At 46.7% G+C, this 285,763-nt stretch overlaps 6 protein-coding genes, 2 long non-coding RNA genes and 2 pseudogenes across 10 annotated transcripts; 6 read left to right on the top strand and 4 right to left on the bottom strand.

The window, feature by feature from the left end:
* Positions 1-9,542: 9,542 nt before the first annotated feature.
* Positions 9,543-29,019, bottom strand: Src (SRC proto-oncogene, non-receptor tyrosine kinase). Its single transcript, XM_048349159.1, has 13 exons — positions 28,962-29,019; positions 23,470-23,637; positions 21,523-21,916; positions 20,802-20,901; positions 16,880-16,978; positions 16,652-16,755; positions 15,146-15,295; positions 14,028-14,183; positions 12,766-12,945; positions 11,493-11,569; positions 10,804-10,957; positions 10,546-10,677; positions 9,543-10,414 (listed from the first exon to the last, which is right to left on the bottom strand). Exons 3-13 carry the CDS (start codon positions 21,764-21,766, stop codon positions 10,206-10,208), a joined length of 1,605 nt encoding a protein of 534 aa, XP_048205116.1. The 5' UTR covers positions 21,767-21,916; positions 23,470-23,637; positions 28,962-29,019; the 3' UTR covers positions 9,543-10,205.
* Positions 29,020-40,122: 11,103 nt separating this feature from the next.
* Positions 40,123-40,958, top strand: LOC125353460 (annotated as a pseudogene).
* Positions 40,959-60,856: 19,898 nt separating this feature from the next.
* LOC125352366 lies at positions 60,857-73,359 on the top strand. The gene is made up of 3 exons (XR_007211165.1): positions 60,857-60,868; positions 67,645-67,649; positions 73,158-73,359. It is a non-coding gene; the product is annotated as an uncharacterized LOC125352366 (long non-coding RNA).
* Positions 73,360-77,221: 3,862 nt separating this feature from the next.
* Positions 77,222-99,357, bottom strand: Manbal (mannosidase beta like). The gene is made up of 3 exons (XM_048349158.1): positions 99,314-99,357; positions 91,457-91,664; positions 77,222-77,925 (listed from the first exon to the last, which is right to left on the bottom strand). Exons 2-3 carry the CDS (start codon positions 91,604-91,606, stop codon positions 77,818-77,820), a joined length of 258 nt encoding a protein of 85 aa, XP_048205115.1. The 5' UTR covers positions 91,607-91,664; positions 99,314-99,357; the 3' UTR covers positions 77,222-77,817.
* Positions 94,225-94,956, bottom strand: LOC125353456 (annotated as a pseudogene).
* A 29,233-nt stretch (positions 99,358-128,590) lies between the features above and the next one.
* On the top strand, positions 128,591-131,375 carry Ghrh (growth hormone releasing hormone). Its single transcript, XM_048349399.1, has 3 exons — positions 128,591-128,673; positions 128,968-129,072; positions 131,144-131,375. Exons 1-3 carry the CDS (start codon positions 128,591-128,593, stop codon positions 131,373-131,375), a joined length of 420 nt encoding a protein of 139 aa, XP_048205356.1.
* A 6,411-nt stretch (positions 131,376-137,786) lies between these two features.
* Rpn2 (ribophorin II) lies at positions 137,787-190,607 on the bottom strand. 2 transcript variants are annotated; one of them, XM_048349137.1, is made up of 18 exons: positions 190,478-190,607; positions 185,932-186,125; positions 180,200-180,295; positions 179,083-179,258; positions 174,743-174,818; positions 173,414-173,548; positions 169,643-169,819; positions 167,595-167,713; positions 165,265-165,370; positions 153,932-154,023; positions 152,698-152,812; positions 149,628-149,822; positions 148,462-148,548; positions 147,374-147,469; positions 145,569-145,644; positions 142,525-142,654; positions 141,035-141,082; positions 137,787-138,110 (listed from the first exon to the last, which is right to left on the bottom strand). In XM_048349137.1, exons 1-18 carry the CDS (start codon positions 190,488-190,490, stop codon positions 138,098-138,100), a joined length of 1,944 nt encoding a protein of 647 aa, XP_048205094.1. In that variant the 5' UTR covers positions 190,491-190,607; the 3' UTR covers positions 137,787-138,097. The 2 variants fall into 2 exon arrangements, with proteins under 2 accessions (XP_048205094.1, XP_048205095.1); XM_048349138.1 differs by lacking the exon at positions 141,035-141,082.
* On the top strand, positions 159,490-168,419 carry LOC125353453. Its single transcript, XR_007211326.1, has 3 exons — positions 159,490-159,500; positions 161,425-161,428; positions 168,125-168,419. It is a non-coding gene; the product is annotated as an uncharacterized LOC125353453 (long non-coding RNA).
* On the top strand, positions 189,406-229,856 carry Mroh8 (maestro heat like repeat family member 8). The gene is made up of 24 exons (XM_048349125.1): positions 189,406-190,624; positions 194,229-194,350; positions 194,572-194,723; positions 195,885-196,007; positions 196,480-196,559; positions 197,642-197,786; positions 199,581-199,676; positions 201,394-201,498; positions 205,555-205,690; positions 207,298-207,416; positions 208,437-208,589; positions 209,760-209,920; positions 211,173-211,308; positions 213,301-213,491; positions 215,136-215,270; positions 215,532-215,646; positions 216,182-216,322; positions 218,798-218,962; positions 220,360-220,515; positions 222,208-222,330; positions 223,709-223,808; positions 224,820-224,885; positions 226,907-227,075; positions 229,008-229,856. The coding sequence occupies exons 1-23, from the start codon at positions 190,338-190,340 to the stop codon at positions 227,050-227,052; spliced, it is 3,153 nt and encodes a 1,050-aa protein (XP_048205082.1). The 5' UTR covers positions 189,406-190,337; the 3' UTR covers positions 227,053-227,075; positions 229,008-229,856.
* A 3,979-nt stretch (positions 229,857-233,835) lies between these two features.
* Positions 233,836-282,426, top strand: Rbl1 (RB transcriptional corepressor like 1). 2 transcript variants are annotated; one of them, XM_048349123.1, is made up of 22 exons: positions 233,836-234,075; positions 239,755-239,888; positions 243,348-243,548; positions 244,471-244,535; positions 244,654-244,782; positions 244,878-245,038; positions 248,211-248,260; positions 249,574-249,745; positions 250,461-250,627; positions 253,725-253,837; positions 254,750-254,853; positions 256,909-257,046; positions 259,406-259,570; positions 260,364-260,496; positions 261,467-261,730; positions 263,139-263,347; positions 268,258-268,434; positions 270,539-270,610; positions 273,405-273,495; positions 276,547-276,695; positions 278,851-279,015; positions 282,028-282,426. In XM_048349123.1, the coding sequence occupies exons 1-22, from the start codon at positions 233,917-233,919 to the stop codon at positions 282,196-282,198; spliced, it is 3,189 nt and encodes a 1,062-aa protein (XP_048205080.1). In that variant the 5' UTR covers positions 233,836-233,916; the 3' UTR covers positions 282,199-282,426. The 2 variants fall into 2 exon arrangements, with proteins under 2 accessions (XP_048205080.1, XP_048205081.1); XM_048349124.1 differs by having other exon boundaries at positions 233,838-234,075; positions 261,524-261,730.
* The last annotated feature ends 3,337 nt before the right edge of the window (positions 282,427-285,763 follow it).

Raw genomic sequence — 285,763 nt, 5'->3', positions numbered from 1 at the left:
CAGGCCTCACGGCTTGAGCAGCAAGAATAAAACTCCAGAAATCTCCAAGGGAGAAAAACAGTAGAGGAGAGAGGAGAGGCAGGTAGGATCGATGGACACAGGCAGACAGACGGACAGATACACACACATCATCTTCACCGTCGTCATCATCACCACCCCAGCCCCTGCACAGCTCACCCCTCAGATTCCCGCCCACAGGCTCACCACAGCCGCGTGGCTGCGTGTTTAATGGGGCTGTCTAGCTACAAAACACAATGGAACTTTCTGTGCTGAGAGCCAACAATTTGGGGGGGGGAAGAAACAATGCTCTGTTTTTTTGAATGAGCAAAAGAACCCATGAATGAGAGCTACCCACAGAGATGGGGGAGGGCAGATGGTCAGGAGATCGCACAAAGAGCGTGTGTGAGGCAACAGAAGCATGCGTGGGAATACACATGCACGCACACGCACATGCATATATACACACACATGCACAAACACACACACACACACACACCACCACCACCAGCAAAGGGGAAGTGGCAATGAGAAGAGGCTGCAGAACCGGGTCTGGCAGCCACACCTGTAATCCCAACATTTACCAAGCAAGACAAGAGGACTGGGAGTTCGATGCTAGCCTGGGCTACAAAGTGACTTGAAGCCAACCTGGGCTATGGAGTGAGACACCCCCCCCCCACCGCCCACCATCTTGAAAAAACAAACCAACAACAACAAAATAACCCACAAAGACTAGGGATGAAAAGGCCCTGGGTTTAATTCCCAGCACAGCAAAGAAAGAAATAAAATAAAGGAAGGAAGTGAAGCAGGGAGGAACAGGCTGCAGAGACAGGAGGTGGCAGAAAGGCAGACAGACAGACAGACAGACAGACAGACAGGTGGTTGTCAGGGGGGGTCAGACCTGCAGACATGCGCACTATAACAGACACACCCAAGGAGCTGGTGAAGCCAGGTCAGATGGGGCACAGAGGTGAACATGGGGACCGAGGGGCTGGAGACCAGACCAGAGACATGCTGACAGGGACCCAGGGGGGCAGAGTCCCTGGAACAACAGAGATGGGGGGTCCACTTGTGTACAAGCCAGTCAGTGCCCAGGCTTACACTCCCACTAAGCATGCATAGGCACGCTCCCGGCAGGGGACAGAGGATGCTTTTGGAAAATGGGGCTGCAGAATCTTCTCCATGTTTTCTAAACATCCCATCACGAGGATGGATGCATTCCTCTCAGAAACAGGAAAGCTCACAGGCCTGGAAAGAAAAAGCAAGAGAAAGGAAGAAAGCTGGGAAGAGGGTGGATGGAGATGAAGCTGGAGAACAAAGGAGGACAGGTCATCAAGCCCGTGCGCACACACACAAACACACTCGTACACACACACACACACACGCGCGCGCGCGCGGGCATGGCAGGACCAAAGCAGGGTGTTGTCCTGGAGAAGGCCGGGGGGCAGAGGCATGGAGTCCGCCCCAAGATGTAGCCCAGGTTGGCCTCGAGTCACTCAGGAGCAGAGGGCCACTGACTGCTTCGTGATTCGCTGTGTGAAGTTACTGGGGCTCCGGCCTGCTCCCCTCAAACCTGCCTCAACCTTCGTCGTGTGAAGTGGAAGCTGAGCCAGGGCCAGGGGACGCTCCTTCAAGAGCACCCCCAGAGTAAAGAGGGGTCCTGGGGGCTGGCAGGGGTGGGGAAGGCACAGACCATCAGATGAAGACTGTAAGAGCAGAAACTGAGGTGTGAGACAGACAGACAGACAGACAGACAGACACGGAGGCAGGAGTGGGCCAAGTAGACAGAGGCAGGGCCAGGACCACCTCAACAAACATGGCAGCCCAGGGGTGCGCTGACAGCAGCTGGAGGCGCGTAGAGGGGGTGCTGCCCAGGACGGGAGCCCCCAGGGGCCCCAGCAGGCTAGGGCAGGTGGAGGGATGGAAGACTTGCAGATGCAGTAGGCTCATGGGGGTGTGCACACACACACACACACACACACACACACACACACACACACACACCGTCAAGGAAGAAGACAGAGCAGGCCAGCAGGGAGGAGAGAGAGAAAGAAAGAAAGAACGCAATGAGTAGAAAGGAAGAAGAGAGAAGGCTCGAAGCCAGAGTGCTGCTAGAGGGAAGCTGAAACAAAGGAGTCAGAGCCACCGGACTCTTCTTCCTCTCCCTCTCTTTCTCTCTCTCTTTCCGGGGCAGATTTCTATAACACCTTAGAGACACAGAGACCACTGGCTAGAGGAAGGGAAACAGGTACTCCTAAACACATGCACACGCGTACATACACGCGTACATGTGCACACACACGCGTGCGCACTCTTGGCGCTAGCACACAAGAGAGACTCCGGTACGGGTTGAATGAAAGCCTGGCTCTCAGAATGAGCACAAAAGCAAGAGCTCCATGGAGAGGGAGAGGGAGGCATGGGGAGTCTCGCTCTTGTTCTTTCTCTCTCTCTTTCACAGAGTGGGGTGGGAGAGAGAGAACAAATGCAGCAAAGCGTGTGATGCTCAAGAATGCACAAAGCCACCTAAGTTCCGCTCTGGGAAGAAAGCTGTGACAATCAGGCAGACACACACACACACACACACACACACACACACACACACACACACACACAGAGCAAGAAACGGCCAGGACTCACTCAGGGGAAGAAAGGAAGAGGGGCTGGGGTCCAGGCAGGGCCCCCGTCCCCTCCCCACATCTGCTGGAAGGAGAGCCCTCCCTCCTGGACACAGGAGACCCGAGCCGAGTGGCCCTGGCCTGCACTGAAGCAGGGGGGAAGGGGGTGTAGGAGCTGTTGTGAGAACCCCTCCTTTGGGACACCCCAGGGCGATGACACTAACTGCAGGATGGGTGGGGGGAGAAGACCGAGAAAGTCAGGAGCACTTCACCCACCTTCAGGAAGAGACTTGGAAAGGAGACATGGAGGATGGGACAGAGAAAGGCACCTCGAATAGGAAGCAGGTGCAAAGGCCCTGGGGTGGGGGGAGTGAGGATGTGGGGGGGGGTCATTGGGAATGGCAAGTCATCTGGGCACTGGTGGTGGGTCTAGAGACAGGGAAGGAATGAAGCATGAAAGCTGGGCCAGGACTGGAAGGGGGAGAAGAGACTGCAGCAGGGAGGGAGGGCAGAGACTGGCAGGTATGGGGGTTAGGGGGGGGGGATTCAGTGTCTAGAGAGTGTGGCAGAGGAATGGGAGGCCAGCTTGGGTGGGGGGAAGGAGGCAGCAGGAGGAGAGGCTAGCAAAGGGGACTGTGACATGGAGGGTGACACCACAGGTGACTTGGGATGAAAGCTATGAAGCTGTGTAAGGTCGAAGGTCCAGAGCCAGCCAGAGTGAACCAAGATTTTTCCAGAAAGAAGGCCCTGAGGCTGGTGGTGTAGCTCAGCGGCAGAGCTCTGCTCTAGCATGCACAAGGCCCTGGGTCCCGTTTTCTTTAAAGCATTATGGACTAAAGGTGAGGGGAAGGGCGTGGAGGGGAGCCTGGGTGCCGCAAACGGCAGCATTCCCCTTCAGAGGTTAATTGGAGGCAAATGGATTTCACTGCAATTAAGTGAAAAGTTTCCGTTGGGCACAAAGGTGCACACCTGTAATCCTAGAATGCTGGAGACCAAGGCTGAGGCGGAAGGACCGAGAGGTCAACTTCAGGCTGGGCTACGTAGAGAGAAAATGGCTCCAAAAGAACCTTAAGAGTTTAATTAAAGAAAGTAAGAGCCAAGCACTGGTGGCTAATGCCCATAATCCTAGTTACTCCGGAGGTTAAGCTCCCAGGATTATAGTTCGAAGCCAGCCTGGGCAGGAAAGTCTATGAGTCTCCCCTCTCTAATTAACCACCAAGCCAGAAGTGGAACTGGGGCTCAAGTTGGTAGAGTTCTAGCCTTGAGCAAAACAGCACTGGCCCCCAGCTGTGACCCCTGCAGCAGCCGCAGACAGGGGTGTGCAGACCTCCACAAAGCCCCCAGCGAGGGGCTGCGGGGGGGGGGCATGCAGGGGACAGATGGGAGCAGCCCCTGGCTAGCCGTGGAACCCCTGACAGCCCTAGAGTGTCCAAGAGAAGGAGGGACACACGGACGGTCACCCCACAGACCCCTGTGATCTGGGAGCTACACACACACCAGTCACCCATAGCAGACACACAGACACACAGATGTGCAGACACCCCAGGCGGCCTCAAAGCAGGACAGGTCCCAGCAGACCATCTGTCATGGTCAGAGAGAGCCAGCTGTATGTCACACACGGGCATGGAGACACAGACACACAAACCAGACGCTGCACACCCTGTCACACACACACACACACGAGCTTGTGCACACTCTGTCTCTCCCACTCCCTCTCTCTCTCCCCTGCCATGATGCACAGAACAGAGGCAAAGTTCAGTAAGAATGGAGGAAGGAGGGGAGTGGGAGAGAGTGCGGCGGCCACAGCCTCGGAGGAGGCGGTGGTGAACGGCGGTGCATGCAGGAACAAAGAAAGGCTGTGCAGAAGGGAAAGCGACAGCCACTGTCTATGTCCCACGCAGACACTGAGGAAGGCAACAGCTACGGCGGGCCTGGTGGGAAGGGGGATCTGAGGTGTTCCCCTGCAGATTTGCACGTGTTAAGGTGGACAAGTTACACCTCCATCATGGAGCTGACAGGAAGGCTGAGAGGGCAGGAGAGGGCTCGGGAGACAGGCAGGCACACTACAGAAGAGCAGCACTGAGCAGTGTCGGAAAACAGACATACGGGAGTCCTGGTGAAGAGAGAGGGAGTGGGGAGGGGGGGTCACCGCAGGGGGAGAGCCTTGGGGAGCCCTTGGCAATCTGGCGGGCTCACTGGAACGTGACCAGTTGAGGTGGAGCGAGTCAGGAACGAGGGAGGAGCGGGCCGGACGCTGAGTCCAGGGCTGGCCTTGAAGGCCACGGGCCAGGCAAAAGGGGGAGAGGCTCAGGAAGCCCGGCGCTTGCCCTGGGGGGGGCCATGGAGGTGGGGAGGGGCCCAGAGGCCTGACAGGGCCCTGCAGAGGGCGGACAAGTGGGAAGCCTAGGGAAATGCATGTTGGACAGACAGAGGACTCGGGACAGCTCGCCGATGCCCCTGCTTGTCTGCAGAGCATGAGCAACAGGAGAGATCTCGGGGGACACAGGGAGGGACAGGGCAAGTGCATCCCAAGGAGAGGGGCTGGAGCTGAATCAGGGAGCAGACCTTAGTGGGGAGCAGCTCCATCACACACAAACCACACACACCACACCACACACGCGCGTGCACCCCCCCCCCCACACACACACGGCCAGGGCAGATTTCAGGGACGCCTTAGAGACAGAGAAACCATGGGAGGGAAGGCAGGATGCACGGATGCATGCGTGCCGCACGCACACACACACACACACACACACACACACGACTGTGCAGTCAATCTTAATGGGAAAATGAATTAACGCCCAAGCTAGTGACACACAGAAGCAGAAACGGAGCGAAACAAAGACAGTGAGATGCAGAGATAGAGACACAGAGAAGACAGGAACAAAAGACAGGGCGCAGGGGAGACAAAGAGACACAGGGACACAAAGCCAAGGAAAAGAAGGGGACCCCAACTGCCAGACTCTGCAGAAGGTGGCTCACACCTGGGGAAGGACAGCCATGACCAGAGTGGCCTCCGGCCTGGGTCCAGGGCTGTTCAGCCCCCGCTGGCTTCCCCAACCCCAGCAAGGACACTCGCCACACACGGCCCGGGCAGCACACACACCCTGCAGTGCCCAACACACCATGCTGAGTAGACCACACGTGTGGACACATGCTGCAAACACACACCACACACATCCCAGGCCACACGCACGCCCATGCAGCATGCCGAATACGCCACACGCATATGCACACACACATGCTCACACACGCACACACAAACGATATCAGGAATCCCAGAAAAGATAACCCCAGGAAAGAGAAGGGAGGGGGAGAGGGAGGGAGGCACAACTCCGGGCACCTCTGTGCGCTCCAACCTGCCTGTCCCAACCTGCCTGTCTGTCTGTCTGTATGTCTGCCTGCCTCCCTGCCTGTCCGTCCATATGCCTGCCTGTATGTATGTACGTCTGCTTGCCCTCTGTCTCACCCACACACCTCATACCACATGCAGATGAGGAAACAGTGGGGCAGGAGGGGAGAGACTGTGATAGTTGGGTTTGACCCTGACCTGGCGGCGGGGGGTGGGGGGGGGTGGGGGGCTTCTCACCTGCTCTTCTGCCGCCCCTTCCGGCATCTACCCACTCCCACCCAACGTTTGCCCTGCACCCCTCGGCCTCTGGAGCAGCTCAGGGCTGTCTCCTCTCCTGAAGCGTTAGGCTCACTGCATGATCTATCTCTGCTCCCCATCCTCGCGTCACACCGTAGATCGTGGACTCCCCTTAGTTTCCTCCTGAGTCTCTAGCCCCCAGGCCAACAGGCTGGGAATATGGCCTAGTGGTAGAGTGCTTGCCTCATATACATGAAGCCCTGGGTTCGATTCCTCAGCACCACATATATAGAAAACAACCAGAAGTGGCGCTGTGGCTCAAGTGGTAGAGCGCTAGCCTTGAGTAAAAAGAAGCCAGGGACAGTGCTCAGGCCCTGAGTTCAAGGCCCAGGACTGGCAAAAAAAAAAAAAAGTCTAGCCTCCAGGCCAGGGCCAGGCCTATAGTGAGGAGCCCCATAGAAGCCTGCCAGTGAATGGCTGATCTAAAGAGTGAATGAGAGCAGCTATGCCTGTAGACCTACACCATTGGGAAGCTTCATGTGGGATGAAAAAGCAGAGGGTGAGCTGGGTGTGGCAGTACATGCCTGTAATCCCAGCACCCAGGAGGCTGAGACAGGAGGATGGCAAGTTCCAGGGCCAGCCTAGGCTATTAAGCAAGAAATAGTCAAAGAGAGTAAGAGAGAGCAAGAGCGAGGTTGAAAGAGAGAGGGGGGGAGGAAGGGAGGAAAGAAGGAAGGAAAGAAGGCAATAGATGATAGATGGAGATAAGAAAAAGAAAGAGAGAAGGAAGGCAGGAAGGCAAGAAGGGAGGGAGGGAGGGAGGGAGGGAGAGAGGGAGGGAGGGAGGGAGGGAGGGAGGGAGGGAGGGAGGGAGGGAGGGAGGCCAGTGAGCCCGGAGGCTAGGAGGGAGAGACCTGGGGGAGGGGTCCAGAATGAGCACATCTGGAATAATCAAGATGGAGGCCTGGGGGCGGGCGCTGGATGTGGGACCAGAAGCGGAGAGTAAACCGTGACTTGCACGTGTACACACACAGTGTATATAAATACAGCACAGAGCCAGGACATCTGAGAGACAGGGCAGAGGAAGGGACCTCCGTGTCACACACACACACACACACACACACACACACGCACGCATGCACGCATGCTCACTCAGCCACTGTCGCCACAGAGCCTCTCCTGGTCCATCCTGCTGTCTCTGACCTCTGTTGCCTGTCCATCTGTCTGGCTCTTTTTCTCTCTGCAAACCACAGGTTTTCTGAACCCATGAGAGAGAGAGAGAGAGAGAGAGAGAGAGAGAGAGAGAGAGAGAGAGAGAGAGAGAGAGAGAGAGAGAGAGAGAGAAGGAAAAAAAGAAAATGCAGACCAGGGAACGTGGGTATGTGATGTGTGTGTGTATGTGCGCACATGTGCACAGGTGTGTGCACGCGTGTGCTGTGTGCACACATCCAGTGCAGGGACGGGAAGAAGGGAAGAGGGTGCGTGAGAGCAGTAGGCATGCAGGGAGGCTGTAGGCACGCACGCCACACCGGGCACACGCTACACACCCACACCCGCACCACGCCCCTCACCTGCAGCTCTGCCACCCTGGGCACGGGAGGGCCAGGACGAGCCGGGCTCACTCACGCCCCCTGGAGGTGTGACAGCAAATAGACACACTGTGCACCAGGAGCAGTGCACACCCACTCCCGGCCCCACGAGCAGCCTGGCCACAGGCGCTGGGAAGGAGAGGGGCCCCGGGGCGCCCGGCGCTGGCCATGGGGCCTCACACAGGTCTGGTGGCCACCACAGGTGGCCATTTGAATCCTGGGCTTCCCAAGCTTTGGGGGAGGCCCCAGGCATGGTCTGCTGCTTCTCCCCAGAGGTGACCCTCCAACCCAGGGGCAGATGTGCACATGCGCGCGGCCATAGCCCACCACCGCTGTCTCTAATCTGAGCCCGTCGGCCCCCACCCCAACCCTGCCAGCTACCAGGACTGCCCAGCCGGAAGCTCCTGACCACAGACCATTCTCACATCTGACTTCTAAGTCCCCTTGCACGCACACACACACATATACACACACGTGCAACACGCTCAATAAATCACCGGCCAAACTCTTGAGGTCTGTTTGTGTTTAATCAGACAATATGCAAAGTATTTACAACCAATTCTGGACCCCCTTCCCCCCGGACCCCACCCAGAGCCGGTGCAGGAGGACGGGGGGCCTCCCCGGGCCTCTGCATAGTCATCTGAAATCTACAAAACACTGTTTAAAAAAAGAAGACAGTATTAGGACACCTCATACAAAGGGCCTTGGGCAGCTGGGTGGGGGTGGGGGGGTCACGCGGGGTGACGGGGAGAGACAGGAATGGGAGGAAAAGGTGACATTTCATCAGCCAGCCCTGTGGCCTCGTACGCCGCCCTTGGGGCGGGCCGAGACGCCCCGTGGCAGGAATGTTATTGCTATGACAGGACAGTGGGTGAAATGGGCACGGCAGGGGACGGAGGAGGGGTGTTTTGTACATGTTTAAATATAGACACACGTGGAGACACACAGGCGCACACACACATACACACAGGGGCCCTTGGCCAGATGTCACCACGGTCAGCTGCCCATTTTATAGATGGACAGACGGAGGCCCAGAAGAGAGCCACCACACCACACCCCTAAAGCTAGACAGCAAAGCTAAGATCAAAACAGTCTCCAGCGGAGCCCAATGCTGGGCTCCAGACGACTGCCCAGCCACCGAGTCCGCACAGGAACGGAGCTGGTGCGGAGGCCAGGGCCACACACAGGCTGACGTGGCAGCTCCCAGAGGGAGCAGAGCCGCCCAAGGTCACGCGGGAAGGCACTCCCCTCCATAGCATGAGTTAGGAGTGTCAGCCCGGGGAGGCACGTAGGGCCCAGGTGTTGAAATGCTCAGGACAAATCGAAAAGGGGGACCTGGGATTCTCCGCAGAGGCCAGGGAGAGGGCCTCCCGGCTTCCGATCTCTTCTACCTCCGCTTGATTGCCTCCAGAGGCTGGGAGCTCACTCCCTTTGGTGTCCAGCTGGTTTCAAAGATCAAATCCCAGCTGCATTCTGATGGAAGCTGCCTCCTCGAACCACCATCTTCCTTCCTTCCTTTACTCCTGGCTCGGCCTCACACCCACCTCCATTCCCTTCCCCAACAACAGACAGACAGACAGAATGGCAAATAAGACCCTGTACCCTCTCACAGGACCTGCTACTCAATCCATCTCTAGTCCCCTGTCCCCCGGGCTGTCCCCATCTGTCCACAATGCCTCCAAGGACAATTCCTGAGGACGACAGAGGGAGCACCAGCCACCGGCCCCCTGATCCCGACTCTTCTGTGCCATGGGCATGTCACATACCTTCTCTGGACTCAGTTTCCCCATGTCAAAATGGGGGCAAGAAACTGACCATTTCCAAGGATCCCTGGGGTGAAAGGTAGGATTGGGGGGGGGAGTGTTTATCCCATCCCCCATTACCAAGTCCCACTGGGCCGTGGGCTGTCCACCCTGGGAGAAGGTTCTAGACCCAGTGGCTACACTCACGGACATGTCAGCCCTGGAAGGCCGGGGCAGGCTGGCAAGCTCCTCTTTGGAAAGGCTCTTGGCCAGCTCTGAGACAGCCCTGGGGGGGGGGAGGACGTGGGGAAGGAGCCAGGTGGGTGGCGGGGGCCCGTGTGGAAACGCGCATCCTGGCCCAGCCCTTCATCCCAGTTCCTCCTCCCGAGATGGGAGGCCTCGGAGGGAAGGCAGGGAGCCGGTGCGTGGCCAGGGCGGACGCTGAGATGGTCACGGTGTGGTGCTGGCCTCCATCCCGGCCTCTTGGGCTGCCCCAGGCCTGGAGGTTCTTCCCCGTCCCCCACCGCCCAGGCCTGGGCCATGAATCCAGCCCTCACTGGAAGGGCCGACAGTGGGCGGGCGGGCAGAGGGCAGCCAGGCCCCGCCTCTGAGACCCGCTGGGAGCCCAGCCTGGCCCAGCTGCCGAGGCCGAGTGCCGTCGGGCCGCCTTGGCCTATAGGTTCTCCCCGGGCTGGTACTGCGGCTCGGTGGACGTGAAGTAGTCCTCCAGGAAGGCCTGCAGGTACTCGAAGGTGGGCCGCTCCTCCGGCTCCTTCCGCCAGCACTGGCACATGAGCTCGTGCAGGGACTCGGGGCACTCGGGCGGGCAGGGCATGCGGTAGCCCCTCTCCACCTGGTCCAGCACCTCCCGGTTCACCATCCCTGAGGACAGAACGGGGCGTGAGGAGAGGGGGAGGGGGCGGACCGGGACAGGAAGGCGCCCTGCCTGGACCTAGAGCCAGTGGCCCGGAGCAGAGGGGACGCGGAGGCTCCGGGCAGGGGAGCTCACTCACCGGGGTAGGGCACCCGTCCCTTGGTGGTGAGCTCCGTCAGGAGGATCCCGAAGGACCACACGTCCGACTTGATGGTGAAGCGGCCGTAGAGGGCGGCTTCAGGCGCCGTCCACTTGATGGGGAACTTGGCGCCTGCGGGCACGGGGAAGGCCGGGGCTGTCAGCTAGGGGCGGTTCGGCCTGCCCGCCCACCCGCCACCGGGCAGATGACATGATCACCCCGGGCCCGGCCCGGCTCCAACCCCGCTCCGACCCCCACCTTGCCGGGCGGTGTACTCGTTGTCCTCAATGAGACGGGCCAGCCCGAAGTCCGCCACCTTGCAAACCAGGTTCTCCCCGACCAGGATGTTGGCCGCGCGGAGGTCCCGGTGGACGTAGTTCATCCGCTCCACATAGGCCATGCCCGAGGCGATCTGTGGAGAGATGGGGGTGGGGCTGGCTCACTCCCGGCCCTTGCCACACCTCCGCTTACCTCACACCCATGACCACAGTTCAGAGAGGCGAGGCGGGGGGCGGGGGGGGGGGGGCATGAAGACCAGGCCCGAGTGAGCCACGACACACAGGGGCAGCACGCCCTCCCGAGCCCATTTCTCTTCCACCAAATGGGAGTACCAGCCACTCCCGAGCCCCCCTCACTGTGACCAAGATCAAACAGAAAGAACAAAAAAGGACCCTGAGCACTGCGTGGAGCAGCCATAATACACGACTGTTTGTTGAGTGACTAAGTGACCTTTACGGAGGAAAAAAAAAATGAGGCCTGCAGTCTTACAGAGCCAAGTAAAGTCCTCTGCCCGGGACGGTCTCGCAGGGCACCTCTAAGACGTTTGGTAATCCATGCACAGCAGTCCAGGCAGGCCTCCTGGAGGGGGCGCGCCACAGGCTGCCTGAGCCTGGCAGGTCTCAGGTGCTCGGGGACCCAGGATGGGGGAGGTAAGAAGAGAGACTCACCTGAGCGGCCATGTCCACCAGCTGAGGAAGCCGCAGGTACTTGCCCGTTTCCCCCTTGAGGAAATCCAGCAAACTCCCTAGACAAAGAGAGACCCAGGTCCAGCTTCCGCCTGCGCCCCGTCCCCCCGCCCCCCCACCCAGCCCATCTCAGCAGCAGCAAGCCTCGCTCTGCATTTGTCATTCAAAGGCGAGTGGGGGGCAGCCCTGGGGGGGGGGGGTCAGGCAAGAGGGCCAGGCCAGCCTCAGGGCCTGCACCCCCACTGACACCTGGACAGCCATGCAGAAAGAGCGCGCGCTCCGGGAATTCCTCGAGAAACCTGCCATAGGACACACAGAAAAGCCTATGGGACTGGACTAGGCATGGCGACACACCTGGAATCCCAGCTGCTCAGGAGGCAGAGGTGGGAGGTTTACAGTCAGAGGCTGGGCCCCAGCAAAATCAGTTTTTCAGACTTATCTGAAAACTAAAAAAACTAAAAAGCAAAAGGACCTGGGTATGTGGCTCAAGTAATCAAGCACTTTTAGCCTTCAGTTCCAGCTCTGGTAAAGCCACAAAAAGGGGGATAGAGGCATTTTTAATCAAATGTTTGTTATATATATATATGTGTGTGTATATATATATATATATATACATATATATGTATTTATTTTTGTCACTCGTGGGGCTTGAACTCAGGGCCTGGGTACTGTCCCTGAGTTCTTTTGCTCAAGGCGAGGGCTCTACTACTTAGAGCCACAGCACTACTTCTGGTTTTCTGGTGGTTCAATGGAGATAAGTCTCACGGAGTTTCCTGCCTGGGCTGGCTTTGAACCCTGATCCTCAGATCTCAGCCTCCTGGGTAGCTAGGATTACAGGCGTGAGCCACCAGGGCCCGGCTTTTATTTTTATTGTTAAGGTGAGATACAGAGGGGTTACCATTTCATAAGTCAGGGAATGAGTACATTTCTTATTTTGAGAAATCATTCACTTAAAAATTAAGCACTCAGGAGGCTGCGGTGGAAGGAGCTAGAGTTTGGGAATAACTTCGGCTGCAGGAGGTTTAAGGGCAGCCTGGATTATACGAGCAGACCCTGTCTCAAAGAAACAAAAAACAAATTAAGTCAAGGTCAAGTCGGAGACTTGACGTAGATGGGGCTTAGAGGAAAAGCAATGGCGCAAAGGAAAGGGGAAGGCAGTCCCGGGGGACCATCCCCGGGGGACGGCCACGGCCCCACAGGCTGGGTGAAGACCCCCGGCCGCCCCTGCCTGGGTCCCAGAGGCGCCAGGCCTCACCCTTGCTCATGTACTCCGTGACGATATAGATGGGCTCCTCTGACACCACGGCATACAGCTGCACCAGCTTCTCGTGCCTCAGTTTCTTCATGACCTGCGCCTCCTGCAGGAAGGCCTCCGGAGACATGGTGCCCGGCTTGAGGGTTTTGATGGCTACCCTGGTGGTGCCATTCCAGGTCCCTGTGTGGGCGAGGAATGCTGGCTACCTCCGTGGACGTCCCACGGAGCCCAGGACCTGCCCGCCCCCGGCCAAGGCTGGTGCTCCTCCCCCACCTCCACACTCCCATCTGCAAAATGGGCCCAGGGACAGGGCACTGCTCACAGGGCCTTTGTAAGGATGAAGTGACCGTGGGCATTGATTAGGGCGTCCCAGGCTGCTGGGAGACACCGTGCGGGCCCGCTCCGTCCCCCCTCCCGCGTGCTCCTGGCCCCAAGCACCAGTAACCAGCAAGGGAGGCCCAAAAGGATGGCAGGAGCCATGGAGACCAACAGAAGGCATGGTCGCCTGCAGGGCCCCCACGCCCCGCGTGCCCAGGACCGGGGGGGGGGGGGGGAGGCCCTGGATCTGCAGATGAGCTAAGGCCGCCCGTGTGGCCAGCTCGTGCCTCTCCCCTTCCTCACAGCCACTCACAGCCGGGCCTCCCTTTCTCCAGCTCGGCCTTCAGCCTCCAGCCTTTGTCTGCACAGTCCTCCCAGCTCCCCCTCCCCACCTGTTGTGCAGGGGGGAGGGGTGCCCCAGGACCACAGGGGAGGAGGTGGAGAAAGGCACCCAGGGGATACTGAGACCACCCCCAGCCCCACCTCTGCCACTCGGGGCCTCCAGGGTCAAACAGGAAACTGCCCGGGACACCCACCCCGTGCTGGGCACCAGCCAGCAACCCCACACAGCCCCCAGAGGGCTGCTCATCGCCTGCCCACCCACCCGACAAGGCCGCCAGCCCAGGCTGCCGTCGGGGAGCTGAAAGCATGCACGGCAGCTGCCGGGGAGCCTGCGCTCCCGCCCTGAGGAGCTGTTGATGCTCAGGCTACAGGGAGTCAGCGGCTCGGCGGAGCACTTGCTGGGGGGCGGGGGGGCCTGTACCCCCAGTAGAAGAGCAGCCACCCCTGGGAGGGCCAGAGGGGTAGAACGGGACCCAAGTGTGTCCTAAGCCTGTAGGAACATGCCAGGGGGACACCCGCAGCTCTGAACAACCCACATCTGTGACTGAAAGCCAGCAAGGAAGCACAGGGCTGGGGCCAGGGAGGAAGGCCTGGTTCCTTACCCATCCACACCTCCCCAAAGCAGCCCTGGCCCAGCTTGACCTCCAGCCGCAGCGACTCTCGCGGGATCTCCCAGGCGTCCTTGGCCAGGCCCTGGGTCTGCGGCTTGGACGTGGGGCACACAGTGGTGAGTCGGTGGCACAGGCCGTCGGCATGCTCTGGAGACAAGGAGGCAAGGGGCAGGGGGCAGGGGCTCAGGCAGGGGTCCCACCAGGGGTTCCTGTCCCCTGCCCCCAGAGAGTGGGGGGGTCCCTGAGGGCTCCAGGGACCCAAAGGGTGTCCCCAGTGAGCAACAAACAGTATCAACACTACATACACCCTGCCCCCTGCTGGTCAACTGTGCCATGTACATTGATTGGCCCACTTCATTCATTCACTCATTCACTCATTTAGAGTGTGCCAGGGGCCCGGTAGGGAGTGACGTGGGCCCTGAGTGTTCACATCAGACCGTGGGGAGCTGTGTGTGCAAGCCGGGGGGTGGGGGATGGGGGTGGGGGAGGCCTGGAAGGCTTCCCAGAGGGAGTGGTGACTGGGCCTGGGTCTGCAGTAGGGTCACTAGGAAGGTACCCCGGGCTAGAGTACAGGGCCTAAAAGCTACAGATAAGAGGGGCTGCTGTGTGGAGAAGCCTCTGGAAGGTACAGGTGCCGGGAGAGCTGCAGGGGAGGGGAGAGGAGGGGAAGGGGAGTGGGGGGCTGGGGTTGGGGGAGGCTGGGGTCTTCATCTCGATTCAAGACAGCCCTGAAGGTGTGACCTGGGGACGGTCGAGGCAGGCACCTGCACGCCCCAGACACGCAGAGGGTGACCCCGGGACAAGGCCCACCCAGGGCACCCAGAGCTCACACATTCACCCCTCTCTTTCTCCTGTCCTCTCTCCCTCTAGGCTGCAGCCCGCAGCCCCCTCCTCCTCTCCCAGTAACCAGTTCAGACCGGTCTTGGCATGCAGAAACAATGGGAGGGAGCCCATCCCCCTCCCTTCCAGCTCTCGCAGGAAGCCCCCTCCTCACCAGCCAGCTGCAGAGGGGAGGGGGGGAGGGGAAAGGGAGGGAGGCCGGAGGGGGAGGGGGCGGAAGAGGACCCCCACGGGGGGAGGAAGGGGAGCCCCCCCCCACCCCGGCTCACTGGAATAGTAGGCCACCAGCTGCTGCAGGCTGTTGAACTGGGTGCGGGAGGTGATGTAGAAGCCGCCGCTGTCCAGCTTGCGGATCTTGTAATGCTTCACGTTGAGGCCCTTGGCGTTGTCGAAGTCCGACACCGAGAGGCAGTAGGCGCCTGCGGGGTGGGCCGGGCGACGGGGACCGTGTGGTCACTCAGGGCTGCCCACCCATCTGCTAGCCTTCCTCCAGTTAGGTCTGACTGGACAGTCCCACCACAAACTTAATCTTTTTCTTCCTTTTTGTTCGGTGCCGGTACAGGGCTTGAACTCAAGGCCTGAGCACCGTCCCTGAGCTTTTTTTTTGCTCAAGGCTAGTCCTCTACTACTTCAAGCCATAGCGCCACTTCTGGCTTTTTTGGTGGCTACTGAGGCAGCCCGGGAGGCCTGGCCGTGCGTCTCTACCCAGTCGCCGGTGCTGTCTGGGCCCGGCTCTCCCTCTACAGGGTGGAGATTCAACAGCCCAGATGCCCTGAGACCCCAGGCCACAGGACAGCGCACGGCCTCGCTGTCCCCTCCTAGGCCTGCACTGACGACTGTCCCTGCCAGCCCCTTCCGGCCTGGCCAGGAGGCCCCGGCTAGCGGAGGCCATGGAAGTCTGGCAGGAGACCACAAGTCTGCGTGCGGCCTGCAGGTACCAAGCCCTCACCACCTCCCTGAGGCCCGGGAAAGCTTCTAGCCAGAGGCTCCGAGGACACCTTGCACCCCAGGGGTGCTGCAAGCAGGCCAGCCCCCCCCCCCACCACACACACACAGGGCCCCTGGAACTCCTGCGGGCCTCCTGAGCTGGAGATGGTGATGGACAGTGTGCAGATGGGGAAGCCAAGGCCCAGAGAAGGCCGCTGACCAGGGGTCACCCAGCAGGTCAGGCAGCACGGGACAGGGGTGGAACCCACCCCCAAGTGGCTCAGGCAGGCTTGCCCTGGAAAGCCATGTGTGCACAGAGACCACAGGCCAACCCGGACCCCATGCACGCTCACAGACACCCATGCCCAGACCCCCTGGAGGCCAGGGAAGGGGGAGGGGCGGGGAGGGAGAGCCGGAAGGCTCTGCTCTTCCATCTCCCACTGAGCCCCAGGCCCACAGGAAGCAGCCCAGCTCAGTTGCCATAGTGAGGGGGGGATGGTGCGACCAGAAGGCCAGACCATGGCGGAAGGGCCAGATCAGGCCCACCACCTATGCAGCTGCAGGGGCCCCTGGGAAAGGGGCGGGAAGGGGCTCATGGCTGTGGCACAGCTCTGGGATACTCAGACCTGACAGCTGTGCCCACTCCCCATCGGAGCGACTGAGGCCAGGAGGCCAAGCCTGATCCTTCCTCCACCTCTCACCACGGGACTCTCCCTCTCTGCAACCCCCTGACCGATCCTGCTGTTCCCCCCCCCCACCCCACATACCAAACTCCTATTCACGCTACAACACCCAGCGCCCGCAACCCGCCCAAGGCAGCTTCCGCTGGCCCGGAGAAGCGCTGGTACCTTTCGTGGTCTCGCTCTCCCTCACCAGGAAGGTCCCTCTGGGGTTCTCTGCGTTCAGCAGTAGCCGCTCAGACTCCCGTCGGGTGATCTTGCCGAAGTACCACCTAGGGTGGAAGAGACAGGGTGGGATGGGGGCCAGGCTTCTGGGAGGGGGCTGGACCTCCGGCGGGGGACGGGGTGGGGGGGGAGCCCAAGGCAGCGGCTGCAGTGGTCAGAAACAGCACTCACTCTTCAGCTTGGATGGAGTCCGAGGGCGCCACATAGTTGCTGGGGATGTAGCCAGTCTGTCCTGTGCTGAGCGAGTGGGCCAGCCACCAGTCTCCCTCTCTGTGCAGGCCCAGAAAGAAGCCAAAAGTGGGGGGGGGGGTCACCAAGCAAGCCTCAGAGCTCACCGATCTCCCCTGGTGCTGGGCGTAGTCCAGCCCTGGCAGCCACGGTGAGCACACGGGTGGACGGGGCCTGGACGGCTCCCCTCCCTGGCCCAGACGCCCAGCAGTGGGGGTCCTGAGGGCTGCCTGACGCACAGGGTGGGGGGAGGAGGGAAGCACCCCGTCTCTATAGGCAAGCAACAGGATCCCAGACAGAAAATCCCTGCCAAAATGATGTCCAACGAGGCCTTCAAAGCCCCCCCCACAAGCCCCAGACCTGGAAGCCCCTAGCTTGGGGGCCACGAGGGGGGACAAGGAAGGCCCTAGCAGGGTCTGGTGACTGGCCAGGCCCAGCCCTACACCCCAGAGCAAGGCCCTAAAGGTCCTTTCCCTGCAGCCTACCCCAAAAACCCAGGAGAAACTGAGGCCAGAAGGGGCTGGGGCTTGCCCAAAGTCACATAGCAGGTCACATGGAGGATGAAAGAGGCAGAACCCATTAGCGCCCCCTTGAGGAGGGGCAGAGGGGAGGGAGGAGGTAGCGGGGAAGGATCTGGTTCCCTCAGACTGGGAGGGAGGGAGAGAGGGAGGGAGGGAGGGAGGGAGTCGGAAGTACCTTTGCAGCCATCTGAATGTGAACCAGGTCTGGCTGGAGCGGGGGTCCAGCGACACAGAGGAGGGAGGACAAGCGAGAGAGGCCGGGGGAGAGAAGAGGCAGAGAGGGGGGCGGTGAGAGGCAGGTGTGGAAGGAGCCGGGGGGAGGGCAAGAGCCAGGGGCAGCCAGCCGCCTTGCATCCAAAGCAACCATGGGACACAGGGAGGGCACAGGGGAGAGAGGGGAGGGCGGTGGGCCAGGGCCTAGGGTCCAGTCCCTCCTATGCCTCTAGTAGAGGTGGGAAGACTGAGGCCAGAGAAGCCAAGGGCTCTGCTCAAGGTCACACAGCCGTAGATGCACAGGTGCGAGGGAGGCTGAGGAGGGAGGCGGCTCCCTGCACTGGTTTCCTGGGATTGGCTAGGGCGAGGCCAGAAGGGCCAGATCCCCTCAAGATGGAGTGAGATAAAAGGGGGACCACAGGGCGACACGGGCCAGACACACACTGGAGCCTCAGGTGAGGGGAGCAGTCCACCTCCGGAGCCAGGCCCTCCTCCCCCACAAACCTCCATCTGCCTCCCTTTATGGCCCCACTGGGAAAGCCACACTGTTCCACCCCATTGGACCCCAAAGGTCACCCTGCCTAGAGGCAGGCCGGGCCTCAGCCCCCACAGGGGACCGCTGGGAGACGCAGAAGATCCACTGAGGACATCCAGACTAGAACAGACCAGCATTTTCTTCATACAGTTGGGGAAACTGAGGCACGAAGCGAGGCATGGGCCTGCCCAAAACTACAAAGCAGATGAAAGTCACCCCAGAGTGCCTGGGTGAGGACCAGCCGAGGGCTCCCCAAAGAGATGGCTGGAGTCTGGGTGGGAGCTACGCCGAGCCAGTTCCGGGGCCCCGGTCAGCGGCTTGGGACAGCAGGGCCTCCTCAGACCCAGGGTCTCCAGGCTGTGAGACACCAGGCCAGTCCATCCCCAACCCCACACCAAACCCATTCGAGGGGTGTGGCTGGGGCCGGTGGAGGCTGGGCAGCCCCCGTGGGGCACCCGGGAAGAGCATGGAAGAGGTCCTAGCAGGAGGGAGGAGATCCGAAACCATGTTCACTAGACCCGCCTCCAAATCTCTCCTCCTCCCCCAATGCCACCTCAACCACCCACCCTGCTGCTGACCAAGCAGGGGTCAGCACTGAGGCACGAGGGACAGCTGAGCCCGACAGCCCGATCCGGGCCCCTCCCAGCTTCCAGGGGCCCCATAAAAGAGACTCCATCACATCCAGCCCCCTGAACCCCAGAGAGGGAGGGGCACACCCCCACCCAAGACCCACGGGCTGGAGAGCCACTACTCTGCCCAACTCTTCCTCTGCCAGCAGTGTGACCTTGGGTAAGTCATTTCACCTCTCGGGCCTCAGTTTCCTCATCTGTAAAATGGAGCAAATAAAAGCCCTGCTTTTTCTGGGGCTGGAAATATGGCCTAGTGGCAAGAGTGCTTGCCTCATATACATGATACCCTGGGTTCCATTCCTCAGCACCACGTGTATAGGAAATGGCCAGAAGTGGCGCTGTGACTCAGGTGGCAGAGTGCTAGCCTTGAGCAAAAGGAAGCCAGGGACAGTGCTCAGGCCCTGAGTCCAAGGCCCAGGACTGGCAAAAAAAAAAAAAAAAAAAAAAAAAGGAAGAAAAAAAATGTACTCATTACCTGACTTCTGAAATGGTAACCACTCTGTACAATACCATAATAATACCAATAAAATTATTATTTTTTTAAAAAACCCTGCTTCTCACGGCTGTGATGACGCACAGCTGAAATCACGTGACCTGTGACTCACCCAGAGAAACATTGGGGGGTGGGGGAGGAGGGGGGGCAGAAACCAGGCATCCAGAGAGCAGGACCACCAGTTGGGGGGCACACAGATGCAGACAGCTGGTGACAAGAGAACAGAGACACACGCAAGACTGGGGAGAGGAGTGGAGGACACCCCCCCCCGCCCCCGGGGAGCAGGCAGGGAAGGAAGAACCACGCCCACGGTCTGGGCAGCTATGTGACCCTGGACAAGGCCTTCACGACTCTGAGCCTCAGTTTCCTCATTTGTATAAAAGAGACAGTCCCCCCCACCCCACCCCCATCGCTACTGCCCAGTAGCATCACGGAAAAGAGCAACTAGGAGGCACCGGGCACCTGGCACCCCTTTTGCCTGGCCGCGAAGGCAGGCCTACGCTGGATCGTGAGGGATGAATAGGAGTTCAGCAGGCAGAGACGGGAGAAGTCCCACAGCAGGCAGAGGGAACAACGCGCAGGCGGGAAGGGAGGAGGGATGTAACGGAAGGTGCAGTGTGGGGCTGGGCGGGGGTTACAGCTCCTTAGCCAGGCCTTTCTGCCACTCCACCTCCAGACACTTCCCGCCATCCATACCCTGAAGGCACTGGTGCCTCCAGCCCCGCACCCTCACCAGGGGCAGCCCACCTCCACTACCGCCACCCCCTCCCTGGCCTGTGGGCACCACCACAGAGGGGCACACAGCAGGGATCGTTGACCCCAGCCACCCCCTCCACGTATGCTTGGGCACGGAAGTGCTCCTTGCACCCAGCACAGGCCCTGCATGCAGGTGGTGCTCAATGGGTGCTGACAGATCTGAGGGAGGGGCAAACGGAGACCCCGCCATCTCAGGCAGAGACCTGGTCAAACTAGGAATGGGGCGAGGGGTGTAAGCCAGGGAGGTGTGGCGTGGGGACAGCGACAGCAGGGGGAGCCAGAGAGCGCAGGCGGGGACCCAGGTGGAGGCGCATGCAGACAGCAGTCCCCAAGCCCCAGCCAAGCGTCCCCCGCCGGCCCCCCTGAAGCGGGGTACACACCTGACGTCCACCTTTCTCCTGAGGGCCAGCGAGAGAGAAGCAGAGAGAAGGAGAGGCTGAAAGGGCTGCAGAGAGCGAGCCAGGGCTCAGGGTAGCGGGGACCCCAAGGTTGGGGAGGTTCACAGTGCTGCCCGGGCCATGGGAAGTGGTGCGGGCTCTGCACTGCCCTCTGCTGGCAGCTCCGGGAGCAGCAGGCCGGAAACCATTTCCCACCGTGAAGTCCCCCCGCGGGGTGGGGGTGGGGGCCCTGGGGGTGGATAGGGACCGGGGAGGCGCTGGGGATGGGAGGACAGGGCCCCCCGAGTGGTGGCCCTGGGGGCAGGGGGAGCGGGACTCACGTGTTGTTGACAATCTGGAGCCGCTCCCCTTTCTTGAAGGACAGGTCAGTCTCTGTGCGTGACTCGTAGTCATAGAGAGCCACGAAGGTGGTCACTCCGCCTGTGGGGGGGGCGGGGAGGCAGGGACGTCAGCACCCAGCCTGGACACTGGCACAGGCAGCAGGTGTGGGTGCCGGTGGGGTTCACATGCGGTCCCTGCGGGACTCGGGTGAGCTGGCTTCACTCCCAGGGCCCCCCCCCCCAAGGACACATGTCCTGGGGCTGTGACAAGTGCCCAGCACCCCAGCCAGGCCCCCCAAGTCCTCCCAGGGGCTCTAGGCCATAGTCCCGTCTCCCTGGGGCACAGGAGTCCTGGCACGCTCAGAGTCACACACGTCCTCCCTGTCCAAATGTGTGTGCATGCATGTGTGTATTGAGTGTGCATGTGTGTGTATGTGTGTACATGTGGACCCTTCTGCAGGCCTGTGTCACCCAGGTGTGTGTGTCTGTGTCAGCGGGCTCCAGGCCTGGCCGAGGGCATGCGGCTGTCTGTCCGTCTGTGCGCTGTGTGTCCTGTGCACAGCTCAAGGGTCTCAGGGCAGATGTGTCTGCACGCAGGGCACGGGGGGTGTTTGTACACGTGCCCCTATGTGGAGCGGGGTGGGGCAGGGGCTCTGCAGGTGGGGCTCTGGGCATCTGCTGACCTCCGGCACGGGGGGGGGGGGGCACAGGGGACACTGACCGGCCAGCGGCCCCGCCCTCTGCGGGGAGGTGACGGTGTCCGAGGAGTTGAAGCCCCCGAACAGCTTGGGCTCGGCTGCGGCCGCGGCGGCGGGCGCGAAGGCGGAGGCCGGGCCTCGGAGGCCGTCGGCAGAGGCCGGCTTGCTGGGCGTCTGCGAGGCCGGGAAGGCGCCCGGGGCCTCAGCGGGTTCCAGGCTGCGGCGTCGCTGGCCTCCCTCCTTCGGCTTGCTCTTGTTGCTGCCCATGGTGCTGGCCGGGGCCAGGGGGTCCCCACCCAGTCAGAGGATGGGGAAACTGAGGTCCAACCCAGTAGTTGCGCCTCTCAGTGCCTCAGTCTGTCCGTCTGCAAAGGGGGCACTCCGCCAGCATCCATAGAGCTCTTCCTTGGGACAGGGCTAGGCAGAGAAGAAATGCTCTGTTAGCAGAAGTTGGGGGGGGGGGGTGGGCACTACCTGGCTTGTCTGCGTCCCTAGTACCAAGCACATGGCCTTTTGAGTGAGTACACACGGACTGAAATTGTCTGACACTGGGGGTAAAGGTGTGAAAGTGACAGTGGACAGCAGTAAAGCAAAGTGCTTAGAGGAGAGCGAACTGGGAGCTCACTCCAGCCCCAGGGCCTTCGCACACATTGCTCCCAGGGCTGAGAAAATTCATTTCCTAACTTCACCTGGTTAACCCGTGCCTCCTTTTCATCCTCAGCCCCAAAGCCTCAACCTTGAGGAGGGTTCCCAAGTCCTCTCATTGAGTTAAATCCTCGTGACTTTGTGTCCCCCACCCCACCCCACCCCAAACCACCTAACACCGCCTTACCCTACCCAAAAAGGAAGTTTGTCTTGGGCTTTGTCTTTCACACTGCAGTACTGCCAGTGCCCAGCAGAGGGCAGGGCACACAGCGTGTTCCACAGCCAGGAGAATGAAGGGAGGAGGGAGGAGGGAGGAGGGAGGAGGGAGGAGGAGGAAGGAGGGAGAAAGTAGGAGAGGTGATTGGAGTGAAATGACAACCAGGCTCTGTGGCTCATGCCTGTGGTCCTAGCTACTCAGGAGGCTGAGATCTGAGTGTCACGGTTCAAAAGCCCAGGACAGGAAAGTCTGAGACTCCTTTTTTTTTCCTCTTTGCCAGTCCTGGGGCTTGAACTCAGGACCTGAGACTGTCCCTGAGCTTCTTTTTGCTCAAGGCTAGCACTCTACCACTTGAGCCACAGCGCCACTTCTGGCCTTTCCTGTTTATGTGGTGTTGAGGAATCGAACCCAGGGCTTCACGCATGCTAGGCAAGCACTCTACCACTAAGCCACAATCCCAGCCCTGTGAGCCTCTTACATCTAATAAACTACCCCGAAAAAGGGCAGCTACTGGGTATCAGTGGCTCACGTCTATAATCCTAGCTACTCCAGAGACTGAGATCTGAGGATTGCAGTTCAAAGCCAGCCCGGGTAAGGGCAGGAAAATCCATAAGCCTCTTATCTCCAATTAACCCCCAGAAAATCAGAAGTGGCGCTGTGGCTCAAGTAGTAGAGCACTACCCTTGAGCTAAAGAGCTCAGGGTCAGCACCTAGGCCCAGAGTTCAAGCCCATGACTGACAGCAACAACCAAAAGAGCTAAACTGGTAGAGCATTAGCTTTGAACCAAAAAAACTTAAGGACAGCACCCAGACCCTGAGTTCAAGCCCCAGTAATGGCGTGTGCACGCATGCGTGCCTACATACACACACACACACACACACACACACACACACATACACACACATGCTGAGCCAGAAAGAAATATGGGATAGAGAGCTGGGGAAACGGAGTCAGGCAAAAGCTCCTCGTGCGATTCATGGTGCCGCCACCCTGGCCCACCTCCCCCTGCCCAGGCTCCGGGCCCCGGCTGGGCTCTCCTACCCCAGGCAGCCCAGGCTCTCCCCAGCTGTCCCACCTCAGCAGCCAGAGCCAGGGCCCTCTCCTCACCTGGCAGGCGACACTGCTGCCCCAGAGGATCTGGGAGGCAGCCTGGGGACTGGGCCCCAACACCAGGCGTGGGGTCTCAGGGTCCTGGATTGGAAACCCTGCGCCACTTGGTCCAGCTGTGCGCTCCGGGGCAGGTCACGTCCCTTCTCTGGGCCTCCAGGTCCTCATCTGCAAAGGTGGGAAATGCACACTTCTCAGGGGCTGCCTCCAGGCTATGGACCAAGAAATTACCTTACAGGGCTCCCTTCAGCCAGCTGAGTTGCCAGGCATGGTGGCTCACGCCTGTAATCCCAGCTACTCAGGAGGCTAAGATCTGAAGATCAAGGTTCAAAGCCAGCCTGGGCAGGAAAGTCCATGAGATTCTTATTTTCAATGAACCACCAGAAAACTGGAAATGGAGTTGTGTGGCTTAAGTGGTAGAGCACTAGCCTTGAGTAAAAGAGCTCAGAGACAGCACCCAGGCCCTGAGTTCAAGGCCCAGGAGTGGCACCAAAGGGGGAAAAAAAAAAGGCCCATCAGGCTGTGTCAGTGCCAACCAGGTGGGAGCGTAGGGGGCCCAACCCAGAATCTCCTGAGAGAACTGTGGATGAGACAAGGGCTCTGGACTGGCTGGGGCCTGGGGAAGGACACCTGCCCCCATGGGAATATGGGCCAGCCAGGCCCCTTCTGGGCCCCAGGCCGCTCAGTTGCAGGGGACCCATAGGAGGCCCTGGGGAGGCCTTCTGGGCTGCCCAAGGGACCACCAGGGCCTGAGGGACAGGCAAAGGGCCTGGGGCCAGGGAAGGCCAGGGTGGGTGGGAGGCTTGGCCCTCTGGTGTGCGTCGGTGTCCCGAGGGAGCTGCTGACCTGGTCACCAGCGCCCACACCCCCCAGCCTGCGGGAGAACCCGCCGCTCCTGCGCTCCCTGGGTAGCCACTGCGGGCACAGCAGACAGCTGACCAGGTCTGGCCTCATTGGACTCCACGGCAGGGGAACTTTCATACACACAAGAGAAACCTCTTTTGTTTTGTTTTTGTTTGCTAGTCCTGGGGCTTGACCTCTGGCTGTGGGCACTGTTTCTGAGCTTCTTTTTGCTCAAGGCTAGTGCTCTACCACTTGAGCCACAGCACCACTTCCTTCTGGCTTTTTCTGAATCATTTATATTACAGTTATGAGTCTCATGGACTTTCCTTCCCCGAGCTGGCTTCTCTAACCTCGATTCTCAGATCTCCACCTCCTGAGTAGCTAGGATGAAAGTCATGAGCCACCAGCGCCCATCAAGAAAAATGTCTTTTGGAGAGGAAAAAAAAAGTCTATTTAAAAATAATAGCTAGGGGCTAGGGATATGGCCTAGTGGCAAGAGTGCTTGCCTCGTATACATGAGGCCCTGGGTTCGATTCCCTAGCACCACATATACAGAAAACGGCCAGAAGTGGCGCTGTGGCTCAAGTGGCAGAGTGCTAGCCTTGAGCAAAAAGAAGCCAGGGACAGTGCTCAGGCCCTGAGTCCAAGCCCCAGGACTGGCAAAAAAAAAAATAATAATAATAATAATAATAATAATAATAGCTAATGCTAGGCACTGGTGGTTCAGGCCTGTCATCCTAGATACTCAGGAGGTTAAGATCTGAGAATCACAGTTCAAAGCCAGCCTGGGCCGGTAAGTCCATGACATATGTTCAATGAACCACCAGAAAACCGGAAGTAGTAGCACTGTGGGTCAAAGTAGTAGAGTGCTAGCCTTGAGCAAAAGAGCTCAGGGACAGCACCCAGAGCCCTGAGTTCAAGCCCCATGACTAACAACAACAACAAAGAATAAAAATAAAAGCTATTCCCAACATATGAAGAACTATGAACATGAGCTTCCTTTCAAATGGGTGAAAGGATAGTGAGTCTCCTGTCACTGGAGGCAATCAAAGGCAAAACAAGGGGATCTTGGGAGGGAGGTGAGCGCCCGGGCTGCCCCTGGAGGACCCCTAGAGAGGAACAAGGACGCGGGAACAGGGACACGCCAGCCCCCGGCCATGCACCCCTCCAGGTTGGGGGAAGGAAGCAAAGCGAAACCTGTAACCCAGAGACAAGGGGACAGGGCGGTCCCGCTGCTTGTTGGTTTGTGGGTTGGGCTCCGTCTGTAAATGACAGGTGTCTGGGGACGGCAGGTGGGGGTTCAGGAGCCAGAGGACCAGAGCTGAGCAGCAGCGGGGACCTCCCGGCCCCCAGCCCCCCACCTACAGGGAGCCCTGTGTCTGTCCTCCTTCTGTGCTCTGCAGGGGCACCACAGGGTGCTGGAGGAGTCCATGAGAGGGACACAGCCAGTGCACCATGACAGTGGGGACAAGATGGCCTCCACGAAGGACACCAGGATAAATGCAGAACGGCCATCGCCATGGCTCCGCTCCTGGCGTCTCATCCCTGACTCACTGCCCCATGCAAAGCAGGTCAGCCTGGCGACCAGGAGGTGTTCTAGAAACGTCTGCAGCTAGCTGGGCACCGTGACTCATGCAATCATCCTGAGCTACACAGGTGGCTGAGAGGGGAAGGTCTACAGTTCCAGGCCAGCCCTGGGGGGAAACGGCAGGAAACCTCCGCTCATAAGACAAAAGCCAGACACAGAGGTCCAGCTACACAGGAAGTGCCAACAGGAGGTTTGCTCAGGCAAAAAGCAAGACATAACCGGAAAACTAAGACAGCAAAGAGGACCGGAGGAATGGCTCAAGTAGTGGAGAGCCCACCTAGCAAGCGCGAAGCCCTGAGTTCAAACCCCAAGAACTACATGTGTGTATATACATATATAGGTGTGTGTGTGTTTCTGTGTGTCTGTGTGTATCTTCAGGTAAGACTGAGAGCACAGACTATAAATATAAGAAAGTGTATGGATGCAGGAAGAGAACTTAAAGGGAAATTTCTACTTTAAATACTTAAAGAGAGAAAAAGAAGATCTCAAATCAACACCTAAGCTTTTACCTTGGGATGCCAGCAAAAGGACAAGCTAAACCTAAAACAAGCAAAGGAAAGAAATAATAAAGATCAGAGCAGAATCTAATGAAGCTGAAAATCAATAGAGAACCAAATCAAAGCTTGGTTCTTGCAAAGGGTCAACAAATTTGGCAAATCTTTGGCTACAGTAAACAATGGGGGGGGGAAACCCAGGTGACTCAATTATTCCAATGGGAATGGAAGGGAAGCCGTGACCGCAACCCCTAATGAAACAGAGATGGTTATAAGGAACTACTGTGAGCCAGGCGGACAGCAAATCACATACACCCACTGACCGCACAAACTAAAAAGAAATAGAAAATCCAAGTAAACCTAAATTAAGTAAAGAGATTGAATTTGTAGTTTTAAAACTTCACCCAATGGGCTGGGGATATAGCCTAGTGGCAAGAGTGCCTGCCTCGGATACACGAGGCCCTAGGTTCGATTCCCCAGCACCACATATGCAGAAAACGGCCAGAAGCGGCGCTGTGGCTCAAGTGGCAGAGTGCTAGCCTTGAGCGGGAAGAAGCCAGGGACAGTGCTCAGGCCCTGAGTCCAAGGCCCAGGACTGGCCAAAAAAAAAAAAAAAAAAAAAACTTCACCCAAAAGCCTAGGTCGGGATAACTTCACTGGTGAATTCTACCACGCATTCAGGAAGAATTAATGTTGGCTCTTTACTCAAATCCTCACTGCCGGGCTGGGAATATGGCCTAGTGGTAAAGTGCTCGCCTTGTATACATGAAGCCCTGGGTTCAATTCCTTAGCACCACATATATATAGGAAAAAAAAAAAGCCAGAAGTGGCGCTGTGGCTCAAGTGGTAGAGTGCTAGCCTTGAGCAAAAAGAAGCTAGGGACACTGCTCAGGCCCTGACTTCAAGCCCCCAGGACTGGCAACAAAAATAAAAGTCAAATCCTCACTGCCCGCTCAGGCAATCAAGCCCATGTTCCCTTAGTAACAAAACCCACACAAAGATACAAGAGAAGAAAGTTAAAATCAGGAGTGGTGGCATACTCCTGTAATCCCAGCCACTGGGGAGGCAGAAGCAGAGGCGTCTAAGTTGTAGGCCAGCCCAGAAGAAGATAACTATCTCAGAAACAAAACATAAGCAATGTAAAATGTGCTAGGCCCTGGTGGCTCATGCCTGTAATCCTAGCTACTCAGGAGGCTGAGATCTGAGGATCACAGTTCAAAGCCAGCCCAAGCACAAAAATCTGTGAGACTCTTATCTCCAATTAACCACCAGAAAACCAGAAGTGGTACTGTGGTTCAAAGTGGTAGAGCACTAGCCCTGAGCTGAAGAGCTCAGGGACAACACCCAGATCCAGAGTTCAAATCCCATGACTGACAAAAAAAAAAAGCCAGAAGTGGAAGTGTGGCTCAAGTGGTAGAGCAGCAGCCTTGCCTTGAGAGAATTCAAGTCCCAGTAATGGCGCTCTCTCTCTCTCTCTCTCTCTCTCTCTCACACACACACACACACACACACACACACACACACACACACAAAGTGCCTGTTACCCATTCGCATTTACACAGCTGCCCACAGCAGGTGAATCTGCAGAAACGCAAAGCTGGCTCCCCACGGCCAGGTCTGTGGCGGGCCAGGCAGGCAGGGGGCGACTGTGGTCTCTGCACACAGTGTTTGTGAGGCCGTGACAGGGTTGTGGGCTGTGGGGATGGCCGTCGTGCTTGAACTGGACAGTTGAAATGGGTCATCAGGTCTCCATCAAGCAAACTGCCCTGGAAGCCTCTGTTCACCTGTCTGACTGGGAGGACACCTCTGCCTTCACCCCCAAACTCTGCGTCATGGGCGTGAGGGGGGTGGAGCAGAGGGCGTGGCACCTGAGTGCCGGTGCCTCTCCAAAGGACACTCCAGCAAGCCGGAGCCATGCTATCCCACGTCCAGCCAATGCGCTGCTGTCTAGAATCAACCCTACAAGAAGCCTCACACCCAGACACACGTGTGTGAGGATGGGAAGCCAGCAGCAGCCAGAGTCTCCTTCCCTAATGACACATCCAACAGTGGAATTCAACAGACCAGAGTCCTACGATCCCAGCTACTCGGGAGGCTGAGATCTGAGAATCGCGGCTTGAAGCCAGCCTGAGCAGGGAAGTCTGTGACTCTTATCCCTTAATTAACCACCAAAAAGCCAGAAGTGGAGCGGTGGCTCAAGTGGTAGAGCAAAACAAAAAGCTCAGGGACAGTGTCTAGGCCCTAAGTTCAAGCCCCAGGACCAGCACCCCCCCCCAAAGAAAAGTTTCTTCTTCATCATTATTTTTTTGACCATTCATAGTCAAAAACCATGTGTAACAAAGCCATGAATCAGGAAGCCTGCTGTGTTCCCCATTTCTGGGAGGACCCCCCAAAATTCTTGGCCATGGTGTGATGCGGGTGTAAGAGAGACTCACTTTGCCTGGTGTCCTCCTTGCCTGTGTGAATGTGCTGTGTGTGAGTGCGAATGTGTTGTGTATGTGTGTGTGTGTATGTGTGTGTGTGTGTCTGTCTGTCTGCTTTCCCCTCTGGGCAAGGTGCAGGCTCACCTGGGCTCAGCTCCTGGTTCGGCTGCTCATGCCTGCCGTCTCGCCCGTCCCAGGCTCCGATTCTGTCCTGCGAAGGGAGGGAGATGAGCGCATGCGTGTGCTTCTCGAGGGGCTGCAGCGGCCCCAGCCGGGGGCCAGGCAAGGTATGTCCCACGCCCTACGCATGTCCCACGCCCTACGCCTCCCCGTGCGCAGTCCTGGCCGGCTCCCTGGAAGAGGCAGGCGACCGTCCTGGGTGTGCAGAGCCCAGCAACAAGAGGCCCCGGGACCACGCCCTTCCTGTGCTGTCAGGCCTGCTTTAGCAAAGCTTAAATGAGCACCTAACGAGGCAGCCATCGCTGTGGTGGGAAAAAGATAAACACCCAGGGGCTCCAGGGACAGGGATGGCAAGGAGGTGGGGAAGGAAACAGCAGCCCGGAGGACGGGGCTCAGAGAGGGACAGGCACCCCCACACACACAGCGCACAGCACACTCAGAACTTTCTCACGGGCGTGGGGAGGCCCACACGGGGCAGACTCTCCGCGCCGCAGAACCTGGGGCTCCAGGAGGAGGGCGGCGGTGACAGCGTGCTGACGGGGAGAGACTCCTGGGGACGTGCACCCGCAAGACCCACCCCAGCCCAACGTGGCCATCTCCGTTTCGTGGCTGAGGAAATGGAGGCACAGGGAGGTTTAGCTGCTTGCCTAAGGTCGCACAGAATCGAGAAGTTAAGTCTCATCTGTCCAGCTCGGCCACCTTGGTTACCCCAAGACCCCCCTAAGGGAGACACAGGCAGGGCTTCTATCCACACCCACCCGAAGGGCTACAGTGGGAACTGTTCTCAGTGGCCTGGGAATATCATAGGGTGATATGGGGGGGGGGGGGTACGGCAGGCGGATGTGGGGCTGCACACGGAGGGCAAGCGGGGATTGGAGGGGGAGGGGCAGAGGGCAGCTGCCAGAAAGTTCCGCAGTGGCGCCTGCACCATTCTCCTCTTCCTTTCACATTAGCAGAAGCATTGCCTGGGAGCCAATGTGGTAGCACCCTCCTGTAATCCCAGCACCCCAATGGTAAAGGCAGGAGGACTGAGAGCTCAGGTCCCGCTTGAGATACACAGTGACACCCTGTCTAAAAAAAAAAAAAAAAAGGCTGACACCAGTGGCTCACACCTGTAAATCTAGCTACTCAGGAGGCTGAGATCTAAGGATCGCAGTTCAAGGCCAGCTCGGGCAGAAAAGTCTCTTTTCTCCAAGACTCTTATCTCCAATTAACCACTGAAAACTGGAAGTGACGCTGTGGTTGGAGAGGTAGAGCCTTGAGCCAAAGAGCTCAGAGACAGTGCCCAGGCCCTGAGATCAAGGCCCACAACCAACAAAAGAAAGACAGACAGACACCCAGAGGTTCAAGCCTGTAATCCTATCTACATGGAAGGCTGAAATCTAGAGGATTATGGTTCATGGCCAATCCACCAAGATTCTGCCTCCAGGGAGGAAAAGTGGACATCATAGTACATGCCTGTAATCCCTGGGAAGCTGTAAGAAAATGCATCGTGGGGCTGGGAATATGGCCTAGTGGCAGAGTGCTAGCCTTGAGCAAAAAGAAGCCAGGGACAGTGCTCAGGCCCTGAGTCCAAGCCCCAGGACTGACAAGAAAGAAAGAAAGAAAAAGAAAATGCATCATTCCAGGCCCATAAAGAGACTCCAGTTAAAAAAACAACCAGGGCTGGGAATGTGGCCTAGTGGCAAGAGTGCTTGCTTCGTATACATGAAGCCCTGGGTTTGATTACCCAGCACCACATATATATAGAAAATGGCCAGAAGTGGCGCTGTGGCTCAAGTGGCAGAGTGCTAGCCTTGAGCAAAAAGAAGCCAGGGACAGTGCTCAGACCCTGAGTCCAAGCCCCAGGACTGGCAAAAAAAAAAAAAAAAACAGTGAATTGGGCACCAGTGGCTCATGCCTGTAATCCTAGCTACTCAGAAGTCTGAGATCGGAGGTTTATGATTCAAAGACAGCCTAGACAGAAAAGACTGTGAGTCTCTTATCTCCAATTACCCAGCAAAAAGCCAGAAGTCGAAGTGTGGTTCAAGGGGTAGAGCGCTAGCCTTGAGTGGAATAAAACTAAAGGACAATGTTCAGGACCTGAATTCAAGCCCTAGCACTGGGGGGGTGGGGGGAGGAGAGACAAAAAAACTGTGCTGCTGGAGGCATGGCTCAAGTGGTAGAGCACTAGCCAAATAAGCTAGTGCGAGGCCTTGACTTCAAACTCCAATAATAGCACTAAGGGCCGGAGACCTGGTTCCGCAGGTATTGTGCCAGCTTACCAAGTGCGAGGCCTTGCGTCTAAACCCCAGTACCACCAAAAGAAAACAACAAATCCAGCTCACCAGGGTGGGGTCTTGTTTGTTTGTTTTCCTTTTGAAGGTGATCTCACTGTTACTGTTTCCCAGGCTGGTCCAGAGTTCAAATGATCCTGCCTCAGCTTCCCAAGTGGCTGAGACTACAGGTATACACTACCATGCAAGGGCTATGTGCCATTCTTGAGCCCGTTTAACAGAGGCGGAAACTGAAGTGCAGACCAGCCAAGTGGCAGCTGGTGGCGGCTGGTGACAGGTGCCCGCAAGCTCCTCCCCTTGCCACTGGCAAAGGTTCCCAAGGGAGTCCTTTTCTTGTTCAGCACTGGGGTTTGAACTCAGGGTCTTGTGCTCCTGACTGACATTCTACCGCTTGAGCCGTGCCTTCCGTCCTTGGTTAAAGGGACGGAGTCTTCCCACCATGATCGTCAGCTCTCCACCTCCCAAGGAGCTGGGATTACAGACAACAGCTGCTGTGCTTGGCTCAAGAGCCTCCATCCGCCACCCTGGAGAACTGCTCAGCAGTGTCTGGGGCCAAGCTGGCCCTTCCCCACATCAAGTCCAGGGTGAAGGGTGCGGGCGGGGTTGGGACAGAGGGACCTGGAGACTGTCTGCTTTCCCCCTCAAATCCCGGGGCTGGGGCTTCTCACCATCCACCACCCACCATCCCTTCCATGCACCTTCTCTCTCCACGGCCCTGGGGAGGAGGGGAAGGGAACGGGGAGGAGGGGCCCTATGGCTCCCAGTCCATCCTAGGGTCTGCTCCCAGTTCACAATCAGGCAGACTCGGAGCAGGTGGATGAAAGGCTGGGGCTCAGAGAGGGACACGGCCAGCCTCAGGTCACCCAGGAAGGCCAAGGCCTGCCAGTGAGTGAGACCAGAAACCAAGGGGGTTTCCGGTAGGGTGGTGTTCCAGGATTCTGAGGGTGCCAGGCCCCAGAACTGTGCTCTGGGGAGGCGAAGTGTGTCCAGATAGGCCTCAGGGACCCCGGTGTCAGCACCCAGCCTGGCCAGTAAGAGCTGACCACCAAGGTGCCAGGTGCTCCATGGGCCAAGGGTCCCCGGTCTCCAGGACCTAGGGGGTGGCACCAGGTCCCCGCCGCCCCCTCCCATAGCCGGCGCAGAGGGGCTGGGGGCCGTGCCAGCCGGCCCTGCCCACGGCCCCGCTGTTTCCTGCCAGCAGCTCCGGGAACATGGTGCCCCCCTCCCGCCCACACCCCGCGGGGACACTGGTGGGCAGGCGCGCCCAGTGGCCAAGCCCCACCCCGCCACCAGCCCTGCCCCGCACCCCACTCCACTCACAGCCCCTGATCCTCAGCAGAAGGCCCAGCCCTCCCTCCCCCCTGCGGGGCAGTGGGTGTGGAGTGGGGCGGGTCCTGCCCACTGGGGCCCCCTCCCCCCACCCCCACCCCTCATCCCCCGCTTGCTCCCCTCCCCCCACCCTTCTGCTCTTCCCCACTGAGCCTCCAGCTTTTGCACATGCTGGTCCCTCCCCTGAAACTCTACCACCCCTCTGACGAACTCCAGGGCACCTCGCAGGACCGACAGCAGGCAGTACCTCCATTTATCTGCACCCCTCTTTCCTGGCCCCCAGGAGTTCCACTGCACAGGGACCAAGAACTGAACTGCTGGACTCAATCAAAACTGAAGTGGTGGCCCTTTCTCCCTGTGTGACCTCGGGCAAGTGTCCCTCCTTCTCTGGGCCTGCTTCCTCTCCTATACAACAGAAATAGAGCTGAGCAAGGGAGGGCACACCTGCAACTCCAGCACTTGGGAGGCTGAGGCAGGAGAATCTCAATTTCAAGGCCATCCTGGAATAGACAGTGAGTTCCAGGTCACCCCAAGCTACATAGGAAGACCTGGCTTTAAAAAAAAAAGGGGGGGGGCTGGGGATATAGCCTAGTGGCAAGAGTGCCTGCCTCGGATACATGAGGCCCTAGGTTCGATTCCCCAGCACCACATATACAGAAAACGGCCAGAAGCGGCGCTGTGGCTCAAGTGGCAGAGTGCTAGCCTTGAGCGGGAAGAAGCCAGGGACAGTGCTCAGGCCCTGAGTCCAAGGCCCAGGACTGGCCAAAAAAAAAAGGGCATTGGCAGCTCATGCCTACAATCCCAACAACTCCAGAGGCTGAGATGTCAAGAAATTGTGGTTCGGAGCCAGCCCATGTTTGGATAGACACTAGCAAAAAGCCGGACTGGCGAGGCGCTGGTAATCCTTACTGCTCAGGAGACTGAGATCTGAAGATCCTGGTTCAAAGCCAGCCTGGTCAGGAAAATCCGTGAGACTCTTATCTCCAATTTACCACCAGAAAACCCAAAGTGTTGCTGTGGCTCGACACGGTAGAGCATTAGCCTTGAGCTCAGGGACACTGCCTAGGCCCTGAGTTCAAGCCCCACAACTGCAAAAAAAATAAGCTGGACTGGAGACGTGGCTCAAGTGGTAAAGTGCCAGATCTGAAAGGACAAGGCTCTGAATTGAAACCCCAGGACCAGCACAAAACACACAAATGAATAAATAAAATAAAAGAGATACACACAACAAATTACCCCCCCTTCAAACAACAGCTGGAAGGAGTTAGTTCCTACCTGCAAAAGCCCCAGAATAGGGCCCAGAGCCCAGCCCCGGCCCTGGGTGTTCTGAACACAGCCATCCAGCATGAGGACTTACTGAGCACCTGCTTGGTGCAGGTACTGCATGCGCTCCTTCCCCCCCCCCAAGCTCCCACCACTAATACTACATGGTGTGTAAATCCCAGTGGTCCTCCTTTTATTTATTTTATTTTGTTGCCAGTCCCAGGGCTTGAACTCAGGGCCTGGGCACTATCCCTGAGCTTCTTTGTGCTCAAGGCTCAAGTGCTCTACCGTTTGAGCTACAGTGCCACTGCTGGCTCTTTCTGAGTAGTTTGTGGAAGATAAGCGTCTCACGGACTTTCCTGCCTGGGCTGACTTTGAACCTCCATCCTCAGATCCTCCTCAGCTAGGATGAGCCACCAGCGCCGGGCTGGGTCCTTCTTTTAAAGGTGAACACTGTCTCATGTGAGTCAGGGCTTCCTGGGGTTTGCTGTAAAGTGGAGGTCTGGCGGAAGGGGCGTGGAGCCAGGCCGGGGGTGGGGGCAGGGGAACTGCGATGGGTTCGTGGGGTCATGATATTAATATATCTCAAAGAAAAAGGAAGTTAGATTACATAATGCAACAACCGATGCCTGCCTCCTGCCAGCGGCTACTCATTCCCACGAGCCCCCATTCCTCACGGTCCACGGGGTGCCCCTCCCTGCACGGCTGCTCTGCACCCCACAGCCACAGGCAGCCCCCTCCCACGCCCCGCTGAAAGCCGAGGCCTGCAGGGTGACCCCAGTCCTCCCTGATCTGCCTCCATCCTGCCACCTGGCCTCCCCCACTCCCTCCCGGGGCCTCTCGCCGCCCCTCTGACACACACCTCGTCCTTGCACTGACCTGGTCCTCTCCAAATGATCTCATACAGGAATTAGTGTGGCTCCTTCCTTCTCTTCCTCAACGTGAGCTCCTTCCCTGGCTCCCCATCCTGAGCCCCCGCTGGCATTTCAACCTCCTTCCCCGTTCATGCAGAAGCCATGGCATTTGTCACCCTCTGAATGAATGGATGGGTGGGTGGGATGGTGGCTCGGTGAATGGATGGGTGGGTGGGATGGTGGCTCAGTGAATGGATGGGTAGGTGGGTGGACAGTATCAATATGGGTGGATGTATAGGTGAAGATATGGATAGGTAGGTAGAATGAGGGATGGATGGTGGAATGGTAGCTCAACAGATGTGGTCAGAAGGGGTATGTGAATAAGTGGGTAGGTGAGTAGGTAGTAGTGGATGGATGGGTGATGGATGATGGATAGATGGGTGGATGGATAGAGGGATGATGGATGAAAGAATGGGTGGATGGGTAATGGATAGATTGGTGGATGATGCGTGGATGGATGGATGGATGGATGGATGGATGAAGAGGTAGCGGGCCAGGCCCCAGACCTTGTCAGTCCCCGAGCCCACGTCCAAGCCTTGCACTTCTGTGCTAGCTTCTGGCACACCCCACAGCAGAGCCTCTGCCCACCTGTGAGTGATGGCAGTGTGGATAAGACTGAGGCAACTGCAAGGCCCGGGCCCTCCCAGCACAGGCGGCGCCTGGAATGTGGATCTCAGGGTGTTTGGTGAGTGGATGGGGCGGGAGAGGGGGAGTGAGGGGCCACTGGAGGGCCAGGGCAGCAGGAGCGAGCGTGCCTGGTCCTGCCTGGCGGCATGAACACGCTCAGAGCCTGAAACCGGCTCTGCCGGCGCAGCTGGGTGGGGCGGGCTGTTAGCACCGGCGGGGTAGGGGAGCAAGAGGATGGGGCCCCCATTGTCCGCACAGGGCAGGGGGAACTGGGCCCCAGGGTTGTGTGACCTGCTATAAAGACCCTGATCTGTCCTACGTGGCTGGGTAGCCAATCACAGACCTCTCCCCCTTGTCCTTTCTGGACTCAGTTTCCCCATGTGGAAAGGTGTTGGCTATAGGGTATGGATTCTGGAACCTTCAACCCCCAAGTACTACTTGATTAGCCCTGTAAGATCCCACCTGGGTAAAGGACTTTGAGCCTCAGTTTCCCTACCTGTGAAGTGGGTCGGTCAGATCCCGTCAGCTGCGTGTGACGATGAGGACTCAGGAGCTGAGGGCTTCGGTCCAGTGGTGGGGTCACGGGGGCCCGCAGGGAAGCGGCGTGCCCGTTTCCAGGTGCACTGCAGCGGTATGAGGAGGCTGCGGTAGAGGAACCTGTCATCACCAGCCCTCAGTAAGGGGACTCCCCGTCTGCCTGAAACCCATCCCCTATCCCCGTCAGTCCCATCTCCAAATGGCCTGAATCCTGCCCCTCCCCCGCCTTGGCCAGCCCGCTTCTTCCTTCTGGGCTGTCCAAGTGAGGCCAGAAAGCCCCTCTGGAATGCCTCCCCTAGCCTCTCCTGGCCCTGAACCCCTAAGACAAGGGACAAAGGCCTTACAGGGGCCCCAAGGCCCCGCAAATGGCCCTGACAGACCCTCCCCTTATCTCACTGGACTCCACTCACTGGCCAAGTCCCTTCCTTTTCCCTGGGAACTCAGCACCCTCTGCCTCAGGACCTTTGCACACACAGTTCCCTCTACGAAGAGCGTACATCCATCCCCATACCTTCGTCCTCCTCACTCCCTCCCTTCCCTCCTTCCTCAGGTCTCTGGGCCTCTAATGGGCCCTTGCTAACCACACATTCCAACATCAGCATACCCAGCCAGCCAACCCTGCCCTTCCTCCCAACCTCCACTCAAAAGCCCCCTTCTCACAGGGCCTCCAGATCCCTCCCCCCTGGGGCAGCCCTCTGGGTGGGGCAGCCCTCCCCTCCTCAGAGGAACAGCCTGGCACAGCGCTGGGTTGAAGATGGGGGACAGCTTTGGTAGATTCAGGTCGGCACAGACAGTGGCCCAAAGCCCAGGGCTGGCCTGGGAGGGGTACCAGGAGCTCGAGGCTGGAGGAGCGCACGCACGGGTACGCGCCCGGGTACACGCATGGTACACGCATGCACGCATTTACGCATGGGCAGAGCACCCACAGTGGGCCTGACCCCCAAGGAGAAGTATCCCAGCCAGCACTGCTGGACGAGGCAGGACTTCCTCCTGAGCTCCAGGAGGAGGGGAACCCGCCCCCCTCCAGCTGCGTTTCCCACCCTCAGGGCCACAGGAACCCCGGACAGAGGAGGGGCACACAGCCCCATCCCACACTCAGTGGGGCTCTCAGCCTCCATCTGCGCCACCACAAAGAGGCTTTGTCCTCAGTGCTGGGAGCCCCAGGGGACCGGAAGCCACCCCTCAGCCACCCAGCAACCCCCACACAGGCACCGCTGGGGCTGCCAACTTACCAAGTTTCCTTCTAACTGCCCTGTGCCACCTCCCTATGCCCCTTTCCCAGAGCTCCTCCCTACCCCAAGCCATCCCCTACCTCAGGGCCTTTGTGCATGCTGCACCTCTGCCCAGAACACCCTCACCCTTCTGCTGTTCTCCTGAGCTGCTGGCCGGGCTGGGGGTCACCTCCTCTGGGAAGCCCTCCCGGCTTTGTGCTAAGCTGCCACCTGCTCTACAGCAGGGCAATAACTAGAATCTACATCTAGCTCTCCCAAAGGACAAGGTATGCACCCAAAAAGCGTTCCTGAGGGGCCCGGGCACCCAGCACAGGCCCAGACATCACTAGTAGACAGTGGAAGGCAGCTGCCACAAGGGCAGGGACCCCCACCCCACCCCACCCCCGCCCAGGCCTGAGCAAGCCCTGAAGGCAGCCAGGTCCTGTCTCCCGCACAGGTCACCCACAGAGTTTGGGTTTAGGTGGAGTGGGTGGAAGGGGGGAGGGGAGGTTTCTGCAAATGGCCAACTGGTAACCAAACCCACATTGCTTCTAAAACTAGGGCACAGGATTGAAACGGGAACAGCAGAATTGTCCCCAAATAGAACAGTGGCTCATCTGGTTCCCAGAGCACCTGGCGAGGGGGGGGGGGGGGAGCGGAGCACAGGGCTGTGCTGGGCTGAGCTGATTTGGAGGCAGGGGCCCCCGACCTGTGGCCATCCATGAAAAACACCCACCATGCTCCCTCCCGCTGTACCCCGCGACCAGCTCCCTCCCGCTGTACCCCGCAACCAGCTCCCTCCTCCCCGACCCTAGCCGGGGCCTCTGATCTTCCTACCTGTGAGAACACGGCCTATCTGTTCTGTTGGGTGCTGCCTCTAGACCAGGCCTTGAGCTGTTCTATCCTTGGCGTAAGTAGATGATTCCACCCATCTTCTACCACAACCCCCAAGACAGACATGTTTACAAATCCATTTCCCAGACGGGGAAGCTGAGTCCAAAGTCCCAGAGCAAGCAAGGCTGCTTCTATCTAGTCTGAAGTGGCTGAGTCCCTTCCCTGGTCCCGTGACTTAGTTTCCCCACCTGGAAAGTGGAAGGTTCCCTCGTGACATTCCACTGGAGCCCCAGAATTGGACTAGAGACGTCTACTGTCCCCACTGCCCAAGAAGGAGCTGAGAGGACAGGAGGAATGGTCAAAGTCAGGCAAGAGGCAGAGAAGGGCTCAGACCAGATGAGAAGAGTAGTCCAGTGGTGCCCAGGAGCCCTGAGTTCAAATCCACACACAGGATGACCTTGGGCAAGTCCTTGCTCCTCTGGGGCGGGGGGGGGGGGGGGAGAACCATCACCTCACGGGATGCAGTGCGGGTGAGACCCAGTAGGCAGCACTTTGCCTGACACCAAGCGAGGACTCGAGCATGCGTGCTGGCACCAACAGCCACTGCAGGGAGCCCAGCAGAGACCCTGCTCTCTCCGCATCTGCAGGGGGTTCGTGTGTCTGTCTGAGCTCCACGCATTAGGGCTGTGCAACACAGATAAGTCACATCATATCTCTGAGCCTCTATAGCCTTCTTTTTTTGTTGTTCTTGTTTTTTTCCCAGTCCTGGGGCTTGAACTCAGGGCCTGAGCACTGTCCCTGGATTCCTATTGCTCAAGGCTAGCACTCTATCACTTGAGCCACAGCACCACTTCTGGCTTTTTCTGTTTATAGGGTGCTGAGGAATCGAACCCAGGGCTTCATGTATGCAAGGCAAGCACTCTACCACTAGGCCATATTCTCAGCCCCTCTGTAGCTTTTTTTTTTTTTTTTTTTTGGCCAGTCCTGGGCCTTGGACTCAGGGCCTGAGCACTGTCCCTGGCTTCTTCCCGCTCAAGGCTAGCACTCTGCCACTTGAGCCACAGCGCCGCTTCTGGCCGTTTTCTGTATATGTGGTGCTGGGGAATCGAACCTAGGGCCTCGTGTATCCGAGGCAGGCACTCTTGCCACTAGGCTATATCCCCAGCCCCTCTCTGTAGCCTTTTGACAGTCAATCAAGGCCTTCACGGGGCCATAGCAGAGTTTCTTCATCTGCCAAACAAGGTGCTCACTGTAGCTGCCTCCTCCCAGGGCTAACAGGGCTGGTCAGCGAGTGCTCTGTAAATGCTAAGGCACTCTTGCTGGTGCGTGACAATAAGCACATATTCCCTTACAGGAAAAAGAATCCCAGTGCTGGTCCTGAGAACAGAGGAGGGCGGCGAGCAGGCATGCAGTTCTGGACTGCAGCACTTGGTGCCAGAGGGGCCTGAGCATGGAGGACGTGGGGCAGGAGGACCAGTCACAGGTCAGGCGTGGGGACCAGACCACCTGGGCAATTGCTGATGGGGCTACAGCATCACCTCCACAACCAGGACACAAGGGAGACACTAAGGGTGGGGCAGGGAATGGATCTCTTCCCAGGCCAGTGGCATCTCCAGGAGCCAAGGCTCCCCCGTCCCTTCCTTCCAGGGCCTCAGCTGCCTCTGGAGAAATGAAGGCCTGAGAGCCTCCTGCCTCCTCCTGGCCTCCCAGGCCACAGAGGCAAAGACTGGAGGAAGCCAGTGCTCAAAGTGTGGCCGTTCAGAAAGGCGGTGTCAGGGGCTGGGAAGGTGGTTTAGTGGTAGAGTGCTTGCCTTGCATGCATGAAGCCCTGGGTTCAATTCCTCAGCACCACATAAACAGAAAAAGCCAGAAGTGGTGCTGTGGTTCAAGTGGTAGAGGGCTAGCCTTGAGCTGAAGGGCACAGGGACAGTGCCCAGGCCCTGAGTTCAAGCCCTACTACTGACAAAGAAAGGCAGAAAGAAGGCAGGCAGGCAGTCAGGAAGGAAGGAAGGAAGGAAGGAAGGAAGGAAGGAAGGAAGGAAGGAAGGAAGGAAGGAAATGCCATGAGGAGTCAGGTCACAAGCAGGGAGGGGCTGAGGTCAGAGCTCCCATCAAAAAGTCTGGAGGGGGCAGAGGGGCAGGTTTGTAGTCTCGTCGAGCTGGACATCGAGGGGTTGGGCAGGGTCCGGGCGGGAGCCAAGTTGGGGCTTCTCCCTCCCGTCCACGAATACGATGGAGCTTAAGAACGACAGATAATCGAGAGATGAAGCTGTTTTGGCATAAGGGAGATCGAGTATAGGCATAGAAAAAAACCACAGCTGTCTTTATGTTTCTGGAAATGCAAAGATGCGGCTTTTTGTTCCTTTCCGAGGTCCTGGTGCTGGATGGCCAAGGCCATCTCTTGAGCTGCTTGGCAGCCATTGTGGACAAACAGGAACTGCTTGGCCGCAAGGTGGTGGTTGTGCGATGTGAGGGCAGCAATATTTCTGGAAATTTCTACAGAAATAAGTTGAAGTACCTGGCCTTCCTCCGCAAGCAGATGAATACCAACCCTTCCCGTGGCCCCTAGCACCTCCAGGCCCCAGGCCCCATCTTTTGGAGGACTGTGCGAGGCATGCTACCCCACAAGACTAAGCGAGGCCAGGCTGCCTTGGAACACCTGAAAGTGTTTGATGGGATCCCACCACCCTATGACAAGAAAAAGCACATGGTGGTCCTGCTGCCCTCAAGGTCTTACGCCTGAAGCCTACAAGGAAGTTTGCCTACCTGGGCGCCTGGCTCATGAGGTCGGCTGGAAGTACCAGGCCGAGACAGCCACCCTGGAGGAGAAGAGGAAGGAGAAGGCCAAGATCCACTACCAGAAGAAGCAGCAGCTGCCTAGAAGAACTTGGAGAAGAAAATCAACAAGTCCACAGATGTCCTTAAGACCCACAGACTCTTGGTGTGAGCCCAATAAAGACTGTTTATGCCTCAAAAAAAAAAAAAAAAAGAAAGAAACAGAAAGTCTGGAGGGAGGCCAGGTACCAGTGGCTCATGCCTGTCATCCTAGCTACACAGGAGGCTGAGATCTGAGGACCGTGGTTCAAAGCCAGCCTGGCAGGAAAGTCTATGAGACTCATCTCCCACCAAATACCAGAAAACTGGAAGTAGAGCTGTGACTTCACGTGGCAGAGCACTAGCCTGGAGCGAAAGAGCTCAGGGACAGTGCCCAGGCCCTGAATTCAAGTCCCACAACTCACCAAAAAAAAAAAAAGTCTGTATAGACCTGGTGGCTCCCTATCAATGCAGCCACCCAGCCAGCCACACAGCGAGGTAGCCAGGCCCAGCCCCGGGGCTTCCCAGATCCCTGCCCTCAGAGGCCCGGTGATTGCCTGGCTGGGAAATTACCTTCCTTCACAGCAGATACACACGGGGCCCCAAGCACAGAGCATGCTTTGGCTCCTGTGACCTTCCTCCACCTTGTCAAAGCTGGTCCCAGCTCTGCCAACCTCAACACAATGGGGAAGTGGAGGCTCAGCGCAGACGCTTGCCCACAATCAGACATGGCACACAGGTGGCCGGGATTCAAACCCACAGCCAAGTAGCTTTAAAGGCCTCCCTGTTTCTACTGTACTTTATACCACAACCATTCAGATCCGAGGCCAAAAGGCAAAGCACCAGGCAGAGCCAGGGCCCCGGGAGTCAGGGTCACCTACCCCTCACCCTCCCTGGGCAGAGGAATCGGACACCCACAAATCACCCAGACCCCAGAAATTGGGACTCACTTGCTGAGTGACTGTGATGCCCACATTTAGCCTCTATGCCTAGACTCCGAACTCCCACCCCCCAGGGTGAGGCCAAGAGGGACGGCCCTCCTCGCTGGGGTCCACGTTGGGAAGGCCTTCAGTGAGGACATCAACATGCAAGTCAAGACCACAATGTGCACACAGCAGTCTGGGAGAAGCCCATCACACCTGGACAGGGAGGCTAGACTTCCTGACGCCGCCCCAGCCCCATGTCCATCCCCAGCTCGGATGCTGCTCCTGCAGGCCAACAGCCTCCAAAGATCCATTCCTCCAGTCCCAGCAGGTCAGCTGCAAGCACCCTTCACCCATCCCAGATGGCCCCAGCCCCACGCAGCACCAGCGAGCACAGCCAGGCCTGCCTGTGCCCAAGTCTCCCAGCCCAAGTCCCAGCCCGCGGCCCAAGAAGGGAAGAACCTGAGCTGCAGAGATGGGGAAATGGATGACCAGACAGGAAGGGATGGAACCAAGATCCCCTCAACCTCTCCTCCCTTCTGGCTTCTCCTTTCATTCTAGATCTTCTCCAGGTAGTTTCGGTAGGGAGGGAGAGGGGGGAGGATAGAAGGGACCAAAGTGAGAAGGAAGTCCCTTGCCCAAGGTCTCGGGGCAAGGGTAGAGAGGTGGAAATCCTGGTCTTCAGCTCTGTGATCCTCTCCAGCTCACCCTCAGTGAGACACATGACTCCACCGTCACAGTGGCCAGTGAGGACAGGTCAGCTGGTGGGGGGGGGGGTGAATGCTAGATCAAAGGATGAGAGATCTATCTACATCTCCCTTCCAGCCTTGATGATTTGCCCTGGGTTTCTCTGGCCTCGTTTGCTCCATAGTAAAAAGAGAAGGGTTTGCACAGATCAGGAAATGAAAACCCACAGCCTGCAGATGGTACTCTCAGCCCTTGCCCATGGCAGACATTACTAATCCATCACTGAACAGTTTCCTATACAGCCAATCCTGGAGTGAACCTCTGAATGCTTCTCAACAATGGCACTTCAGAGATTTGAGTCCTGGCCCAAGTAGAACTAGATAATCTAAGTCCAGGGAGTGGGTGGCGGCGGGGGTACTGGGGCTGATTACTCTGACCCCAAGGGACCTGCAGCTCTGGCTTTGGACCTGAAGTCCTAGGTCCTGTAGATTCTGTTCAGCCAGCTTCCCCCTCGCAGAGAGCTGTGCGAAGGCTGTGACCTGACAGCTGGGGTGAGGCCTTGAACATGGCAGTGGTCCTTACTGGCTCTCCCTCCCCAGAACAGGCAGCCATGGTCATCTTCCTCTTAGCCCTGCCAGGTGGAAGACCCCTGCCCAGTTTACAGCTGGCAAAACTCTTCCTGGAAAGAAAGGGGAGGGGTGCTCTTCCCCAATCCATCCTCTTGGGACACCCTGGGAACCATGATTCACTGGGCTATCTCATGTATGGGGAAACTGAGGCCCCTGCAGACAAAGCCCTTCCGGGAGCTCTAGTAGAAGCCAGGGGTGGGAAGGGGGTGGGAGCAGCAAGGAGAAGGACTGTGACAAGCTGGCATGTGTGGCTCACACCTGTAATCCTAGCTACTCAGGAGGCTGAGATCTAAGTAGTTCAGGCTAAGATCTGAGCAGTTCAAAGCCAGCCCGGGCAGAAAAGTCCATGAGATGCTCATCTCCAATTAACCACCAAAAAACCCAAAGTGGTGCTGTGGCTCAAATGGTAGAGCGCTAGCCTTGAGCTGAAGAGCTGAGGGACAGCACCCAGACCCTGAGTTCAAGACCCATGACCACAAAAAAAAAAAAAAAAAGACAGAGAGAAGAAGAAGAGGAGGAGGAAGAGGAGGAGAGGGAGGAGGAAGGGGAAGAGGAGGAGGAGCTGGCCAGGCCCCCAGAGCTGTCTCCAGCCTTCCCACACACAGAGAGAGCACAGGGAGAGGGGGGGGCGGGGGGGAGGGTGTCACAGCACATTGCTGTCCAGCTTGGGTCCTGATGAGTCCATGGCACTGTCCACCCTAGGCCCTGACCACCCAGCAGGGCGAGGACATGATAAAGATGCCAACTGACCTTCCTGTCACCCCAGGCTAAGCCGCTTCCCCTTGGGGTGCATAAACAGGAGAGCACAGACCCCTCTCCTAACGCCAACCTGAAGGAGAGTGGTATTCAGTCCCCATGTTCAAGCTGAAGACACGAAGACTCGGGGAGATACAGAGGCTGGCCCAAAGACACACAGCAAGTGCGAGAGTCAGAGCTGAACCCAGGCCCGTGGGACTCACAAGCACTTGCCGGTCCATCTTTCTAGCTGATTCTCTAGTCTCCTCATCTCATTCTCAGCTTCTAACCCCTCTGCATCCAGCATCCCTCATCCCTTACGTTCAGCTCTTCTGGTCTTCTTCCCTTTGAACTCCTACTGACCCTTCAAAACCCAGTCTCTTCTGCTGCTTCCTCTTGATGCCTGCCTAGGCCCTCATGGAATACCGTAGTCCCAATATTCGTGCTGGGGACACCAATCAGCCCCCTACATAAAAAGGGAAGCCAAAATCCTCCCCCAGGTCTCCGGGTTAGCCCAACAGATAACAGGCCTTGCTTTACTTGCCCTATTCTCTCCATTTTCTGTGTTCCAACCTCACATGCTCTTCCCTGGCTACACAACAGCACACACCCCCACCTCAGGGCCTTCGCGTATGCACTTTCCTAAGTCCTTCCTCTGGCTTCAGAGTCTAGCCACCCTCTACATCCTTTCTTCAAGGTTTCTCAGTCCCCAAGGCCTCCCGGTCTGAGCCTTTATCACAGGAGTGAGGATAGATGAATTCATCTGGCAATTTATTTGCTCCTTGGCTCACTCTGCAGTTTTGAATTTCTAAGAAGCCAGAACCCATCAGACAAACCACTGCCCACAACCCCAGGGGTCCTGAGAAGGATCTGAGCAAGAAAAAGGGAGGGGGTTCATCCAGTCCCCTCCTTTGCTGACTGGACAGCATTCCCCCTCTGCTCAAGCACCCCTACCTGGAAACCTCCCACCCAGGCTTCCCACCTCAGCACTGCTCAGCCAAGTTCTAAGCTCCTACAGCAGGTACTCAATGCATGGCCACAGAGAGGATAGAGTAGGTGCTCAATGCACAGTCCCAGATGCTTGTGTCTCAGCAGGTCTGGAGAAAATGGGGTCAGCTATGGATCCAGGGATGAGTGGGGAGGTCTATCTACAAGATTCCTCCCTGGTTCCTGGGACTTGGGGGGCCCAGACATACCCCTGTTCTACCTCCAGATGACATTCAGGAAGGAACCAAAGCAAGTGCTAGGCCACAGGCTAGGGGTTACCTTTGCTTTGGGGAGAAGCCAGAAGTCAGGAGGGGTGGGGTGGGCTCCAGTGAGGCCCGGGAGAGCAAGGGCAAGGACACGTGCACGACTGGCAGATGCAGGATCAGGCCCAGGCAGGCAGTCAGCTGAGAGTGACACACTGGAAGTCACTTCCCCGGTGGAAAGGCCGCATCATCGAGGCTCACCACATCCCACAGCCCGGCAGGGCCTCGTGGCTCCCGCCAGCCCTTCCACCCAGCCCTGTGCCTGATCCCTGTTCCAAAGACAGGCAAGCGGCTCCCTGAGGCCTCCTTCCCACTTCCAACCCTCGTGCCCGTGGGTCCAGTCACTTGCACCCTCTGAGCCTCAGTTTCCTCACCAGAAAAAGGAAATTAGGATACACAAGAGCTTTGGTCTCCCAGGAGGTGTCAGTGGATATGAGCAACTTCTGTTATTACTGTTTTGTGATGGATGGAGGCCCAGGCCTGCGCCTGCTAAACTCCAAGAGGGTGGAGCCCGTGTGCGAGGTCCATGGAGCTCAGAGCTGAGAGAGATCAGAATTCTTCAGTGATAGGCCTCAGGGCCTTTGCATGGGAGATGGAACCCAGGGCCTGTGCCCGCTAAACGCCAATGCCAGGACCTGGCATGCCCTTACTCTTGGGCAGCCAGCCCTAGCACTGAGCCTCTTCAGCAGCTCTACCATCCATCGCAGGTGACAACACAGAGGCCAGAGGGCTCCGTGGTTGCTTGAAAACACAACACAGCTTTGGGTGGGTGGCCTTTTCTTCCTCACGGGGTTGTGGGGTGCCTCTGGAAGCACCAGCACACCCTCTCCCAAAGGTGGGCTCCACAGTGGCCAGCACCTCCCCTCTCACCACCTCCGGCAATCCCCCAGGGCCAATTCTGGGACACTTGAGTGCATGGCCTTCCCACGGGGGGTCCAGTCCCTTGGCATGGGTGGCAACTCGACTCCCCAGCCAGGGGCTGAGAACAGGGTCACCGGCCTGGCCTTCCCTGGAAACCAAGTCTGACCTCAGCTGCACTCAGCCCCAAGTGACCGCTGTCCCAAGTGGTCAAAATCTGAGGCTCCAGGCGGCCTTAGCCAGGGCCCCATGGGCACTGGGCACTGGCCGGACTGCCTGAGGTTTGGGGGGGGGGGGAGGAACTGAACTGCTACCTCCACATTGCATCAGCCCCAAGACCTCAGCCCGGCCCACCCACCACCACTGAGGATCTAGGCTCAGAGGGCACAGTCCACTGCCCAAGGGCTCACAGCCTGGCGAGAAGGGGCTCTGAGGGGGACTCAAACTCACCCCAGCCTCTGTGTGACACTCCCAAACTTCTGCCAACTTCTGAGCCGGCCAGAGGCTGGGCCTGCTCAGGGGCGGAGCTGGGGGACCAAGCAGAGGCTGGCCCAGTCCCTTTCAGGTCAGCAGGTGCCCCAGGCCCCTGTACTGGACCCCGCCTCAGTGCCCTATGCCTGCCCTGTACCCCACCCCCACCTCAGTGTCCCAGGCCCACTCTATACCCGACCCCCTCAGTGCCCTTAGGCTGCCTGTACACCCTTCTACCCCCCCCCCTCAGTGCCCCAGGCCGACTGTACCCCACCCCACCTGGTGCCCCCCCCCGCCCATCCTGTACCCCACCTCACCCACTCCATCTCAGTGCCCCAGGCCCCCTGTGCCCACCCCACCTCGGTACCCCAGATCCCTTGTACCCCACCCCACCTGCTGCCCTCGATCTCCTGTACCCCACCTGGTGCCCCAGGCCCTTGTACCCCACCCCACCTGGTACCCCAGGCCGCCTATACCCCACCCCACCTCGGTGCTCCCTGGCCCACCCTGTACCCCACCCCACCTTGGTACCCTAGGCCGCCTTTACCCCACCCTACCTGGTGCCCCAGGCCGCCTGTACCCACCCCGCCTCCCACTCAGGGCTGGGGCGCTGGGCTGGGCGCTGGGCCGGAGGTGGCACGGAGCGGCTCTGATTTCGGATTTGGCCTAGACCTGGCCGGGGCCGCGCTGGCTCCGCGCCTCCGCGGGCCGGGGAGCCGGGGAGCCGGGGAGCCGGGCAGCCGGAGGCGGGTGGCAGGCCCACGGGGTCCCCGGGGGTCCCCGAGCCGCCCGGCCCCCGCCCGACCCCCTCCCCCGCGACATCACAACAAAAGGCCGCGCCGGGCAGGTCCCGATCGGCCCCCGCGCGCCGCCCCGCTCCCCGGACGCGCGGCCGGGCGGAGTGGGTAGCGGCCCGGCTGCGGGGATGGATCGGCGCGGGCTGGGCGCGGGGTGGGCGCGGGCGCGGCCCCGGGACCGGCCGGGCCCTGCGGAGGGGCGGGCGCGCTCACCTGGGCGGCGGGCGGGCGGCGGGCGGACGGACAGATGGACGCGCCGAAGGCGGACCCAGGTGGCTTGCGGTGGGCCACGGCGGCCTGGCCGCTCCGGCTCCGGGGCCGGAATGGATTCCGGGCCGCGAGAAACAGACGGGAGAGAAAGGGAGGAGGAGGAGGCGGCGGCGGGGAGGAGAGGGGAGGGGCGGGGAAGGGAGGGAGAGGAGTGGGGAGGGGAGAGGGATGGGAGGGGAGGGCAGAGGGGAGGGCGGGGCAGGCAGTGGGAGGAGGAGGAGGAGAAGGAGGAGGAGGAGGAGGAGGAAGGAAGGAAGGAGGAGAAGGAGGAAGCGCAGGGACCACGGGTGACCCGGACCGACCGGCCAGGCCCCAGCCTCGGATCCAGAGGGGCGGGGCCCAGCACCGAGGCCCCGCCCCACGCGGCCCCCAAGGCCGCCCCAGACCCCCATCCATCCCCAAGCCAAAGTGCCTCCCTAGGCCCCAGCCCACTCCCCACACCCCCAAACCCAGCCATGATGTCGCCCAAATCATGCATCCCCCACCCCCCCATCCCCCCACCCCTGCACCCCGGCCCAAGGGTGACTTGAGCACTTAATCTCAACAACCTGGGGGCTCCTGTTCGCAGAGGCGGGAACACTGAGGCGCTGGCCAGACGCGCCCTTGACTTCGGCCTTGACCAGAGCTTCTCGAGTGGGGACTGGGGCAAGAAAGCCTGTGTGCGGAGGCTTAAGAGGAGGCATTTACTTCATTTGAGGCTGTACTGGGGGGTTGAACTCCTGGCCTCTGGTTTGCTGGGCAGGCATTGTACTGCAGAGCCCAAGTGGCATTTAATAGATGCCGGTTCCTCTTACCTGCATAAGGCTCCCGCCTTTCTGTGGGAGAGGGCAAAAGCAGGGATTTGGTAGCAAGCCACTGCCAAGTAAAGGCAGCCCCTGAGGAGATCCCCTTGCCAGTGGGGCAGGAAAAGGGGAAACTGAGGACATGCTGCTCTAGGCCACAAAAACTACACATACATACACACACACACACACACACACACACACACACACACACACACACCAGCCCACGGCCCATGCCAGGCTGGCCTGGTGAAGTACCCCAGCTGGCCTCACCCTCTCCTTCCCTCTTCCCCTTCATTTCACAGAAGGGAAACGCAAGCCCAACTAGGTCCATGTGGCACCTGGCCTGGGAGGGAAGTCGCAGGTGAGGCGGCCATGCAGAGGAACATGGGAGGCCACAGCCTCAGGTGCAATATACCTTCTGGAAGCTGGGGAATCGAGCAAGGCCTGGAGCCTGCGCTTCTGGGTTCACATCCACACCAGGCTCCGCCAGTACACAGACCACCCGTGCTCCACACAGCCTTCCCTTCAGAAAAGAACAGTTATGGGCACAGCCACGGAAGATGGCTGAAGTGACCAGTGCTAGGGTGGCCAGGGTGGTGGTGATTGGCTGAGCTAGCCAGGGAGGAAATGCGGCTACGCCAGCAGGAAAGCCAGTCAAAGCCAGTGGGGCTGGTAGAATGGCCACACTTGGTGTGCAGGGCTTAATTAACCATTAACTGCCACTGCCACTTCCCAGGACTGGGGGGCTGAGAGGCAAGGCCAGAGGAGCCAGTTTCTCAGCCCTCTGGGACTTCTGAGACTGGTCTAGCCCACTCTGGGCTGGGGAAGGAGGCAGCCTCCTGTGATGAGCGAGAACCGATGTGTTCATCTGCTCTTCCCAAAGCCAAATCCCAGTTCGCCTGCTAGGAGCGGAGGAGCCTCCACCTTGGAAATGGATGGAGGCTACTATTCCAGTTCTTTGGTGGTTTGTTTGTTTTTTCTCCTTCCAGAGAGTTTGTTGTTAAATATTTAACCATATATCACTCAATCTATCCCCAGAAGTTCAACATGGAAGCTCTGGGGCTTTTCTAGAACGAAGATGAAAGAGTACTTAAAAGCAAAAACTCTTGAGCCCACAGACCTAGGATCAAGTCTCAGTCCGCTGCTTCCCAGATATGTGTGAGCTTGAGCAAGCCATTTCTCCGAGCCTTGGTATGCCAACCTGCGCAATGGGTACAGACAGTAGATCTCTTAGCAGGGTGAGGTGCCATTGGCTTGTGAGTTCTCCCTGTGCACACACAGCCTTACACACTCAGGACACAAGCCTGGCTCTGCACATACACAGCCTTCCTCTGTAGCTGAGATTGTCAGGAGGAAGAAGCCTGCACAAAGCTTTCATTATTCAGCTTTCCACATGCTCTTTCCTTCTAACCACCCCACCAGGCCTTTGCTCAGGCTTAATCCCAGCCAGCCAGGAATGCCTGGCCTCTACTACTGGAAAGGTCCTGAGTAAAAGTCACCTCCTCTAGGTCATGCTTTCTGACACCCCTGATGGAGACCAGGGTCGCTTGTGGGTTTATCTAGACACTCCCTGAGAGCAAAGGCCATGGCCTGACGCAGGCTTAGCACAGCCTAGGCACTGACCAGCAGGCTAGAGAGAACACACTATCTTGATTCTAGATATCCAGACAAGAGTTCAAATTCCAGCTCTTTGTGTGTGTGTGTGTGTGTGTGTGTGTGTGTGTGTGTGTATGTGTGTGTGTGCTGGTCCTGGGGCTTGAACTCAGGGCCTAGGTACTGTCCCAGAGCTTCTTTGTTCAAGGCTAGTGCTCTAGCCCTTTGAGCTACAGCTCCACTTCTGGAGCTGATTTGGAGATAAGAATCTCCAGCACTTTCTTGCCTCAGGCTGGCTTCAAACCTCAGTCATCAGCTCTCAGCCTCCAGAGTAACTAAGGTGACAGACAAGAGCCACCCACACCCATTTCCAGCTCTTTTGGTCACTAACTGTGACCTAAATGGGAGTAACAACCTCACCAACTTCCAGGATTACTCAGTTGAGAGCTGCTGGTCTGGCCTAAGCAATTCCGTGTGCATCATTGCTGGAAGTAAATACTTGGTTAGTAAATAGCAGGTCAGTGCTGATACCTGCATATTGGTCACCATTTTGTGTAGCCAGATCCGGGCCTGGAATCAACTAGGACCCTGTCTCCCAATCCACCCAAACACCAGCATATAGTAGGTGTTTGAGGGGGGCAGAAACAGGGTCTTACCATGGAACACAGGCTGACCTTGAACTGAAATTCCTCCAGCCTCTGTCTCCTGAGTGACAGAATTGCAGGTGTGAGCCACAGCACCCAGCTTTAGTAAATGCTATTGATGTCACCCTTGTTAAGGTAGAGAACACAGCAGGAAGCACACTTACAGCTGTAATCCTAAACTACTCAGGAGGCTGAGAATTGAAGGGTCAAGGTTGAAGGACAGCCTAGCAGAAAAGTCTATGAGATTCCATCTCCAAAATAATCAGCAAAAAGCAGGGCAGGAAGCATGGTTTGAGGGGTAGAGCACCAGCCAAACAAGCAAACTACCCCGAGGACATGGCTGTACAGTCCTCTCTCACAACTGTGGGGCTGAGGGAGGAGCTGGGAAAAGCTGGGCTCCACACATCTGGTGGGGAGCAGCCCATGCCCCAGGGTCAGAGGCACAGCCCACACCTCATCCCAGGCCATGGAGGCTCTGGCTCTGTGGTGGCCAGAATAGTACATGGGAAGCCAGCACCATCACACGCTCAGAAAGGTTCCAACCCATCACTGCCAAACCCATAAGGCTTTCCGAGTGGCCTACTCAGAACAGTGGAGAGTTCAAGGCCAGCTTCATAGCAAGACCACGTGTCAAATTTAGAGAAGTAATGAGACAGACCAAGTATAGAGCAGAAGTATAGGGCTGGACAGGCTGAGGCATTTCACCTCTCCAGCACTGCACTTTCCAGTCGGTATGCAGAGGTGCCACCTGGCTCCAGGCCAGCTGCTCAGGCTTTCTTTGCAGGCCCCAGTCTCCTGCCCCGTGTGCTGTGCCTTCAGCAAGCAGTTCAGTCCTGTCTGGGGCCTTTGTACTTGCCCACCTAGGCCGGAGTCTCCCTCCAAGAAGAGCAGCCTAACCCAGCCCATGGGAAGGGCGACACGGGTGTGAGGACGAGCAGACAGTGCCAAGGGAGGGCATATAACATGAGGATGGGCAGGAAGTAGGAAGGGCCACTGCGCAGGGTGGCTGGTGAACCCCAGGGCTCCCTGAGCCTCTCTGGGACCTGACAGGGAGGCATGGACTGCAAGTCCTGTGCTCTCCTGGTAGCAGTGGGGCACCATGGAGGATGGAGAGGAGAGAAATGGGCAGGTGGAGAGGACAGGGGGACAGGGAGGGGATCATCTCATGCTGAGGGCAACCCAGCCCATGCCCAGCAGAGAGACTGAGCTGGATCTAGCTCCCAAGAGGGGGAAGGTATGTATGCATGTGTGTATACACATTCCGTGTGTACACAGAACCGTGCGCCAGCGAGAAGCCAAGCAGTCTGAAGGCCTTAAAATCCAAGACACTGGGAAGACATCTCACTTGCATTCAAGCAAGAGCCGGGTGAGCTCCATCTTCCACTGGGAGGGTGGCCAGCCACGAGCAGGTTCCTTTAGCATCTGCCCACCCCTGGAGAAGGGACAGAGCCACAGTGGTGACACACAGCTGGCACTAGCCACCAGACAGCACTGACTTAATAAGAGGGAGGCGAGCCCTCCCAGCCTCACCTGGGCCACAGGGGCTGGCTCACTGGTGGGAAGCTGTGAGGCGCAGGATGTGGAAGGTAGAAAAGACATAAAGGTATAAAAGCAGGGTGACACCGGGCCCTGGCAGATAAACACCAAATACCAAGAGACTCTGCCGCTTATCAGCCATAGGGGCGGCCTCCAGCAGCACAGACAGCCGCCAAGGTCACCGGCCTGCCTGGCCTGGCCGGGACAGCGTTTCCTTTCTCCCAGCCCAGGCCAGAACATCTGCAAGAAAAGATGAAAGGCATCAGGGGCTCTTGATCCCCTATCTAATGGGAGGACAGAGGACAGCAGGGGAAGTCTGCCACCGGGCGCTGGGACCCCACAGATCAGAGGGGCTTAGAGACCTGCTGAGCTGGGCGGAAGAGATTGTCTCCTAGGGAGAACAATGACAAAGACAACAATCCCAGTCACAGCTCGCCTGAGAAGCCTCCTGCACAGTCTGCACTACCCCACCCACGAAGCGGGAGAAACCTCGAGCCACACTAAGGCTCTGAGAGGTGACCGGACAGGACAGAGGAAGGAGAAATAGGCTCACTCAAACCCCAGCAGCATTCCAAGTTCTCGCATCTGGACCACTGTCCCCCCCACAACTTCCGGTGAGCCGCAGGTTTCCAGCTTGCACACCCTCCCTGGAGGGAGAGGTGAGGCCCACAGCCCCTCGGCGCTCACAGCCCACCCCCCCACCCTGCCACCACCACCACCACCACCACCACCACCATTTCCTCCAGGGTAGGTCCGTCTCCATCAGTTCCCAGGCACTGGTGGAATGTGGCAATGTTTGCAAAGTAGATAACTGAGGCGAAAGAATGTTAACTACTGTACTCCCCCCTCCCCCCAGGGAGCGGGCTCACCCTGGCCTTAGGTGGGAGCGGTTTGCAGTCGGGATTCCTGCCCAGCCAGGTGACCAGGACTAGGGTCACCAGTGATGGGTCCCCTTGATAACGTGGCCCTCGGGTGTGATGTGATGGGAATGGCATTTTACCTGTCTCCTTTCTAAAAGCCAGATCCCAATCCGACCAAGAGAGAAAATTCCAAGTGCGGGAAGAAGAGGAGGGGGCTTCCACAAAACACCTGACCCAGATGTCTCCTCACTGCCAAGATCATAAACAAAGAAACAAAAAAAAAAACCCAGGAAAGCCTGAGATGCCACCACAGCCAAGAGGAGACTAAAAAAGACTAGATCCTGGCAGGGCGCTGGTGGCTCACGCCTGTGATCCTAGCTCCTCAGGAGGCTGAGATCTGAGGATGGAGGTTCAAAGCCAGCCCAGGCAGGAAAAGTCCAGGAGACTCTTATCTCCAAATAACCACTAGAAAACCGGAAGCGGCGCTGTGACTCAAGTGGTGGAGTGCTAGCCTTGAGCAAAAGGAAGCCAGGGACAGTGCCCAGGCCCAGAGTTCAAGCTCATGACAAAAAAAAAAAAAAAAAAAAAAAATTTTTAAAGACAGATCCTGTGTGACAGAGAAAGGACCTGGGGGAGGCGGGGGTGGGGGGAGAAACAAAGGAAGTCTAAATAAAGTATGGACTTCAGTTAATCATCCACACTGGTGATGCATTTGTAACACGTATCACACGAATGCGTTAACAAGGGAAATGCAGCCAGGCACGGCTGCAACCCCAGAACTCACAACCTTGAGCTGGGGACCATCCTACCTTACAGAGCGAGACTCCTGTCTCGGACAGAGGAAAAGTGAGTGAGATAAGAGTACATTCCAGAGGACAGGGAGGAAGTGGAGAGAAGATGTCCCTTTTAATACTGTGGGGGAAACTGAAACCAAATAGAAGTGACTTGCCCACGGATATGGTAAAAGTTTAAGGAGGAGCCTAGCTTAGGACTAAGGTTTGGTTGGGATTTTATACTGTGTTGCCTTTGTTTCCTTTGGTTTGGTTTGAATTTTTGAGACAACGTGTTCCTATGTAGCCCAAGCTGGTCTCAGACTCAAAACCCTCCTTCCCCTGCTTCCTGGGTGCTGGGTTCTGTCATCCCAGGCGCGGGCTACCAGGTCAGGCTTAGGATCAACATATATCAGGTTGCAAGCACTTTTTAACCGCCTACTGTACATCAGGAACCAGCAGAGAGCTTCACCATGGTCAAGGCAGCCGGGGAGGAGCAGAGATTTCTCCCTAAGTCATCACCCTCTGTAGACTAGGTTTCCTGGGACACAGACCTGCCTTTTGGGGGCACCCAAACCAGAAGAGGAACGTGACCCTGAAACCCTGCGGGCTAGGTGGCTGCGGAGAGCAAGGAAGTGGGGTGACCTGGAAGCCCTGCCCCGCCTCACCTCTGCACTCGGGGTGACCCTGGAGCCCTGTGCTGCTTGATAAGCCGGAGTCCTGGGGGCAGCAACTGGATAAAGCAGGAAGGATTGCTCAGGAAGGCCAGTAGGCCAGGAGGCCAGGGGGGCCAGGGGGTGTGGGCAAAGTGCACCCAGCAATCTGGGCAGGATTTCGTTCTCTTTTTCCATCCCAGGAGCTCAGAGGCAGAGCGCTGGGCAATCAGGGGACTTCCCAGACAGGGAGCCTTTGGGTTGGGTCTTGAAGGGTGGGGAGGAGTTTGCCAGAATGGCACCGGGCTGCAGCCTTTCTGCCCCTGGAGCTCACCGTCTAGTTACCGGCCTGGATGGCTCCTGGTGGCCTTCTCACCCGCTGGGCCTTGTGCTTCTCACAGCAGAGCCTGTCAGAAGGGAAGCCAAGGCCTGCCTCCCACTCTGCAGCTGAGTGTGGCTGATAGACTTCCTCCCCCAGCTCCAGCTCCCAGGGTGAGCAGGCAGGGGAGGGGCTGTGGCCTCCCCGGTCTCCTCTGGCCACTCCCACCCTCCCCTTGGCCAGCTCCATTCCCACCCTCCCACACAGCGACCTTCCCAGAGCCAGCCCCATCCATTCACACAGCCTTCACGGGAGGCCCTTGTGTGGGCCTTGTGTGATGGACCTGGCCCAGGCCCCGCTGCCCTTGAGAGCATGCGTCTCGCTCATCTCTATCTTGTGCGTTCTGTGGCCTTTGTCCACACCCTCAGTGGGGAAGTGGGATCCAGGCCCAGGTCCCGGGCAGCCTTTGCAGTATAGCCTTGAACACATCCCGTTCCCTGCCTGAGCCAGTGTTGGACCCATAGGTGTTCAGGAAAGAGGTGTCCAGCCCCAGGGGATTCTGTCCAGTCCAGTATAATCCTCCCCTCTGCACCCCTCGAATACAGTTCTCTCAGTATAGCGCTGATAACATACACGCATGGGACGGATTCATCAGATTTCTGTGTGGAACCCAAATATGGTGCCCCTGAAGGAGCCAGCAGGTGGCTGAGCAGCATGGTTAAAGGCAGTTATGGAAGGCTGGGCACCAGTGGGCTCGTGCCTGGAATCCTAGCTAAATCAGCGGACTGAGACCCTGAGAATCCATGTACAAAGCTACCCTGAGCAGATGCCTTCACTAAGCTCCATCTCCAAAAGAACCAGCAAAATGCAAGAGTGGAGGCATGGCTCAAGTGGCAGCATGCTCAGCTGCAAGCAATAAAAGCCAGGCAAGAATGAGGCCCTGAGTTCAAGCTGAAGTACAAGAAGGAAGGAAGGAAGGAAGGAGAGAGAGGGGAGGAAAGGAGGAGGGAGGGAACTTAGGCAGGCAAGCCATTCTAGGAGGCAGCAAGGAGTGTTAGGGAGACAGTCTGAGAAAGGCCTGCAGGCCCAGCTTCCCTCTCCCCACCCAAGTCTCTCCAGCATCTCCAGCACACATCCCCCACCTTGTCTCAAGAGCAATGGACTGGTCCTTCCCTCTCACTGGACTTCCCTGAGAATGGTTGTTCTGTCCTTCCAGGGCCTCCAGTCAGATACCTGGACCGCATAGTCCCCTGCCACCAATTACCCAAGACTGCCTCCATACACTCGGCCACCCTGTCTCCCGTCTTTCACACTCAGCCAGACCCCATACGCCATTCACCATGCACACCACAGCTCAGCTCACAGGTGGCCCCTGCAGTCTAGTCTCCGCCCTCTCCTGTCTCCACCCTGGGCTGAAGGGCTCCCTTTGGGCCTCTGCCCTGCTTCCTCGGTGCCAGCTGTACTTTGGACTCCAGGCCAGACAGATTGGCATCCCTTGGGCTCCAAGCCTAGGTCACAGCCTTTTTTTTTTTTTCTTTATTGCCAGTTTCGATGCTTGGACTCAGGGACTGAGCTCCTTTTTTTTTTTTTTTAATTAAATTTTATTGACAAGGTGTTGTGCAAAGGGGGTACAGTTACATAATAAGGCAGTGAATACATTTCTTGTGATATCTCACACCCTCATTTTTCTTTCTCTTCCCTAGATCAGGTAGGCATATATACAATATCCAGTATACCAAAATCATATGCAGTAACCACGTAGGGTACACCACAGGAAATTCCCCTAGAACTTTAAACGTAATGTCAACAGTAGAATCCTCCTGTGTCCTTCTCTTGGAGTTGTTTTTGCTTATCCTCATCTTATATGATCATGTGTACTTAGCTGTTGAGCTATTGTGTTCCACTGATAGGTCTATTCTAGACCTTTTTATGTTTAGTTGTTGTTTGGTTTTAGATACATAATGTAAAGTCCCTGACCCAAACATGTAGAAATGCCATTTGAAAAAAAGATTGTTGTTTTGCAGACCTGGTCTCTACTGTCCTCCTCCCTCCCTAACAGTCATATATCAAAGAAAACATGCACCTTTATTCTCTGTGTTCTAGGCTTATCTCGCTCAACATTATTTGTTCAAGTTCTGACCATTTCTCTGCAAATACCAATATTTTATCATTTCTAATTGCTATGTAGTATTCCATTGTGTATAGGTACCACATTTTTTTGAATCCATTCATCTGTAGTGGGGTATCTGGGTTGTTTCCATATTTTGCCTATTGTGAATTGTGCAGCGATAAACATGGATGTGCAAATATCTTTATGATAACTTGAGACCTGTTGTTCAAGATGAGCTTCTTTTTGCTCAAGGCTAGCACTCTACCACTTGAGCCACAGCACCACTTCCGGCTTTTTCTGTTTATGTGGTGCAGAGGACTCAAACCCAGGGCTTCATGCATGCAAGGCAAGCACTCTACCACTAAGCCACATTCCCAGCCCCTGGTCACAGCCTCTTAGGGCACATCGGCATCCTCGGCCTCTCTACGGGTGTTCATTGTAACCTGTAGGTTGCTCCCGCAGTTGTAGCCAGGGGAGTGGTTGGACCTGGGTCAGGCCTGTGCCTGGCACAGCTCAGACCAGGACTTGCTGGGACAGGAATCTTGCCTAGATTGCTCAGGATTGTAAGGGAAGCCAGGCAAGCCCAGCCTGGGCCTGAGGCTAGAGCATTAGCTCTGCCCTCTAGGGCAGGAACCCAGCCAGCCACCACGCCCGCCAGCCTGCTCTGAGTCACCAGCCCTAGGCCCCTAGGTCTGGCCTCACCTTCTCCTGTGCTCTGGCAGCTCAGGGAGGAGCCAGGAAAAGCCCAGACCCAGCACTGACCCTGGCCTTCCTCACCTGAGGCCACGGACCTAGCTGCTACTTTACCTCAACCTCCAGAGGGCTTAGTCTGGGGTCTCTGGGCTGGCAGAGGCTCCGCCCCACACCTGGCATGGGAACTGGCCTCCTGCTACTTGTGGTCTGGGCTCAACTTTTCAGCTCCCTCCCAGTCATTAAAGCCATTTAATCATCTGATAGTTAAATAGCTATCACTTGGCACCTGTGTTCACAGGGCCTGGGGGCAGGGCTGTTGGACTCCACTCTGCAAACACTTGGGAAATGCTCCTGCTCTTCTAATCCTGTACCCCAGGGGTGCAAAGGGCAGGCAAGGGCCAGCCTGGGAAGACTCCACCTGGAGCCAGGGCTAAGAGGAGGTCCTGTAGGTACCCCAGCAACCCCAAGCACAGAGAGGGCGAGGCACTTCCCTAAGGTCCCACAGCCCAGGTCTGGGGATCTGCTTGAGTCCTTGAGGTGTGTGAAGCATTTAGTGAAAGGGAATAAAGTTCACAGGTTGGTGGGGAGATGGTCCCTAAAGCAGAGGACAAACCTGCCGCTGAGCGGATCCCATCCCACCCCTGACAGGATGGAGACAAAGTGGGGAGCAGGAGTGGAGAGGGGAAGAGCTCCTTGGCCAGAGGGGGAGGGGGTTCCCCAGAAAAGAGTTCAAGCTGGAATTAGAAGAATGAAGAAGAGTGGCTAGAGGGAGATCTCCACTGAAGGCACTAGGGGAGGGGGGATGACCTGTGCTTTCAGCTCCCTAGGGGACAGGGACTAGGTGAGGGGGCTGTAGGATAGTCCCTGACACCTCTGAGGATGCTGGGCCCAGGTCTCACGTGCTGGGATAGGAGGGCCCCGGGGGGGGGGGGGGGCGGGGAGGGAAAGGAGGGGCTTTCAGCTCAATAGGCAGCACCACCCCAGAGCTGGGAGGACACAGGCACCCCCAACTAAGTGACATTTCACATGCACCCCAGGAGGACGAGGCCTAGACATGGAGGGGCTCATGCAAGGTCGCAAGCCTTTGTCTTGTCACCACCTGTCTCCTTTCCACAGAGCTGGTCCCCCAGAATGGCCGCTCTCCTCCAATGAGGTTCAGGCTCTTTCCTGCATGTCCACGGCCCTTCAGACCTGCCCCAGCCTGTCTGTGTGGACATCTGGCCCCCAGATCTATGCAAGGGCCATAGCCCATCAATTTCATGTTCCCAGAACCCAGAGCAGAGTCCGGACAGAGCAAAGACTTTGGTAGGCTCATTGACTGACCTCAGGTCAGATGGATGGCTCAGTGATTCTGTTCTGTTTTGTCCTCAGTGGGGCTTGAACTCAAGACCTGGGCATTGCCCCTGAGCTCTTCAGCTCAAGGCTAGTGCTCTACTGTGAGCCACAGGGCCACTTCTAGTTTTCTGGGAGTTAATTGGAGATAAGAGTGTCAGGAACTTCCCTGCCTGGGGCTGGCTTCGAACTGTGATCCTCAGATCTCAGCCTCCTGAATAGTTAGGACGACAGGTGTGAGCCACCAGTGCCTGGCTCCCTTGATCATTTATTAAAAGCTACAGGTCTTTATTCTTCTCAGGCTTGGGGTGCAAAGTACCATAGTTCAGGTTTGGCATAATCACCACGTCATGGTATAAATTCAAGGTCTTAGGAGCCCCTGAAGGACAGAGAAAAACAAAGAAAATAGAAAGCAGACAGCCAGGGACAATGCAGGTAGAAATCAGGGAGGGTGCTCACCCTGGCCAGGGATGTGACCACCCAGCCCTCATCGGCAGAGATAGGAGCTCAGGCTCTGGCCCACAGAGGAAGGGACAGGAGGCCCTCCCAAGGATATGGATCATCTTGTGGTACCCTGAGCTCATGGAGCAAGATAATCCCCAAGAAGAGGAGCACTCATGCACAACACTCTGGGCCAGTTCCAGAGGAAAAGCCAAGGATGAGATTCATCCAGTGATTCAATTATCCCCCACCCCCACTACTCCAGAGGCTTTATTTAACTCAGGGCCTAGGCACTGTCCCTGAGGCTCTTTGTGCTCAATTGGTATGTACAATATTCTCAATTGGTAGTTGTTTGCTTTCAAAGCTTGGCATACATCCTGCCAAGCCATCCTTGCTTTTAGAGTTTCAATTGAAAAATCGGCAGTTATTCTTTTTCCTTTATAAGTAGTCAATCATTTATTTATTTATTTATTTATTTTGCCAGTCCTGGGCCTTGAACTCAGGGCCTGAGCACTGTCCCTGGCTTCTTTTTGCTCAAGGCTAGCACTCTGCCACTTGAGCCACAGCACCACTTCTGGCCATTTTCTGTATATGTGGTGCTGGGGAATTGAACCTAGGGCTTCATGTATACGAGGCAAGCACTCTTGCCACTAGGCCATATCCCCAGCCCTAAGTAGTCAATCTTTTCTCTCTGGTAGCTTAAAGTATCCTTTCCTTGTTCTCTGCTGATCCTGTTTGGATCATGATGTGGTGAGAAGAGGTTCTTTTCTGGTCTGGTCTGTTGGGTTTTATAAAAAGAAAAGCCTCTTGTACCTGACTTGCCCTTTCTTTTGGAATGTTTGGGAAGTTTTCTGCTAGAATTGTGTTAAATGTTTCTTTTCCCCTTAGTTACTTGATTTTCTCTTTCCTCCATACCTATCAGCCAAAAAAGAGGTCTTCTAATTGAATCCTAAAGTTCTTACTTTAAAAAAAAGGGGGCTGGGGATATGGCCTAGCGGCAAGAGTGCCTGCCTCATATACATGAGGCCCTGGGTTCGATTCCCCAGCACCACATATACAGAAAATGGCCAGAAGTGGCGCTGTGGCTCAAGTGGCAGAGTGCTAGCCTTGAGCAAAAAGAAGCCAGGGACAGTGCTCAGGCCCTGAGTCCAAGCCCCAGGACTGGCAAAAAAACAAAACAAAAACCAGTCTTGGGTCTTGAACTCCGGGCCTGGGCACTGTCCTGGAGCTTCTTTTGCTCAAGGCTAGCACTCTACCACTTGAGCCACAGTGCCACTTCTGGGATTTTCTGTTTATGTGGTACTGAGGAATTGAACCCAGGGCTTCATGCATGCTAGGCAAGCACTCTACCACTAAGCCACATTCTCAGGCCAGTCTTGAAGTTCAACACTCATTTCTTGGATTTATTCTGTAAAATTATCTCTTCTATTGTATCTACTCTATCTTCAAGCCCCCAAGACTCTGTCTTCTATGTCATTTATTCTGCCACAGAGGCTTTCTACTTAGTTTTTTATTTCTCTGCCTTTGATTTGGCCATATTTAAAGGTTCCTATCTCTTTATTGACGTCTTTTTTTAGATCTAGTATTGACATCTTTATTTCATTTGTTTATCTTTGCCTTCCTTCATCTCTTTAAACCAAGTGGCTATTTTTTTTATTATACTTACTCCTTTGCCATCTTTTGAAATTCATTTAGCATTTTGTGTTCTCCGTGAATTCTTCCACTATTCTTTGGTTAGTCTCATAGCATTCATAAAATGTCTAACCCTAACTCTTTTTTTTTTTATTTTTTGGCCAGTCCTGGGCCTTGGACTCCGGGCCTGAGCACTGTCCCTGGCTTCTTCCCGCTCAAGGCTAGCACTCTGCCACTTGAGCCACAGCGCCCCTTCTGGCCGTTTTCTGTATATGTGGTGCTGGGGAATCGAACCTAGGGCCTCGTGTATCCAAGGCAGGCACTCTTGCCACTAGGCTATCTCCCCAGCCCCCTGAGTCATAATTCTTAAAGTACGTTTCAGTTTTATCCTAAGCCTGATCTTTTCCCAACCTGAAGTGCCAGACTTTGAAGTCAGGTCCTACTTTACCACGTGAGCCCCACTTTCCCACGTGAACCCCACTTTACCACGTGAACCTGAGATAAGCAGGCCCTGTGAGCAGACCCAGGACAAGCCCATTAGGGCCCAGTCGGTCTAGAACTCTAACCACTGGGAATGCTTAACTCTGACCACCCCTAGAATGCCTCGAACCCTGAGCCAATCAGATTTGTACCTGTGTCCTAATCTTGCTTGCTTGAACACCTGATTGTTGTAACTTTGTTTTTTGCTTTTATAAGCCCTGTGTAATCGTAGCTTGGGGCTCCCTCCTAACCTCTGCTGTGTCAGTGGGTAGGACAAGGCCCGAGTTGCAGCTCGCTTGAATAAAGCCTTGCCTTGCTTTTGCATTTCGGAATGTCTGAGTCTCAGTGGCCTTCTTGGTGGTCGTCTCGCGATTTGGCATAACATTTGGGGGCTCGTCCAGGATCGCCCCAGAGACCCCCGACTCAGAAGGTAAGGAAACAGCGCTGTTCATTTGTTTATTTGTCTTGAGCTGTAATTTGTCTGTTTGTCTGTTTTGCTTTTGCTTATTTCTTAAAGGGATTCTTTAAGGGGTTGTTGAAGTGGATGCACTTACTCGGCAATCCCGTGGGAGACTGGGGGATGCCCCAGATTCTCCACCACTACTGAGTCCACTCCTCCTGCACCCTTGCGGGAGGTTGGGCCAACTTAGATCTGCTCCTGCTGCTTAGCTTGCAGAAGGAGGCTTGTGGGCCAATCTAGGAGACTCTCCACTACCTGAGCCCCAGACTCTGAGTCCACTCAGGTCCACTCTTCCTGCACCCTTGCGGGAGGTTGGGCCAACTTAGGTCTCCTCCTGCTGCTTAGCAGGAGAAGGAGGCTTGTGGGCCAACTTAAGAGATCTCCAACTCTTTTCTTATTCTCAGGCCTATGTGTTGTATTGTTTGTTTGTTTTTAGCCTTTTGAACTAAACATCTGATCAGAGCTATGGGTAATGTTCTATCTTGGGGACCTCCATCTAGCCCCCTAGATTTGACCCGAGCTCACTGGAGAGAGGTCAAGGAGATAGCTCAGAACCAAGGTGTGGCCCTCAAGGAACTGCAATTCTCAAGATCTCAGTCTCTGACTTGCTAGGTTTACCCTGTGCAAATCAGAATGGCACATCCTTGAGAGAGCTAATTGGCCACCTGAGGGGAGCTTTAAATCGATGCCCCTCATTTAGGCTATCTAGACCAGATTTCTTATATAGACACCTGGAGGGAACTAGTTGACAGGGACACTCCAGCTTGGGTTTGGCCTTTCTTAAAATGTTTCAGCTGTGTCCTCCACTTTGGAGGGTCCTGACCAGTCCTGGCGCCAATAGCCCAGGGCACGGAGGTGTCGGCCCTGAGTCCTGACCCACAGCCGCCACCGACAGGGGCAGACATGGGGCCAGCCCAAGCCACCCACAGGCAGTGGGGAGTGACCCCACCGCGCAGCGCTGTCGTCTGTGTTCTGATAGTCTCTTTTGTGTCAAAACTGCATGAGGTGTACAGGCAACAGCCCACAATCAGTGTGAGTGTCTGCAAAAAAAGAACTCTAAGGGGACCCCCACCCAGCCTTCTTAAGCAGAAAATTATTTGGTGTGCTAAAATGTTTTACTAAGACTAAAAATGTTTTACTAAAACTATCAAGCCCTGGAAAATGAGGCTGGAGAATGCTAAAATCATTTGTTAAAGGTTTTTGTCTTAAAATGTACGGCTGATGCTTATTCTGCGTGCTTTAAGATCTTTTGAATATGTATGTGTGTGTGCATGTGTGAGTGTGAACATGTTCAAGACTGTTAGTATGATGTAAAATTGAGTGAGTTTAAGTTTAAATTCAAATGCTCATCAAGTTTGGGCATTACCAAATACTTTAAAAGATTCTTGCATTGCATTAAAGAGGAACTATAGTTAAAAAAATCAGAGCTAAGTGTCAAAAATTTGGATTTACAAACTAGAATGTTAAAAGGCACAAATTTGTAAACCTGAAGTCACCTATCTGGGCTTCATATTAAAAGAGGGCAAGCATTGGCTGTTGGATGCACGTAAGGAGACTGTGCCAAAAATCCCTGTGCCTAAGTCAGCCAGACAAGTCAGAGTTCCTGGGAACAGCAACAGCAGGCTTTTTGCCGGCTATGGATACCTGGGTTTGCTGAGATGGCCAAGCTTCTATATGAAGCCACCAAATAATCTAGCCAACCAGGCAGCCAAGGAAGCAGCCCTTCAGCCCAGAGCAAAAGTATTGACTTTAGTAGACCCAGGACCATGAGCTTTGCCTCCTGTGCCCCAGTATTCCCAAGAAGACTTGGAGTGGATAAAGAAAAATCCCATGGCCCACAAAACCCTGAACAGAGAAGGAAACAATGACTGATGGAAAACTTGTGAAGGGAAACTTATCTTGCCACAAGGGCTGGGTAAAGGGATCCTTAAGAGAATCCACCGAGCTTCTCACATGGGAACCCAAAGAATGCAGGACTTGCTCCGACACTCCAAAGTGAAAATTAGACAAGGAGATCAACTTATTGAAGATATTATTAAAAATTGCAAGGCCTGTCAGCTAACCAATGTCCCCAATCAACAAATTACTAAAGGAGCTCGCCTCCGTGGGGATAGGCCAGGTGTGTATTGGGAAGTAGATTTAAACCTGGAAAATTTGGATACAAATATTTGCTAGTTTTTTTTTTTTTCAAAGCCGCGGAGAACTTTATTCGCGTCGGGACATGCGGACAGCGGCATGTGCCGGAGGGGGCGGGGCCCGGCGCGGCTCCACCCCTCGCCCTGGCCCTATATTTGCTAGTTTTTGTAGACACCTTTTCAGGATGGGTTGAAGCCTATCCAACAAAGCATGAGACCGCGAATGTAGTGGCTAAGAAGATCTTGGAAGCCTACCCAGGTATGGCTTCCCATCCACCATTGGGTGGGACAACGGACCGGCCTTCATCTCAAAAGTAAGTCAGGGGGCTGGGAATATGGCCTAGTGGCAAGAGTGCTTGCCTCCTACACATGAAGCTCTCAGTTCGATTCCCCAGCACCACATATATGGAAAACGGCCAGAAGGGGCACTGTGGCTCAGGTGGCAGAGTGCTAGCCTTGAGCAGGAAGAAGCCAGGGAAGGTGCTCAGGCCCTGAGTCCAAGGCCCAGGACTGGCCAAAAAAAAAAAGTAAGTCAGGGAATAGCCGCTGCACTGGGACGGATTGGAAATCGCATTGTGCTTATAGACCCCAGAGTTCAGGACAGATAGAGAGAATGAATCGGACTCTAAAAGAGACCGTAACTAAATTGGCCTTAGAGACTGGCGCAGACTGGGTGTCACTCCTTCCTTTTGCTCTGCTTAGAGTAAGAAATTCTCCCTATAAGCTTGGCTTTACTCCTTTTGAAATAATGTGCGGGTACCCCCCGCCCATTATCCCTAGCCTTCAGACTGAATTGCTTGCTGATTTGGATGATGCTGAATTTTTGTGTAATTATTTGCAGCTCATGCACAAGAATATGTGGCCCCAACTTAAAGCATTATATGATTCTGCTTCTGTCCCTACCCCCCATTTATTCAGACCAGGGGACTGGGTGTTCATCCGAAGGCATAACCCCAAATCCTCAGAACCACGGTGGAAGGGACCCTACGTAGTGCTACTGACTACTCCCACTACCCTCAAGGTAGACAGCATCGCCACTTGGGTCCATTGCTCCCACACCAGGCTAGCTCACCCCTTTGCCCTGGACGACGACTACCGTGGTGGAACATGGGAGGTCTCCAAGCACCCGACTCAGCACTTCGCCTTTGCCTCAAGAAAAGAAAGTTAAACTGAACATTGTTATAATTTTCTTTTTTTTTTTTTTTTTGGCCAGTCCTGGGCCTTGGACTCAGGGCCTGAGCACTGTCCCTGGCTTCTTCCCGCTCAAGGCTAGCACTCTGCCTCTTGAGCCACAGCGCCGCTTCTGGCCGTTTTCTGTATATGTGGTGCTGGGGAATCGAACCTAGGGCCTCGTGTATCTGAGGCAGGCACTCTTGCCACTAGGCTATATCCCCAGCCCCATAATTTTATTTTTGCCTTCTTTCCTAACTACCCTGGCTAGTGTTGATGTTATTTTGGCAGCTCACTCCAAAGGGAGGTGACCCCCTTATTTTAGGTAGTTTTGGGCTTGCTCAGGAATACAGGTATAGCCACCCGACCCTTAGAGCACAGCTGAGAAGTTTATGTATTATTTTGTTGCTTACATTTGGATACTAAACACCATACAGCTAATGGTAAGTCTGTATAGCTGAAAGTTAATTTTCAGTTTGCAGTAATCCTGCAGTCCCTTGGTAAGGTTATAGGTTTCTGGCTAGGTAAGGTCAACGCCCCTGAGTCAGCCTGAAGAAGTTACAGAAGATGAATGATCGTCACCCATCAGCCCCCCCTTTAAAACCGAGGGACCAGAGTTATTTTCGGATACTACTTTGGGCCCTACTGGTCCATGCTTTACCTCTATATCATCCTCTAGACATGCAAGCCATTGAAATGGACAGAATGGAGCCATGATTGGCTCCCAAGGTACCAAAAAGAAAAGGGGAAATGAAGTGCCAGACTTTGAAGTCAAGCTCCACTTTACCACGTGAACCCCACTTTACCACGTGAACCTGAGATAAGCAGGCCCTGTGAGCAGACCCAGGACAAGCCCATTAGGGCCCAGTCGGTCTAGAACTCTAACCACTGGGAATGCTTAACTCTGACCACCCCTAGAATGCCTCAAACCCTGAGCCAATCAGATTTGTACCTGTGTCCTAATCTTGCTTGCTTGAACACCTGATTGTTGTAACCTTGTTCTTTGCCTTTATAAGCCCTGTGTAATCGTAGCCCGGGGCTCCCTCCTAACCTCTGCTGTGTCGGTAGGTAGGACGAGGCCCGAGTTGCAGCTCGCTTGAATAAAGCCTTGCCTTGCTTGTGCATTTCGGAATGTCTGAGTCTCGGTGGCCTTCTTGGTGGTTGTCTCGTGACTTGGCATAACAAACCCAAACCCTAAACTTAATTGTACAAGAATACCAAGACAAATATCCTAATTTGTTTGTACTACCTTGCATTCAACTCCTAGTTCTTAAAATAAATTTTAGATTTACGCTAAACCTCAATTTTCCAAATCATAAGCCTAAACCTAACCCTATATGGAAAACTAACCATAACTCTAATTATACCAGATCAGTAACAGAAATCATCTACTTTCCATTCATTCTTTTAGCTGACTCAACAATTCTTAAAATGTTTCAGTTTTATCCTAAGCCTATCTTTTCCTAATTCTAACCCTAATCTTAACCAGAAACGTAGCCCTAATCCTAATTTTACAAGAATCCTGAGTAATACAAATACTGTAATTTATAATCACCGTAACTTTTACCTGACTCCTAGGTTGTGTTTTTTTTTTTTTTGGTGTTTGTTTGGTTGGTTTAGGGTTTTTTTTGCCAGTCCTGGGGCTTGAACTCAGGGCCTGAGCACTGCCTCTAGCTCCTTTTTGCTCAAGGCTAGCACTCTACCACTTGAGCCACAGCACCACTTCTGGCCTTTTCTGTTTATGTGGTGCTTTGGAATGGAACCCAGGGCTTCATGTATATGAGGCAAGCACTCTACCACGAAGCCATATTCCCAGCCCCTAGTTCTTAAGATAAGTTTTGACTCTAGACTTGTTTCCTAACCTGAATCCTAACTCAAACCCTAAACATACCCAAATCCTAGTGAAGGGGGGAATGAAGAGTTAAAGTAAACCCCATTTTCAGGCAGCCCCGTTTTGTTGTCTGTTTAAACTATGAGCAAAACCAGGGCAAGCTTATTAGGGCCCAGCCGGTCAAGAACTCTAACCGCCTGGGAATGCTTAACTCTAACCGCCCCCAGAATGCCTCGAGCCCTGAGCCAATCAGATTTGTACCTATGTCCTAATCTTGCTTGCTTGAACACCTGATTCCTTTAAAAAACAACAACAAAAAAAACCTGTAACTTTGATTGCTGTAACTTTGTTTTTTTTCTTGCTTGAACACCTGATTGCTGTAACTTTGTTTTTGCCTTTATAAGCTCTGTGGAATCACAGCTTGGGGCTTTCTCCTAACCTCTGCTGTGTCAGTGGGTAGGATGAGACCTGGGCCGCGGCCCACTTGAATAAAGCCTTGCCTTGCTTTTGCATTTTGGAATGTCTGAGTCTCGGTGGTCTTCTTGGTGGTCGTTTCGCGACTTGGCATAACACTAGTAGTAACATAAATACTATATTCATCCTAGCAGAAGGCGCGCGCTCTACCACTTTGAGCCACAGCACCACTTCCAGTTTCCTGGTTGTTAATTGGAGACAAGAGCTTTGAACCAGGATTCTCAGATCTCAGCCTCCTGAGTAGCTAGGATTACAGGCATGAGCCACCAGTACCCAGCTTTCTATTCATAATTCTTAGAATGAGTTTCAGTTTTATCCTAACCTTACCTGAAGCTGTGGATTCATGGGTCTGTTGAAGTTTGGTTTCTCTCCTTTTAGAAGCTTAAGATTTGATGCTTCTTGTTTTTCACTATACTCGACTGCTTGCAATGTCTGGCATCCTCTGGCTTTCCCTGATTCCCTGCGCCTTTCATCAGGAGATGCTCTCCATCTTCTCAGCATCCTCTTGACCAGGAATTCTTATTTATTTTAAATTAAGTTTTATTGACAAGCTGATGTACAGAAGGGGTACAGTTACATAATAAGGTAGTGAGTACATTTCTTGTCATATTTATTATACCCTCCCTCATTTTTCTTTCCCTCCCCTAGTTCAGGTAAGCAAATATACAATGTCCAGTGTACCACAACCATATACAGTAACAGTCAATCTGACACCCACAATCATATACAGTAACCATAGGGAATGCCACAGGAAATTCACCTACTACATTAAACATAGTGACAACAATAAAACTGTTTCCTTCTCTTGGAGTTCATTTTACTTAGCCTCATCTTATATAATCATATGTACGTAGCTGTTTAGCTATTGTGATCTTCTGATAGGTCTACTTGGAATTCTTTGAGTTCATTTCACCCTAAATTGTTGTGCCAAGTCGCAAGACCACCCCCAAGAAGACCACCGAGATTCAGACACTCCGAAATGCAAAAGCAAGGCAAAGCTTTATTTAACGAGCTGCCAACTCGGGCCTCGTCCTACCCACCGACACAGCGGAGGTTAGGAGGAAGCCCCGAGCTGTGATTACACAGGGCTTATAAAGGCAAAGAACAAGGTTACAACAATCAGCTGTGCAAGCAAGATTAGAACACAGGTACAAATCTGATTGGCTCAGGGTTCGATTCTAAAATGGAGTTCACGTGGTGGGGCCTGACTTCAAAGTCTGGCACCTCAAATTTTACCTTTTTCCTAACCCTAAACCTAACCTAAGCCCTAGCCTTAATTATGCTGGAATCCTAACATTCACACAATCATTCTAATTTACATGCATACTGACTTTACCTGTAATTCTTCAAGTAAGTTCCAGTGCAAAACTAAACTTCACCTCTACCCCTAATCAGAAGTGATCCCTAAACTTAAACCTAATGACAAGCTTTCCTGGGCGGAAGTTCATATTTTCTGCTCACTTTTCTCAACACACAGTGTTGTGCCAAGTCTCAAGACCACCCCCAAGAAGACCACCGAGATTCAGACACTCCGAAATGCAAAAGCAAGGCAAGGTTTTATTTAACGAGCTGCCAACTCGGGCCTCGTCCTACCCACCGACACAGCGGAGGTTAGGAGGAAGCCCCGAGCTGTGATTACACAGGGCTTATAAAGGCAAAGAACAAGGTTACAACAATCAGCTGTGCAAGCAAGATTAGAACACAGGTACAAATCTGATTGGCTCAGGGTTCGATTCTAAAATGGGGTTCACGTGGTGGGGCCTGACTTCAAAGTCTGGCACCTCATTTCCCCCTTTTTCTTTTTGGTACCTTGGGAGCCAATCATGGCTCCATTCTGTCCATTTCAATGGCTTGCATGTCTAGGGGATGATATAGAGGTAAGGCATGGGCCAGTAGGGCCCAATGTAGTAAACAAATGGCCTGTCACCATTTCTTACAAGAATATTCTCTGTACCTCTTGCATGTCTCTAGTTTATCCTGCCTCATCTTCCCAAAAACAACTCTGGTCCCTTGATTTTAAAGGGGGGCTGATGGGTGAAGATCATCCATCTTCTGTAACTTCTTCAGGCTGACTCAGGGGCGTAGACCTTACCTAGCCAGGAACCTATAACCTTAGTCTCAGTCTAACTTTCTTTTCTTGAGGCGAAGGCAAAGCGGCTGAGTTGGGTGCTTGGAGACCTCCCATGTTCCATCACGGTAGTTGTCATCCAGGGCAAAGGGGTCAGCTGGCCTGGCGTGGAAGCAATGAACCCAAGTGGCGATGCCGTCTAGGGTTCCTTCCACCGTGGTTCTTAGGATTTCAGTCCCCTGGTCTGAATAAATGGGGGGTAGGGACAGAAGCAGAATCATATAATGCCTTAAGTTGGGGTCACATTCTTGTACACGAGCTGCAAATAATCGAGTTTACACAAAAATTCAGCATTATCCAAATCAGCAAGCAATTCAGTCTGAAGGCTAGGGATAATGGGCGGAGGGTACCCCTACATTATTTCAAAAGGAGTAAAGCCAAGCTGATAGGGAGAATTTCTTACTCTAAGCAGAGCAAAAGGAAGGAGTGACACCCAGTCTGCGCCAGTCTCTAAGGCCAATTTAGTTACGGTCTCTTTTAGAGTCCGATTCATTCTACCTGTCCTGAACTCTGGGGTCTATGAGCACAATGCAATTTCCAATCCGTCCCCAGTGCAGCGGCTATTCTCTGACTTACTTTTGAGACGAAAGCCTGCCCATTGTCTGACCCAATGGTGGATGGGAAGCCATACCTGGGTAGGATTTCTTTCAGGATCTTCTTAGCCACTACATTCGCAGTCTCATGCTTTGTTCAACCCATCCTGAAAAGGTGTCTACAAAAACTAGCAAATATTTGTAATTTCTGTGAAATCTACTTCCCAATACACGCCTGGCCTATTCCCACAGAGGTGAGCTCCTTTAGTAATCTGTTGATTGGGGGCATTGGCAAGCTGAGAGGCCTTTAACAGATCTCAATAAGGACACAATCTCAGGTCTACAAGCTTTCTTTACTAAACAGATGTATGAGCTTAAAATTCTCACTGCCAGTCAGGGCTTTGAGTAAATGCGGGGGGTGAGATTTTAATCTATCCTCTCATTTGACAAACTTACCCTTACTAACCACTATCACAGATGACTGGCAAATTCCTGCCCAGTAGACAGACATGGGCATTGGAAAGGCATGCTTATGAACTATTCTTATAGGACTTCCCGGCTTTAACTTTTGAAAGGCCAACAGGAGTGACTCTAGGATCTGACACCATCTCTGCCATCCAAGCAGTGGCTTACTGCCTCTGGATGCTCCATCACTTTTGTCCCAGGAGGAGTGACTTTCCACTGGACTTGGACTCAGGGCCTGAGCGCTGTCCCTCAGCTCTCCAGCTCAAGACTAGCACCCTACCACTTTGAGCTCCACACAACTCCGTTCCCAGCACTCTGCTGGCTGATTAGAGACAAGTCTCTCACAGGGACCTTTCTTTGCCCGGGCTGGCTTCGAACCGCAGATTTCAGATCAGCGAGTCTTACAAAAGGCCACTTTACTCCAATTAGAAGCAACAAGGTGGTCCACACAGTAGTTTTTAAGCATGCTCTCTTACCTGGAACTTATTAAGGGCCAGTATTAGATCTTGACAAACTTGTAGGAATCACCTGTGCTTCTCTGTGGGCCTGCTGGAAACTGTTACAAAAAAAAACTACAAAGAAGCTAGAATGGCAATTAAACATTTTGGTAGCCATAATTCTCCATTTCTCACTTTGCGATAATTAGGACAATTTTACTTCCAAATTTCTTATCTAGAAATGTATTCTTGATTTCCAAAGCCTTTTTACTAACCCAACATTAACACAACACTTTAGCTTTTATCTGCATTGGAAAAACTGAAGCTCACAGGCAATCTGAAACCAGGTGCCGCCCTTTGCTCACGGGCTGCTTGTTTCAAAAGAGCCTCTTTTTTTTTTTTTTTTCTTCAGTCCCAGTTACTGCATGGCATGAAGACCTTTGAATTTAAACTTAGTTTTGCATCATACTGCAGTCTTGAACATGTTCACACTCACACATGCACACACACATACATTTTACAAAAGGAGGAAAACACACAGGCCTAAGAAAAGTTACGAGTTGGAGATCTCCCAAGCTGGCCCACAACCTCCTACAAGGGTGCAGAAGGAATGGACCCGAGTTGGCCCACAACCTCCTGTAAGAAGGAGTGGACCCGAGTTGGCCCACAACCGCCTGCAAGGGTGCAGAAGGAGTGGACCCGAGATACGAGTTGGAGATCTCCCAAGTTGGCCCACAACCTCCTGCCAGGGTACGGGAGGAGTGGACCCAAGTTGGCCCACAACCTCCTGCCAGATAAGCAGAAGGAGCAGACCCAAGTACAAGGTGGGCGGGTTGAGTCTCGTTTAGGAGGTCCTCCTGGTCAGTTCCGGCCAAAAACCAAACTGACTCGCGCCCTACAAGCAAAAGCAAAACAGACAAATTACAGGACAAGACAAATGAGCAGTGCTGTTTTCTTACCTTCGGAGTCTGGGATCTCGGGGTCTCTGGGGCTATCCCGGACGAGCCCCCAAATGTTGTGCCAAGTCTCAAGACCACCCCCAAGAAGACCACCGAGATTCAGACACTCCGAAATGCAAAAGCAAGGCAAGGTTTTATTTAACGAGCTGCCAACTCGGGCCTCGTCCTACCCACCGACACAGCGGAGGTTAGGAGGAAGCCCCGAGCTGTGATTACACAGGGCTTATAAAGGCAAAGAACAAGGTTACAACAATCAGCTGTGCAAGCAAGATTAGAACACAGGTACAAATCTGATTGGCTCAGGGTTCGATTCTAAAATGGGGTTCACGTGGTGGGGCCTGACTTCAAAGTCTGGCACCTCAACAGGATGGGCAGATGGTGACAACAGCCATTCTGACAGTTGACTGATTGGATGTGGTTGAAACCAAATGAGGGTGGTTATTTGAGTGGTTCTTGGTGCATGGTCCTTGTCAGAAGGCCAACTTACCAAGCCAAGGGAGAATTCACATGTGCTCCACTCACCTTTAACAGTGGGGCATTTGCTGATGAGTTGAGGTTGGCCATATTGTCACCCAAGGTGGCCTGGACAGGGGTAGCAGTGAGCCTGGCAGGAGACGTTGGTGGTAAGATGGCATTGTGGGGTAGGGTGCAGGGTGGATGGTACCCCTACCCCCAACCCCCCAGTTCACCTGGAAGTCCTCAAGCAATACAGACAGAAAGGGCTCCTTCACATTTTGAATCACAAGGTAGCTATGCCCCTAGGTTGATGGATGCTATAGACACATCTCTTTAAAAATGAGACTTTGGGGGCTGGGAATGTGGCTTAGTCGTAGAGTGCTTGCCTAGCATGCATGAAGCTCTGAGTTCGATTCCTCAGTACCACACAAACAGAAAAAGCCAGAAGTGGCACTGTGGCTCAAGTGGCAGAGCCCTAGCCTTGAGCAAAAGAATCTGAGGGACAGTGCCCAGGCCCTGAATTCAAGCCCCAGGATTGGCAAAAAAAAGTAAATGAAAAATAAAAATAAAAATGGGACTTTTACTCCCAGTAGTTCACACACAAACAGTGAGACTAAAGGAAGATAGTCTCAGGGGAGGAAATCGATGGCTTAACACCTCTGCACATTTAAGATAGTATTTTTTTCAAGTAAAAAGATGGATTTATTGGGGAAGTAAAAAGTATACTGATGGGCCAGGGTCACAGCCCAGACTTGGGAGCTGGGACCACGCGCCCCAGGCCATGCTTGGGATCGAATTATAAAGGCAAATACCACATGGTCAAGCCTGCCACACGCAAGTGGCCAATGAGGTTACAACATTTACAGAGCATGCCAGGTCACACACAGGTGGCCAATGGAGTTACAGTCTGCCTCATAGCAACTGTTTGAACCAACTTATCATGTTAGTTACACTTGGCGCACAGATTTGGGGGGGCTCACTTGATGAAGGCGGATACGCCTACTCATGGGAGGGCACAGGCTTAACCTGGAACGTTCCACTACTCAGGTGGTCAAGCAGTTTATACAATCTTATCACAGCCAAGGGGAACCTCCCTGGATAGGGTGGGGGAGATCTTAGTGAAGATGGAGTCAGCTTCTGCTCTCTTTAACTAGTCTGAGATAGAGTCAATTTGACACTCCTCAACAGCCAATGATGGCACTGGCCAGATCTGACCTCCATATTACATTCTCCCCTTTTTTTCTTGTACATAAAAATCAAATCATGGGCTGGGGATATGGCCTATTGGCAAGAGTGCTTGCCTCGTATACATGAGGCCCTAGGTTCGATTTCCCCAGCACCACATATACAGAAAATGGCCAGAAGTGGCGCTGTGGCTCAAGTGGCAGAGTGCTAGCCTTGAGCAAGAAGAAGCCAGGGACAGTGCTCAGGCCCTGAGTCCAAGGCCCAGGACTGGCCAAAAATAAATAAATAAATAAATTAATTAATTAATTAAAAAAATCAAATCATTGCTTTCTCTTTTGGAGAGCTTAATCTTGCCTGGACTGTAAAGTGACTCCACCCACAGGCTGCTGGGGAAAGCAAGGATGAGACAAAAGCCAGTCCCATGGGACTGCTGCCCATACGCTTGCACCCAGAAAGAAACAGGTTACCTGTGAGGTCCACTCCCAGGAGGGCTGCAGGTGTTCTTACCTGTTTAAGTCTCCGTCCAGTTACCTAGGTAACTGGCACACCTGGCAGCTGTTACATTCCTCCTTTCTCTGAGGTCACACCCTAATCCATCTGGACACACTCTAAAATACTATTAATCAAAACAAGTTCTATGAAATGGAAACAGAAGATGTTTTGTTGGTGGTGGTGGTGGTAGTGTTGCTTTTTGCTTTTGGTTTTTGTTTGTTCTTTTTTCTGTTATTTGGGAGGATAAGGAGGGGCACAGAAATGGAGGGAGGATGGATAAATGCTGGCATGGTAGGCAGGAGGCCCTATGTGGAAAATGAACTATGTGACTTGTGGGCAGGGATAGGAGGGGGTGGCTGGGGAAAGCAGAAGAAGGGGTATATCACCTTAATAATAAAATTATAATTTTTCAAAAATTAGACTTTTAGCCAGGTGCCAGTGGCTGTAATTCTAGCTACTCAGCAGTCTGAGATCTAAGAATCACAGTTCGAAGCTACCTAGGGCAGGAAAGCCTGTGAGACTCTCTGTGTGATTGTAACATACATCCCTGCATAGTCCAGAATAATCTCTCCATCCTCAGATCCTTAACTGGATTAATCACATGTGGGTGTGAGCTCAGGGTCTCTTGTTCTTGCTTGGCTGCTTGGCATTTTCTGCTCTACCACTTAAGCCATGCCTCCAGTTCAGCTGTAGCTGATTAATTGGAGAGAAATCTTTTCTGCTGAGGCTGACTTTGAACCTTGATCTTCGAGTCTCAGCCACCTGAGTAGTTAGCATTGTATTATTATGTGTGTGTGGATGTGCGCCAAGAACAGTGCTCAGGCCCTGAGTTCAAGCCCCAGGGCTGGGAATGTGGCTTAGTGGTAGAGTGCTTGCCTATCATGCATGAAGCCCTGGGTTCAATTCCTCAGTACCACATTAACAGACAAAGGCTAGAAGTGGCGCTGTAGCTCAAGTGGTAGAGTGGGAGCTTTGAGCACAAAGAAGCTCAGAGACAGTGCCAAGGCTCAGATCAAGCCCCAGGACTACCCCTGCCTCCCCCCCTCCCCCTAAAAAAATGCTCTTTCATATGAGGAACAACAGAAGGCAGCTTAGGTTGCTCGTGAGATGCCCACTGGGTATCCAAATAGAGATACTGAATAGGAAGTGAGATCTAGGAATATGACATTTAGGAGAGATGTGCTTGGGAAGGATTTGCATCCGGGCAGTGTGATACATCAATTTGACTGGGCCATGGAGACCCCAGATACCCAGTGAAACATTTCTGGGTGTGTTTGCGAGGGTGGCTCCTGGAAAGATTTGCACATGAACTGCCAAGTGAAGCAGGAGGGCCTCCCCAGTGTGGGTGAGCCTCCTGCAACTCCTAGAGGGTCAGAACAGGACAATGAAGCAGGAAGCTGGATTCTCTCTCCCTCTGCCTGACTGCTTTAGTGGGAATTCCTGCTTCCCAGGCCTGGGGACTCTGACTGGAATGTACCATTGGCCTCAGTCCCAGCTTCCCCAGCTTTCCAGCCAGCAGACAGCAGATTATGGACTGACCAGCTTCCAGTCACCAATACTGTACTAAATCTCTCCTGCTCTGTTTCTCTGGAAAACCCTGACCAATGCGGTGGTATTTAAAACTTAGAGACTGGGGCTGGAAATATGGCCTAGTGGTAGAGTGCTTGCCTCATATACATGAAGCCCTCGGTTCGATTCCCCAGCACCGCATATATAGAAAATGGCCAGAAGTGGCGCTGTGACCCTAGTGGCAAAGTGCTAGCCTTGAGCAAAAAGAAGCCAGGGGCAGTGCTCAGGCCCTGAGTCCATGCCCCAGGACTGGCAAAAAACAAAAACAAAAAGAACAAAACCTAGAGATTGGATGAGATGCCCAGGGAACAGGTGTGAAAGAGAAGACCTAGGGTTGGAGGTTCTATGTAACAGAAGACAAAGGCTGATCTCTGACTTCCTCTAAAGGAAGTCAAGGTAGCATTGCTCCTGGGAACTAGAAGCTGGTTCTCCTCCCCAAGCAGGGATGGGCTGCTCTAGAGGTAGTCCAGTTTTCCTTGCATGACCTCCCTTCAGTGTCGGTTCATCATTCCTGTCATGCCTGGAGCTAGGCTGACCTCCAGCCCACAGCACGGGCTGCTCTCCCTTGCTGGAGAACTCCCCACACCAGGCCAGGTGCACTTTGACTTTCAGGGAGGTTCCTGGTTTCTGTGGCCTCCATGTCTGGCATCTATGAGTCTTAAGAGCCCTTGGTTTTGCAGAGCTCCAGTGCCTAAGCTTCCTCTTCTAAAACCTGGAGACCTTGTCTGCTTCCAGTGCACCCCCGTGTGACACACCACCACCACTTACTAAACCCCAAGGAAAGGGACTGGGACTGGAGCCACGGTCCCAGATCCCAAACACCCAGGCAGCCTGGATTTGGGTTTGAAATGGAGATGACAGATGCCCATCCTTACAGTGTCTCCTCAGTCCTGTTACGTGGGAAAGTTTTTGGCAGACAGCTGGGCTGCAGAGCTGGCTTTCCCAGAGGCCAGGGATTTTCCTCAGCAGCCCATTCTGGGCACATGTTCAGAGCCACTCAAGGCCACATCTCAAGGCAACAGGAACCTAGGGAGTGAGTCGGGCCTGGACCTAGTGGAAACACTAACTCAGATCCACAGACCTTCCCAGTGTTCCGATGACTAAGGGCACAGCAACACTTGACCCTTCCTGAAAACTTGCTCCAGAACGGCTCTGACCAGGAGTGCTCTGACCAAAGCCAACCTACTGTGGTCATCACGAACCCTGCTCTGTCCCACTTTCTGGGGACCATCCTTTTGCTCATTCCCAGGCTCCCCTTTTCCTCAGCAGCAGACACACAGCCTGGTTCAGGATGATTGATAGTTTATTACCTTTTTTTCCTCCAGATAGCTACTCACACTGGTCAGGAAATGAAAGAACCAGGAGGGGAGTGGACAGGTCCAGGTTAAAGGCACACCTGGAGTGTGTTATGGTGGATTGAGAAGGTTAGTCTGCAAGTGACCAGCCCAATATTTCAGAGTTTCTGAAAGTTGTGTTCGAGAAGTATGCATTGGGGGCTGGGAGTATAGCCTCATGACAAGAGTGCTTGCCTCATATATATGAAGCCCTGGGTTTGGTTCCCCAGCACCACATATATAGAAAAGGCTAGAAGTGGCGCTGTGGCTCAAGTGGCAGAGTGCTGGCCTTGAGCAAAAAGAAGCCAGGGACAGTGCTCAAGCCCTGAGTTCAAGGCCCAGGACTGGGGAAAAAAAAAAAACAAAACTATGCATTCAGCCCGGGCTCTCTCTACCATGTGCTGGAGCCCGGGTCTCCCACAAGCTCTCGCTCCACCCCCACTCCCACCCCCAACCCCCTGTCATCTTTGGAATCTAACTGCTGTGGTGTGTGGGACCACTAACCCTGCAGGGCACAGCAGCCCGAGCTGATAAGCACAGGCGAAAGCTGGCTCCTTGCAGCACAGAGATGAGGGTGGCGATGAGCAGGAGATGCACACTGCACATGCACTGGGAGAGACTGCACTTGTCAGCATAAGATGGAGCCTCAATCTACCAAATGGGTGACTAATAGCTGGATACCAGGATTAAGGAGCAAAATGTGACTCTGAGCTGACAGGACTTGTGAGCGCCCTCCCACCCAGTGCTGGCTCACAGAGCCTTTCGGTCCCCAGGACCCTGAAGCACCATGGGAGCAGAGGGAAGAGGAAGTGGTGGCCTGCCCAGCTGGAGCCTGGGGCCTGTGCCTATCCCCTGAGGTGGGATGAGAACAGAAACAGGAGGCTGGCTCCACGGAGGGCGGGCCCTCAGGTCTCCACTTCTACCGCTTCTTCTTTGGCTCCTTCTTCGGCCTCTTGTTGACAGATGGAACAGTAACCTTGGGCTTCCTCGTCACCTCCGCACTTCTGGGCTCGGATGGCTCTGCCTCCTGTACAGTGATTTTAAAAAGAGGAAACAAGAGTCCTGCTTAGGAGTCAAGCCCAACCAAAGGGACTTTGCAAATGAAGCACACCCCGAAACACCAGGTTGGGACCACCACTATGGAGGCATCTGGACTCCTTCACTTCCCAGCCAAGTGACCTTGGGGGACACTCAGGTCCCCTCTCTGTGCCTGGATACACTCGTGTGTGTGAAATAGAAAGTGTTACACACATGGGCTGGGGGGGGGGGCTCATGGAGAAGCCAGAAATGTCTAGAAAGCATCAGGAAGTGGCTGGCCAGCCACGGTGGCAGGGGGGGCACCTCTGTGGTGGCTGCCACTCTTTTCCACAGCTACTCTTCTCCCATCCAACCCACAAAGGCGGCGGGGAGGGGGTCGGGGGGGGGGTAGACAGGCCATCAGCAGGCTACTCCTCGTGGAGCCTGGCAGAGGCGTCCTGGGGAGGGTAGAGGCAGGCTTGAGCCAGACTCCAGACTCCCCAGGCAGCTTTGTTCTGTCCGCTGTATACATTACTTCAGCCAAATCTCATATGGAATAAATCACAAAGGTGCTGCTGCAAGGGCCAAAAACAAAACAAACACAAACAGTTAACCACAGATCCATGTCTGGCTCTCTCTGGGCTGATAAAGAAGAAGGACTCCAGGAAAGGACAGCCTGCTCCAGGCCACTCAGGCCCATGTCAGAGAAGAATCTGCAAAGGTCTCAGTCTGATCCTATCTTTCTTTGGGTGATAGTGTGAAGTGTGCTGTGACCAGAAGGGGCATCAGAGAGGCCAGGCAAGCCCAAAGAACACTAGCCACAGCCTACATGCCTGGTCTGGCCCACAGGCAAACTTGGCCTAAAGTGTTTCTGTTTTCAAGTGAATCGGGAGGCTTCCCATTACGTCTGGATCTGCAGCACCTCCCACTTCACATGCAGATGACACTGACCATGCGTTCTCCAGAGGCAGCAATGGCACACAAGTGCTGCTCTTCATCCTGGTGCATGCCACCCCACGGGCCCGGCACAGGGCAGGAAAGCCCTCTTGGGCCCTGACCCTGATGTAAAACAGGAACAATGAAAAGCAGTCGAGTACTGGAAGAGCACGCTTGCTCCAGAAGACAGAAATATTCATCAACCATCCTGCTCTGCTCTGGGCCTTTCCCTGCTCCTCCAGTCCCCAGGGCCCAGCCCCCAGCCTACCAATGGTAGAGACCACAGCTGGGGGCTGGGGGTGGAGGGACCCAGGCCAAAGCTCCAACCCACACCCCAGGCAACTCCCTCTTGTGTGGCCAGCAGAAAGCCTGCCAGCCCGGGGCCCCCACAGCTTCCTCAGCCCAAGGTAAGAGGCAGCTGGCCTTGCTCTGCCAGGCCTCGGCTCTGAGGCTCTGCTCAACCCTGGCTTGCTGGGCCTTTTTTCCTGTCAAAACTTAAAATGGTAAATATACTAAATTTTTTAAAAAATGATATTCATTGGACAAGAAACTTGGCCAGGTCTCCAGGAGGAGTCTCCATTCTGAATTCAATGTCGGGGGGAGGGGGTCTCTGGCAGCAGTGGACCCCAGTTCAGAATCCAGAGACCATGACACCCAGGGGCCGGCCGCCCAGGGCTTCCTCGTGCCTCTGACCCTCACTGGTGTTTCAGACCTCTGCCCTGCCTCTCAACTCAACTGCCTCAGCACACATCCTCTTCTCCAGCAGCTCAGCCTCCTCCCACAGGCAGAGGGACTAGACCTAGAGCCTCACCTCCACTAACCATCCCCCCATCAGAGGTCAGCCTGCTGACCTCGCCCCCCCTTCTCTCGACTCTGCCACTCTCTAGATCAAGTCCCTCCTCCAATTCTGCCTGCTCCATCCCATCCCTCCAACTGACCACTGCCCCTCCCCCTAAACCTTCCAGAGGTCTGAATCACCTTCAGCTTCATGTCCCACATCTGGGCTGGCAAGAAAGGTCACTGCTCCAGCCTTATCTGGGCTTTCTCCATCCTACACTGGTCAGGCTTCAGGGGTCCGTCCCCCCGCCTCTATCAAGAGTAGCACCCTCAGAAGTGGAGCTGTGGCTCAAGTGCTAGAGCGCAAAAAGCTCAGGGACAGTGCCCAGGGCCTGAATTCAAGCCCCATGACCAACAGGAAACAAGAAAAAAAGAGTAGCACCCTCTCTCCTGGGTTCCTCACAACAAACTCTGCCCTGTGACTTGGCCCCATCCAAGAACACATTGCTACTGACTGCCTAGCCCTCCTCCTCTGCCCCTCCACCCCTACTAGGACCTTTCTAATGCCATGTTCCTTTGACTGATCAGCCTGCAAGCTCTTTGGGACAGCTTCCACTATTGCCAAGTGAGTGAGTGAATGAAAGGACAGGCAAGATTCCCCAGAGCCACAGACACTTCACCTGTATTTATAAATATGATGCTTAAGGTGAGGTCTTTCTTTTCCTATGGGCACAGCAGGTACAAACAGTTTTAAAATCCAATATACACAGCCTAGACTATGATTATGCACAGCCACCAACAATCCCACCACAGCCATGATAGCAGCTACAAGTTGTTATTTGCACTGTGCCAGGTCCTGTTATGTTATGTGGTCTGGACACAGTTGAGCCTCAAAGTGCCTAATGGCTCCATTTCAGAAACAAAGGAGGGAGGTCATGTGACTTCCCTAAGATCTCAGATTCAAACCTAATCTCTTACTGTGTACACACTATGGCTGGGGAACCTCAGGGTGTCCTGGGGACTTTGGAGCTATAGAGACCTTAAATCTGAGTTAATTGTGAAATCTAGCCCCTGGAACACAAGATGACTCTTGCATGACAAGAACAACCCTCAATTCTGTCTGCCAAAGGACCAACTCTGAGGCCTGTTTGTGACTCACATTCCTACAGGAGTCAGGAAAGTGGGTTAGTGCTCCCAAGTCATTCTTCATTTTTCACAGCTGAAAGCAGCCCTCCTCTTCCCGCCCCCGCCCCCACCCCCACCCGGGGGGTACATATCACAGTCATCACGTCATCTGAATGCATAAACTGTCTCCTCCTTCTTCTCCTTCCCCTTTCCTCCCTCTCTCTCTCCCTCCTCAGTTACTGGCCTTAACACCCTCCACTTACCCAACTCTGATAACAGCACCGGGTTATCCAAGTCATTCCTCAGCTCCCACCACACCCTTGCACCCCAACATCCGAGCTGTTGCCAAGTATTGCTCATTCTATCTGTTAAGGGGCTCCAGACTGAGCTGGTCCCCTCCAGATGCACTTTGAGATTAATTCCAAGAGAGGCTGTTTGACCAAAGTCCACCCCTCAAGTAGCCCCCTGATCACTCGCTTCTGGCAGCCAGGAGCTCGCAGACATTGCTGCTTGAGCAGGCTCAGCAAGCACCATGGATCCATCTGACCCCAGACTACGCAGGTACTCTGCCAGGCGCTGGGGGCACACGCTCACCAGGCACTGCTTCACCCATCAGTTCACTAGATCTCTTTACTTCCCTGATGGGCCAGCACTGGGAGCCACAGTTCCAGGGGAAGAAACTGAGGCTTACCGGCACCAGGTACCTGGCCCAATGCAGCATGCCCGTCTTCTCACCAAGCTGCGGGGAAGGGAAGGGAAGCTTGCTGGCACACATGCGATTTAGGTCTTAGCTGACAGGAATTGGCTGAATCCATGGTTCGCTTCATTTCCCCTGAGAAGTACGTTGCTGGGGCAAGCCAGGCAGACCAAACACTCCACTGCCTCCCTTTAAGCCTGGGAGCCCCACAGCTCCTCGGAAGCTGTCGGGGAAGTTTCCCCAGCAATCACAAAGGAAAAAGAGCCTCTGCGGCTCAGTGGCTCCCAGGTCTGCAGGTCTCTTCTGTGGACGCGAGCCCATCAATAATGAAGCAGTGCTACACCCGCTCACCAGGCCAGAAAATTGCTGCTATTCATCAGGTCCAAATAATCGAATGTGTACCACAATGCATCAAGCCCTTCCTAGAAAAGAAGGTGCAATGTGGTTGAGTCCTGCATATGAGGACACAATGTCATTCAACAGACTGACCCCATTTTCTCCTTGAGAATGGTCCAGGGTAGAAGTGCCATGCAGTCATCTCACCCAGTCCTCCGGGAACAGATCAGCATGCTGAGCATAACAGATGCTCTGCTCTATCACACAGAGGCTGAACAGACCTTGCAGAGATGGAGCTTAGTGCTGGCCTTGACAAGAGGCCAGGGAGCAGGGAGGCCAGGCATCCATCCCCATGGGTTCCACTACATGAAGGAAGACAGAGTGAAGGATGAGCTTGGCAGTGAGGGGAACTGTGATTAGACACAACTCCAGACACAATTCAGCACGCAGCCCTTCCCACTGGCTGGTCTGTGGCTCTACATGTCCAGCCGTCTCTCCCACAGGCTGTTTGTTATACATCTCTAGACCAGTGGCTGGTAGAAGCATGTTTATACCCTCACCCTGACACCACACAGCAATCTCACAGAAATGGGTCATTAAGAACGGTTAACCCCTCCAAAATATAAAAAAAAACCCAGGGCAGAACGGCACAGCTGGTTCTGTTCTGTGAGCCTGTCCCTGTGTCACTGAGAATAGGCTTGTGCTTACCTGAGTTAACTATTTATGGTTGCCCTCAATGGCAATCGGTGGCCTAGTGTAAAACCCTCACGCATAATTTCCCATCAGGATTTAACATTGGAGACTACCATCCTACTGCACCCCAGAAAGGCTTATCTTTTTCAGGGCCTTCTGGTTGGTAGAGAAGTCTCTGAACATCACCTTAAAAGCCATTACTCTTGCTACCCATTCTGGTGAGCTCTTCCGGTAGACCACAGTGCTGGGCTTTGCTCGTCTGCCAGCACCACTTTCCACAGAGACTCTCTGCCCTTTTCCCATGCCATGGGGGTCTAGTGGGCTCTCCATCATGTGGCCAAAGGAGTGGGGAGCTAAATGTGGCCGGGGGAAGAAGGTGCCATTCCCCCTTTTCTGCCTATTGGGCATGGTGTAAGCATGTGGCCAGGTGGAGACTACCCATGAGACACAGAAGTGAGTGAAGGCAGAGAAATGGCTTGCCTCACCTGTAAAGCCTGAGTGACAAGGTGCTGTCCAGGCTGCTGTGGTTGTCTTTCCTAACACATACACCTGGGCACTCCCAGGACTCCTTGGGGGCCCAGACCACTAGCTAGGACAATTTGAGTTTGGGGAAACACTGGTACAGAATTCACAGGCAGAGTCTCTGTTAACACAGACATGGCAACCACCACAAGCAGGAGTGTAGTGACGGTGTCTGCCTTCTAGGAGCTGGCAGCGGGCTGCTGAGACGTGACAGAAACATATGAAGAGATTAGATCAGCCAACATTTAAACAACTAGTTTACAACAATTGCCAAATGCACTATTACTATCTGCTACATGAGCTGCTGAACTAGAAGTCAACGCCCACTTGCTTAGGGCTGAGTAGATCAACAATCTGTGTGGAAAATGATCCAAAAGTGACTTTGGGAGGTAAGCTCAGGTAAGCTCAGGCAGGTCATGGGAAGGGAGCGAGGCAGGCTCCCTCCTTTACTTCCTTCATCTCCCGGAACCAGAGCCCTACTTCTTAAGCTAGTCCACTCCACCTAGAGAAAACTGAAGACTTCTCTGTGGAAAATGTGCTTGAACTCATGAACAGCACTTTTCTGCCTGCTGTTCCAAGGGGTTTGCAGACCTCTGAAGCCTATCCAAGAACTCTGCTCTGGAAGCTCCACACTGAAGAAGGTCAGCCTTAACCAGAAGACAGCAGAGCCGTGGAAGTGAGCCAGTCTTCCTCCCAGGTTCCTCTGGGGACTGTGGCTTCCACAGTCTCTCCTTGGACTACTCCTGCCTACTGCTCAGCCCATCTCCTGGTGGCGTGAGAAAGCATCACTTGCTGTCTGCCTTCGCCCCTGCTCCTGTGGGAGTGAGCCTCCCCTCCCTGTTCCCAGTGCCCGCCATAGTGCCCTCCCCTAACACACGATGACCTCATGACTAGACCAGCGACTGCCTATCAGAAAATATGGATCTGAGACCTCAAAGAAAACTGAAATCTCGGTGGCTTTTGTACAGCCCTTTGAAAACTCCCCTGATGGCTCTGGTGTGTGGCCGGGTGGAGGAAGCAGGGAGCAGCCCAGGGGTCAGCAGCCTGAACAGCCGCACCACAGTCCCTCACCCACAGTAAACACCAGCAATCAATTTCCTTCCCCAGGCCTAGAAGCAGCCCAGAGCCCTTCTTACCACACAATCAATCAGACTTGGCACAGACAAAATACGTTTGGACTAAACGGAAAGAGTATAAGGACCCACAAACAAATCCTTGGATTAAGTGCAACCCATGTCTCAGTCAGGCTTGAACGAATGTTTGCTTCCTCAGGTCTTGGTTTAATGAGGTGTCGATGAGAAATCCTTTTCATTTGGCTGAGGACTCTAGAGACATGGACTTTGAATTTTATGAATTGGTTCTTGCTTGCACTATGAAAAGGAAGGGGGTGTTTGGGATGCATTTGTATGTGTTCCTTCTCCCCCTCCCCTCTAATTACTCCCAAAGAGCTTTCAAATAATCTGCTAAGAATTGAAGTACTGGAGTCATAAAGTGGTTGTTAAAAAAAACAGCTTACTGGAACAACCGGAAAGACATTCTTTTGCTTTTCAAAGGCTTTCCCATCATCTGAAGCCAAAAATACTATCTTCTGACCCCAAGAGTCACTAATAAAACCCATTTGTATAGACCAAGCCAGAGGGACAGTTTTGCCATAAGAAAAAAGGCTGAGACTTCTCAGAGAGTCCTTATAACTTCCCTACTGCCCCTTCTCCTGTCCCCTATTCCCCTCAATACCTCTCTACTGCCCCTACCTCCGGGACTCCCTTCCTCCCTGTCCACAAGCTAAAGCCACTTCTTATGCCCTCCATACTTAAATTCCAAATTCCAGCTAGCTATCAGGTACAACCTGTTTGCTGGGCAGCCTCCGCAACATCCATCTTGTCATCTCGTTCACACACTGAATATTGTGTCTCCCTTCTATTCAGTTAGGAGCTGGGCAGGGGAGAAGGCTGCCTTATGGGGACACACAGAAAATCTGGCAGCAGAATCCATGCGTGACCAGGGCCATTTGCTGCCCTAATGCAAGAAAGTTGGATTCACGATACTGTATATTTTGCTGCTGAGCTGCTGGAAAGCTAAAGCAGTGAGCTTCAGTTATGAAGACAGTTCCCTGTATGAGCCCTTATCCAGAAACTGCAAACCAAACCAAAATGAGATGTGCTATATTTATGTTTTAAAAGATGAGACTGTCAACCCAAATTAACCTCTCAATTGCAGTCAATGGCAGAGAGAGTAGATTTTCAAGCCATTTATTGAATTCTTCTCTCCAAAGACCCTAAACAATGAGGGTCTCTAAGAATGCTCAAAGTGAGGAGCTGGGAAGGTGGCTTAGTGGTAGAGTGCTTGCCTAGCATGCATGAAGCCCTGGGTTCCATTCCTCAGTACCACATAAACAGAAAAAGCCAGAGGTGGTGCTGTGGCTCAAGTGGCAGAGGGCTAGCCTTGAGCAATAGGAAGCCAGGGACAGTGCTGAGGCCCTGAGTTCAACCCCAGGACTGATAACAACAACAACAAAAAAATCCTCTAAGTCTAAGTCAGGCACATGGCAGAGATGGGGAGGGAGGGGCTCATACCTGTAATCCTTGCTACTCTGGAGGCTGACATCTAAGGACTGAGGTTTGAATAGCTCAGGCAGACAAATCAGAAAGATTCTCATCTCCAGTTAGAAGTGAAGATGTGGCTCAAGTGGCAGAGCATCGATTGGCCTTGGGCAAAAAAGCCAAGTGAGAACACAAGGCCCTGAAAGCAAGGGAGAAAGCAACCTTGGTCTATACACCCCCACCCCTACACACCCCTCTCACCTCCCCCTTCTCAAAATGATCAGTAAAGCCTGGCTGCTAGTGGCTCATACCTGTAATCCTAACTACTCAGGAGGCTGAGATCCGAGGACAACAATTCAAAGCCAGCTGGGGCAGAAAAGTTCATGAGACTCTTACCTCCAATAAACTATTCAGAAAGCTGGAAGTGGCGCTGTGGCTCAAGTGGTAGAGCTCTAGCTTTGAGCATAAAGAGGCTCAGGGACAGTACCCAGGCTCTGAGTTCAAGCCCAGGACTGGCAATGGATGGATGGATGGATGGATGGATGGATGGATGTCCCTTTCCTGCAAGTTTGTAGGACTGACCCAGGCCTCAGCTGCTTACCTTGAAGGGTTAAGAACAGGAAGTGAGAGGAGTCCTGACTCAATCCCTGCTCATAAAACAAGAATAGCTGTCACCTGATTCTACCTCTGCACATAAAACAAGAACAGTTGTTACCCACCTCACCCCCTCAAACTCAGGACTCAGAGCAGCTTCACCAGTGTCCAGGGACCATGAAAATGCTTTTATTTCTAATAGCCAACAGTGTGGCATGTCAATGAGGACAGATCCCGAGAACATGGGGACTATGTTTTGAAAGTGTGATTACAACTGTGGAGGAACAACTCCAGTGACTGGCACTCTTTCTCAAAATACCAGAACAGGGCCATGAGCTATCCATGGCTCTTCCTTCACTTCCTTGCCCTCTGCCAGTCCCTGAACTGCTGGACTCCTCAGTGCTCCAGCCCAGGTCCTCACCTCACTCCAGGTTCTCCCCTTGGATTCTCTCCCAAATGCTGTTCAATGTTCCGCCTGCTGCAGACCTGCAACCCCCCTGCCACGGTGACAGAGCCCACAGCCTCCCCACCCCCACTCCACTCCTGCTCCCTCACACAGCTCCCCACAGCATCAGTAATCCTCACCACCCACTCTGCCAAACAAGCAGGATCTCTGCGACACAGTGATCCCCAAGATATATGGGTCTTCATAGTGCACCGGATAGCACACATTGTTAAGGAAAAAAAAGAAGGTGCAGAACTATGTTTAGGGGTATGCTATCTTTTATATATCAAAGGGTAGAATATGAATGAATATGAATATACACAGAAGGCACACACATGCAGCTGCTTGTTTAAAAAAATAGGGGGGGCTGGGAATGTGGCTTAGCGGTAGAGTGCTTGACTACCATGCATGGAGCCCTGGATTTGATTCCTCAGTACCACATACACAGAAAAAGCTGGAAGTGGTGCTGTGGCTCAAGTGGTAGAGTGCTAGCCTTCGTTTGGCACAGAGAGGCTCAGGAATAGAGTCTAGGCCCTGAGTTCAGGATTGGCCAAAGGAAAAAGAAAAAAATCAAGTATCTGGGAGTGTAGCTCAGTGGTAGAGCACTTGCCTAGCATAAATGAGGCCATGGGTTGGATTCCCAGCATTGAAAACAATAATAATAAAGATAACGAAATTAATAAAAATGGTTCCCTCTGTGGGACAGGAAGAGAAGGGAGAGGACAGTGGGATTAAAGGAAAGTTGTATGAATGAATCTTATGATTTGGCAAAAAAAGAATTTTAAAAAATGCCAAAAAATGCCCAGAAGTTAAAAATAGGTTGTATACCCAAGTGGGAGAAAAAGATCACCTCGGACATATTTACGTGTGCAGAAGCAAGTCGGCACAAAGACACACTGATACCCTTACCAAAGCCTGCTCTTATACAGTTGGACCTTGGCTACATCCGTGACCTTGGATTACACACGGTTCCCACAATTTCCTGAACTGATAAGAGGGGTTCACTGTGTCTCAACCATCTTAGCAAACAGTATGGTTTATGCTGAACACCTGCTTGCTTTGAGGAAGTGGTACACCTGCTTGCTTTGAGGAAGTCTGGAATTTGGGTATGTGGTAGGCAGATGGTGTTCATGGGACCAGTCCCCAGTGAAAACCCTAGGCACTGAGTCTTTGAAAGCTTCATAATTTTTATCTTATTTTATTTTATTTTGCCAGTCTTGGTGCTTGAACTCAGAGCCTGAGCACCGTTCCTGGCTTCTTTTTTTTTTTTTTTTTTTTGCCAGTCCTGGGGCTTGGACTCAGGGCCTGAGCACTGTCCCTGGCTTCTTTTTGCTCAAGGCTAGCACTCTGCCACTTGAGCCACAGCACCTCTTCTGACCTTTCCTATATATGTGGTGCTGAGGAATCTAACCCAGTGTTTCATGTATATGAGGCAAGCGCTCTTGCCACTAGGCCATATTCCCAGCCCCAAGCTTCATAATTTTGCCACCTGTCCTGACTGCTTGCCAAGAAGTGAACCATACCTGGCATGACTCCAAGGTGGCAGCACCGTCAGGGCTGTGCTGCCGTCCTCCCATCTTTGCCCCACATGCCTTTCCCCTCGGTTGATATTTTGCTTAGAATCTTTTCGCTGTGGTGAGAAATCTCCAATTTCATCATAGCTATGAATCCTATTAAATCACTGAATCTAGGGGTGGTCTTGGGAACCTCTGATACATCAGGAGAAGTCATTTTCTTAATGTTATTAGCAAATGAGATTGCCTACATTCGACAGAGAGACAAGACAGTAGTATAAAGTCATATAATAAAACTACCATAACCTTAAATGTGCACTATAAATATCAGTATGAATTCCAACTCCTCATCTTAAAAATTAATTGCTATGTCTGGTTACTTCTGCAAATCACAGCTATATTCCTTTGATCACTTTTAGACTTCCAACTGTGGTCTCTGCTATTTTGGGGGTTTGTTTGTTTTGGTTTGTTTTGTTTTTTGTTGTGTTTTTTTTTGCCAGCCCTGAACTCAGGGACTGAGCACTGACAGTGGCTTCTTTTTGCTCAAGCCTACCACTCTACCACTTGAACCACTTCTGGCTTTTTCTATATATGGTGCTCAGGAATCGAACCCAGGGCTTCATGTAGGCAAAGCAAGCACTCTACTACAAGGCCATATTCCCAGCCCTGTCCCTACTATTTTCTAGGGTAGTATTTAACAAATACTAAAAGAAGCAGAGATTTTTGGAGAAATGACTGATTCCAGGCAGGAAATGTACAACAAAGCCCAGGAAACACACAAGCTATCAAAGACCAGAAGTGTGACAAACCAAAGCTTCATTAGGCAATACTGGAGATTGCTAGGGTTCACCCTTCCTGCTCGGAAAATTGATCAAGGAGAAAAAAATAAAAGCATTCACTCTACATTTCAAAAAGAACTGAAAAACATGCAGAAAATCTTCACTGAACAATTCCAGCCAAGTCAGGACATACTTGCTCATCAATGATGCTAAAGCCACTCCTGAACCAATGACAATCTCTAAAGGGGTGGCCTTCAGGGATTAAGTGCCTGCAGACAGTAATGGCAAAGACACAGCACCAGCCATGAGCATTCACATCACATGACCTGAATGGACTTAGGCCTTTAGATAGGACTTCCTGTGGGTAGGTCACTGGGGAACAGAAACACTCAAACTGACCCCACTTAGAAGCAATCAGCCCAATTCTGGTGTGAATATCTATTGCTTTTTCCAACAAACCATTGTCTGGAGAAATGGAGAGGGGGAAGGAGTAGAAGAAGGATTCAAAAGATTCACTTTGGGGGGCTGGGGATATGGCCTAGTGACAAGAGTGCTTGCCTTGTATACATGAGGCCCTGGGTTCGATTCCCCAGCACCACATATACAGAAAACGGCCAGAAGTGGCGCTGTGGCTCAAGTGGCAGAGTGCTAGCCTTGAGCAAGAAGAAGCCAGGGACAGTGCTCAGGCCCTGAGTCCGAGGCCCAAGACTGGCAAAAAAAAAAAAAAAAAAAAAGATTCACTTTGGGCCAGGCACTTGTGGTTCACGTCTGTAATCCTAGCTACTCTAGAGGCTGAGACCTGATGATCATGGTTAGAAGCCAGCCTGGGCAGAAAAAAGTCCCCATGAGACTCTTACCTCCAATTAACCACTTAAAAACCAGAAGTGGAACTATGACTCAAAGTAGTAGAGCACTAGGCTTCATTAAAAGAGCTCAGGGACAGTGCCCAGGCCCCAAGTTCAAGCCCCACAACTAACAACAGCAAAAAGATTCACTTTGAGAACATGTTCACTCTTGCTCTTTTAGCTCTGACACTGTCTCCTCAGCTACAGGGGCAGCCCGGTCACTGTCCCAAGGCAGGAGCAGGATGAGCAGGTCCCCCACTTATATATGTACCTTGTTCTTTTGTTGTTGTTGTTGTTGTTGTTTTTGGCCAGTTGTGGAGCTTGAACTCAAGGCCTGAGCACTGCCCCTGGCTTCTTTTTGCTCAAGGCTAGCACTCTGCCACTTGAGCCACAGCGCCATTTCTGGCTGTTTTCTATATATGTGGTGCTGGGGAATCGAACCCAGGGCTTCATGTATACTATGCAAGCACTCTTGCCACTAGGCCATATTCCCAGCCTCTTTTGTTGTTGTTGTTGTTGTTCCAATCTTGGGGCTTGAGTTCAGAGCCACAATGCTGTTCCTTGAACTTTTATACTCAAAGCTAGTGCTCTACCACTTGAACCACAACTCCACTTCTGACTTGTATATGTGTGATTAATAGGAAACCAGAATCACATCGACTTTCCTTCCCAAGCTAGCTTCAAACCTGGATCCTCAGCTATCAGCTTCCTAAGTACCAAGGATTAGAGGCATGAGCCACTGGCACCCAGCTTTTGTACCTTGTACTTTTTTTTTTTTTTTTTTTTTACCAGTCCTGGGGTTTGGACTCGGGCCTGAGCACTGTCCCTGGCTTCTTTTTGCTCAAGGCTAGCACTCTGCCACTTGAGCCACAATGCCACTTCTGGCCATTTTCTGTATATGTGGTGCTGGGGAATTGAACCCAGGGCTTCATGTATACAAGGCAAGCACTCTTTGCCACTAGGGCATATCCCCAGCCCCAGTACCTTATACTTTTTGTGTGTGTAAGAGAGTTGTGGGGCTTGAACTCAGGGCCTAGGTGCTGTCTCTGAGCAGTTTGGCTGAAGGATAGTGCTCTACCACTTTGAGCCACAGCTCTACTTCTAGTTTCCTGGTGGTTAACTGGAGATAAGTCTCATGGACTTTCCTGCACAGGCTGGCTTTGAACCATGATCCTCAGATCTCAGTTTCCTGAGTAGCTAGGATTCCAGGTGTGAGCCACTGGTTCCCAGCTACCTTGTCCTTCTTATGGGAGCAAATGTGAGTAAAACTGCTTTGTTTTGGTGGCATTTAGGTTTGAACTCAGGGTCTTACACTTGCGAGGCAGGTGGTACATCACTGAAGCACCCTTCCAGCCTGGTGAGTACTGATTTTATATGTGACTTCCCTACAAGGGAAAGGGCTTCTTGAAGACAGAGGATATGTCTTCCAGCAATCTGACAGGAAACAGGCCCTAAAATATTCTTGACAGAATACCATCACCTGGGAGAGAGGCTGAGGCAAGAGGAGCCAGAGCTCCAGGCCAATGTGAGCAACATAGCAAGAAATAAATAAAATCTAAGGGCTGAGTGAACAAATCTAGCTTTAGTAAGGTGGTTCAACCAACCACGTGGGAAATCAAGAACAGGCTACATAAGTGAGACCAGGCATGGCCCCTGCTGACCCTGGTTCTGGTGACACCTACATTCGTGTCTAAGCCAGCCCAGTGCTGGGAGGAGCTGAGGCACAGGAAGGACTCACCACCTCGTAGGACTTGGGGACAGGCACGATGATGGCCAGCACACAGATGAGCTGGAAGATGGCCCCCAGGAAGAGTCCGTAGCGAAGCAAGTTCTCCAGGAAGGTGGGCTCAGGCACCTCAGGAGGTGAGAAGTCCAGGTCAGAGGCCATGGCCCAATCAGTCCACCAGCGCCTGAGATCGCCTCATTCACCTCTTCACGGCCAGTTTCTATGGGCAAAGGGGAAGGAGCACATGAGACAGTCCTGCTTGCACATACACACATGCACACGTGCAAAAATACATAGGCAAGAAGAGAGGCGACATTGCACTTCTAATGTCCTATCTAGAATGGACTAGTTCACAGAGATAGAAAGCACACGAGAGATGGCCAGAGCCCAGGAAAAAAGAAAGGCGAGTTATTCTTTTCTTTTGTGGTGCTGGTTCTGGGGCTACTTTGGAGATGGAGTCTTTTTTTTGGTTGTTGATCACGGAGCTTGAACTCAGGCCTAGGTGCTGTCCCTGAGCCTTCTAGCACCATGCCACTTTGTACCATACCACTTTGACTCGCAGCTCCACTTCTGGTTTTCCAGTGGTTAAGGAGATAGATAAGAGTCTCATGGACTTTTCCTGTACAGGCTGGCTTTGAATTGCGATCCTCAGATCTCAGCCTCCTGAGTAGCTAGGATTATAGGCGTGAGCCACCGGCGCCCAGCCAGGAGATGGAATCTTTTTTTTTTTGCCAGTCCTGGGGCTGAACTCAGGGCCTGAGCACTGTCCCTGGCTTCTTCTTTTTTGCTCAAGGCTAGCACTTTGCCAACTTGAGCCACAGCGCCTCTTCTTTTTTTTTTTTTTCAAAATTAAATTTTTATTAAATCAAGTAAAAAATGTTCACTGTAGAAAAGTCAACAAGGGTTTTAAGGAAACCAAAATATACCTTTTTTTATACAATATATGTATATATTAGCAGCAAACTACTTCAGAGATTTTTCTTTTGTGTTTAAAGAAAGCATAACATTGTATATTAATATGGAATGTCAGCAAAACCATTCTTCATCTTTTATCCTGTTATTTGGCCCACCTACAAGATACATTATAATTCCTGTTACTAAATACTAAGAACAAACCTAGTTTTGACTTAAAAGTAGTGAAACAGTGGCTGGCAAAATCTATCTCACTACATCAGTCACACATTATTTTTGAGAGTAACAAATGAGCACCATAGATAAGCAAATATTTGTGTGTGTAAACTCAATTTTTAAGGTGTAATAGCAGCCAACTATACCACTTAACATCTGACTTTTTAAAAATTTGGTGACATACAAAATTTAATCAAATCAGATAAATACTTAAAACCTATACTGTTAGTCCATTTTTAAGCCCTTAATAGAAATTTTGTATACAACCTGAAAAACTGCATGTGAAGTTATGTGTGTATACATATATATGTGCATGTATATGCATACACATAAAAGTATACATATATATCTTTAGCTTTGAATGCATCTCTTTATTTAAGTGTATTTGCAGAATACAGTATCAACAATTTTAAGTTTCTAATAAGTTTCATTTTAGCTAATGAGAAACACTGACTATTGAAATGTCTGAGGCCAAAGAACTATTACATAGCTTAGTATATCTTAGTCATATGAGACTGAAATTATCAACTGTGCACAAAAGAAAATTTTCTCTTGGTATTTCCTTCTATAACAAAAAGGAAGTAGCTTTACAATGAACTTTCAGAGATAAAATTATTGGGAGAAATATCACTAGTCTTCAAAAATACTAAATGCTATATAAATATAATTTGCTTATAGTTGAATTCTTCAGCTAGAATCTGTGTTTTTAAAAAATTCCTTTGGGGGCTGGGGATATAGCCTAGTGGCAAGAGTGCCTGCCTCGGATACACGAGGCCCTAGGTTCGATTCCCCAGCACCACATATACAGAAAACGGCCAGAAGCGGCGCTGTGGCTCAAGTGGCAGAGTGCTAGTCTTGAGCGGGAAGAAGCCAGGGACAGTGCTCAGGCCCTGAGTCCAAGGCCCAGGACTGGCCAAAAAAAAAAAATAAATAAAAAAAAAATAAAATAAAATAAATAAAAAATTCCTTTGGATTAATCTACTTAGCACTTCAAGTTTCCATTCTGCAACTCTGATGACTGGCTCAGATTTGTTAGGTTTATATCAATCATATATTTTAGAATCTATTACTGCATGTACACAAAATAGTAAATAGGAAGAACTGCATCAAATTTTAAAAGCAACATAATAAAAAATTCTAGAATATGTAATATAAAAAAACATAAAAGTACAACAGGGATTCCCTTTTTACATTAATGAAATATAATCCTTTTTATACTTGTAAAATATCTTAACTTTTGTTTTGTAACTTGTCAAGAAGATGAAGTTTTAAGGTGGCCCATTTTTATTTTTCAATTAAAAACAAATAATAGACTGAATTACTTTATTAATATACACATCAAGTTACTGAAACAGTGACTTCATGTAGTTTTCCCCTTAAAGATGGCACTTGCAGGTACAAAGATGCGGAGATGTCTATAGACTTCAGATTTTTTTTTTTTTTTTTTTTTTTTGGCCAATCCTGGGGCTTGGACTCAGGGCCTGAGCACTGTCCCTGGCTTCTTTTTGCTCAAGGCTAGCACTCTGCCACTTGAGCCACAGCGCCACTTCTGGCCATTTTTCTGTATATGTGGTGCTGGGGAATTGAACCCAGGGCCTCATGTATACGAGGCAAGCACTCTTGCCACTAGGCCATATCCCCAGCCCCTGACTTCAGATGTTTACTTGAAAAGACTCTTCCACAGCAGTTTGATATTGGGTTTCCTCATCTAGCTGAAGATTCACAAATTCTCCATAATCAAACTGATGTCTTTGATTTAGATGACTAACAAAATTTCTAGTAATCTGGCTAGGATCTCCCCAAGGAAGAGATACACAGATAGGACATGTCACACGAACTATCTGAAATAGGTGGTTACTGTTACAGTGATCCAGTAAATGCTGTCTGGTGAAATTTGACTCTTGACACAAGGGACACTTAAAGGTAGGATGCCCAGAACTTGAATTCTCTTGATAAGTTTCTGTGTTATCAGAGGTGGATGTTTCACTCCTGTTACTGTTCCCTACAGAATCTTGAGAAATCTGAAAGTTTGGAATGATAGAAGAAACACCATATTCATCCTGATCCTTCTTACAAGATTTGTAATGATGTCTCATTCGATAGAATTTAATCTGTTTTGCACAGCATCTGCAACTACCAGAAAATTTCCTCATGATATTTTCAAGATCTAAGGCCCGTTCTGGACATGCTCTTTCTCTTCTAGTCACATTTCCATGACACAGGGGACAATGTATTCCGCTTTCTCATTGCAGTCAAGAAACATTTTCTACAGAAAACGTGCTGACAGGCCGCGGTTCACACCGGTGTTTGAGCACCTCCTGACAGACGGGGCAGTAGAAATCATCTTCGGTGTAGGTTGTGGCCACGGAGAGGTCCTCGGCCATGGCGAGGGGTGGGGGTGGGGGAATAAGGGGATGGGGGCAGCAAAGGCCGCAGAGGCCCCGGGCCGACTCCTGGCGCATTCCCTGAAGGGGAAGGGAATCACAACACCACTTCTGGCCTTTTGTATATATGTGGTGCTGGGGAATCGAACCCAGGGCTTCATATATACAAGGCGAGCATTCTTGCCACTAGGCCATATGCCCAGCCCTGTCCCTGAGATTCTTTTGCTCAAGGATAGAATGTACTACTTGAGCCGCAGCACCACTTCTGGCTTTTTCTGTTTATGTGGTACTAAGGAATCAAACCTAGGGCTTCCTGCATGCTAGGCAAGCACTCTACCACTTAGCCACATCCCCAGCCCACAGACGGAGTCTTACGCTTTTCTGCCCTAGCTGGCTTCAAACCATGATCCTCTGGATGTTGGCTTCCTGAGCATAGGATTACAGGCATCAGCTACCGGTACTTGGCTTGTATATTTTAACCCAAGGAAATGAAGCCATTTCACTAGTTCTTTTTACTTTTTAAATGTGGCTACTAGAACAATTTTGGAGTTTACAAATATGACACTTCTACAGGATGGCTATGGCTACAGACTGGAAGACCTAACTCCACCCAGCTCTGCTGCTTCTCTGCTTTGTAATGTTTTTTCCAACATGAAGAATGACAGATAACAACAAAAAGACCTACTGCATAGACAGCAGGGCTTACACAAATGTGTACATTCCCCTTTCTCCTGCTCACTGCCATGGGTCATGTGCCCGGGCCAGCAGAGTTGCCACTCTCCACATCACCTCTGCCTAAGCTGGGACTCGCCTCCAAAGCCGGAGGCCCAATTTTCCCAGAATCTTCAGAGCTGGCAGAGGTTCACCCTCCCAGGAAGGATCTAAGTTCTAAAAGGAACGCGACACAGGATTCCTAGTGCGGTGAATCAGGTGGAGCCTCACACTCACTAATACCATGTTTGGTCAAACCCAAGGTATAAGGCTTGGACTCAGGCAGGCTGTTTGGAGTGGGTCCTAAACTATTCAGAAGTGAATTCCAAGACGCCTGCCAGAACAGCTTCCACTTATAGGGAGCACATGCAGGCCACAGCCTAAGAGAGCACCCTTACTTGAGTGGCACCCCAGGGCTAAATGCCCTAGGCCCCAAGCTTCATGCCCAAGGGTAATAAGCCAATGAGCTTATCGATACTCCCACTTAATGTTACTAAAAGCAACATACTATGAATTCTGGAAGTGATAGGAGAGCACTGGGCATCAAGAAGTGGCGGGCACTGAGCCTGACCTCTATCATCAAGTCGCTACATGCTGGGCTGGTCTCTTGACCTCTTCCAGACATGATGCTCTCAACAGCCAATGACTGTTCTATTCAAAGCTATAACACCGTTAGGCTTTTTCCAAATGGCAATTAGACAATACATAACAATGATCATAAAAGTGATTATATCCTTTAGTGAAAAACCTCCTATAATTTAGAGTAAGGAAACAATTTCATGCTGGAAAACAGGAACTAGTGTTCCACAATGCGGAAGCTGTTAGCCCAGTCAATCCGGCATGGCCTGTCACTAATGTAGCACTGCAAATAGTATCTGTCTCAGCACAAAGTCTCTGTAACACAATACTACTTGAAGAGAGTAAACAACTGTAGAAACACGGCAATTATAGCCAAGTGTAAACTGAGCTCATTAGAGGAAGATCAAGAGGATTTAGGAAAATGAAAATAGACTTAGGAAAATGTGAAAAGATGCAGCTAAGGTGAAGGAGTCCTGAACTTAATTTTTTTTTCAGTGTTATAGAAACAATAGCATTTAGAAGGAAAATCTGCCCCTTCAAATTTCTTCTCCAGACTTTTATAAAGGCAGAATCAAGTACAATCTAATAGATCTTTCTGTAATGATGGTATGTTCTCGACGTGTGCTCTCCAAACAGCTGCCACCAGCCACATGTGGCTTGAATACTTAATTGCGGTCACAGAGGAAATGTTAAGGAAGTTAACTACAGGCACACGTGGCTGAAGGTGTCCTATTGGGAAGCACAGGTGCAAGGGGATGGCTGTGCAAAGGTTCTTAACAAAATGCTCCAGACTATGATTACCCAAGTGCGATTCATCCCTTCAACAAGTCTCAACCCAAAACTTCACTCCCAGCCACAGGCCTCCATCTCCCAACAGAGGACATGTCACATGCCAGGACTTGTGCTAGCATCTTCCACTTCAGAATCACTCTGGAAAATGAGTATGAATGCCAAGTGTGGAAACAAGCTGGGAGACTTACTCAACCTCCCGAAGGATTGCCTATTAAAGTGATGGTCAAGAGTCAAAGGGCTTCCTGCAGGGTTCTCACTTGGGGTTTCCAATTACAGTCTGGGGTCCCATTTGTGAGCCATGGAAACTGGAAGGGCTGCAACCAGCACTTCGTTTTTATTAGACTACACTTCGTTTAATAAATGATGATACAACATACTACAGTGCATCACATCAGTAAGAACAGGTATTATGTCCTGAATCTTTTAGTTATAGCCACCTATATCCAAGTGTGCATGTAATGGTTCAAAAAAAATTTTTTTTGGATAGTCCCAGGGCATGACCTCAGTCAGGGACTGGGTGCTGTTCCTGAGCCTCTTTGTGCTCAAGGCGAGTGCTCTACCACTTGAGCCATGGTGCCACTTCCAGCTTTTTCTGAGTAATTTAATGGAGGTAAGAGTCTCATGGGCTTCCTTGCACCAGCTGGCTTCAAAGCTCAATACTCAGCCTCCTGAGTAAGTAGGGTTACAGGCATGAACCACTGGTACCCAGCTGGATCAAAATTTTGAACATATTTTTTGTTGTTTAAGAAATATTACTCTGGTCTACTATATTTTTTTTGGCCAGTCCTGGGCCTCGGACTCAGGGCCTGAGCACTGTCCCTGGCTTCCTTTTGCTCAAGGCTAGCGCTCTGCCACTTGAGCCACAGCGCCACTTCTGGCCATTTTCTGTATATGTGGTGCCGGGGAATCAAACCCAGGGCCTCATGTATAGGAGGCAAGGTCTCTTGCCACTAGGCCATATCCCCAGCACTCCTTTTTTTTTTTAACTGTATTTTTTTTTTTTTGGTCTTTTTTCTTTTTTGGTACTGGCGATCGAACCCAGGACGTTGCATTTACTAGGCAAGCACTTTGCCACTGAGCTACATCCCAGCCCTACTATTCTTTTTTAAAACTTGATCCACTGTAATCTAGGGACAGCGGAGATCCTGGGTCCATCCAGAGTTGACCCCAGGCCCTATGGTACATTTGAAGGTGAAGAGGCCTCTGCATGGGTCCCATCCAAAAGGGCAACTGGCTCTCCCATACTGTCGGCAATGCTCCCAGCCCCACAACTGGCAGACGTCAAGGTGGGCAAAAGCTGTCTTTTTCTTGTCTTTCTGGGGGTGAGGCTTGAACTCAGTTCCTGACTGATGCTTTCTTTCATTGGCTAGCACTCTACCAACTGAGCCTCGCCTCCAACTCCAACAGGGGGTTTCAAACAGTGAAGACTCTACCACCCCTACCAGAATACTAAAAAGTGCAAGTTCTTCACTTAACTCAGCAAATAATTTCATAGAGTTACTGGACCCCTGTGCAGCTCGTTCCCTAATGCCAAGAACTCCAGTGCAGGACCTTGTTTCACAAGACAAATATTTACTGAGTATCCATTGTGTGCAGTCCCTGTCGTGTAGTTTCCATACACCCTCAAACATACAGGGGCACACGAGAGGTGGTGCCAGGGGTGAGCAAGGTGAACACAGAGGCGAGGGAGGAAGGGGAGCCGTCTCACGTGAGAGGTCAGGGAAAGGCCTGAGGTCACTGCAGCAGAGGCATGGAGCAAAGGGTCTGGAGATGTAGGTCAGGGTTAAGTACAGGCGCTTAGTACCAGTACCGATGAAGTGCTAGGCTCAGTCCCTGGTTAACCTGCTAATACACACACACACACACAGCACCCAAGCACTTTCCATTCGGCGTCTCGTTCCTCCGTGGACCGGGCCTAGGCGCCCAGTTTGCAGCGGACAGAACCGAGCACCAGCGCCAAGGGTTTGCCGGCAATGCAGGGCCCACTCGGGATCCGAACTCGGGGCGGACTGACTCTGGAACTAGGGCTCCACGTGTGGAAACCAAGGCGGGCGTGGCCGCGAGGAGCCCCGAGTTCTGGCCCAGGCCTAGCATCAAAGCACCGGGGTCACCAGGCCTCGGCCTGCCGGAAACTCAACCTCTCCGCGGCAACGACGAACTTTCCCCGGGCGCCGGGAGGTAACTCATCCACCGGCCCCCAGCACAGCCCGGGCCCCGGCGGCCAGCTCCGCCCCGCCGGGGAGCCCAGGCCTGCTCGCAGCACCTGAGCGCTCACCTCCAATGCCGCCGCGCCGCTCCCCCGGAAGTAGTCCTCCCGAACCCGGAAGTGACGTTAGCGCAGTAACCGGCGGGCTCGGCTCCGCCCCCGTTGCTAGGGCCTCGGCGAGCGGCTTGCCCCTAGGCGTGGATGAAGGTCTGTCTCCCGCTCTGTGGGGTGGAGTCGCGCCGAGAGGCTCGGGGGGGGACGCAGATGCCGCCCCCTCCCTTCCGCAAGCCCTCCGGGGCTCCGTGCCTTCCAGGGAACGTTCCTAGAGGCCTTGGTGAGATCAAGACAACGTGAAAGTTTGTATTTGCAAGGATGCAAATCACTGCAGTTCGTTCAGAAACCGTCCAGCCAGGCGTCTCTGTGCCCCTGGAACTGAAGTGGTGCTGGAAGGACACAATAAAAAGATGAACACATATCCAGATAAATGTTTGGAAGGCAAGGAAGAGTCTGATTGAGAGTGGGCCAGGCCAGTGGTTGGGGAGTAGGAGACCCCGGGTAGGTGGAGTGTGGTCACCAGCCCTGGACTCTGCTGGGTTGGAGAGCTGACCAGGAGAGCCGGTGGACAAAGATACTGAAACTTCCAATTTGCTTCTCTCCTGATTTCTCCTGGGACATCCCAGATTGTAAGGGGAAGGCAACTCTGTGGAGAGGCGCCCAGAGACATTATCCCACAAGCAACTCCAGCTTGCCAGCGAAAAGCAGGAGCCATCCCCAGAGTGCAGTCTTCCAGTCTCAGGTCAGCTGACCAAACTCTCCAACAGAACCACCTGCCAACTCACACATTCTTGACCCACAGAAGTTGTATAACAATTGTACAGAAATTATGAACCATAAATGTTACTGCTTTAAGACCTTAAGTTTCAGAGTCATTTATCATGGTGCACAAATAACTAATCCATGGAGGAGTGGTTGACTACTAGGGGCTGGCTTCAGAAAAGAACAAGACCAGGGGGCTGGTGAGCTTTTGTCTCACCTACAGGAGTCCCGCACAGGGGAGATGACTCACCTTCAAGGAGTTTGCTCTGTCTTGGAAGACACGAGCAACAATAATTCATTCTGCATTTATTAATCTTGCACTATCTGAAATAGTACTGGAGATTGGAAAATACATATATAACCAATACTTAAGGATTTTTTTTTTTTTTTTGGCCAGTCCTGGGCCTTGGACTCAGGGCCTGAGCACTGTCCCTGGCTTCCTTTTGCTCAAGGCTAGCACTCTGCCACTTGAGCCACAGTGCCACTTCTGGCCGTTTTCTGTATATGTGGTGCTGGGGAATCGAACCCAGGGCCTCATGTATACGAGGCAAGCTCTCTTGCCACTAGGCCATATCCCCAGCCCCACTTAAGGAGTTTTTACTCTGGATTATGCACCATGACATTGGAAATACAATAGTGGACAGGGTTCCCTACTTTATGCTTTCTGACTAGGGATTTATGGCTGCCATCCTCACCAATCCATCATACAGATAAACCATAAGGATAAGGTGTATTGAGAGGAAAGAAGAGGAACCCTTATAAGAAAAAAATAAGTAACATGGGACTTACAATAAAGAGAAGGGTGGGCTGGGAATGTAGCTCAGTGGTAGAGTGCTTGCCTAGCATGCATGAAGCTCTCAGTACCACATAAACCAAAAAGGCCAGAGGTGGCGCTGTGGCTCAAGTGGTAGAGCACTAGCCTTCAGCCCAAAGAAGCTCAGGGACAGCACCTTGAGCTCAAGCCCCAGGACGAGAGAGAGAGAGAGAGAGAGAGAGAGAGAGAGAGAGAGAGAGATCCTCTCTGAGGTAACATTTATGAAGTATGACAGTGTGCGGGCTGGCTGTGTCACTCAAGTGGTAAAAGTGCTTGCCTCGTATGTTTGAGAGCCTGGGTTCAATCCCTAGTACCATACATATACCAAAAAAAAAAAAAAAAAGGTAAGTGTGATGGTTAAGCTTTATGGAATGCTTGTTCAATTGAGAAGCACAGTGAGAGAAAATTCCCTGTGGTGCGTGTGTGTGCTGAATGACATGAGGCCCAGGAACAGCATCAAACCCTGCATATGGCAATCACAGAAGGTTTCTCCAAGGAGGTTAAAATCCAACTATAGAAGGAGTAGCAAAGGCCCAGGCCAGGGCTCGTCCCCCCAGTCCACCCTGCAGGAAACCCTTGTCTTGTCTCTCTCAAGCGCCTCCACCGCTAGCATTGATATGGAGGCATTAATTACCTCCGCATTTATTAAATGCCCCATTGAACTTGGCTCCGATGGCACAGTTCGCTCCCTGGGTTAAATCCATGCTAATATTCAATTATACACAGCCCAAGCAAAAATCCCATTTGGCAGGGATTAGCTCCCTTGTCCTGAGAAGGCACTTTCCCAGCTCAGTAACAGTGGTGCCTTTGAACTGTGTAGTGTTTGCCTTTTGAGGGACTTCAAGCCAGACTGTCTCCCCAAGGGAAATGCAAACTGGGTATCAGCATCTCCATTTTGAAGTTGGATGAAGTCAGTAAAGAGATCTGGTCCTGGCCTCAGAAACTAGAATCGCACTCCTCTCAACACCCAGCCTCCAACAACCTCAGCCTCTGTGCTTTCTCCAGCCTTGAGCATGATCCCAGCCAGCCCCCGGCTGCACCGAGGGCGTGCATTCACCGGCTTGATCCTCAAAGCAGTCCTATGATATCTGTGTTTCTACTCCACAGCTGAGGAAACTGAGGCCTATAGAAGTGACAACTCTAGGATTAGTAGTATACTAATAAATGTCACAGTTGAGACACGCAGCTAGGTCTCCAAGCCTGCTGTCTTCCCCTCACACTGTCCTAATGTCTTCCTCATTCATCCACTCATTCATTGAGCGCCTACTGAATCCACAGTGCTTCCTAGGTGTATTGTCCTTGCTAGGAGTGCTTGTGGGAGGGAAACATAGTCCCTGCAAAGAAGACAGATCGAAAATGCTTCTACAGGGGCTGGGGATATGGCCTAGTGGCAAGAGAGTTTGCCTCGTATACATGAGGCCCTGGGTTCGATTCCCAAGCACCACATATACAGAAAATGGCCGGAAGGGGCGCTGTGGCTCATGTGGCAGAGTTCTAGTCTTGAGCAAAAGGAAGCCAGGGACAGTGCTCAGGCCCTGAGTCCAAGGCTCAGGACAGGCCAAAAAAAAGAAAGAAAAGAAAATGCTTCTACAAAGGATTATTTAATTACATATCAGGCATTAGGCAAAGTGAGCAGACATTAACTGAGGTAGGTGAGACACCATTAGTACAGAAGGAATCAGGTCTCTGAATAGTGCTTTACTATATACTGAGGATTAGTAACTCTCCTTTTTAAATAGTTTGTAGCTAAGAGATGCTCACAGTGCCAACATTTACTTTAGGAATTTCCACAGGTCACTTCCTTCTCAGAACCACAGTTCTTCCAGCTGTGAAATGGGAATAAAAATAGGAAAAAGGGGCTGGGAATATGGCCTAGTGGTACAGTTGCTTGCCTCATATACATGAAGCCCTGGGTTCCAATTCTCAGCACCACATATATAGAAAAAGCCAGAAGGGGCACTGTGACTCAAGTGGTAGAGTGCTGGCCTTGAGCAAAAAGAAGCCAGGGACAGTGCTCAGGCCCTGAGTTCAAGCCCCACAACTGACAAAAATAAAATAATCTTGAAAAAAAAAAACTTGAAGTGGGGTAGGCATGACAGTACATGACAAATCCTAGCAGTCAGAAGGCTGGGGCAACTCTAAATGTCTAAAAACCCTAAGACATCTTGAGTGAGATAAGCCAGGTACAGAAAAGAAGTTTTCAGTGCTGCATTTCCATTTCTGGTTTTTGTTTTAGTAGTAGTAGTAGTAGTAGTAGTAGTAGTAGTAGTAGTAGTATTTTGCTAGTCAAGGGGTGTAAACTCTGGGCCTGGGTGCTGTCCTTGGGCTTTTGGGCTCAAAGCTAGTGTTCTACCATTTGAGCCACAGCTACATTTCCAGTGTGTGTGTGTATGTGTGTGTGTGTGTGTGTGTGTGTGTGTGTGTGTGTGTGTACCAGCACTGGGGCTTAAACTCAGAGCCTGGGCGCTGTCCCTTAGCTTTTTTTTTTTTTTTTTTTTCTCAAAACAGGTACTCTACCACTTGAGCCACACCTCTACTGCTGGCTTTTTTGCTAGTTAATTGAAGATAAGAGTTTCACATACTTTTCCACCTGGTCTGGCATTGAACGATGATCTGCACATCTCAGCCTCCTGAGTAGCAAGGAGTATGGCATGGGTCCACTTTGTGCCTTTGAGTTTTGCACTTTAGGCATGTACTTTGCTAAAAGATAAATTACCATTCCAAGAGCAATGTGACCCACCCTTGTGCTGAGGATTCAAAGGCAGTGGACCCCAGCCTTTTAGCTCTCACCAGCCTCCCCCTGGTGCTCTTATTTGTTTCAAAGATCAGGTGGGATATAGCAGCCTCTTGGCAAACCTAGAACAATTACAACACATGTTACTCTTGGTGAGATGAGTAGGGAATAAGAGGCCGTGCAGAGAAAGGAGAAAGGGAAGGGCAGGAGGAAGAAAGGCCACGTGTAGGCAGAATGACCCTCGGAGGGAAAATTCACAATCACTTTAGTGCCACTGAGACCCTAAGACAATCCTTCTACCCACTTCTTTCTAGACAGCTGCCAGGTTGCCACGGTAACAGATTAGCCAGTGGCACACTTATTTTTGATTCTGAAAACTTTAAAAAAAAATGCCAGCAATCTGTGGATGGGTGGCAATGAGCAGAGAAGGTCTTCAGGTAAAACAAGGCATCATGACCTTCCTTCCTGGGCTCCTTCCTTCACCTCTATTTTTATTTTTTTTTGGTCAGTCCTGAGACTTGAACTCAGGGCCTGAGCATTATCCCTGAGCCTCCCCCACCCCTCTCTGTTTAGTCACAAGTTGCTGTGCCCAAGCCCCAGTCCCTGATTCAATGGGTCTGGGGCACAGTGTTCCTCAATTTCTAGGTGGAGTAGGTGCTGCTGGTGGCTCCAAGTCGGATGCTGTGAGCGTTGAGCCCCAGCCCCAACTTGCCCTGGACCCATCGGCTCCCCTCCCCTCCCCTCCTCTAGCAAGGTCCTCACACACACACACACACACACACACACACACACACACACACACACACACTGTGAAGGATCACAGCGGGAAGCCAAGCCAGCCAGGATAGTCCATAAGACTCTTCAATTCACTACCCAAAAAACGCTGGAAATGGCTGTGGCTCAAATAGTAAAGCCTTGAGCAAAAGAAGCTCAGAGATAGCACCCAGACTGCGTTCAAGCCCTAGGATTGTCCTAGGGTAAATTATCAGAGAAGCCACATTTTGAAAGGATTGAATCTTGGAGTCTTTTAGAGCATTAGCAATCTGCAGGCAGCCAGTTGTTAAAAGGCCTGCAGCCTGCAAACACCATTAACACTGTCAGGAAACAGGCCACAGAGGGAAGAAAGACCAAAAACAATTCCAACAAACCAATTCAGCTCCAGTGGAGAGCTGACTTGGGACAACATGGTAACTGGAGATGAGCCAGGAGACAGGACACAGGAAGGGAACATGGAGACATGTGGCATGGTGTAATGGGGCCTGAGCTGGTCTGAGCCTAAATAGGGTCAGGTCAGGGGGCAGGGTCATTGGAAGCTCCCAGTCCCAAGCACTTGATTGACAGGTTCAGTAACCTATAGGCCAAGTGCCCACCCCTGTCTCCAGGGATTCAGGAACACTCATCACCTGTGGGTGGGACTTCCCTTCCTCTAGGAATTCAGGCGCAGGCATGAAGACCAGATGCCAGATCCTACAAGTCACCGTGTGGCCAAAATGGCGCTGGCCATACCTAACCTCCTTACTTCAGGACCAGCAAACAGAAAAAAAGAATGTAGCTGAGCAAGGGCCAGAGCTGGAGGACTTGGAAAAGACAGAAGCCAAGTAACTGAGTCCAGTGGGGTCTTCCCTCTGCCCCTCCCCCCCAAATCAAAGTGGGCAGACAAAAATGCAGGTGGGGGGGAGAGGAGGGGGAGGAGAGGGACTGCACAGGATTCGTGGGGAGCCCTGTCCCCACCCAGCCCAAGAGTACTCACGATGGGTGAGGCACCATGCTAGGTGAGACACTGCTGAACCGTGGGTTAGACCTGGTCTGGCCCTCAGGGAGCCTCTCCTAGAATCAAAGGAGAGGAGTGTTATTCAAAGGATAACACGATGTAGTTACACTCAGTTTGGATAAGTGAATAATCGTGTTCTTGGGAATAAGGCCATTTTAGGGTAAAGAGGAAAGATGCCTGGAAATTACTTGTAAGTAGTTCAGAGAAGGGTAACCATATATAATATTTATATATGCATGTCTGTATATACAATCTAGAAATATTCATATACATATATATGCATATATACATATATATGTATGTATATATAGAAGGAGAGAGAAATATGACAAAATCTTAACTTTTTGTGTGTATGCTGGTACTGGGGCTGAAACTTGGGGCCTGGGTACTGTCCCTAAGCCAACAGCTCAACTTTTGGCTTTTTTGGTGCTTAATTGAAGAGTCCCATGGACTTTCCTGCCTAGGCTAACTTCGAACCATGATCCTCAGACCTGAGTAGCTAGGATTACAGATGTGAGCCACTAGTGACTAACTTTTTTTTTTTAGGGGCCAGTACTGGAGCTTAAACTCAAGGCCTTATGATATTGATGGGTCTTTTTACTCACAGCTGGTGTTTTACCACTTGAGCCATGTCTCCAGTCTAGCGTGGTGCTGGTTCACTGGAAATAATGGCAGACTTTCCTACCCAGGCTGGCTTTAAACTACAGTCCACAAGGTCTCAGCCTCCTGAGTAGCTAGTATTACAAGTATGACCCACCAGCACTCAGTTAACTTTTTCCCCCCTCTGGCTGTCATTTTAGCTTATTGGTACAATTTGCTCCCTGGGCCTTAAACAATCAATTCCTGTGTGGATGGCTCTATGCCGGGTGCTAGGGCCCCAAATCTCCAGAGATCTCAGAGACCTTGAAACACTAACCTGCCTACAAAGTATGTGGTTCTTCCATGGAACCCTGCATCTAGATTATCGGAGCAGTGTCCAGATGCTCAGCGTAACATGGAGCCAAACCACAGTAACGACTTTTCTAAAGCCCAGGAGACTTGGATTTTTTTTATTTTTATTTTTTACCAGTCCTGGGCCTTGGACTCAGGGCCTGAGCATTGTCCCTGGCTTCTTTTTGCTCAAGGCTAGCACTCTGCCACTTGAGCCACAGTGCCACTTCTGGCCATTTTCTATATATGTGATGCTAGGGAATCGAATCCTGGGCTTCATGTATACGAGGCAAGCATTCTTGCCACTAGGCCATATTCCCAGCCCCCGGAATTTTTTCTTTTTTTAATTAGGTGTTGATCGAACCAGAGAACTCAGAACTTAAAGGACATCTTGAGGCCTCGCCACCAGACGCTCTCATTTCAGAGAGCAGTTCAGAGAGGTGACCCAACATTCCTAAGGTTGCAGAGCAAGTGCATTGAGGAGATGTACTTAGATCACCTGTCCTGATACCCAGGATCATGTGGATAATGCCCTGGGGAGTTTGTGCACAATGGTTAGTACTGGCCCACAGGCAGAGCTATGTCAAGAGCAGCTGCAGTCTGCAAGGTGAGCAAGCCAGACGGCCTGGGTGGGAGCAAATCCCATTTATCTCCTTGCAGTTAGCAATTCCTTCTGGTATTATTTTTATCTGCTCTGTGTCACTTTAGACCTGGTTCCTATTTTGCATTGATGACTAAAGACCCCTGGGTGGGTAAGTTAGAAAGGAGAATCTTTTCTTTTGTACTCTTGCAAACCTTCCCATCTCTCTCTCTTTTTTTTTAAATATCATTTCCTTTCCAGGCCCGACAAGCTTTTCAAATCTCCTCAAATCTCCTGTTTCCAATCCCCCTGTTCGCCTTGGCTGTAATTATCTTGGGAAAATTTAAATTCCTTATCATGGTTTTTGTGACAAGAGCAGCTTAAGTTCAGTAAGCCTGCTTCCATTCCGAGGTCTTGTCAAATTGCCCTCCGCGGGTTCTCTTAATAGGAATTATTGTTCAGTTTTTCTAAGGGGCGATAATGGGATTGTGACTCTGTTATAGAAAGAGCCTTTATCTCTCTTTTTTTAGATACTTGCTGAAATATTTACAGATGAAATGATATGAGAGCTGGGATTTGCTTCAAAGCATCTCGTGGAGGAGGTGGTGAGAAATATCTGCATTCACCAAGTTGCCTGGTCTTTCTGCCTTTCTCTACCCACTGGGCAAGGCTGTTCTGGTTTTGCTTTTTTTTTTTTTTTTGCTGTGTTGTGTGTGGGAGCCCTCCCCCACTCCTGCCCCCACCCCCATCTCTCCGCCTCTACCCCCACCCCGCCTCCGCAGGCTTAGTGAATACTGCACCACTGAGTCACAACCTGAGCTCTCATGCAGGGGCTGTTTGCTGTACCTTCCTGACTTAGACACGCACTCTGACACACCTTCACACACTAAACACACACTACGCAACACACTCACTACACACAGACACACACACATACACTCATTCTGACTCACCATTGCAAACATACGCTCCACACACACAGCTATACACGCACTCACACTATACCCGCACACAACACCCCTACATCCCCACACACTGCCACACACCCACATGCCATCTTTAGATCTGTTTGCTTTTTATCAGGGCTAGGATTCATCTCCTAGAGACTCAGCAGAAAGTATATGGATCCTGCATTCAATATATGACTTAGCACAAAATCAGTGCTGCGCTCAGGATTACACGGCCATAGAACCTGGGTTCCTGTTTCCCATCTGTACCGTGGAGGCAACGCTAACAACAAACAGCTTCCTTCTCTAATGGACTCTCTTCTCTCTTTCTCTCCTCTTCCTCCCCTCCCCTCCTCCTCCTCCTCTTTTGCTTTAGTTATTCTTCAGATAGGGTCTTGTGCTTTTTGTCTGAACTGGTATCAAACAGTGTCTGTTCTCTGAGTAGCTGGGATTACAGGCATGGATGACCACGCCAAGCTTGTATTTTTTTTTTTAATGGAATATCACTAACTTTTTGCTCAGGATGGCTTTGAGCCTCAATCCTTCCAATTTCCACTTCTCTAGTAACTGAGAGCTACAAGTATGTGCCACCCCAGGCCCATGACCTTTAGCTTGCAGCTTCTACCACCTTCTCCGGATACCCACAGCCTCCTGCAGCCTGAGACTCCTAAAAAAAAAAAAAACAAACTCCACATATGAAAATGCTTTTGACCTCCACCAGCTCCTCACAGGCATTCCCATCATCCCCCGGGGCCTCCTGGCCCCTTCTCAACACCCTGCCTGTCGCCTCCCCTCTCATCGCCCACTCTAGGCGCTCCCCACCACCTCCCTGACTCAGGCCCTGGGAATCGCTGGCCTGGACAGCTACCAAAGCTTCCGAATGGGGCTCCCTTCTCCAGCCTCAGTCCCCATCCCTCCTCCAGGCTGCAGGCGACACTTCTAGTCCCCCAAGTACCCTCCATGCCCAGCGTTCCCCCATCCCTGTTCCCATGGAAACAGGAAAGGCCTCAAGTCCTTGATGTGGCATTTGACACCTTGCCCCCACCCACTGTGCCAATATCATCCCCATTTCCTACCGATGGAGACAGGACTAAGGCTTGGGTTGAAATTCTAGTGCCCTGGGCCCCAGGTTCAAAACTCACAGAGAGCTGAGGACTTCCTGAAGCCACATCAAATGACTTGGCCCCTCCACGTCTTTGCTCATGTTGGGTTAATATTTTTTTCTCTTTTAATTTTTGTCCTTTCCTTCAAGATCCACCAGAAATGTCAAAGCCTTTCCACGGATTCCTCCTCTCTGCTTCCTTGGCTCCTTACGCATACTTCTATTACAGACCTCGTGTATGGCAGCTTTGGTCATTATCTGCTCACCAGCCAAAGCCAAAGCAAGCCCAAAGAATGCCCGCCCCACCCCATCCTGACCCACAGACAGCACAGAACACATAGTAGGCACTTTACAAAATCTCAACTCATTTGTGTGCTCCTACTCATGCTCACCTTGTGCAACACAGGAGTGACAGCAGCAGCAGGTGCACTTCTATCCATGTCTATAGGGTGGATTATCAAAGGGTGGGGGAAAGCATGAATGGAAGATGAAACACGCAAATACATTCAGATGACTTCTCATCATTGATTAATGGTCTAGAATACTTGTACTTACCTGGGACTGTCTCCAACCTAGAGGCCCTGGCCGGGCACTGGTGGCTCAGGCCTGTAAGCCGAGCTACATAGGAGGCTGAGATCTGAGGATCATGGTTTGAAGCTAGCCTGGGAAGAAAAGTCCCCAGGAGACTCTTATCTCTAATTAAACTGTGGCTTTGTAGCTCAAAGTGATAGAGTGCTAGCCTTGAGCAAAAGAGCTCAGGGAAAGCACCCAGGCCCTGAGTTCAAGCCCTAGGACTGAAAAGAAACAAATGAACTCTTATGCCAAGTCGCGAAACGACCACCAAGAAGGCCACCGAGACTCAGACATTCCGAAATGCAAAAGCAAGGCTTTATTCAGGCGGGCTACAATTCGGGCCTCGTCCTACCCACCGACACAGCAGAGGTTAGGAGGGAGCCTCGAGCTGTGATGGCACAGAGCTTATAAAGGCAAAAAAAATAGTTACAGCAATCAGGTGTTCAAGCAAGCAAGCAAGATTAGGACACAGGTACAAATCTGATTGGCTCAGGGCTTGAGGCATTCTGGGGGCGGTTAGAGTTAAGCATTCCCAGGCGGTTAGAGTTCTTGACCGGCTGGGCCCTAATAAGCTTGCCCTGGTTTTGCTCATAGTTTAAACAGACAACAAAACGGGGGGCTGCCTGAAAATGGGGTTTACTTTAACTCTTCATTCCCCCCTTCATTCCCCCCTTCTTTTTTTTTGGCCAGTCCTGGGCCTTGGACTCAGGGCCTGAGCACTGTCCCTGGCTTCTTCCCGCTCAAGGCTAGCACTCTGCCACTTGAGCCACAGCGCCGCTTCTGGCCGTTTTCTGTATATGTGGTGCTGGGGAATCGAACCTAGGGCCTCATGTATATGAGGCAGGCACTCTTGCCACTAGGCTATATCCCCAGCCCCTCATTCCCCCCTTCTGATAGGTAACTCGAGAACCAATCGTGGTTCTCCTTGCTTATTACTTTGATTCTGACTGAGAATCGGTAGGGATAGATTGGTATTGTGCCCGCAATACCATAAGTTGTGGTGGTGCTTTACTCAGTTGGTAGCGGGTGTGGCTCAGGAGGAGGTCCAGTCTCATAAAGGGCCTTTAGCTTGAGCCAGATCTCTTGGTGGACTTGCTATAGGGCTCTGAGGGGGCGATAAAAGCTCATAACAAATGCGATTGCAAGTTAGGAATAACATTTAGATGACATCACACAAGTCCCCTAGCCCTGCAGATACAGGTACAGATAAACATAGTTTTACACCAGAGCCCCAATTCTGACCCTATTTATATTATAGCCAATTTGATTACATACCAACTTTACTCATATGCTCTAATTTTAAGACATACTGATACCATTTGTTACATACTCAAACTTTCTAGGGATTGTCTTTCTCACTTTTAACATTCCAAAACCTTTTCATCTAAAGGAAATATTTTTGTTTTCTCTCTCTAAAGTCTTTCCTTATACAGTTTTATAATCTGTGTCTTATAAAATTTAACATATCCCCACACACGCCATCTTATCTTCTACTTCCTCACACCATCAGTGACTTACTGGAACATTCTGTGACAATTTACTTTTTCCTTTCTTATCCAGAGGAAACCATTTCTCTATCCCTTTCTCCAAGGCTTTCTATACTAACTTTCCTCTTTACGTTTCCTGGGGCTTCTTTGCTGCTAGAGTTTTAAACTGTCTACATTTTCCGGTTTATCTCAACTACATCAAAGCAATCTACTGTGACTCCACTCACAGGCTGTTGGGGAAAACAAAGATGGAGCAATGGTCAGTTCAATGGGACTGCTGCTCCTAAGAAGCCAGAGCAGAGCCAACTATTCTATATCTATGGCCTATATTCTATATCTATATTCTATATCATGAGCCAACTATTTAGAGTGGATTTCTCCAGTTTCTAGTTCCTCCAAGTGCCTAAGGTTGGCCAGTGACATCTGTAAGATTCACCCCCAGGAGGGCTCCATGAAGATGCCCCCAGCAGTTTGAATCTCTGTCTAGTTACCTTGGTACCTGGAACACCTGATGGCAGTTACCTCCCTCTCTTCTCTGAGGTCACACCCTAATCCATCTGGACACATTTTAATACTCTTGGACATACCTCCCACCCCAGGCATTGCCTGGAAGTGACTCTCCAGCCTGTCATACATGCTTTGAATTTAGCAGCAGGCCAGTCTGCTTGAAAATTTCTTACAATATCCAATTTTCTTAATAGAGCTAGTTAAGTCCAGTCAACTCAAGAATGTCCCCCCAAAATTTGTTTTAGCAGATCCAAAGCATTTTCCAGCAGAAATCAGCTGCGTGTGATAAGAGTCCCATCTGAAGATGTAGATTCTTCCAGATGACTGTTAGACTCTCCTTGATCCTCACTCAAATGCAATGGGCAGGGGCCATGGTGGTGTCAGGCAGCAGTGGCTCCCAGTGGTTCCAGTAGAATGTCACGCCTTCTCGGTTACCTGCAACTTTCTCCATAGACTGGTTAAAGAAGCTTAACCTAAGTTAACCTAAAGCCTAACTTTAGTCAAATTTCCTAGTATTTTCCTGATTCCTTCTTAAGCACACTAGCTTTTGCAGGCTGGCACATCACTTAAAGTCAAGACACCTTTAGGCAATCAATGGGTCATTTTGCCAGGGCAATAAGTTTAAATCAGATATTTCCAATAAGGCTAGGTTTTTTTTTGGTTTTTTTTTTTGGCCAGTCCTGGGGCTTGGACTCAGGGCCTGAGCACTGTCCCTGGCTTCTTTTTGCTCAAGGCTAGCACTCCGCCACTTGAGCCACAGCGCCACTTCTGGCCATTTTCTGTATATGTGGTGCTGGGGAATTGAACCCAGGGCCTCATGTATACGAGGCAAGCACTCTTGCCACTAGACCATATCCCCAGCCCCTAGAATTTTTTTTTTTAAGCCAACATAGAAGGCTTGGCCTGTAACCATTTCTCACAAGTGCAGTCTCTGTATACTGTTACCTCTGTCTTCTATGCCTCTAGTTTATCCTGCCTCATCTTCCCAAAAACAACTCTGGTCCCTTGGTCTTAAAAGGGGGCTGATGGGCGAAGATCATCCATCTTCTGTAACTTCTTCAGGCTGACTCAGGGGCGTTGACCTTACCTAGCCAGGAACCTATAACCTTAGTCTACTTTACCAAGGGGCTGCAGGATCAGATGTCCATTAGGAGCTTCCAAACTGGAAATTACATTCAACAACTTTCAACTATACAGACTTCTTTTTGGGCTATCACAGTGTAGCCTTTTAACATTCTAGTTTGTAAAAAGCTTTTTCCTGACTGGCTAGGGAACTAATCTCTGATGCTAAAAAAATGCCTATATTTTTTGCAGGCCTTTAACAGATCTCAGTAAGGACACAATCTCAGGCCTCTTTCCTGAACAGATGTATCAGCTTAAAATTCTCACTGCCAGTCAGGGCTTTGAGTAGATGCGGGGGTTGGGATTTTAAACTATTCTCTCATTTGACAAACTTACCCTTACTACCCGCTATCACAGATGACTGGCAAGTTCCTGCCCAGTAGACAAACATGGGCATTAGAAAGGCAAGCTTATGAACTATTCTTCTGGGACCTCCCGGCTCTGATTAACTTTTTTTTTTTTTTTTGGCCAGTCCTGGGGCTTGGACTCAGGGCCTGAGCACTGTCCCTGGCTTCTTTTTGCTCAAGGCTAGCACTCTGCCACTTGAGCCACAGCGCCACTTCTGGCCATTTTCTGTATATGTGGTGCTGGGGAACTGAACCCAGGGCCTCATGTATACGAGGCAAGCACTCTTGCCACTAGGCCATATCCCCAGCCCTCTGATTAACTTTTGAAAGGCCAAACAGGAGTGACTTTAGGATCTGACATCATCTCTGCCATCCAAGCAGCGGCTTACTGCCTCTGGATGCTCCATCACTTCTGTCCCAGGAGGAGTGACTTTTCACTGGACTTGGACTCAGGGCCTGAGCGCTGTCCCTCAGCTCTCCAGCTCAAGACTAGCACCCTACCACTTTGAGCTCCACACAACTCCATTCCCAGCACTCTGCTGGCTGATTAGAGACAAGTCTCTCACAGGTACCTTTCTCTGCCCGGGCTGGCTTCGAACCGCAGATTTCAGATCAATGAGTCTTACAAGAGGCCACTTTACTCCAATTAAAAACAACAAGGTGGTCCACACAGAAGTAGTTTTTAAGCATGCTCTTACCTGGAACTTATTAAGGGCCAGTATTAGATCTTGACAAACTTGTAGGAATCACCTGTGCTTCTCTGTAGGCCTGCTGGAAACTTACAAAAAAACCTACAAAGAAACTGGAATGGCAATTAAACACTTTGGTAGCCATAATTCTCCTTTTCTCACTTTGCAATAATCATTTAGGACAATTTTACTTCCAAATTTCAAATTTCTTATCTAGAAATGTATTCTTGATTTCCAAAGCCTTTTTACTAACCTCTGCTTTAACACTAACACTTTAGCTTTTATCTGCATTGGAAAAACTCTGAAGCTTACAGGCATTCTGAAACCAGGTGCCACCCTTTGTTAAATCAAGTCTTAATTTATTAAGATACTCACTTTTTTTGACTGCTAATTAAAGAACCCTGAGAAATCCTTTTTTAACTCTAGTTCGTTTTTAAAACAATGCAATCCAAACTTGATGACCATTTGAATTTAAACTTAAAGTCACTCAATTTTACATCATACTAACAGTCTTGAACATGTTCACACTCACACATGCACACACGCACATACATATTCAAAAGATCTTAAAGCGTGCAAAATAAACATCGGCTGTACATTTTCCAGTGGCAAGAGGTATTTTTGTCAATCTTACTCCTGCAACACCCAAATTTTAAGACAAAACCTTTAACAAATGATTTTAGCATTCTCCAGCCTCATTTTCCAGGGCTTGATAGTCTTAGTAAAACCCTTCTTGGTTTCTCTTTTGTCTGGATGGCCCAAATGAGGGGTGTAGATTAGGCGTTGCAAAGTCCTGATCTTACCTATGTCAAAGCTTCCCTCGGGTGGCCAATTAGTTCCCTTAAAGGTGGGCCATTCTGACTTGCACAGGGTGATCCACTTTTCCTTCTTAAGGGCCACACTCTGGTTCTGAGCTATCTCCTTAACCTCCCTCCAGTAAGCTAGGATCAAGTCTAGGGGGCTAGATGGAGGTTCCCACGATAGAATGTTACCCATACCTCTGATCAGATGTTCAGTCCAAAAGGCTACAAAAAAACAAAACAATTATAACAATACAAAAGGAGGAAAACACACAGGCAAGAACAAGAACAAGAAAAGCTAGATCTCCCAAGTTGGCCCACAACCTCCTGCAAGGGTACAGAAGGAGTGGATCCAAGTTGAAGGCGGGGCTCCAGGGGTCCCCCTTCAAGGATGGAGAGTCTGGGGTGGGAGTCCCCAGGATTGCCGAGTAAGCGTGTCCGCTTCGACAACCCCTTCAAGAAATAAGCAAAAGCAAAACAGACAAACAGACACATTACAAGACAAGACAAATGAACAGGGCTATTTTCTTACCTTCGAAGTCTGGGGTCTCAGGGGTCTCTGGGGCTATCCCGGACGAGCCCCCAAATGTTATGCCAAGTTGCGAAACGACCACCAAGAAGGCCACTGAGACTCAGACATTCCGAAATGCAAAAGCAAGGCTTTATTCAGGCAGGCTACAATTCGGGCCTTGTCCTACCAACACAGCAGAGGTTAGGAGGAAGCCCCGAGCTGCGATGGCACAGAGCTTATAAAGGCAAAAAACAAAGTTACAGCAATCAGGTGTTCAAGCAAGCAAGATTACGGGTACAAATCTGATTGGCTCAGGGTTCGAGGCATTCTGGGGGCAGTTAGAGTTAAGCATTCCCAGGCAGTTAGAGTTCTTGACCGGCTGGGCCCTAATAAGCTTGCCCTGGGTTTGCTCATAGTTTAAACAGACAACAAAACAGGGGCTGCCTGAAAATGGGGTTTACTTTAACTCTTCATTCCCCCCTTCAGAACAAACAAACAAAACCCTAGAGGTCCTGTAAATTGAGTTAGAGGTTGTTGGGATCCAGCCTTTGGACTTGATGGGGGATGGGCATTGGGAGCGCTCCCGAGATGCCGCCCTGCCCCCAGCCCTGGGGAATGCGGAAGCAGGCCACAATTCTCTGGGTCTGGAACCAGAAGAACTGGCTTTGCGAACAGCCCCCAAACTTTCTCGCCAGCCCATGCGCCCCCAGTCTCCCCCTGGCCTGGCGCTTTCTGAGTGACGTTAGCTCATGAGGGGGTCATATGACAAGCTCGTAGCCTATCAGCGTCCTGGCCGATCCGCCCTCTCTCGTCCATTCCTGCCATTAGCCCTTGCCCCCGCTTTAATAAATCAGATTGCTCTTGAAGCATCTCTGAGACCCGCGTATGCCTGGCTTTCTTCTCGGGTAAGAAGGGAGGTAAGCGATCTCGTTCGGCCGCGTGCACATGAGGTCTGTGCTGACTCCCCCACTCCACCCTGGCCTTACCTGCGGGTCGGGTGACCAGGGGAGAGGGTGAGAAAGGGAGCTGTTAGAAGCATAGCTGAGCCTTGATCTCCACACCAGGGGAGGCGACCCGAGCCCGACAAGAGGTTGGATAGGAGCCCCCCAGGCCTTTGGGTCTGGGTTGGCTAATAGAATCACCACATCCAAGTTGTGATAAATGCCACTATTACCAAAGTGTTTGTGAAAAGTACAGGTTACTCTTCTAACAGCTTCCCTTGTCATAGAGCACAGGAAACTCTCCCCTGTCACATTCAACAGCCCACCAGGCTGGGTGCACAGACCTGGCTAACTGCAACCATGGGAAGGCAGCTACTGCGGGGCTGGCAGGAGTCAGCCTGAGGGCCCCACTTGAGATGTAACATTGGACATATGGCAAGCATTCACTGTCACTACCTTGATGCAGAAACTCAGGACCATGAGAGTTTTTGTTGTTGTTTAGAGTTTGAACTCCAGGTGCTCTACTGTTGAGCCATGCCTCTAGGCCCTCTTTTGCACTGGCTATTTTATTCATTTTATTTTCTTGTGCCAGTACTACACTGGGTCTTCAACTTAGGGCTCGAGCACTGTCTCTGAGCCTTTTCCCTCAAGGCTTGTGTTCTACCCCTTGACCACAGCTTCACTTCCGTTAAGAGTGTCATAGAACTTCCTGCCCACGCTGGCTTTGAACCACAGTCATCAGATCTCAGCCTCCTGGGTTGGCAGGATTTCAGGCATGAGCCTCTAGCACATGGCTGCACTGATTATTTTTGTTTCCTGGCTAGGTATATTCCAGAACCTGGTCTACCTATTTTAGTCTTCCTGTTGGAGCTGGGATGACAAGCATATGCTACAATACCTGCCTTCTTTCTGTTGAGATGAAGTCTTATGAACTTTTCTGGCCAGGATGATCTTGAACCTTGATCCTCCTAAGTAGCTAGGATTACAAGTGTGAGCCACTGGTGTCTAGCAAAGGCAAACAGATTCTTCTAAGTGACTGGGTCACGGTGACAAGAGTTGAGCAGAAAGTGGGATCACAGCCTTATACTTGGAATTCTGGGGCTAGGGGGGAAGGGGATGGCAGGGGAGGCATTGTAGTTCCAATGGCCCTGTCGTTAGGGAGCCAGGAGTGGGTAGGGCTGCGCTGGTAGCTGACTTTCCCTTTGCTCTGGGTGTTCAGGGAATAGGCTTGCAGGGAGAAGGGAGATCAGCAGGCTGGGAGCTTAGAGTGTGTGTGTAAGGGGGCATTTGTTTTGGCCTTGAGTCTAGAGCCCAGGTATGACACAGACCAACCTGGCTTCCCTTAACTGCCCTGTGACCACAGAGTGTCCAGGCCTGACACTCTCATGATCATTTCAGACAGGACCTTGAGAAACGAGGGTCCCATTTAGGGCTGAAGGCTTGCCTGTTATGAGGACATGAGGAGAACTCTTCTCACCACGTGTGCAGGACGCACTGTCACATGGATCTGCCAAGAGTCTCCAAGTGAGGGGGGGGCTCCCAGTAGAAGCCCCCTCCTTGCTGAAGCAAGGCCAGCCTGACACTGCCTGGATGATGGAACTTCTCCTTCCCATCCCCAAGAAGGAGCTGGGCTGGGGGAACTACAAAGCTCTCCTGACTGATAACCTGGGACAGGAACTGCAAAGAGAAAGCTGCCAGGCAGGGGGATGTCTAGTGGTGGCCATGACAGGTCTGTCCTGATTTCTGGGCTCACAGGAAACAAAGGCCTTCATAGAGAGCCTCCTGAATTGGTAGCTAAGCCTGACAAAGCCAAGAACTGGGCAACAGCGACATCTCCTGGCTGCCTGCAGCCACGCTCCTCCTTCCTGGTCAGAATCACAAGGCATTCAGAGACCTTCCTTCTGGGTTTGTGCCTGATGCTTTAGAATCCTGTAACAAAGAACTTATGGTGGCTGGTTCTGGGTAGAGCCCTAGATTCTGTACTTCTTACAGCCACAATATTCTCTCCTCCACCCCCACCCTCAGTGCTAAGGCTGCGGAGGCTCTATGGAACTTCATGGGCCTCAAAGATAAATCAGATTTGGTGTGGGCATCACAAGGGGCTCAAAGGAAGACAGTTTTCATATAAAACCACCACATCCATGGCTGGGAACTGGTGGCTCACACCTGTAATCCTAGCTACTCAGGAGACTGAGATATGAGGACAGAGGTTCAAAGCCAGCCCAGGCAGGAAAGTCCATGAGACTCTTACCTCCAATTAACCACCAGAAAACCAAAAGTGTCACTGTGGTTCAAAGTGGCAAAGCAATAGCCTTGAGCAAAAGAGCTCAGAGACAGTGCCCAGGCCCTGAGTTCAAGCTCTCCAACCAGTTTGCGTGCTTGCACGCGCGCGCACACACACACACACACACACACACACGACCTGCCCAAATGAAGACTTCCAAAAGGAGACTGGTTTCAGATTTACAATCCATTTTCTGGCCCTTCTTCTCGGGTAGGACCATGAAGAACAGAAGAGGGGACCAGCCCACCCACTTTATAGAGGAAGAAACTAAGGGTGGAGGAAAGCAAATGAAATCGCCTAAGGCCACACCACTGACCCCTGGTGGCCCCACTCTGGCATAGCACCCAGAGGCACCGGAGTGACATCTGGTGCGGATGACTCCATAAACACAAGCCCAGAGGGTCCAAGAGAGGGGGCCAGGGACTCAGTGAATCTGGGGTCCAAGCCTCTCCCCTCCCCGCCCCGGTGTTGTGGGTCTGGGAACACTGCCATAATTCAGGCGGGGCTATGAAATGGCTCTTACAAAGCAGGGTCTGAGGCCGCAGACAGGCCTCCTTTGTGGGCTCGCTCTCCCGGAGTTACCCCGTGTGAATGGCTGGCTCCCACACACTAGAAATTTGCAACACAAATGTATGGCTTGTCTCCCTCTCACCAGAGCCTCTCTGGCCCAGCCTTTTGGGGCCTTTTAGAGCCTGTCTTTCTCTGGGGCACTTTCTTTCTGTAGCCCAAGCCCCCAGCCCCTAGAAACAGCCACCACCACTAATTAACACTGGGCTCAAGTGAGGCTGGGAAAGCACCCCACATTGGTAGCAAGCGAGGGGTTCTCACCGCCTCCCCCAGGACAGGCCAGACCCCGGCGTGGTGGGAATCTGCTGGGCCCTCATTCTCAGGACTCTTTGTTTCTGTGCCAGTCCTGTGGCTTGAACTCAGGGCCTGGGCCCTGTCCCTGAGCATTCATGCTCAAATCTAACACTCTACCACTTGAGCCACAGCTCCACTTCTGGCATTTTGGCCACTACTTGGAGATAAGAGTCTCTCAGACTTTTCCTTCCCTGGTTGGTTCTGAACCTCAACCCTCAGATCTCAGCCTCCTACATAGCTAGGATTACAGGCATGAGCCACCAATAGGCAGTTTTCAGGACTCTTTCTGCCTTTCTCTACTGCTTCCCTCTGCCTCTCTCTCTTGATACCCCTAGGAATTTACTGCAAAAAAAAAAAAATTTCCTCCTGTCATCAAGATGGCTTCCAGGTCCCCCCATCTTGCAGCCCAGCTTCCAGAGTTCAGCCCTTCATCAACTATCACCACAGCCACTGTTTGCCATGACACTTGGGGACTCAACCCTTTTCTCATCCACAACAGCCTGGGAATTAGGCATGACTGTTCCCATTTTTCAGACATGATGACTGAGGCCCAAAGAGATGAAGTACACAATACCACAGCTTTGTACGGGCCAGAGCTGGTTTTAAAAATCAAAATCTACTGGTCACCTAAACCAAAGGTCCTGCTTGGGGGTTCTTCCCTGATCCTGCCCAATGATGGGTTTCCCATTCCCATGCTTTTCTTTTGTCCGTGATTCTTAGAGCATTTATAGCATGTTTCGCTGCCTCCCATAACTCTTTGAGAACAGGTACTGCATCCATGCACACAAAGGCTCAAGAAAAACCAGCATCGGGGAAAGAGGCCCACCCACAACCATCCTGACAGAGATGGGACCAGATCCTGGGGGTGGACGCCTCATCCCATAGCCTCTGTGGAGGTCTAGCTGGGTGTTCCACGGGGATTTGTAGGATGAGGAAATACACGCACATGGAAAGAGCTGCAGGACAGCCTTCTGTCACTGTTGGGAGAATGGAAATGACACAGCCACTTTGGAAGAGAGTTTGGACATGTGTTAGAAAGTTCATTTCTTAACTGACTGTGGATCCAGCAATTCTGCTCCTAGTAATGTAGTCAAGAGTAATAATAAAAGTGTGTTTTCATGACATTGTGTGTTGTTGTTGTCATTTTTGTGTTTGCTTCTTAGTGCCCCAAGGCACACTGTGTACACTGTACTCCCACAACCCTCTCAAAAGCGTGTGCGCATGTGCGTGTGCGCGTGTACAGGAACTTGAATTCAGCTTCTCATTTGACCTCAGCTTTCTTGCTCACAGCTGACACTCTATTAATTGAGCCACACTTCCAGTCCAGCACTTTGCTGGTTAATTGAAGACAGAGTCTTACAGACTCTTCTGTCCAGGCTGGCTTTACACTGAGATCCTTAGCTCTCAGCCTCCTGACTCACTGGGAATGCCAGGTGAGCTGCCATGCCAGGATCTAATGTCTTAAATGCTGCTTTTTTTTTTTTTTGTCAGTCATGGGACTTGAACTCTGGGCCTGGGTGCTCTCCCTGAGCTCTTCAGCTCAAGGTTAGCACTCTACCACTTGAGCCACAGTGCCACTTCCAGTTTTCTGGTGGTTAATTGAAGATAAGTCTCACAGAATTTCATGCCCAGGCTGGCTTTGAACTGCAATCCTCAGATCTCAGCCTCCTGAGTAGCTAGGATTACAGGCATGAGCCACCAGGGCCTGGCCCACTTTTTTTTTTCTTAATGGCCCCAATAGGAATTAATTTAAATTTCCATCAAGGTGAATGTGTAAGCAAGCTGTCATACATCCATACAAGGAGAAACTATTGATTGGTGGTAGGTCAACAGGGACATCTCAATAGCGTGGGAGAGAGAGAAGCCTGGCCCAGACGAGAACCTATTATGTGATTCCATGAATGGAATTCCTTCCCACAGAACAGCTGTAGAGGCAGAGAGGAGAGAAGTGGCTGCCCGAGTCTGGGATGAGACAGGATGGTGGCGATGACCGTACAGCCGTATGTGTTTATAAAACCCATGAAACCAGAGACTTGAGTGAGCTAGAGCTGGGAGTGCAGCTCAGTACAGAGTGTCCGGCCTAGCTTTTGTGAAGCTCTAGGTTTGAGGCCCAAAATTCTAGAGAGGGGTGAGGAGGAAGAAAGGGAGGAAAAGAGGGAGGGAGGAAGGAAAAAGTGAGTGGTTGTTTTTTTTTATTGGTCAGTTGTGGGGCTTGAACTTGGGCCTAGGCACTGTTCTTGGGCTTTTTCACTCAAGGCTAGTTAGTGCTCCACCACTTTGTGCCACAGTGCCACTTCCGGATTTCTGGTGGTTAATTGGAGATAAGAGTCTCACAGACTTTCCTGCAGGCTGGCCTTGAACTGAAATCCTCAGATCTCAGCCTGCTGAGTAGCTAGGATTACAGGCATGAGCCACCTGGCCCAGCTTCAAGGTTATTTTTAAGAAGCATTGGTATTCTCTTAGGAGAATCTTAGCTGTGTGGGCTCTGAGTTTGCAAGTCTGCCTTTGAATTCTGGCATGCTACTGACCATCTCTGTGCTTAGATGACTAACGTAAACCCCACTGTGCCTGTTGTCTCATTTATGCCAACAGTCAGAATAGCGATGATAAAAGCTCGTTTGCAAGGCCCCGCCTGTACGTCACACACTGTCACAATATCCTCACTGCAGAGCCTCAGGCGCTGAGCTCTGCCTGCTCTGTGGTTCGGATGGGGAGTCTGGGGTCAGGAAGGAGGTCTGGCATAGGGACAGAGCTTCCGCTCTGAAACACACACTTCTGTTTTTTTTGTTGTTGTTGTTGTTTTTGCCAGTCCTGGGGCTTGAACTCAGGGCCTGAGCACTGTCCCTGGCTTCTTTTTGCTCAAGGCTAGCACTCTGCCACTTGAGCCACAGCGCCACTTCTGGCCTTTTCTATATATGTGGTGCTGAGGAGTCGAACCCAGGGCAAGCACTTTGCCAATTGGCCATATTCCCAGACCCAAAACACACACACACTTGTGAATCTCACCATTTCTTCCGCCAGTTCACAAGTCCAGCGTCTGCACCTGGCCTTGGGGCTCACTCTGCATGCCCAGCCCTCCGCCACCCCAATCCTGCATTTGCTGCAATAGCCTCATACCTCCCAAATAAATCAGAGCCCATTGCCTGCGGCGGGGGGGAGGGGGGAGATTGTGGAGGGGGGGAGACTCCCAACTGTTCTGTCTCCTATCTGCTGCTATGACCTGTCAGTCCACTCTTTGGTTGCTGTTGTTCTTGTTTTGATAACTATTTATTTTCAAGTCATCATTCTATTCTATTCTTTTTTTTTTTTTTGGCCAGTCCTGGGCCTTGGACTCAGGGCCTGAGCACTGTCCCTGGCTTCTTCCCGCTCAAGGCTAGCACTCTGCCACTTGAGCCACAGCGCCGCTTCTGGCCGTTTTCTGTATATGTGGTGCTGGGGAATCGAACCTAGGGCCTCGTGTATCCGAGGCAGGCACGCTTGCCACTAGGCTATATCCCCAGCCCATCATTCTATTCTTAATCCCTGTAGATCTAGGTTGTCATGCTACTCCATGTGCAGGCCAGTGGTGTGACATATCACTTAGTCCTTAGTTTCTGTGGGAGCGTCCACATCGACTCTATGCCCAAAACGTGGCTCCGTGTAGGTAAGGAACAAAGTCACAAAGTCCCAGTGCACAGGAGTGTCCTCAGAAACCCACCGGCTTCCTCCGGCAGCCCTAGAGGAACCTGGGAGGCGGGCTCTTATCCACAGCAGCCCCGTGTTATTTAGAAACAATGGGCGTGTCACATGACCCAGGCTGGCCTCTAACTTGTGGGATCCAGCAATCTTCCTGCTTCAGCTTCCTGATTACTTGGGATTAGGCCTACCTCTTCTTTTTTCTTCTTCCTCCCTCTTCTCCTCCTCCTCCCCCCACCTTCTGCCTTTCCTCTTCTTCCCCCTCCTCTCCTCCCCCCCCCTTCTTTCTTTTTGTGCAGTTCCCAGGGCTTCTTGAACCCAGGGCCTGGGCATTGTCCCTGAGTTTCTTTTGCTCAAGGTTAGCGCTGTAGCACTTGAGCCATATCCACTTCCGGCTTTTTTGGTAGTTTATGGAGATAATAGTCTCCCAGTCTTTCCTGCCTGGGCTGGCTTTGAACTGCAACCCTCAGATCTCAGCTTCCTGAGTAGCTAGGATTACAGGAGTGAACCACCCCCAACCCCCGTGCCTGCCTAATAATCTTTTTATATACTGTGGTTAGGCAGAAGATTTCCAAAGAAAGGAAGCTTAAAAAAAAGTTTGAAAGTATCTGTTTGGTCTATGGCAATTCCCCAGTTTCCAGGTGCAGAAGCTGAGGCCTAAGAGCGAGAATAACTGGGCACAGGCCTTGGAGGTGGTAATTGACAAGGCCTGAAAGAGGGGGTGCCCCCCCCACTCCTGCCTCTGGCCTCCGGCTCCAGAAGCCTCTGACTTCTCCACCAGACCCTCTGGGAAGCCAGAGCTTCTGCCTTGTAGACCATTCTGTCCTATCCATTTATAACTTTATTTCACTTTAGAGTGCAATATGTATGTCAGTCTTGAAGCTTCCTTAGCCTATCGGCTAGAAAAATCTAGAAACACAACAGCTCTCTCAAGGTCTCTCATCTCGTTCCTCTCACTTGTTAATGATCTCTGTCTGGACACAGGACAGCCGCCGCTCCAGGGCGAGCTGTCAACGTCCGCCGGTGACGGCAGCAGATCTAAATCAATAGGAGAAAACTCGGGTAATTGGATGACAGGGGAGATAGACAACTCTTTTCCTCAAAACACTTATTGATAATGTTGTCTACCCTAAAGTGAAATAAAGTTACAAATGGATAGAAGAGAATTGTATGAACTTTTTCAAAGGTTTCTTCATCTGGGAAAATAAGCAAAGTTTGTGTGTTAACATCTTCCTAGAGTAGCAGTGTTAGGCCCTCTCTTCGTCTCAGAATAATACTACAACTTGGTAAACTCTGTTTACAAACTCTGTGTGCCACCGCGTGCGTCCCCCAGCAAAGATAAAGGGTGAGTCCCATAGGAATCTTGATTAGCGGGGGCCAAAACCTCTTTCCACTGTTAGGGTTTGTCAGTGTGATGCTAAAAATGGTGCATTGGTTGACTTGTGGGTAATTGGCTCTGACGCTGGGGAAAATGAAGGTATAAATGGGAGTGCCTCGCACACAGCCGCCAGAGCAGAGCGAACACCCTGCCAGAGGGCCGTGGAACCCGAGGAGCAGAAGGACAACCTGTCAGAGGTGAGAGGGGAGCGACCCGGGGACCAGGGCTGGATGGGGGCAAGAAAAGTTGACATTCTCACCAACGAGTCAAAAGGCCCATCGCCTTCCTCCTCGCCCGTGGGGTGGTGAGTGAGTGGGGGGGCCCCATTCTGAGTATAATATGCCTTTTCCTGAGGGGCTCTAGGACATCTTTTGGATGGCTCGTGCCATGTTGTCATGGGTGTGGATGCCCCGTGGAGAAGTGTGCAAGCAAATGTGCTTCAGGAGTGTGTCCCAAGCAAGGAAAGTCCCAGTGTGCTCCAACTCTGGTGGGGTAGGCAGGTTTCTGGAGCAAGATGAGAGCCGGTTAGAGTCTCTCCTGTCGATATGATCCTGCCATAGATGGAAGAGAAACAGAGGAGCTGTGCCATTGCAATTGATCCAACATAATTGCCTGGAAATTGACGACATTTTGCTTTCTTGTTCAATTGCTGCCACACTCCTTACTTAAGTTTTAGACATAATTGTCAGTCCTTAGAGTCCTCTGTTACCCCATACCTATTCCCTGAGGCTTGTTTACGTGGTCCTGAAGTTTGGGGTGTTGTTTTTTTTCCACTGCACCATCCTTTCTAGAAGGATGTGGGTATCTGTCTTTTGAATGACAACTCAAGAGATGCCTTCATTAAAATTGTAGAGTTGGGGCAATAGGTCTGGTAGCTTGGTGGGGGAGCACTTGCCTGGCATGTGGGAAGTCCTAAGTTTGATCCGCAGTACTGCAAAAACACACAAACTTAGATTTCCTTTGACTTGGAACACGTTCGGGGAAACAGTGTATACAGTGAATGAAGATGTCTGCTCTTTTGGGATTCTCAGTGCCAAAGCAGAATATCTGACAAAGGTGAAAGTCCTCTCTCCCCGGGTTATTATAAGGTTTTGCTAATTTGGTTGCTTGAGACCTGACCAGTCATTAGCTCAAGGTACATGTTTGCAGAATTCTCCTGGCCTGTGTGGCAGGCAAGCTGGCAAAGGTGTCAATTGAGGAGAGGGAGCAAGAGCTCAATTGTGCTGAGTCCAGGTAACTCAAATATATCTAATCACTGAATGAGCCCCTCAGGAAGCTCACAGTCACCACTCAGCAGTGGCTCACGTCTCTAATCCTAGCTACTCTTGAAGCTGTGATCTGAGGAATTGAGGTTTGAAACCAGCCTGGGCAGGAAAGTCTATGAGCCTCTCATCTCCAAGTAACCAGCAAAAAGCCAGAAATAGATGTGTGGTGCAACTGAGAGAGCACTAGCCTTGAGCAAAAAAGCTAAGGGACAGTGCCCAGACCCTGTGTTCAAGCCCAAGCACACACACACACACACACACACACGCGCGTGCGCGCATGGGACAAAGAAAGCTGATACTTATCATGAGGGCTTCCAAGCTCTACAAAGCTTATGTGGCATACAAGATGCGTCAGTGAGGCTATTGGGTTTGGGTTATGCTTCACCCTGATGACTTCTATCTCCTTAGGCTGCCACATGGAATGTATCTGTTCATAGCTCTTTCATCCTTAGTTCTTAGCTTGCCACAGGCTACCTGTTCTTGTTTTCTTCCAGTAGGATTTGGCAGTCTCATCGACTGTTCCCACTGGTATGCGTCATTTCCCATCCCTCACAGGTGGCTACTGTGGTTGGACCCACCCCTCGGGTACATGATTTCTGGCAAATGTGGAGCTCCTTGCTTGACCAACCTGGGCAATTATTTGCCCTCCTCTTGCATGAGCAGTGTTACTATGCCCCCTCCCTCCATGTCTGCTCTCTGATGAACCTGTTTTTTACTTCCCAAATCCTTGGGTGTTCAGAGAGGAGGCAGCAATCCAGCAGGTGTTCTGATTTGTTTCCCTTTTGACTTCCTCAGAGGCCCAGGGACAAAGAGCAAAGCTTTCTGTGTGCTCGGAGCCTTTCCCATGTGCAGGTGATGAATTCAAAGATCCCATGAATGCACTGTGAATAGGTATTGTAGCTGAGAACCTGCCTGCTGGGATGCTTGGGAACTGAGGGGCCATTCTGAAGGGCTCACTCCCAAGTTTATTTGATGGAGGACCACGGAAAAGGTCCTTTCTTCTCCTCTCCGAGTTTGCTGTCTGTGCTGTGAAATGGCACGGCTGTACCTGCTCTAGAGGGCAGGTGTGGGATGCCTGGGCCGGACAGCAAGGCTCTGGGGTCGGATCACATATACTAGCCCTAGAGAGGGGGTGGAAACAGAGGAGGCAGAGGGAGTTGATTCTGGGCTTTACAGACAGCCAAGGGCTTCTGAGCAGGGGATTGAGGAGGCCAGTGTCCTAGAGGTGCTCAAACCTTTCCAAGATGAACAGTACAGAAAAGTAAAACAGCCAGCCTGCCACTGAACCATAAAATACAGTGGCTTAAGTCAAGGGTCTTTCATGTCTTCAAAGATCTCCTTGCTTAGAAAATTCCCCTTCTAAGCTGGGTGCAGGTGCCTCACACCTGTAATCTTTAGTTGCTCAGGAGGCTGAGATCTGAGGATCACAGTTCAAAGCCAGCCAGGGCAGGAAAGTCCATGAGACTGTTATCTTCAATGAACCACCAGAAAACCGCAAGTGGAGCTGTGGCTTAAAGTGGTAGGGTACTAGCCTGGAGCTAAAAGAACTCAGAGACAGTGCCCAGGCTCTGAGTTCAAGCCATACAACTGACACAAAGGAAAACTGCCTTCTGCTGACGCAGCCCGGAGCAGCTGGGAGGAGGGAACCTGGTGTAATGGAGGTGAGAAGGACAGGGTGCGAGGAGGAGGACAGACAGCAGGTCCTTGGCCTGAGGAGTAGAGGCCTACAGGTGGGGCAAAGCTAAAGGGCCTGGCATGGGGGGACTGTACATGCTTTGAGTGACAGGCACAGCAGGTGGATCGAAAGAGACCGCCCTAGGAACAGATGTTAGGGTCTTCTCCCTTGCCCCTACCTTACCAGAATAGCAGAGACTAAACAAGCTGACCCTGCATGGCTTAGCAGATAAACATAACCATCTAATTGGGTGATTTTGTTATGGTGCAAAGATTGCAGAATGTGTGGCCACCAAATCGTGGTGATGACCTCCTCACTCCTTTGCTGAGAAGCCTCCGCGCTCTGCTCTCTGCAGAGCTGAACCTGGACTCTTGTTTCTGAGGCTAAGGAATCTGTCTTCTGGGACCACAGCTGTATATGTGACCAGTGGTTGAGCAACTTCCTAGCACTAAGAACTGCTTGGAAATAAGACTGGTGTGGGACTGGGTGTGTTGGCTCACACCTGTAATCCAGGAAGTGGGAATCAGGAGGATCATAGTGCCAAATCAGCCTAGGTGCTGTTGGCAGTTCCCCATGGGTACTTCCTGCCAGAGGGCGGGGGGGGGGGGGCGGGTATCATCTCATGGGAGAGAAGACCCTGTTTCTAGGTGGCTGAGATGCAGACTAGCCACAGCACATCTTCCTGGCTGGTGGCTCTCTCTCCCGCAGCCTGCCCTAATTCAGATCACAATGTCAACAGGCCCCAATTAAGGATAATTACATGATCTATGAGAAGATTGTGTCACATCGGCTGCCAGGGCTCTCACAGCCCTGCCTGGGTTAAAATTACTCTCAAGCAAGACTCCACATTTCCTTCTTCCTTCCAGCAGTGCTCAAAATGACACTGCCAAAGTTTGCCTCCAACTGGGTCAGTAGGGGGTAACCACAACACAAGTTTCTAGGGACTTCTCTGTGTTCCTTCCTCCGGTGGCTCATGTCACCTGCTCCTCACTTGTGGAGCTTGAGGAAATTGAGGCCCAGAGAGGTGTGACCAGTTACCCTGGGACACACAGTAAGCACAGAGCCAGGTTTGACTCAAATTTGTCTGACAGAGCCTGAGATCTTAGTCCTGTTCCGGCTCCCTGCTGTTGGTGCCACCTTGGTCTGGGTAGGGTGTGATTGCGTGGGGGCGGGGGGGGGCACTAAGGGAAGGTCCACCATCGCTCACCGAAGTGTGAGCTCACCTCTCATGCCTTAAAGTGAAGGGCACTTTCCTTCCAGTCATTGGTCTCCTGTTGGACTCAGCGAGATGAACTTGCCATGCCCATTTGACAGATGGAGACTGGGCCCTGGCAGAGACAGAGCTTGCATCCAGATGTAGCTGAGTCTGCATTCTTTGTCCTATCCCACAGCTTCCAGAGGACAAGGACTGAGGCTTGTCTACAGAGATGAGCCCAGGGCTGAGCCCAGCGAGCAAAGGGCAGCCCCATAGCAAGGGCTGCGCCTGACCCGCCACATCTCCTCCTGCTATTTTGTAGGTGCCGTCCAGGGCTGAAGGATGCCACTTTGGGTGTTTTTCATTGTGATCCTGGCCCTCAGCGGCAGCTCCCACTGTTCGCCGACCCCCTCCCTGCCCCTCAGGTAAGCAGCCCCCGCACCAACACCCTCCCTAGCCACCCCACCATGGCAGCAAGGAGAGACAGGATGGAGCCAGCAGCTGGCCCTGCGGATTTCTTCCCCATCCCAAGGGGAAGACTAGACAGGAAGCCCCTCAAGGTCACTCAACCAGGCTCTGAGTCTTTCTGGGGGGTAAATGAGGGATACAGGGTAACAGGACCATTGAAGAGACAGGGAAAGTGTAGGCCCCCCCCGCCTCCCCCCCCACCCCCGTCCTCTTACCTGGTCCACACCCCAACCCCTGCCCCCTTTGCACAGGATGCGGCGCTACGCAGACGCCATCTTCAGCAACAGCTACCGGAAGGTGCTGGGCCAGTTGTCTGCCCGGAAGTTGCTCCAGGACATCATGAACAGGCAGCAGGGGTGAGCGGAAGTCCCCGTGGGAAGGCTGGAGTCAAGGGGTCTCTTCCCTGACACAGCGTCTGTCATTCCAACTGTTCAGCAGAGTGGTGCATGTCCACTCATCCCTACACCTGCTGAGTGCCTGTCCCTGTCCCAGGCTCTGACAGTAGTAACAGCACTGACTCTTGTTAGCATTTGATGGCCTACAGGGCCCTGTTCCTGCGCTCCCCACCGCGCCAGGCACACAGGAAGCCGGTGGTAGTGCCAGCCACTCTTCCAACTTTCTTCTCTACTCTTCAAAACAACCCAGCAATGTAAAGACAGTCACTAACCCCATTGTCCAGGTCTACAAGTGTCTTCTAACGGGTCTACAACCACAGTTGGCAGAGCTAGGGTCCACTCAGCCTGACATCTAAACTTGTACATTTTTAAAAAAGTGTTTATTTTGGAAAATGTTTCAGCAACAATCCAATATTAAATGCTTCCTTAAATTTTTAATGATATTTCCTTACTAATATATGGATATATACATGTACATACCCAAATATATATGCATATTTATTATTATTATTATTACTATTATTGTTTGGTGGTACTGAGGTTTGAACTCAGGGTCTCATGCTTGCTAGGTAAGCACTCCCCACCAAGGTCTTTTTGTTTTAGGATATCTTTTAGATAGGGTCTCGTTTTTGTCCAGGCTGGCCTCGGACCATGGACCTTCTACCTGTGTCTCCCATGTAGCCAAGACCACAGGAATGTTTCACCACATTGAGAAAATTGATTGAGTTGGGGGGTCTCAAAAACTTTTTGTTTAAGCAAACTGTGATCCATTTGATCTCTGCCTCCTGAATAGCTGGTATTACAAGTGTGTGCCACCACACCTGGCCTATTGTTTGTTTTTTTCCTGCCAGTCCTGGGGCTTGAACTCAGGGCCTGAGCACTGTCCCTGAGCTTCTTTTGTTCAAGGCTAGCACTCTACCACTTGAGCCACAGCACCTCTTCTGGCTTTTTCTGTGTATGTGAACCCAGAGCCTCATGCATGCTAGGCAAGCACTCTACCATTAAGCATTAACATTTTTGTTAGAGTCCATGCAGTTATCGTGACCCTCTTCCCATAGGCACTTTCATACACGTCTCCTAATGCCGAGCACATCTCCCTATAGAAACACACAGGGTCCAATCACAGTTCTTCATGTTCACATTTCATCAGCTGTTCCAAAATGTTCTTTATAAAAGGATTTCTTTCTTCTTTTTTTTTGGCCAGTCCTAGGCCGTGAACTCAGGGCCTGAGCACTGTCCCTGGCTTCTTTTTTGCTCAAGGCTAGCACTCTGCCACTTGAGCCACAGCGCCACTTCTGGCCATTTTCTGTATATGTGGTGCTGGGGAATCGAACCCAGGGCTTCATGTATATGAGGCAAGCACTCTTGCCACTAGGCCATATTCCCAGCCCAGGATTTCTTTTTCTGATGCAAGATCTTGGTTTCCATTTAGTTGTCATATCTTGTTTTCAAAATTTTTGTTTCTGTGCTGATACTGGGTCTTGAACTCAAGACCTCATGCTCTTACTCAAGCCACAACTCCACTTCTGGCTTTCTGCTAGTTAATTGGTGATAAGATCTTCAGATCTCAACCTTTTGAGTAGGTAGGATTACAGGCATGAGCCAACCGTGTCCAGACTCTCATTCGTATTTTGTTTTTTAATTTTTTTCTTTTTAGTCTAGAAGAGTTCCTGTCTTTCATGACACTGGCCTTTTTTCTTTTTTAACCTGGTGCCCTCCATCCCTTATAATCAGACCCAAGTAATGCACAAGTAATGGAGGCCATGTGTCCTGTTGGTACACCCAGTACTGGTGAGTTAGTGGTGGGCAGGATGTTGGGTCGCTTGGTTAACGTGTTGCCTGTCAGGTTGGGGAGAATTTCATAGCAATGTCCACTTGAGTACTATACTCTTCATTGCCACAAGACTGCACAGGTCTCCCTGCATGTTGCTGGATCGTTCTGTGGTAGGGAAGACTCCACAGGCATTGGGATGCCCCCTGGCCTGCCACATCCCACCCCATAGAAACCCCAGCTCTTTTTGTAACCATATAGAGAGAAGAACCAGGGGCAAGGAGCAAAGCTGCGGCCCGGCCGGCAGCTGGACTACATACGGGCAGATCAAAAGCAGGTGGCGTTCGAGAGCATCCTGGAGGCCCTACTGCAGAAGCACAGGTTGTGTGTGTGTGTGTGTGTGTGTGTGTGTGTGTGTGTGTGTGTGTGTGGACAGGAAAGGATCTTTCCTTCTCCACAAGTCTGCAGCTTTGCCATAGAAACACAGAAATGAGGGCTGGGAATATGGCCTAGTGGCAAGAGTGCTTGCCTTGTATACATGAAGCCCAGGGTTCGATTCCCCAGCACCACATATATAGAAAACAGCCAGAAGTGGTGCTGTGGCTCAAGTGGCAGAGTGCTAGCCTTGAGAAAAAAGAAGCCAGGGACAGTGCTCAGGCCCTGAGTCCAAGGCCCAGGACTGGCAAAAAAAAAATAATAATAAAATTAAAAAAAAACAACACAGAAATGAGAGGCTGGGAATGTGGCATAGTGGTAGAGTAATTGCCTAGCATGCATGAAGCCCTGGGTTCATTTCCTCAGTACCCCATAAACAGAAAAAGCCAGAAATGGCGCTGTGGCTCAAGTGGTAGAGTGCTAGCCTTGAGCAAAAAGAAGCCAGGGACAGTGCTCAGGCCCTGAGTCCAAGCCCCAGGACTGGCAAAAAAAAAAAACAAAACCAAAACCAGAACCACCACAGAGATGAGGTTTCTCCTCATTGATTCCCCAAAAGAGGGAAAGCAAGGCAGAGACAGGGCTGTGGCTCCACGGGGACTGTTGAGCTCAGGCAAGCTTTTGTAGCCCTTTTACATCTTCACACAAAATTCTAATTGCTGGGGAAAGTCCCTGATTTCGAACTTGAGCACAGGCATGTTCCGGTGGGACTCTGCTGTTCCAGTTCCATCAGGGTGCTCTATGTGCTCCCTCTCCATCTTCCCAACCTAATGAGACACCTGGAGCTCAGGGCTCTCAGCAGCTGCAGCTGTGCAGACACAGACAGCGGCAGGCCACAGGGAGACAAGAGGGGAGACCAGGCAGACAGGGAGGGTGGAACCAGGGAGGATGTCACCAACTCCCTGCCCGCAGCAATCGGCGCTCACCTAACTTCCTCCTCTAGGAAAGGAGTGGGGAGCACTGGTCATCTCTGAGACTCCCAACTCTAGAATTCTGAAAAATATTGCCTCTAAGAAGGATGTGCCAGCCTCTCACCTTGGCCTTAGGTTATCATCTACTTGCTGTGCTCCTAGGAGCCACTCAAACTGAGGGGGAGGCCCCACAGAGGGCCAGTTGTAGGAAAGCTGATTTGTTCTGCAAGTTCCAAGCCAGAGGCATCACAGCCCTCAAGAAGGGGCCTGGAGGCTGCACTGCCTCAAATACCAGGGCTTCCCTGGAGGGTCTGGGAGAACAGCGGTGAGAATGAGTTTGGAACCAGCATGGTGGCCTGCACCTGTGATCCCAGCACTCAGGAGGCTGAAGCAGGAGGATCACCAGTTTGAGGCCAGCCTGAGTTATATAGTAAAAACATGTCTAAAGATATTTTTAAGACAGAGAAAGAGGGAAGAGAAGAAAGAAGGAAAGAAAAAAGAAAAATAAAGGAGGAAGGAAAGAAAGAAAAAAAGAAAGAGTACAGTTGGAAAGATCGCCCCCCCCACGCCCGTGTCCTTCCTCCCCAGCCCTGCGGCAGGCGCCCTGTCAGTCACATGCTGGGCTTGTGGGAGGCCTCTGCAATGCACAGGCTGATGGCGGCCCCCGCTCCTTCAGCACTCAGGCTGCATTGAGTAGCCAGGACTTGCACACCTTCTTGTACAGTCAATGATTGTGACTGGTGGAGACATTCGGGAGGGGATTTTGGCCGAAGCTGTCTGGGGAAATGACTGACTGGTCCATGTCTCAGTGAGCTGGTAGGCGGAGCAGGGAGTAAGACGGAAGTCCACCCTGCTGACACACACGAGCATCCTTAGCTCGGGCTAGCTAGCTAGCTCCTGCCGAGCCCTGCAGACCTGAGCTTTCTCTTCCTCTCTGCAACAGGAATTACCATGGATGAAGCCTACACCAGAGTCCTGGGCCACCTGGAGTCCAAGCACAACCGGATCCAGCTCATCCCATTTCAGATCTGACCTACTTTTTTCTTTGTAAATACAATAAAAGTCTCCCATGCTGGTCTGTGTTTCAGTTTGCTTTTATCTTCAGTCTAATTAAAAATAATTTTATACAGTTAGCATTTCCCAGTGTGGTATCAAAAGGTGTAATAAAATAATGTGCTGGGTGCTGGTGGCTCATGCCTGTAATCCTAGCTACTCAGGAGGCTACCCAAGGATTGTGGGTCAAAGCCAGCCCAGGCAGAAAAGTCTGTGAGACTCTTATCGTCAATTAACCACTAGGAAACTGGAAGTGGCTTTGTGGCTCAAAGTGCTAGAACACTAGCCTTGAACAAAAGAGCTCAGGGACAGCACCCAGGCCAAGGATTGGCAAAAATAAAAAATAAAGTAAGCCACACGTTGTTGGCTCATGCCTGTAATCCTAGTTGCTCAGGAGGCTGAGATCTGAGGATTGCAGTTTAAAGCCAGCCCAGGTAACAAAGTTCGTGAGACTCTTATCTCCAATAAACTACCAGAAAAACAGAAGTGGAGCTGTGGCTCAAAATGGTAGAACACCAGCCTTGAGCAAAAAAGCTCAGGAATAGTGCCCAGGCCCTGAGTTCAAGCCCCACGACCAACACATACACACACACACACACACACACATACATACACACATACATACAGTAGTAGCCAACATGACTCCCCAAGTATCTGTAGATGTATATGTGGCTCCTTGCACAGAATCACAACTGCTCTCCCCACCCCCTTCCCAGTCTCAAGACAAACACTGGTCTTGCTCAGCTACAGACCAGGAACTGAGACAGGAAGGCGACTACACTTGCTCATGGCCAAATTTGGCAAGCGAGAACTGGGATGAATGCAAGCGTAGGCGGTCCACGCCAGAGGTCTAACTGAATGGGGCCCATGTGTCCATCCGGTCTCACCCCAACTAGTGGCTGATACCTGTAATTCTAGCTAATCAGGAAGCTGAGATCTAAAGATCATAGATCAAAGCCAGCCCATGTAGGAAAGTCTGTGAGACTTTTATTTCCCAATTAATTACCCCCCAGAAGCCTGAAGAAAACCACTAAAGAGAAAAATCCCAGAAAACAAGTGAGGGAAACAAAGAAGAGAATGGGCCAGCGGTGAGCAGGAGCAGCACAGCTCAGTGGTTGAGCTCGCCTAGCATGTGCAAAGGCCCTGAGTTTAATCCTCTGGAAGCAGACACACATATGACAAAACCACCAAGAGCAGGAGGAAGGGGGCTGGGGATATAGCCTAGTGGCAAGAGTGCCTGCCTCGGATACACGAGGCCCTAGGTTCGATTCCCCAGCACCACATATACAGAAAATGGCCAGAAGCGGCGCTGTGGCTCAAGTGGCAGAGTGCTAGCCTTGAGCGGGAAGAAGCCAGGGACGGTGCTCGGGCCCTGAGTCCAAGGCCCAGGACTGGCCAAAAAAAAAAAAGAGCAGGAGGAAGACGACAAAGAGAAGAAGGTGGTGGAAAGAGGAAAAGAAAGAGGAGGGTGTTGCGAATTCATCAGGAAAGTATTTATGGCAGCTGCCAGGGAACTTGGTAAGACAAATAGGTTGAGTGGTGAAAACCCAAGGTCAAAGCTGTAGAATCTGGAAGAGTCCAGATAGAGCTGGCCATCCAATATGGTGGCCTTGGCCATTTGAAATGTGATCATAACAAACTGAGATGTGCCTGAAGTATAAGCATTGGATTTCAAAGACCTAATAGAAAGAAAAGTGCAAAGTATCTCAACATTATTCCATGACTGTGTGTGTGCACATGCGTACATGCATGTGCGGTGCTGGAGGTCTTGATAACTCAGGACCTTATGCATGCTAACAAGTGATATCTACAGTTGAGCTATTCCCCCATGCCCCTCCCCTCACATTCTTGTTTACTTACTCTGATTGTTAGAAAACATGCAATTATCTACATAGCTTCTATTATTTTGCCATTGGTCAAACTGGGACTTCAACTCAGGACCTGGGTGGGCACTGTCCCTTAGATTTTTTGCTCAGGACTGGCATTCTATCACTTGAGCCACAGTCTACTTCCAACTTTTTGCTGACTAATTGGAGATAAGAGGTTTTTTTTCTTCTTCCTGGGTTGGCTTTGAACCTGGCCTCCTGAGTAGCTAGGATTACAGGCATGAGCAACTGGTGCCTGAATTCTTTTAGGAATTTGTAATGTAAGGGATGCTACCAGTCGACAGAAGTCCCTAGGTCAGTGACTAGTTACCTGTTTTTGCTAGTGAACCATTTTATTTGGCTCAAACAACCCCACACATCACCGACCCTCCACACGCCAGAACCCATGAGATCTCTGCAGCGCCAATCAGGTTATATTTTCATTTGGGGAGTGATTATGCCAGCGTAGTTTTATGTAAAACTTCCCCACACTGTACACTGAAGATTTATGCCTTTCATTTACTTTAAGTAAATTGAACCTAACACCATCAAACAACACGCAGCGTGGATGTGGGAGGTCAGGTTTGGATTAAAGGTGCAAAAAAAAGTATCGCAGCATCTTAAAGGTGGTGAGACTCAGCAAGTGGCTGTGCCCTTCACTTCCTAGCAAGGACACTGCCACCAGGGGAGGGCCTGGTTTGACCCAGTCCCCAGGGGGCTGGCCGCCAGGTCTCCTGTCTCCCAGCATCACAACTGTACAACTCGGTCCATTCTTCACAAGGTTCAGACCACCTGCTCCCCCCACCCCCCAGCCCTGGGGAGCCCCAGGGAAGAATGTGAAGCGTGGGAACCAGTCACTCAGGCAGCCTTGGAGGAGACAATAAGAACAATGACAAACAAAAGCCCCTCCAGAGAAGGCTGGTCATTGAGGGCCAGCGGTCCACTTCAGCCCAGAGAGGCGAGAGGCCGGCAGGATGGGAACCTGCCAAGGCTCAGGGACAAAGCGGGGGTGGGTGGAAGAAGCTGAATGGGAGACCCTTTCCCCTAGACCCACCTGCTCATCTCTTTCCTTGCCCCTACAAAAGCAAAAGCCCAGGGTCCTCCCAACATCCAATTAGTTGTTCAAATGTAATATTGACCGCTGGGACCTGCTGCTACTTGTGGTTTTCGAGGTGAATGCAATTAGAGAGAGGGAGGGAGGGAGGGAAAATCATGGCAACGCCATGGCTTTATCTCCATTAACAATGACACTAATGGCATCTTAAAAGCCATAACCCCTCCCCGCAGAGGTGCTGAGAGCTCCCCACTCCCATGGGGGTCCTCCTTAAGACTCCATGCTATTTTCCCCCTTAAAGAAGTGCTTAATCAACAAGGGACTTGTCGCTTTAGTGAAGATCCTCATGGCTATATTAACTTGGAGTTCACAGAGAGCCTCTCATCCATGACTTCATTTGCTCCTGACAACAAGCCTCTGGAGGAAACAGAGCCTGGTCCCTGGCCAGCTTCCCAGGCAGGTCAGATGACTGGTCCCAGGTCACTCGGGCCACTCATTGGGCGGCAGGCAGAGCTGGGGCCTCATGAGGTGGTAGGGAGGGCCCAGCAGTGGTTCTGTGTGCGCTAACCCTCCAGGCCCCTCAGAAATGCAAGCTGGGAAATTCAGTGACTTAAACAGTCGGGCCAACAAGTTTTAGTACAAACTGCTCCCTGGGCTCCTAACAAGATCCAGGATATGAGGCTGATAACAACATAGCACCCTCGAGTTAAGATGGGGTCAGTACTGATCTCAAGCCACGGTAAGCTGGAAATATCCTAACTGGAAAGCACTTGTGATTACAGTGCACGGGCCTTATGCAGCACACAGGTCAGGGGTTCCCCATTCCTGTAAGTAAAGAAGACACAGTGAGATGTGGGATAGTGACCAACTGCTGCATGAGGCCCCACCCAAAAGGTGCTTTCAGTTCTATTTGATGTAGTAAAAAAATGACTGTGGTATTTTGTCACAGTAGCAGAGCCTTGAACACAACCCAGCTGCTCTACCAAGGGGGCTCTTTAGATGCCAACAGGAAGACAATGTGGTGCTCATTGCTGAGAAAGCAGGATGGAAGCTGGCTTTTCTACCATCTCAGTCCTGCTAGAAAAGGGTAGAGAAAGACCAATATAAAAAGGCTACTGAAGGTTGGATGTAGCTCAGGCAAAGCACATTCCCATCAAGTACGGTGGCATCCTCGGTTCAATCCCCAGAACCAAAAGAGTTAAAAAAAAAAAAAAAAAACAACATTCATAAGTGGGCAGCAGTGGCTCATGCATGTCATCCTAGCTACTCAGGAGGCTGAGATCTAAGGATCACAGTTCAAAGCCAGTCTAGACAGAAAAGTCTGTGACTCTTATCTCTAATCAACTACTCAGAAAAGTCCAGAAGTGGTGCTATGGCTCAAGTGGTAGAGTGCTAGCATTAAGCACAAAGAGGCTCAGGGACAGCCCTTAGGTCCCAAGTTCAAGAACCAGGACTGGCACCCACCCCCCCCCAAAAAAGGCCACAGAAACATTATCACTTCGCTGATTAGCAGCCAAGTCCAAGTCCCTCTTATGCTCCCAACCATGCCAGCACCCTGAAGTCTACAAGATGGTCACACCAAGCCTTTGTTCCTATTACCATTCCTTTTATTCCAAAACAGACTAATTACAGATTTCAACTATTCAAACGCAACATTTGTGTAACTCAGGACATTCACACCATCTTGCTAAGGCATCATGCCAAGGAAACAGACGATCTAGGCTCATGGGGATCTGCTCTGTGGAGGAGAAGTTAAAAACAAGCAAAAGTAACCATATCTCAACTTTTCTTTTAAATAAAGTGTTTTTGTTTTCATTCCTCTTGGCGCATTGTGGACCGCTCTTGACTCCTTTCTTCACCATTCCTTTCAGTGCTTAGGCCTTCTGTCCTCTTCCTGGGACTAATGTGCTGTTCTGAAAGAAAAGAGAAACAAACCTCCAATGACTGACACTGTACTTGCTAACAGATGGCCAAGGAGGCCAGGGCCTCCCCCACCATTTGCGCAGGACATCACGCGTGGAGCTATGCATGTGTGCATTTAGGCCCCTTCATGTCTCACAGGTGAATGGGAGACTGCTTGCTCCTAACTGAAGCTGATGCTGACTTAAAATCAACGAAGTGTGGCGATACTGAGAAGGGGATGAGGAAACTCCAGGCACACCTCTCACAGCACAAGGCCAAAGATGGCCAACTCGAGCCAGAAAAATGGCGAACAGAGTCTAAAGAAAGCTCATCTCCAGACCCCATACCTCCCAACCAATACTTGGCCCTTCTAGAGCCTGAAGATGACATCCTGCTGTGCACACCAACATCAGCCTCAACACTTAGCTCCAACATACAGTGGCTCCTGAAAAAGGTGCTACTGGGGTCTGAGTAAGTGGGAGAGAAAGCATGCTGCTACCTGAGCCATACTCTCAGCCCTACTTCAGCCATCTTACATGTAGGGTCTCACACTTTGGCCCAGGCTGGCCTCAGACTGTGATCCTCCTACCTATGCCTGCTTACTTTACAGACATGAACCACCACAGTTGGCCTATTGGTTGTGATGAGGCTCTCACTAACTTCTTACCTGAGCTAACCTTGAACTGTATCCTACTGATTTCTGCCTCCTGATTAGTTGAAATGATAGATGCGGACCACCATATCCAGTTTCAAAAGAAGAATATATATGTGTGTGTGTGTGTGTGTGTGTGTGTGTGTGTGTGTGTGTGTGTGTGTGTGTGTGTGTGTGTGTGTATATATATATATATATATATATATATATATATATATATACACACACACATATACACACACTCAGAATTTCCCTAGGTAGCCCAGGCTGGTCTCAAACTTGTGATCTGTTTTGCATTAGCTTCTTGAGTTCTGGGATTATACAGGCATGCACCACCAAGCTTGGCCCCCATAGAATGTCTCTATCACTTTATTCCCTCTTTCCCCTGTGCTAATGCACTCTAAGAAGTGATAGGAAAGAAATGACAATGGCCATTAACAGACTGCAAGCAGGGAGGCAGCAGTACCAAGTTACTCTCTGTGGCAAGCGGAAGCTGGATACAGACACACCTACCACCATCAGCAGGCAGCTAGACACTGTGCTGAGGACTAGGGTGATGTCAGTCTGGCAGAATGACAGGCTCCAAGCCAAAAACAAAAACAAAAGCAGTTCCTAAGGGCATGCACAGGGCCAAAGTGAGTGCTTCTAATTCCCTGCCAGGGTTCAGAGGTTCCTGGAAACACTCAATGTGCATATTTAGAAATGCTCATGGAGGGATGACAGCAGGAGTATGGATTGTGAACAACTGAGGGGCGGTAGTCCATGACCAAGAAGTTCTGCCCTACATCATGTCTGCTCAAACCAATGTCTGCTCTCAGCTCACGAGCACTCAGCCACAGAGGCACACAGGCTCCAGCCTCACAGTCGCAAATGTACAAATGATCAACAGTACAATATGAGGCTGACTAAAGTTCAAAGGGAAAAGAAATCCAAGCCAGAGTAGAGTGAAAGAACTCAAACATAGCAGAAAGGACTAGTTCTGAAGGCAAAGCTCAGTAGAGGACCAAAATTCCAGATAAAACCCAAATGGGCATGGTCGGGGAGAGGGCACTGGAGGCTTTTGAAGTGTGGAAGTAGTCTATCTTGATGGAAAGGGCAGTTTGGGACTGTACTTTTTAATTTATTGTATGTAAATTACATCTCACTTAAATCTGAAAGCAACAACAAAGTGCAGTTTCTATGTTGAAGGTAGGTGACCCAGTTTATGTGCACATATCAATGAAATCCTATCCTAAATCCTATGCTGCCCTTGATCACTCCTATTTTCACAGGATTAAAACTAAGATGGCTCTGGCAGAAAAAGCCATTTCCAAGGCAAGGGATGGACATGACTTGGAAATTCAAAGACCCCCGATCCCCTCTGCTGGACTGGGCTGGCGTTGACCAACTCTGTCACAAAGGCCAAAGCCAGCCCAAAGACTTTGGTAAAATAAAGGTATTGTTTTTGGTCTTTTCTTTTTGGTACTGGGGATTGAACCCTGGATGTTATACTTGCTATGCAAGTGCTTTGCCACTGAGCTACATCCCAGCCCATAAAGTTTTATCAGAATGCAGCCATACTTTGTTTACATGGCCTGTGGCTGATTTCACATCACAGTGCTAGAGCCTAGTCTGGCCCACAGAGCCTAAACTATCACCAGGCTCTTTCCAGAAGCCTCTTGTTGATCCTGGCTTATAGGAGCAGATGGTGAGGCAGCAGGTAAGCTGTGACTGGCCCTGTGGGGTGGGGGTGGGGCATTATTCTGTACAAGATGACAGTCTTGGGGCCTATTGAGCTTTAAGAACCTGGATTATGCTCCTAACTTTCAGTTGTGGCCGTCAGCCCTTCATAATTTAATCTCACATGGCTTTGCCTAATATACAAATATACCAATACTATAGAAAGGCCTAGAAGCCATGACAAGGTGTGCCAGGATTTGCCACAGGATCACCATTTATTAAATGAAAGTGGTTTGGATGGTGTCCCTTTTAAGAAGTCCGCAGATGGGCTTGTCTTACTCTCCTCTCTGCTCTATGACAAATGGAGAGGGCCTGTTGTAGAGAGACCACCCCCCCATGAGCTATGAGTGAAGATAGTCTTAAACAGTCAAGGCCAGGACAGAGTTGCCATATTGTTAGGAGAACGAGCACCTAGGCTCACTCAGGAAGCTTTGGCCCCGTCAGGTCGCTTTGGCATAGGGAGGAAGGAGGAATGAGTAGGCTGAAATTCCACTGACATGCATGAGGTGGGGCAGGATGGGAAAGGGCACCTGGCTCCTGGGTGAGCCCGCCCTTTATCTTTACCGTAGTGTCCTATATTTTGCCAATCTACTGCTCTGCTCTGCAGCGATCCTGCCAAAGGAAAGAGTGTTTGAGAATCAAGAAAGGACAGTGAGAAGAGAAATAAAGCTGAGGAAAGAAATGGCAAAACCCAACCAGAGCTTCCATTAGAACCACTGATTTCCCCCAGGCAGCAATGGCTCTAGCACTTGCAATGGTTTTACCTTTGGTAGAGGGTAGGTGTAGAAGTGGGAGGGAGTAGGACCTCAAGGATCTTTCTGGAATTCTGGGTGTCTTTCCCCAGAATTCCAGATTTCAGGTTAGGAACTCCTGCTGAGCACTATTCTAAAGCAAACAGTTTCTCCCTCTCACCCCTTTACCTTGTGGGCAACTTCCAGAAGACAGAGGCTGGCAGGGAACAGCCTTCTGGCTGCCTGGGGCTGAGAGTGGTAGCTGCAAGGGAGCAAGGTTCTGTTTTGGAAACACAGCGCCCCTGGCTCTTTCTAAGCCCAACAGCCAAGTAAAGGTCATTCAAGGGGCACAAGAGTGAAGCAGGGCTGCTGCTGTGCTAAGGGGAGCTCTGGTGGGACCCAGATTATTACAGGGATGCTAAGGAGAATGTCTGTGCTGGACCCCATGGTGAAGCACTCTGAACGCTCACAATGGAGCTGGGTGGAAACAAGACCTTTGCTTTTCCCACAGGCTAATCATCTTCTGAGAAGGCCTCCAGGATCTGTCTGACCTAATTGGCAGCCATGTTGGAAGGCATGCTGTTGAGTCAAAACCCTCTAAGAGAAAGCTTGGAAGGAGAAAGCAGGGCACATCTAGAAATGATTTCTTCCAAAGGTAAAAGCAATTCTGACCTTTTCTTATTGGCCTTTGTGTGGCAGAAAAATCACTCAGGTTCTAATAAAGCCAAATCAATGAGAAACCATCTATGTGACATTTAAATCTTCCTCCAAGTCTGTTCTGAAAGCTCAGCTGCCAGCAAGCTGCCATCACGTTAAGGGCTGACCATTTACTTGTGCAACTCTCAGGCTGTCTGCTTCCCAGGGCACAGCTGGGGGCTCCCAGGCAGAAGCTATCTGCCAGGGGCCTCTGCAAAACCCTCACAGCTTCTGCAGGGAGAACACAGACCTACACATGCGAAGAAAAGCTCTGGACACTGTCAGGGGTCATGGGGCGTCACTCTAAGGGGCCGGGAAAAGGGGAGGGTTGGATCCTCCATGGCAGCAACAAAGGGAATTTTTATACAGCCAGCAAACAGACAATCTTCTAGCATATATCCCTACCCACTTTTACCTCTCATTCTAATGTTCAAGGACAAATATTGTTGTTTTCACACATCTACAGCTAGCCACAGGGCCTCTGTCCTGATTTAAAACATTTTTTGTCTTGTATGTCTGGCTGGATTAAAGCATCAGCCTTGTCCTAAGAACATAGTCCCGCCATAAAAACTTTGTCTCTGAGCTAGGCCAACCCACCCCAGATCTTCCGCTCATCCTCAGCCTTACCTCTTCACTGCGTGTTGGGCCAGCATACGATTACCAGCCAGGAAAGTCACACTGCCCAGGATGGCCAGATACTTCAGGGTCTGGAACATGTTGAGCTGAGTCCAGTACACATACATGAGCCCCAGCATGGCTACAAGAAGAGATTCATGACATTAGGTAAGTACAACAGCGACGATGTCTTGGGACAAGGAAGTTAGGAACAGGGTCTGCTAGGACATGGAGGTTTGCATGCATAGACCAGCTTGCTTTATCTCTTTTATCTGATGTCAGAAAGTAGATGACTCAATGTATTTGTCACATAGCCCGTCTAACTTGAAACCCAAGGGTAAGAATCAGACTTCAGCTACTTTATCTTGACCCACAGTCCTATTGACACTTACATCTCTGCTTTTTATTTTACTTTATTTGGCAGTTCTGAATTTTTTTTTGGCCAGTCCTGGGCCTTGGACTCAGGGCCTGAGCACCGTCCCTGGCTTCTTTTTTTGCTCAAGGCCAGCAATCTGCCACCTAAGCCACAGCGCCCCTTCTGGCCATTTTCCATATATGTGGTGCTGGGGAATCGAACCGAGAGCTTCCTGTGTAGGAGGCAAGCACTCTTGCCACTAGGCCATATTCCCAGCCCAGTTCTGAATTTTGAACCTGGGGACTCATGCTTGCCTAGCTAACTAGCACCTGGCCCATGTCTGCAGCCCTTTTGTCCACTGGTTATTCTTGAGCCAGGGTCTCACTTCCTGCCTAGGTTCACTTCCTGAACTGTCATCTGCTGAACTGTCATCTGCCTATATTAGTGTTCCTATCATAGCTAAGATGACAGCTATGTGCCATCACACCCAAAAGCTCATAAAGTTTCCTGCCCAAGCTATCCTGGAACCATGATCCTCTCAATCTCAGACTTCTCCCATAGCTTACGATGATAGACACATGCCACTGTGCCCAGCTGGGTTTCGAAGGAATCTCACAAATGTTTTTGGCCAAGCTGGCCCTGAACCATGCTCCACCTTTCTCAGCTTAGCAGGTAGCTAAGATTACATGCACGAGTAACTACCATTAAGTTTATTTCTCTGTCTTTTCAATGCAGGAGTTTTGTTTTGTTTTGCCAGTCCTGGGGCTTGGACTCAGGGCCTGAGCACTGTCCTTGGCTTCTTTTTGCTCAAGGCTTGCACTCTACCACTTGAGCCACAGTGCCACTTCCGGCCTTTTCTATTTACGTAGTGCTGAGGAATGGAATCCAGGGCTTCATGGATGCTAGGCAAGCACTCTACTGCTACTCCACATTCCCTGCCCAGTGTGTTTTATTTGTTTCATCTAAAATATTATTGTATTTGGAATTAATTTTTTTCTTTTTTGTATGGTGCTGGGATCAAACCTAGGGTCTCACATATGTCAGGCAAAGGCTCTACCTCTACCACTGAACCTTAATCTATATAAATAGATAAGCATCTTCTTTTTCATTAAAATGATGTTAAAAGCTGGGTGCTGGTGGGTCATGCCTATAATTCTAGCTACTTAGGATCTGAGGATCATGGTTCAAAGCCAGCCCAGGCAGGAAACTCTGTGAGACTTTTACCTTCAATTAACCACCAGAAAACCGAAAGTGGCACTGTGGCTCAAAGTGGTAGAGCACCAGCCTTGCGCAGAAAAACTCAGGGACAGAACCCAAAACCTGAGTTCAAGCCCCATCAAGCCAACAACAAAAATATTAAGGATAATTTGCTACTATGAGTAGAAAGAAAGCAAAAACTGAGGAGATAGGTATAGTAAAAGGCTTTGGTACCAGGGCTGGGGATATAGCCTAGTGGCAAGAGTGCCTGCCTCGGATACACGAGGCCCTAGGTTCGATTCCCCAGCACCACATATACAGAAAACGGCCAGAAGCGGCGCTGTGGCTCAAGTGGCGAAGTGCTAGCCTTGAGCGGGAAGAAGCCAGGGACAGTGCTCAGGCCCTGAGTCCAAGGCCCAGGACTGGCCAAAAAAAAAAAAAAAAAAAAGGCTTTGGTACTGGCACTGAGCCTAGGGTTCTGGCCCAGGCTCTGCCCTTACCAACCACTTAATTTATGATTTCAAATTCTCTCACCTGTCAAATGGGATAATTTCTGCCCCGTACACTCCCACTGGAGTTGTAAAGAGAACCAAATGCAGAAGCATGCACAGTAAGCACACTGGCAAGAAAAGTCAAGACTACACAAATTTATATTCAAGTCTTGCTCAGTTTAACCCTGGAGAGCTATCACTCAAGTCCAGTAATTTATTTGGAAGAAAAGGTCATGCTGTCAGTTTTCGCCAGAAGGATGATGAATGAACGATAGCAGAGCTGCTTAACCAGTTTTGAAGTCATGGACACTGAAAATCTGCTCAAAGCTATGGACTCTCTCTTCCCCAGGAAAAAAAAGACACATATTTGCCTGGAGTATAAAGGCTACACCTAAAGGTCCCTCTAAAAGGTACAGACTATGATGCAGAGATAATGACTCCTGGAATTAAAGTACAATGACATCTAAGTGAACTGTAAGCCAACACTGATACAATAGGGTCAAAGTCTCAGAAATGCTCAACAGGTTTACAATTGAGGCCATTTTGGTCCAAAGTTCCCAGATGCCAATGCAGATAGTGTATCTGACTATGGAAAGGACTGTTTTCTATTACTGTCCAGACCAAGTCAACAGCAAATGTGAAGATCAATGCAGTGGGGAAAAGATAACCTTTGGAAACTGAACTAATACTCTTCATAAAGGAAGATGGCTCAGTGTAAATATACGTTAAGTGAGTAATCTCTAGAAGCAAACCGGGCTATTAAGTGAGGGTAAATGGCCTGCCAACAGCTTCCCAGTACAATGAGGCTAGATATAATGACAGCTGTTCTAAGCTGATGAGCCAAACAGGTTTATCATCATATTAACTGTCCTAAAAGGCCAGGAGGAAGAGGGAAATGTTATGCCATTAAGTCATTACAGTTAATAGGTTGTGGGCCTACTTAACATGGCTTTTTTGTGGGCAGGCAAAATGTCAGAGGAGGTTAAACAGAATTAGCAGCCTGGGGCACTTACCAGCGTGTCCCAGGTGAAAGATAATTGTGCTAGGAGCAAAAGTCAAGTTGGAGATATTGGCACCAATCCGAATCCACTGCACATGTGAAGAAATAAATTAAGAAGACATTAGAACTTGAGAGACAATACATACCCTGCTAAGGCTAATCCAATGAACAGCCCCAGGACTTTAATGTTCATGCATACTGGAAAGACAGAATTTTTCCAAGTGACAACCATCCTAATATAAGCCCTCAGGAAAAAGTGTTCCCTTTTATCTTTAGAAAGGCAGCTTGACACTGTTCTCCAATAGGAATGGGTTCTTGAACCTGAACATCATTTTTAATGATGACCCTTCTCTTAAAACAGGTGTAGCCACAGAGCTGAAAGGTCAGAGACTGCTTTTATGAGGAAGGCCCTGACACTTGCACTACGTTCTCTCAGAACAAAGAGATGCACAAGTGGCTGGCAGTTGCGTGCTTTCATTGCAGGTTCTGTGCCTCCTGAAATGCCAGTCGCTTAAGTATGAGATGGATCTGCTTTCTGAAAGCTTGTGCCATGCTTTCTAAAGACCCACCAACCCTTCTATTGCCAAAATCAACCAATGAGTAGGAACAAAGCCAACTTCCTGAAAGTAAGAAAAGACCTAGTGACCTTTTCTCAAAATTCTCTGAACTTTAAGGATTTGCAATTAATGTTTATAATTTTAAAAGATATACATACAGAGACGCTGGGAATATGGCCTAGTGGTAAAGAGTTCACCTCGTATACATGAAGCCCTGGGTTCTATTCCTTAGCACCACATATAGAGAAAAAAAAACGGAAGTGGCACTGTGGCCCAAATGGTAGAGTGCTAGCCTTAAGCAAAAAGAAGCCAGGGATAGTGCTCAGGCCCTGAGTTCAACCCAGGACTGGCAAAAAAAAAAAAAAAGATACATAGAAAAAACCCCAAATTACTTGGTTAAAAAATATACAAACAGCACAGAAGAACATAAAAGATAAAAATGTCCTTCCACTGCACTAAAATGTCTAAAAATTAATGTAATTAAGAACCATTTCCGGGCTGGGGATATAGCCTAGTGGCAAGAGTGCCTGCCTCGGATACACGAGGCCCTAGGTTCGATTCCCCAGTACCACATATACAGAAAATGGCTAGAAGTGGTGCTGTGGCTCAAGTGGCAGAGTGCTAGCCTTGAGCGGGAAGAAGCCAGGGACAGTGCTCAGGCCCTGAGTCCAAGGCCCAGGACTGGCCAAAAAAAAAAAAAAAAAACAAACAAACAAAAAAAAAAAAAAAAAAAAAAAAGAACCATTTCCATAAAGAGCACATTAAACACACGACCCTACTTCTTGCCTCCTCCTTTCCATAGTATGCCTTGGCATGTTGGCATGTAGAACTATCTGCCCTGCTGACAAGCCACACACTGCTCTATCACTGGTGAGCTCATTAACACTCACTGTCAGGAGGACTTCAGGTGGATTTGTGCTTACAGAGCTGCTGCCGGTTCTCCCAGCCAGCAGCACTGGGCCTTGCTTTGTTCATACTCCCTCCCATCTGAACACTTCTGTAGAGCACCATAGACCACACACTTTTAGTGGCTACCAAGAACTTTCTCATGCCCCTTGTTAATGGATCAGTTTACTTGGCCACTGCCCCATCATAGGGAATTTCAGTTGGTCTACAATTTTTTGACCATCGGTTCAGGTCACAGCTGCTGAACCCCTCCGGAGCCATGCTGAGGCCAGAACACAAAGCCTCCTTTGGAAAGGCTACATCTGCCGAGTCTGGCGCCAGACACACGCTGCCCATGCTAATTACAGCGACTCACCAGAGCAAAGAGCAGGAGCAAGGGCGAGAGGATCAGGGCTGTGAAGGTGTTGGACACCACTGTGGGGGGCCTCTTCTCAGGCTCACGGAACAGGTGCTGCCAAGAGAAGACACATCAGGAAGACTTCTTCAGAATGTGCCACAGGGCTGCTATGGATGCCAGGGAAAAGGAAATGCTCTCAGACTCAGCACTTCCTGGCAACAAGTGGCTACTTGGCCTTACGCCTCTTGTTAACACCGGTTTCTGACCAAAGGTCTCCCTTCCCAAGGATACCATGGTGGTCCTAGCTACTGCTTGGCCAACTTTCCTAGCTCAAACTCATTGTTATTCAGAGGCTGAAACCCATTAAGTGGCAGGCATCTGGGTTGTGGCAAAGAGGGTGCCTAGGCCTAGAGATGGCTGGGGTAAACATCTGAGGCATGTCTCAACCTCACAGAGCTTCTAGATTCCTAAGGATTCCCTAAACACACTTTGTTCCTTACCCTTTCTGATTTCCAGTTAAAACCACAAGGCTGGGCAAGCATTCCTCAGCTATTGTTTTGTTGTTGTTTTTCTCTCTGAGCAATTCGCGAGGCTCACAGAGCCAAGGCAATCTAGCAGAAGCAGTCAGCAATAGACTGGGTGGCCAGAGACTGCTTAGGCTCAGAGGGATCGTACAGTTGTGGAATCAGGGCAAGGTGCTTTGCCTTTACCACTCCTTGTCTCAGTGTCCAGCTCAGAGCTGGAGGTGGGGAAGGCCACGGCCTTCCTGGGAGGACTAAATGAAGGAGAGCTCTTTGACTGTCTGCTTTATGAGCTGTAACATACTGTTCCCACTGAACCAACCTCCCTCCCTTCCTTGTGCCAGGTATAGGACTCAAATTCAGGGTCTTATACTCCTTGCTTAGCTTTTGCTACTCAAAGTTGGTGCTCTACCACTGAAACAGAGCCACAGATCTATTTCTGGCTTTTTGCTGGTTAGAGATTCAAGTCTTAGGGATTTTCTTCTATTTATTTGTTTTTAAGATTTGTTCTCCAGGTTTGCTTCCCTCCCCCACAGCCCCCACCTCTCCTTTGGGTTAGTCAATTAGGCCTCTGGGTAATTATACCTGGATCTCCTGTTTAGGGGTAAAAAGGTTCTGGGACAGAACAGTGGAAGGAGCTTCTTCTTCAGGGAACTTGATGACCACATCAGCCTGAAAAAACAATGATAGTCTTTAGAGACACAAGGCAGGGAAGGGAGTAAAAAGCCTTGTTAGGATGACAATCCCTGACTTCCATCGAGGACCGTAACTGAAAAAGCTCCAAGAAGTCCAATCACTTTGGATCCATTAGGTGACAAATTGAGGCAGTAAAAATTTCAAGAACAAAATGAGTACTTGTTGAAAATGCTTTCTAGAGCACAAGTTCCAATTTTCTACTAGTATGGAAGAAAAAGCCCCATATAACTACTTAATACAAAAATCCTCGCTGGTACACTGGCTGTTAAGAGTTGTAATCAGAAAGTGCCTGGTGTCCCTGGGAAGTGTGATTTAGTCACATTAAAAAAAGAAAGAAATGAAAATGCACTCTGATTCAAAAGTAGCCTGAAGAGAAGAAAAGGGGGCTTGAACACAACAGGAGCAGAGGCAGCTGTGCCTTTTGTCCTGCAGGAGGACCCGCCCCAACTGAAGTCCCAACCTGGCTTCTACCATCTCTCCAGCCTATTACCTACTTCTCTCCACCCTGCTCAGGGCTCCAACAGCCCTGACAGCCCAGAGCCCCCACATATCATTCTGAGAAGTCCTGGCCCTTGCTTAAACCCTTGCTCATAGGCCACAAGTCACAGCTTTTAAACCATTTCTGGCATCACATCCATCAGAAGTGAGGTATGCAAAGGAAGAACATTATGTAAAGTGTAACTCCATAGACAAATGGTAGTCTTTGGCTTATTAGCATTTTGCACATTCTACAGTTCACTATCCTATACCACCATCCTGAGCAATTAGCAGAACTTAAGGTTTATCCCTCTCATGAGGCTATACCAGATCTCAAAGGCCAGGGTCTCATCCACAGTGCTGATTGTAACATGAAGACTCCTTGAGTATAACACTGACAGGAATTCACAGGTTACTAGACTCATGAAGTCAAGTTTACATTTCACTCATTAATATTTATCAAGCACCTATACTGTGCCAAGCCAGGCATGAGTTAGAGACAAGATCCAGTGCCATGCCTCAGGGGAAGAGCCCCATGTCCCTGAAAGGAGACTTTTGTGTCTGACCACAGCACATACCACATTCCAGAGAATTGGGTTCTTCAAAGTAGCATCACCGATGATTAAGTAGAGAGTGTAGATGCCCGAGGCAGAGTCAAACTCGATCTTTCTTTCAGAGGTGTCCAGTTCAAACTTATACACATTCTTGTTGTCCGGCTCAGCAACAAATACCACTTCCTGGCCAGTCTTCTGGTTATGGAGTCGGACGAATGTCTAGATGTAACAATAATACAATCTGATCATTTCCAAACTCTCTGTGGGGCCAACATGCAATCAGCCAGACAGGCTGCCAGCTCTTTCATCACTGTGAGTACTAGGATCTGCCAGACTTGCCCTGGAGAGTGGAAGAAGTGGCCACTCCACCCTAGTTCCGGCTCAAAGACAACTTCTTGGTGGTATCAGGAAAGAAATGTAATCTAGGGACCCTGCCAACTCACTACAACTTAGAAGCTGAATGCCCAGTTTGTGGATGATTTAAGCTCTTTCCTACTGCTGCAGTTTCTTCTTTCTGCCAGTCTTCTGGCCACTTTAGTGCCCAATTAACTTCTTCACCAGAGGGTGAAAAGAAGGGAAATGAGGTGGAACTGGAAGAGGCCCATTTTCAATTTCCCAATGCCCCCAGCTAAAGATTTAGTAGAAGAGGCTTGGGTGTCATAAGTCAGGCAGAGTTCTAATGGAGCAGAGCAGCGCAGTGTCATGGAGCAAGGCCAGCTATAAAGGCCAGCAGTATGACTACCCTACTTATTACTGACCAGGTTACTTAACCTCCTTGAACCATAATTTGTTCCTTTTTAAGGCACAAGATTAACTTCTACATATAGTAGAACTGCTCTGCAATAATGTATGCAAAGCATAACACATAGAGCCTGGTTATACACTATTAACAAATAGTAGCTAATAATATTCTGTAATAATGATACTGGGTCTGAGCTCTTTATCCCTCTAATGGAAGAAGAAACTAAGGTTTCTGTACTTTATAAATACAGCAAAACTTAGTACCCATTCACAGTTTTTCTTTCCAGAGATTCAAGGTAGGTTGGTTCCAAGTTATCAATCATAAGGAACAAGCCATGGTCACAAACACTAATGTTAGATCTATCAAAAAAGTAGAACTCTACATACACTTGGGCAACAACAACAACAGAAAAGATCAAAGTATTTAGGGACAGTAACCCGGGGATGTGGTGATCCCAACCACAGTCTTGGCTGTAAATGGGACAGAGCAGCCCAGGTGCCTAGTTTTCGTCTATCAGTTAAGTGCAAGTGGTTGCTGAGCTCATCTGTAAAGTACCATCACTACCTGAGACAGGGCCGGAATTCAGTTGCAGTTCAATTAAGTTAACTGATAGTTCATCACAATTCTCCCTGCCCTAACCCAAATCCTCCTGATACAGTCTTGGGTCTTGATATGTACTTCAGGCTGGCCTTGAACTCCCAAGTGTTAGGATTACAGGTATAGAACAAGACACTCAGTTCTCAATTTAATCTTAGAATTTTTTTTCTTTGTTTTTTCCTTGTGTTATTTGGTCAGCAAAGTCTTTCTGGGAGAGAAGAAAAAATGCTAAGAGATTTTGAAGTGCTTAAAGGTCAGTTAGCCAAGGCTAAGTGGCCTGGCCCTGCTGCCTGGGAGGGAGAGGTAGAGGAACAGAGAATACCTGGGAATGCAGTGCTAGGAGTTAGTAGGAGCTTGAGACACAGGTGCAGCAGGGCCAGGCAAAATAAACAGAACCAAAAATGTCTGCAGGTAAACCCACTGACCCTGTGGTCTACTCTGAAGCTAGCTGCTGCTTAGCACAAAGGCCTCCTGGGTCTTGCTAATGATCAATGGAGGGCACCTAAACCAAGCTGGCTAGCTTGCACATTCTTAAGTCTTTCAGCCTTCAAAGTATTTATCTGAACCTTCCTTTACACTGCACTTGACCTTTTGTGTAGAATAAAAGACAAGAGTAGCTCTTCTCAATCAAGCAAGATGACGGGTGGGAGGCAGGGGAACTGTCTGAGTTCAAGGGGCCATGTTAGGTTCCTGGGAAAATAGACTGAAAATCTTTTAAACAATTCTCTTTTTATGGTAGAGTGCATGTGTACTGTGCTCAATCTCGAGTACATTTTTTTTCATTCTATGCATTAAAGAATCAAGGCCTACTGCTTATATAATGCAGTATATAATGTACAGATATACATTTAAAAGGGCTGCTTTTCAGAGCCCCACAATGAAAAGTCTGCTTTGGCTAGAACAATAACAACAAAAAAATGCTTTGGGTTTTCTGTCTACTTTTCCTTTTATCAGAGTTATTCCAATACATTCCTTTTAAAAAATACATTTATATTTTTAAAAAGGTCCAATTAAGTGCCAATCTACCTTAAATACATTTTTTTTCTTTTTTCTTTCTTTCTTTTTTTTTTGCCAGTCCTGAGGCTTGGACTCAGTCCCTGGCTTCTTGCTCAAGGCTAGCACTCTACCACTTGATCCATAGGACCACTCACTGAGGAATCAAACCCAGGGCTTCATGAATACAAGGCAAGCACTCTACCACTAGGCCATATTCCTAGGCCCTTTTTTTTTCCCCCTCAGTTTTTTTTTTTTTCCTCAAGGTTTCACTTTCGACTTAAAAAAAATGATTAATTGGAGATAAAGAGTCTCACCTGAGCTGGCTTTGAACTACAATCCTCAGACCTCATCTCCTGAGTAGCTAGGATTACAAGCATGAGCCACTGGCACCTGGCTAAATACATTTTCTAAGTACCAGCTAATCTTTCAAAAAGTGGTACATGGACGTGGAGCTGTGACTCAAGTGGTAGAGCACTATCCTTGAGCTGAAGAGCTCAGGGACAGTGCCCAGGCCGGAAGTTCAAGCCCCACAACCGACAAAAAAACCAGAAGTGGTACATATTACAAGTGAAGGGTCAGAACAGGTAGGAGAGGTGCAGAGCACAGAGGGAGAATGGAAGGACTATCAGGGCGCAGGGTCAGGGTGAAGATGAGGGAGAATTTTTCTCCTACTCATGTTTACAGCACATGGATGCTCTGGAATGCCTACAGGCTTCAGGCCAGGAGAACAGAGGTGGAGGAGGGAAGCTTTTTCCAGACCTGGTGAGGGGTGAGCTCAGCACCGGTGTTCACATCCACCAGCTGGAAGAACAGCGCAAAGTTCTGATGGCTGTCTGCAACAAATGTGCCCTTTGCTTTGGCTGGGTAGGTCACCCTGAAAAATGACATCATACAATCACATTACATTGGGACAATATCTGAATTATCATTGAGAAAAGGCAAAGCATATATCTTTCCCTCCCCCTGCACCACCCATATGGTAGACAGACTGTTGTAGACCCCACATCTCAACCACTAAAATGCTGGTCAGTGTCTTAAGCGGGGGAGGCTAAATAGAATTGTAGTCCAGTTTGGGCCAAGGATAAATATGAGACCCCTTACCCCCAATCTTAAAAGGAACCACGGGAAAAAGAGCTCAGGCATGGCTCAAACAGCAGAGTACTTGCCTGGCAAGCATGAGGCCTTGAGCTCAAAACCCCACTATGGCACACAAAAAAAGCAATTCTGAAGTAATGCTGTTCATGGAAAGCACTGGGAAGGGAATGGCAGCCTCAGGGCAAAGTACTTGCCATCTCAGTTCCATGAACCTAGGAGGCTTCCAACTCATTTCAGACCCACCAGGAGCCAAAAAAAGCTGCCATGAAGCCATTAACAGTAAATTCAGGAATGTGATGACAAGACTGCAGTAGAATGTAAATTAATATAGTGCTTCCTTCACTGACAAAGAAAGAAATAAACTTGCGGACTAAACACATTTGACCCCACCCCCTTGGCCCCGCCAATCTGCTTAGCTACCCAGCAGAATCCCTGGAGAAGAACCACGAGAATGAGAACATCTTAAATTTTGGGGTACAGGATAGATTGTTGCTGACAAAGAAATGCCAACTGGGCCGAGCACTGTTGGATCACACCTATAATCTTAGCTACTCAGGAGGCTGAGATCTGAGGATCATAGTTTGAAGCTAGCCTGGATAAGAAAGTCTGTGAGATTCCTATCTCCCTTAAACCATCAGAAAACCACAAATGGAGCTGTGGCTCAGAGTGGTAGAGGACTAGCCTTGAGTAAAAAACCTCAGGGACAGTGCCCAGGCCATGAGTTCAAGCCTCAGAAGGAAGGAAGGAAGGAAGGAAGGAAGGAAGGAAGGAAGGAAGGAAGGAAGGAAGGAAGGAAGGAAGGAAGGAAGGAAGGAAGGAAGGAAAGAAGGCAGGCCAACTGAAGGTGTATGATGCTTAGATATGTTGTCCCCTAATGCCCATTTGGTGTCCTACTTACCGAGTGGTCTTGGGTGCAATACTCTGATCCTTGTCCACAGTGGAAAGATCAACATTTGTGATGCCAACTTCAGTGGAGATCTTGACTCTGAGCTGGAGCAAGGACCAGAAAACAATTGTCAAGTCAACTGGTACATATACAAGTAATGAACTACACACAGCCAAAATTTCTACTCCTTGTTTTTGCAGTGCTAGAGATCAAACCCAGGACCTTGCACACAATAGAAAATTGTTCTATCACTGAGCTACATTTCCAATCCAAAGTTTTTTACTCCTAAAGGTAAGCAAAGGCACAAGAAAAAAAAATCCTAGGGCAGAAGTCTTCAGAGTATCACAAGTCCTTAATGTAAAACTGACCTAGCCAGGTAAGTATGCTCCACCTCTTCCATCCTGAGGCCTGAGAGACTAAGTCTTTGATTCTTATCTTTTTATCCCTCTTTGCCTTAGGTTAGATGGTACATTACAAGAAAAACAAGAGGATATATATTTTTAAATGTGGACTTTATTTTTTTTGCCAGTCCTGGGGCTTGAACTCAGGGCCTGAGCACTGTCCCTGGCTTCTTTTTGCTCAAGGCTAGTACTCTACCACCACTTGAGCCACAGCACCACCTCTGGCTTTTTCTATATATGTGGTACTGAGGAATCGAACCCAGGGCTTCATATATATGAGGCAGGCACTCTACCACTAGGCTATATTCCCAGCCCCCCCAAATGTGGACTTTTTGTGTGGCCTTTAAAATAGAGGAAATCCTTAAGCAGAAATGTTTAAATAATTCAGTCACTGAGTACTGAGACTAATAACAACAAATGGAGTATTTATAATGTGAAAGGTACTAGCTTTGTAAAGATCATCTCATTAATCTTTACAAGTTTGTAACATAGTGCTATTTCAGGTGAATAAATGAGAGAATAGTTATTAAGCTGCCCACTCTTAGGTAGTAAATAATGGTGCCTGGATCAAACTCACACAGTCAAAATGCACCATGTGCTTAGTTATGTAGTCCAGCTAATTATGTAGTCCAAGCTGACCTCAAATTCTCATTCCTCCTGCCTTGGCTTCCTAAGTGCTGGGGTTATAGGCATGCAACTACACACATGGCTAAAGTCTTCTCATTCTCCTTCTGCCCATGTAATAGAATTCGGCTCCCTTGCCCACACAGAGTCAAGTATGGCCACATGACTTGCTCTGGCTGAGGAAGTACATAGTCATTTCTGGGTAGAAGCTTTAAGAGTGTGCATGACTCTCATGGACACAGTGTTCAGAGAGAGGGACAAGATGGCATGAAGCAGAGCCTCTGGCTGACTCCCTAAAGACACCTCACACAGGCACAAGTAAAGCTCATTTGTCTGATGCGGGTGAAATTTGGAGTTCATTATTAGCACAAAGCAGTCCATCTTGACTCTTTCCCTATAAATATTTCCACAAAGAAGAGGATAGCTAAGGCCAGTAAATAAAAAATTTAAACACCAGATTGCAATGTAAATATCCAAAAGAGAAAGTATGTTGAGTCTATTCACTGGAAATTTCTGAGTTAAAAACCTAAGTTTGAATGTACAAATCACGCACAGCCAAGGTGCTTTTATGTACAAACATTGTGAGCCTCCCAAATATTTGACAGGCTTGAATGCAGTGCTTAAGGGAATCCTTGCCCGATATACTGGTATACAGCTTAAGTCAAGATGAAGGAACAGAGAGTGCAGGTAGGGCAAACAGCTGAAGGAGAGCTTAAGCATTCTTCTAAAATGCTGTGTCGAGGTGTGACAGCCTCAAATCAGTACAAAGAAAAAATTAAGAAGGGATAAAGATAAAGAATAATCCTTTTGACAACCACCTTTTCTGCTGCCGTGTAATTGTTCAGTGGAAACAGCTTCAATTACCAGTCAGTCCTGGTGCTTGGACTCGGGGCCTGAGCACTGTCCCTGGCTTCTTTTTGCTCAAGGCTAGCACTCTACCACTTGAGCCACAGAGCCTCTTTTGGCCTTTTATATATATATGTGGTGCTGAGGAAACGAGCCCAGGGCTTCATGTATATGAAGCAAGCGCTCTTGCCACTAGGCCATATTCCCAGCCCACTTAAAAATTTTTGAATGCCAAGATTTATGATCAGAAGTTGTAAGGACACTACCATACTTTAGGATATGTGGCCACCTATTGGTAGGATGATATTTAGCATCATTACCTGTCAATGAATCTTGGCAAGTGGGTGGTTATGACAATGGAGGAAGTAGACAGGGGGTAGAACAGAATCTTCACCCCAACAAGAGCTAGGAGCTTCTACTTTGTCTCACAGGGCTCCCCAAATAGCCTCATAACTCACAGGACTTAAGCGCAAGCTTAGCTGTATGAAGCTCAGCCCAGAAAGGTACTGATGGCATTTCTCTTTGAAGACAAGCCAGCAGAGAGCTGAAGCAAAACAGCAGCCTAAAAGCTCTGACTGGAACTCGAACAAATAATGTTGAGTGAGACAAGCCTAGAACACAGAAAACAAAGGGGCATGATCTCCCTGATATATGACTGTTAACAAAGGGAGAAGGAGAGACAGTAGAGACCAAGTCTGTGAACACTGTATATGTTCTTGATACATTGTATATTGCATATGGGTCTACCTGACCTAGACAAGGGATGGAAAAACCGGTTGTAAGATATCACAAGAAATGTACACACTGCCCTACTATGTAACTGCACCCTCTTTGCACAACACCTTGTAAAAAAATTTATGTTCAATTAATAAAAAAAAAAAAGCTCTGACTGGCCCACCAGCTTTTAGCAAGCCGTGCGCTGAAGCTGCATCCCTACCTCTCCTATGGTGCATGGACATGCACAGGGGCCCTACAGGGATGGTGAAATGCTCCTTCTGTCCCAAAGGTAAGCCACAGCTATAATCAGATGCAAAGTGCTATGAAAGTGGACACTCAGGTGAAGAAATGGTGACCAAGGCCACAGGAGGTGGGCCCTGACTACGGAGTGGAGTGGAAAACTCCACAGCAGGAAGGCTAAGAAAGACGTGTAGAGGGCTTGGCACCTTCCATTTTGGGAAGAAGTAGAAAATTAGCAATACTCTATGCTATGAAAACAATCTGACTTCATCTGAAGGACTCTGTCCTCTTTACCAATTTTGACCAGATTAAGTCCTCTTCATTCTCTCTCTTAAGGACTGATTCATTGATTAGTAAATTTGATCTTAAAATCACTATCCCAACTAAATGTCCATAAATAGAAAACAAACTAAATAATGGTAGATGACATACTGTGGAACAATTAAGAAAAACAAGATAGTGAGCACTAGTGGCTCAAGCATGTTACCCTAGCTAATGAGGAGGCTGAGATCTGAGGGTCTTGCTTTGCAGCCAGCCCAGGTGGAAAAGTTTGTGAGATTGTTTTTTTTTTTGTTTTTTGTTTTTGCCAGTCCTGGGCCTTGGACTCAGGGCCTGAGCCCTGTCCCTGGCTTCTTTTTGCTCAAGGCTAGCACTCTGCCACTTGAGCCACAACGCCACTTCTGGCCATTTTCTGTATATGTGGTGCTGGGGAATTGAACCCAAAGCCTCATGAATACGAGGCAGGCACTCTAGCCACTAGGCCATATCCCCAGCCCCTGTGAGATTGTTTTTTTCATTATTATTTTTTGTCAGTCGTGGGACTTGAACTCTGGGCCTGGGGACTGTCCCTGCGCTCTTCAGCTCAAGGCTAGCACTCTATCACTTGAGTCACAGCTCCACTTCCAGTTTTCTGGTGGTTAATTGGAGATGAATCTCATGGACTTTCCTGCCCAGGCTGGCTTTGAACCTCAAGCCTCATATCTCAGCCTCCTGAGTAGCTAAGATTACAGGTGTGAGTGACTGTGCTTCATGAGATTCTTATTCTAATTAACCAGCAAAAAGCCAGAAGTAGAGCTGTGGCTCAAATGGTAGAGTACCATCCTTGAATGAAAAGCTAAGGGAGAGCCTTGGCCCTGATTTCAAGACTCAATGCCAGCATACATGCAAAAGAAAGAAAGAAAGAAAGAAAGGAAAGAAAGAAAGAAAGAAAGAAAGAAAGAAAGAAAGAAAGAAAGAAAGAAAGAAAGAAAGAAAGAAAGGAGATAAAAGAGAGAGAGGGATGCAGGGAGGGAGGGAACTAATGAACAAGGCAGATATGTGTGTGGAAAGACAGGGAGCTATTAGCTTCGACTTACACAGCAAATCTAGGCAGCACCACTTTCTGTCAGTGAATCTGGACAGGAGTGTTGGAAGATGAGGGATGGTACAGCCTTCAATTGAAAAGACTCTCAAGACTAAAGCTGGAGTCCCAAAGCAAGAAATACAACTCTTTACCAAATGATACCTTTGTTTATGTAACAAAGGATATGTTCCTGTGCATCCTAGCTTTTTACTCCTTTTCTTTATTTTTCAGTGCAGAGAACTGAACCCAGGGGCCTGCACATGCTAGGTAAAAGTTATATCATTTGAGCTATGTTCCTGGCCCTCTATCCTTTTTTTGTTTTTTAAAGCACATGCAGGAAAAACTATTAATGATGGATTCCTCTAAGGAGGAGGACTGGACTGAGAGTGTGGGACGAGGCTCTTCTATTTCATTCTATATCTTTTTATACTTTGAAAAAAATGAAGCATAAACGTATTTTATTCCTTCTAAAATGTAAGATTTCAGCGATGAGATTGTGGGTTACATATAGTCTTCATCATACACTTTTTCTGTTAAATATTACCCAATAAAAATGATGCTTAAAAAAAATCACTCTTCTTTTCAAGAAATGGAGACACATAAACAGATGTGTGAAGGTTGGTGCAAGGCTCCTGAGCACATCCTAACCACACTAACAAGGACATTATCAACTTCAGGGCTTTCTCACGGACTCCTGACCATCACCACTGAGGCCAACTAATCAAGATCCCACTGTGCATTTGTTCTGAAGACCCTGACCCTTCCCATACTGCACAGACACATGGAACGAGCCCAGGGCAAGCTGCAGTGAACTGGAGTAATGTTTGGTTTGTTCTCACTCCTATTGAAAAGGCCCCGTAAGTAGCAGCCTTCTTTGCTGCACTGGAACACTGTAGCGCTATTCATGAACACATGCACTTGAAAACAAATGCTTTTGCTCCTAAACTCTCAACTACTAATGGACCTCCGCAAACACTCAACAGAAAAGTGTTTTTATGCCATTCTTTAAAGCACACTGCGTGGTAAAAAACTATCATAACTTTTCAAAGCCTCATTTTAAACAGGTCAGCATAGAATGAATCCCTGTTGGTTATCTGCTTCTTTCTTGAAGCCAACACTGTGGAATTAGTGTTCATAATAGGAAAGAGACTTGTTTATCTACTTTCAATGCTGCCTAGCCTGCTTTATACAAGATCCTGTCAATCCTTTCTTTGCCTACACTGTGTGCCACACATATCTCAAAAACGCCTTAACACCAGGAAATGCAGTTTTCTTTTGGGAGAAATAACCTCCCTGTTTAGCTATTACTGTCAAAAATGATGGTGCATTAGGGGCAATTAATGCTAATGAAAGCTTCTAAAACCCATGCTTCCCCTGACAGGCAGCCCAATGTCAATGAGTAGTATTATAGGTTTCCACACGAGGCCACCGTTAATGCACTCTGACCAGTGTTGGGTTTCTCCGGGGAAAGCAAACCGCACTCACTGACCAGCTGTGAGGCTCTAAGTGTGGCCATTACTAAATTTTCAAAGTAAAGCTTGCATATATGGCAGCAGTCAGACACAGACATATACACAGAGGGGAGAGAGATTTTGTAAATGCTTTCTCCATCTTTAGGAAGGAAAAAGACAGCAAAATGCTTCAATATAAGCTTATTATCATTGCTTGAACAACAGCTATTAGCTGTTTTTGCTATTTCCTACTTAAAGAATTTCTCCAACAGCCACAGAAACACTTGAACAAACACCAGATTTGATGTTACAAAAAGCCAAGCTATTATGGTAATCAAGACAGTGTGGTATTGGCATAAGAACAAAAATATGGATTAATGGAACAGAATTTCAACTTTAAATTTTATCCATGCATGTGTATAGGTGTATATGTGTGTGTGTGTGTGTGTGAATATATATATGTATGCATGTACAGATATATAGATGGATGGATAGTTGAGTTTTAGCAAGAATGCCAAGAACATTCAGGGGCAAAGAATAGACTTCAACAATGACAGAAAAACTGAATTTCCACATGCATAAGAATGGAGTTGGACCACACAGACACCTAAAATCATATGGAAAAATTAAGTCAATACTGATCAGAAATCTAAGTGTAAGATAAAATTACAAAACTTTTATAGTAGTAAGTCTTCATGACTGTGGATGAGGCAATGGTTTCTGAAATACATCATTTAAAGTACAAGCAACAAAAGAAAAACAATTTCCTTCACCAAAATTAAAATCTTCTAGCTGAATGTGGTGGCAAATGCCCATAATCTTAGCTACTTGGGAGGCAGACATGGAAGAATTGTGAGGTTCAAGACTAGCCTAGTAGTGAGAGGCTGTCTCAAAAACAAATTACCAACAAAGGGCTAAGTAAGTGGCTCAGGAGACAGAGTGCTTGATAGCACGTGCAGGCTCCAGGTTCAAACCTCAGAACTGGGAAATAGATTAAAATCTTTTCTGCTTCAAAAGGTAAGACAAAAAATAAAAGACAATCTACAGACTGAGAAATTATTTGGAAATAATTTGCCACATTAGGGACTGTGGCCCAAAGCCAGAATGTAAAAAAACAAACAAAAAAAAACTTACAAGTTAATGATCTTAAAAAAAAAAAAAGAATTAAGAAGAATATAGATTGAAGGCTGGAGGTATGGCTCAAGTGATAGAGGAGTCTGCCTAAGCAAGCATGAGACAGAGGTAGAGCTCAAACTCCATTAATGACAGGGGGAGAGAGACAGACAGGCAAAATATAGACTAGAAGGTCTTAAGACGTAACCAAAGTGAACTAAAACTTCCTAAATAGCACAGGCTTCAAACTTGTGATCCCCCTGCCTTTACTTCCTGAGTGCTAGAATGAGCCACACACAAACTTACAAATTATTTTTATGAAGGGCAAAGGATCGAACAGATATTTCTCCAAAGCAGATATAAAATGAGCAGGAACATGAAATATCATTAGCCACCAGGGAAATGCAAATCAAAGCCTCCTTCATAATACTAAGATGGCTGTAATCAAAAGACAAACAATAACCTATATATAATTGCAAAACATAAAATGTGTAGCTGCTTTGAAAAAGTTTATTCATTTCTCAAAATGTTAAACAGTTATCATCTCACCCAGAAATTCCTTGCCTAAGCATATACCTCCAAAAAAAATTAAAAAGTGTTCAAACTTGCACATGAGCAAGGCAGCAAAGTCCATAAGATTTTAACCTCCAATTAATTAATCACCAAAAAAAACCCGAATATTTGAGCCAAGTGCCGGCAGCTCACATCTGTAATCCTAGCTACTCAGGAGGCTGAGATCTGAGGATTGTGGGTCAAAGCCAGGCTGGGCAGGAAAGTCTGTGAGATTCTTATCTCCAATAAACTACTAGGAAAAGTTGCTGGAAGTGGCACTGTGACTCAGGTGGTAGAGCACTGGCCTTAAGCTGAAAAGCTCAGAGACAGAGCCCAGGCCCAGAATTCAAGTGCCACAGCCAACAGAAAAAACAAACAAACACTTGAGCTGTGCTCAAGTAGTAGCTCTCTAGCTTTGAGCAAAAAAGTTCAGGAGTAGGGCCCAGGCAGAGTTCAAGCCCCAGTACCAACACACACACACACACACACACACACACACACACACACACACACACACACACTTTTTCCTATCCATCCAGCTGATGGGAGGGTAAATAAAACAGGAATGATAAACCCACACAACAGTATATTATTCAGCCACAGCCACAGGAATAAAGGACAGAAACATTCCACAATGTGAACAAACCTTAAAAATACTGCACTCAGTATAGAAAAAAAGACAGAGACCAAAGACAGTACACTGTGAGTTCATTTATATGAAAGTACTGAATGGATAAGCCACATATACAGAAACTAGATTTGTAGGTACTACAGCTGAGGAGAGTTATTAAGTTACTAACAGATGTCAGGCTATTAGGGTGATAAAAATGGATCACAAAAATGATCAACATGTTTAGACAGTGCAAATGGTTGTACAACTCTGAATATACTAAAAACACTGAATTGTATACTTTTTTTATTTTTGGCCAGTCCTGGGCCTTGGACTCAGGGCCTGAGCACTGTCCCTGGCTTCCTTTTTGCTCAAGGCTAGCACTCTGCCACTTGAGCCACAGCGCCACTTCTGGCCGTTTTCTGTATATGTGGTGCTGGGGAATCAAACCCAGGGCCTCATGTATACGAGGCAAGCTCTCTCGCCACTAGGCCATATCCCCAGCCCCTGAATTGTATACTTTTTAATGGGTAAGTGATGACTATAAATTATATCTCAATAAAACTGTTACTTATTCGGTAAAAATAAACAAGAAAAGGCACAGCTTAGCTTCTGGCAACAGCACAGCACTCAGTATATTTGTAGAGTCTCTAAGTACCATCTCAACAACCCCGTCATCTTACAAAGCAGGAGAGCAGCAGCTTCTAGCTGAAACATCCACCAGACACCACCTTACTCAAGTGATCAAGGTCAACATGAGACTTTCTTTCCCTTCCCTTGTTTCAGTTATTACAGACAGGAGTTTGCTATGTGTCCCTGGACTTACAATCCTCCTGCCTTAGCCTCCCAAAGGGCTAGGATTACATATATATACACACACAGGATGTCATATTTTTTTGATGAATTCACCACATAGCCTGCCTGTGCTAGGTGTCCTAAAATGTGGAAAAACATTATTAGACCACTGTATTTATTTTCTTCTCAAAAGTCTTAAGATGGAAACTGAAAAACATAAGACATAATCTTTGTCCACACGGAATTCCTAGCCTAGTGAAAAAGCAAGGAATACAAACAAATAATGCAGTATATACAATTACAGAGAGGGTACAAACTACTACAGCAAGAAGAACTTCACATATATTGAAGCCCTAAACATATAGAGAAAAACACATCAGAAACTAGGCCCTGAGTTCAAATCCTATAACTGACAAAAAAAAGAGAGAGAAAGGGAGAGGGGGGGAGAGAGAGAGAGAGAGAGAGAGAGAGAGAGAGAGAGAGAGAGAGAAGAGGTTAAGAGCCTGAAGTCTGAGCCTGACATTGTAGCATGAGAGTTGTTTCCAATATAAGCAGAGTGAGAACAAGAAGAAGTTCCAGGGTTGGGGGACAATTTCCTTTTAATGTGTTCTGATATAAATAATGCCACTTAAGGAAGGAAACTCACATTAAAAGAATCTGAATTTTAAAAGTCCAAGGAAAGACCACACAGAAATAATTTGTACCAAATTCTGTTACAGTAAATGAATGGATGAGATCACATGTCTCCTGCCCAAAAGGTCAGATATGAGGCAGAATGACTGGAGCTCCGGCATTTTCCTTTCTACCAAACTTTAAAACAAGTGCTTAATCTACCTATGTTAAATAACATCTTAACTTTTAAAAAGGTTAAGCTTTCTAGCTGACTACTCTTCTCAGAGTGTCAAAAGAGCTCAGAGATCTCCTAGAATTAAGAAAATAGGAGAATCAAAATAAATGATAGCAACGGATCGTAAGCTATAGAGTAAAATCAATACCTATGATATATTACAAACACAGTATCTAATCTAAATTACATTGTATGAACTAATGAACACAAAAGGCTAGCTTATTTTTCTTACAGAATGCCAATGAATAAATGTAGATGGAATCAAAGAAAGAGAAATCACCTGGCAAAGGGCACAGTAATAATAACAGAGACAAGAGCATCAGGACACTCAAAGGGTTTGATATTGATTCCCTGAGCATACAGGATTCAATAATACTCCATAGTTCAAGAAAGTAGAAAAAGGTATAATTCATCTACAATAAACTTACATTTACAAAAGTTCAAAAGTCACAGTGCCTGCAGGGATCGCCTTCAATTATCTGGAATAAACACTAATGTGAAATGCCTTGTTTTTACATGCCACTAGATAAATGAAGCTTAGCATTCAGTCCTTAGAACTACTTGGGTCTTTAACCCAACCTCAGTTAGCTAAGTATCTGAAACAAAATTTACTATGAAAGATTACACATTTTCTCTGGTGTTTTATCCAAAGAGCCTCATTATAATGTTAGGTATGTGTCATTTGATGCGACTCACTCACTACTCAACTGGCATCAAGCATTTTTCTAAACATACTAAACCTACCATACAAAACCTTCAAGATTATTTATACATCTGTGAAATTATGAGAATTTTTTATCTTTTAACATTTATTTTATAAATTATTTTATTTTATTTATTTATTTTTGGCTGGTCCTGGGGCTTGAACTCGGGACCTAGACACTTTGTCCCTCAGCTGGTCATGCATGCTCAAGGCTAGTACTCTAGACTTTGATGTACAGCACCACTTCTAGCTTTGGAGTAGTTTATTAGAGAAGAGTCTCATGGGCTTTCCAGCCCAAGCTGGTTTCAAACTGTGATCCTCAGGCCTCAGTCTCTTGAGTAGCTAGGATTACAAGCATGCGGCATCAGTGCCCGGCTTAAAATAATTTTTAAAAATTTTCTACATCTCAATTTTTAATGTGTTAGGAATCAAACCAGGACCTTGCACACACTACAGAAGTGCTCTACCACTGCATTATCGCCAGCTCTCTATTTCCTGATTGTTTTATTTTGATTTTTTGGCAGCAGTGGGGTTTGAACTCAGGGCCTCATATTTGTTCATCTTGCTTGCTAATCCCTGACACACTACCATTCAAGCCACACCTGTTTCTGCTTCTTGCTGGTTATTTGGGAGACAAATAATAGAGCCCCATGGACTTCCTTGCCCAGGAATGGTGATGAACTTCAATCTTTTGAATCCCAGGCTCCTGAATAACAAGGATTATAGACATCTGGGACCGATGCCCCATTCTACTTCCTAACTTTCACGCAGGCAGTAATGCAAGGGCTAGATACACTTTAGTGATATATATGCAAGGTCATAGGTCCAATCACTAGCAATAACAACCAAAAAGAAAAACAACAGTATCCAAAATAATACTGGAAAACAACTGACCAATAAAAATAAAGAAAAGTCTTTAAGTGGTAGATTTACTGTTTTTGATAAGCCTGTCAGACAGCACAGTTCAAACCTATCTTTCTCTTCCCATAGTCACACACTAGCAGACACAAAGACAAGCCACTATGCCAGATGATTCATGCAGGTGCCTTGGTCATTGTTTTGGATACATAAACAAAACAATGAGGTGACAAGAAAAGCACTTACCTCTACAGCATTTGCAATATAACGACTGTCACCTTCAACTTTGACAGAAAAGTCATAATAACCACTAGAGAATTTGACGTTCTCGAAGTTTAGCTCAAAAATATCCCTGTAAAGAATGACAGCAGGGTCAGTAAGAGCTCAAAGCATGTCTCATCTCCTTGAGAGACATCAGTGCTGTTCCATACCTTGTACACCTTGCTGCCTTCTTTACTACCCCAGCTCACCCTTACATTAGCATAGAAAACTTCCAAACTACCCAAACCACATTTTCTCTAAACTTCAAACGTTTCTTTTCTTTTTTCCTCAGCTCTTAAAATTCCACTCCCTCAGAACCTTTCCATTAATTTTACTTAAAACAGGTATATTTACAATATAATCTGATTTTGTTTTCTGCAATGCTAGAAATAGAACCGAGGGCCTCAAATATATGAGGTAAGCAAGCTTTCTACCACTGAATAAAATCTCCAGATCCCAGTTACATTTAACAATAATAAAGAAGCATAAAAGAAAATAATCTCAAATGTTCAAGGTATAGGATAACATAATTATGGGGTATTTTTTGAGGGGGGTATTAAGCTTATATTTCATATCTTAAATTTCCTAAGAAGGATATATCCTACTTATATTTTTTAAAAAGAAATTATTTTAAATGGAAAACAAAGAGAATTCCTATCTCTAACTATATAGAGAAATCCAAATGTCTTCCACCATTTCACTAATCATGTCTAAAAATAATTTCGCTTATGAATTTCACATACTCTGTGTCTGACTGAAGAAATTCATTTTTTCTCTAACATTCTAACCTCCTGATCTCAACCTATTAATTTGAAACTGAACAAAATTTCATATAAAACAGACCCTTTTTTTTTTTGCCAGTCCTGGGGCTTGAACTCAGGGCCCAAGCACTGTCCCTGGCTTCTCTCTGCTCAAGGCTAGCACTCTACCACTTGAGCCACAGCGCCACTTCTGGCCTTTTGTATATATGTAGTGCTGAGGAATCGAACCCAGGGCTTTATGTATACGAGGTGAGCACTTTACCACTAGGCCATATTCCCAGCCCCCAGACCCTTAATTTTTAAAGTCTGAATAGCAGTTTAATATACAGTGGTTAAAAATGGTTTAAAAAAAACAATTCTTGGGCTGGGAATATGGCCTAGTGGCAAGAGCGCTTGCCTCCTACACATGAAGCTCTTGGTTCAATTCCCCAGGACCACATATATGGAAAATGGCCAGAAGGGGCGCTGTGGCTCAGGTGGCAGAGTGCTAGCCTTGAGCTGGAAGAAGCCAAGGACAGTGCTCAGGCCCTGAGTCCAAGGCCCATGACTGGCCAAAAAAACAAAAAAAAAAACAATTATTTTCCTTGGAAAAAAGTCTGACACATTATTATAATTAAAATATAATCACAATTTAATTTTAAAAAATGTATCTGGGGCTGGGGATATGGCCTAGTGGCAAGAGTGCTTGTCTCATATACATGAGGCCCTGGGTTCAATTCCCCAGCACCACATATATAGAAAATGGCCAGAAGTGGCGCTGTGGCTCAAGTGGCAGAGTGCTAGCCTTGAGCTGGAAGAAGCCAGGGACAGTGCTCAGGCCCTGAGTCCAAGCCCCAGGACTGGCAAAAAAAAAAAAAAAAATGTATCTAAACTAGATGCCAGTAGCTCACACCTGTAATCCTAGCTACTCAATAGGATGAAATCAGAGGATCACAGTTCAAAGCCAGCCCAGGGAAGGAAAGCCTATGAGACTCTCTCTCCAATTAACCACCAAAAAGCTGGAAGTGGAGCTATACCTCAAGTGGTAGAGCACTAGCCTTGAGTAAAAAAGCTCAGGGACAGCTCCCAATCCCTGAGTTCAAGCCTCAGAACCAGTGCGCGCGCGCATACACACACACACACACACGTAAAATAATGTATCTATACATACAGCAAGAAGACTGAACAACAATAAAAAAGACTAAAACCTTACCAATAGTTATCTTAAGGTGATAGAATTATGTGTAATTTGTTTTCTTTTACGTGCTTTTCTGATTTTTTTCTATCTGTACTCATACATTGGACAAAAACATTAGATATTCAGTTTTAAAATAATCACATACCACAATGACAAGACAAGTGAACTAGAAATAGACAAGGAAGGAAACAGCAATGCAAACCTGTTTTAGAAATCCTTTTCTTACACTGAACTGCAGTATTTTTTTTTTACCAAATTTGGGCAAATTTAGTTTTATCATCTCGGTAATACTCATATTCATCTGTTATGCTGACTGCAAGCTAACTTTCAAAACACACAGCTAAGTGCACTGCACACATCTGATGCTTAAGACTCACCCTGCAGGAGTGAAAGATGTCTTCTGGAGGACAATGGACCTGGTAGCAGCAGATTTGGCATGTTCTAGCTTCACAGTGGCCTGAGTGAGGGGCTGTGACAGAACATTGGTGACCTGCAACTGGAAATAAAGGAATAAACAAAATAATTAGCAACAAAAGGGGGAGCAGAGGTTTGTCTCTGGGGTATTTCATCAACAGAAGCAAGTTCTACCAAACATGGGTCTGCTGCCTATCAGAGATTGGATACAGGAAAGACACAATTTGATTAGAAAGTAGATTATAGAATGCTAGAGCTGAAAGGACCCTAAATATGACCTTGCCCAATTATTTCAAAGATTACAAACTAGGAAAGGGGGGGAAAAAAATCATTGGTCTCTCTTCTCTTTTTCTCTCTGTAGTCCATGCTGGCTTTGAACACTAATCCTCCTGCCTTGGCTTCCCAAGTGCTAAGATTACAGGTGTAAGCCACCAAGCCTGGCTTATATAGTTCCTTCTTTCTGATCCTGTTCTAATTAACTCTGGTATAGTAGGGATTAACAACGGGAAAAGTGAATATGGGTAACCTTAGTAACTAAGGTTTTTTGAAAGTCAACTATGAGAGATACATGAGTCTTTACATAAAACCTCCCACCTACAAAATACTGACTTTGCAGATGAAGAAAATGAGGCCATGAGAAGTTAAGACTGGCAAAGGCCAATGGCCAGTTAAGTAGCCAGCTCTTTTTCAGCTTCAGAGACAATCCTTTACACATTTCATTTTCTTAGCTGCTCTGTGACTCACAGTGAATTTTATTAATATGGTTATTTCTCATCTCAGCTTCTGTGGAAGGAGCACAAGGTTCCTTTTCAGTAGGCTATCTGCAGGGGCCACCAAAACAGAACTTACAGGACATATAAAACTGTCCTATGATCCAGAAATTTTAGTATAAACAAAGTGCTAATTCTTTATGGTGATCTTAGTTTGTCAGTTTGCAAGCAATGCTACAAAATGCTTGATTTGAGGTGAAACTTTTAGACATGTGTACACAATTTGTACATTGCTCTGTTCAATGAGTTAACACAGAAGAGAAGTCAATGCTCATCACTGAGGGAGGCAGAGCTATGCTAGAAAGAAGCAAAAAGATCATTAACAACAGGGAGGAAGAGACTTCTCCTTAACAAATATAAGCAACAGAATGTTGCCTAGCATGCATGAAGCCCTGGGTTCAATTCCTCAGCACCAAATAAATAGAAAAAGCCAGAAGTGGTGCTGTGGCTCAAGTGGTAGAGTGCTAGCATTGAGCAAAAAGAAGTTCAGGGACAGTGCTCAGGCCCTGAGTTAAAGCCCCAGGACTGGCAAAAACAAACAAACAAACAACAACAACAAAAAAAAAACAATGTATTTGGAGTTTTGGCACTGGGAAATGTATACAAGATGATGTCAGAGACAGAAACCAGGGCCTAGGACATGCTAGGCAAGTACTCTACCACTGAGCTATATATCCTCAGCAGAAATGCATTTCAGAAGTAAGACTTGGGGCTGGGAATATGGCTTAGTGGTAGAGTGCTAGCCTGGCATGCATGAAGCCCTAGATTTGATTCCTCAGAACCACATAAACATAAAAAGCCAGAAGGGGGCATTGTGGCTCAAGGGGTAGAGTGCTAGCTTTGAGCAAAAAGAAGCTCAGGGACAGTGCTCAGGCCTTGAGTTCAAGCCCCAGGACAGGCCAAAAAAAAAAAAAAAAAGATTTTTGCTACATCTGGAATTATAGAGCCAAAAATGAAATCTGCTTACACTTAATTTACTGAAAATCTATGCTACTGAGAATCCTCTAGGAAAAAAGTGAGGGTTTTGTCTTTTTTTGCTTTTTAATAATTTGAATGGTTCTACACCTAGTCCCTAACTGTCATGTCCCCATGTACAGGCTAAGGACAATGAGCTTGCCCTAAATTTATGGGCATGTCCTCACAGAACCGCTTGTGAATGTGCACCATGGCCTTCAGATTTCTGAAAGGCTTGCACTAGAAACTAGCATCCCAGGAGCACATCATAGGCATGGAGACCATACCCTCAGGATAGCTTGCTCATGAGTATCAGAAGCAGAGCTCTCAGGCACAACCACAACTGGCATGTGGTAGCGATTCTGGGACAGTGCAGCAGCAGCAGAGGCCACACTAAAGGCTTCTGAGAGTGACTCAAAGTTCTTCTTGCTGAAGATCGTGTTCATCAGCTGGATGACTTGATCCTGAAAGATAAGTGAATCAGCTCAGATCTCCCCGTGCAGCTCAACCAGGCAGAAGTGAATCCCTCTCCCTCCTTCTTCACTGGCTCAAGACATTCCTGGTGTCTGGTGATCTCACCCAACAGCTCCCACCATTACCTGGTGGAGTAGGAAGAGCAAATATGCTGCTTTTAAACTTGAAACCTGCATTGAATTTGTTTTCCTACCTCCTGTTATAAACTGAAATTCATGCATTCATTTGTTAAATGCAGGTTTTAATGAATGCTTGCTATATAAAACAAGGCACTTCAGATAATTACTGAAGTATGCAAGCATATTATAAAATGAATGAAACAGTAACCATTTGTTAAACACTTCCATGTACCAGGCATCAGGATAAAACACCTCTCCTAAAGGCTAGTACTGTCAGTATCTTCCCAAACCCTCTAAGATCAGCATTATGAAGGTTTCTCAAATGTGGAAACTAAGGCTAAAGCATTAAATAACTGCTACAAGTTATACCAGAAAAAGAAGAAAAGAAACATAACGAGGAAAATTCAAATCTAAGTTTATCTCCAAAGTCCTGCCACATTCTGTTGTTCCTGATCCCCAGAGACCTCTTGTTAAACTACCCACCTTCCCTCCTAACCTACCTCTAAGTAGTAAATTGGGGCAAAATTCACATTTATGAGACCAAACTTTACAGCTTACACATACAGTAGAAAGAAACTAAAATAACTCTCTATTAAGAAGTAATAGGCGGCTTAGAGGAGAAAACTAAAGGCAATTTTAAAAACAAGTGAAACCTAAAAGGCATCATTAAAATTCTGGAGATTGTTTGCTTAGAAGGAAACGATTTCCACTTCAATCAGCTGTGGTTTTTTAAAATCTACCAGCTAACAAAAGAGCTCTCTTGTTCCTGACAGTGTTATTCACAGCTGACATGAAATAATTTTCCATAATTGTACCAATTACATTTTTCCATCACTATGCTGTTGACACGTGAAAACAGGTGGCTGTTCACCAGAACTGTTGTGTCAAAAGCAGTGACAGTAAAATTACTCCAGCCAAATACCTGGTTAGTAAACAGGAATAAAGCAAAAAAGTTTTTAAGTTTTACAGGTAGAACATTACTAATTCACCTATAGATGAGCTGTATATAGAAGAAACCCGAATAATTTGTACCCTAAAACTCTGAATTTGTGCACTTCACCCATCATGGGCATTAAAAGACAGTTTGGTATTTCTAGACCGCCTACACAACAAAATAAAGGAAAAAGCACATTTAAAAATGCAAGATGTGGGCTGGGGATATAGCCTAGTGGCAAGAGTGCCTGCCTCGGATACACGAGGCCCTAGGTTCGATTCCCCAGCACCACATATACAGAAAACGGCCAGAAGCGGCGCTGTGGCTCAAGTGTCAGAGTGCTAGCCTTGAGCGGGAAGAAGCCAGGGACAGTGCTCAGGCCCTGAGTCCAAGGCCCAGGACTGGCCAAAAAAAAAAAAAAATGCAAGATGTATTCGATTCCCCAGCACCACATATACAGAAAATGGCCAGAAGTGGCGCTGTGGCTCAAGTGGCAGAGTGCTAGCCTTGAGCAAAAAGAAGCCAGGGACAGTGCTCAGGCCCTGAGTCCAAGTCCCAGGACTGGCCAAAAAAAAAAAACACACAACAAAAATGCAAGATGTAGAGCTGGGAATATGGCCTAGTGACAGAGTGCTTGCGTCGTTTACATGAAGCCCTGGGTTCGATTCCCCAGCACCATATATATAAAAAATGGCCAGAAGTGGCGCTGTGGCTCAAGTGGCAGAGTGCTAGCCTTGAGCAAAAAGAAGCCAGGGTGCTCAGGCCCTGAGTGCAATGCCCAGGACTGGCAAAAAAAAAAAAAAAGCAATATGTAGAAATGAGTGATTAGATCATATCCTCTGGAAAAAATATTCAATTAATTCAAATTATCCAAGATAATGATTTACTATTTAAAGAAACATTCCACAAAATTAATAATGTAGAAAAGAAAAGAATTCCCAACCAGTTGTTAGTTACTAACACCTGTAACCCTAGTAACTCAGGAGATTGAGATCTAAAGGATAGCAGTTTGAAGCCAGCCCAGGAAAGAAAATTCACTAGACTCCATCTCCAAAATAACTAGCAAAAAGCAGGGTTGGAAGCATGACTGACTCAAGTGGTAAAATGCTAGTCACACAAACATGAGGCCCTGAATTCAGACTCCAGAAACTCCAATACCCCCCAAAAGACAAAAACAAAAACAAAATGAAACTTAACTTTGAAAGCAAACTTCTTTTCTGAAAATTTAAATAATAGCAGCTGCATTTAAATACTTTAGATCAAGGGTTGGTAACCTCACACACAATGTATATAAAGTAGGTCCTACTCAAAGACTTTCTTCTACACAGATAAAAAAGGGTGAGGGAGGTTGGTCAGATTAATGAGCTCCTCTCAAAATTGAAAAAAAAAAGAATTCACGGTTGGTGGACACAGTCTCTCAGAGAATTGTGTCAATCAGCTGACATAGAGACTTAGCCACTGCTGAGGATGAGAGGAAAGGTAAACAGGCAAATTTTTTGTTTTATTTTGGGCTTTTTAGTCATGGGGCTTGAACTCAGGGCCTGGGTGCTGACCTTGAGTTCTTCTGCTCAAGGCTACCACTCTACCACTTTGAGCCACAGCACCACTTTCAGTTTTCTGGTGGTTAATTGGAGATAAGAGACTCATGGACTTTCCTGCCTGGATAGGCTTTGAACCGCAATCCTCAGACCTCAGCCTCCTGGGTAGCTAGGATTACAGGTATGAGGCACCAGTGCTTGGCAAACAGGCAGTTTTGAAGTCCTGTGTAGTTCTCAGAGAAAGAGGATCTGCAGGACCACCAACAGAAAAAGCATTCACCAGACAAGCAGGAAGGGCTGCCAGAAAGTAAAGGAAAATGAGACAAGTGTACACGTTGAGAGCATGGCTAGAAGGCCAAGTACGTCCCCCATTTAAAACTGGTGCTACATGGGGCTGGGAATATGGCCTAGTGGCAAGAGCACTTGCCTCGTATACATGAAGCCCTGGGTTCAATTCCCCAGCACCACATATATAGAAAATGGCCAGAAGTGGCGTTGTGGCTCAAGTGGCAGAGTGCTAGCCTTGACAAAAGGAAGCCAGGGATAGTGCTCAGGCCTTGAGTCCAAGCCCCAGGAAAGGCCCCCCAAAAAAACAAAAAACAAAAACAGAGTGCTTGCCTCCTCCACATGAAGCTCTCGGTTCGATTCCCCAGCACCACATATATGGAAAACAGCCAGAAGGGGTGCTGTGGCTCAGGTGGCAGAGTGCTAACCTTGAGCAGGAAGAAGCCAGGGACAGTGCTCAGGCCCTGAGTCCAAGGCCCAGGACTGGCAAAAAAAAAAAAACAAAACTGGTGCTACAACTTAAAACATTACATCTTTCTGTTTTTCTCTCACAAAACCTAACTCAAGACACTGAATAACAACACCCAGTGTCATCTAAACATCTTTCTCTTTCTCTCTCTCTCTCTCTCTCTCTGAAAACAGCTACCCTAAACAGATAAAGCTGACAATGCCTTTGGATTTCACACCATAGAACTGTTAGACAGGCACCTCCTTAATGGATGGTTCTGTCCCCACGTGGTCCATGAGCTTGTAGGTAGCAGCAACAAACAGCGCTGTGGTTTCCAGTCCTTCTTCAAACTGTAGATATACGCCCCCCAGCTCATCCAGGCGAGCAACAAGGTCCTGTCACAACAAAATGGAAACATGTTGGAAGTCAAGTGAGCACAGAAATGAGATGCACAAAGCCCTCTCTAAATCTGAAAACCACCTCAGTCACTTGGTACTTTTTCAGTAAAGATGCTTAGATAGAGGGTTAGGTACATCATCTAAGGATGCTTGCAAGGAGCAGTTTCTCTATACTCCCTGAAGTCTTGCCCAAGCCCAGAAGCCATGGCACTGAAGCATCAGCTGCTTTAGGCAGAAGGACAGGAGGCCAGGCTGCAGTGCTCCCAGGAAGCATCTCAACATTGATGTCAGACATTCAGATATAATCTACCAAACACTGCCCTTCCTTTTTTAGCCAATGCCCTAAAAGATGACTGCTCTCCTGGCATCATCCACTGATGACAATGTCAACAATGCCTGTTTACTTCTGCCATGAGGGTAGCCCCGAGGAGCAGGAGGTCCTGAGCAAAGGACAGAGCAATAATAATAAGGTAGTATACAGCTGTGATCTCCGTACTCAGGTGACAGAATTCAAGGAAAGCCTAGGCTAGGTAGTGATACTTTATCTCAAAAACAAACGAGCCAGGTGTATTAAGTGGCTCACATCTGTAAGCCTAGGTACTCAGGAGGTTGAAATGCATAGGACTGTGGTTCAAAGCCTACCTAGGAAAAAAAGTCTAAGGGACTCTATTGCTAATTAATCAACAAAAACGCCAGATTGGCATGGCTCAAGTAGGAGAGTGTCAGCCATAAGTGAAAAATCAAGCAAGAGCATGAAACCCTGAGTTCAAGCCCTAGTACCAGCAGAAAACCAACAAAAAACAAGAACCCTGCTGTGGCCACTCACTGAGAACCTATTTATATACTAGACTCTTTAGAACCTCACTTGTTGGTATAACTACTGATGCTCAGAGCCACTAAACACCTAAGATTACAAAGCAGTAAGGTATTTGAACTTTAGGCCCATTCATCTCTAAAACTTCCAGATTATTAGATCAAATGGAAAAATTATTAATTGCCTAATCTGATGCAACTACATTAAGACAGGATATTCCCAAGAGCATACTACTCTCATACAAAGAACACAAGCATGCCCTGGATATGAAAAGAAATATAATTGCTGTAAGCAAACAGGCATGCCTATGTACAGGATGTTCCCGAATGGTGCCAAAGACAGGAACTGGGATACTCTCTAGTAAAACAGATTCATACCTCAATCTCCTCCACGATATTCCTCAGGTCAGCCTGCTGGGACAGGTAAGATGCTGTCTGTAGAGCTTGGACCGTTCTGGAAGGTAATGAATAGAACACTGAGACTCAGTTAAGCTCAGTTAATCCCTGTGTTGTACAAGGCACTAAGCTAGGCTGAGGCTGGCTACCTGTCAATCTTCTATTTTATTTACTTAAGACCAAAGATATATTGTATTGTACCTGCATGTAGACAGCTGGGTAGAATCTGGAGCAACTTCTCTAAAACCAGAGCAATACACATGAAGAGGCACTCAGTGAACATATACTGAGTGGCTAAGACTAGTGCTACCACCATTCCACTGGGAGACCTACACATTACTCACCCCTGCACAATACATAAAAGGGAAGGAACCAAAGATGTGGTCTCAAACTAGTCTATTCTTATTTGCATCTTTCCTCATAAATACACATATAAAGATATTTCATTCTTGGGGCTGGGAATGTGGCTTAGTGGTAGAGTGCTTGCCTAGCATGCTTAAAGCCCTGGGAATTCCTCAGTACCACATAAACAGAAAAAGCCGGAAGTGGTACTTGGCTCAAGAGGTAGAGTGCTAGCCTTGAGCCAAAAGAAGCCGGGGACAGTGCTCAGGCTGAGTCCCAAAGCTCCAGGACTGGCAAAAAAAAAAAAAAATATATATATATATATATATATATATATATATTCTTACCAACAATGGCATAGTACTATATTGCCCAAACATACCATTTATCAGTCCCCAGTTGATAAACATTTTTCTTTGGGTCTTACAATGTTATCAGATTATCTTTAACTTATGGAGATGAAATTTACATAAAATGACATCAACCATTTTAACGTGAATTTACTTTAAAGTGGCACTTATGGGCTGGGAATATGGCCTCGTGGCAAGAGTGCTTGCTTCGTATACATGAACCCCTGAATTCAATTCCCCAGCACCACATATATAGAAAACGGCCAGAAGTGGCACTGTGGCTCAAGGGGTAAAACGCTAGCCTTGAGCAAAAAGAAGCCAGGGACAGTGCTCAGGCCCTGAGTTCAAGCCCCAGGACTGGCAAAAAAAAAAAAAAAAAGTGGCACTTACTATAATTCATAGCGTTCTACAATCACAACCTCTGTCTAGATTCAAACACTTCCATTAGTTCAAAATAAGATACTGCAGCCACTACACAGTTTCTTCCCATTCTGCTCCCCCTTTCCCCTAATCACGCTGCCAGGTGATCAACAACCTATGTTCTGCCTCCATGAGTTTATCTGTTGTGGATATCCACAGATAAACGAATACAAATGGATTGGGTGAGGTGCTGGGAATCAAACTCAGGATCTCACACATGCTTGGAAAGACCTCTATCACCGAAAGGAGACCTCTTACATGTTCTTTTTTTTTTTTTTTGGCCAGTCCTGGGGCTTGGACTCAGGGCCTGAGCACTGCCCCTGGCTTCATTTTGCTCAAGGCTAGTACTCTGCCACTTGAGCCACAGCGCCACTTCTGGCCATTTTCTGCATATGTGGTGCTGGGGAATTGAACCCAGGGCCTCATGTATACGAGAAAAGCACTCTTGCCACTAGGCCATATCCCCAGCCCCTCTTACACGTTCTTTAACATGTTTTTAAGGCAGGCTCATGACTCATCCATGTTATAGCATATATCAATACTGCAATTCTTTTTTATGGTATATTTATATGTTTTTATGCACTTAAGATTCTATTTCTGGGCTGGGAATATGGCTTAGTGGTAGAGTGCTTGCCTTGCATGCATGAAGTCCTGGGTTCGATTCCTCAGCACCACATAAACAGAAAAAGCCAGAAGTGGCGCTGTGGCTCAAATGGTAGAGTGCTAGCTTTGAGCAGAAAGAAGGCAGGGACAGTGCTCAGGCCCTGAGTCCAAGCCTCAGGACTGGCAAAAAAAAAAAAAAGTATTTCTGGCTGGGTGCTGGTGGCTCGCGCCTATAATCCTAACTACTCAAAAGGCAGAGATCTAAGGATCATGGTTCAAAGTCAGCCAGGGAAGGAAAGCACATCAGACTCTTCCCTCCAATAAACTACTCAAGAAAAAAGCCAGAAGTAGCACTGTGGCTTGTGATAGAGGACTAGTCTGAGTACAGAAAGGCTCAGGGACAGAGACCACGCCCTGAGTTCAAGCCCCAGGCCAGCAAAAACAAAACAAAATAAAGAAAGAATGTATTTCTGTAAAATAATCTTTTTAAAATGAAATGTGATGAGTATATAACATTTTTAAAATTTAATTCTATTCTATAGATAGGTAATTTAAGAAATACATACAGTGCTTCTGAATGAAATGAGGAGGGCTGATGCCCCCTGGTGGAGAAACTGACAACTGTCCAAGCCCAGAATGGTTCCTGAATTCCTAAGAGATGACTGGGCCTTTGTGTAAACCACCACTTACCAGTTCCATGTGTCAGGAAACACAGAGAATCTGTCTACTTACATCAAGATCATGCCAATTTATATTCCCTCCATGGAAAACTAATCCCATTAAGATGACAACTTGGAAAACAGAGGAGTCACAATACATGAAGAAAGAAGCCCCATGAGCATTCAATGACTCCTATGGGAGGCTTATTGTTATAATGCACTTGAGAAAATGAAACCCAAATTTCCAAACAAGACCAAAAAAAAAAAATCACACATCTGCCCATGATAAATGCTGAGCTCAGAAAAGGCTGTTAAGATAGCTTAGAAAGACCTTTTTAATTAAGACACTGTTTTTCTATTCTCTGGATCAGAGTGTCATGCTGGTAACAACCTCTGAAGATTTAAAATGAAATTAATCCACTTAAGAAAAGTTTCATCACTGGCTTCAATTACTTATTATCAAGCAGGCATTTCCTTCTCTCTGGAGTACTATAGCCAAACACTAAGACAGCAGATCCTGTCTTGCTAATAATATTCAGTAGAGGACTAAGAAAGTTGATTTATGACAGACTGAAATGAGATCTTTACAGATGATTTATTCATACCTATAAATATTTTCAAGAGAACATATACATCTTAGAATAACTCCTCTTTAACATAGAAAGCTCATTACAATGAGCACTAATTTACATCAGAGTTCCCTAAATGGGGCAGTATAAAAATAAAAGGCACCCTGCTAGCTTGATAATCAAACTTTGAGGAGGGTCTTAGTCTTGGGGTGTAAACACTGAGGTTTGGGGGGGTTGGGGTAAACAGTCTGCTCACCATCACAGAGAAACTGAGTAAAAGAGTCTAAATCCAAACACCATTCTGATTCAAAGAATGTGTTCTTTCTACCCATAAGCTTTGTAGAAAACAGCAAAAATAAAGAAGTATAGTTCTAGTCTTTATCGTGTGTGTGTGTGTGTGTATGTGTGTGTGTGTGTGTGTGTGTGTGTGTTGTGGGACAGGGGACTGAACTCAGGCCTTCATGCTTTCTGAGATACAGTCTTGCTAACATTTGCCCCAGCTAGCCATGAACTTAAGATCCTCCTGACTTGACCTCATGAGTAGCTGGGATTATAGGTGTGCATCATGACATTAAGCTTTTTTTTTTTAAAGCACTTTATTGTGTATATCCAATGTGCCAGGCTCTATGGCACTGCAGATGAAGCTTACAATGTAATACAGAAATAACTATATCAAAACCAAGGAACTATTTGGCTACGTAAGAAAGAAATCTTTAAAAGAAATACTCAAGAGAAGGTAGCATCAGATCAAGGCACTAACAGTCATATCTTGAAATGCTAACTGGAAAAGCATTCCACCAAAAGGGATTATCAAATAATAATATTTTAATATTATTTTGTCTCAAAGTAAATACCAAAAAAAGTGGGGGGAAAAAACCCTCAATACATATTACCACTTTTAAGTTCATTAACAAGATTCCCATTTGTAATCCCAGGAATCACTCCAAGTCTCTCTTCTTCTCCCCTACCTTTTGAGAGGAGCAGAATCTGATCCAAAAACGTTTTCCCCTGATTACATACCCACCACCTGCTGTATCTCAACACTTCATCCAAAAGCCCCTCCTCATGGAGCCCCCACCGCCAACATCTCCCAAAGTTCTCCTTTGGTTAGCCACCCTGCCCCCACTCTCACCCCAAAAGGTGAGCACAACTCCAACTCGGCAATGAGCTTACAGTCTCCACACTTGCCTCCGCCTGAGCAACCTGCAGAAGATTGTCCGTGTGAGCTCAAGGACAGGGATCTCACTAATTCAATACAAAGTCAGCCTTGACTAGCAAAGCACCTGACACACAGTACGTGTCCAGAAAATGGATGCTGAATAAATGTGATAGTACTGGCTGCAGAAGAAGCCCAAGAAGCAGGCCAAGTGATAACTCACGCCAACACAGTTTCCTCCTTGCCGAGACGAGCAGTGAGGGCACTGAGTACCTCCTGTGATGCCAAGGGAAGGCCAAAGCCACTGAGGGCAGCAACTGCATGGTAGATCTGGGTCACAGAGGAATCTTCACTGACTGCTGCCAGGAGCAGCTCTTTGGTGTCATTGGAAATAGAGATCTAGGAAAGGATTGGCAGGTACAGAGGTTTCAGAAATGTGTGGCATGTATACCAGTCACTCCCACATAGCACCAGTGAACTGCTTCCCTAAACCCCAGGCCCCAGAACTCAATGTTCAGAAGGTGCCAGGCAATACTTTGTCTACTGACAGTTCTCCTATGTTCAGTGAAATGACCCAGAAATCCAAGGTGCACCTTGTGCTCTTAAAATGTATTTAGTTTGTTTGTTTTTGAGACAGGATCTCACTATGTAGCCCATGTTAGTCTTGAATTTATGATTCTCTTGTCGTAGTCTCCCAAATGCTGGAATTATAGAAGTGTACCATTAAACTTTTGCATGTTAAAATGAGATAAAAAGAAAAAACTCAAGGACTCAAAGAAGAAAGGTAACAAATTTAAGAAGAGCTGATTTACAACTCATGAAATGAAATGGGAAAACTACAAATTTATTTGTATTTGTGTGTGTGTGTGTGTGTGTGTGTGTGTGTGGATGCTAAGGCTTTAATTCAGGGCCTTGTGTTCTTGCTAAGCCTTTTCACTCAAGGCTGGCACTATAGCACTTGAGCCAACTTTTTGCTGATTAACTAGAGATAAGTCTCTCATATTTGTCTTCCTGGCTTGCTTCAAATCTGGATTTTCAGATCTCAGCCTCCTGAGTAGCAGTATTATGGGGTGAGCCAACAGTCCCATTGCTTTTCTAAGGAAAATAAAATATATACTGTGTAGACAAGCTGACTGCTAGTCCCCTCCACTCAAAACAAAACAAACCTGCGAAACAATCTCACTTTGGTTTTGGTTTGGCAATGGCTGGGATCAAACCAGTCTTGGGCTTGGTAAAGAAGCTATCTTTCACAGTTACATCACCAAGCCCTGATGGATTCCTACCACAAAAGATTTGCTTTACAGAAAATTTTAAGTACTTGTGTAGGAGCCTGGACTCACCTCACACCCTGAAAGGGCCTGGCTGGACTGGGCAGCATAGAAGAGGGAATCCACGTTGTTGGGATCAAGGTTAGATTTGATGAAGGTACATGCTTTCTAAATGAAAGAGAAAGTCAAAAGTAAATGGTGACATACACAATGACTGGACAAAGTGAAGGTGTTTGGGGTGATAAATACAATTCTAGGCCAGCCATGACAGCTTGAAGTGTTAGCTACTTAAGGCAGGTTTTTAAGCAGTTATTTCCCATAGGACACTGTTATTACCCATAACTGCTGACTGCCCACACAGAGCAGCAAGCCTGGAGACACATGAATCTTTGGACCCCTGAAGGGGGTCTTCCCCTACTGGGATGACCTTTATTGAATGTTGGGTGATAGTCAAAGCTGCTTATCCTCTGTAGATATTATTACCCTACCCCTCTAAAAGAAAAAGAAACTGAGCCTTGAGCAGGTAAGTAATCTGTAGGAGGTAACAAAGTTTTCAAGTAACAGAAATTCCAGATTCCAACTGTTCCTGGATCTCCACTTTGATTTCTTCAATACCAAGTCGGACTGGACAATGTAAAGCGGTGACCTAGAGCTTCTTTCTCTTTCCCTGGACTTCCTGCCTCAAGTACAAGCACTGCTATGTCACCAACCAATATAGAATTATTCTTGCCTCTGTCTTTCCCTCCAAGCCTAGCAAACCTACCTTCTTTTTACTTCTCCACCCACCCTCCTGACTCTTGAATTGTGGGTGAATGAGGCCAGCTTCTTACTATATCTCACCTAGACTGTAACAATCTTCCCCTAACAAGTCTAAGGCATGTAATGTGCTCTGCACAATGCTTTAAGACAGAACTTCATGAAACACAATTGTATTCCTGTGCTTTACTAATGGAACTCCAGTGGTTCTTCATTACTCAGACAAAAGCCAAGACTGCCAGCATACAATGCTCTCACAACAGACCTTACCTCTAGGGCTGTTTATATAACGTCTAGCAAAGTAATTTCTATAAGTAGTATAAAAACCCAGCTGTTTAAAATTATAAGAAAACCAGTTAAAAGTAGATTGGGGGGGCTGGGAATATGGCCTAGTGGCAAGAGTGCTTGCCTCATATACATGAAGCCCTGGGTTTGATTCCCCAGCACCACATATGCAGAAAATGGCCAGAAGTGGCGCTGTGGCTCAAGTGACAGAGTGCTAGCCTTGAGCAAAAAGAGGCCAGGGATAGTACTCAGGCCCTGAGTTCAAGCCCCAGGACTGGCAAAAAAAAAAAAAAAAAAAAAAAAAGTAGGTTGGCTGAAGGCTGGGAATGTGGCTTAGTGGTAGAGTGCTTGCCCCAGAGTTAAAGCCCCATGACCAATTTAGGGGGGAAAAAAACAAAAAGCAGGTTGGCTGGACACTGGTGGTTCAAACTTGCAATTCTAACTACTTAAGAAGCTGAGATCTAAGGATCTCAATTTGTAGCCAGCCAGAGCAGATAAGTCTGGAAACTTTTATCTCCAATGAGCCAACAAAAAGCCTGAAGTGGAAGTGCAGTTCAAGTGGTTGAACACCAGCCATGAGTGAAGAAGACTAAAGAAAATACATCACTCCTTGAGTTAAAGCCCCAGGACTGGCACATATTTACAGGGGTAATTAAAAAAAAAAAAAAAAAAAGGACTGGCAATGTAGTTCAGTGGTAGAGCACTTGCCTAATATGCACAAGGCCCTGGGCTTGATCCCAAGTAATGAAAACAAAACAGATAGAACTTGGTGGCACCTCTGGGGAACAGCATGGGGAGCAGGACAGGGTGGGCTGCACAACAGCTGCTGTTTTTCTCTATTCCAACAAGTGTTTCTCCAAACAAAACACTTTCTGAAAATGTTACAAATAACATTTAAACAAGTCTCCAAACAAACAATCTTTAACCAGAAGCTTAGAAGAAGCCTGAGGGAGAAAGGAAAGAATCAGAGTACTTTGCCTTGCATAAATTAGATACACAAAGAAGAAAACTACTTCCCAGAAGCAGAGAACCTGCAGAATACAAGCTGAAGACAGGCTTTGTCGCCCTCTGGTGCTTTAACGATGAAACAACCGTACTATGCCCTAAAACCATGATGGATGGTCATGGCTACCTCTTTCTGAGCACTTAAAATATGTCACATAGGGTGCTGGGAAGGTGGTACAGTACTTGCCTAGCATGCATGATGCCCTGGGTTCGATTCCTCATAAATAGGTAAGTTTTTAAAAAAGAAAAAAATGTTACATAGTGTTCTGAATGCTTCATGTGGGTTTCTCAAATTCACAAACAACCCTATTAGGCACTTTAGCTCACAGACAAGAAAACTGAGGCACCAGAGGGAAAAGTAACCCATCCTACATCAGTTGGCTCTTAACTAAGAGAAGTCAAATTCAAACACAAGCAGCATGGCTCTCAAGTCTGAGCTATACAACCTCTATCTCAAAAATACATAATAACACATACTAGAGGAAAACTCACCTCAGTCCAATTCTAATGCTTTGTAAAGTCCAATCAAGGTAAAGGGGATCAGCATTCAGTGGCATTTGACAGTATGGTTTTACCAACAGAGTACAGAGACCTTACAAAACATGTTCAGGGCCCTTGGTGAGCTCCCAAAGCTAGCTGCCCTCCCGGGTTCAAGACATCTTCCCAAATGAAGACTGAACACCACTTCCTAAGTGTCTACCTCCTCCCTGCACAGTCCTTGCTTTCTGTACCATGTTCTAAAATTCACTTATCCCAAACCCTCCTCAGCAAAGGGCCTCCATGCTTTCCTCGAATCAGCTTCCCTACAACTCCAAATCAGGTTCTGACACAAAACAGCACACTTGATTGATTCTGTTCTTCCTCATGTCCTTTATTCTCATTTTCTCACACTGTGCTTCCTATCACATCCCTGGTTATCCATCCCACTGCTTCCACGTGTGCTGCTTAGCACAACCTCTCCATGCCTCTACACCAGCTGCCGAAGATGCCCAGGGGGTCCTAGCTCTGTGACCCTCCAGGCTTTGTGCGAGTGCCCTCCACATCTTGACTTCTCTCTCTCTCTCAATTGGTAGCTCATTATGTATTAATAAAATTCAAGACTTATCTTTAAAGAAATCGTCCTTTCATCCTTGACTTCCCAGCCAACTGCTGGCTTCACTTCCCACATTTCCCCACCCCCATTCACTCCAATCTGGTTTCTGCCCAATCATGCCATTGGTGACCTCCAAATTTTCCAGCACATTTTCCCAACTCCACACAAGCAAGCCACTTCCTCATTCCAAGTATTCCAAGTCTCACTGACTTCCAGAAGTCTATCACACTCCTCTGTTCTTTCTCCCCCATCTGCCTTTTCTTGTGGTGCTGGGCATCCAACTCAGGTTCTTGCAATACAGGGCAAGTACTCTACCACTGAGCTACACCTCTATCCCTGAATACTCTATCTGGTTCTCATACCTTAGCAGCAACATCCCTAGTTCCAACTTCTCTGTCTGTTAGTCACTACTGCACTGTCCCAACGCCCATGTCCTCTTCTCATTGACCTCTCTCTTCCTAGGCATTCTCACTCCTATCCAGCTTCTTCCAAAACTTATGCAGACAATTCTCAGATCTATATGTCCAGCCATTGACACAACTCACAAAGTACCATGAGCTCAGTATCACAAATTCATGTTCCTTCCCGCACAGCCAATTTCCCCTCTGGAGCTCCTGCCTTATGGAATAGCCCAACCATTCATCCATGCAGTCTGCCTGAATTCTGTTATCTTCTGTACCTATCTGCAGTCAGTCTTGCCCCACAGCACCACAGTCTGTCCCCCATAAAGTAGAAGAGAAATCTCTCCAAAATACAAATTAGATGATGATACTTACTGTTTAAAATCAAGTATAGGGCTGAGAATATGGCCTAGTGGTAGAGTGCTTGCCTTATATACCTAAAGCCCTGGGTTCGATTCCTCAGCACCACATATATAGAAAAAGCCAGAAGTGGCACTGTGGCTCAAGTGGTGGAGTACTAGCCTTGAGCAAAAGGAAGCCAGGGACAGTGCTCAGGCCTTGAGTTTAAGCCCCCGTACTGGCAAAAAATAAATAAATAAAATAAAATAAGTATAGCCAGGCACTGGTGGTTCACACCTATAATCCTACTCAGGAGACTGAAATCTGAGGATAATAGTGCAAAGCCAGGCCAAGCAGGAAAATCCATGAGACTCTGATCTACTAACCACCAAAAGAAGCAGGAGGTGGAGCTATAACTCAAGTGGTAGAGTGCTAGCCTGAGCAAAAGATTTCAGAGACAGCCCAAGCTTGAGTTCAAGCCTGAGGACTAGCACAAAAACAAAATCAATTAAACTTTGGAGAAAAATTAAAATTCTTGCTGAGGCAGCTAGGCCCATGGCTTGGCCCCATCCACCTTCTCTGGACTTACTCCTCTCCCCACTGACACAGGCCTCCTCTTAGTCTCTCTGGACAGGAGCTAACACAGGTGCTTTGCTCTAGTTATTTCCTATTGTAAGTCACCAGTTAACTAGTTTCAGTTTACGATTCAGATCAATCACTTCCTCCTTCATGGAATAAACAACTGAGTGCCCACCACAAGTCCTGCTAAACACAAATCAAACGCAAAAGTTCTGTCCTCAAAGAGCTATAGCTTAATGTAATGCAGAGTGGGATTTAAACTCAAGATTTCCTTGGGAAAGCCTTCCCTGACCAGATCACAGTCCCCTCTTTTATATCCATGGAAGCTACCTAGATACAACAGCACACATCTCACCTTCATGAGGTGCCATTATAACAAAGGTCATCTAGTTAAGTGCATGACAGTGCCTCTCTCTGCTTTTACACTGTACACTCCAAGAGTGAAGGAGCTCTTGTTTTGGTTCAATGAAATAACCAGTGCCTAGCACCATGACTAGAGTACAGCAAAACCCACTACATGTTGAAGGACTAAATGAACTGTGGAGCAAGCAGCCAGACAGATGGTTCCCCTGGCTGAAATCCTACAGTACTTTCCACAAAACCAGCCCGGGCAGAAAAGTCCATGAGACTCTTACCAAAAGCAGAGGTGTGGCTCAAGTTGTAGAGTACTAGCCTTCAGCACAAAAGCCCAGAGACAGCACCCAGGCCTTGAGTTTGAGCCCTAGGACTGGCATACACACACACACACAAACACACACACACGCGCGCGCGCAGAAAAGGTTTGAATCATGATGCATTCTCTTTATCCAATGTCAAAATACATCAGAATCGGGGCTGGGGATATAGCCTAGTGGCAAGAGTGCCTGCCTCGGATACACGAGGCCCTAGGTTCGATTCCCCAGCACCACATATACAGAAAACGGCCAGAAGCGGCGCTGTGGCTCAAGTGGCAGAGTGCTAGCCTTGAGCGGGAAGAAGCCAGGGACAGTGCTCAGGTCCGGAGTCCAAGCCCCAGGACTGGCCAAAAAAAAAAAAAAAAAAAAATACATCAGAATTGCCTGATGCCGTGGCTGTCACTGTTTGGAACACATGAGCATCTACACCCTGAACTTCCCAGTCTCATTCACAGAGGCACCATAAAGGTTTCTAGGGGATCAGTGGCTCCATTCCATCCACTAAAACCAGCACTCAGAAAGAAATCTGTCAGAGGGAAATAAGTAGTCCTATATTACAATAAGCTTGGTTATCCTTAAGTGAGCAAGTTTGTTTTGAAGCACACAAGGAAACGCAGCAAAGGAATCACGGTTGTCCTGAGTCACTAGCCAGCAAGACAAAAGTGGCCTTACCTTTATGTCAGGCACCTGGGCCCCGAGGCTGCTGAGTCCCACGATGGAGTAGAAGGCAGATTCCAAATTTGTGAAAGGGCGATCAAGTGAGGCTTTCAGTCTCTCCACGTCATGCTTGGTGAGGTAGTGAGTAGGCGTCAGAGCCTGGGTACAGGCTATGATTGTGAGGGCCAACAGGAAGACAGTGCTTGAACCTTAGAAGGAAATTACTGTTAAATGCAGTCCACATTGCTCCCAAGTTCTACACACAGTCCCGAGGACAAGATACACACCAAGCTCTGGAAACCAATTGTGTAGAGAAGGGGGAGGAACTGGGAGGTTTAGCCTCAGAAGCAGACTGGGAAGTAGTCCACCTGCTAGAAACAGTCCTCCCAGTAGACTCTGAGCATGTAAAGCACCAAACTCTCACCATTCCCTCTGGGAGGATGTTTAGGTCCCGTGTCTCTTAGGGCAGTCTTAAGTCTTTACCATGTCTTGTCAGCCAATCCTGGCTTGTTTCTCCAAGGACTCACATTCTTTCTACCCAGAACGTTTTTGTTTCTTGCCACTATAATTTTCCTTAATCTTTTCTGAGATATCAGCTCAAGTATCCTTTTAAAAGCCCCCCCTTGGGTTGGGGATATAGCCTAGTGGCAAGAGTGCTTGCCTCCCATACATGAAGTTCGATTCCCTAGCACCACATATACAGAGAAAGGCCAGAAGTGGCGCTGTGGCTCAAGTGGCAGAGCGCTAGCCTTGAGCAAAAAAAGAAAGGACAGTGCTCGGGCCCTGATTCCAAGCCCCAGGACTGGCCAAAAAATAAAAAAATAAAAAATAAAAGCCCCCCTTGGTATAAGCCTCCAGTACAATAAAGCAGAGAAGAATGTGGCTTCTGGAACCATGAATTGTGGATCTACTACTTATTCACCATGGGACCATGGCCAAGTTACTTGGTGCCTCAGTTTCCTCAAGTGTAAAGTGGGATGCTAACATCATCATCCTCAGAATGCTATGAGTTCCTTAGAGACCTTAGAGTGACTGCTACACAAGTGCTGCACTATGTCAGCTACATTGTTACCATCATTGTGGCTTCCATATTACTCCTTTATAGTAATCCATTCTTCACAACTATGATAGCATGAGGTCTGACTTCTCTGAGGAACTAAAGTCCCACAAGGCTCTTGTTCATCCCAGTTTTTCCAAGTCTTGCAAACTGCCTGGCACGTGCTAAATACTGAATAAATATTTGTCAAATTAATGCGAAGAAAAATGAGTCCCCCACTCTGATGCTACAGGGGATAGGAAAAATGATAAATTTCTACTTTCTTCATTTGAAACACTAAATTAAGGAGAGAAAAAAAACCACTTCGTTGGGCTGCTTAAGACAAAGTAAATTAGGTGTCTACTACCCAAGTTAAATCACTAACAAACAACCACAACTAACATTAATAGTCCTAATACCTTTGCTGGTAGCTCATAGTTTGAACTGGACTCTCTTAAACAAGACTCTGTTCTAGCCAGGTACCAGTGGCTCAAGCTTATATATAGCCTTAGCTACTCAGGAGGCTGAGATGTAAGGAACGCCACTCAAACCCAACACAGGCAGGAAAGCCCATGAGATTCTTATCTCAAATTAACCACCAAAAAGCCAGAAGTGGTAGAGCATTAGCCTTGAGCAAAAAAGCTCAGGGACAGAGCCCAGAACTTGAGTTCAAGCTTCAGGACCAGCATAAAAAAAGAAAGACACTATCTTATCCATTTTACAAATTAAAAAAAAAAAAGAGGACTGGAGTACTTTGCACATAGCCAGCCCAAGTTTAACATTATAGAGTTCCCACTGCAATTAAAAAAAATGTTATAGAAAGACTGAGATGTCGTTCAGTGGTAAAGCACTTGCATAGCAAGTGCAACATTCTGGGTTTGATCCTCAGTACCAAAAAAGAGGAAAAAAAAGAGAGAGAATATTATAGAAAAGATGCCTACAGTAAAGAATTGTTCTTATATGAACATCTGATCCACTTAAATCTGTGTGTTGTTAACCTAAGTGTAAAAGTTCTAAAAAGACAAAACAAAACAAAGAAACAGGCTGGGTAGCTGTTGGGAGAAATTGGGAGGACATAATACAAGGATAGCCTGGGAAAAAAGAAAAAGGCACTATGTATAGTGGCTCACTGCATAAAATCCTAGCTATTCAGGAGGTGCAGACGGAAGATTGTGATTCAAGGCTAGCCCCCAAAATTGCAAAAAGTTCGTAAGACCCTTACTTCAACTAATAAAAGCTAGGCCCACTGGTGAGAGCTTTTCATCAATCTGGGCAGGCCTAGGCATAAAAGTGAGACTCACCTAAAAAATAACCAAAACAAAATGGGCTTGACGTCACAGATCAGTTGGTAGAGTTCCTCTTTAGAATTTTTTTTTTTTTTTTGGCCAGTCCTGGGCCTTGAACTCAGGGCCTGAGCACTGTCCCTGGCTTCTTTTTGCTCAAGGCTAACACTCTGCCACTTGAGCCACAGCGCCACTTCTGGCCATTTTCTGTATACGTGGTGCTGAGGAATCGAACCCAGGGCCTCATGTATACGAGGCAAGCACTCTTGCCACTAGGCCATATTCCCAGCCCCTCTTTAGCAATTTAGGACCAAGTTCAAACTCAGTTTGGGTCGGGGGAAGGGCAGGAAGCCCAAACACAGAGCTCTATAACACAGACTATTTATTATGAATGTTATTGTGTGTCAAGTACTATTTCAGGTGTTAAAAACACAGCAAGACATTCCCAGTCTCATAGAGCCTGAATTCTAGTGACAAAAGAAAAACATCACACAAATTAATTAAAAAACGTAATTTATCATGTTAGAAGGTAAAAGTGCTATGGAGAAAAACAAGGCATATGAGGTATCTAGAAAGGGCTGCTTGTTAAATATGGTGGTCTGTGAAGCTCCAAGTAAGAAAGAAATATTGCCTGTGAGACTTGAAAAAGGAAGAGCATGAAGCCCTTTGGGGAGAAATCTTCCCAAGGAGAAAATCAGATGCAAAGCCTCAATCAGGAGTACATGTGGTGTCTTTTGAGATCAGAGAGGCCAGTATGGCCAGAGTGAGGTAAGTAAGGGATAGAAAGAGATGAGGTGACAGGTAGTTGGGGCAAATCAGGAGGGGCTTGTCTGCCACTGCAGGGTCTCTGGCATGTACTGAGAGATGAGAGCCACTGACAAGTTCTCAGGAGAATGATCTTACATTTTAACAGGCTTATATGTGGAAGACAATACTGCGTCAAGAATAGAGAAGACAGAAAGAGGGATACCAACTAGGAGACTACTGTCATGTTCCTAGTATAATAAGAGGAGGGTTCAAATGAGAACAATGAAGGAGTTGCTAAATGGTCGCCAGAATCTTGCTAGAATTCAAAGTTAATGCCTATCAAATTGCTAAGGACTTGGAACATATAAGACAAAGAGGAGCCAAAGCAATAATACTGAATTCTCAGCAGCTTGTCAAACCTCTTAGCAAAGTCTGTGTCAGATTCTCATAGTCCCACCTCAAGCTAATGATAGCAGTAGCTTCTCAAGCTAAGATTTGAGCATGCAATATAACATGTATCATGTAAGCCCAAACTATGTAAAAATATTTTGCATGTGCTGGGTCACTAAACCACCGGCCAAGTGAGGTGGGTATTTTCATTTTTCCTGCACTTCACAGACCAAGACAGCAGAGAGTTTGAGTTCAAACTCTGACTTCTAACCATTTTACTAGCCAACACTTGTCAAATAAGGGAAGTAGTTGACTCCTGTTCTTTCTTACGGGCAAGACATTTCCTGCTCTACGATTCCCACTTCTCACCAGTCGAATGGGAATCACAATACACAAACCAAGTTGTGATGGAAGGACAGGAGACTGCATCCCACAGTTGTCCACTCAACACCAATGAAGTGCATTTTACTGAGTGCCCTGGCCCTGCTCTGAGGTAGGGTTGGAACCTTCTGTGAAGCAGAATATAGAGAGATTGAGAATCTAAAGTGCAGAGCTGGCGCTGGCTCTCACAACCAATCAGTAATGCGCGCCCCCTGAAAGTTTGCACCCAAGTCTTGACTTCAAAACTTTAGCTACAAAGGTCCCAGAAGCGTTGAGTGATTCGTCCTCTCGTCCCTGTCACTGAAGAGGAAGAATTACGGCCCAAAGAACTTCAGGTGGGCGATTTGGCCCAAAGCTCCCACGAAGCAAGGGCGTGGCACAGCGGGGCATATCTCAGGCCGCCCGTTCCAAGTGGAATGAATGAGCGAGGCCAGGCCCGGGCCCGGCGCGGCCGCAGCGCCCGTGGGCCTCGGGGGCTCCCGTAGCCACGCGCCGCGCACCCCCTCCCCACCCCAGCCGTTCGCGGGCTCTGCCACCAGTTCGCAGACCTCCGTCAGACCTCGACCCCGACAGAGCCCGAGTCCATGCCCCTGCCCCGCAGGGGAAGGGGATCCCGCCTGGCCAGCACCAGAGTGGCTAGCACTAGCCTCCCACGGGCCGTGCCCGTCTTCCCAAGGCGAGCGGGCCGCAGGGCCTCGCTGCTGAGCCATGCGCAACACCTCACCCGGCGGCGCCATTCCTCCGAGCTGGTCCCCGAGGAGCCGGAGCTGCGACCTGACTTCCGCTCGGGAAAGTGGCTCCGAGAGCCCGCCGCAGGGGACTTCGGGGAGTTACGGCAAGGACTGCTTGCTGGGATGGGCTCTCGACACAGGTAAGTCTCGGCAGTCCGGACGGGCCTGGTGTCAAACCTGCAGCCGCTGTGCGGATTCCAGTCCTGGCGCGCTGCAGGCCTCGGAGTTCGCGCGTCCCGCCCGGCGGCTCCCCCCACTCTTCCTGGAGCACTTAGAACAGTCCGTCCAGCAACGGTCCTATTCGAGGAGCCGCCCGGATGCGGTTGGACCAGACCTCCGGGGGGGTGGGCTATAGACGGGGCCGCCTCTGATTGGCCAATTGCAGAGATTGGCCAACCGCTCTGTCACTCACTGGTTTCTCCGTAGCCCGGCCAATTTTAAAGGAGCCGGAAGGGACCACTTAGGAGGAAAGAACAAAATTAGTTTGTTTGTTTTTTTCTTTTAGGAAATTTATAGCAGTTTCCTCCAGAGATGATTACCTCAATTGCTCACAACTGATGTATGAGTACTTTTATCTGATATGCAAACAAGTGACACCTCACAGTAACCAGTGTAGAAGCAACTCATATATCTAAGAACTTAGTACAGATATCTCTAGCCCCTGTTATTGGCCCTTTTCCAGTACATCCCCACACAGCCCTAAGCACTCTACACACGTTATTTCATTCACTCCAGTCTCTGTTCTGGGAGTGTATACTCTTACTATTTACTTTTGAAATCAGGGCCTGAGCACTGTCCCTGAGATCTGAGGATAGAGGTTCAAAACCAGTCTGGGCAGGAAAGTCCCTGAGACTCTTTAACTATAACAACAACAACAAAAAAATGGAGCTATGACCCAAGTGGTAGATGACTAATCGTGAGCAAAAATTTCACACCCAAGCCAGGCGCTGATGGCTGATACCTGTAACCCTAGCTACTCAGGAGGCTGAGATCTGAGGATCTCATTTCAAAGTCACCCCGAGACTCTTATCTCCAATAAACTACTCAAAAAGCCCAGAAATGTCGCTGTGACTCAAGTGGTAGAGAGCTTACCTTGAGCAAAAGAAGCTCAGGGACAGCTCCCTGGCCCAGAGTTCAAGCCCCAGGACTGGCAAAAAAAAAAAAAAAAAAAAAAAATTCAGACCAGGCCAAATTCAAGCCCTAGGGCCAGCACAAATACACAAATACACACACACACACAAACACACACATATATGCTTACTTATATTTACACATATGTGTATATTATAGGTATATTGTGTATATTATGTATATGTATAATGTATAATATGTATATACGCATATTTACAGAAGATAAAGTTCAAATTTCAGTTGCTTAGAGGGTTTTTTTGCAATATTGTCTAAATATTTATAACATATATAAGAAAAGGAAAATAACGATAGACTATACAGCAACCAAACTGTTAAAGAAATTAACAATAACTTTAAGTCTTCTTTCTGATGTAACCCATTCTGTCCCTTCCCCTACCCTGTAAAAGATACTCATTTTTATAGATTGTATTGTATCATTGCTTCTCTTCATAATTTTACCATGTATGTTTTAACGCTTACAAGTATTTTAGGTTTGCATTATTGTAGTTATTTAGATTTTTATATAAATGCAATTTGCTGAATATTTTTCTGAGAATTTGTTTTTTTTTGGCCAGTCCTGGGGCTTGGACTCAGGGCCTGAGCACTGTCCCTGGCTTCTTCTTGCTCAAGGCTAGCACTCTGCCACTTGAGCCACAGCGCCACTTCTGGCCATTTTCTGTATATGTGGTGCTGGGGAATCGAACCCAGGGCCTCATGTATACGAGGCAAGCACTCTTGCCACTAGGCCATATCCCCAGCCCCTCTGAGAAATTTTTTAATTTAAAATTTTTATATTTGAGACAGAGTCTGCCATATAGCTCAAGATGGCCTCAAGCTCATGATGCTCTTGCTTGAGCTTCCTGAGCGCTGGAATTATAAGAATGCACCATCAGGGCTGGAAACATGGCCTAGTGGCAAGAGTGCTTGCCTCGTATACATGAAGCCCTCAGTTCGATTCCTCAGCACCACATATATAGAAAAGGCCAGAAGTGGCGCTGTGGCTCAAGTGGCAGAGTGCTAGCCTTGAGCAAAAAGAAGCCAGGGACAGTGCTCAGGCCCTGAGTCCAAGGCCCAGGACTGGCAAAAAAAAAAAAAAAAAAGCACCATCACACTCAGCTTTTTAACCCATTCATTTCCACAGCTATATAGTTCTCTACTAGATAAATATGCCACAGATTTTCATTCTGCTATGTTTTGTTTTGTTTATAAACTCTGGTTCTTGTTCTTGCTAGGCAGCAACCCTGGTTCGTATACTTGCTAGGCAGGAGCTCCTACCACTGAGCTATACTTACCAGTCCTGATTTTTGCTGGTTATTATTATTATTATTACCAGTCCTGGGGCTTGGTGTTAGGGCCTGAGCACTGTCCCTGAGCTTCTTTTGCTCAAGGTTAGCACTCTACCACTTGAGCATCAGCGCTACTTCCAGCTTTTTGTATTTGTGTGGTACTGAGGAATCGAACCCAGGGCTTCATTCATGCTAGGCAAGAGCTCTACCCCTAAGCCACATTCCCAGCCCCTGCTGATTATTTTTGACCTAGCATCTTGCTCCCTATCCTGGGTGTAATCCGCCCATGGTAAATTACATTATGCTTCCTGTGCAGCTGGGATAACAGGTGTGCTTCACCACATTCAGCTCTTCATTAAGAAGAATCTTGAAAACTTTCCTGCCTGGCCTTGCCTTGCCTTGAACCAGTCTTCCTAATTTCAGTCTCCCAAGTAGCTAAGGTCATAGGATGAGTCACCAATTCCCAACTATGTTCTATTGATGTACCTTATAGATTCCTGATACACAGGTGTGAAAGTTGCACTAGAATACATTCCTAGAAGTAGTACATGTACACTTAATTCAACTTTATTACTAATGCCAAATGGTTTTCAATGTGTTAGCACCAATTTACACTTCCAACTGAAACATATAAGCTTTCTACTCTACAATTTGTTAAATTTAATATTTATACTGATATAAAAAACTAAGTAATATCAAAGTTTAAAAACTAACTTCTTGCTGGACACTGGTGGCTCACACCTGTAATCTAGCTACTCAGGAAGATGAATCTAAGGATCTCAGTTTAAAGCCAGCCCAAGCAGGAAAGTCCATGAGACTTACCTCCAATTAACCACTAGAAAAACAGAGGTGGCACTGTGGTAGAACCTTCAGCCTTGGGCTGAAGAGCTCTGGAACAACTCCCAGGCCCAGACTTCAAGACCCACAACCAACAAAACAACAACAACAAAACTGAAGTGAGTGGGCTAGGACTATGGCCTAGTGGTAAAGTGCTTGCTTCGTATACATGAAGCCCTGGGTTTGATTCCTCAGCACCACATATATAGGAAATGGCCAGAAGTGGTGTTGTGGCTCAAGTGGCAGGGTGCTAGCTAAAAGAAGCCAGGGGCAGTACTCAGGCCCTGAGTTCAAGCCCAGGACTGGCAAAAATAAAACCTGAAGTGAGAAATGATTAACATGAGAATTGATGATCCTTTCTGGTCCTTTCTGGACCAATGATCACTAAATACCTCTCTGAGAAGAGGATGTTTGGGCTTTCAACTGAATGAGCAGACAGAAGCAGCTGTTTCTGAAAAACGAATTGTTCTAATCCCTGCTTTGTTCCTAGGATCTATGATCAAGAAGAACTGGTGATCCCTTGTGCTTCTGACAGTGATTCGGGAAGTGTGGATTTGCAGCTAAGCGACCTAGAGGGTATTAAAAAAGACCCAAGTAACACAGATCTTACAGGTGAAAAGGGGAAAGAATTTCTTTTTAAAGGTGGGTAGGAAGAAAAGTCTCTCCTCTCCCCCTGCCCCATCCCTTCTTCCTCCCCATCTCCTTCTTTCTTCCCATAGTGCTAGCGCTGCAAAGCAGGTAGCAAAGCTGTCTCTCCTGATGTGCAGTGGTCCTCCCTACTACACTGCTATAACTTCATGGTACTAAGAGGTCATCTGGTGTCTTTCTTGCAGTCTTAGACTTGGAGATCCCTGACATCCCTGAATTCTCTCAGGACTCCCTTACAGATAGCCTCAGAAACCTGACTCACGGGAGCCCCCTCAGCCAGACCAGTGTGGAGAGGCTGGTCCAATCCATCCAGGAAGTTTTTCGTGGTAAGCTGAAGGTATGCACAGCACACTTAATGAGCAATCCCGTTTACTTCTCTGTGTGAACAAATGTTTCGAACATTTTATTTCTTTATTACAAAAACATTTTTAAGTTTTTATTTATTCTTAAGAATAAAATAAAATTTGTGTTTACATATTGTATTGATAAAAATATATAAGTCATATATAAACAGAGAAAATAGGGACTGGGAATATGGCATAGTGGTAGAGTGCTTGCCTCGTATACATGAAGCCCTAGGTTCGATTCCTCAGCACCATAAACACAGAAAATGCCAGAAGTAGTGCTGTGGCCCAAGTGGTAGAGTGCTAGCCTTGAGCAAAAAGAAGCAAGGGACAGTGCTCAGGCCCTGAGTGCAAGACCCAGGACTAGCAAAAAAAATTAAAAGAACCTTAATCTGGCAGTCCTCCACAGTGTGGATAAGTGAGGATTTAAAGACTAAATGTGAAGGCTGGGAATGTGGCTTAGCATTTGAGTGCTTGCCTAGCATGCATGAAACCCTGGGTGCAATTCTTCAGCACCACATAAACAGAAAAGCTGTGTGTGGCTCAAGAGGTAGAGCCCTAGACTTGAGAAAAAAGAAACCAGGGACAGTGCTCAGGCCCAGAGTCCCAAGCCCCAGGGCTGGCAAAAAAAAGAAAAGACTAAACAGAGAGAGATCCATGGAGCACTTGGTAATCAGCCCTAAGAGAAGAGAGGTCCCAGACCAGGCAGGCTCCAAGGACAAGAAACATCATGGAAATCCTTCTGTAATGTATTCATTACTTATTAATAAAAGAATGATACTGGATTGAATGAGTTGTCAGATATTCAAAGCCACCCAACAATGTTTTGGAAAGTGCTCTACATTTAACACACACACACACACACACACACACACACACACACACACACACAGAGAGATTACAGCATATGCCAGTGGCTGTGATCCTATCTGAAGACCAAGGTTCAAAGCCAGCCCAGGCAGGCCTTAATTGGAGCTGTGGCTCAAGTGGTAGAGGGCTAGCCTTAAGGGGGAAAAAAACCCTCAGGAACAGGGCTCAGACCCTGAATTCAAGCCTCAGGGCCAGCACACACACACACAAAAATAGATTACATATAATGGTGGTGTTTTTTTGTTTGTTTGTTTTGTTTTGTTTATCATTTCCCACAAATTCAGGGTGAATCTGAAAAACTGAAGTTCCTAAGGTCTTTGTCTTCTCTCAGCCAAACTTTACTATATGATGAAACCACAGAGTCATTTATTAACAGCCACATAGCTGACATCGTGCATATTCTCAATGTAAGTATCATGATCTTACAAATAATTCAGTGGCTTAGTCAGTCACTTTTCAGCTGTCTCGCCCGTGTTGTCAGTTCTTTTGAGTTATTTTCATCTTAATCTTTCTCCATGGAGAAGAAATACTCAGGGATGTCCCTCAATATTTCTGAAAAACTTATTCAGGCATCTACCTGAATAATTAGAAACAATTAAAAGAAGAGTCAAAAGGTGCTGTTATCCCATTTTATAGATGAGGAAACTGAGGTATGCTCACTCACTAGGTGAGCCTGCCCCAACAGCTAGTAAGAGGCGGAGCTAAAGCCTGGTGTCTGGCTGCAGAGAATAAGCTCCTCCACCATCCCATGGAACCAGGATAAATGGTAGCTGGCTAATGAGCTTGCCCTTGTTCTTGTAGGCCTCTCACTTCTCCAACCTACTCTGGCTCATTGGTACATTCTCAACTCTCTCTAGTTTTTTTCCTCTCTCACTGTAGGTGCTGGTGCAAGAGGAGCTCCTGAATTCTCTGTCCAGCCCTGTGCTCCAGGAGGTCTTGGTCACTGTCACTGAGCTCAGGTGACACCCATATGCACTTTTCATGGACATCCTATTTCCACAGTCAGGGTCAATGCCAGAGCCAACAGACCATGTTCCAAAGTTTAACTTTTGAAAACTATTTAGGAAGGAAAGGAAGTCCAAATCCACATTTTTATTTTATGCATAGGTTATCAGCCATATCAGAGAGACCTTTCTATGGTATTTTCATCTTTTTTTTTTTTAAGGCCAGTTGCTCAACCACTTGAGCCACAGCTCCACTTCCAGCTCTTTTTTGGTGCTTAATTAGAGATAAGAGATTCATAGGCTTTTCTGCCTAGGCTGACTTTGAACGATGATCCATAGATCTCAGCCGCCTGTGTAGCTAGGGTTACAGGTGTGAGCCACCAGTGCCCAGTCCCTCTAGAATCTCTTAGAGCACAATTTTGTCCAGAGCTCTTTAAGGGGAAAGGAAAGTGACTCCTACACACTTCCAAGTGTGGAGTTCCAAGGCCACAGGAGTTGTAAAGGCTGCTTGCTGTTACTTCTCTTGGAGAATTGTTACCATAGTGGTCAGTCTTCTGGTTAAGTTTTTAACTCTATTCAACTCATTATTTCACAAAATAACATTCAGCAGGACATATTGTTTTGCTTTCTAGGTTTGTTTTGGCAGATGCAATTTGATTTTATTTATGGGGAATACTTGGAGTCCACAAATCCATAAAGGCAGAAAACATAACAGTGGTGACCTGATCTGGGGAGAGGGGGAATGTGGAAGGCCTGAAAATGGGTGTGTGGTGTCCTTTTGGAGAGACAAAATGTTCCGAAATTAGGTAGTAATGATAATTACACAACTCTGATAATTACACAACGTGGACAGGACAGACATTGGAAAATGTTGACTTTCCTTTGTGGCTGAACTGGAAAAGAGCCTGGAAGCCCAGTGGCTTCTTTGGGAGACACTCTTCTAACAGGCTGATCGGCAATGTTGCCATTTATTTCTTCCATCAGAGTGATACACCAGCCAGTTTACCTTTACCTTGAAAAATTACTTTGGCCCCCGCTTATTGATATCAAATCAATCTGTTTTCCCATCTTGCTCTTCCCAAACTGTCTTTTCTCAGTTACCAAGATGTCCATCTACTGCTTGACTCAGAAGATAGAGATGACCTGCTCAGTCTCATCATCAAAATTGTAATCACTCTGCCTTCTATAGATACTCTTATCCAGCTGCAGGGGCCCAGGCCAAGTGGGTCCCGCAACACAGAGGTAATGCCTACTTGGCTGCGTTAGTTTCCCATCCATAGGTTTAGCTGATCTTGGCCTTGGTCAAGAGCAACAAAACTAAATTAAATTAATTTAATTAACCAAATTTAGTTAAATCAGCCAGATTAATTGAATTAATCAAAATTAAATTAAAATGAGTTAAATTAACCAAAAGTATCAGGCACCTATGGCTATAATCGTAACTTTTCAGGAGGCTGAGATCTGAGGATCATGGTTGCTAGCTAGCCTAGGCAAACAAACCTGAGAGTCTCGTATCTCCAATTAACTATATAAACCACAGGCATATATAAATATACTGAATGCATACATTTCTTTCTTTTTACCTTTGTTTGTTTGTTTCTTTCCTTCTTTTTTTGGTTCAAGACTGGGAATCAAATTCAGTACCTGATGCTTTCACTTATTGGCTAGTGCTCTACCAACTGAGCCACACCTCCAACCTTGCATACATTCATTTCTTAATGGTATTTTCATCTTTCAAGATACATTCCCAGTTGAACTTATCTCACTCCACTGTTAACTGGTTAACCAAGTAAATTATCTGATTTAAAAAAAATAAGTGGTTAGATTAGAGAACTGTTTCCTCCTCCCTTAATGACTGGATCATGCTGTGTGGCCCAGGCAGCCATGAACCTGGTAATCCTTCTGCCCCACCCTCCAAAGTGCCTAGATATAGGCAGGTGCCAGGATGCTCAGTTTTTATATACATTTCATTAAGGGCCAACATGTGCCAAGCATTGAATAAACAATATACATTCTAAGTCATTGACAAACCACTGACAAATGATATATGTTCACCAATAAGAAACATTTAGTATTATGAAATACCAGCAGGAAAAGAAGTGAAAGAGTGCTGTGGTTAGAGACCCAGGGGCTCGTGCAGGCGGGTCGTTGCAGAAAGCTTTCCCATGGAGTGAGAGTGGGTAAAGACAGAGAGCTCCAGGCAGAGAGAGCAGAGGTCTTCATTTCCTTCAGTGGCTGCTAAACTGGCTAGTGAGGGACTTACCAAAGAAGATTTCATCTCCCTCTGTTTGAGGACAACAAAGTCAGAAGCCAACTTTAGGCATATCTTGATGACCCTATATAGATCTTCACATGTAGTGTCCCTTAGCATGATAACAGAAATGCTGAGGAATCTGTTTGAAATGCAGATTTAAGCCTGGTGCCTGTGGCTCACACCTATAATCTTAGTTATTCAGAAGACTGAGATCTGAGGATCAGTTCAAAGCCAACCCAGGCAGGAAAATCTATGAGACTCTTATCTCCAATAAAGCATCAAAAAAGCTAGGAGTGGGTCTGGTAATATGGCCTAGTGGTAGAGTGGGTTGCCTCGCATACACGAAGCCCTGGGTTCAATCCCTCAGCCACATATATAGAAAAAATCAGAGGTGGCACTGTGGCTCAAGTGGTAGAGTGCTAGCCTTGAGCAAAAAAACAGAGACAGTGCTCAGGCCCTGAGTCCAAGCCCCAGGACTGGCCAAAAAAAAAAAAAAAAAAAAGCTGGAAGTACAGCTGTGGCTCAAGTGGTAGAGAGTGCTGGCCTTGAACAAACAAACTTAAAAGAACAATTCAGGAATAAAGCTCAGACCCAGAGTTCAAGTGTCAGGATTGGCACATACACACAGAAAGCAAATTTATTCTGTTTAACCTCATGCCACACCCTGTCCTTGAATACTTTTACTGAAAATCTGACCTTTGAGTGAAGTGTCACAAATGATGCTCTCTTCATCTTGGAGAGCTTTTGAGGGAGGGAGCTTCGCTGACCCCAGGCCTCTTCAGTCTCTCTACAGGCAGACTTTCCAGGCATTCTCTGACATGCTGCAGAGTTTTGTGATGAAAGACCCACATTTGGAAAAATTTGACACCATCTTTCAGGTAAACAAGATTATCAGGGGAGAAGGGAAACTTCCTATTCACTTCACTGGTGCAAGTGGAAGAAGAGAATATGGGAGGATAAGTATAGGAGGCAACACATAGCGGAGAAGCAGCTATCAGCTTTGAGTCAGGGGTTGTGGTTCAAATCCTTCCTGCTGTCTGTGAGTTACAAGTTCTTCTGTTTTAAATTCTGTGAAGAGTTCTTGTTTTTTCCACCTTTCCATAGAGATAATAATTACACTATTTATTTGAGACAGGGTCTGGTAGAATGAGAATTTATGTAGCCCAGGCCAGTCTCAAACTCACTATGTAAGCCATGCTATCCTCAATCAATCATCTTGCCTCAACCTCCCAAGTGCTTGTATTACAGGTATGTGCCACCATGCCTGGCTTACTGGGCGTATTGAATAAATGGCCTTCAATAAATGTCTACAATGGTTTTTATAATTATTCCTCATTGTCTAGTCCTAGTTTAGTGATCAGGGACTAGTAAACCTCAAAAGTTAGTAGGTTGATAGCTTCCTACTAGATTGGATTTAAAAGTAGAAAATGATCATACCATCTCCTGACCTATAGCTATTGTAGTTTATGCCATCCATCAATAGAGATTTATTGCTACAGATTAGATTAACTACAGTTTTAAGTACCATCTCTTGTCCTTCTTAAAGACGCAGATATTCCTGAAAAGGAAAACCCTTTAAGCTCTTAATAATCACGTGCACATGAGTACAGATGTGCATTCCTCTTTGCCATCATTGGCCTTGACATTTTCTCATTGTTCTTCTATTTGTATATTAGCACACCAACCAGATGGACTTTTCTCCCTTTATCCAGATGTATTTTCTACTTTCCTCTCATGGCAGCTTAATTCAAGCCATTTTTCTGTCAAAAAAGCCACTTTCTTGATGAGCTCCTGCTTGTGGCTATAATCTTTTCCATGAGTCCTTTCCTGACTAGGCAGATGCAATTTCTCCCTCCACAAAGTTCTTTAATAGCATAATTTACTCCGTTTTTAGAGTCAGTAGTGTTTGTGAGCATGCCATGTGGAACCGTACCTTTTGTTTTTTTGTTTGTTTGTTTGTTTTGCTTTCTCTCCTATTCCCTTCCTGTGGTTGTACCCTCACTATCACTATATCTCATCTGAGTACCCTGGATACTGTATATACATGTATTAGAACTAAGGAAGGGAAAGGGAAGATCAAAATCAAGAGAGAAAGGATAAAAAGACAAGTCACTCCGAAAGCAATACTTACAAAACCATTTGGTATAAACCAACTGTACAACTCACGAGGGGAGAGGGAAAGGGGTGGGGGGAGGAATGAGGGAGAAGGTAACAAGCTGAAAAAGAAATGTGCTCACTTCCTTACATATGAAACTGTAACCCCTCTGTACTTCACTTTGACAATAAAGAAAAAATAGCATAATTTATTGTTTCCAAAGCAGATCTGAATGGACTAAAAACATACAATGAAGTACGTAAGAATTAGGATAAAGGAGAATAAATGTAGAAAGTAAACTATCTACCTAGATTTTTAGGCCTCACTTGCCCGTCATCTACTTCCATCTCTAGCCCAACTTGGTTTGTCATTAGGGTTTCAGACATCAAAGTAAAAAACTGTGGAACTTCTCTATGTTTTCTTCCAAACACAGTAAAAGTATCACCCCAAACTTGCTAACAAATCATTTCACTTCCCTTTATTATTATTTTATTTTGTAGCACATGGAGCCCTGGTTACAGTCAGCCAAAGACCATGAGAGGAAACAGGCCACAGCCACCATGGCCCAGGTTCTCAAATGCTTATCTAGACACCTCAGCCTGAAGGTGAGCAGCTCTTTGGTTGTTGAGGATGAAGGATCCAGAGCTATCCTTCCACTGCCTTTCCCCTACTTCTACTTATGACTTCCAGCCTGGGCAACACAGCACTCAGCATTATTTGTATATCTGTTCTTTTCCTAAAATGTGAGCCATTAGCAGAGCAGAGCAGAGATTTACTCAATGTGGCCACTTTAGAAAACCAAATGAAGAGGCTCAGTGAACCCAGGCCTATCTTCAAGGGTCAATAATGGTAATTTTGAAGCTTTGTTTAAAAAAAAAAAAAAGAAGGGACTGGGGATACGGCCTAGTAGCAAGAGTGTTTGCCTCGTATACATGAAGCCCTGGGTTCAATTCCCCAGCACCACATATACAGAAAATGGCCAGAGTGGCGCTGTGGCTCAAGTGGCAGAGTGCTAGCCTTGAGCAAAAAGAAGCCAGGGACAGTGCTCAGGCCCTGAGTCCAAGCCCCAGGACTGCCAAAAAAAAAAGGGGGGGGCGGTGGAGGAGAAGAACTAATGACTTGACTCATAGCTAAAAAAATAAATGTTAAAAAAGTCTCATAGCTGACAGCACAGTCAGGCTGTCTTGCTGGGCCATGGTTCTAATTGACCATTATCTCAGTTCTGGTTCTACAAGGGATTCTGGAGAAGTTGTCATTCCTGTCATCACTGGAAGGCTGCAGTCTCGTTTCTGTGAGATGATTTCTCCTCCTCTGGGGTGCACTACTAGGGGTTCATGTGGAGATGGATCTCATCATGGGGTGATCTGTGCTAAGAGGCTTACAATTGCTTGGGAGTAGTTTTGATCAGTGCTATCATAATTTCTGATTCAAAGTGATTGCTGAAGAGAGAGAGACTCAAGAGGAAAAAAGTTAAAGAGGCAACAATAGAGCCAAGAGGAACAAAGTAGAATCAGGCCACTAGTGCTATCTTTCTGGTCTTTACTTAAATGAAGTATAATCTGTCTACAGTGAAATCCACCAGTACAGTTCATTGAGTGGTATTTGTTTGAGACAGGGTCTTGCGATGTGTTCCACTTGCTGTGTTTCCTGGGCTGGCTTTAATGAGCAAGGTAATGAGTTAACAATCAGTGTGGAATTATCATTTTCCATGTTCTCCAAGAAACCTAAAGAATAAAAGAAGAAGAATTAAAAAGAAAAAGAATGTAAAGATGTGCCCAGTATTTGGGCTGGAAACATACTTCACCCGTTACCTTTTTTTTTTTTTCTTCATAAAGTGTAGAGGTTTTTCTAAATAAGATATATAAATATAAATGTGTTTAGTTTGGAAAATGTTTTAAAATATTTTAAGTAGAGGAAGAAGCCAGGGGCAATTGGCTTACTTACACTTGTAATCCTAGCTCTCGGGAAGCTGAGATGTAGAGGATCAAGGTTCAAAACAAGTGTGGGTAGAAAAGTGTGAGATTCTGTATCCAGAATAACAGAAAAAGAACTGGGCTGGAGGCATGACTCAGCTGGTAGAACACCAGGCAAGAACAAGCAAGCTGAGTAAATGTAAGGCCCTGAGTCCCAATTCCAGTGTCAGAAGTACAGGAAGAAAATTATTAGTTTGCTGTCATCATTTAGAGATAGGCACCTTGTGTTTACCCTTCCCACGTAGTTTTTTGTACATTACTGTTGGGATGAGGGCCTCCACTTCAATTCCTTCTAGTCTGTTCTCGAGGTGTAGCCAGAGTTATTTTTAAGACTTACATCCTCATTTGCTTTTGTTTCATTTTTCCCTTTATATTTTTATTGTTTCTCCTCTTCTTCCTCCTTTTCCTCTTTGTCCCTTTCTTCTCCTCTTCCTCCCCTCCTTTTCCTCTTTCTCTTCCTTCTCTCCAGCAGTTGTTAGAATACAAGGTCTTTTTACCCCTGCTGCCTCTATACCCCACTTTCTCCATGCCACCACACTGCCTCAATTAGGTTCCTCACCAACTGGGGCTCTTGTTCCTCTGTGGAGAATGCTGTCCCCAGCTCTCCTGTAGCCAGCTCCTCTTCTCTAGGGTTCTATCCAAACATGTCCACAAAAAAAGCCCCTGCCAATATTTGTTTTGTGACTTTCTTCTTTCTTTCTTTCTTTGCTTGTTTTGTTTTTTGCCAGTCCTGGGGCTTGGGACTCAGGGCCTGAGCACTGTTCCTGGCTTCTTTTTGCTCAAGGCTAGCGCACTACCTCTTGAGCCACAGCGCCACTTCAGGCTTTTTCTGTTTATGTGGTACCGAGGAATCGACCCCAGGGCTTCATGCATGCAAGGCAAGCACTCTTCCGCTAAGCCACATTCCCAGCCCTGTGACATTTCTTTATTGTCATAGTACCTGTTTCCCTCCAGTGGAATGTAAATGCCAGCAGGGATGCTTGGCCTTGGTCACTGCAGTATCCCCAGAGTCTAGTGCAGAATCTGCCACATGATCGATGCTCAGTGAGTAAATGAGATTCAGCTCATGTCCCTTCCCTGAGCAACATCCTCTGATGGCTTCTCATATCAGCCACAATGAAACTCCACATCCTTGCACTGTTCTGCAAGTGGCTACACTGCATGGCCCCTTCTCCATCCACTTCCCCTTTCTTATCTCTCATTTACTTCACTTCAGCAACCTGACCTACTTGTTGTTCCTCAAGATTACCAAACACTGGGGCTGGGAATATGGCCTAGTGGCAAGAGTGCTTGCCTCGTATACATGAGGCCCTGGGTTCGATTCCTCAGCACCACATATACAGAAAATGGCCAGAAGTGGTGCTGTGGCTCAAGTGGCAGAGTGCTAGCCTTGGGCAAAAAAGAAGCCAGGGACAGTGCTCAGGCCCTGAGTTCATGGCCTAGGACTGGCCAAAAAAAAAAAGATTACCAAACACTCACCTGTTGGTCCTTTGCACTTGTTGCTCCCTCTTCTTGAAGCACTCTTCTAGAAATCTACCTAGCTCACTTGCCTGTCTCAATACCATTGCAGTTTCCCTGACCACTGAAAAATAAACAATCCCTAGTCCTTTCTTGTATTTTCTTCATCAGTATATTTATCACCACTTGATACACAGAAAATTTTAGCTATTTCTTTAATGTTTCCCCAACTAGATTGCCACCTGCCTGATGAGCAGGGGTGTTCTCTGAGGTTTTGTTGTTGTTTGTGCTATCCAGGGGCTTGAACTCAGGGCCTAGGCACTGTGCCCGAGCTTTATTTGCTCATGGCTAGCTCCCTACCACTTGAGCCACAGCTCTACCTCTGATATTTTTTTTTCTTGTAGTTAATTGGAGATAAGAGTCTCACTGACTTTCCTGCCTGGGATAGAAGGGTGATCTTTAGATCCTAGTCTCCTGAGTAGCTAAGATTACAAGCCCAAGCCACTGGCGCTCAGCTGGGAAGTTCTGTTTTGTTCAGAGTTTACATCTTCAGTGCTGGTCATAGATCCAGTAAATGAAAGCCCACTTATACAGCTCTGTGCAAATGTTACTGTGTTTACTCACATTAGGCCATGCAGACTGGCACTAGTAGGATTTCGGTATCTTATTTCCAAAGAAACATAGGAGAAATTTGTCTCTGTCTCAATCTGAGGAAAAATTGTGCTTCCTTTGCACATCTGCTTGCTTCTTAGTTTGTGTACAGTGGGAATCATTATACAGAACACTGTGCATACCAAGACATGAGACAGTATGTGCCCAGAGCTGGGGCTGTAGCCAACTACAAGCAAACATGATATGCACTCTGTATGCTAACAAAAATTTTCACTGATCTTTTCTAGCTTAGTCTTAAATTTTTACCTATTCAATATTTTAAGTTGTATTTCTTTCTTTCTAGTATTTTTTGCAAGCTACCTTATATGTTTCCATGATCATTCCATATGTTTCCAAAATAGCATTACTTGCTGTATCTTACTTGGCACTTTTGGGTTTTGCTTATATATATATATATGTATATATTACATATATTTATATATTATATATATACACTATATATCTTTTTTGGTGCAGAACTGGACATGGAACTCAGTGCCTCCCTTCTTAACTCCAATTTAAGGTACTAAATGCACCTGTATTCCAATAGCATTTTTTTTCTCTCTCCTTCTCACTTAGCTTCCCCTGCGATTCCAAAGACTTGGGCATCTTGTGGCTCTGATGGCGCTGCTGTGTGGGGACCCACTGAAAGAGGTGGCTGAGGAGGCTGCTGAGGGCACACACTACCTGCTACACATCACCCTGAGGCTGAAGTGTAAGGCACTGCTGAAGGCAGTGAGAGCCAAGTCAATTCTCTAGCACAACATAAGCAACAGCCCGCCTTCCCTAGAAAGACTTAAAAATAAAAAATTTCATCAAGAGCAAGGTATGCAGCCCATAGGAGAGGTGAGGCAATGCTGACTCACAAGAATCATGGGAGACCCATCCAGTGTGAGTCATCTGCATGGACCTATGAACATAGTTAGGTAGAAGTGGGGTAGGTTCCTGCTATCATTTTCAACCTTTATTAATTTATTTATCACATACTGTTTACTTGGTATTTATTTGAGAACCAATAGTAACTGGAACCCAAGTGGTCCCAGTCTTATATTCTAGACAGTTGAGCGGGGGATCCAGATAATTGAAGAGTCAAAGAATAACTATTATTAGGAATAATAAAAACTCTTATGAGGGGAAATTACAGGGGCCATATGTAAGAATGGAATCAGGTGTAGAGTTTAGAAAAGGCTTTCTGAAGAGGATGTGAGGAATAAAGAACAACCAGCCAGGTGAACATGAGATGAAGGGAGCAGTATGAGCTAGGGCCTTTGGCAGGTATGAGCCAGAAGACTTTGAAAAGTAGGAACCTGTTGTTAACTCCTCCAGCTAGAAGGGACTTCAGAAGATACCTAGCTCAGCACCCCCAGTGCTTGAAAAATCTCAGTCTACTCTATCACCCCCCAAGGCATTGATCTCCTAGGCTTCCTCCTCTGTACTTCCCAAAGCTCCCATCCCCTCTCTGGGCAGCTCTTAAGAATGAGCAATGCTCACCAAAGACATACAACAGGAAACAAAATTGATTATTGATTCAATAAATATTTACAAAGCTTTGTTGTTCCAAGGATGCACTGATAAGGAAGGTTCCCTCAGGGAACTTAGTTTCTAACTGGGGGAGACAGTATCCTTAGTCCAGAGCTCAAGGACTTCCCGTACATACATTTATGGCAAGATGAAGTCACAGTAACATATGAGAAAAACAAGGGACAATACAGAGCATTGGCCAGCTCAATAATCAATACAACTAGACACATGACGATATCTGACATTACCAAATTTTTATCAACCTAAATTTCAAAGGCAGACTCCCTTCTTCCCATTGGGGAAGTGTGGTAGCATGCCTTGATTGTACTCACAAATTACTCAAAGGCTCTCTCCATACCAAATTAAAAAAAAATCTTTTCACTAGGCACAGGTGGCTCACCCCAACCATTTGGGGGACTGAAATCTAAGTTCAAAGCCAACCCTGGGCGGGATCTGAGATCCTTATCTCCAATAAACTACCAAACAAGCCAGAAGTGGAAGTGTTGCTCAAGTGGTAGAGTACTATCCTTGAGCAAAGAAAGCTCAGGTGTAGTTCTCAGGTCTTGAGTTCAAGCCCCAGGTGTGGCAAAAAAAAAAAAAAACCTCCTTTTTCCTTCAGCTTTTTATATGTTGTTCTATAAGAAAGGAGAAACAGTCAGACTTCAGATTAACACTTGTCTTCTCTCTTCATCATTTTTGTTCAAATAAAAAACCTCAAATTCACTTCAAGCCAGAGATCAGCAGGACTTATAAAATCAAGAATAAGCCAGAGCATAATAATAATCCATACTGTCTTCCTAGATATCACTCATGACAAGGAAAACCACCAGAGCTTGAAAAGAGCACTGAAAAAGTGTCGTGAACTCCTAGACCGTTACAGCATTAAACGGTTCTACCGCTATCCCTCCAAAATTGCTCAGGTACTCAGGATGGCTAGAAGTGAGCCAACTGACAGCTTCAAGTGTTGGCCAGGGCAGGGAGCAATAGGAAAGCTCATGTTTGCTGGTGGAAATGTAAAATGGTAAAAATCACTTCGGAAGAAGTTTTAGGGCTTTCTTATAAAACTCCACATACGAGATTGCCCTGGGAATACACTCTGTGGAATTTGAAGACAAAACATCAGGCTCCTGATTCTTACACACACATCCTCTTAGTTGACTGGTTCAGAGCACTAAGCCATTGATCAGGCCATTGTCACTGTTTTGATTTCTTTGGATTAGTTCTCCTTCCTGGCATGTCAGCCAGTTTTACATATAAACCCTTTGCTATACAAAGGAGCTTCCAAGCTAGTGTAGTTGAGCCAATCAGACACATGCTTTTTAATTAATGTAGTTATTAATCATTCAAATACTGATGTATCTTCTATGTACCACACATGTTAGGGATTAGTGAGGGAGAGAGAGAACCTATAGATCGTACTCATGTATGGTCAAAAGGTATAATATAATTCAGTCACTCTCTGCATCACTTTCTTTGTCTGTTCATTGGGGATCTGCACAAGTTGGAATAACTCCCTTGTAAGAGTTAAATGAGATGTTATATGGAAAATGCTTAGCATTATTTCATAGTAAGTGCCCAATAAAGTATGCCTGTCCTAATTACTTTGTCAAGTGCAATAAGAAGCAAAATGGCATCCTTTTGGTGTGTTGCTTCCTGACAAAACATTTACTTATGCTAGGATACTATAAAGCATCTCCTTCTAATCTCCTTTATAGCCTCTATAAAGTTTCTTCCGAAAAGACAGACCAATAAAAGGCTATGCACAGACTTTAGCCATGAATATGAGTTACTTCCAATATTCCACTTGGTCAACAAGATTGAAATAAAAGGCCCGACACATCTCTGATTGCTCACTTAAAATCTAGTCATTGTTCATAATATTTTTTCTTTTCTGCATACTCTTATCTCCTAGAAGTTCATTTTTTTCTAACTCATTCTAGGTCTTTGAAGTTTTCCTCAGTTCCACTGAGCTCTGCCAGTTTGTAATGACCACCTTAGATGGCCTGAAAAATCTGCCCCATCCTTGCAGCCAACAGACAGCTGGGGAATTGCTGATAACATTGGTGAAAAATGCAGAATCCCGATTTGAGAAGGTAAAAGCAGAGGTCCATTTTCTGAGTTTGAACTACTGGCCAAGCCTGCTCCCCCCTGTAGCTCACAAATATTTCTCCTTCAATAGGGACATTGTAACCAGCTCTTGAGTCCCAAACAGGGGAGGGAGGCTTTACATATTTAATGTGTGATCCAGAGCAGGGTTTCTCTGGGGAGATATAATTAACACATATGGAGGTGGTAACTTCATTCAGTAGAATTAAAGGTGGCTATTGAAGGAGAGTAACTTAGCCTAAAACCACCAGAATTTATCTAAGTATATATAAAATTGACAAATCAAGAAATAACAAAAAGAAAAAAATGTGAAATATAGAGAACAGAACTGAGCATGGTGGCACACATCTGTAATATTAGCACTTGGAAGATCAATAGAAGCCAGGTTCCAGGCCAGCCTGAGCTACATAGACTCTTTCTTGAATAAATAAATAAGTAGAAGGATATACTCAAAGCACAAAAGTAGTTGTCTCTGGAAAGCAGACCAAGGAAATAGGAAGGAGAGAACCTTGAAGTACGACTGGACTTTCAAATCATGTGTGTTTTACACTTTGATTAAAATTAGAAAGGGTTCTGTATTTCCACTAGTTCACATTTAGACACTGGAAATATGCCCAGGTTACTATTTAATTGAAGTTGTTTGTCCTGTATAATATTTAGAAACAAAACAGTAAGGGCTAGGGTAGGGCTCAGTGGAAGAACACTTGCCAGCACATACAAGAGCCTTTGTTGAGTCCCCACAAAGAAAAGTAAAATGGAAAAAAAAAATGTAGAATGATGAGAATCCTTTTTTTTTGTTTTTGTTTTTGGTCAGTCACGGGGCTTGAACTCAGGGCCTAGACGCTGTCCCTGAGCTCTTTTGCTCAAGGCTAGCACTCTACCATGTTGAGCCACAGCTCCATTTCCAGTTTTTGAGTAATTAATTGGAAGTAAGAGTGAACTTTCCTACCCAGGCTGGCTTTGAACCACAGTCCCCAGATCTCAGCCTCCCGAGTAGCTAGGATTACAGGTGTGGGCCACCCACCCAAACTTTTTAAAGTATGAAGTGTTTTGTTTAAAAGTCATGCCATAGGACATTTCAACAATGGCTACACTGTCCTCAGAAACCATTTTTGTCTCATATGATTAAGGTAATAGTGATTTTTTTTCCTCTTTAGTTGCCAGAAATTATAGGAGTTATCTGTGCCCGGCTATCCATAATCAGCCAGCCTAAAGTCCGCCAACAAGTCATAAATACTGTGAGTTTGTTTATCTCCAGGCCTAAGTACACAGATGTAGTACTCAGCCATCTTCTTTGCCATCCAGTGCCATATGACAGGTAATAGAAGCTTGTAAAGATCTTTGATTAAATTGAGGTACACAACACAGCTCTAAGTATTGTGGGACATTGTTGCCCTCAAAAATGTCATGAGCAGGGCTGGGGATATGGCCTAGTGGCAAGAGTGCCTGCCTCATATACAGAAGGCCCTGGGTTCGATTCCCCAGCACCACATATACAGAAAATGGCCAGAAGTGGCGCTGTGGCTCAAGTGGCAGAGTGCTAGCCTTGAGCAAAAAGAAGCCAGGGACAGTGCTCAGGCCCTGACTCCAAGCCCCAGGACTGGCCAAAAAAAAAAAAAAAATGTCATGAGCGTATTGTAGAGGAGATAAGACACAAATGTGTTCCTGGCTTGTAAATCAGAATGTGATGTATTAAACATAAAGGAATAATCCAACAAATTCAATGAAGAACATCTATAAGTGGGCTTATCCAAAAGTCCGCTTAAAGAGCCAATAAATGGACACTTCAAAAAGTTAATGTCATGAAAGAAAATTGTTCTATACGTAGAGATGCTAAAGTGACATACCCCAAAGCAATACATGAACTCAATTGGGTCCTGAATCAAAACAAAAGCTGTTAAAGAAAATTTGAGGAAAATTTAAACATGGCAACCCAACTAGACTTTTTTTTTTTTTTTTTACTTTACTGGAGTTTAAACTATGGACCTTGCACTTGTTAAGCAGGCACTCTACTACTTGAGCTACACTCCCATCCCTTTTTGCTTTAGTTATTTTGAGTGAAAAGGCTATCATTGACTATATTATTTTATTAATACTTTCTGTATAGCTAGGGTGAGAGGCATGTGCGACTGGGCCCAACTTTTGTCAGTTGCGATGGAGTCTCATGAACTTTGTGTGTATGTTTGTGTGTATGCCATTCCTGGGACTTGAACTCAGGGCCTGGATGCTGCCCTTGGGCTTTTTTTTTTTTTTCTCTCAAGTCAATTGCCTACCACTTGAACCACTGTTCCACTTCCTCATGAAGTTTTTTGAAACAAATCATCTGGAAAATTTGTTTAAAAATATTGAAAATCTTGGGAGGTTGAAAAAGAGTTTATCACCTTTTATATTAGTTAATAAAACCGTAAGAGTTTATTTATTGAGTCAGCATGTGCCTTCTGATATCCTGATGAACTGAGCAGGGAGGAAAACCTCTTATGGATTGGCTCCAAAACTGACTCTAGGAGGGTTGTGGTCATGATAGGCTTGGGATATGCTGTGTTCACGAATCCTCCTGCTTGCATTCCTAGGCACTTGGCGGAGCTGTGGAGAACCCTGGAAGTCGACCTGCCCAGCACCACCTGGATTCTGTGGAGGCTCCTGCGGAAGCTGCAGAAATGCCACAATGTGCCCACCCAGGAGAAGATGGCCTACGTGGCTGTCGCTGTAAGCCACTGGGCTTGGCCCCTCAAATTTCAGCCCACCTTGCTCCCTTCCAGCATGACTTGCCCCATCCAGAATGTTCTTTTGGGGTCCTTTCAAAGCTTGATTCTGACATTCACTTATGAATCTGAATATATCACTACACAGGCATTGACATAGAGGGAGCTGGGAGAGTGTAAGAACATGTATGGCCTAATATCTTCTAAACATTCCTTAGTCCACCCTTAAAAAAAAAAAAGATCATCAGAGCTAGAGAGTAACAGAAACTTGTGAAGAATTTTAAAAAAATTAAACAGGAGCTGGTAATATAGCCTAGTGGCAATAGTGCTTGCCTCATATACATGAAGCCCTCAGTTCGATTCCTCAGCACCACATATATAGAAAACAGCCAGAAGTGGCGCTGTGGCTCAAGTGGCAGAGTGCTAGCCTTGAGCAAAAAGGAGCCAGGGACAGTGCTCAGGCCCTGAGTCCAAGCCACAGGACTGGCAAAAATAAATCAATAAATAAACAAAATAAAACAGAAGTACATAAAGTAGCAAATAAAGGTCCCCTTAATTAGGGGCTGGCAAACGATTGAGGATAAATATTTTAGGCCTTGCAGGCCAAAGATGGCCTCTTTTTGAGGTGTTATTTTTTTGTGTTTTTTTTTCCTCCAATCATCTTTTTACATTTAAAAATGTAAGATCTTAGCTGGGTGAAGGTAGCTCATACCAATCTATAATCCTAGCTACTCAGGAGACTGAGATCCCACATGATCCTCCTGACTCCAGCTCTCTAGTGCTGGAATTAATAGACATGTGTCACCAAGCTAGACTGTAGCCATTTATTTTTAATTACCTTAACAAAAAAACCTTACAAGGTACAATTTCTTTTTTTGTTATTCTGGTGGGGTAAGATTTTTTTAAACATCTCGCTATGTTGCTGACACTGACCTTGACCTCCTGGGCTCCAAGTGAGCCTCTTGCCTTAGACATCCAAGTAGCTGGGACTAGACAAACGTGATGCCATTGAGTGAGGAGGCATTCTCCCACTTGAGCCAAGCCCTCAGTTTTTGTTTGTTCCTTTGCTACCTTTGCTTTGGCTGTCCTGAAACTCATGGGTCCTCCATCTCTCAGGTAGCTGGGATTACAAATGTATACCAAGCCCAGTAGCTCCGGATCTCTCTTTTTTTTTTTTTTTTGGCCAGTCCTGGGCCTTGGACTCAGGGCCTGAGCACTGTCCCTGGCTTCTTTTTGCTCAAGGCCAGCACTCTGCCACTGAGCCACAGCGCCACTTCTGGCTATTTTCTGTATATGTGGTGCTGGGGAATCGAACCCAGGGCCTCATGTATATGAGGCAGGCACTCTTGCCACTAGGCCATATCCCCAGCTCCTGCACATGGTTTTTTGATTGGCCATTTTTCAGTTCTCCTTTATGATTTCTCCTGTATACCAGTACTTCTCAAATTTCATGTGCACACAGGAGTCACCTTAGAATCTTGATCAAATGCATATTCTGGTATAGGATCTGGAGTAAGGCTGGAGACTCCTCGTTCCTAAACATCTCCCAGGTAATGCCAGTACTGCTGTATGCTACTCATATGTATAAGCATTTTATTAACACATTGATACAGATACTTCTTTGGGTTATTATTCATCGCCTTACTTTATGATAACTTTTAGTGTGGCTTTTTATTTGTATGTAGTCAAGTGTGTTGATACCTTCCTTTATGATTACTACTTGTCAGATCTCCACTTATTGGTAAACTTTTCTTTTCGTCAGTTCTGAATATTGAAAACAGGTCCTATGTAATTTTAGGCTCTACCACTGAGCTAACTTCTAATAACCACTCTAGTCCTACGCCATCTCTTCTTCCAGGTGAGGACCATGATTACCATGACTTTTCTGTTTATGGACTAGTATAACCAGAAAGTATGTTCTGGAACAAACAGAAACAAAGCAAAAATTATTAGTACCAGTAAGCCCACAGTTCTGTTCTGTGCTTTTCTATCCCAGGCAACAAATGCCCTCTATGAGGTGCTTGTGGGAAACAAGCTGCGAGCCGCCACCTTCCGACTCTTCCCTCAGCTTCTCATGACCCTGCTCATCCAGATCCACCACAGTATTGGACTCACCATGTCTGATGTCTCCATCCCCACCGGCCTGTATGCAGAACAGGAAATATCAACAGAGGTCACACCTTTGGGGTACTGTCCCTTGAGATTTCACTGACTTTAACAAGCATGAACCCAAACTAGGACATAAGAATAGCTACAATGTGGTCCCAACTCTGAGGGAACACACAGTCCCCAACCCTCATGAGACATCAGGATGACATGTTCAGGAATCATCCTGGGCTTTCAGTGACTGCTTTTCATTTTCTTGCTACCAAGGAGAATTTGGCTATCTGGGTTCAGATGCCCTGCAAAACAAATGTGGTACTATGATAGTCTTTTAAAATAAATAAATGAAAAATAAAATAAAATAAAATAAATGGAGATGAACACAAGAAAAATAGCTTAAAGCTATCTCCAAATTAGTACTTATCCAGGAAGATGATTCCTCATTTCTGCTTTTTTCAGTGAAGAGAGAGTTTTAATTCACCATTAGGGTCTCTTAGTGCTGCTATGGTATATAGATTTCTTTCAGAGGAAATGGTACTACATGGAATAATTAATACCGAAGAGTCATGAGATTTGGGTTCCAGTTCTCATTCATTCATTTAATTAACTGTACCCTGAGAAAGTCTTCTGTTCTACGCCTGCTTCCTTACCTATAAATGAAGAGTCTTAGCAAGGTAAACTGTAAAGGCTCTCCCAGCTTTAAGAGTTCTCTGAGGTTGGGCTGGGGATATGGCCTAGTGGCAAAAGTGCTTGCCTCATATACATGAGGCCCTGGGTTCAATTCCCCAGCACCATATACAGAAAATGGCCAGAAGTGGCACTGTGGCTCAAGTGGCAGAGTCCTAGCCTTGAGCAAAAAGAAGCCAGGGACAGTGCTCAGGCCCTGAGTCCAAGCCCCAGGACTGGCCAAAAAAAAAAAAAAAGAGTTCTCTGAGGTTATGTCCAGCTCAATAAGTAATTTTAAAAAGCTATGGGGATTCATTTTAGGACTATAATTATATCTCAATAAAGTTTTTTTTTTTTTGGCCAGTCCTTAGGCCTTCAACTCAGGGCCTGAGCACTGTCCTGCTCAAGGCTAGCACTCTGCCACATGAGCCACAGGGCCACTTCTGGTCTTTTCTATATATGTGGTGCTGGGGAATCGAACCCAGGGCTTCATGTATATGAGGCAAGCACTCTTGCCACTAGGCCATATTCCCAGCCCTCAATAAAGATTTTTTTTAAAAGCAGTGACTATCTGTTTAGCATCTTATACCATTTATTGAATCATTTCCTTCCAAACTCTTGGGGAAATGAAATCTAGTTAGAATTCTCTATGCTGATAAAGATTTTCTTTGTTGTTGTTGTTTGCCAGTCCTGTGGCTTGAACTCAGGGCCTGAGCACTGTCCATGGCTTCCTTTTGCTCAAGGCTAGCACTCTGCCACTTGAGCCACAGTGCCACTTCTGGCCTTTTCTATATATGTGGTGCTGAGGAATCAAACCCAGGGCTTCATGTATACAAGGCAGGAACTCTACCACTAGGCCATATTCCCAGCCCTATGCTGATAATTTTTGTAAAGTGTCTTTCAAGTTATCAGAGTATTAGAAGTCTTTTAGAAATCTGGAAAAGAAAAAATTACCATCCAGCAGTCATCTGCATGGCCCTCTCCAGGAAGAGTAGAGTGCTTGGGTTTTGACAAGTTTGCTGCCCTTCTTCTGCTCACCCATGTTATTTTTATTTCGCTTAGCTTCGCCATGCAGGCTATAAAGACTCTCCTCCTGAGAACATTGTGCTGGCAGGAATTCAACATTATGGAAAAGAATAAAGGGTGGACGCTTTTGAAAGGAGATTGCCATCTTCAGGGAGTATTTCTCCTTGCCAAGTAAGGCTTCCTTGTCATCCTGTGCTCACCTGACCCAAATCAGCATTGTATTTCCCCCTCCCTTTTAATGATCGCAGCAACTAAAGCTGTGAGAACTCATCAAGTTCATAAGAGAATACACAATAATATCCATAATGCCAGGCAAAATTTCCCAAATGTCCTGGCCCTTGCCACACACTCCTGAATTCCTGGGCCTCCACCCTGAGAAAATGCCCTGTGGCGAAGCATGTGTGAGAGTCATGTTGATGCTTTGTTTTGCAGTGCTTTGCTGGAAAGAAATCACCTCCTAGCCCATAGAATCTTGTACTTGTTAGTCCCGCTTCTTAACCGAGGGAACGAGAAACATAAACTCACGGCTGCAGCCTTCTTTGTGGAGGTAAGACTTGCCTCTAGATGTGGTTGGGAGGCCTATGAAGCCATAGAACCTGCTTCCTAGTGTGTGTCCAGCCTAGTGTCAGAACCGGGTCCATTTCAGACACGGACTAGACATTTGTCAGACTCAAACCTATCTTTTTTTGTTTTGGTTTTTTGCCAGTCCTGGTCTTGGACTCAGGGCATGAGCACTGTCCCTGGATTCTTTGTGCTCAAGGCTAGCACTCTGCCACTTGAGCCACAGTGCCACTTCTGGCCATTTTCTATATATGTGGTGCTGGGAAATCAAATCCAGGGCTTCATGTATACAAGGCAAGCACTCTTGCCACTAGGCCATATTTCCAGCTCAAACCTATTGAAATTCTTTCTCTATTCTTGCACTTACTCAACTATTCCTTATACACCTGCAACATAATCATTACCCTGCACTGTATGAGCTATATTATAGATTTCAAGGGGAAAAATCTGTAGCTAGTGGAAAGATAGTTCTCTTCACGGAAAGATGGTCATCTGTTTGGTTGATTTCTGGGCTCTTTCAGCTCCTCCAGAGTCCAGTGGCTAGAAGACTGCCCAGCACGTACTCTACTACCCGCTTGAAAGACTGGTTGTGTCATGGAAACAACATCTTTAGAATTCTCGCCTTAAGGGGACTGCACAACCTTCTCAGACACAAAGAAATGGTAACTGATTCCTGAGTCACAAAGGGAGCACCCCAGATAGCCAAGAACTGAAACTAGCTGAAGGGGAGAATTGGGTAGCCGGGGAACAGGAGTAGATGAAAGAGGTCTTTTTTTTCACTATGAATCCTTTTTTTTTTTTTTTAACTTTTATTTATTTTTTATTTTATTTATTTATTTTTATTATTTTTTTTTTTGCCAGTCCTGAGGCTTGGACTCAGGGCCTGAGCACTGTCCCAGACTTCTTTTTTTGCTCAAGGCTAGTACTCTGCCACTTGAGCCACAGCTCCACTTCTGGCCATTTTCTATATATGTGGTGCTGGGGAATCGAACCTAGGGCTTCATGTATACGAGGCAAGTACTCTTGCCACTAGGCCATATTCCCAGCCCCCTATGTATCCTTTTGTACAGTGGAAGTTTTACTTTGAAAAGATGCAAGTGCTATTAAAAATTAAATATTTTTAAAGCTCAAGACATGAATATTTATCATATTTGAAATCTGTAATTTGTGCAGGAGATATACTTGTTATGGTATCCCTTTGTATATGTTACCCCACTTGGATGCTCTAAGATGTTTATCATCTAAGACTGGCATCTATGTAGAAGAGGTCTCCCTTTACACAAGTCTCACTAGAAAACCATGTCTGTCAAGAAGAAACCAGTAGGGCTGGGGATATAGCCTAGTGGCAAGAGTGCCTGCCTCGGATACACGAGGCCCTAGGTTCGATTCCCCAGCACCACATATACAGAAAACGGCCAGAAGCGGCACTGTGGCTCAAGTGGCAGAGTGCTGGCCTTGAGCGGGAAGAAGCCAGGGACAGTGCTCAGGCCCTGAGTCCAAGGCCCAGGACTGGCCAAAAAAAAAAAAAAGAAGAAGAAGAAGAAACCAGAAGGGCTGGGGATACGGCCTAGTGGCAAGAGAGCTTGCCTCGTATACATGAGGCCCTGGGTTTGATTCCCCAGCACCACATATACAGAAAACGGCCAGGAGTGGCGCTGTGGCTCAAGTGGCAGAGTGCTAGCCTTGAGCAAAAGGAAGCCAGGGGCAGTGCTCAGGCCCTGAGTCCAAGGCCCAGGACTGGCAAAAAAAAAAAAAAAGAAGAAGAAACCAGTAATCCCCTTCAGGCTTCAGTTTTGTCACTTGAACTCTTATTTCTTTTACTTTAAAAATGCGTGGTTGCAAGCCTGATGCCGGTGGCTCAAGCCTGTAATCCTAGCTATTCAGGAGCCTGAGATCTGAGGATCACAGTTCAAAGTCAGCTTGGGCAGGAAAGTCTGTGAGACTCTTATCTCCAATTAATCACCTAAAAACTGAAAGTGGATATATGGCTCAAAATGGTAGAGTGCTTACCTTGAGCAAAACACCTCAGGGATAGTGCCCACACCTGAGTTCAAGCCCTACCACTGACCAAAAATAAACAAATTTGGGTATTATTTGAAGCACAAATAACAAATATTAGATTACATATTATTAAATATTAGTTATATTAAATTTGGTTGATTAGATGCATGAATATCTGTTGCTTTAGTCTATATACATGTATATGTGCATATATTTATACATATTCTACTTACATATGTATACATATATACATATGCACACAGATGTGTGTGTTGTTTTATTTTTGAGAAAGGGTCTCATTATATAGTTCAGTCTGATATTCCCTAGGTAGCCTAGTCTAGACCAGAACTCAAGATTCTCTTGCCTCTACCTCCCGAGTTCTGGGATTATAGGAGTAAAGTCCTACAGCCAGCTTGGATATGATTAAAGACCCCAAGATTCCTACCTTTTTGGAATTCTAGAAGAGCAGAATCTAAATTCAGTATGGGAAGGACTTTTAAAGGTTCTCAATCAAACTTTTAAGTCTCTGGGTACCTTCCATACTAGGGAATTTACTGTGACGAGAGTTGGCCATTCCTTTTTCTATTAGGAGTACTTTTTCTTTTTTTTTTTTTTTTTTTTAGAAATTTACTTTTATTTTATTTTTATTTTTATTTTTTTGGCCAGTCCTGGGGCTTGGACTCAGGGCCTGAGCACTGTCCCTGGCTTCTTTTTGCTCAAGGCTAGCACTCTGCCACTTGAGCCACAGCGCCACTTCTGGTCGTTTTCTGTATATGTGGTGCTGGGGAATTGAACCCAGGGCCTCATGTATATGAGGCAAGCACTCTTGCCACTAGGCCATATCCCCAGCCCCTAGGAGTACTTTTTCTTATAACAAGACTAAGTCCACATCCCTGGCTGTCTCCCACTTGATCCCACTTGTGCCTTGTGAGCTCTCCTCACAGAAGCTCTGCCCTATCCTCCACATGTCTAATACTGAGGGCAATTATGTCCTCTTTACTTCTCTGCTCTGGACTCTCCAGAGTTCCCAGAAGTCCAGCCTGTACCAGGTACTGAGGAGGTGTAGGGGTCTTCCTTTGGGGATTCTATGATATGCTTCCAGGAGAGGTGCTTATGTGCTATCTTTGGACACACAGAAGGAAAACATCAAGAACCTGCTGCCCTGTCTCTTAGACAGCCTATGTGAAGCCGACGAGAGGATTGTTTTGTTGACCATCCAGATACTCCTGCAGCTTGTCCAGAACGTGGACTTCACTACCTTGGCTGCCATGATGAGGACGCTGTTCTCCTTATTTGGTGATGTATGACAATGAGAGAGGAGATGCTTTCTTAGGGGGATGGTAGTCAGCATACCAAGGAGTGGACATTGGAATAGTAATAAGTACATTCTATTTTACATAGATATTTTTACTTTGGGAGCATCTCCAAATATCATCTTTCAAAATCCTTCCTGTCATCCTAACTACCAGGGAGGCTGAGACTAGGAGGATGGTGGTTTAAGGCCAATTCAAGTATAAAAGTGCATGAAACCCCTTCTTAACCAAGAGCGGGGTGTGGTAAAGGACACTTGTTATCCTAGTTATGACAGGAAGCTTACAATCAGACAGGAAACATGATTCTAACTGAAGAGTAACCACCACAGAAAAGGGTTAGCAGTGTGGCTCAGTAGTAAGAGTGCCTGCCTTATAAATGCGAATACCTGAGCTTAAACCTCAGCACCAAAAAACAACCAAACTAAACACACACACACACACACACACACACACACACACACACACACACACACACAACCCAACCAAACCAACCACCAAACAAATCTTTCCAGGCAACCCATAATGTTGGTATGGCTAGTGTTATTGTTAGTTTTCAGATAAAAAAGAAGCTTGAGTCATGGAAACTTACTAAGGCATTACCCCACTTTGTGGGAGGGCAGAATATAGAAGAGAAAACATTGCCTTTGCTTTCAAGAAACAGTTGAGACTATTCTCATGTGCTTGTCCCAAATCCCAAAGACTCTTGAAAAAGAAGTAAATAGAGCATAATGATCAGCATATTTGAAGGAGTAAAACATGTCAAGACTGGAATTTTGAATTTCAGTCGAAGAATGTGTGTGAACATTCAATACCATTATTAGGCATCAATACTATTAAGCTTAAGCAATGACAGGCATGTGACTATGTCCATTTCTTACTTGTAAAGTCTCAACTAGCTCATTTTTTTAATTTATTTATTAATTGAACACAAATTTTTTTTTTGACAAGGAGTTGTGCAAAAAGGGTACAGTTACATAGTAGGGCAGTGTGTACATTTCTTGTGATATCTTACACCCTGTTTTTCTTTCCCTTCTCTAGGTCAGGTAGACATATATACAATATACAATGTATCAAGAACATATACAGTAGCCATGTGGCCAAGCCCAAGAAAATTCGCCTAGGGCTTTATATGTAATATCGATATTAGACAATATGTCGACGGTAGTCTTATATGAACATACATACATAGCTTTTGAGCTATTGTATTCCACTGAGAGGTCAATTTTTGAACTTTATATTCAACTAGCTTATTTTGCTGCCCTCATAAATATTTGGTTTCTTGCCCTCAATGACATGTAGCTCAGTAGTTAACTCACCTGGAGTTCTAATAAACTGAGCATGTGTGGGGTCAGTGACTTCCGACACTGTGGATACTCTCTTGATAGGTGAGACCTGATGTTCATTGTTCCTCCATGACCCTCTTTGGAGCCTCCGTGAAGTCTGTGAAACACAGAGATAAGAAGAGTGCAGAGAAACAAGTCCTGGAAAGCCTGGTCCCACTACTGCTGTATTCTCAGGATGAAAATGATGCCATAGCTCAGGTGATGCCTGATGACTACTTTCAGCCCCCAATAACTCTTAAGCTCAGGAGAAAAAAGCAAAATGCTGAAGATATATAGACCGACACAATATGTAAAGCCTTAGACATAAAAATATGAATAAGGGCTGGGGATATAGCCTAGTGGCAAGAGTGCCTGCCTCGGATACACGAGGCCCTAGGTTCGATTCCCCAGCACCACATATACAGAAAACGGCCAGAAGCGGCGCTGTGGCTCAAGTGGCAGAGTGCTAGCTTTGAGCGGGAAGAAGCCAGGGACAGTGCTCAGGCCCTGAGTCCAAGGCCCAGGACTGGCCAATAAATAAATAAATAAATAAATAAATAAATAATAAAAATATGAATAAAAGAATGACAAGTAAAATTTGGGATGACAGGAATATTTAGACAATTTTCAGTTTTGGATTATTACAGTGCTACAATGACATATTTGTACATATTTCCCTATGCACATGTGTGAATTGTGCTTTTTTTTTTTTTGCCAGTCCTGGGCTTGAACACAGGGCCTAGGCACTGTCCCTGAGTTTCTTTTTGCTCAAGGCTAGCGCTCTACCACTTGAGTCACAGTGCTACTTCCAGCCTTTTCTGGGTATAGGGTACTGAGGAATCAAATCCTGGGCTTCATGCAATGCGAGGCAAGCACTCTGCCACTAAGCTACATTCCCAGCCGCGTGAGTTCTTATTAAGGGCATAGACCTACAGTGGAATATCTGAATAGTTTTACTTTTACTAGACATTTTCAAATTGTTAAACAAATAGATGAATATTTGTTTTTCACTTATGACTAGCACTCTACCAGTTGAGCCATGCCTCCATGATGAACATTTTTTTTTTCAGTTCTGGGGCTTGGTCTCAGGGCCTGAGCTGCTTTTTGCTCAAGGCTAGTACTCTACCACTTGAGACACAGAGCCACTTCTGGCTTTTTCTGTATATGTGGTACTGAGGAATCGAACACAGGGCTTCATGTATACAAGGCAAGCACTGTGCCACTAGGCCATATTTCCAGCCCGATGGCCTTTTTAAGATATATATATAATTTTATTGATGATAAACTTTTAAAAATATATAATTTTATTGTTATTATTAAAGTGTGAACTCATTTTTATTCTCACAAATCCCCAAAGGAAATTTTATGGTCCAAATGTCTCATGGGCCTGACATAAAATACATGTGTAGCAACTCATCAGTGGTGTTGAATGTACATGAACCACATTGTGAGAGCAATAAACTACAGAAAGGGGTCCACTTGTTCAGCTTTGCTCTAATTCTTCAACCTAGAGATCCCCCAAGAATGATACAAAGTCAGGAAGTATACTTCCCTGTGAAAAGACAGCGAAGCATAGCATGGGACCAGTAAGTTGGGCTGGGAGCACTGTCTCCAGAGCCTGGGAAAGAGGGACTCTACCCAGATCTCTGCTCTGGGACCACATCTGATGCCTATCACTTTTGCCTGAGACTGGTAGTTATGTGTCCTCCCCAGAACCCTTCAGGGCTGGCTCATCATTCCCCCACCAGGTCCTATTTAGGCAAGATTCAAGTTCCTTCCCTCCCCTCACTTCAACCAGGGTAATTCTGAGCTTATAGGCTTTTCCCATTAGACTTGGATTTTATTGAAGAAAAGTCGCCTCAGCTAAAACATGTTTGAAAGTGCTGATCTATGATGACCTTTTTTTCACAGGAGAGCAGGCGAGTCTTAACTATATGTGCCCAGTTCCTGAAGTGGAAGCTGCCCCAAGAAGTGTACTGCAAAGATCCCTTGTACATAAAGCCTGCTGAAGTTGAGACAATCTGCAACTTCTTTGTATGTGAGAAATAATGGCTTTAACTCGCTAGCATGCTGACATACTTTAAAAAAATTTTTTCTGACATAGTATTTATTTATTTTTTTGCCGGTCCTGGGGCTTGAACTCAGGGCCTGACCACTGTCCCTGGCTTCTTTTTTGCTCAAGGCTAGTGCTCTACCTCTTGAGCCACAGCACCACTTCTGGCTTTTTCTATTTACATGGTGATGAGGAATCGAACCCAGGGCTTCATGTATGCAAGGCAAGCACTTTACCACTAGGCCATATTACCAGCCCCTCTGACATAGTTTTAATGAAAGAACATGGAAAACAAGAGACATTTTCCATCCCTCTTAACACTAGCAGTGAACTGCTTAGTGCTGTGTATCTATGTTTTCTATAGTCCCTACCCAATAGACTCACAAATTCATATTCTATTTAGCCCCTTCTGTGCTGCTTTCCTCACAGAAAAGAAGGGTAAACACTGAGGAGTCCACTAACTTGGGCCAGAGGCTGCAAGTATCTACTCCAAAACTTTCACTCTGGGGGCTGGGGATATGGCCTAGTGGCAAGAGTGCTTGCCTCCTATACATGAGGCCCTGGGTTCAATTCCCCAGCACCACATATACAGAAAATGGCCAGAAGTGGTGCTGTGGCTCAAGTGGCAGAGTGCTAGCCTTGAGCAAAAAGAAGCCAGGGACAGTGCTCAGGCCCTGAGTCCAAGCCCCAGGACTGGCAAAAAAACCAACTTTCACTCAGCTGAACTGAAATGGACTTGAGTTGCCTTTACAATTACATCTAATAATTTACTCGATAGAATGGATTGTCTTTCTCTTCATCAGAGCATGTTTAATGATCCCCAAGCAAGGGGTGCTATGCTGTAGGCTGGGCAGCAAGATGGCAACATGTTACTGGCTCTGCCAAGATCCAGATGGCATCTTTTCTTCTAACAACCATGACAGAAGCAGGCTTAAGCCAAGACAACAACACAAGGTGCACCTATGGTTTTCTAGAAACAGACCATAGAACCATCTGGATCCTACTATAAAATCTCTGGAGCTGACTATTCCTAGAATTCTTCCATTTGTATGGCCAGTGAAGGAGCTGGCGTGATTTCCTCTGAGCACACTTTACAAGCTAGGAAGTATACAGTGTCCTGGTGTCTAGCTCTAGAAAACCTGTAGTTGATGCACTGATGACACTGATAACAATACTTCCTCCAGGAAATGTGTGCCCAGAATGGTTAAGAGCACAAGCTGTCCATGTTAAATATAAGCAATATGTTATTAAATTCTTGTTCGTCCCATCTTATGCATTAGGTACCCTGAAAACGATGGTGAGGCTGATCAACATAATGCTGCTACCTCATTGCCTTGTACTCCTGTTTTCCCCCCTTAGGGAAAAAAATGCCAGGGGAAAATTAACATCCTAGCCCAAACATTGATGTACTCCAAGAATGCAAAACTTCCTATCAGAAGAGCAGCAGTCTTATTTGTAGGTACAAAGAAAATCCTTTCATTTCTAGTCACCTTTATCCTATATTTTGTCTAATTGTGTTGTTGAATATCCATCCTTTTTTTTCCCCCCAGTCCTGGGGCTTGAACTCAGGGCCTGGGCACTGTCTCTGAGCCTCTTTGTGCTCAAGACAAGTGCTCTACTACTGGAGCCACAGCACTACTTCTTGCCCTTTCTGTTTATGTGGTAACTGAAGAATCGAAACCAGGGCTTCAGAGCTGGGAATATGGCCTAGTGGTAGAGTGCTTGCCTCGCATACATGAAGCCCTGGGTTCGATTCCTCAGCACCACATATATAGAAAAAGCCGGAAGTGGTGCTGTGGCTTCAGTGGTAGAGTGCTAGCCTTGAGCAAAAAAAGCCAGGGATAGTGCTCAGGCCCTGAGTTCAAGCCCCAGGACTGGCAAAAACAAAACAAAACAAGAAACCAGGGCTTTATGCATGCTAGTCAAGCACTCTATGACTAAGCCACATTCCCAGCCCAGTATCCCATTGTTGTTGTTTTTTGTTTTTTGTGTTTTTTTTTTTTTTGTGGGGGGGGTTGGTCATGGGTCTTGAATCTGGGACTGGGCACTGTTCCTGAGCTCTTCAGCTCAAGGATCGTGCTCTACTGCTTAAGCCACAGTGCCACTTCTGGTTTTCTGGTAGTCAATTGGAGGTCAGAGTCTCATGGACTTTCCTGCCTGGACTGGCTTTAAACTGTGATGCTCAGGTCTCAGCCTCCTGAGTAGCTAGGATTACAGGCCTGAGCCACTGGCACCCGACTGAGTATCCCATTCTTTAAGAAGCCAACCTGGAAAACACTTCTAGGAGAAAGGGGCTATGTTATCTATAGATAATTATCTGGAAGTTGGAAGTCATTTTTGGAATATGCCTACTTACTGAAAGGCCAGCTTAGCCAAATGGCTACTTTTTAAGAAATGACTAAATATTCAAGTTTTAATTTTTAACAGGAAAAGCTAAATCATAGACTCATTGACCTTATCCTGTATTTAGGGCTTTTAACACAGTACATGGATCACAATGAGCTCAGGACTACGGGTACTGACTGGATAGAAAATGGTAAGTGATGATTTCCTTGGTTTTGAAAGGCACCTGTAATTTGGAGGGTATCTGAGGCAGTGACTAGGCATCTCCTGAGACTCTGGCATCCCAAAACCCTGACTTATGCAATAATAAAACCACTCGTGATTTTAACTAAAGGCCAGTTTCATCTCACTCTAGTTACTCATATAAGGAAAAGACATGACCCTATTTGCTTTAATGAATGTTTCAAAGACAGTTCTTAAAGTTTGTCAGGAAATAAGACATTTCCCAGAAATCAAATTGTAACGCTACCTTACAAGTACCATAGAGCTGGGAATATGGCCTCGTGGTAAAGTGCTCGCCTCCTACACATGAAACCCTGGGTTCGATTCCTCAGCACCACATATATAGAAAAAAACAGAAGTGGCACTATGGCTCAAGTGGTAGAGTGCTAGCCTTGAGCAAAAAGAAGCCAGGGATAGTGCTGAGGCCCTGAGTTCAAGCCCCAGGACTGGCAAAAACAAAACAAAACAAAACACAAGTACCACAGAGATGACTGAGTTATATACTATAAACAGTTGACCTGTAAGGTGTAGCACTTACTAAAAGAGTTCTTTTACAGTCATGCTTTCAGAATTGTCTGAGAGTGGAAAATTCTTTTAATTGAAGAGCTCTACAGAGTTAGCACTTGGACAATAATTCTCACTTAAGTCATTTTACAGTTATGAAATGTCATGAAATGAAATGCTAAGTTTCACAATCCAAAACCATTATTTTGCAAACCAAATTAAAATCCTGAACAGCTCACTACTTAAAAACATCTTAACCAGTAAAACAAGTAGGGGCTAAATCTTTTGTTGTTGTTGTTATTCTTTTTATTGTCAAAATGATGTACAGAAGGGTTACAGTTATATACAAAAGTTAGTGAGTACATTTTTTGTCATACTTGTTACCCCCTTCCTCGTTTTTCTCCCACTTTCCCTCCCCCCAGCTTTCCTATGCTTTCATCATTTTTTTTTAACCTTCCCAATGGTGGATAACGTCATTCTAGTCTACAATGCTTATGAACTCTATGAACATTAACAATAAAACAATTTCTTCCAGGTCAGGTGATATGTACATTTATTTCCTTTTGCTTAGTATAATCTGTTCCCTCTTTTTCTCTCATTTCTTCCCTCGCCCCACTGCCTTTGTGTTTCTTAGTTCACTTTTATCAATGTCCATTGCAGCTGTTGGGCCCCCTCTACTGTATTTTTCTTCACCCACTTTCCACTCATTCTGTGCTTTCCTTCCATCTTCCCTCAGATGTGCACATGTATATACCATGTGTGATATTAAGAATATAGGGCCCTCTAAATACTATAAGACTAAGGAGAGGTCCTTTGTTTTCTTATCTTTGGAGTTCTTTTCAGTCTGTATATTATTTTAAGTACATATGAAGTAGTGCTTGCATTTTACTATTTGGTGCATTTCTCCCAAGACTGTCCTTTTGTTGTCTCACTGTGTATTGGTATCTTGGGTCCTGTTTGCTTTGTCATGTCTCTGCAATTTGATTCTAATACCCACATATGTGGGTGCCATTTGTCTCTCTGTTCTTGGCTTGTCTTGCTCAACATGATTTGTTCTAGTCCTGTCCATTTCCCTGCAAATGCCATTACTTATCATTTCTAATGGCTGTGTAGAATTCCATTGCATATAGGTACCACTTTTTTTGATCCATTCATCTGTAGTGGGGCATCTGGGTTGTTTCCATATCTTGGCTGTTGTGAACTGTGCAGCAATGAACATGGAAGTGCGGGTGTCCTTGTTGTATCCTGGATCCTGTAGAAGCTAAATCTTAAGAAAGTTCAGAAGCTGGGTGGTGTGGCTCACACCTGTAATTCTACCGTATTGGGAGCGGAGGTAGGGAAGATTGTACTTTGTGGCCATCACAAGCAAAAAGTTCAAGAGACCCTCATCTCACCTATTAAAAAGCGATGGCTCTAGAGTGTCTAGAGTGTTCATTTCCAGAGACCTGAGAAACTTTCACCTCCAATCTCCATTTTCTTATTACATAGATCTGAGAGACCTGCTGCAAGACCCTGAGCCCTCTCTGCGCCTCATTGCCTCACAGGCTCTGTTCCGAGTCCAGAGGGTTGGGGAACTAGAGCCTGAGCAGACAGTTTGCTGGTTGAGGAAACTTCTGGGCTGTCTCCCTACCTAGAACTACAAAGCAATCAACATCAGGTAATAGTGATTCTTTCAGAAACAACAGAAGCAACTAATGAGCCCCCTTTTCCATTAGGCAATGCCTGCATGATGCTAGCTCCACCTGCTTAATTACCTCTACCATGTTTGCCATTAAGCTCTTGAACATTTTCTTTCTTTCTTTATTATTTTTTTTGCCAGTCCAGGGCCTTGGACTCAGGGCCTGAGCATTGTCCCTGGCTTCTTTTTGCTCAAGGCTAGCACTCTGCCACTTGAGCCACAGTGCCACTTCTGGCCACTTTCTATATATGTGGTGTTGGAGAATTGAACCCAGGGCTTCATGTATACGAGGCAAGCACTCTTGCCACTAGGCCATATTCCCAGCCCTCGCCATTAAACTCTTTAGTGGCTAGAGTAATTCAGGGAGGGCAGGTCTTGGTTTGAATGTTCAGATGTAGTGAAAAATGTAATGAGTCACTGAGGTGTACCAGAAGATCCATACAGTTCCAGTGGGAAATATGGGAGAATATTTTCTCCTAAGCAGAAATTTTGTAAGAAAAAGATTGCTTTGTATCAAGTGAATATCTTAGTAAACTGCAAGTATAAGGGTAAGAAATCCCTGAGAGACACACTGGACTACTTAGAAATGGTTAGTATTGGTATAACCCCAGCACTTATTTGGTGGAGAAATGTATAGCAGAGAACCAGAGGGGCTGGGAATATGGCCTAGTGGTAGAGTGTTGGCCCTGTATACACGAAGCCCTGGGTTTATTTCCTCAGCACCATATATATAGAAAAAGCCAGAAGTGGTGCTGTGGCTCAAGAAGTAAAGTGAGCAAAAAGAAGCCAGGAACAGTGTTCAGGCCCTGAGTTCAAGCCCCAAGACTGGCAAAAAACAAACAGACAAACAAAGAGCTAGAGCTGAACTATCTAAGACAAAAGAGGAGTATGGGAAAGAGAAAGCAAATAGCAGATGGCAAGTAGACATATCCAATAGTGAATGGTATTCTGGTTTTTTTTGGTCCGTCATGAGGTTAGAACTCAGGGCCTGGGTGCCATCCCTGAGCTCCTTTTGCTCAAGGCTAGTGCTCTGCCACTTTGAGCCACAGCGCTATTTCCAGTTTTGTGGTGGTTAACAGGAGATAAGAGTCTCATGGACTTTCTTGTCTGGGCTTGCTTTGAAGGACCTCAGATCTCAGCTTTCTGAGTAGCTAGGATTACATATGAATTTGTATTCATCCACTCCTCAACGATCTACTGCTATCCTTTTATCCTTTTTGTACTTGCTATGCATCTGCTAAGACATATTTAGAAACTAATTTTTCCATTATATACCATAATTTCTCATGGCTTGAGGGATGTAACAGTATAATTCAGAGGGCTCACTGCCCAGGAGAGGTCTTCATCTCTGGGGTCAGGATGTGTTTTAGCCTAAAAGGCAGGCTGTAGTGGCCTGGTGGATTAAATCTTCACCTTGGTGCAGAGATAAGAGTATGTTTAAGAGTGGTCATAGATGCTAAACTTCAAAAGGTAGTGCAGATGCATGCATCCTTCGCCATTTTCTTCTTGTCCTTATATGTAACCTTATACTCTAACTTTTGAAATATTCATTTTCTAGGTTATCAAAAAAAATAAAAGAGGGCTGGGGATATAGCCTAGTGGCAAGAGTGCCTGCCTCGGATACACGAGGCCCTAGGTTCGATTCCCCAGCACCACATATACAGAAAAAAAGGCCAGAAGCGGCGCTGTGGCTCACGTGGCAGAGTGCTAGCCTTGAGCGGGAAGAAGCCAGGGACAGTGCTCAGGCCCTGAGTCCAAGGCCCAGGACTGGCCAAAAAATAAAAAATAAAAATAAATAAATAAAAGAATACCATTTGAGTGTTAATAAAGAGCCTATTCAAATCTAAGTACATCATTAATGAACTCTTTTAAGCTTGTAGCTACTTCATGTGTGTTACCTCTATTTTGCAGAAGAAGCTGCAGAACCAAACATGGAAATGACTTGACCAGGGTCACACAACTAGTAAATGGCGAAGCCAGGATTCAGACACAAATATTTTGGCTCCAAAGCTGACATTCTTGATTGGCCTGCTGTTATTCTCCAGCCTACTCTTTCCCTCAAAAGGGAATAAACACAGATCTCTTGCTGAGTTCATACTCCAAACAGACTTCTGCTGTAAAGTGAGCCTGAAATATTTAATCAACAGCAAGGGTTGAACTCTTTTGGCAGTTATGGGGATTGAACTCAGGACTTCACACTTGCTAGGCAAGTGCTCTACCAGTTAAGCAATGTTCCTAGCTCAAGGTGGAACATTTCTTTCCTAAAAGCTAGTGAGGCTTGGTTTTTAGTCAGAATATACATCTACTACTGAAGTGGAATTAGAGCAAAATGTGGTTTGGTGGTATGATCTTATGCACTATTCCAGCCTCACAGCAAAAATAAATCTCAGTGACTGGAATATAACTGTCTTTTAATGTCTGCATTTAAAAATGGGTGATTTTACTTTTTAAAATCTAAAAAGGGGCTTGTGCTTTCAGAGGCTGAGTTTAGGATACAGCTTAAATCTCCAGTGACATAAGAGACTAAATGAATCCTTTTTTTTATTATTATTTTATGCTATAATCCCTCTCCCTACAGGGATTTTTATTTTTAAGTAACACAACCAGTAGGGAGTAGCAAGCATATAATGATTATTCTATTTTATCTATGCTTATTGTATTAAAATTCATAGAGAAGCATTGAGACAAAGGATTTTTTACTGAACTACCTCAGCAGTTGGGAAAGGCTAATATAATGGTGATTATATTAACAAGTCTACTTAATCCAAAAGCCTCCATTGTTTTTATATGAGACTCTTTTCAGAGACAGGTTTATGGTTTTGTGAATTTTTAAAAATATACAAAACAAAAATTTCTGGACAGTTAATTTTGTCATGTTCTGTTGAAGTAAAAGTTTAGCACAATAGAATGTCATTTTATTTTGATTTTCATTGTAACTAATAAAATATACTGTTCTTCATCTATTATTGACCTGTCTGTATCTTTTATTTTAAATTCTCATTATTTTGTACTTGGAGTTTTGCTTTTTCCTCTTATACTAAGGTATCTAATTTTTTGTTTTTTAAATGTTTATTTTGGTGCTGGTACTGGGGTTTGAACTCTGAGATGAGTGCTGTTAGATTTTTCCCTCAAGGCTGGTACTCTACTACTTGAGTCACACCTCCAATTCCAACTTTTTGGTGATTAAAAAAAATTTTTTTTTGCCATGGCTGGCTTCAAACCTTCATCCTCAGAGCTCAGTCTCCTGAGTAGCTAGGATTACAGGTGTAGGCCACTGGCACCCAATTGAGATACCTATTTTTACTAGAAAAATCATCTTTGTTTTATTTTGAAATATGAAATTATTTTGTAAATGAGAGATGGGACTGGAGAAGGGAAAAAGTTCTCAGTACTTGCCCTGGCAAGTAAAAACATACTAGGTAAGATTGTAAGCTAGGTTGAGTCTCTGTTCCCTCTAGCTTCCTCTTCCTTCCTTTTCCTATCTCCCTCGCTGGAAAGGATCTGATAATTCATTCCTATGTGTAAATGATTGATAATGTAAGGCTTTGTGAAATTACACTTTCAGAAATAGAGTTCTAAAGACAAAAGCATGAAGACATGTTAAACATCACTGAGCAGAATGAAGAGGAAAAAGGGATAAGGAGATTAATTAGAGGTAAGAGTGAGAAATGGAGATGTTCCTGTTTTAAAGACATCACATTTTATGTGTTAAGGGAAGAATAGGGGCCTGAAATGTGGTTTTAGTGGTCTAGTGCTTTCCTAGCTTGCTTGAAGCCCTGGGTTCGATTCCTCAGGACCACATAAACAGAAAAAGCCAGAAGTGGCACTGTGGCTTAAGTAGTAGAGTGCTAGCCTTGAGCAAAAAGAAGCCAGGGGGGCTGGAAATATAGCCTAGTGGCAAGAGTGCTTGCCTTGTATACATGAAGCCCTAGATTCGATCCCTTAGCACCACTTATATAGAAAATGGCCAGAAGTGGCACTGTGGCTCAAGTGGCAGAGTGCTAGCCTTGAGCAAAAAGAAGCTCAGGGAAAGTGCCCAGGTCCTGAGTTCAAGCCCCAGGACTGACATAAATAAATAAATACACAAGTTTTTTTGTTTTTAAAGGGAAGGACACCAAAAAGAAAAATAATGTATAGTCAGTTCAAATTCTTTAACGTTATAAGTAAAGACATTTATTTCTACAAGCAAGTCCTTAAGCTTTTCCCCTTAAGTCACCTTGTTTACTTCTGAAGAGCTTCATGCTGTGTTGCTGCCAGTATTATCATCTCATAGAATTATAAAATCTGGCTGTAAAAATCCCACTGTAAACCTTTATAAATTTTTTTTCAAATAAGTTTTAAGCCCAAACACAGTAGACAATTTCCTTTATGGTTATCTGTTTTAGCACTTGTAAAACTATTTCCATCATTAAGGTATTAAATTAAGTGACACTGCAATCCTCTGAATCTCAGCCTCCTAAGTACCTAAGAAAACAGGCATGAACCACTGGCACCTGACAGGATAGTTTCATAGAGGAAAACTTCAGAAATGATATTCTGAAATATCTTGTGACCAAATTGAATGTCTTGTGCATAGGTTTTGATGGATAAATGCCTTTAAATTAGCATTGCAAGTTAGGTTGTTCTTTTAGGTTTCTCATTTCCTTACTAAGGTGGTGGGGCACATTGAAATATCCCTGAGAATGGGCATGGCTCCCTATGAGCAGGTGCTGCTTGCCCTATAAGGACCTATTAAGGACTGACCATTAAACTAGGTGTTAGTGGCTCATGCTTGTAATCTTAGCTACTCAGGAGGATGTGATCTAAGGTCTCCAAGCCAGCCCAGGCAGAAGGCAGTCTAATCAGACACAATGGGATCAAAACAAACCACTTTCATTTGTATCTGGGTTGAAAATGAAGGCATAGTAAACCTACTTAATTACACAACTTCATTTTCAATTTAAAAAGATCAGTTTTTGTTAAACAGGCATGTTAGGGATAAGGAAAAATAGAACTTAAAATGGAGACCATAGCCATATTTAAATTTATTATTATAAGGGTGCCGTACAGAGGGGTTAGTTACATAAGTCAGGTGAAGAGTACTTTTTTTTTTTGGTGGACAATGTCACCCCTTCCCTCCCTCTTTCCTAGTATTTCCTTCCTGTCCCCAACTCACAAGTTGTGTAGTTCAACACGGTGTCTAGTACCACTGCTGCATTTGTTTTAACTTTTGTTCCTTCATTTCTGTGCCTCTCCTTACCCTCCTGACCGTGACATTTAGACCAAGAACAGACAAGCAAAGACCTGGCAAAGAACATTTTTTAGGTAGTTGTGAGAAAGGTCCTGGGGCAAGAACTAGTTTGGCAGGTTGGCATTTCCAGGTTAGGAACACAATAAAACTTTATATAGGGGGATCAATACAGTAGATGTGGAGCCTGAGCGCATGGAGATTTATAGGCCATGCAAAGACATTTGGAGATAATTTGGGACAAGAAGCACCTACTGAAGAATGATGGAGTTAACAGTCTCTGATTTACTTTTTTCAACCTCTGGCTTCAGGATAGATCAGGCTGTTGTACTTGGAGGTCAGATATGGCCAGCGCCATCATTGGCCACATGGTGAGTTGTACTATCTGGCATCTTCATAGATGTGCCAGGATTCCTACAGGAAGGTTAGTCCCATCCCCAGGTAATGGGTGTTCCTGAATCCAAGAGACAGGGGTGGGCACAGACAGGGCCTACAGGTTACTGAACCTGTCTGTCAACTGCTTGGAACTGGGAGCTTCCTGTAACCCTGTGCCCCCTGACCTGACCCTATTTAGGGTCAGGCCAGCTCAGGTGTCATTACACCAAGCCACAGGTCTCCTTGTTCCAGTCTGGTCTCCAGGCTTGTCTCTGATCACCAAGAAATCCCAAATTGGCTCTCCATTGGAACTGGATTGGTTTGTTGGTATGGTTTTTGTTCTTTGTTCCCTCTCTGGCCTGTTTCCTGAGTGTCAAGGGTATGTGTGGGCTGCAGCCTTTGTAACAATTGGTTGCCTGCAGAGTGCTAATGGTTCTAGTAAAAACTCCAGGATCCGATCCTTCAACATGTGACTTCTCAGATAATTTACACATATATGACAAGGCCATCTCTACGCCCACAGTGACCACATGGGCTGAGTCGGTTGCCAGAGTCTCCGGGAGCAGACAGGTACCTTCCTGCGGCCCTTGAGCCCCCAAGGTGACAAAGGGTCCCTAACTGTCCTGCTTTGCCAGTCCTCGGACCCGCTCATGCCGACTCCATGTCCCAACTCAAGCAGACTGCGGGGTTACAAATTCAGGGCCCGGCGGTTGGCGCTGGCGAAGCCATCTCACTGCTAAGAGTCAGGGAATACCCCGCTCCGGGTCTCCGGGTCTCCGGGTCCTCGGGTCCACAGCCCCGGCAGCCGCCAACAGGGCGGTGCCCAGACTACAATCCCGGCGGCCCCCGCGCGGAGAGGATCCCTCCGCCCCGCCCCACCCTGCCGGCGCCCCGCAGCGTCCAGGCTTTCTCACCGCCACCACCCTACCCCCAAGGCCCATCCAGGGCCAGTGCTAGGTCCCCTCCGAACCCGGGGTCCATCTTCTGCGTCTTTTGATCCCGATTCTGGAGACGATCTCCTGAGAACTCCAGAGGGGGAAAGGGACTCTTTGCGGGGGAAGGGGGAAACGGGGAGGCGGAGGCAGACGAGGGAAAGGACGACGTCCTGAAGCGGCTGATTTTCGCGCGCTTTGCCGCGGGGCGTTGTGGGTAGGCGCGCCGGGAGGGAGAAAAAGAACCGGGGGGCGCTGAGGCGCGCCGCCCGCGGGGCTCGGAGGGATGTTGGAAGACGACGAGTCCCACGCCGAGGGGGCGGCGGTGGTCGCCGCGGCCGGGGAGATGCTGCAGGCCCTTTGCCAGGAACTGAACCTGGACGAGGGGAGCGCGGCCGAGGCGCTGGACGACTTCACCGCCATCAGGGGCAACTACAGTCTAGAGGTGAGCGGCGGCAGGTGGGCGCGGACCCGACCTCGCCAGGCCCCACCCGCCCGCCCCGCCCCGGGCCCCCGGAGGGGCGCTGGGAGTTCCCCTCCGAGAGGGGTCTCGGCTCTTTCTGGCGCCGGGAGGGCGTGCCTGGGAGGGTGGGCTTGGCCCCGACAGCCCACTGGGTTGTTTGGAGGCGGGAAACTGAAGCGCTGAGAAGGAGCGGCCCGTCCAGCGCTCCGCGTCCCTCTGTACCCCCCCTCCGCCCCCGCACCCCAGAGTCCCCGACCATCTCTACCCCGCCAAATGCCACTACCGTTAAATCCGTAGACGTAGGCATAATGGTAAAAGTGAATTGGGTGCGGAGACACTACTGCCCAGGTCCTCGAATAAATCAATCATCTGCCCGTTCTCTACGAACACGTTCCATGACGCTCCATTCCAAAGGAGAAGCGGAGCCCGGTGGCAAAGCCAGGCTGGGGAGTCTGAGCCCTAAATTTAAGCGCTCTTCAACCCTTTTCCTCCTACGTAGCAAAGTGAGGACACTTTGTAGCATGTACTACAAAGTCGTCCGTCCCCCCCTTCCTCTGTCTGCCTGATGCCTAGCTGTATCTGGCTTTGAATAAAATAAGTGGCGGTTATCATCATTAATATTTTTTCAGTCGTTCTTATGTTCCGTTTGAAAGGAAAATTATTCCAGAAGAACCACAGACCATAGGCGAAGTTACGTAGAGCAAAAGAGTTTATTGCCAGCAGGGCTGGCAAGGCCAAGTTCCCACAGAGGAAGGGAAAATGGAACCTGAACTCTCAGGGGTACTTTATACCCTCATGCAACTAAGGTGGGAGGTGCTCCGCCTGCCCCTTAGGTATCATCAGCCAGGGACGAGTCGCATTGCCAAGGGCAGATCTTATATATGAGCCGAGGGACATTCTATAAGCTTACACCGTTTTCATAGCATTCTGTTTTCTGCCCCGTGTCATTATAATGTAGAAACTCCAACAAGCATGAGCAAATCTAGTTTAGATATAGAATGCACAGTGAGGCCTCCATCCGCCCGGCCCAGCAGATCAAAAATACTTGGGGAAAGTTTTCATCTGTACTGAGCATGTACAGACTTTTGTCTTTCAACAAACAATACAGTATGACTACATTGTATTAAATACAAGTAATCTAGAGACGATTTAAAGTCTATTGGTGAGAGTAAAGAGTGTAGAGTGAAGAGTATATCTGGTATGGGAAGGTGAATATTGACCATACGCTCATTTCACATCACAGACTTAAGCGTTCCTGGATTTTGGTATCTTCTAGGGTCATGGAACCAATCTCATGAGAGATACCAAAGCATGATTATGTTTCAGCACATTGCTTCAGTGGCCTTATATGTTAAATGGCTTTCATGAACACAAGCTGGCTCAACTCAGTGAAATAATGATTAGGTTCAAAGGCATAGAGTTGGAATTTTCCTACTGGACTATGTGTACCCATATGAGAGAACAGTACCTCCTAGGGACTAAAACGTCTCCATGGTAAGGAATAGACTAGGTAAAGGATAGTGATTTGCACCTGGTGTGGTATAACTAGAAAGCTCAGGGGAGAATGAGAAGGTTAGGGAGATGATCAATTAATGGTCTCATAGATGAAAACTGTCCTAAGTAGAGCTGTGGCTCAACTGGTAGAGGGCTAACCTTGAGCATAAAAGCTCAGGGATAATGCCCAGGCCCTGAGTTCAAGCCCCACAACTTGCAAAAAAGAAAAAAAAACACCCTGTTTGTTCTTTGACAGTGGGAGCAGACATGGTCTCACTGAACAAATATTTATTGAGCAGGAGCTATGGCCAAAGCATTCAACTAAACCCTAGTTTCAGACTATAACTACTTGGCTGCTTCTTCAAACCATTTGCTCTGCCTGGAGCCTTTTACCAGTAACTCCAGGGAAGGTTGAAGACCTCAATTTCTGCTTTAGGCAGAATCAATCAGGATACCTTAAATATTTGCTTTAGAAACCACAAGTGTTAGCCAAGTGCTAGTGGCTCACACCTGTAATCCCAGCTACTCAGGAGGCTGAGAAATGAGTATCAAGGTTTGAAGCCAGCTTTGGCAGAAAAGTGTGAGACTTATTTCAGAGCAACCTTCCCTTGCTTACATTTCCCCCTCACTCCCCACTTACAGCTTTGGTGATTTAGTACTTAGCAATTTCAAATCTTTTGTGGAGCCTTGCCTGACTTCCAGTCAAAGTTCGATACTATTGCTATAGTTAGTGTCCCACAACACTTTATCTGCTATTCTTCTTAAGACTACATCTTACCAATTGTAAAAAGAAAAAGTTTCAGGCTGGGGATATGGCCTAGTGGCAAGAGTGCCTGCTTCATATACATGAGGCCCTGGGTTCGATTCCCCAGCACCACATATATGGAAAACGGCCAGAAGTGGCGCTGTGGCTCAAGTGGCAGAGTGCTAGCCTTGAGCTGGAAGAAGCCAGGGACAGTGCTCAGGCCCTGAGTCCAAGGCCCAGGACTGGTAACAAAAAAAAAAAAGAAAAAGTTTCTGTTGCTCTTTTTAGCTTTAGATTGGAAATCTGGAAGTCAGAAGCCATCACTGTGGGCTGAGGATGTAATTTAGTGGTAGAGTGTTTGCTTCACATCCACAAGAACCTGGGTTCAATCTCTGGCTCTGTGAAAATAAAAAAATTAAGTATCTTTTGTTTTCTTGGTGGTACTGGAGTATGAACTCAGTATCTTGCCCTGGCTTACTTGATTCTTAGGAAGAAGAATCTCAATAATTCCAGTGCTTGTTTATTTAATTGTGCTTAATTAAGGATTGAATCCATGGTCATCATCATTAGAGCCCTTGGAATGTTCAAGGGCCTTTTCACGCTCTAGGCAAGCACTCAACCATTATACTACATTCCCAGTCCTTTTCTCTAATACTTAGATATTTTCAGCCTTTCTAGTATTTTCATATAGTAACCTGTATCAGAAGGCTCTAACTTGGATTTATTCCCAATTAATTAATTAGTCAAAGATTCTCCAAAATATTTAGCTTATCTGTTTCACTTAATATTTTAAACAATTAAGACTCTTGTGTCCTTTGTCATAGGAAGACTGGATTTTAGCTTTATTAATGGCCACCTATTTCTACTTACTCCTTTTAGATTATTGCAAGAGATATTTTTATCAGTCTTTTTATCCTTCTAGAATTTGGTCTTAAGGACTGCAGAAAAATGAGTAGGAACAGTATTATGTATGTTATAAATTTCTGTTATTTTTGTTTATTTGTTTTGTTTTTGTTGCCAGTCCTGGGGCGTGGACTCAGGGCCTGAGCACTGTCCCTGGCTTCTTTTTTTTTTTTTTTTTTTTGCCAGTCTTGGGGCCTTTAACTCAGGGCCTGAGCACTGTCCCAGGCTTCTTTTTGCTCAAGGCTAGCACTCTGCCACTTGAGCCACAGCACCACTTCTGGCTGTTTTCTATGTAAGTGGTACTGAGAAATTGAACCTAGGGCTTCGTGTATACAAGGCAAGCACTCTTGCCACTAGGCTATATTTCCAGTTCCCCCCACCCCGCTTCTTTTTGTTCAAGGCTAGCACTCTACCTCTTGAGCCACAGTGCCACTTCTGGCTTTTTTCTATATATGTGGTGCTGAAGAATCGAACTCAGGGCTTCATGTATACGAGGCGAGCACTTTACCACTAGGCCATATTCACAGCCCTGTCTGTTACTTTTAAATTCTTAAAATTCACTTATATTTCAGCAGTACACTCATAAAAGAATTCCATGTTGGAGGGTTTTTTTGTTGTTGTTTTTTGTCGGTCGTGGGGCTTGAATGCTGGGCCTGGGTGCTGTCCCTGAGCTTTTCCACTCAAGGCTAGCACTCTACCACTTGAGCCATAGTACCACTTCTGGTTTTCTGGTGGTTAATTGGAGATAAGAGTCTCACAGACTGGCCTGGGCTGGCTTCGAACCTCAATCCTCAGATCTCAGCCTCCTGAGTAGCTAGGGTTACAGGCGTGAGTCACCAGCACCTGGCTCCATCTTGGAGAATTTTAAGCCTAAAAAGATAAAATTAAGGGGCTGGGAATGTGGCTTAGCGGTAGAGTGCTTGCCTAGCATGCATGAAGCCCTGGGTTCAATTCCTCAGCACCACATAATCAGAGAAAGCCTGGAGTGGTGCTGTGGCTCAAGTGATAGAGTGCTAGATAGCCTTGAGCAAAAAGCCAGGGACAGTGCTCAGGCCCTAAGTTGAAGCCCCAGAACTGGCAAAAAAGAAAAAAAAAGAGAGTTTTGGGCTGTCCCTGGCTTCTTTTTGCTGAAGGCTAGCACTGTACTTCTTGAGCCGCAGCACCATTCCCAACCTTTTCTGTTTATGTGGTGCTGAGGAATTGAACACAGGGCTTCATGTATGTTAGGCAAGCACTCTACTGCTAAGTTACATTCCCAGCCCCCAATTTTTTTTGGCAGTTTTGTGAACTGAGATATGTACTAAGATGGAGGAGCATATTAACATTTTTTTTTTTTTGCCAGTCCTGGGGCTTGGACTCAGGGCCTGAGCACTGTCTCTGGCTTCTTTTTGCTCAAGGCTAGCACTCTGCCACTTGAGCCACAGCACCACTTCTGGCCATTTTCTGTTTATGTGGTGCTGGGGAATTGAACCCAGGGCCTCATGTATACAAGGCAAGCACTCTTGCCACTAGGCCATATCCCCAGCCCCCATATTAACATTTTAAAGGAAAAATGTTTTGGGGTAAAATACTGCCCTGACTTTTACCTAAAAAATGGCAGCGTCTAGGCTGGCTGCCAGTGGCTCACCCCTGTAATCCTAGCTCTTCAGAAGGCTGAGATCTGAGGATCACAGTCCAAAGCTAGCCCAGGCAGTAAACTTTGTGAGACTTTTATCTCCAAATAACCACCAAAAGCCAGACTTGGATCTGTGACTCAAGTGGTAGCATGCTAGTTTTGAGCATAAAAGGCTCAAGGACAGCACCCAGGTTCTGAGTTCAAGCCCTAGGACCTACGCATACACATCGAAAAGACAGCCAGTGTATTTCATAATTTTTATATGTGGTTCTCTTGCTGACTTTCTACTGTCTTTGCTTTTCCCTGCCAGAGAGGTTAAAAAGAAAAATTTAAATGGTAGAACAGCACTTCATTATCATCAAGGCTGTGATGGATGTTTTAAAATTGAAAAAGCTAATACTGATAATTTTTACCTTTTTTTTTTTTTTTTTTTTGGCAGTCCTGGGGCTGGACTCGGGGCCTGAGCACTGTCCCTGGCTTCTTTTTGTTCAAAGCTAGCACTCTGCCACTTGAGCCACATCACCACTTCTGGCCTTGTACTGAGGAATAGAACCCAGGGCTTCATGTACATGAGACAAGTACTCTTGCTACTAGGCCATATTCCCAGCCCCAATTTTTACCTTTTTGAATAATACATTTTTGGAGTGTGGGGAGAGATCTGTTCTTAGATCAGTACTGATTTCAAGTGTTCTAGTTGTAATAACACAGGCCTGAGAAAAAGGAGTTTTATACCCATCATTCTAACTATCTTAGCTTTGTGGCCTTGGGTAAATATCTTCTTTTCTCTGGCCCTTTACTTGTTGAAGGAAAATTAGACCAAACAGGTCTATGATCTCTATTGGTTCTGGAATTCAAACATTTTATTATATTATATCCATTTTGCTGTTTGTTTTTTGCCTTCCAGGGAGAAGTTGTACACTGGTTGGCATGTTCATTATATGTTGCATGCCGCAAAAGCATTATTCCCACAGTTGGTAAGGGTATCATGGAAGGAAACTGTGTTTCACTTACCAGAATACTACGTTCAGCTAAATTAAGGTAAATATTTTTATTTTTCTAAGTCATATAAGTCCTAAGTCTAATTTTAGAATTTAATTTGTTTTTATTTTAAATCATTTGACTCAATTCAGTACCAGGTTGTTAATACATACCTATCTTTTTAAAGCCTCACATTCCTTCTCTTCCTTTATTCCTCAGATTCTGACTTCTACCAAAGGCTTTTCCCTTGCATGCTGTACAGTATACAGTAGCTCTTGTACACTTTTATTAAAGAAATTGTGTGTATCTCATTGCTTGAAGCTGTTTCACATTTTCTGTTAATTGTGATTTAAATCAAGACAACTTATTCATTTAATTATTTTCATATTATAAAATTAGAAGGAACACTTGTTTTTCATACATTTGAATTGGAACTTTGGTGATGCTAGTTGGTTATAATTTCCTTTTTTATCTTTTAAGTTCAATAAAATTAACTAGTATGCCACCGCTAGAACATACTTACCATATTTATCCTATGCTGTGTATAAATGTGCACGCGTGTATGTGATAAGAATGAGATAAGGTTGTCATTTTAATCATTTTTAGACATGTAGTTTATTGGCATTATGAACATTCACATTGTTGTATACCCATCACCACCATCCATCTCTAGAACTTTTTCATATTCCCCGAGTTTCAAAACCTTTGGAAATAGCTGATGAGCCTTCTTTTAAAAAATTACAAGTTTTTAATCAAAGGACTCATTAGCTTAGAGAATATGCCCATAATTGAATAAGTCTGGAAGGTGGAGTAATAATCTATAAGGTGTTTCATTGAGTATGTACTTACCCTACTCCTAAATAATAAATCTTTGTGTGTAGCATATGTGAAATTACTGGAGTTCTGTCTCTATTAACACACACACACACACACACACACACACACACACACACACACAGGCTCATACCTATAACCCTAGTTACTCAGGAAGCTGAGATTTAAGGATTCCAGTTTGAAGTCAGATCATGCAGAAAAATCAAGAGACTCTTCATTTCCAATTAATCAGCAAAATGCCAGAAGTAGAGCTGTGGCTCTGGTGACAGAGTGGTAGCCTTGAGTGAAAAAGCTAAAATATGCTATACATCTTTGTATAAGGTATTTTGCCTTTTTGTTGACTTTCTCATCAAGTTAAATTCTTTTTTATTTTTTAAACCTATGTTTTATTTTTATTTATTTATTTAATTTGTCGGTCATGGGGCTTGGACTCAGGGCCTGAGCACTGCCCCTGGCTTCTTTTTTGCTCAAGGCTAGCACTCTGCCACTTGAGCCACGGCGCCACTTCTGGCTGTTTTCTGTATATGTGGTGCTGGGGAATTGAATCCAGGGCCTCATGTATAGGAGGCAAGCACTCTTGCCACTAGGCCATATCCCCAGCCCCTCAAGTTAAATTCTTATCAAAGCAATATTAGTATGAAAGAATTTGAGGATTTTTAGGGCTTTTTTTCTCTTCTTCCTGAATTGCTGTATTCTTGCAGCATGTTTTACCACACACTGTGTAGAGTAGAGTTTGGGGCTTTTTTGTTTTTTTTTTTGAGATATTGGGGTTTGAGCTCAGAATCTAGTGCTTGCAATGGTTCTACCACTTGAACCATTGGGCTTTTTCTTTTCTTTTGTTGTTGTTTTCCTTTTTCCAGTGCTGAATATCAAACCTACAGTCTTGCACATGGTGCATGTGTAAGTCCTCTACACCTGTGTTACACTCACCTTCAAGGTTTCTTTTATTTTTATTTATTTTTGTTGGCCATGGGGTTTTAACTCAGGGCCTGGGCACTGTCCCTGGGCTCTTTTGCTCAAGGCTAGTGCTCTACCACTTTGAGCTACAGCGCCACTTCCAGTTTTTCTGGTGCTTAGAGATAAGAGTAGATCTCAGCTTTCTGAGTAGCTAGGATTACAGATATGAGTTATCATCTAGCTAAGATTTCTTTTTAAATGTATAAAACTATACATTAAATTGTACAATTCAACAGGTTTTCATACATTCATAGAGTGGTATAGCTAGTACCACAGTCAATTTTAGGACATTTTCATGACAACTGTAATCTAGTTTCTGTGGATTTGTCTATTCTCAACATTCTAAGGAATTATATAGCATATGGTCTTTTATGTTGACTTCATGTTTCACTTAGCATGTTTTCAAAGTTCATCCATGGTGTAGATGTATCAAGTGTTGATTTATTCTTTATGATGGAATAATATATTGCATGGATATAGCCTATTTGATTTGTTTACTTGTTTTACTCAGACTGTCTTGCTATGTAGCCCAGGCTGGCCTCAAACTAGTGATCATATCATCCTGCCTCAGCTTTTTTTTTTGTCAGTTGTGGTACTTGAACTCTGGGCCTGGGCGCTGTCCCTAAACTCTTCAGCTCAAAACTAGTGCTCTACCACTTGAGCCATAGCACCACTTCCAGTTTTCTGGTGGTTAATTGAAGATAAGACTCTCATGGACTTTCCTGTTTGGACTGGCTTTGGATTGTGATCCTCAGATCTTAGTCTCCTGAGTAGCTGGGATTATAGGGCTGAGCCACTAATGCCCAGCCTGCCTCAGCTTTCTCAGTATTGAAATTATAGGCATGTACCGACCATACTTGGCTTTCTTTATTTATTTGTCAGTTGATGAACACTTGTGTTAACTCTACCTTTGGGCTGTTCTAAGGCCACTGTGAACATTTATGTTAACTTTTATGTGGATATAGGTTTGTTTCATTTCCCACATATATGTATATTAGCTTTTTTTAATTTCTCTGATCACTAATGATGTGAAGCATTTTCATGTGCTTATTGGATTAGTATTTGTAACAATCCCTATGATCAGAATTATTTTGAAAGAGGTGAAGTTGATTTATTTTAGTTTAAAAATCATAGTCAGGATCCAGGCATTAATGGCTTGCACCTATAATCCTGGCTATTCAGAAGGCTGAGATCTAAAGATAAAAGAGAGAATCTGAGAAACTCCATCTCCAGCTAGTCATGAGCAAGCAAACCAAGTGAAAAATTCAAAGTCCTAAGTTCAATCTATGGCATGCCTACTAAGAAAGAGAAGCTGGGCATCGGTGGCTCTTTCTTGTAATCCTAGCTACTCAAGAGCCTTAAGATCTCAGGATGGCAATTCAAAGCCAGCCATGGAAGGAAACTCCATGAGACTTTTTGTACCCCTTTTGCTGGTCCTCTGCCTTAAACTCTGGGTCTGGGCTCTGTCTCTAAGCTCCTTTTACTCAAGGCTAGCACTTTAAAAATGATGGTACTCTCACTTCCTGCACAATAGAAGATACTATCCTATGTCCACTAACTCAAAATCTATATCCTTGCTGTAGTCCTGGCAACCAGAGTTATTTCGTAACACTTGGAATGAAGTTTATAAATAAATCCAGGTTGCTTTTTTAAAGTCATGAATAGAATGTTCTTTTTATTCCATTTATGGATTAATTTTAATGTCACCTTTTTCCTCTTATTTTTTAGTTTAATACAATTTTTTAGTAAAATGAAGAAGTGGATGGACATGTCAAACCTGCCCCAAGAATTTCGTGAACGTATAGAAAGGCTAGAAAGAAATTTTGAAGTATCTACTGTAATTTTTAAAAAATTTGAGCCTATATTTTTAGATGTGTTTCAAAATCCATATGAGGAGCTACCAAAGTTACCACGAAGCAGAAAACAGAGGTAAAACACTTGAATTCTTATGTGTCTGTGATATAAACCGATTAGGAGAGTGTTCTTTCAAAAGTCTTCATTTTGCCAGAAGTATCTATCTGCAAAGACTTAAATTTCTTTTTAAATTTATGGATAGTGGGAAGGGGTGACATTGTCAAAAAAGAAATGTACTCATTACCTCACTTATATTACTGTAACCCCTCTCTATATTGCCTTTATAATAATTTTTTTTGGTCAGTCCTGGGGCTTGAACTCAGGGCCTGAGCACTGTCCCTGGCTTCTTTTTGCTCAAGGCTAGCACTCTGCCAACTTGAGCTACAGTGCCACTTCTGGCCGTTTCTATATATGTGGTGCTGAGGAATCGAACCTAGGGCTTCATGTTTATGAGGCAAGGACTCTTGCCACTAGGCCATATTCCCAGCCCTGTAATGATTTTTTAAAAAATAAAAGTAAAGATGTAAATACATTTATGGATGGTTACCCAGGGAACGCAGGGTAGTACTTTTCCCTTTTCCATGTTCTGACTTTTTTTTTTTTTTTTTTTTTTTGTCAGTCCCTGGGCTTGAACTCAGGGTCTGGGAACTGTCCCTGAGCTTCTTTTGCTCAAGGCTAGCACTCTACCACTTGAGCCACAGAGTCATTTGAGGCTTTTTCTGTTTATGTGGTGCTGAGGAATCAAACCCAGGGCTTCATGCATGCTAGGCAACACTCTACCACCAACCACATTCCCAGCCCTATATTTTGATTTTTAATGCAATATTGGAGAGGCTTATTTCATAATGGAAAGTCCATTTCATAAGTCATAGGCTGTCTGCCCTTGTCAATGGAATTTTACATGTAGTTTAACCTTATTATTTGTATTTGATTTTTAATTTAGATGATACTTTGCAAGCTAATCAAACAAAAAGAATACATTTGTTTCTTTTTTTAGGAGGATTCCTTGCAGTGTTAAGGATCTCTTTAATTTCTGTTGGACACTCTTTGTTTATACTAAGGGTAAGGAGACACTCTTCTCTGCCAGTACTCTTGTTTTTATATTCCTACTGTTGGAACTTGCTGGTATTTGACATGAAAGACTTCTAAATTTTCTTTTGTTTTATTTTTCCTTATAAAGGTAATTTTCGTATGATTGGAGATGATTTGGTAAATTCTTATCATTTACTTCTGTGCTGCTTGGATCTGATTTTTGCCAATGCCATCATGTGCTCAAATAGACAAGACTTGCTAAATCCATCTTTTAAAGGTAAGATCTTTACTTATTTTTGAAAATTAGGGGGGTTTTTTTTGAAAAGGAGTTTTAAATATTGACGATATTCTTCTTACATACTGTCAAATTAGGTTTGCCATCTGATTTCCACACTACTGACTTTAAGGCTTCTGAAGAACCTCCCTGCATCATTGCTGTCCTGTGTGAACTGCATGATGGGCTGCTAGTAGAAGCAAAAGGAATAAAGGAGCACTACTTTAAACCATATATTTCAAAACTCTTTGATAAGAAGGTACTATATTTATAATTAAAAGACTGAAATGTGTAGGGGTCAGCAGCAGCCTTCACAGAAAAAAATGTTCTCAACATTGCAGGACTCAAGGGTCAAGATTCCCAAGTTTTAGTCTCTGCTGAAAAGAATTTCTTTCTGGTCCTCTGTGAGATGAGAAATTGAGCTGCTGAAGAATGTGACCAGATATGTGTATTGTCAAGGAAATTAACTATCAGGGCAACTCTAGGGGGTTTTGATGAAGAAATCTAAAGAATAGAACAAGAGAGTCGGCCTGATTAAAAAAACATCTAGGGGCTGGGGATGTGGCCTAGTGGCAAGAGCGCTTGCCTCGTATACATGAAGCCCTTGGTTCGATTCCCCAGCACCACATATACAGAAAATGGCCAGAAGTGGCGCTGCGGCTCAAGTGGCAGAGTGCTAGCCTTGAGCAAAAAGAAGCCAGGGACAGTGCTCAAGGCCCTGAGTCCAAGGCCCAGGACTGGCAAAAACAAAACAAAACAAAACAAAAAAACATCTGGGTGTTAATGGCTCATATCTGTAATCCTAGCTTTCTTGAGAAGCTGAAATCAAGAGGATTACAGCACAAGGCCAGCCCGGGCATAAACACGACCTCTTTTTACAATGAGGGGGAATGGTGATACACACCTGGCATCTCAGCTATGTGAAGGACTAAGATAAGAAGGTCACCATTCCTAGACACTTCAGGCAGAAAAGTCTGAGAGATTCCATTCCAATGGAAGAATGTGGGCATGGTAGCCCAGCTACAACTGGAAACATAGAATAGGTAGATCACAGTTCAGCCATGGGGTTGGGCAAAAAAAAAATTCTATCTTCAGCAAAGTAAACTTTTAAAAGTACCAGAGGTTATGTCTGGTATGTTGCACAGAAGTAATACATTAGTGCCCCTGGTTACAGTGTTCATTTATCTTGGTTACTTACTATTTTGCTATTTTCTTGGCACAATTATTCTTTCATTTCAAAACTGAACTTGTCATTTAAACTTTAATTCTGCTTTTGAAAATACTCTGAGGATTCTAAATTGATTCTAGATAAGGTCTGACTTTGGTCAGTATAGGATGATACTTTTACTTCATTCTTGTTTAATATTTAGTTTAAATATCAAGAACTTTTTTGGTTTTTTGGTCAGTCATGGGGCTTGAACTCAAGGCCTGGGCGCTATCCCTGGTCTATTTTGCTCAAGGCTAGTGAGCCACAGGGCCCCTTCCAGTTTTTGAGGAGTTAATTGGAAATAAGAGTCTCACGGGGCCTTTTCTGTCTGGGCTGGCTAGGAACCTCAGTCTTCAGATCTCAGCCTCCTGAGTAGCTAGGATTATAGGCATGAGCCACCACGCCCAGCAATATATCAAAAACTTCTCTCTTTTTTTTTTTTTCTTTTTTGCCAGTCCTGGGCCTTGAACTCAGGGCCTGGGCACTGTCCCTGGCTTCTTTTTGCTCAAGTCTAGCCCTGTACCACTTGAGCCACAGTGCCACTTCTGGCTTTTTTTGTATATGTGGTGCTGAAGAATTGAACCCAGGGCTTCATGTATGCTAGGTAAAGCACTCTATTGCTAGGCCACATTCCCAGCCCCTATCAAGAACTTTTATACAAAAGCTTTTTAGCAATCAGGAGTTGTGGCAAAATATTGGGTTGAAATTTCTACAATTAAATATGGTAGAGCTAAATGATGGCTACTACTTTTGAGATGGGAAACGTGCATCCATTCATGGATGTTCATCTCCACCCTAAAAGACTTTTGAGTTTTTAAACCTCATGTGTAGTAAATGTACGTATAGTGTAACACAAAAAAAATAGTAATAACAGTGTAGTTTCTTGCAAGAAGACCCTGCATTTCTCTTTTATATTTCCTGGAACATATCATTTTAATTTCTCCTCTCAGACTAATGTTTAATAAAGTGAAGTTTCCATTAGAATCATGTAGGAAATTTGTTAAAATCCCTAAGGTCTTGAGGTTCATCAGTCTGCATCCTTTAAGTGATTTTTTTGTCACTAAAAATTGGAAGACACTGCTTGCAGACTAACTTCAAAGTAGTTTCAGGCTTGATTTTAGGACTGGTATGTAGTAGCCTGGTGGTAGAGCTCTTCTCAAATATTTATGAAGTCATGGGTTTGACCCCCAGAGATGAGAAACAAGCAAAGCAAAGAAAAAAAAAAATCCTTGACCTTTATCTGTTTGGGGGCAGTATTAGAGGTAGATAACCAACAACTAATGTGGACATAGTGGTCTAGAGCTTGAACTTAGGACCTGGATGCTGTCCCTGAGTTTTTTTGCTCAAGGCTTGCTCTCTGCCACTTGAGCCACAGCTTTGCTTATGGATTTTTGGTGGTTAGTAGTAAAAGTCTCACAGACTTTTTTTTTTGTGCCAGTCCTGGTGCTTGGACTCAAGGTCTGAACACTCTCCCTGGCTTCCTTTTGCTCAAGGCTAGCACTCTATCACTGGAGCCACAGCACCACTTGTGGATTTTTCTATATATGTGGTGCTGATGAATCGAACCTGGGGCTTCAGGTATGCGAGGCAAGCCCTCTATCACTAGGCCATATTTCCAGTCCGTCACAGACTTTCTTGCTGGGGCTAGCTTTGAACCTTGATCCTTAGGTCTCAGCCTCCTGAGCTATGGGTGCCCAGCAACACTTGACTTTAAATTTAATATTTTATTTGTATACTTAACAGGTTTTACTGGCTATAGTTGTCTTATTTCATGTGTTATGTCGGTGTGAAAATTTAAAGAAATAATATTTTTGTGTGTGTTGATAGGTTTTTGGTAGTAGTGGGATTTGAACTCAGCATCTTACATATGCTAAGCAAGCACTCTACCACTTGAGCCACATCCCTAACTCTTTTGCTCCTGTCATTTTTCAGATAGGGTCTTACTTTTCTTGCCTGGGCAGGACTGAACTGTGATCTTCCTACTTTATACTTCCTGCGCTGGGTGACAGGCCTGCTGTGAACCATGCCTAGCATTTTTCACTCAGCTGGGTTTCTTGCTAATAACTTTGCTGGCCTTAAATGATGATCTTCCCAATCTCACCTCCCTAGTAGCTAAAATTACAAGCATGAGCCACCACCCACAGCTATGATATGTTTAATTACATCATAAGTATTATAATTATGTTTTAATTCTATCCCCCAAATGATTTTTTTTGCTTTCCAGATTTTGAAAGGAGAATGCCTCCTGGACCTTTCTAGTTTTACTGATAATAGGTAAGTATCATAAGTTTCAAGCACTAATGGGGTCTGGCATATCATAGATTGCTGGTAATGAGTGTTGAAATTTTTTTTTTTTTTTTGGCCAGTCCTGGGCCTTGGACTCAGGGCCTGAGCACTGTCCCTGGCTTCTTTTTGCTCAAGGCTAGCACTCTGCCACTTGAGCCACAGCGCCACTTCTGGCCATTTTCTGTCTATGTGGTGCTGGGGAATCGAACCCAGGGCCTCATGTATACGAGTCAAGCTCTCTTGCCACTATGCCATATCCCCAGCCCCTGTTTAAATTTTTTAAGTGAAGGTAACTCACTCTCCTTTACTAGCCTTGAATGAATATTATCACTAAGCCTTGTTTCCTTTAAGGACATTTAAGAAACTACTGGGGGATGGAAATGTGTGTGGCTCAAGTTGTAGAGAGCCTACCTAGCAATTGCAAAGCTCTGAGTTCATACCACCTAAAGAAATAAATAAGGAAATAAACTCAAATGAACCCAGTGACTTCTATATTTGATTTTATGTTCTTCCAAATGGGGTTTTGAACTCAGGGCTCTATGCTTGCTAAGCAGGTGCTTTACCATTTGAGCCATACCCCTAATCCCTTTTATTTTAGTTTATTTTTCAGGTAAGGCACCACTTTTGCCAAGGGCTCTCCTTGGACCTCAATCTTCCAACTTACTTCTGCATAGCTGAAATTTTAAGTATGCACTCCTATGCCCAACTTTTTTTTTTTTTCGGCCAGTCCTGGGGCTTGGACTCAGGGCCTGAACACTGTCCCAGGCTTCTTTTTGCTCAAGGCTAGCACTCTGCCACTTGAGCCACAGCGCCACTTCTGGCCATTTTCTGTATATGTGGTGCTGGGGAATTGAACCCAGGGCCTCATGTATATGAGGCAGGCACTCTTGCCACTAGGCCATATCCCCTGCCCCCCAACTTTTTTGTTAAAATATAGTTTTAGTATTTTGTGCAGGATAGCCTCAAACTTTGATCTTCTGATTTTTTGTGTCCCAAGCAGCTAGGATTAAAGACATGAGTTATCATGCCTAGATTTATTTTTTCATTTTCCTAAATTAGTTTTACATGGTTTTTAGATGCTATAGTCTCTTATAAATCACTTTTCAAGTAATTTGTTGCATATGTGAACAGGAAGAATGTCTAATCAGATAAGAAGCTCTAATTGTATACATGGTCAAAATTAATAAAACTAAGAAGTCACCAGTTTCCCTTTGTCATATACTCTTAAATATGTCTAAAAGCTGAGATAAATCTTGTGTAACTTGGTTTTATTCAAGCAGCTTAAATAATTGTCTTTGCAGCAAAGCAGTAAACAAGGAGTATGAAGAATATGTTCTTACTGTTGGTGATTTTGATGAGAGGATCTTTTTGGGAGCAGATGCGGAAGAGGAAATTGGAACACCTCGAAAATTCCCTGGGGACACCCCATTAGCACAAACTAATGAGTGTAACCTTCAACAACACTTTGAAAAAGTAATATAACCTAGCCTGGCCTCAGTCTTGAATGATACTTGTCTTTTTCTGTGTGATTCTACTAACAGCAGAGGCAACTTTCAAGTTAAATCTTGAGGTTCTTCTACTAATTCATAGTCCCCATGAAAGCTTTAAAAGGTAATTTTTGAAAACTGGCATTTATTCATTGCTATTAATCATTTGGATACATTTTCCCAGCAACCTGGTTTTATCATTACACGTATTCATCCTTTTGTTGCTTCAGTATAGCCTCTGTTATGCTGCTTGAAATATAGTTTGCTTTCCTACCCATGAAACAAACTAGGCCCTTCCTTAATTTCAGCTTGATAACCGTAGGCTTGATTGTTGATGTACAAGGCCTAAAGTAGACACCTGTTTTAGTCCAAGCTTTACCATTGTCTTTGTTAGCTTAAAAGAAGGAATTTACTTCTCTGTACCTGTTTCTTCATAGGTAAAATTAACGTGGGTATACTTTATATTTCAGATGAGTTTTCAGAGGATAAAATGAGATTATAGATACAAAACATTTTGGAAACACATTATCCAAATGAACAGGTGTTATTAGCATAATGCTAAAAAAATTGGTGGATAACCTAGAAAAGAGGCAAAGAAACCCATCTCTAAATGAATATAGAAGATGGTACATGTGCTGAATTAAATGTGTTATAAGGGGAATTGTCACTTTTCAGTCTTACAGATTTTTCTTTTCTGACAGAAAAGATCATTTGCACCTTCTACTCCGCTGACAGGACGTAGATATTTACGAGAGAAAGAAGCAGCTATTACTCCTGTGGCTTCAGCTACCCAGAGTGTGAGCCGCTTACAGAGTATTGTGGCTGGACTGAAAAATGCCCCTAGTGAACAACTTACAAGTATTTTTGAGTAAGTATAATACAGTGAATTTTTTTTCTAAGTGTCTTTTTAAGTTAGACTCATTTCATTTTCAGTATAGTTAAAATACTTGAGATCATGGATATGTATATGGCAAGCTAAATTGTATCATTTCTGTCATAAAACATGTTGACCTAAAAATGACATAAAAATACCCATTAAAATTACATTATTTCATAGGATTACAGGCTTTCAGGTAGATCTTGAAGTTCATTTGGCTCTGATATTCCATATTTGTAATTATTCCTGAGTTATGCATATTTTTCTTTTTAAAATGACTCTTAAGTGGGTTAAATCTAAATGTCCAGGAAAGGGGAGATTGGGTATATATTGGTAGTGTGACTTATAAAAAGGAAATTTATGTAATTTTTATTTTATTTATTTTTTTTTTACCAGTCATTGAATCCTGAACTCAGGGCCTGGGCACTGCCCCTGAGCTTTTTTTTTTTTTTTTTCCTGGGCTTTGGACTCATGGCCTGAGTACTATCCCTGGCTTCTTTTTGCTCAAGGCTAGTACTCTGCCACTTGAGCCACAGCACCACTTCTGGCCTTTTCTGTGTATGTGGTACTGAGGAATCGAACCCAGGGCTTCATGCATGCTAGGCCAGCATTCTACCACTAAGCCACATTACCAGCGTGTAATTTTTTTTTAAAGATACAGTTCTGATAAGCATGGTGGTACATGCAGTATTCTAGAAGCTCAAGCAGGATGTTGAGGCAGGAGGCTTGCAAGTTCAGAGACAGCCTGGAGCATATAACAAGGAAGGAGAGAAGGAAGGAGAACCAGAGCCAGATGCTGATGGCTCACACATACTACACAATATGTGAAAGTAACAAAAAAAAATACATAAAAAAGCCAGGCATAGTGGGGCATGCCTATAATTCTCACACTTGGGAAACAGGCAGGAGAATATTGAGTTTAAGGGAATCTGGGCTACTTGACAAGTTCAAAATGAATCTGCCCTATGTAGTGAAGACCTGTTACCCTCAAATGTACCTGGGCACCACTGACTTACATCTATAATCCGAGTTCCTTGGGAGGCTTAGAATGTAAGAATCAAAGTTCAAGGCCAGCCCTGAAAGAAAATTCTATGAAACACTATCTCAACCAAGGGAAACTGGAAGTGATGACCTGTGCCTGTCATCGCAGCAACAACAGGAAGCCTATTAAATAGGTGATTATGGTCTGTAGGCATATGCCCAGAGAGCAAGCAGTATCCTCTCAAAAATAGGTAGAAAAGCATAGAATGAGACCTACCTCAAAAATAACTGGTGGAAAAAGAGGCTGAAGGCATGGCTGGGCACATACTTAGCAAGGGAGATAGAGCACTTGCCTAATAAGTGTGAAGCTCTAAGTTCAAACCCCAGAAGCACTAAACAAAAAATGAAAGCAATAACAACCTAAATTTAAACCCCAGAACTATAAACTCCTTCATTGTAATGAACAATGACTTGAATTTCCACCAAAAGCACAAGTAATGAATGCAAACTATATCAAAATTAAAATTTTATTTAGCAAATGAACAACAAGCGGAAAGGCAACGTGTAGGATAGGCTAAAAGAATTGCAAACCATGTCTTTGATAAAGAATTAACATCCAGAATGTATAAAGAATCTCTACAACTTGGTAGGCATTGTGGCACATGCCTCTTAATTACAGTATTTTAGAAGCTGAGGTAGAAATATTGTAAGTTCTGCCCAGACTGGGCTATCAAGAATTCCTACAACTCATTAATGAAACTGCTCACCAATTCGATTTAAAAATATATAAAATAGGGCTGGGAATGTGGCTTAGAGGTAGAGTTCTTGCATGTAGCCCTGTTTTTGATTCCTCAACACCACATAAACAGAAAAAGCCAGAAGTGGAGCTAAAAGAAGCCTGGGACAGTGTTCAGGCCCTGAGTCGAAACCCCAGGACTGGCAAAAATTAAATAATTTATATATACATATATAATTTCTATATATAATACATATTAAATGTATTAAATTATAAGTAAGCAAATTACCTACATATAAATTGTATATATGCTATATATATATGCACACACATATATATATAGTGAATCATATATATCCAATGGTTTGTATCTAATCCTAGCTACTCAGAAGGTTGAGATCTGAGGATTGAGGCTCAAAGCCAGTCCAGGCACAAAAGTCCACAAGATTCTTACCCCAATTAACCACCAGAATGCTAGACTGTTTGCATGGCTCAAATGGTAGATTGCCAACCATGTACAAAAATGCCGAGCAAGAACTCAAGGCTCTGAGTTCAAGCCCTAGTTCTGGCATGCGCACACACACACACACACACACACACACACACACACACACACACACACACACACACAGAGAGAGAGAGAGGACTCAAATAGACATTTTTTCAGAAGAGATAAATAAATGGCCAATAAGCATATGAAAATGCTAAACATTACTAATTGGGAAAATTCATATCAAACCCACAATAAGAAATTACCACACATACATTAGTTCAGCCACTTAACTTCCCCTTCACCACCAAAAACAGCAAGTGTCGGTGAGGTTATGGGAAAGTCTGATTCCTCACATGCTATTGATAGATTGTAAAATGGTGCAACCACTGTGTGTGTGTATGTGTGTGCTTTGGGGCTGGGAGAGTGCTTGCCTTGCATGCATAAAGCCCCAGGTTCGATTCCTCAGCACCATATAAACAGAAAAAGCTGGAAGTAGTGCTATGGCTCAAGTGGTAGAGTATTAGCTTTGAGCAAAACAAGCCAGGGACAGTGTTCAGGCCCTAAGTCCAAGCCCCAGGACTGGCAAAAGAAACAACAACAACAAAAAATGAAAGTTTCTACTTCATAAAAAATATATAATTTTATATGAACTTTTATGTATTTATCTTTCTTTTATATATGTAGAGTTGTGTTTTAAATTTATAGGTGAAAGTAGAACCTTGGAAACTAAAAACCAGATTTAGTCTAAGACTTGTTTGATATTTGAGATAGCATCTTGTTATGTAGCCCAGGCTGATGTCTAAACCTTGAAAGAAGAAATGTTAGTAGTCTAGGCTTTTTTTCTTTCTGGATAATTAGATTCCTCTTGTGCTTTATAGATCTTGCATGCGGAATCCTATGAAAAACATTATGAAAATAGTGAAAGAAATAGGAGAGACTTTCTGCCAACACTATACTCAATCAACAGATGATCAACCAGGATCTCACATAGGTAAGAATAAAAAAACTAATGTTGGGACAGCATTAAAAGTAGGTAAAGATCCAGGTGCTGTGGCTCATGTTTATAATCCTAGCTACTTGGGAGACAAGATTTCTAAGGCCTTTTTGCCATCCTGGGCTAAGTGTTAGCAAGATCTCATCTCAACAAAAAAGCTGGGTACAGTGGTGCATACATGTCATCTCAGCCTTGTGAGAGACATAAGAAGGAAGATCATTGTGCTGTCCTTGGAAAAAAATAAAAATGAACCCTACCTGAAAAAAATAACTAAAGCAAAAAGCTTAGGAGCATGATTCAAATGTAGAGCACCTGGCCTAGAAAGTGGGAGACCTTGAATTCAAACCCAAGTACCACCAAACAAAATTAAAAAGAAGCTGGGCACCATTGGTGCATGCCTAGCTACTCAGGTGGCTGAAATCTAAGGATCACAGTTTGAAGATAGCCCAGGTAGGAAAGTCTGTGAAACTCTTATCTCTAATAAACTACTCAGAAAACACTGCAAGTGGCGCTGTGGCTCAAGTAGTGGTGCTAGCCTTGAGCAAAAGAAGCTCAAGGACAGAGCCCAGGCCCAGAGTTCAAGCCCAACAAAACAAAAACACTAAAAAGAGAAACCAAAGCAAATAATTTAAAAAACAAGAAGTGGGGATTATGGAGGAGGGAAGGTGGGAGAAAAATGAGGGAAGAGGTAACAAATTTGACAAGAAATGTACTCACTACTTTACATATGTAACTGTAACCCCTCTATATCACCTTAACAATAAAATTACATTTTTTTAAAAAAGAGAAAGTATATGTAATTATAGTGAAATTATAGTTTTTTCCTTCCCTGCTGTTACTATACTAGGTCTCAATTTCAGTCCCTAACTGGATTTCAACAGCACATACCTTTCTTTTATTTCCTTTTAGATTTTGCTATAAACAGGCTAAAGCTGGCAGAAATTTTGTATTATAAAATGTTAGAGACTGTAATGGTTCAGGAAACACGAAGGCTTCATGGAATGGACATGTCGGTAAGTAAATCTAATCTCTTAGCTGCTGGCAGTTCTGTTCTCTTAGCTGTAGAGTTCTTGCCTGGAAGTAGCAATTTATGGCAGACTTGGGCATTGTGGCATTTAATTTACTCTTGTTGGGTTTGGCCCATGACCAACTAGAAGTAAAACTCATCTTTAGTGTACCGTCAATGTTCTCTCCCTTTAGGTCCATTTTATTTAGTCTTTGATTCACATTCCAACTATTAAGCTAACTTGTATTAAAGAAACTTATTTATTCAGACCTCTCAGACATTTTTGCATTGTAAAGTGACAATAGTTTTCCTTAAAAACTAAGTTATTTTTGTGTAAACATTTGACAAAGTATGACCACTCTTTCCAACAGCTAGCTAAGAGAATTTTCCTCCAATTTAAACCTGTCTTATGATCTTTCAGTTTCCTTATCTTTCCATTTTTCTCCTGCAGTCACTCTTAGGGTCTTCTTATCACTGTCCTACTAGGAGCAGGTAGTATCCAAGGATTCTGCCTATCTATAAAATAGAGTATCTCTTTATTTTCACTCTGGAAAAATGTTTTCTTCCGTTGGTTCTTTTTCCTTGATTTTGTCTTTCGTGGTTTAGAGAGAGAGTGTGCGTGTGTATATGTGTGTGTGCACACATGTGCACTGGTACTGGAGCTTGAACTCAGGACCCAGGCATTGTCCCTTAGCTTTAAGCATATTTTTTGTTTTCTCTTTTCTCTTTTGGTACTGGGATCAAACCCAGGACATTACACTTGCTAAGCAAGTGCTTTGCCACTGAGCTCATCCCAGCCCTTTTAGCTTTTTAACTCAAAGCTAGCACTATACATCTGGCATTTTGCTGGTTAATTAGAGAAAAGAGCCTCAGGGACTGTTTTTGCCTGGGCTGGCTTGGAATTGCAGTCCTTAGATCTCAGCCTTCTGAATACTTAGAACTATAGGTTTGAGCCACTGGTTCCCAGCTTGGGGTAGGGGTGAGGGGGAGGATAGGGTGTATGTGAAAGCTTGAGTCTGTTAGTTTTGTGTTTTCCTTGGTCTTGTCTCCTTCCTCTGGCTTCCCTTTGAATAATCAGGTATCTTCTTCCTTTTTGTTTTTTCTTCTCTTTTTTGTTTACTCCTAGTTTTATGCAAGATAAGAGTTTCTGTTACTTTTTCTCTTTGCTATTGGGAAGAAGGAGGGCAACAAACTCCATTTTTAGCACAGAGAGCATATTTAATTCCATGGTGAAAGAGGACTTTATGTTCTCAGTGAAATATATTTTTCAGAAATGTTTACTTCTTAGCTGTTACATTATTTTCCCTTCTACTTCAGTGCTTTGATTAATAAACATTTAGGCTCACAAAACAAATGTCATTAAAGAAAAGGAGGGGCTGGGAATATGGGTTAGTGGTAGAGTGCTTGCCTCGCATACATGAAGTCCTGGGTTCGATTCCTCAGCACCACATATATAGAAAAAGCCAGAAGTGTCATTGTTGCTTAAGAGGTAGAGTGCTAGCCTTAAGCAAAAAGAAGCCAGGAACAGTGGTCAGGCCCTGAATTCAAGCCCAGGACTGGCAAACAAACAATTTTAAAAAAGGAGCTATTCCTAATGTTTTTCTTTTAATGGAAACATGACTATTTGTTCATATTTCAAAGCAGATTTTTAATGTATGTCTATTTAAATTAAACAATATTAGCTATATTAGAAATGATTAAAATTAGATATAAAAAGGAAAACTAATCTGAGAACTGGTATGTGAGTGGTGTGTATATGTGGTGTGTGTACACTGGGATTGAGCCCAGAACATTACACATGCTAGTCAAGGGCTCCACCACTAAATTACACTTGCAGCCTAAGAACTCGTCTATCTCTGATAATCAAGCTTAATACAATTTTTTACAAATTATTGTCTTGCTTATACAGTTTTCCTTTTTGTTCTTTGAGTTAGAGTTTCCATATGTAGCCTTCAGATTTGCCTTGAAGTTATGATTCTCTTGTTGGGTTATAGTTGTCTTTTCAGAATGCTAAAGATTGAAATTGCTGAGAAATGTTAACTTGAACTTTCTTTTCTTTAAGGTACTTTTAGAGCAGGATGTGTTCCATCGCTCCTTGATAGCTTGTTGCTTGGAAATTGTGCTCTTTGCCTATAGTTCACCTCGTACTTTTCCTTGGATTATTGAAGTTCTCCATTTGCAGCCATTTTACTTCTATAAGGTAAGATGGTACCACATTCTGTGTGCTCTGTCTCACATAAACATTGTATTTAAGTGCTAAAGAAAAACAATCATGATGTCTGGAAAATGTTTCTAGAGTTGTTCAGATAATATATATTCCTTTTGGGTAGACTCAAGGATTCAAAGAAAATGATGATCTCAGTAAATTAAGTGATTTCATTGCTCCATTTCTTTTTCAATCAGCAAGTTGCAAATATCACTTAATAAATATTTAAGCTTTCATTTTTAAATTTAAGTATTTCTTATTTTCTGTATGTATGCATGAAAATTATAATCCTGTTAAATAGATGCATAACAGGGAATAAGAACACTCTTCCAGGATAAAAAGAGGTTTAAACTTGATTGTGGTGGGCTGGAGGTATAGCTTAGTGATAAAGTGATTCCCTACCATGTGTGATACTCTATGTTTAATCTTTAACACCACAAAAAGGAAAACAATGCAACAGCTAAAATTGATTGTGATAGTCTAGTTAGGGAAGGCATGGTAACAGCTCAGGTTTCTTCTCCAAACTTGAACCAATTCAGTGGAGATAAATCTTTCATTTTTATTCCTCACTAAAACTATTTTTTCTTACAAAATAAGTTATACAGAGCTATATCATCATAGTCCATCACAGTTAACGTTATCTAATCTTCAAATTTAAAATTAATGCCACTACTTTTTTTTTTTTTTTTGTCAGTTGTGGGGCTTGAACTCAGGGCCTGGATGTTGTCCCTGAGCTCTTTTTGCTCAAGGCCAGCACTCTACCACTTGAGCCACAGCTCCACTTCTGTTTTTCTGGTGGTCAATTGGAGAGAAAAGTCACTTTCCTGCCCAGGCTGGCTTTGAACTGCGATCCTCAGATCTCAGCTTCCTGAGTAGTTTGGATTACAGGTGTGAGCCATCAATGCCCAGCTTGCTATTATGTTTATTAGTAGAATTTAGTTACTATTTGGTCTTCAAACTACCGATGATAGAAAAATTAAGTTTGAAGCGTTAAAGTATTGTGCATAAACTTAGCCTGAAATAGGTGTAGAAGGTATACATTATTGGAAAGTTTATCTGTTTGAACTGTATAATCAAATACTATCCATCAGCAGTAGCTTCTTGGGCAGAAGGGCTGATGTAGCCCAGTGTCTCTGGAGGCAGAGATTCAGGCACACCAGAACAGAGCCAGAGTGGCCTATCACCTTTGGAGGGATGATATGGGGCTTGTAACCTTATTTCCCAAGCATGACCCTTGGATGGCAGTGGTTACCTCTTTGGAGAATTTAATAACCCAAGTCACCAAAGCTATTATAGTCTTCAATGGCAACACGAACATGGTTTGCTAGTCAGTGTGAATCTGCCTTTGTATCAGCATAATCTTCAAAACTTCACCCTTGAGAAATGCCCTTAGGAAAAAGTCCATGAGCTCTGATTCCTTAATGGTTAACAAAGAGAAAAGATCCCCAGGGTGTTGATACTGACCAAACCAGTTCAAACCAGTTCAACAACTCATTGTCCTCTGCCTTGCCTCCTTAAGCTGCTGACCCCAGTTCCCAGGCTACTGTGAAAGTGGCTTGGAAGCTGCTATGGCTCACCATTTCCAAACCTCTAGGCTCTTTCCTGTACCAGAGTCACGCACTGAGGGCTGAGGAAGTAACTCAAGTAATAAAGTCCTAGGTTCAATCCCCAGTACCTCTAAAGAAAACAAAACAAGCCAGGTGCTGGTGGCTCACACCTGTAATCCTAGCTACTCAGGAGGCTGAGGTCTGAGGATCACGGTTCAAAGCCAGCCTGGGCAGGAAAGTCTGTGAGAGTTTTGTTTTTTTTTTTTTTTTGCCAGTCCTGGGCCTTGGACTCAGGGCCTGAGCACTGTCCCTGGCTTCCTTTTGCTCAAGGCTAGCACTCTGCCACTTGAGCCACAGCACCACTTCTGGCCGTTTTTCTGTATATGTGGTGCTGGGGAATCGAACCCAGGGCCTCATGTATACAAGTCAGGCACTCTTGCCACTAGGCCATATCCCCAGCCCCTAGTCTGTGAGACTCTTATCTCCAATTAACCACCTGAAAAACAGAAGTAATGCAGTGGCTCAAGTGGTAGAGTACTAGCCTTGAGCTGAAGAGCTCTAGGGCAGTGCCCAGGCCCAGAGTTCAAGCCTCACAACCAACAACAACAACAACAAAAAAGCAAAATGACAACAACAAAAATACAACAGAGATGTAAGTGAAAATATTTAAAGACATTAAAGCTTCTTTATAAATTAAAAGACTGCATTGGTTCTGTGTTAAGAGAGTAGGGCTGGAACCAGTCATGCTTGTGAGGCCAGATTGGAACTGATAACTACCTTACCTTCTCAACTTTCCTTCTTTCCAGGTTATTGAAGTGGTGATCCGTTCAGAGGAGGGGCTCTCCAGGGACATGGTGAAACACCTGAACAGCATTGAAGAACAGATTTTGGAGAGTTTAGCATGGGGTCATAATTCTACACTGTGGGAGGCTCTTCAGTTGTCTTCAGACAAAGTTCCTACTTGTGAAGAAGTAAGTTGTGGCAAGGCTAAGAATCCCATCACTTTTAAAACAAGAGCTTCCTCAAGATATATTTCACATACCATGTAATTTGCTCCTTAAAAGTGTTTAGTCATCAATATAGTTTTTTTGTTTTTTTGCCAGTCCTTGGACTTAAAACTCCAGGGCCTGAGCACTGTCCCTGATCTTCTTTTTGCTCAAGGCTAGCACTCTACCACTTGAGCCACAGCACCACCTCCAGCTTTTTCTGTTTATATGGTGCTAAGGAATTGAATCCAAAGCTTCACGTATGCTAGGCAAGCCTTCTACCGCTAAGCCATATTCATAGCCCCAATACAGTCAGTTTTAAAATCTATTTATTACCTCAATAAGAAATACCCCTTAGCTAGTACTTCTCTATCCCCAAACATAAGCAACCACTAATCCATTTTCTGTCAGTACATATTTGCATATTTTTATACAAATGGAATCATATACATCTGTGGTTCCTGGCTTTTTTTACTTAGCATAATTGTTTTGAGTTCATTCATATTGCAGTATATATTAGTCTTTCATTTCCTCGTGTTGCTAAATAATACTCTATATGGATATACTACTTTTTGTGCTTCCTTAGTAGCTAGAATTACAGGCATCAGCACCAGCTAATGTAATTTATTTTTTAAGTTGCAATGTTAGTTATTATGTAAATAGCACTTGGGCTTTTAGTAAGATAATATGACCTTGTTCCATGCTATTGTGATTAAATAATAATACCTACTTTTTCATCACTAGGTTCATCCATATAAAGTGATTTTGTTTCCTATAGGTTATATTCCCAAATAACTTTGAAATAGGAAATGGTGGAAATGTACAGATGCATCTCCCCATGATACCCATGTCTCCTATCATGCATCCAAGAGTCAAGGAAGTTCGCACTGACAGCGGGAGCCTTCGAAAGGGTAGGTTTACCTTCACAAAAACATTGAAACAATAACAAAGTTATTCCCAGAGAAAATATCAACCAATAATATGTCATTAAGAGATCTAATTTCTTCATCAGAATTTGAGAAAAGGCTTAATGCTTAGATCTTTTGTGGCTTGTTACATACTTAATATGTATTAAAGTAAAAGGATTTCTAGTCTGATTTTTAATATAATTTGTGTGTATGGGGGGGAGAGGGAGATTGTGTGTGCGCCTTTCCTGTGGTTTGAACTCAGGGCCTGGGTGCTGTCCCTGACCTTTTGTGCTTAAGGCTAGCACTCTACCACTTGAGCCATAGCTCCACTTATGGTTTTTTGGTGGTTAATTGGAGATGAGTGTCATGGACTTTCCTGCTTGGGCTGGCTTTGAACCTTGATCCTCATATCTTAGCTAGAATTATAGGTGTGAGCCACCAGTGTCTAGCTAATGTAATTTATTTTTTAAGTTACAATTTCAATTATGGAAATAGTATTTGGGCTTTTAGTAAGATTATATGACCTTTGTTCCATGCTAGTGTGAAACTATTTAAATAAAGTGATACCTACTTTTCCAAATACATAAAAATTACATCCTTCCTTTGTCTATATATATATATATCTCCATAGAAAGATATGGTGCTATTAGTAGATAAGATTGAGTTATAGAAGGTAATTAGACTACTTGAACTTCACAGTCACTTCATATTACCTCTTAACTTCTACTTGGTCCTTAACATAGGACTCCAGTATAGGCAGAGATTCAAGAAATCAGGAAAATGAATTATCTTAATTTTTATATGTTATTGTAATGATATATTTCATGTCTGTCCCAGTAAACTTGGGATTCTATAAGGGCATAAGTCATGTTAGTCACACTACCATCCCTAGTGCCTAGCTTTTAAGTAAGTAAAATTGATTATTTATTTTGGAATATGTACCAAACTTTTACATTTATTTTCTCTTTATTAGATATGCAGCCATTGTCTCCAATTTCTGTTCATGAACGCTACAGCTCTCCTACTGCAGGGAGTGCCAAGAGAAGACTTTTTAGAGATGACCCCCCAAAGGAAGTGATTGTGGATAAGATTATAACAGAAGGAACAAAACTGAAAATCGCTCCTTCAAGCATTACTGCTGATAACATATCAATTTCACCTGGGCAAACCCTTCTAACGATGGCCACAGCTACAGTAACAGGGTCAAAAGGACATAAAGTTACAATTCCAATGCATGGTAACCTTTTTGCACTTATTTCATATTTTTCCCAAGTTAGATAAAAATAATTTTTTGAAGAAATGTCTTATTAAATTGGGTTATATGGTCTTCTAACTCAGTAATTTTGTATTTATTCTGGAACCCAAACCTTCCTTTTTAATAAGACTTGGTGTTTTCCAGCAGTTTAAAGTTTACAGAAAAATTGAGAGTAAGATAACAAAGATTTCCAGAAATCCCGCCTCCCACCTCCCAGTGTCACTAGGCATCATCTCATCATCTCTCTCTTTTTTTTTTTTTTTTTTTGCCAGTCCTGTGGCTTCAACTCAGGGCCTGGACACTGTCCCTGAGCTTCTATGGCTTAAGGGTAGCACTCTACCACTTGAACCACAGTGCTGTTTCCAGCTTTTTCTATTTGTGTGGTATTGAGAAATTGAACCCAGGGTTTCATGCATGCTAGGCAAGCACACTACCACTAAGCCACCTTCCCAGCCCTTCATCATCTCTTATACCCAAGTGGTATGTGTATTACAATCAGTGCACCCACATCAGTACTGCCCAGTACATACATAATATACCATACATTAATTGTTGTTTTACACTGAATTTTGACAATGTATGATGACATTTATCATTATAGTATCATACATAGTACACTGAAAAATCCTTCATGCTCCACCTTTAGTTTTATTATGAACCTAAACTGTTTTCTAAATTTTCATATTTTAAAATTTTACTGCCCTCTTTGTTAGAATTGTTTTGTTATTGGAGTTTTTTAATTATAATTTTAATATCTTAGGTTGCACAAAGGAGATATAGTTCCACAATTCAATAATCTCAGTTTAAGAGTACAATGTATTTTAAAATTGTATATATATTTTAAGTAGTTGTACAAAGGGGTTTCTATTCCACAAGTAAAATTTTTAGTACAATGTATCTTTATTAATGTCGTCCCTTTCATCATTCTCTGAGCATTATAAATAGGTGTATTGAGCAAGAATTTTGAATTTTAATTAACATCTTCCAGATTTGCTTTTTTGTTTTGTTTTGCCAGTCCTGGGCCTTGAACTCAGCGCCTGAGCACTGTCCCTGGCTTCTTTTTGCTCAAGGCTAGCACTCTGCCACTTGAGCCAAAGCACCACTTCTGGCCTCTAGATTTGCTTTTACAAATGACAGTATGAAAACATCCCAGGCACATGCAAAGTGGGGAAAAATGTTTCTCTAAATAAAATATCTGAACAAAACAATATTCTTTTTTTCAAGGAGAAATAGAAATTCAGTCCTAACAGAGACTTACTTCATACCTTTCCTCTTGTTTCCCTGTATCCTTTTATGCTTATACATACAGAGACAAAATATATGGAATTGACAACTTCCTAAGAACACAGCAGCTTATTTCTAAAACCAAAATCTCTTATTACACATCTAGGTGTTGCAAATGATGCTGGAGAGATCACACTGATACCTATTTCCATGAACTCGACTCAAGCATCTGAAGAGACTCCAATACCACTGACTGCTCAGTCATTAACTGGTGCTTCTCCAAAACAGACCCATCTGACTAATGCACAGGAAGTTCATCTGATGGGACTAAGCAAACCAAAGAGAACTGGGTCCTTAGCATTATTTTATAGAAAGGTATGTGTTTTTGTAGCATCCAAAAACAGGTTATTAACAAGTAACAGCAACTTTGGCTTACTCCCCCACACCCCCCTCTTTTTATTTTTTTGGCCAGTCCTGGAGCTTGGACTCAGGGCCTGAGCACTGTCCCTGGCTTCTTTTTGCTCAAGGCTAGCACTCTGCCACTTGAGCCACAGCGCCACTTCTGGCCATTTTCTGCTTATGTGGTGCTGGGGAATTGAACCCAGGGCCTCATGTATATGAGGCAAGCACTCTTGCCACTAGGCCATATCCCCAGCCCCTACCCACTCCCCCTCTTTTATTCCAGGCTACGTAAGGGAAACTTTATTGAGGCCTAGGACCTAGGAAGAGGCCACTCTGGCCCCCAGAGGCTTTTACTGATCTTCTTGGGTGGAGGTTGTTGATGTGGCCATAGTTTTCATCATAGTTGACAGCACAGTGGGGTAATACTGGTAGATAAACTTGTCAAAGTTGTACTTCTATGCTAGCTGGCATAGGGTGGGCTCAGTGATGTCCCCTCAAGGGCATAGCATCAAATACAGGGTGGACTCTTTAGATATCATTATCTGAAGGTGTAGCCATCCCCCAGCTGCTTGCCATCAAATATTAGCCGCTGCTTGTCAATTGGGATGCTTTCCTGGTTCTGGATTGTAACTTTGACATTCTCTGTGGTGTCCCTTGGCTTGACCTTGAGGGGGGGGGCGTCTTGCATATCGGAATCTTCATGAAAATCTTCATATTTAAGTCTATTAGGCTCCCTGGTTGATGAGAAAGAGCTAGTTTCTCTCTCTCTCTCTCTCTCTCTCTCTCTCTCCCTCCCTCTCCCTCTCCCTCTCTCCTTCTCTCCCCATCTCTCCCTCCCTCCCCCTCCCTCCCTCTCCCTCTCTCTCCCTCTCTCTTTCTCTCTTCCTCTCTCCCTCTCTCCCCCTCCCTCTTCAGTCTGGGGCTTGAACTTGGGGCCTAGGTGCTGTCCCTGAGCTTCTGTGCTCATGGCTAGCACTCTACCACTTTGAGCCACCCTTCTACTTCCATTTTTCTGGTGGTTAATTGGAGATAAGCGTCTCGTGGACTTTCCTGTCCAGGATGGCTTGAATCAAATCATGATCCTCATTCTTTATATCTCAACCTCCGAAGTAGCTAGTATTACAGGGATGAGCCAATAACCAGCACCTGGCTCATCCTAACTTTTTGTTGTTGTTGTTGTTGGTGGTGGTGGTGCTTTTGTTTGGTTTTTGTCGGTTGTGGGGCTTGAAAATCTTAACTCTTTTTAAGTGTGTAGTTTGTGCTGAAAATATTCACATTGTTGTGCAACTGTTACCATTATCTATCCCAGAACATTTTTGTCTTCTCACTCAGAAACTCTGTACTCATTAAAGAAGAAACCTCCCATTTGTCCAACCTCCTAGCCCTCCTAGCATTTTGTTTTCTGTCTGAATTTAACTACTCTAAGTACTTCAAATGAATGAAATAATATAATAATTTGTTTCATTTGTCACAAGCTTCTGTCACTGAGCATCTATGTGTAGTAAATGAATCATCTGTGTTTATGACCCAGCATATGTTAGAATTTCTTCCCTTTTTAAGTCCATACAATTATATTTTGTTGTTTGTGTATGCCTCTTTTTGTCTATTGTGAATAATGCTTCTAGAAACATTGAAGCTGTTCCAGTCCTTGATTTTAGTTCTTTTTTAGTATATTCCCAAAAGTGGACTAGTAATTTAATATTTAACTTATTTAACAACTGCCACACAATTTTCTGCAATAGATGCACCATTTTACATGTCAGCTTGCAATGCACAAGTTATCCTTGCCAGGATTTGTTATTTTCTGGAGTTATTTTTGATAATAGCCATCCAATGGATATTAAATAGTTTGTCCTTGTAATCTGGGTTTTCATTTCCTTAATGGTTATTGAAGTTACAAATATTTTCATGAGCTTATTGACATACCTTCTTTGGAGAAATGTCTATTCAAGTCCTTGGCCCATTTTTAATTGAATATTTGTGATTGAGGTCCAGGATTTTTTTATCTGTTCTGCGTATTAATCCCTTATCAGACTTGCAGATATTTTCCACTCCAGTAGTAGTTGTTTCACTCTGTTGATAATGTCTTTGGATGCTTATTCTATCCTGCCTAACTTGAGTATAAGGATAGAAAGGAGGAAATGGGGGAGAAAGATGAAAGGGTGACATTGATCAAGATGCATTGTAATCATAACCTTGTACAACCACTTAATACATTTTAAAAATACTTTTAATTAAAAAAAAATAGCCTGCTGGGTGCTGGTGGCTCATGCCTGTTATGTTAGTGACTCAGGAGACTGAGATTTGAGGATCCTAGTTCAAAGCTAGCCCAGGCAGGAAAGTTGGCTAGACTCTAACCTTTAACCATCAGAAAACTGTAAGTGGAGCTGCGGGCTCAAAGTGGTAGAGCTAGCTCTAGACTTGAGTATAGGCCCTGAGTTTAAGCCCCTCAACTGACAAAAAAAAAAAGCCTGCCTAGAAAATTAGAAGGAGTAGACAGTAAGTATGGCCAGAGGTGGATAAGATTTGAAATGCCCAAATCTATAATAAATTTTAAATAACCATTCCATGATGAACTTAGCATCATGCTAGAATTCTACGCCTAAATAACATTTACTGTTAATTTTTTTTTAGTATAAAAACATTCTCTGTGTATCTGTAAGGATTTGTTTTGTAAAAGGATGTGTGTTTTAATTCCTCTAGCTAGAACTATATCTGTTATTTCCTTTTCTCATGAATATACAATCTACTGTCTTTTCTTACCTTTCCTTCAACCCAAACTGGTACCTGTTTATCTCAGGGCCAGCTGGACCATGATAGGCACCGGATGCAGAAAATAAGTTTGCTGTAAAATGATTCACAGATGATTTTGGAGTTGACCTCATATCTCTTTTCATCATATTAGCCGATCAAATAGCTTAAATTAGTTTTTCAGCTCACTATGTGAATGTAATGTTTTACTTGCCAAAATCAATTTTCTCTAAAGGATGTCTTACTGTCTTTTTTTAGAGGAGTTGTTTTTTATTTTTTCACATACCCCACTACAATTTTTTCTTTTTGCCAGTTCTGGCGCTTGGACTCAGGGCCTGAGCACTGTCCCTGGCTTCGTTTTGCTCAAGGATAGCACTCTTCCACTTGAGCCACAGCCCCACTTCTGGCCATTTTCTATATATGTGGTGCTGGGGAATTGAACCCTGGGTTTCATGTATATGAGGCAAGCACTCTTGCCACTAGGCCATATTCCCAGGCCCCCAACACAATTTTTTTTCATGGGGCTGAACTCAGGAGCTGGGCCCTGAGCTTTTTTGTTCAAGGATAACATTTTGCCACTTTAAGCCACAGCTCCACTTCCAGTTTTGGGGTGGCTAATAGGAGATAAGAATCTCATGGACGTTTCTGCCTGACTGGCTTTGAACTGAGATCCTAAGATCTCAGCCTCCTGAAAAACTAGAATTATAGGCATGAGCCACCAACACTCACATTCTAAGATAAAATTTAAAGTGTCAGTTTAAACAGAAGGTTCAGCTTTATGATTAACAATATTAAGCAGCAAAAATACTAGAACCAGGTGCTTATTAATAAAGGAAAAGAAGGTCTGAGCCTAAATTAATATAGAGTGAAATAGTCCCTGAGTTTCTTTTGCTCAAGGTTAGTGTTCTACCACTTGAGCCATACTTGTACTTTGGCTTTTTTTTTTTTTTTTTTTGGTAGTTTTAGTGGAAATAAAGAGTCTCACAGGCTTTCCTGCCCAGGCTGGCTTCAAACAGCAGTTCTCAGATCTCAGCCTTCTGAGTAGCTAGGATCACAGGCATGAGCCATGGTATTCAACATTATTCACTCTGTTTACTTGTTTATCCCTACTATCCTCACAGTAAATGCCTTATTGAAGGGATTATTTTTGTAGGCTCCCAGCTGCTCTGCGTGTGGAATGGGTTTCTTAGGACCCAGATGATTCTTCAAACAACAAGACAAAGGAGAGAGAGACAGAGAAAGAGAGAAAAGAAGAGACATAACACACAAGAGTCAGATACCTTATTATACTAAATATGACTTGTGGAATTGAAACCCCTTTATATAACTGCTTTAAAAAAGTTAAATAGGAGCTGGGAATGGTGGCTTAGTAGTAGAGTACTTGCCTAGCATGCCTGAAGCCCTGGGTTCGGTTCCTCAGTACCACGTAAACAGAAAAGGCCAGAAGTGGTACTATGGCTCAAGTGGTAGAGTGCTAGCCTCAAACTAAAGAAGCTCCCCTGAGTGCCTATGCCCTGAGTTCAAGCCCCAGGACTGGCAAAAAAGAAAAGAAAAAAGTTAAAGCACAATCATCTACCAAATCTATTTGCCAAAGGTAGTAAAATAATTTGTAGATTTAGGCATCCTTGCTAGCCTTGGGCAAAAGCAGCTCAGGAACAGTGCCTAGGCCCTGAGTTCAAGCCCCAGGACTGGCAAAAAATAAAAACCCTCATATCTCATTTACTTTAAATATTCTTGTATTTACTTATTATAAACAACATAGCATACAGAGAAAAATTTTAATGATTTTGCTTTCTGAGTCATTTTTGAAGTAAACTATCTGGCATATGAGACTTCTTAGCAATTTTACCTGAACAGAAAGAAAACACAGACTTTGAAGACTTGAAAACAATACATATTTGTAATTGGCTGCATCTCTTTCATAAATGTTTTTTAAATAATGTTCTAAAGAATATTCTGTTTTAACCTATAATCTCTTGCCATAGCAGTGAACTAATGTTATAGAACAGATATTTTAAATGATTTAGTATCAACAGTCTAAATGTTCTTAAATCTTGGCTTTCAAGTCCATCCTCATGCTTTCAAATATTTGAGAAATTTACTTTTTCTTTCATTAATGTGTTACCTTTTAGGTCTATCATTTGGCAAGTGTACGCTTGCGTGATTTGTGTTTAAAATTAGATGTTTCAAATGAGCTGCGAAGGAAAATATGGACATGTTTTGAATTCACTTTAGTTCACTGCTCTGATTTAATGAAAGACAGACATTTGGATCAGCTCCTCCTTTGTGCCTTTTACATCATGGCCAAGGTAATATACAGGTTGGGACAATGTCTTTGCTCTTATTGCCTTACTTTGAAGCATCAGATTAAAAAAAAAATCTCTTAATTTGATGCTTAGTTTTCCTTTAGTGCTGTAAGCCAGAGTCCTCATTATTAAGTAATAATTTTGAGTTATTTTCTCTGGACTCCTCAGTGTAATAATAATCACCTTTCCTACTTCATATGAATACACTGTATAAAGAAGTTAGAAAATGTGAATAACATGTTTTCTACCCCAGCCCTCTGATGTTTCTGAAGTGATACTTTAAATGCAAAGTGATCAGATGAAAATAACTTGACCAGGGCTGGGAGTGTGGCTTAGTGGTAGAGTGCTTGCTACCATGCATGAAGCCCTGGGTTCTATTCCTCAGCATCACATAATAGAGAAAAATTCGGAAGTGGCACACTGGCTCAAGTGGTAAAGTGCTAACCTTGAGCAAAAGAAGCTCAGGGACAGTGTCCACACCCTGAGTTCAAGCCCCAGGATTGACAAAAAAGAAAAAGCTTGCTTGTTTTTTAAAATTCTGTTGTAACTGAAAGAAGTCATTTGCTATATCTATCTTGACTATATTGTCCAAACTGATAGTCTTAGCTGAGATATGCAGTTTAAGATTAGACATTTTTTTCAAACTTTTCATGATTCTTCTCTCACAGTTCATAGTTTGAGTCTTTATACAAAATAGCTGGGCACTAGTGGCTCACGCCTACAATCCTAGTTACTCAGGAGGCTGAAATCTGAGGATCACAGTTCAAAGCTAGACCAGGCAATAAAGTCCATGAGACTCTTATCTTCAGTTAACCACCACAAAACTGAAGTGGCACTGTGATTCAAAATGGTAGAGCTCTAGCCTTGAACAAAAAGAACTCAAGAACAAAAAGAGCTCCCAGACCCTGAGTTCAAGCCCTTCCACTGACAAAAATAAAAAAATTTTAATTTTAATTCTTTATATAAAATAAATTATAATGTTTTTAAGTAATCATTTGTATTTTTCAGAAAGTACTCAGGTTCAGACTTTTCTTTTTCTAGTTTATCATTATGGAGAATAGGTTTGCAGCTAATGGGCAGTAAAGCAGGGAAAGGATTGAACTTTCTGATAACAGATAAAACGGAAGGGATTCCTATTTAGATCACAAATCCGTTTTCTTTCTTTGAGTCACCACTGTGACTTCTGTCTAAGCATTAGAAACCCTGTAGTCTGTCCTCAAGTATTAAAAAGCTAATCTTATAATAGCTGCTCAGTCTCCAGAAGATATTTTCTGTCCTTTAGTAGCTTGTTAATTTACCTTTTTTTTTTTTTTTTTTTTTTTTTTTTTTTTTTTTTTTTTTTTTTGCCAGTCCTGGGCTTAGACTCAGGGCCTGAGCACAGTCCCTGGCTTCTTTTTTTTTTTTCTCAAGGCTAGCACTCTGCCACTTGAACCACAGCGCCACTTCTGGCCATTTTCTGTATATGTGGTGTTGGGGAATTGAACCCAGGGTCTCATGTATATGAGGCAAGCACTCTTGCCACTAGGCCATATCCCCAACCTCCCACTTATACTAGTTTTAAATGCTTAGTAAAAAGTAAATTAAAGGGCTGGGAATATGGCCTAGTGGCAAGAGTGCTTGCCTCATATACATGAAGCCCTGGGTTCGATTCCCCAGCACCACATAAATAGAAAATGGCCAGAAGTGGCGCTGTGGCTCAAGTGGCAGAGTACTAGCTTTGAGCAAAAAGAAGCCAGGGACAGTGCTCAGGCCCTGAGTCCAAGCCCCAGGACTGGGCAAAAAAAAAAACTAGTATAAGTGGTAACTGCAGGGGATTTAGCAGGTGTGAGTTTTATCATTCTTTTTATAAGTTGATGCATTCTTAATAGGGTTACACTGTAGCACCTCAGGGCTTTTTGACTAATGACTAATTAATGGAGTCTCCACAGGCCATAAATCCTGAACTTTTTAAAAGGCAGTCAAAATCATAAATGTTGGTGGTTTTTAGTCATGGAGTTTATGGCTTTCTGCAAGGCTGTTCTTGAAGCCAACCTATAATTGAAGTTTTTGTTCAGAGCCATTTTTCTTTCAAAACCAGTTGCTAAATGTAGTTTTTATTTTCTTTTAGGTAACAAAAGAAGAAAGAACTTTTCAAGAAATAATGAAAAGTTACAGGAATCAGCCCCAAGCTAATAGTCATGTGAGTTACATTATTTTTCCTACTGTCCAAAAATAGATTTGAACTATTTCTCTGCTGACAATCATATAAAATGTATAAATTATCTTTACAGTTTTACTATACTTTTGATTTCTTGGGTTAATGGATACTATTAAACTTGAGCTAGTTTTATTAAAAGACAGTTTCAATACAAGTCAGGAAATCTGGCTATTTCTGACATATCCTTATACTGGCATGTATTTCTCACCAACTCTGCCATTCCAATTGTCCTTTGTTGGGTGACATTTTTTACTAGAAGAGGTAAAGAGATATATAATAATAATATTCTTTAATTATATGAAACTTGATTCTCTTGGTGGTTAAATTCGGTAAAATTTGAGGATTTGTTTACTAAAGCTTCTTTTACCATCTGCATCTAATTGTCCTCTTTGAATAAAGGTTAAACATCTCTGATCATCTTTTCTGTACCAGTACCAGGGCTTGAACTTAGGTCCTGAGCACCAGCTGAAGGCTGGTACTCTTATCACCTGAGTCTTAGCTTCATTTCTGGCTTTTTGGTGGCTAATTGTAGATAGTAGTCTCACAGTCTTTCCTGCCTGGACTGGCTGTAAACTGCAATCTTCAGATCTCAGCCTTCTGAGCAGGATTACTAGCATGAGCCACCAGCACCCAGTTTTCTGATAACTTTTTTTTTTTCTTTTTTGGCCAGTCCTTGGGTTTGAACTCAGGGCCTAGGCACTGTCCCTGAGTTTCTTTTGCTCAAGACTAGCATTCTACCACTTAAGCCACAGCGCCACTTCTGGCTTTTTTCTGTTTACATGGTACTGAGGAATCGTGGGCTTCGTGCATGGTAGGCAAGCACTCTACTAAGCCACCTTCCCAGCCCACAGATAATTTATTTTTATAACCATTATGATAATCCTCTGAAACCTTTCAGTTACAGAAATGTGAAAGATTAGTATATCATCCTGGCACACAGTAAATATTTAACAAATGTTTGTTTTATATTGTTATTGAAGCTGAAGAACATAGTAAAGTTACTTTAAGACTTGGAATATCTTAAAAAAAACACCTAGTTTCTCTGCTCTTAGGCATCATAATGACCTCTTGGCTAGCCTTGGTTAGAGAGGGCTGGCACCACATGTATAGAAAATGGCCAGAAGTGGCGCTGTGGCTCAAGTGGCAGAGTGCTAACCTTGAGCAAAAAATAAGCCAGGGACAGTGCTCAGGCCCTGAGTCCAAGGCCCAGGACTGGCAAAAAAATAAAAAAGTAAAGTAGAAAGAGAGATGGGGCAGGTAGTCATATCTACTAAGAGCCCCAAATTAGTTTCACTTAAGCCCTAGAGTACACTGATAATAAGTAATATAAAGCTATTTAAAAGCCAAGAATAAGTATTTATTAAATCTTGTGACAGTTTCTGGAAAATCCCTCAGGAATCAAGTCTGAGAAGTCCAGATTATCCCTAAAGATCATTACCGTGAAGTTAGGATGTATAAAAAAAATGCACCAAGCAGCCAGGTGCTGGCTCATGCCTGTAATCTTACCTACACAGAACCTCAGAATCACAGTTCAAAGGCAACCCGGGAAGAAAGTCAGAGAGACCTTTTTGTTGTTTTTTGTGGTGTGGGTTTGTTTGGGGTTTTTTTTGTCAGTTGTGGGGCTTTAACTTGGTCTGGGCATGGTCCCTGAGCTTTTTCTGCTCAAGGCTAGCATTCTACCATTTTGAGCCATAGCACCACTTCCAGTTTTCTGGTGGTTAATTGGAGATAAGGGTCTCATGGACTTTCCTGCCCAGGCTGGCTTTGAACCACGATCCTAAGGTCTTAGTCTCCCAATTAGCTAGGATTATAGGCATGAGACACAGGTGCCAAATAGCCTCACAACACCAGAATTTATAAGACAAGGAGTACTGGACCATGCCCTTCAGTTGTATAGGAGATAGGAAAGATTTTAGGAACAGAGAAAGAAAAAAATTTTCATGTGACCATCAGAAAGGAGATAAGAATGGGCTAGGAATAGCCCAGTGAAATCAAATTAATCTTGTGTAAGGAGTGAAAAGGAAGGAAGAATAAGTTACAGTCTTTGATATTACTATATTTATTGAATTTATGCATTTAATTAGTGCCAGTAAGAGGGCTTGAACTCAGGCCTTTGTCCTCTTGTTTAGCTTTTTCACTGCTTGAGCCACGCCTCTACTTCCAGCTTTGTGGTTGGTAGATAGAGATAAGAATCTCAGACTTCCCTGCCTGGGCTGACTTTGAACTGTGATCTTCAGATCTCAACCTCCTTGGTACCTAGAATTACAAGCACTACCCATAGCCCCCAACTTTGGCACTGCTTTTTTTTTTTTTTTTTTTTTTTGGCCAGTCCTGGGCCTTGGACTCAGGGCCTGAGCACTGTCCCTGGCTTCTTCCCGCTCAAGGCTAGCACTCTGCCACTTGAGCCACAGCGCCGCTTCTGGCCGTTTTCTGTATATGTGGTGCTGGGGAATCGAACCTAGGGCCTTGTGTATCCGAGGCAGGCACTCTTGCCACTAGGCTATATCCCCAGCCCCTGGCACTGCTTTTTAAAATAAAAGTCTATAGTTACTACTTACTTGCTTCTTCTATTTTGTAAACTAAAATAACAAGTTTTGGGTAATAATCCCTACTTCATAATCCCTTCTATGATATTTGAGATTTTCTGCATTTACCAGAGTTACTAAGGTTTTAACCTTGACTATCAGCCATATAACATTTGTTTTTCTTATTTTTTTTAGTTTATCCTATGCTTTTGTTTGACTTAGCAATTGTTTTTCCCCACTCTGGCCTATAGGTTTATAGAAGTGTTCTGTTGAGAAGTATTCCAAGAGAAGCTGTGACATACAATAAAGACCTACGTGGTGATTGTGAAATGACAGCTGTCGGTAAGCTATCCAGTTTAACCTGCTACATACATTATACCTTAGCTTGCATCATATAATCTTACAATACTGTAGGTATTGGACATGGGGTCATATATCACTAAAGTATACAAGGCACTTTTTGGTGTGTGTGGTTCTAGATATCAAACCCAGGGCCAGTGCATTGTGTCACTGATTTATAACCCTAGCTCTGCAGACATGTTTTAAAAAGAAGTAAGTTTCGAGTAAGAATTAGGGAAGGCACTGCCCCTGCAAATACTGTGATTGAAACCCTTATATTCTCTGTTAGCTGTATTTTTTAAGTGTCACAAAAAAGTCTTGATAAAATTCAGAAATCCAAATGACAAGGATAACAGGTAGCTTGTCAGGGATCTTGTTGAGACAGTTAAGGAAATGTCCTGTCAGAAGCATGTGAACAAAGGCAAAACAACATAGTAGATTAGAAAACATCATCTGTTTTGACCCGTGAATAAGAAGAGTCAAGTACAAAAGAGACATTCTATTCTGAAGAGAGAAGAACAACATCAGGAATCAGAAAAGGGGGGCTGGCCAGCTCAAAAGTATGCAGAAATGAAAAGGCAACTGAGGGCTGGGATTGTGGCTTAATGGTAGAGTGCTTGCCTAGCATGCATGAAGCCCTGGGTTTGAATCCTCAGTACACATAAACAGAAAAAGCCAAAAGTGACACTGTGGCTCAGAGTGGTAGAACTCTAGCCTTGAGCACAGAGAGGCTCAGGGACAGTGCCCAGGCCCTGAGTTCAAGCCCCAAGACTGGCAAGAAAAGAAAGAAAAGGCAACTGAGAAAAGCAGAAAACAATGCAAAGTTCCACCTTCCATTTTCTGAAGAGGAAGGGAAAACCAAGGATACTACCACAAGGAAGGCCCCCAAAAAGAAAAAATAGGCCACATGTCATTGATTCACTCCTGTAATCCTAATAACTAATAGGAGGCTATGATTTGAGGACCACAATTTGAAGCCAGACAAAGCAGAAAAGTCCATGAGACTCTTTCCTCTAATTAAGTGTTACCCCCTCCTTCATTTTCTCCCACTTTCTCCCCCATCCCCCTTGTTATATTTTTGCTGGTCCTGGGGTTTGAACTTAGGGCTTGGGTGCTGTGCCTGAGCCTATTTGTGTTCAACACTAGCACTCTACTACTTGAGCCACAGCACTACTTCCAGGATTTTTCTGAATAGTTTATTGGAGATAAGACTTTCCTGCCTAAGCTGACTTCAAACCATAATCCTCAGATCTCAGTCTCCTGAGTAGCTAGGATTCCAGACATGAGCCACCAGCACCTAGCATACATAATACATTATTTTAGTTAATACATTTTAATTCATGAATTATTCAAATTAATTTAATTGATTAATGGGGCTGGCATAATATCACCCAGTAATATAGTACTTGGCAGGCTCTGGGCTCAAATGGGATGGCCTCGAAATGAGTATTGAGAGCTTTTTAGCAACTCTCTGGGATTGCTTGGCCCTTGAAATGTGTTTGAGATTTCTGATTTTCTTAAGGGAAAGTCATGCTTCTACCTGTTTTTGTTTTTGTTTTTTGGCCAGTCCTGGGCCTTGGACTCGGCCTGAGCACTGTCCCTGGCTTCTTTTTGCTCAAGGCTAGCACTCTGCCACTTGAGTCACAGCGCCACTTCTGGCCATTTTCTGTATATGTGGTGCTGGGGAATTGAACCCAGGGCCTCATGTATACGAGGCAAGCACTCTTGCCACTAGGCCATATCCCCAGCCCCTCATGCTTCTACCTGTGTTCTCAACATTTGCATGATAATATGTTGAGAATGAGAACTTTTTTCATATGTTGTGGGGTTTTTGTTTTATTTTTGTGGTACTAGGCAAGTGCTCTATCATGAGCCATACCTGCATCCCTTTTTACACTGATTTTTTTTGCCAGTCCTGGGGTTTGAACTCAGGCCCTGGGCACTGTCCTTGAGCTTCTCTTTTTGCTCAAAGCTAGCACCCTACCACTTGAGCCACAGCACCATTTCTCTCTTTTTCTGTTTTATGTACTAAGGAATTAAACTCAGGGCTTCATGCATGCTAGCACTCTACCACTAAGCCACATTCCTAATCCTACACTGATTATTTTTGAGACTGGAATCTCACAGACTTTTCTGCTTAGGCTAGATTGGAACCACAGTCCTCTTAATATCAGCCTCCTTGTATAGCTGAGATGACAGATGTGAGCCACCAGCCTCTGACTTCAAACAGGAGTAGGATAGAGCTCTGCCTGGAGTAAGAAGCTATCCTAGAATGGCATCAGTATATAAAAAAGCACCCTGGGACCTCTGTCATTTTGTAATTGAGGCCACTAACTAGAATCAGCCCTAGAAGACTTGTTGTACATGGGAAGTAAGAATCTTGAAACACCTACCACTTGCCAGGTATTTACAGAAGGATAAACACAAGCAATTTTTCTTCCTTAACTTATGAGGATATGCTTTACCACCATTTTCAAAGAATCCATAAGAATATTTGCAGGTCTTGGGCTGGGAATATGGCTTAGTGGCAAGAGTGCTTGCCTCGTATACATGAAGCCCTAGGTTCGGTTCCCCAGCACCACATATATAGAAAATGGCCAGAAGTGGTGCTGTGGCTCAAGTGGCAGAGTGCTAGCCTTGAGCAAAAAAGAAGCCAGGGACAGTAGTCAGGCTCTGAGTCCAAGGCCCAAGACTGGCAAAAAAAAAAAAAAAGAATATTTGCAGGTCTTTTATACTCTGAAGCTCAAGCTATGCCATTGCCTCTCATACTGTGAAGGTTAGCTAAACCCCATCTGGGCGTCTCTTTAAGGGCCACCAAGTTTACACAGCTATGCTGTGTAAACATACTTGCCGAAAGGGTATCCAGAGGAAATAAAACACTGTCTCAGTCAATATGCTGTATTTCTCTAGATTCCAATTCAATTTATAAATGATGAGGGTGGGTTCCTGAACCTTCTGTGGACTTTGGCTTTTAATTGTACAGTAGGCTATAATTCAAATCACCAGCTTACATACTAAAGTACACCTATCGCAACACTGAATTGTTTTTAATAGAGATGGAAGATGCCATAAAAACACCCGACTGTTCTAGTGGACCAGTGAAAGAAGAAAGAGGTGATCTTATCAAGTTTTATAATACAATATTTGTAGGAAGAGTGAAGTCATTTGCATTGAAATACGACTTGTCAAATCAAGAACATATGGTATGTTTTAAGTTTTACTACTTTGATATCTATAGTCATAATTGGATTACTTTTGAGTGTATTTTGCTAGATAATTATTTCAGTTTAAAGCTTCACCAATGGGCTGGGAATGTGACTTAGTGGTAGAGTGCTTTCCTAGCATGCATGAAGCTCTGGGTTCAATTTTCTCAGTGCCACATAAACAGTAAAAGCTGGAAGTGGTGCTGTGTGGCTCAAGTGGTTAGAGTGCTATCCTTGAGCAAAAGAAGCTCAAGCCCTGTGTTCAAGGCCCAGGAATGGCACAAAATTTTTTAAATAAAGCTTCAACAATGATTTATGTAGGAAACTAGTATACTAGCAATTAATCAAAGCATAACTAGTAATTAATTAGGATGATTAAGGCAGTATGATATAACTAAGACCAGAGGCAGTCATAAGGATTTCATCTATACTCTGCTAGACATTTTGTGTGTATATGGGTAAAGACTCAACAGTTGACTATGGAAATATTAATACAGTAAATTTGGGTATGATTTTTTATTTCTCATTTTACTGTGAATATAAATATGATTGAGAGAATGAGTTCAGGGCTTTGTGCTCATGAGGCAGGTGCTCTACCACTTGAGCTACACCTGTAGCTTGATAAATTTGTTTCTTAAGATAATTTTTTTAGGGCTGGGGATATAGCCTAGTGGCAAGAGTGCCTGCCTCGGATACACGAGGCCCTAGGTTCGATTCCCCAGCACCACATATACAGAAAACGGCCAGAAGCGGCGCTGTGGCTCAAGTGGCAGAGTGCTAGCCTTGAGCAAGAAGAAGCCAGGGACAGTGCTCAGGCCCTGAGTCCAAGGCCCAGGACTGGCCAAAAAAAAAAAAAAAAAAAAAAAGATAATTTTTTTAAGTAGTTGTCATAGACCATTAATAGAGATAAAATTTAAGTCTTTATGCAGATCTTCATCTTGACAATAAGAGCAGGCCTGAGATCGTGTTACCAAAGCTGAGACTGATTCTAGGGAGAGCAGGCTTTGCACCCAAGCTGGGTGAGGTGGCTCATGTCTAGAACACCAGCACGTGGGAGTCTAAGGCAGGAATATCCCAAGTTCAAAGCTAGCCTGGGCTAGTCACAAGACCATATCTCCAAAACAACACACAAACACATATACACAAAAAGGAGGACCTAATGAAAATTGCACATCTCTACATTTTTATTATTTTTCAAAGAAAATGGTTTGTGGCTAGCCTCAGCGACCACAATGATCTGACCCCATTAATTCAGCCTCACCTGTCACGTTCTATGCCATGTTGTATAACTATCTTTTCCCACAACCAATGGAACCTCAGTTTTATTTTTTTGTTTGTTTGTTTTTTTGCCAGTCCTGGGCCTTGGACTCAGGGCCTGACCACTGTCCCTGACCTCTTTTTGCTCAAGGCTAGCACTGCCACTTGAGCCACAGCGCCACTTCTGGCCATTTTCTATATATGTGGTGCTGGGAAATCGAACCTAGGGCTTCATGTATACGAGGCAAGCGCTCTTGCCACTAGGCCGTATCCCCAGCCCGGAACCTCAGTTTTATTAATCTCACATGAAGATAATGAATTATATATTAGTTTAGAAACCATCTCCATTTCTTCTATATCTGTTATAGAGAATGTTAAAGAAAAATGGAATCCTTACTTACCTATTTCTAAATCTTTATGAAGTTATCCCCATTTCATTATCAGATTTGTTGGATTGCTCTGGCTCACAGAATTCCATCCCTTTTTTTCCCAATACTACCTTAGCTCTGTGTGTGTGTGTGTGTGTGTGTGTGTGTGTGTGTGTGTGTGTGTGTGTGTGTGTGTGTGTGTGTATGCGCACGTGTGGGTGCAGGCACGCTGCAACTGCTAGAACATTAGTTACTCCTGGTCCCTACTTTCTTTGATTTTGTTTTGGTGGTTGGGATTGAACCTGGGGCCTGATTCATGATAAATAGAAGCTGAGCTACACTGCTCAGCCCTGTCTCTGAAAGAACCAAGGTAATAAATTCTAGCTTGTTGAAAAGTAATAATGGATCCTTTTTTTTCTTTTTCAGCCATAAATAGCTGTTACAATGTAACTTACTCCTAACAACATAAGACTGAAAATATGATGGGATTCAAAAAATTGTTAATGAATCTTATTTTTGGGTCATTTTAGATGGATGCTCCACCACTGTCTCCTTTTCCACACATTAAGCAACAGCCAGGCTCACCACGCCGCATTTCCCAGCAGCATTCTGTTTATGTTTCCCCTCACAAGAATGGATCCAGCCTTACACCAAGCAGTGCTCTGCTGTACAGATTCAGTGGCAGCCCTTCAAAGGTACGATGCATAAAGACTATCCAAAACATCTTACATACATATATATATATTTATGTTCAAAGTTGAATTTCAAGTCCGGATTTTGAATAACTTTTTTTAAAATTCTAGATTACCAAACAGTAATTATTAATCATTTTAATAAGTTAGTATCAATAAAATATGAACAATTAAGTATACTGTTTTTCCTGTGATCGAAAACATTATATCCCAGATAAGTGACAATCAGAGATTGAATCAAAGTTAGCAAGACCCCATCTTAACCAATAAGCCAAGTGTGGTGGCACACACACTTGTGATCCCAGCTAGGTGGGAAGCCTTAGGCAGAAGGATCACAGCCCAGGCTGGTACTTGGCAAAACACAAAAACTCTATCTAAAAAATAACCTAAAGCTGAGTGCCAGTAGAGCATGCCTGTAATTTTAGCTAATTGGGAGGCTAAGAAATGGTATATCAAAATTTGAAGTCAGTCCAGGCAGAAAAGTCCATGAAACTCCATCTTCAAAATAACCAGCAGAAAGCCAGGTGCTGGCCAGGCACTGGTGGCATAAACTTGTAATCCTAGCTACTCAGGCTGCTGAGATTGAGAATGCCAATCTCAATGCCAGCCTGGGCAGGAAAGTCTGTGAAACTCCTACCACCAGTTAACCAACAGAAAACCAGAGTTCAAATGGTAGAGTGCTAGCTTTGAGTGAAAAGCTCAGGAACCATGCCCAGACCCTGAGTTCAAGGCCCAGGACCAAAACAACAAAAAGCTGGGTGCTGATGGCTCATGCCTGTAATCCTAGCTACTCAGGCAGCTGGGATCTAAGGATTGTAGTTTGAAGCCAGCATAGGCAAGAAAGTCTGTGTGGCACTTTTATCTCCAATTAACTACCAAAAAAGTCTGAAGCCGCTGGGAATATGGCCTAGTGGCAAGAGTGCTTGCCTCGTGCACATGAAGCCTTGGGTTCGATTCTCCAGTACCACATATACAGAAAATGGCCAGAAGTAGCACTGTGGCTCAAGTGGCAGAGTGCTAGCCTTGAGCAAAAAGAAGCCAGGGACAGTGCTCAGGCCCTGAGTTCAAAGCCCAGGACTGGCAAAAAAAAAAGTCTGAAGTGGAGCTGTGGTTCAAGTGGTAGAGTGTTACTCTTTAGCAAAAGCCTCAGGAACAGCATTCAGGCCCTGAGTTCAAGCCCCAGGACTGGCACAAAAATAAATAAACAGCAAAAAAGCCAAGCTGGAGGCCTGGTCCAAATGGCAGAACACTTGCCTAACAATCACAAGACTCTTGTGTTCAAGTCCCAGGGGAAAAAATAGTTTATATATTTAGCTGGACATGCTGAAATACTCCTATCTACATATACTTAAGATTGAGCAGCAGAAAAAGGAAGATAGTGAGTTCAAGGCCAGACTGGGCTACATGATATCCAAAAAAAAAAAAGGCAGTATGTTAACATCAGGGATGCAGCTTACTGCTTGCCTTGCATATATAAGACCATCAGTCCCCAGATTCTCACACACACACAAAAAAAGAAAAAGGATAAAGTTTAGTTGTATTTGTTGTGGTATTTGGAGAGTTGACTTCAAGAAGCCATTATGTCTCCCAATTCAAGCATGACTTTGAAGAGGAAGTGACTGGACATATAGAACGATGCTTTTTGTTTCTTTGAAACAGGATCTTTATATGTTGCCCACGCTGGTCTCCAACTAACTCTTGGGCTCAAGTAGTCCTGCTTCAGTATCCCAAGTAGCTCACTCAAGTTTGGAATATTAAGTTAAAAAAAAAATCTTGGAATTTAATGTATATTAGATGGATGGCAATATGGATAGTTGAAGAATCTGAAAACAGAGGCCTTCTCTTACGTACCCTTTCAGAAGAGATTCTTTCATCAAAGATAAAGTGATCAAATTGGGCCTGCAAAGCTTCTAAGGCAGTGATTCTAAAACCAGAACCACATAGTTTTAACAGACTGAATTCAACATGAGTCTCTTGAACACAGATGCCTGTTCTACAGACCTGCTCAATTACAAAGTACTAGCAGGCAGGTCTGGAACTCTAATTATAATTAACTCTGTACATGACTATGATGCACAGCAGGAAACACTTCTCTGAAACCTTGCTACTTAGTCTGGTTGCCAAACAGCAATACCTGCATGCTTGTTAGAAATAAAGAATCCTGGGCTGGGAATATGGCCTAGTGGCAGGAGCACTTGCCTCCTACACAGGAAGCTCTCGGTTCGATTCCCCAGCACCACATATATGGAAAACAGCCAGAAGGGGCGCTGTGGCTCAGGTGGCAGAGTGCTAGCCTTGAGCAGGAAGAAGCCAGAGACAGTGCTCAGGCCCTGAGTCCAAGGCCCAGGACTGGCCAAAAAAAAAAAAAAAGAAAGAAAGAAAGAATCCCAGGCCAACACCAGCTTTGCTAAATCTAAATCTGCATTTCCACAAGATTCCCTCAGATGATTGACAAGTGCATTAAACTTTGAAAAGCATTACTCTTTGTTATTATTTGAAGTAGTTGTACAAAGAGGTTTCCATTCAGTAAGTCAGATTATGAGTACAATGCATCTTGATCTGTGTTACCCCTCCCATCATTCTCTCCCCATGAAAAGCATTACTCTTGAGGAGCGTCTCAAACTTGAAGGAGTGTTAGAATCATTAGAAATATCTACTAAAACATGAGTTGCTGGACTCTGCCTTAAAATGTAGAAGGTAGAAGGTGAGGCATCTAAATTTCTATTTCTAAAATATTAGTTCCTTAATGCTTCTGTTGTTTCTGATGTGGTTATTACACTTCAAGAACTATTGCTGTATGGTACATTCATCTTTCTAAACCACTCAAAAAGGCTAGTTCTAGCCATTTTCCATATTAGTTTGATATAGATTGAAATAATAATCACTAGCCCAGTGTTTAGATTTGGGTAGGATTTCAAAGCAGGAAGGAGTTAACTTGGTTTTTGTTGGCCTTTTTTTTTTTCCATTGCTGTTTCCCTTTCCCCTATTAATTAATACATATCCCTCATTTTCCAGAGTTTGAAAGAGATCAACAACATGATAAGGCAAGGTGAGCAAAAAACCAAGAAGCGATCCATAGCCATCAGTGGAGATGCAGAATCCCCTTCTAAACGCCTCTGCCAAGAAAATGATGATGTTTTACTTAAACGGCTGCAGGATGTTGTCAGTGAAAGAGCAAACCACTAATGTCCTGTTCCTGCTGAAAGCACTTTCAGGTTCTGCAGAAAGTTGGGTTTGGTCCTTCAAAACTTTCTGTCTTGTAGATGGTAATTATCACCAGATTATACAAAAAGTCCCTAAATTAAGTCCTTTTAAATAAAACTTTATCCGAAGTGTAGATGACAGAGATATGCTTTGAATTAGATTGCAAAGAAATGTACTAAGTGCCTTTATAAACATTAAGTCATGAGCTTTTTTTTTTTTTAATGTTTCTTCCTTTGGTTAGTTTTTAAGATGAATTAAGAAGAAAACTCATCATTTTTTAGGCTCATTTAAAAATAATTGAATATCTTCTTTTGTGCTTTGCAATATGAGGGGAAATTGTATTCTTGCTAAGCATGCTCTGAAATACTTGGATTTTCAGTTACCATTGAAGGGAGTGTTGGTTCCTACAGTACATAGGATGTACTGTCAAGGATGATGGCACCAGCTAATCTCTGTCCCATTGTCGTAACTCCATTCTTGGCTCTCTAGATCCCTTGTCCTTTTCCTCTCCTTGAGCCCTGTACTGCCCCCATTTCTTGATTTCCAGACCTGAGCACTTTCTTAGTTTGGTGTTAAAACCAACAAATTAGCATTTACTTCTCTTTTAAACAACTACGATTTTAGTTTTCATAGTATTAACAATTATCTATGATTACATTGTCATGTAATTCTCAAAATAGGAAGCTGCTTCTCAGGCCAGCAGAATAAAATTCAATAGTTACTAGAAACTAAACTTGCTTGGTAATGTAGCACTATGAAGTTGTGTAAGATACTACTTTTGAGGCCATCATAAAATTAGTCATTGTCTAATTCCCAAAAACATTTGAGTTGCTTTCTTTTAAAACCACCTCATGCCTTATCATTTTAATATGCATCACTAAAATAACTTCTTATTACTTCCCCACTATGTTTTGTTACACTTTTAGTGTATCTCGAGTTTTCCCATTGGGGTTTAACCCTTGGATCCACCAACTAGGGACTCAAGTTTCCAAAGAATCAGCTCTTCAGCATTCACTTTTTCTAGTGTTTCCAGAATTGGAAGGACATGGATTAGCCATTCTTTTTTTTTTTCCTTCTTTTTTTTTTCTTTTTTTCTAATACCACTATTGGGGCTTGAACTCAGGGCCTGGGCACCATCCCTTAGCTTTTATGCTAAAGGCTGATACACTACCACTTGAACTATATTTCCACATCTGGCTTTTTGGTGGTTAGAGATAAGATTCTTGTGGACTTTGCTACCCCAGCTGGCTTCAAACCACAATCCTCAGCCTTCTGAGTAGTAGCATTATAGACATTAGCCACCCAACGCTGGTCTGGATCAGCCAGTCTTGATTAATTTTGAGAAGATGATATTAAATGTATATTTTAAATGCAAACTGCAATTTTTTAGATGCACCATGTTGAGGCAAAGGGTGTAATGTAGCTCAATGATAGGGTGCTGACTAGCATTTGTGAGGCCCCAGCACTACCAAAAAAGAAAATAGTAATGTTTAACTTAACCTTATCCTAGCTAATTTAAATAGCCTCAGATATGACTAACAATTAATGATTAATATCATCAGCAATTTTATTTTTAAATTTTAAAAGTAATTTTGGTCACATCCTACTTTTTTTGAAAATTGTACCCTCATTTTTGTGTAGTATCTACACATTTTAAGCCAAATAACATAAAGTCTGTCTTGAATCTTGTACATACTTTTATGTAGCTATAATTACTGTATTATTCTCATTATTAATTATGAAATATAAATGAGTATTTCTACATTGACTATATAGGAAGCTTTGGGCATGTTTTTATCAATTTGTAATATTTGCATCAATGTACATAAATGATAATAAAAATGGAATTTTTAAGATTATTGAAAAAGACTGTTCTTGTGACTAGAAGCAAGTCTATCTTTAAAATTTCTCAGTGTAGCTTAAAAGTTCACAGTCTTGGTGATTTCTTGGGTCTACAAGGAGTAGGAAGTTACTACTTAGTGAACACAGGGCCTTTCTTTTGGAGTGATAAAAATATTTTGCAGCTTTGGTTGTATTATATATGTGTGTGTATATATTTATGTTGCCATATGTGTGTATATGATGAACATATATGTGTATATAATGAACATATGTATGTACATACATATATACATACATATGCATGTATATATAGTATATATGTGTATATAGTGATAGTTGCCTAACATAATACTAAAAGCTGTTTAATACATTAAATACATTAAAGTGATTATGTGAATTTCACCTCAATTTTTAAAACAATATATAAATTTTATTTTAACATATTTAACATTTAAATATTTAATATTAATTTTAATTTAATATTAATTTAATATTTAATTTTAATATTTAAATATTTAAAATTTATTTTAACATATAGATAGGATTATGTCAAGGCTTTTGAATGAACATGTGAGCCAACACATTGAAAAGATCATATACCATGATCAACTTGACTTCATTCCAGGGATGCAAGGGTATTTGTGGAATAAACATAATACGTCACATAAACAGAACCAAGGACAAAAATCACACGCTCTTGTCAGTTGGTGCAGAAATACCTTTAGCAAAATTCAGCATTCTTTTATTATAACATCTTAAAAGAAACTGAGAACTAAAGGAATGTACCTTAACACTAAAGTGTTTATATATGACAAACCTATAGTCAATATCAAACTAAACAGGAAAAAGCTGAAATCATATCCCTTAAAGTTAGGAATGAGACAAGGGTATCCATTCCCCCAACTTGTGTACAACATAGTACTAGAATTCCTAGCCAGAGCAGTAGGCAAAAAAGGAAAAAAGAGAAAAGAAAAGAAATAAAAATGTTTCAAGCAGGGAAATAAGTCTAATTATTCTTACCTTTCAGATAACATGATCTTATACTTTATAATTTTCCTTATGTACTTTGACCTCTTCACATTCTTTCCACTGTTCACAGCCAGTTGTTGGTCTGCTTCGTGTCACTATATTTTCACTCTTTTCTGAAATTTCACATAAATGTATGTATGCAGAGTATCAAGGTCTAACCACAGTGTTGGCTTCTTCTTAAAGTTCTTCTAATAGTTGTAGACTACCTAACTATAGCAGTAACAAATCCCCCTTCTATTGTAGTTTAGGGGTACCAAGCATGCCCATGTGGGCATAAGATAGGTTGATACTATTATGGTTTGAATTTAGGAACAACCAATATTATGTTTAAAATATAAATTTAAAATATAAATTATAAGCCAGGTCCCAGTGGCTCATGTGTGTAATCCTATCTACTTAGGAGACTGAGATCTGAGGACTATGGTTTGAAGGCAGCCTGGGCAGGAAAGTGCATGAGAATCTTCAATTCACACACACTCAAAAGCTAGAAGTGGAGCTGTGACTCAAGTGGTAGAGCACTAGCCTTAAGCAGTATGAATAAATAAATAATTTTTTAATGTAGGAAATTTTTGTTGCATTTCAAAATCTAAATAAACTACAGCCTTTATCCTTTTAAAAAAATGTAATTGACTCTTAGAAACGACTTTCAAAGGTTCCTAAGTTATTTTTACCTGGC

This window comes from Perognathus longimembris, chromosome 6, assembly GCF_023159225.1.
Source record: "Perognathus longimembris pacificus isolate PPM17 chromosome 6, ASM2315922v1, whole genome shotgun sequence".
NCBI lineage: Eukaryota > Metazoa > Chordata > Mammalia > Rodentia > Heteromyidae > Perognathus > Perognathus longimembris.
Note: the sequence above shows the minus strand (reverse complement) of the source record. Positions and strands in the feature narration are given on the sequence as shown.

Coding starts and splice junctions, on each gene's coding strand:
- Src (XM_048349159.1), bottom strand. CDS start 21,766: ATGGGCAGCAACAAGAGCAAGCCGAAGGAGGGAGGCCAGCGACGCCGC. Junction 10,958..11,492: donor TGGTGGACATGGCCGCTCAG/GTGAGTCTCTCT, acceptor ATCTCTCCACAG/ATCGCCTCGGGCATGGCCTA. Junction 10,415..10,545: donor GGGACGGGTGCCCTACCCCG/GTGAGTGAGCTC, acceptor TTCTGTCCTCAG/GGATGGTGAACCGGGAGGTG.
- Manbal (XM_048349158.1), bottom strand. CDS start 91,606: ATGGCCTCTGACCTGGACTTCTCACCTCCTGAGGTGCCTGAGCCCACC. Junction 77,926..91,456: donor TCCCCAAGTCCTACGAGGTG/GTGAGTCCTTCC, acceptor ATCACTGTACAG/GAGGCAGAGCCATCCGAGCC.
- Ghrh (XM_048349399.1), top strand. CDS start 128,591: ATGCCACTTTGGGTGTTTTTCATTGTGATCCTGGCCCTCAGCGGCAGC. Junction 128,674..128,967: donor ACCCCCTCCCTGCCCCTCAG/GTAAGCAGCCCC, acceptor CCCTTTGCACAG/GATGCGGCGCTACGCAGACG. Junction 129,073..131,143: donor ATCATGAACAGGCAGCAGGG/GTGAGCGGAAGT, acceptor GTAACCATATAG/AGAGAAGAACCAGGGGCAAG.
- Mroh8 (XM_048349125.1), top strand. CDS start 190,338: ATGCCCCTGCCCCGCAGGGGAAGGGGATCCCGCCTGGCCAGCACCAGA. Junction 205,691..207,297: donor CATCACCCTGAGGCTGAAGT/GTAAGGCACTGC, acceptor CTGTCTTCCTAG/ATATCACTCATGACAAGGAA. Junction 211,309..213,300: donor TGGCCTACGTGGCTGTCGCT/GTAAGCCACTGG, acceptor TTTCTATCCCAG/GCAACAAATGCCCTCTATGA.
- Rpn2 (XM_048349137.1), bottom strand. Junction 147,470..148,461: donor CCCCTAAACAGGAGATCCAG/GTATAATTACCC, acceptor TTCTCTTGGCAG/CACCTGTTCCGTGAGCCTGA. Junction 142,655..145,568: donor CTTTCACCTGGGACACGCTG/GTAAGTGCCCCA, acceptor CTCTTCTTGTAG/CCATGCTGGGGCTCATGTAT.
- Rbl1 (XM_048349123.1), top strand. CDS start 233,917: ATGTTGGAAGACGACGAGTCCCACGCCGAGGGGGCGGCGGTGGTCGCC. Junction 249,746..250,460: donor TTCAACAACACTTTGAAAAA/GTAATATAACCT, acceptor CTTTTCTGACAG/AAAAGATCATTTGCACCTTC. Junction 260,497..261,466: donor CAGCGGGAGCCTTCGAAAGG/GTAGGTTTACCT, acceptor TCTCTTTATTAG/ATATGCAGCCATTGTCTCCA.